The sequence below is a fragment of the Tachypleus tridentatus genome, chromosome 12 (assembly GCF_004210375.1).
Source record: "Tachypleus tridentatus isolate NWPU-2018 chromosome 12, ASM421037v1, whole genome shotgun sequence".
Taxonomy (NCBI): domain Eukaryota; kingdom Metazoa; phylum Arthropoda; class Merostomata; order Xiphosura; family Limulidae; genus Tachypleus; species Tachypleus tridentatus.
The window spans coordinates 11,489,317-11,691,622 of NC_134836.1; the positions used below are offsets into that span (position 1 = coordinate 11,489,317).

The following is a 202,306-nucleotide window of genomic DNA, read 5'->3' on the forward strand; positions in this document are numbered from 1 at the left end:
CCGTTTGTAGCTCGCGGTCACTGGCTAATTTGCTTTTGAGTATATTGAAAGATGAAGCTGCCTTACCAACTGAAGCAACCAAATGTAGGATGCAGGGGTTAGCCATAAAAGTCGCCTCTTCATGCCTTAAATTATTCATTAGGACTGTTAATAACGTTAATATTGAAACTTATAATTTATTTTATGTTTTGATGTTTACTAGTGCAATGATACAAAATGGATTGTCTGCGCTCCTTCCACTATTCATCTTTGGGTTTTAGGCTTTATTTAATTAATTATACCTTTTAGTTTACTATCGCCTGACGCCATGTTGTTTTATTGGTGACGTATGGCCCATTAGTCCTAGTACCCGTCATTCGGAAGGCTCGAGAAACCAAAGATGTAAGTTTTCTTTTAAACAGATTGTTTAGTTAAATCTGTAGCACCTTGTGTCAAAAAACACCTTAGTATAGAATTTTAAAAGGTTGCAGTTTGTCATGAATGGATGGTTAATGTTTATCATTATTTTCCCGATATTATCTTCTTACGTGCTTATATAGTATTATCTGTAGGGCCCACACACTTACACATAAGGATTGGATTTGGATCGACATTCAGGATTCTAATTAAATAGTACTGTGTCAACGAGTGTTATATCCATAACGCATTAAATATGTTGAAAGCTACCAGTCAATAAAATTCTCTTGGCACCCAGTCAATGCAATGAGCTGTGCATTACAGTGTCCATTGAAATATTTATGTTATTTGTGTTTAAAAGTAGGGCATGCCATCAGGGGCACTGGCCTCTCGAACTCCTGCATTCAACTATTATGGTCCTAAGAATTTGTTTATTTATTCAAATTTGACTTGCAGTGCAAAAACCATCTCAGGGGTACTGAGCGGCCATACTTTTTATTAGGCTTATGTGTTCGAATGTGTTCGAGTTTATTTTGTGAATTCATTCATACACCTTTGTTGTTTTCCCTGCCTTTTTTAACTTTATCTATGAGGTATTTTTGGCGAGTTATGATTTTGTGACTACCCTTATGTGGACGGGTTTTTTTTGTTGTTGTTTTAGAACTTCTGTACAGTATTGATTTTAAACGTGTTGTCTGTTTGGTTGACGCGCAAAGTACTGTGTAAGGTTTTAACTCGGGTCTCGCTTTACTTCACTTCAGTTATTCAGTAACGAATTTTATTTGTTAAATTTCAACAGTTGTTTTTAAACACAGGACCTGAATAAAGATCTATCAACTGTGTTTGTCAGTTCTTGTTTCACACAACATTCCAAATTATTGCTTATTGTTGGAGGAAAGAACATTTGTGTGTATTTCAATGGTTTTAGAAAAATGCAGAATACTGGTAGCCTGTGTGTCTCAATTTCTTTACGTTTCAACAGTTTCTGTTTATAAAGCTTGTTGATTCAGAAACAAAAACTGTAGCGTAAATAATCGACGACTTGAAATACAACATCCTCTTTCATTTACGTTTTATATATAAACAAAATCATAACTACGTATTACGAAAACTTAACGATTAAAGTTAATTTTCCTTCCAATAACCAGACCTAAAAGCTCGCCAGGGAAGTGTTTAGCTTGAAGAGAAAAAAAAATTAAGGATAAGAAACTAAAGGAAGCAATAGTGATGAAACTATTAACATATGTTAAGCCGGCAGGTTCGTGTTCATAATTCCGAAACAAATTTCCTGTACAAATCCTAAATAACCATCTATTTGATTCGTTTTTTTTTAATTTATAAAAATTACACCAATTAAATAATAAAATTTAAAATTAAATAATGCTATAATAGTACAAATTTATAATCGATTAGTGTGTGTGTGTTTTCTTATAACAAAGCCATATTGGGCTATCTGTTGAGTCCACCGAGGAGAATCGAACTCCTGATTTTAGCGTTGTAAATCCGTAGACTTAATGCTGTACCAGCGGGGGACTATAATTGCTTAGACAAACACAAATATTTTGTTTCCAGTTTTATAAATAATGAATTAATTTTGGAAGCTGATAAATGGCTTTGCTAAATGAAAATGTTAAAATGAAGAACAATATCAAAGGCTCAATGCTCTTAATGCGTAATCTGGCTGGCTCAATGCTCTTAACGTGTAATCTGGCTGGCTCGGCATGGTAAGGTTGTTTGGGCCCTCGACTCGTAATCTGAGGGTCGCGAGTTTGAATCCCCCTCACCCTAAACATGCTCGCCCTTTCAGCCGTGGAGGCGTTATAATGTTACGATCAATCCCACTATTCGCTTGTAAAAGATTAGTCCAAGAGTTGGCGGTGAGTGGTGATGACTAGCTGTCTGCCCTCTAGTGGGCCCGGCATGGCCTAGCGCGTTAAGGCGTGCGCTTCGTAATCTGAGGATCGCGGGTTCGCGCCCGAGTCGCGCCAAACATGCTCGCCCTCCCAGCCGTGGGGGCGTTATAATGTGACGGTCAATCCCACTATTCGTTGGTAAAAGAGTAGCCCAAGAGTTGGCGGTGGGTGGTGATGACTAGCTGCCTTCCCTCTAGTCTTACACTGCTAAATTAGGGACGGCTAGCACAGATAGCCCTCGAGTAGCTTTGTGCGAAATTCCAAAAACAAAACTTCCCTCTAGTCTTACACTGCAAAATTATGGATAACTATCCCTCATGTAGCTTTGCGCAAAATTCAAAAACAAACGTATTCTGGCATCGTTAGCACAGGTGTTGAAGTTAGGCGTTTTTAGTAGACGTATAAATCAATACGTATCGGCGCACAGAAAACGAAAACTCCATTACATTGGCTCCTGCTGGCTGTTAAAACTTGATGGAAGTTTAAAATATCGTAAAGCTTTAAAGCTGAAAGTGTTGTTATCAATATCGATTACATTCATAGATTTGAAGTATAATTAAACAAAAATTAACAACCTGACTTATTTTACTTTGTGTCAACTTTACAAAGCTTCGTTTATTCTTATTCGACGTTTTAGCTAACCCATATATCAACTGTAAAAGCTTTGTTCTTTATAGCCAGGCGTAACAGCTCATATAACAGCTCTGAGATTTTTCAAGTACAAACTTCTAACTCATAGTTCCATCATTTATTGACTGACTACAGTTTTGGAGTCAGGAGGTGACATCCTTTCGATTAATGTATTTTATCACGTTCAAGATCTCATACACTAAATTAATCCTGCCTAAAAGAATTTCAAGTGCCGCTGCTATTGGAGATTACCTCTTGTTTTTCAAGTACAAACTTTTAGTTCATAGCTCCATCTCTTTATCGATTTCAGAACCTATTACAGCCACGTCTATTTAAGATTTTTCTTTATTTTTTTAATTCATGGAATTTTCCGTGACCATTCTTCAAATCCATATCAGTTGATTTTTGATTCACGTTCCAAGGTTAACGTACTTAGATTCTGCATTGGAGGATTCATGGTTTGCTGTTCGTGATTGTAAAAACGTGCTTCACACTTTGAGACCATGGGTGTGCTGTAACAGTAATGATCAAATTCTACTAAGTAGCCAAAGAGGTGGCGGCGAGTACTGTTAACTAAATACTTCCCTTCTAGCAAAGCAGCTAAAATTGTGACAATTGTGTAGCTTTAGACAAAAATTATGAAACAAACGAACGAAATCCTTGGATGTAGATGATTAGTTTGAACACAACGCAAGGTCAGTTAAGAAAAATCTGCGCATGCTCCCTGAAATAATTTTGTCAGTTTTAAAATCGCACCAACTATGACCTTAAGACTGACCAGGTGAATGAATTTGTCGCATGTTCAGGTAGTAAATCCACTGTTCCTGAAATAGCTTAGTTGCTGGAATCTTGTAGCTAGAACACTCGACACTGTTATTTATTTATCCATGTAACCTAAATTGTCTGTATTAGTGCAGCGTAGCCATCCTTTGATAAAAGTAATATCTATAGCATCTATTATTCACCACTCTCCTAAACGAAACGTGGACAAATTATACCTAACCCTGAGACTTTGGTGTAGTTACTTCAAATGATTTCACCCACTGCTCTAACATATATAATTTACAGATTGAAGACTCTATGGACTATAAAGATAAATTTAAAAACCAAAAACAACATAACACAGAACACTAACTAGAGACTAACCACGAACAAAACCTACCGGCTGGTTACTCTTCACGAAATAGCTGTAATAGATATAACTAGCGACTTTAGAAATTTATCGGCTCAAACGTTAGACCTCATACCTAATACTTAAACAGTCTAACACTAGGTCATGTCGAGTTCACAGAAATTGTGTAACAGAGAGATTACATTAGCTAAATTATTGATCTGTTACTTTACTAATAACAACATGCTACAGTTTTCTTACAACACAGTAGACTTAAGGTGTCTCTTTTTGGAAAACATTCTACAGTAACAATCGTAAGGTGTCTTTCTTGTTAACATATGGAATTGGTGTCGTGAAAAATTCTTAATTTTGACTCGTCATTATAATTAGTTAAAATTAGCTTTAATAACAAATTATCTATAAAAGACATTCAGATATTTCTAGTTAACTGAAATATGAGTGATTTCTTAAAACAGAATGGACTAGCAGAAATGTTTCACTGAAGACCATGGTCTAGCTGAACTGTTTCACTGAGGACCATGGTCTAGCTGTAATGTTTCACTGAAGACAATGGTCTAGCTGAACTGTTTCATCGAATACTGTGGTCTAGCTGAACTGTTTCACTGAATACTGTGGTCTAGTTGGATTGTTTCACTGAATACTGTAGTGTAGCTGGACTGTTTCACTGAAGACCATAATCTAGCTGAACTGTTTCATCGAATACTGTGGTCTAGCTGAACAGTTTCATCGAATACTGTGGTGTAGCTGGACTGTTTCACTGAAGACCGTAATCTAACCGAACAGTTTCATCGAATACTGAGGTCTAGCTGGACTGTTTCACTGAAGACCATGGTCTAGTTGTACTGTTTCACTGAAGACCCTGGTGTTCAGACGTGGAATTTGGTTTGAGGAAAAATCGTGTTAACAATTTACACCCCAAATCCAGACCCGCTTGCTGATTTCAAGGACCGTAGACAATGTTGACTTAGCTCCACAAATGTTTGAACTCATATCTGGCGTATTTTTTTAAAACCATAAACCGATATGTACATTATCATGTCTGTTACTACATGTTTTGCATTTGTAAAAAAACTTTCTACAATAAATGACTACTATGTAATAATAATCCATATTAATAACGATTTTACATGTATCGTGACCATTTCTAAGATGGTTGTAGCAATTACCTTTTTGTTTTGTTTTACATTTGTAACTTCGTTACTTATGTTTCTTTTAGCGCCATTTTCACGTATCTCTGAAAGTTGTGTTCAAACGATTCATATCTAACATAGTAAATGATTATTCAAACACGTACGACATAATTAAGTCCCAAAATACAATCATTTTAACAAGAAACTGAAACAAACAGTTCTACATCAGATTATGCAAGACTAGGCTATAAATTTCCTGTCTTAAAAAACAAAGTCTTAATTTTCTCTGTCTGGAAAAGATCATATATAACTCCACACTCGTGTCGTCTTCCTCAGTAGACTTTGATTCACGGATGTTTGACAGCATGGAACAATGACAGCACTAATTAGATTCTGCATGATGGATAGACAGTTGAAATAAAAAAAACGCTACTAGTTGGTTTTTTTGGGGGAAGGGGGCGTTCTAAAGAAATCTCATGGTTTACACTTTCTATAACAAGTTTGTTGTTGTTGTTGTGTTTTTTTTTCCACCACACACTCATCAAGTTCACGATAACGCGATTATGCAAGGATGACGATGACTGAGGTAATATTCCTCACTTATTGGCATATGAATATAAATAGCTGTATTGGGCTGAGCTGTTAATATGTTTTCTTATTTTATTTTTTACTGGATTCATATAGGATATATCTATGATATGTTAATGCATATTTTGTCTTATGCATGAAATTTCAGTGTTAAAATAAAAATGGATTTAGTCACAAATAGTTCTTTTTATTTTTCCCGTTTGTTTTTTGAAATGGAACTCACACTTCTTTTGAAGTTTTTACTTAAAACATAACCCTAAAAAGACGTGAAATTTTTTTAATACACTTGTTTCGAGTATTAGAAATAACATCCTGAAAGTGTAATAAAGGTAATAGGCCCGGCATGGCCAGGTTGGTTAAGGCGTGCGACTCGTAATCCGAGGGGCGCGGGTTCGCATCCCCGTCGCAACAAACATTTTAGCCGTGTGGGCGTTATAATGTTACGGTCAATCCCACTATCCGTTGGTAAAAGAGTAACCCAAGAGTTGGCGGTAGGTGGTGATGACTAGCTGCCTTCCTGTATTCTTACACTGCTAAATTAGAGACTGCTAGCGCAGATAGCCCTCGTGTAGCTTTGCGCGAAATTCAAAACAAACAAACAAAGTAATAAAGGTGATATATGTATATATAAAGTATTTATAATTACTTTAAAGAATATAATAAATAACAAACACCATGTTACGAAAAGGGATAGTGGTATAAAGCGTTTGAAGATACATATTATTGCTAATAATACGCAAATTATTTTTGATAATGTTCATCTCGTTGTTGATAATACACATCTTATTATTGTTAGTACGTATATTGCTGAACAAAAGCAACTTCTGTCTATAGAAAAAATAAAGTGAAATTCTTCAGGACACCAGTTGTTAATTGTCTTCACGGATCGTTAGGTGGTTGGAAACTTGGCACGTTGTGTTTGTTTTTGGCACGTGGAAGTTACTCTTTTGTTTCAACATTTCAATGTAAACAACTTCCTGTTAATCATATTCCTCGTGCACTTCACATTACTCAGTCATCAAACCTACCACGTGACACAACTTGTCAGTGGAATTAATAATTTTTTTTTTATTTCCGAGCTCGAAGATTTAATAGGACAAAAACAAATACCTCATGCTAACGGATTCCTGTAGAGAGCTTCCCTTGCGCTGGATCACAAACGATTTAAGTAAAGACTAACTTAATATTTTCTTTTTATTTGAAAAAAAAAATTCTTTCTCACGTTATCAAAAAGTCATTATAAGTTTTCTCGAAAATATTGAATAAAAAACAAGCAAACAAAGTTGTCCAGGCCTGACACTCGATTCATAATCTAAGGGTCATGGGGTTCGAATACCCGTCACAATTAACATGCTCGCTCTTTCAGCCATAGGGACATTATAACGTGTGGTCAATCCAACTATTCGTTGGTAAAAGAGTGGCCCAAGAGTTGGCGGTGGGTGATGATGACTAGCTGCCTTCCCTCTAGTCTTACACTGCTAAATTAGAGACGGCTAGCCCAGATAGCCCTCGTGAAGCTCCGCGCGAAATAAAACAAAGCTGTCCGCGGAACGCTCATATTTTAATAAAATCAAATCGTAGTCTGTTCAAACCAAGAATTCTTCAAAGAGCAAGGAAGAGTAATACACGACTCATACATTTCACAAACTTCATAGGGTAACAAATGATGAAGGTTACTTTGAAAAGATAAGAAAGGGTAATAAGTAATCTAAGTAAAGTAAAGAAAGATTAGACCCTATTTAGAATTTTTAAAACCTTACGATGCTAAAATAAAAGAAAGGTATTTTAAAAGAAATATTAAGATGAATAAATTTTCACCATCCCGAATATCCAAAAATTCAGGAATTTTAATTATCAGATCTCGTTACATGTACCAAACAAGTCACCTGAGTCTTTTCAATTGTCTATGTGAGACTGGCGAGTTTTATATTGCAGTGTTATCAGCTGACTGAACGACTGTCGTAGGAAAGTGTCTGTACTGAAGTGTTCTGTTTTTCAGGATCCTATTATTAACTGTATTTTGTATTGCAGCTATTTCTGTTTTGTTATATCTACTACAGTATTATTAGCCAAGATGTGTATTGCAGTGAAATGTTTCTTTTAGAGTGTTCGGTATGTACACAATAGTGTTCTATAAAAGTGTTTGTCGTAGAGTGTTCAGTATGTACACGATACTGTTATCTGAAGGGAAACAGGTGTATGTATATTATATAGTTTCTTTGGTACTGAAGAATGAGTGTGATATCTTGCAAATCTTACAATAAATGGTTCTATGTTTGTCATATAACGTCTTATGTGTCCCGTATTATTTTAGTCCATTTAGGAAGAGTTTCTAAGTAACTACTACACTTGAAACATTTACTAACAACATATTGTTACAAGCTCGTCTGTGTGTCTACATTAAACGTTCTTCCCCAGCAACTGTTTGTACAAAGTGTACACTCCAACATATATTGGATCAGAAAGTTCGGTACATTAATTTTTACCCAATTGGTCGATTTTCTAGCTCGAGGTTTGTGGTAACATTATATTCACTACGAGATACATACTTCTCAAATTCAGTATTATGTTTCTAGTGTGTATAAACCTGCTACGCCCTCTGTTGAAATAAAACATACCTCCTAGGTTTTTCTGACCCTTTGTAACTACCTTACTGGTCGTCAAAGTTTATAATATAAACAGGAATGAAGCATTCTTTTTGTTTTATTTTTTTAATTTTGTCTACTCAACGAACCTGTTTTTGTAATTATTGTGTCTTCTATGCGCTTTAGCTGTTCTGAATTTCTACAACTGAACCAACCTTGCTTTCTGAAAACAGGAGATAGCGTGAGCAACCTAGTATGTGACGCTACATGCAGCTGCCAGCTGATTGGCTGGGAAAGCACCTTGAAGGGCGCTCGCTTTAGCCGTCGCATCTGTCAGAAGCTTTAGTGAATGTGATGCTAAGGCACTTAGGACAAGCCTTTCCGTAAAGTTGTCATAGTAACCCAGGGATCTATGATTTGCGGAACGATGATTTCAATTAAGATTTTTAAAAAATTTGTAAAAATACTTGTAAGTCAACACATTTTTGCAAAAGCAGTTGACGGTTTTCCTCGGATTCATGCTGGCAGCAGACTCCGGATGCTTCCCGCGGATTCGTTGTGTCTCGTTGCAGCCACGCTGCTCTTGCTCGTTCCCGCCAGCCACCAAAGACTGAGCGACAACGACACTTTGGCTAGCGAGTGAGTATTAAATTTTCTGATATCAGAGACATGAAATTCGATCGTGTAAAATTAAAACTTACTTGAATGTACGACTGAAGACAAAAATGTCTGAGTTCACTTATTCAAAATAAAGCAGTAATATAATAGTACATACATTCGCCGATAGATGGATTTTAGTGAAGTTATCCAACAGGTGTGACGTCAAAGTAATTACATGTACATCGAAAACTACATTCACACTGTCTTTTAGTGTTTAGTGTTTATCATTGTTTCATCTCAGTTCCTTAGCGTTTATTACTGTTTATTCAATTCAGCCCAGTTCTCTTATGTTTATCACTCTCCACGTGTTTCATTTAGTTCAGTTCCTTAGCGTTTGAAAACAACAGTACAATAACATGATATGTAACAATAGTTTTTAACAATACTACTTCAACAACAGCTTTTGACATTAGTTTTAATAATACTATTTTAACATTAGTTTTCAACAAACTGTTTTAACATTAGTTTTAATAATACTAATTTAACATTAGTTTTTAACAAACTATTTTAACAATACTGTCGTTATTTATTTGAAGATAATCTTTATTGATCTTTTATACTAACACTTGAATCTCGCGTAAAACTTTTAGTAACCGAGTTTAATTTAATAGTCACTCGTTTCGCTAGTTCGCGGCTCAACGTGACACTATTTTGTTCAATTTCGACTTACCGAATGACTGTATAACAAAGATCAAACTATTATAGTAAATTCTTTTGGTGTACTAAGCGTTTAGACAACTAACATACGCGATTTTTTTGCACCTAAAAAGAAAGTATATTATTATACTTTCAGGAAAAAATAAGTATGGCAAAAAGGCTTAGGAGATATGGGGAATAACTCTGGGTAGCATAAAATGTTATTTCACATTATTTCAAATGGAATAATTATGTTATAAATGAGGAATACAAACATCGAATTGAAAAACTTCTACCTAGGGTTAAAACCATAATATTTACCAAGCCAAGACCTTTACTCACTTCTTAGTATTTGGAAATACAGATTTGTCTTTCGCCTTCACGACTTCTAATAATACTATTAAACCAACTCTTTTTGCCGCTACTACCTCTGATAACACTGTTAAGCCGTCACGGCCTCTGTAATTATCTATCTTATTTGCTCCACATGACTGTAGTCCAGTAAGATTGCTTCTCTGCTCTACATGAATGTAATTCAGTAATAATTATTCTATGCTTCACTTTCTATAAGATATTCTAATATTCATTTATTTATGTAAAGAAATAACATGATGAAATAATGAAGAAATAATGAGAACAAAGCAACATTGGGCCATTTGCTGTGTCCACCGCGGGTACTAAAATCGCGGATGCTAGTATTGTAAGTCTGTACACTTACCGCTGTCCCGCTAAGGGTAAAAGTAAGATAAGAATACATAATTATGCAGGAAATGAAATATCTATTAAAAAAATTATAATGGTAAAATATCTTTATAGAAAAATCAAGTGCAGAGTGTCTGTGTATATAGAATATTTCTAAGATAAAGAACATCAATGTAAAGGTACTTGATGTTCTACATCTCCTTTTTAGGTAGAGATTTTCTAAATTATAAGTAACACCGGCTCATTGTGAGAAAATTCGTATTTCTAACTCAGTAAACAAAGTCTTTGTTTTATCTTGTCTTTGCTCGATTTGTGTGAACTGCATGTCACGTGGTTAGCGATGACGTCGCTTTACTATGGGAAATAAACGTTTTAAATTTACATTTAGTATAAAAACAGGAATGACCTACGGCTTAAAGATCGACCCAAACGTGAGTTCAAAGTGACTAAGATAGAGCTACACGGTTTTAAAGTCACAAATATTAACAACACCGGTTTAAAACGAATAAGTTTGGCCTGCACTAGTTTAAAGTGACTAATATTGACATACACGTGGTTTAAAGGGACTAATATTGACCTACAAGTGGCATAAAGCTACTAAGATTGACCTACTCGTGATTTATAGCGACTACAATTGAACTACACCTGGTCTGAAGCGACTGATATTGACTTACGCCTGGTTTGAAGTTGCTAAGATAAACTTACATGCTGTGTAAAGTGACTGAGATTGAATTACATGTGGTCTAAAGTAACTGTTGTTTTCTTACACGTGGTTTAAAGCAGCTCCAGATTGACCTGCAAGTGGTCTAAAGGTACTAAGATGTATCTTATTATGGAGCTTGTGATGTATACGTCTAAAATATTAGATACTACCGCACGATCATTACCAAATATAACTGGTAATATTGTTATAACTCGACAGTATTTTTATAGCTGAGAAATAATTAAAACAACTAAAATTTCCACAATAACAATATTTTTCACATTTAATCACAATTACAAAAAAAAAAAAAGTAAATATCAAATGCCTGTTCCAGGTGCGAGTGTTTCTGTTAGTATAGTTAATTATTTGAGACTTTTCGTCGTGACCATTTTACCAACTCCAAAGTCTGATATTCTATTGTCAAGCAAGGTTTCAGATTTGTACACACACATAAATACATATAAAGTTAGTTGAGTATCTAATGTCCTATCCATTTTTAAGACAGGTTAGAGTTCTGTACATATATATCAAGTTAGTTGTGTGTCTAATTCAGTATCCTGTTTTCAAGAAAGGTTAGAGTTTCGTACATATTTATACAAAGTTTTGTGTATGGCTAACGTAGTATGCTGTTTTTTTCTTCCGAAAATATAAGATATTTTTTCCTGTTTCGTAGTGCATAAAATCTATAGATCTATATTCAAACACATATGACAGTCGCGGATTCGAATATCCATCACACCAAACATGCTCGCCCATTCAACCGTGAAGGCATTGTCATTTTTGGTCAATACTACTATTCATTGGTAAAAAAAGTAGCCCACGATTTGGTGGTGTGTGGTGATGACTAGCTGCTTTTCCTCTAGTCTTACACTGCTAAAATAGGGACGCTTAGCGCAGATAGCCCTCGTGTAGCTTTGTGCGAAATTCTGAACAAACAAACAAACCGACCCTTTAGTGCACCTTTCGACACTGATTGGCTCACTAACTTAAAATTTACTGTGAGCTAATTAACATAAAGACCTCCATATTGTTGCAAACCACAATTTTCCTGGTTTTTAGTTTCAATGTGTTAAGTGAAATGCCTTATGTGAGACTATTATTATTTTCTTTTAAAGGCATTGTCACTACCTTTCTTCGCTTGAGTAAAGAATACAGGTTCTACTAAAACAAATAATACGCCATCAATTTTCAAACATGGTAGAAGAAAGTAAATTATACTTGGTACATCGTCAGTTCAGTCTTTATCCGCCTTTTGTTGTCCAAGAAATATTGATGATCCCCGAAATATTAATTTAAATAATGTCCTTAATATTAGTAATTTAAAATATGTCATTAAGAACTTTTATTCTGAATTTCATAACGTAGCATTTGTATTTTGAATATCAAATTATAATTTCTTAGGCAGGAATATTTCCTTGAATAGCGTCTTCTAACTCTACTCCATTTGTTAGGCTTACGTGTGATAGCGTTTCAAAGCCTTTCAAATTTAGCTCGCTTTGTTTTTCTATAAATCTAGAAAGGTAGGTCTTTTTAAACAATTCTGAACAATTAAAATAGTGTTGCTTTGAGTGAAGATAACAACATCAGAAACATTATTACTGTTGAAGCTGAATATAACACTTAAAGAATGCGTTTTTATAAGTGGACCTAAATATCTATCACTTGAACAAAGAATACGTTTTCATACGAAACCCTGACAACGTGGCATTGGGACAAAATGTATGTTTTTATTCGGAACCTAGAACACCTAACACTAGGACTGAGGTTAAACGTATGTAATTGAACTTAACACTCAACACTAAAACGAAGGTTAAATATCTGTAAGTAAATCTAGAATACCCACCACTAGTACGAAGGTTAAATGTGTGTAGGTAAATCTAGAACATCCAACATTAGAATTGTAGTTTTAATACCATAAACGGTTTGTTTGGCGAAACACTGTTTGCAAAACAACACACAATAACACAACTTGGTTGACTATAAAAGGATCACCAGTGGCGCTACCATCGCTTAAAATTTAACTCATTACCTCGGTTTATTAATATAAACCATATCTATTCGAACTGTATATATGTATATAATTTCGTGAATGATAACTACACCAACAGCTAGTCCCTTCACACGTGCGCTCGTGCAGAACGCTCTTTCCAGTTCGTCTATACAGAACACTTTTTCGCATCGTATGCATTCTTGGCGTCACAGCGTTGCATGTGGTAAACAACCAATTTAAACTCATGTTTAACAAGAAATCCTGATTTTTGTAAACATTTAATTTAAAAAAAGCGTTACATTTAGAGAATTTACACCGATATCTAACATCTGATTTTAAGAATAAAATTGAAATAGTTTAGCAAGTTTACTGAATTCGACTTTAGATATTCCAACAGATTTCAAAAGCGCATTGCAGGGACCCCATAACGAAACGCAATAAAGTAGAAAAACATATTGTACTATGCATAAGGAGGAGAAAAAAAGAAGTAAAATACATTGCAGGAAGCCCACAGAGAAAGAATGTAGAAAACTTACTGTACTACCAATAAGGAAACGAAAGAAAATAGAAAAAAATTGTACTACCCATAAGGAAACGAAAGAAAATAGAAAAAAATTGTACTACCCATAAGGAAACGAAAGAAAATAGAAAAAAATTGTACTACCAATAAGGAAACGAAAGAAAATAGAAAAAAAATTGTACTACCCATTAAGAAAGAAATAGAAAAAAGACTAAATAAGGAAACGAAAGAAAATAAAAAAAATTGTACTACCCACAAGGAAACGAAAGAAAATAGAAAAAAAATTGTACTACCCCCGAAATTAAGGTACTACCCATTAAGGAAACGAAAGAAAATAGAAACAAAAATTGTACTACCCACAAGGAAACGAAAGGAAATAGAAAACAAAATTGTACTACCCATTAAGGAAACGAAAGAAAATAGAAAAAAATTGCACTACCAATAAGAAAACGAAAGAAAATAGAAAAAAATTGTACTACCCACAAGGAAACGAAAGGAAATAGAAAACAAAATTGTACTACCCATTAAGGAAACGAAAGAAAATAGAAAAAAATTGCACTACCAATAAGGAAACGAAAGAAAATAGAAAAAAAATTGTACTACCCACAAGGAAACGAAAGAAAATAGAAAAAAAAATTGTACTACCCATAAGGAAACGAAAGAAAATAGAAAAACGTGTTGTACTACTGATAAGGAAACAAAATAAAGTAGGAAAATACATTGTAATATCACATAAGGAAACACAATAAAGTAGGAAAATACATTGTACTATCACATAAGGAAACACAATAAAGTAGGAAAATACATTGTAATATCACATAAGGAAACACAATAAAGTAGGAAAATACATTGTAATATTACATAAGGAAACAAAATAAAGTAGAAAAATACATTGTAGTATCTCATAAGGAAGACAAAGAAAGTAGAAAAGCACATTGAACTGTCCCACAGCGAAACGAAAGAAGGTAGAAAAATACGTTGTTCTACCCCATAAGGTAGAAAAAGGAAGTAGAAAAAAAATACATTGTACGATCCCACAAGGAAACTACAGAAAGTATAAAAATAGATTGTATTACCCCACAAGGAAGAGAAAGAAAGTAGAAAAACACGTTGTACTAACCAATACGGAAACTAAAGAAAATAGAAAACACATTGTATAAACCCATAAGGAAGAAAAAGAAAGTAGAAAATCACTTTGTACTCCCCCATAAGGAAACAAAAGAAAGTAGAAAAACACATTGTATAACCCCTTACGAAAGTGAAAGAGAGTAGAAAAGCACATTCTATTACCCCATAAGGAAGAGAAATAAAGTAGAAAAATGTATTGTTCCACTCCATAGAGTAGAGAAAGAAAGTATAAAAATAAATTGTAACATCCCATAAGAAAACGAAAGAATGTAGGAAAACAAATTGTACTACCCCATAAGGAAGAGAAAAAAGTAGAAAAAATATATTGTACTATCCAATTGGAAGGCAAAAGAAACTAGAAAAAACGCATTGTATAACTCCATAAGGAAGAGAAAAAAAGTAGAAAGCATATTGTACAATTCCATAAAAGAAGGACAGTAGAAAATCGCACTGTACTATCCCGAAAGAAGATAAAAAAGTAGAAAAATACATTGTTCTACAACATAAGGTAGAGAAAGAAAGTAATAAATATGTATTATACAACACCATAAGAAAACGAAAGAAAGAAGAAAAACGAAATGAATTACCCCATAAACAAAAGAAAGGAAGCAGAAAAAATACATTCTACTACTCAGTCCGGAAGCAAGCGAAAGTAGAAAAGCACATTTTATAACCCCATAAAGAAGACAAAGAAAACAGAAAAACATTTTAGTACTTTAAGAGGAAGAGAAAGAAAGTAGAGAAAACACGTTATACTGCCCCATAAGGAAACGAAAGAAAGTAGAAAACATTATATTGCCCCGTAAGGAAGTGAAATAAATGAGAAAAAACATATTGTACTTTACCATAGGAAAACAAAACAAAGTAGGAAAACACATTGTACTACCTAACACGGAAACGAAAGAAAGTAGAAAAACATTTTGTTACCCCATAAAATACGAAAGTAGAAAATCACGTTGTACTACTCCAAAAGGAAGAGAAATAAACTAGAAAATTCTATTGTACATCCCCATGGGGAAACGAAAGAAAGTAGAAAAACACATTGTATTACACCATAAGGAAAATAAAGAAAGTAGAATAACACATTGTATTACACCATAAGGAAAATAAAGAAAGTAGAAAAATATATTGTACTACTCCATGTGGAAACGGTAGAGAGTAGATAAAAACATTATACTACCACATATAGAAAAGAAAGAAAGTACAACCCAGTAAGGAAGAGAATGAAAGTAGAAAAATATATTGTATAACCCCATCACAAAGAGAATAAAAGTAGAAAAATACAACATATAACCCCATAAGGAAGGGAAAGAAAGTAGAACAATATATTGTACTATCCCTTCAGGTGACAAAAGCTGTGTGTGTGTGTGTTTTCTTATAGCAAAGCCACATCGGGCTATCTGCTGAGCCCACCGAAGGGAATCGAACCGCTGATTTTAGCGTTGTAAATCCGTAGACTTACCGCTGTACTAGCGGGGGGCGAGACGAAAGGAAGTAACAAATCACCTTGTACTACTTCATGAGGAAACGAAAGAAAGTAGAAAAATATATTGTACTATTCCGTCAGGAGACGAAAGAAAGTAGCAAATTACGTTGTACTATTCCATGAGAAAACGAAAGAAAGTAGAAAAACATATTGTACTATCCCTTCAGGAGACGAAAGAAAGTAGCAAATTACGTTGTACTATTCTATGAGAAAACGAAAGAAAGTAGAAAAATATATTGTACTATTCCATCAGGAGACGAAAGAAAGTAGGAAATTACGTTGTACTATTCCGTGAGGAAACGAAAGAAAGTAGAAAAATATTTTGTACTATTCCGTCAGAAGACGAAAGAAAGTAGCAAATCCCGTTGTACTATTCCATGAGAAAACGAAAGAAAGTAGAAAAATATATTGTACTATTTCTTTAGGAGGCAAAAGAAAGTAGCAAATTATGTTTTACTACTCCATAAGGAAACGAAAGAAAGTAGAAAAATATATTGTATTATCCCTTCAGGAGACGAAAAAAGTAGCAGATCACCTTGTACTACTTCATGAAAAAATGTAAGATAGTAGAAAAACATATTGTACAGCCCCATAAGAAGAAAAAGAGTGAAGAATCCACATGTTACTAACAGTGTTTCGTAATTAATTAATTAAAAAGCAATATCATATCGCAAAAGACAATATAATACCCGTTAAAAAAACAATACTTTATATGTAAAAACACAACATAATACCCATTAAAAAGTAGTATTATACAGCGAAACACAAGATAATCCAATTTTAAAACCAGTATTATCTAGAAATACATGTTTAAAACAGTACTATATATAAAACCACGATATAAACCCATTAAATAGTAGTATTATACAGCGAAACACAAGATAATCCAATTTTAAAACCAGTATTATCTAGAAATACACGTTTAAAAGAAGTATTATATATAAAACCAAATATAAACCCATTAAATAGCAGTATTTTTGAACCAAATATAATATGAAGTATTTGATACGCAATATAATACCTATTAGAAAGCAGTAGTTTATAGAAAAACACAATATAATACCTGTTAGAAAGCAGTATTTTATAGAAGAACAAAATACAGTACCCGTTAGAAAGCTGTACTGTATAACGAAACACAATATAATACCCATTAAAGCAGTGTTATATAAAATAACACAATATAATATCCGTTGAAAAGAAGATTTATATAGCGAAACAAGATTTAATACTCGTTAGAAAGTAGTATTATGTAGAAAAACACAATATAATATGCGTTAAAAAGTAGTATTATAGAAAGAAGCACAAATAATACCCATTAAAAATTGTTATAGAAAAAACAGTATGATGCCTGTTTAAAAAGCGGTAGTATATAGTAATACACAGAATAATACCTGTTAAAAGCAGTATTATATATATAAGTACACAATGTAATATATGTTAAAAAGATTGCATGATTTTTCAGAAATGCGGAATAATGATAAATATTGAGAAAGTTTTTATCTATTCTTCAGGTAACCTTTCTTGTTTCTCAGTCTCTATTAATATAAGATGTAGATAAGTCATTGACATTGGTATTTAATGAATATATATGTGTCAAGACATTCACTGAGGGCTACAGAATGTGCTGATTGAGAGTAAATATTAGTATTTAGAACATACGAATGATCATAGAGTGTGCGTGTTTAGAGTAAATGCTGGCATTCTATGCATATAAGTGTTAGAAGGACCACAGATCTGTTGGTTGGAGAAAATTAGTTGCTTCTAATGCATACAAGTGTTAGAATATACTCCGAGGACTACGCAGTGTACAGGTTCGAAAGTAAAGACTGTTTTGATGTACGTGAGGATACCTACTGGTAGCTTGAGTAAACAATGACGTTTTACGAGTATGTGTTTGAGAGAAAACAAAAACTTTGTTTATACGGACATGACTATACATTCAAACTGCTTAATGTATTTAAGTTAGAGCATAATCAGCGGCAGAAGAAGTATTTTATTACGGTAGTAAATAAGAAAATAAAGAAAATGTAAGTAAATATAGAGGAGATATTATATCTGGTTTAAATATACTACGTTTTACTACTGTGTATAAAGCAAATGCAATTTAATTAAGTTAAAATTAAGTATTTTTGGATGTATATATGTTGGCTCTAAATAAAGCGACACACACTCACTTCGAAGCACCGCAGATACAGAGGTATAGTGAGAGAAGCCATATTATGCAGTTGTTCTATTACGAAACTCAAAAAGATGACATAATAATAGGCTTTCTTTTGTCTGGCTTAAAACATGTCGAGTAATTTAAATAGCATAAAAATAGCTCCTAGTCATTTCTCAGTTTATTTGAGAACAAAGCCACATTGGCTATTTAGTGTGTTCACTGAGAAGGGTCGAACCCCGGATTTCATTTTTGTAAGTCTATAAACTCACCAGGAAGTCACGGGGAGACGAAACATTTTGATTAGTTAGCACAAAAAATCTCTATAAAGCTTTACAGTTAATCAGGTAGCTTTTGATGGTACACACTTGGTAACAAAAAAAGTTGTTTAACTAACATTGTTGGCAGTCGTTGACATGGTAACAAATCATTGCACCTAATGTGGCTTTGATAAAATCTTTCTAGATTATCAATGTTAGGAGTTAATAAAGACAGAGCATGCTAATAAAACTGTTGATATGGTAACATACTCTGTGTCGTACAGGTCTAGATAAGTATTCCAACGTGACTAGTGTAGGCAGTGATAAAAAACAAAAGTTTCTAAAGAATACTTTTGGTTTACGATGTGACGTTATTGAGTGGTGAAATCTCGTCCACTGAACCTCATGGAGTATTAAAATGTTCATAACTCTTACATATCCGTATTAAAGTCCCGTCTACCAAATCTCATGAAGTCTTAAAATGTTCATAACTCTTAGCTCTCTCTGTTGAAGCTCTCTCCACTGAACCCCACGGAGTTTTAAAATATTCATGGCTCTTAGCTCTCTCTGTTGAAGCTCTCTCCACTGAACCCCATAGAGTTTTAAAATGTTCATAGCTCTTAGCTATCTCTGTTGAAGCTCTCTCAGCTGCATGGACATGCAGCATCTCTCTCCTTACTCCTCAACTTGTTTTAATATTCCATATAAGTTTGATTACTGTCCCTTTCTGTTCGTTCCTGTAAGAATTTCGCTTCTTGACGACCTGCGAATTATTAAGCCTTACTTCTTACGTTGCTGGAAGTAACATTTCCCTTACTTCTTACCTTTCTGGACGTAGCTCTTCCCTTACTTCTTACCTTTCTGGACGTAACTCTTCCCTTACCTTTCTTGCTGGAGCTCTTCCCTTACTTCTTACCTTTCTGGACGTAACTCTTCCCTTACTTCTTATCTTGCTGGACGTAGCTCTTCCCTTACTTCTTACCTTTCTGGACGTAACTCTTCCCTTACTTCTTATCTTGCTGGTCGTAGCTCTTCCCTTACTTCTTACCTTTCTGGACGTAACTCTTCCCTTACTTCTTACCTTTATGAACGTAACTCTTCCCTTTCTTCTTACCTTTCTGGACGTAACTCTTCCCTTACTTCTTATCTTGCTGGACGCAACTCCTCTCTTTCTTCTTACTTTGCTCAACAAACCTTTTCCATGCTCAGCCCCTCTTTACGTCGTTTATTTCAAAATCATTATTCTTGTCATGTGTCATACTGGAGAGAAATAGTTGAGATGGTCTCCACTAGGGACGTAGTTTAATGTAATGTCCGAAATGTAATACATTACAACTCTTGTCAAATATGGTCCTTAAGAGAAAAATATGTTTCTAACCAACGCCATCAGTGGTTTGATAGTTTAATATTGTTGTCCATAACTTGACGAAAAACACTTGCTGACAGTTATGTGTCTGTGTGCTTAGAGAACTTGTGATCATTTTATTTTCAGCATGTATTCAACCAAAATGTTTAACCAGCTTTACGCCTTATCGTCCATTACTTTTTATTTGAATATTTAACTAGTTTTAGATAACATCTACTCTTTCACATCATGTTTAAATTTTTGGAAATGTTTTCAGCCAATATTGTTTTAGATTAAATTTAGAATAAAAACACTTTTACATTTTAATAATAATTAATCAGCTATATATATCATCTGCTTTTTTTAACAGAATAAGATTTATTCAGCTTCATAGCCACGTGGTTAGGGCGCTCGACTCGTAATTTGAGGGTCGCGGGTTCGAATCCACGTCACATCAGACATCCTCGCCATTTCAGCCGTGGGGGCATTATAATGTGATGGTCAATCCCACTATTCGTTGGTGAAAGAGTAGCCTAAAAGTTGGCGGTGGGTGGTGATGACTAGCTGCCTTCCCTCTAGTCTTACACTGCTAAATTAGGGACGGCTAGCGCAGATAGCCTTCGCGTAGCTTTTCCCTAAATTAAAAAAAAAAAAACAACAAGAAACTTTCTACAGCGGTTAGTTTAAATACTTGCTGATCGTATCTTGCATTAATTTTTACAGGAAAAAATGTAACTAGTTTTGATCTTAGCGACCCCTACAGGGAACTTTGGTTAGGCATTAGTACACTCTGTCTTATAGATCCATCACACTCATAGTAACTTTTCCATTATTTTGTTCCTTCTTTCTCTCTTACTGTAGCTGTACCTAATTTATAAATACGCTATTTCCTTTACGCTTTGTTTTCTTGCTAAAATGTCTTTGTTTCACACTGTCTTATCTTATTAGGCGAGAACAGCTGATTATATTTAAGTTGTATTTATTGGAAGTGTAGGCTTGAAACTGTTTCGCTCCTGCCTTAGGCTTATATTATTTTTGGTGACACTTCAACAAGAGACAGGTCTCTATTCTCAAGGCTGCTACAAAAAATGTAGTTTTGTATAAAAAAAGTGTTTATATTAGGGTTGATAAATGGGGTAGTCCCATCGAATCATCATGGTCAATACCTACCAGACGTGAGTAGAGAACATGCACGAGCCTTCAGAAGTACAGAGATCTACTTTGACGCTGACAGGCAGCTGAAACTTCGTTCATTGGTTGGTCTCGTGCTCTGCATCTCGTGTCATCGTCTCGTTTCGCGAGAAATTTCATTGATTCGTGGCAGAGAAAACATTAGGTCGATTCAAACGATGTGTTTTTCTGTGATTTCTGTCACAACCAGACATATAGGAAACTGAATTTATAGTTTGTGCTTGTAGGAAATTTTCAGTGCTGCCAAAAGCTGAATTCTAAACTCCGCTTGAACCTGTGACCTGAAGCACTAGAAGGTCAACCATATTCCTTCAGTATCAGGGAAAGACTTTCTAATTAAATACAGTAGCAAATAAAAGGAAGAAACACAATAAAAAAAACTATTCAAGACAAGACTCATATTAATGCAGTTTCATTTAAAAGCCTATCTGTTTTACTTAACCACCCCTGGTGGCACAGCGGTATGCCTTTGGATTTACAACGCTAGAAATCGAGTTTTAATACCCATGGTGAGCAGAACACAGATACCCATTATATAGCTTAGTGCTTAATTACAAACAAATTTATCTCAACCAGATATCAAGAACCGGACTTTATTTTTAAAAAAATATCTCTAATATATATCGACCATTGATCAAGAACCTGTTTTCATTTAAAACCCTAATTCTGTTTTTTCTCATAGACCAATAAAACATTTTCGATAACAGCCTAATTTTAGTGCCCAAAGTTTCTCATCAGTACAGTAAAAGCTCACAAAGAATTCAAACAAAATCAACCTTGAAAAAATTGGAAGTTTTTATAAAATCGAAAAAAATGTTTATGTTAAAAGGAATAGAAGCTAAGCGGAGCATATATAGAAGTGAACAAGAAGTTTTATTTTATCAGTTTTCTTTTCAAAAGTTATCTACTCTGTTTTTAATACAGCAGCAATATTTATTATGCTATGTATAAACACATAAAAAAATAGTACCTTTGTAAATCTTTTGAAAACTAAACGTGTTAAGTTTGTTCTCAAACCTGCAGTGAATGCTACATGGAAGCACTTTCTTTGTACGACCACACTCTGTTCATACTCTGCTCTTAGAGGCACAAGGCACACCATACGGGAACTGTAGAAGATGAGGGGGGGGGAGCTGCTGCTTGGTCCTTGAAAACATTTTTCGTTCTTGAATCCATATTCATGGTAATCAAACACTGTATTCAACTGGAACCAATTGCTAACTTACAAAAGAATGCAAGTAATAAACCCAGTTTGTGGGTAGCACACACTTTACATCCATGTATTTGGTAGACACAACAAAAGCATGTCATCACAGGAAGGAAAAACTTTGCCATGCTCTCCTTGGTGCTAGCCACATCCTTAATATTTGAAGCTACGTAACCAAAAAGCATAACATATGATTTGCATTGCTGAGATTCTGGTAAATCATTCATAACTTTCGCTATTCCAACACCAAATGCCGCAGACGTTGTGTCATATCCAGAGATGGCGTGAGCAAGTAAAAGAAAGTGTGTTTGTGTTTTTCTTATAGCAAAGCCACATAGGGCTATCTGCTCAGCCCACCGAGGGGAATCGAACCCCTGATTTTAGCGTTGTAAATCCGGAGACATACCGCTGTATTAGCGGGGGGCAGTAAAAGAAAGAGGCAAAGTTTTCAACTAAGGACTTCCTTTGCTGTTTGAATAAACAAGATGTTGTGTTTAAATAAAATGTCTGGCATGAATGCTTCTTGTGTTAAAGTAATGGAACAAATATGTCTTTATCAGCATGTGTATCGTCAGCAATGACGAGCAATGTTCTTTTATCTGATAATTTATGTTACGTGTTATGGCTGTGTTATGACAATGATAAGATCAGCGCCACTTTCATCTCACGTGCCTCACATCAGCCCCAGCTTCTTGAAGATGAAGAGAATACAAATTTGTTTGTTTTACTCATTCTACAAAACAATAACAATAACTTTGATTGCTTACAAAAATGTCGGGAAATAACGTTTTTTGACTTTTATCCGTTCTTTTATTTGGTTCTTTGGTAGTTTCTGTCATGTAGCTGTTAAAAACATGTAATGGAAATCCAGGGACATGTCAATAGAATACAAAATTTAAAAAAAGTTGCAAAATATTTCCATTGTTCCAGGTGTGATTTCTCTGAGTTTCTCATATAACTATATTCTTTAAAAAAGAACGCAGGAATAATTGATAGTTCATATAAGAATACAAATAAATCTAGTGGACCATTTGCACACGTTATTGACAGGGGTCTTTGGTAAAATTCAACAGAAGACATTCATTTTCACATCTTTCCCAAACACATAACAGGATTTTTCAAGACAGCAAAAATTGTAACTTGATTATTTATTTTAAGAAAGATTTCCCACTGTTTTCCATTACTTTTGTTGTGAATTGTCATGCCTGTGTTAACAGAATCATAGGTATTGATTATTTCATTGACTATCAAACCTGCTACAATGCTTCTCAAATCTAGAGTTTCATATCACTTTGAGAAAGGGTTGTGTGTATACGTATCTAACTTTTCTGCATCCTCTGTGTTGAGTACTTGCCACATTTCTCGATGTTTTTCAAACCATATGCTAGATGGAAATTCGACTAGTTTTCTCAGTTCAAATGGAGAGCTAAATGCCATTTTGTTCATAAAGCTTACGAGTGAGTTATATTAACTCTGCATGTTTTATCCAACTCCCATGAGACTTAACTCTGTGACTATCTTTGTAAGTGCCATTTCAGAATATTCTTTCATTTCTACTCACTATGAACAAGTCTTGGAAAAAATAATTGTTAAACAAGTACAGATTTCATCACAGTTCTTACGGGGGAAGAAACTTTACGAAGAAAGAACTTAGGTATTTTATTACACTATGTAACACAAATTTTGTTCCTGGATAGTATGTGTTGTTTCTTAATTGCTTGTTGTAAAAGTACAGAAAATGGCCATTATTCTCTTCAAACTTTGCTTTTGTGACCTGGATAATGAAATTTAGAAATTAACCTATTTTCTATGTAAAAACTGGCAAATTTGCACATATTCATTTACATAAAGTCTGAATAAAACAACATATGAATCAAGATTTACGTGTATTTATACTAAAGTTACACAAAAATGTGTAGAAGTGAGTACTTTTTCGACATTTGCGACTGTAATGTAAATCACTTTCACGTATCAGCCCCAAATATAGTCTTCCATCATGTTTTCGTCATACGCTCCTTGGTAGCGGCGTTCAAAGTCCAGTATATCTTGATGGAAGCGCTCGACTTGCTCCTCTGAGTATGTTCCCATGTTCTCCTTGAATTTATCAAGATGAGCGTCAAGGTGGACTTTCAGGGACATCCTACAGCCCAATTTGCCGTAGTTATTCACCAGAGCCATATTCATCATACTTCAAGGCTTCTAGCAAGGTCTTGACGCTGTTATATTCCTCTTTGATGTGCACCGAATGAGCGAGGGGAAGAGACGGATACTTATTCCCATTATGGAGCAGCACAGCTTTGAGGCTTCTGGATGAGCTATCAATGAAGAGGCGCCACTCGTTCGGGCTACAGGCAGTTTCAATTGCCTCGCACAGACCGGATACATTGTGGCAGAACCAGAGCCCATCTTGACGTGTGAAGAAGCTTGAAAAATGTCGGTGACGCTTTCTCTGACTTATGACTTGCACACTTTCATCTAACAAATCTCACTCCTTGAGCCTAGATGTCCAAAGCTCGGCATCAGCTACTCAGCACCGGATCTACCTGGAATGTTCTGGAAAGTGAGTAAATTTGAAAATTTCATTACTCAGGTCACAAAAGCAAAGTTTAAAGAGAAAAATAGGTCTTTTCCATTTACTTTAGACATAAGCAATTGGGAAATAACACTTTCTGCCCAGGAACAAGAAAAAGTAAAAATTTTGTTACATAGTTATCATTCACGTTGAATCTTGTGATATTTTCAACTAAGAATAGATAAACAGTTGTAAATATCACATGAAAGTCGAAAACTTACAGCTGCAAACAAGTGTAAGTCATTCTACAAACAAGTAGAATTTATATTAATGGGAGTCAAAACAGGAGAGAAAACACAAAAAAGTAGAAACCTTTAACTCTAACGTGCAGCCTAGGTCCACAGTCAAATGTATGCCTAGGACTTGAAAGGAACTCAAAACCATTTAAGAATTTCGTCAGGTGAGCAGCTCTTCAGGAAAATTAATTGTTAATAATACTGCAAGTCAAGTGAGGAGTTAGAAATCTTGTAAGTACTGTTCTTTCTTCTAATGTAATTAGTGTTATTTGAAGAATATCGTCAAACTATATACATTTCAGTTGATATTACATAAATTTTTATCTTACATTAAAACTTTTGTATATCTTTCAGTCGATAGTTTGGTGTCTGGGGTAACGAAGGAAGGATTGAAACAAACCGGTTCTAAACAATGATATATTTTCATATCTATTTTTTTCGCCCATCAGTAATTAGTAAAACATCGTTTATATTAATAATTAGTTAATCAAACATTACAGTTTATGGTGCTGTTCCTTCTATCTGTAATACAACTTCCATAAAGATGTCCTACTCGAGTTCAAACCTTACGGAAGCTATGGTGCTATAAAGTTTAAATCACATAAATGGAACAACACCAACTTTGGTGAAAACTAATTTCGACATTTCGTATGTCTTCCTCAGTCCAATATTTGTTTGTGTTAGAAAAATATGCACTGTTTCTTTTATAACGAATGTCCCAATTTCTTGAATGACACATTACGTCAAAATGAGATTCAACTTAGAACCTTTGAACTACGTTCATTCTTTCTCACGCCACTATAGAACGACTAAAACATCAATTGTAACTTTAAAATGACTGCAGTACCCCAAAAATGTTCACGAAAATGTAAGGAACACATTCTTTAAGGACAGTACCCGGCAATCAGCTGATCTCCATGTAAAAATAAAAATAAAATATTTAGCGTATAATACAATTCTGATATTGAGGTTCTGAAGATATACCTAAAGAATAACATTTTAAGTTGTTTCAAATATCCCAATACCATTAAAATAATTATACTGTCAAAATTTGTGTTTCTCATGATAAAAACAGGACATCTATATAGTCCCATGTAAAATCTGTGAAAAACTTTATGTTGGTGAAAAGACTAGAAATTCAGATACCAGACTAACAACTATTAATGCTATTTCACCCAAGCTAATACATAGAACTCTAAATTCTGTGAAACAGATAATTTTAGAAAGTTCGTTTATTCAAATGAGTATAGGGGAATACTGTTAGAAAAGAGTCATCAATAGTTCAAATTTAGGTGGACTAATACCATCAAAATAGTGTTCAACAGGGTTTCTTTATTTAGATGGAATAATACCATTAATATAAAGTCGTCAACAGTTCTTACTTAGGTGGACTAATACCATTAAAATAAAATCGTCAACGGTTTTTATTCAGGTGGACTAATACCATTAAAATAAAATCATCAGTGGTTCAAATTTAGGTGAACTAATACCATCAAAATAGTGTTCAACAGGTTTTTTTATTTAGATGGAATATAAAGTCGTCAACAGTTCTTTATGTTGCGAACTACCATAACAATAGAATTGTTAAAACTAATCTTTATAGCAGTGACAATGTTGAAATAATATCATATGTAGTGAACTTACTGAAACAACACTTTACAACTGGAGTTATAACGAACAATACTTAACCTCTTAAATTCTCAAAAACTTTTGTTTATATTTAAATGTACTACCAAAATTTAGGGACTTTTTTATTTGGTACGTTAATAATCCTGAGCGCGTGCTTTTATGCAAGTGATTATTTGCAAAATATCGAAATTATACACCAATACTTCATAAAAATGATATTTCTGAACCAATAATTTATTTCAATGGCATTCTTGAACCAGTACTTTGTAACAATGACATTTATGAACCAGTTCTTTATAAAAATGTCATTGCAGGATCAAAACTTTGTAACAATTGCTTTGCTGAACTATTACTTTATTGCAATGGCATTTCCAAGCCAATGCCTTAAAAGAATGGAATTTCTGAACCAATACTTTATAACAATGACATTGCTGAAACAATTCTTTATAACAATGATATTTCTGAAACAATATTTTATAATAACGCCATTTCTGAGCCAATACTGTATTGCAATGACATTTCTGAACCATTACTTCATAATAATGGCATTTCGTAACCAACACTTTATTGAAATGACATCTCTGAACCAATAATTTATGACAATGGCATTGCTGAACCAGTTCTTTATTTAAATGACATTTTGCTGAACCAGTACTGTCATTGTTATAATCCCTGGCTGTTTAAAAAAAATTAAAAACTATTATACTTGTTTCTTTCCTTTTTATTAGCTACATTTTTGTGCACCAGCAACACTAAGCGTGGGGTACACGTGTATCCGATTCGATTTTATTACTCATCAGCATTTCTACCAACGTACCCTCACATCTAGTTATATGACCAAGATAGCGCATTGTCCGTTCCATACATACATGTACACACTAGTATCCTTTTTGGTACAACAAAGGAATCACAGGAACCTCAGACGGAAAGAGTTTCGTAAAAGAATTAGAGCGATAAGGTTTGTCAGTTTTTCTGTACGCTTGTCTAGAAAAGTCACTTACTTAGATGAAAATTCGTTGAAATAGTGAAATTTTGATTCACCCCTTAAATATGTATATAGTGATTTAGGTGGATTTATAAGCACAATAAGATTAATTTTACTGTGAAATGCTCATTGTTAAGGTTTGGACATTTGAAGGTGGTTTTGGACGTGCAATTTTTAAGGCTGCTGATTTTTCCGTCAAGATAGTTCAATACGTAATGTAGGTCAACTAATATTATAAAGTGTTTTCATACTGCCTTATTTATCACATAGATTTGAGTGTGGAAAACGTAACACTACGAAAATGTTATACACATACTGCAACTACTGAGATGCGGTTAACATGCAACGTTTAATCTCTTCTGAAAAACGCGCCACATACGTTTGGTTTGTTTTAAATTACGTGCATAGCTGCACGAGGGTTATTTCCCTAATTTAGCAGTGTGAGACTAGAGGGAAGAGAGCTAGTCATCACCACCCACCGCCAACTCGTGAGCTACTCTTTTCCCATCGAATAGTGGGATTGACCATCACATTATAATACCCCCACGGTTGAAAGGGCTGGCATGTTTGATGTGACGGGGATTCGAACCCGCGACCCTCGGATTACGAGTCGAGTGCCATAACTACCCGGCCACGTTCAAGAACGTGAATGCTTGCACTTGCAATAAGAATGTTTTGTTTTATAAGCGTGCAAGCTTAATTTGATGATGTTTAGGTTTCAGTTTTGTTTTCCCTGTTAAAGCGAATCTAGAAAACGACCCGAATGATCGTGCTTCACAACATATTTTTAAAATGTGAACTGTGTTAAGAAAATAAATTTTTCTTTAGTACTCGTGATTAACTGAATGGCCAAGATAAGTACAAAGAAAAGCGGAATTTTCAGTCACTTATGTTTACACAAGGCTTCTTCTGGATCAATACGATAAATATTCGATTAAAAATTAAATTCTTTTTTACGACGACGTAATCCTCTCACATTTCTAAATCTACAATGATGGAGCATCAGTTCTACGAAAGCCACACGTTGATCAATACTGACTGACGAAGCTCATTCCACCGCTCAGGTTAATCTCTACTCGCTTGCGGCTTCTTGAATATTAACCATAACGTCACTTGGCTCGTGATGTGCTCGTGTTTTAATGCGGATCTTGGCGTCAGTACAACTTGTAATCAAGATGATTTCGAGGGAAGAAACCCGCCTTTCTTAGGACAAAAAATACTGTCTCAGTCAGTCAAGCAGCATCACATTGTGACAGGCCACTGTGAAAGGATGATGTTTGTTTCTCTACAGTGGTGTCTAATTTAAACGGACAGGCAGACAAATCGACGTCATTTTCAGTATTATAGTCGCATTCTGTTGTGAATCGTTTACGCCACAGTTTAGGAAAGAAAGGCACATGTGAACATCTTTCTTTTCTGTTAAAATTAAGGAATGGTTGACTGGTAATCAGAGAAACGTCATAATAAATGAATATATCACACAACATTAACGTGCAGCCTAGGTATACAGTCAAATAGGCCTAGCAACTTGAAAAGAATTCACAATTTGTTAAGAATTTCGCCAACTGAGCAGACACCCAATAAAATTAATTATTGATAAGAAGCTATTAAACATTCCCATACTCATCATGCTATTCTGCACTCAATGCAAAATTTAGGATTTAGGAAATTTGACCATATGAAAGTCTTTTCTTGTTCCGCTTTATACGTAACTTTATTTGGACACACAACGGTTTATTAGAATATTAAATATATATATACACATTTTATACATGCAATTAATAGACAGCTGCAAATTTCTCCCTTATAGGAAATGGTATATATTTATATATTATACATATAGTTGATATACAACTAAAATGTCTCCCGTTTACTGTATAAAACTGTCAACTAAAAAATTGAAATGACTGAGAACTCCACAGTATTGTAGCTTGCGGTCAGAAACATCACCCAAATTAGAAATGTATTTCCCAGGGTACTTATAGCTCTTTAAACATATTACTGAACGTAAGCGGAGGGGCATCGATTCTCTTATCGACCAGCAAGCACACGATAAGCCCACGTTAGTATAGTCTGAATTATTCTCTAACTGTTCCTTTCTACCGCTAGAGGAATCTTTACGAAGAAAGAACTTAGGTATTTATTATCACTCACGTTGAATCTTGTGATTTTTCCAACAGATAAATAAAATAGTTCAAAATGTTGCAAGAAAGTTGAAAGCTTACAGCTGTGAGCAAGTATAAGTCATTCTATAAATAAGTAGAATTTATATTTATGGGAGTACAAACAAGAATGTTTTTGAATTTCGTGCAAAGCTACTCGAGGGCTATCTGTGCTAGCCGTCCCTGATTTAGCAGTGTAACAGTAGAGGGAAGGCAGCTAGTCATCACCACCCACCGACAACTCTTGGGCTGCTCTTTTACCAACGAATAGTGGGATTGACCGTTACATTATAACGACCCCACGGCTGAAAGGGCGGGCGTGTTTGGTGCGACCAGGATTCGAACCCGCGGATTACGAGTCGAACGCCTTAACACGCTTGGCCATGCCGGGCCCGAACAAGACAGAAGACTCAAAGAATAGAAACCATTAACTGTAATGTGCAGTCTAGGTATACAGTTGAATAGGCGTAGCAACTTGGAAAGAATCCAGAACCTGTTAAGATTTTGCCAACTGAGCAGACAGATACTCAAGAAAATAAATTATTAATAAGAAGTTGTTAAACATTGGCATATTCATCATGTTACTTTGTACAAATTTACACTTTCTATAGCGACGTAAGGTCTTTCTTCAATGAAAACGATATATTATTTTTATTTTTGTTTGCTGTAAGTGCTACCCATTCTTTAATGTCGTAAGATATTACCTTCTTCAATGAAAACTATATAATATTATTCATGGTTTTCGCACTAAATGCTACAATTTTAGTGACGTAAGGTATTATTTTCAATGAAAAGGTTACCTTAGATTCATGTGTTTTTTTTTACACTAAATGCTACACTTTCTCCACTGCAATGAAGAAGTTACTGTAGTTTCATGTTGTTGTTGTTGTTGTTTTTGCATTTTACGTTACATATCCAGCTATAATGAATGTTATAATATTAGAAATTTAACAATGCTAAAATCCTTTCAGCGGTTGATACTTTAAAATTATTTATTTTTAAACAATGCGTACTGTCCTTTGCGAAACGTGGAGTGAAAGAGTGTGTGTGTTTTCTAATTGCAAAGCCACATCGGGCTATCTGCTGAGCCCACAGAGGGGAATCGAATGCCTTATTTTAGCGTTGTAAATCCATAGACTTACCGCTGCACTAGCGGGGGCTGGAGTGAAAAGAACAAACATAAAGAGTTAATATTTATCTTAAACGCCTGTTATAATACCTGATAAAAAGTTAAAACGAATAAAGAAAACAACAGTTTGAAACATTCAGTTCCAAATGAATTGTACCTGAATTCCAACTATGCCTTAACAACAATTGTAACGATCTGTTAATATTGCTTCTGTAATAAAGCGTTAATTTTTGGTCCACATTTTAACCATCGTCTTCACGTCCACGTTTATAATCATTGATATGAAAATAACAGAAAACCTGTTCCTACCTTTCCACTATAAATGGAAAATATATTAATATTTACAAGCTGATCAAACATAAAAAACTATCTTGTGTTAAAAATCAGTTACAATGTGTAATTGTAATAATTCAAAGTGGAAAATAAGGAATTATATTGTAATCGCTTTACATCTGTTATGTTGCAGCCACGGCTCATCAGGTCAGTTGGAATGCCTCCGACAGAGTATTAGTGGAGTTAATTAGTTAAGATACGATTTCATTCCAGCCAAAAGGCTGGCGGATCACTCAAAAGGATTACACCTCCCTCTTCGGCCAGTTCATGTGTTAATACAAAAAAGAAAACTATCTATAGCATGAAAACTGGTAGTGAATATTTCTGTGCGTGTGTTATATTTGTGGTTCGTTATTTTAGTGGTCTTTCTAATCGTACTGTAATGCTAGAGCGTGTGTTGTTTTTCTTGCCGCCGTTGTTATTGATGCGATTATCGAAAACCGATTTTTAGCGATATAAGTTCAGAGTCTTTCCGTTGTACCACTAGTGGGCTTTTTATTTGGATAGACGTAGTATGAATATTTTCATGAACGGGATAATGTCGTGGCAAGGATATAACATAATGGTTTAAAAAAGAATCTCCTTGGTGTTAACATTCCGCAGTAGAGGATCACGAAGATACACTAGAATATGTGGAACAGAATATAACAATGAATTTCATATGGAACACTGATACGATAATGAAGTCCACATGTGACATACATACAATAATAAAGTTCATATGGAACACAGATGCGATAATGAAGTGTATATGGAAAAGAGATACGATAATAAAGTCCTTATGGAACAGAGACACTATAATGAAGTGCATCTAGAACAAAAATATGATAATGAAGTCCATATGGAAGAGAGATACGATACTGAACTCCATATATAACAAAGATACGATAATAAAATCTTTAATTAGATTAAGTACTTGTATTTTGAAAGCGTTCCGAGAGGTGGTAAGGGGGATGTTCCAAAATCTGAAGTCTGCAGTAAGGTGGACAGACGCAGAAGTCGGTACGTTCTGGCTATAATTTTTACAAGACTGAATGAAGACTTTATATGAATACAAGAACACTAAAGTCCCAGAGACTTCCTGACTACCATCGGAGTCGTTAGGAAACCTTTAGTTCAAGAGCTGTCAGATATGCCTTTTAGGTGTTATTGAACAGCTGTATGGGAATGTTCTCGACTAGGATACCAAAGAGCAATTGATAATGACATAATCAAAGTTTATGTACGTTTTACCACAGAGAATTACTTTGGTTTTGATAACATTAAAATTAAGGTGCCAGCGTTAACTCCAAGAAGGCCCTGAAAGCAGTCTGCAAGATTTTTGAAGTGACCATTGTTCTGCAGGAGGAAATGAGAAATGTGCCATAAATGATTCAAGTGTGCCAACAAACACGTTTGAGAGGTCGAAGTGTAAAGGTGAAATTGCAGAAGCTATGAGCAGTGAGCATTACGCAGATCTAAATAAAATATCATCTGTGTGGATCAGGATGGTCATAAATATGATGACTCTTCACCAAACCTTAATGAAAAGATTTTCTTACTGAAAAGAGCATACTGGAGGAAAGAGGAGAAGCACCATTAGTTGAAGCTAATGCATCATCTTAAATGGAACTGAAGTCCAGCTCGAAGAGGAAGTGATAGGAAGAAGCCAGAACTACAACACAGGGTAACACAAATAAACAAGTTCTGAGTGAGATCAAGTATAATAAGAGATATTAGCCAGAATGATATAAATGTGAAACATCTGCTTCAGGAAGTAGAAGTCAGTGTTATCTTGAATTCAGGACTAACATTTAAAGTCATATAAATTATAATTCTGAAATGAAAGGAAAGCACAATGAGATGTCATGAGGAAGATAAAGAATTTGGAACTGAAGATGAACACAGTTGCATATAACCACTTGATCCTAGCCAATAACCAGGGGTGATCAGAGTGATGAAAATAGTATTAAGATAACTTTGCTCTATGATAAAGGTTTCGTTCAGCAATACTTTATCATAGAAGTGTTTCAAGTAACAGTAGAATAGTTATAAAAAATTTATCTTCACACACAAAAAAGGTAGCTCTGCATCTGTATACATCCTAGACCTTCTGGTTTCCATAGGTGATGAAAGGAAACGTGCAAGTTAAGACTAGAGTAGGTTAGGCTGGTGGGCTACGTTTGTAGCTTGAACACTGCCTTAACAGCATAGTTAATATTATCCAGCACAAAGACTATGATATGGATGGATATTTTGAAGGTTAGTTGTAAAGAAATTAAGTATGTCTTCATTTTCGTGATGACGAGAAATCCATTTGAAGTAAAAATGTATCTCAGGACGGCTGGTATAGGTATTAACACTTACTAATAACAGGACGGCTGGTATTAACAGTAATAACAGGACGGCATGTATTAACACTTACTAATAACAGGACAGCTGTTATTAACACTTACTAATAACAGGGCGGCTGTTATTAACACTTACTAATAACAGGGCGGCATGTATTAACACTTACTAATAAAGTAGAGAACAATGTTTCGATATTCTTAGGTCATCTTCAGGTTAACATTTGTCGGAAGTAGAGAGATGGAGTAAGACGGAAGTGTCCAAGTAATTACCACATTCGGGTCATCAACTTTAGGAAAATGTTCAATGCAATTTGTAAGAATAAGTTGTGAGACCAAGTTGAAGAGTGTCACATGTGGGAAGCGAATCAAGATATGTGCATTGACATTCTAAATGTGGACCTCAACAATACGGACAGACTGGGCTGTTGGTATACTGAACAATATAATGAAAGTTGTAGCAAAGGCATGTTTGACACCACAGAGGCTGAAATGAAATAATTCTAGTTGCCACTGCTCAGTGTTGCTGTTTGAAGATGTAAGTACCATACTGGAAAAGACAATTAATAATATCTCTATTGTCAGCCAGAATTCTGATTATGGATCTCAGACCATGGGTGCTATGGATCTTAATACTATGTCATCATGTGTATCAGATCATTGGTGCTGTGGAGAAATTTGATCTGGAAACTCAGAGAGGATTTATTTGGGCCTATCCCTTAAATAACACAAGAAAACGAAGAAGACTTAATTTGTGATATTTGATGCTTTATGGTCAGAGAACCAAGCTTCTCAATAGTAGTTTGACGGTTTCAAATTGTACAAAAAATATAATTGAATTAAGACTTAAATGTCTTAACTAAGATACTATTATGCACTAGTATAAGCTACTAAATGTCAACATGAAAACAATATTTTGTTATCTTCGAATGAAGAAGAAAAACTGAGTATAATCTCGAATACATTTTAGAAGAAAGAAACATTTAAAGCTGAGAGCACGTGATTATATTAATACCAGCAAGCAACGAGAATGGAAAGGTCAAACTAGTGACTAGATTGAGAAACAGAAAGTGGTGTGTCAAGAAAGACCAATTAAGTATCCTCAGCATATTTAGGTGCAGATACTTAAGTGTAGACGGAGCTGAAGTAGCTAGTGAAGGATATTCAAAATCTATAGCACTGATTCGTGAAGTGTTAAGAGCCAGTAGTTAGCGGGAATTTCTTGAAGTCCAAACCAGGATAGAAATAGGATTTTAGAAACTGTGTAAAGAGATGCAGTTTTTAAAGAATGAAACTAAGCCGTTGATTCATAAACTTTTCACTCGTTTAAATCTTATCTTTAGGTCGGACAATTTGTAAACCGTAAACGTTTTAGCTGGTAATGCCAAGAACTGTAAAACTCAATTATCTGCATAGATTGTTTTTACGATGCTGAAATTTTCTGAAGCTCATAACATCGTGAATAAATCGGCTGAAACCAGATTTTTATTTAAGAGATCAATAGCGAAGGAAGTTCATTGAGTTAAAGAACCAAAAGGATTTTGGAGACTTTTCATGTGTAAAAATAGCATACGATGTGTGAAATAACTAAGTAATATGGCTAGTAGTAGAAGTTATAAGAAAACCGTAATCAATATTGTGAGAAATACTGAAGTGATTTCCAGAAAGATGTTGGCAGGATGGGAAATGTCCAAAGTGATAGCGATATCACACGAATGACAATCATGTATGTAAAAATGTGTTCAAAATAATAAGCAAATACATCGGCCTTTTCTAATAAAAAATTAGAGGCGACATAATTAACAAGATTGAGAAACTAAAGAGATCGCGAATTTAAACTGAGTTTAGTAACAGGGAAAGTGAGAAACATTACACAATTATGTATGTCTTCTACGCCATTGTATAATCTTTACTGTAACAATAAAAGTATGAGCACTTTATTGAAGACACCAGTTTTGTTTAAGAACAAAAGGATTTTTGGTTTTTGAATTTTACGCAAAGCTAGTCATCCGTAATTCCGCAGTGAAAGATTATAGGGAAGACTGCTAGCCATCATTACCAACTGCCAACTCTTGGGCGACTCTTTTACTAACAAATAGTGAGATTGACCGTCATATTATAGCGCTAGAATGGCTGAAAGAGTTAGCATGTTTGGTGGGACGAACATTCGAACCCGCAACCCTTCGATTTCGAGTCGAGCGCCCAAAACACCTTGCTATGTCAGACCCAAGATTCTTGGTATTCTAAAATTATTGAAATAAACCATAAGATCAGTGGAATATCCTCACATGGTAAAGGATGTCTGTGTGGATGATAACGAACAGTTAGAATACAACTGAGAACTAGCTCAATAAATTAAATATGCAATAATAAGCTAAATGATCAGTATTATCCAAAGTAAAGGGGTTGAAATCAGTCTTCAAGCGCATTACGAACATAACAATGAGAAGAAGACAAATCAGGTTTACGAAAATTCAGAAATGTTTTAGGAGGATGTTGTTATGATTTAAAGGTTCTTGGAGCAAGCTAAAGATGGTTGGGAAGATGGCCATCATATGTTAAAGGTTATGGCAGCAACCTAAAAATGCATTTGAAGATGGCTGTCATATGTTAAAGGTTATGACAGCAAGCTAAAGATGGATGGGGAAGATGGTTGTTGTGCTTTAAAGGTTCTGGTAGCAGACTGAAGATGGTTTTCATGATTAAAAGGATCCGGAAGCAAGCTAAAATCAATTTAAAGATGGTTGTCATATGTTAATAGTTCTGGTAATAAAATAAAGATGGACGGGAAGACTGTTGTCTGTGTTAAAGGCTCCAGCAGGAAGGTAAAGATCGATAAAAAGATGGTTATCATATGTTAAAGGTTATAGTAGTAAGCTAAAGATGGATTGGAAGATGGTGGTGTGTGGTTTTGACTATCTACCTTCCTTCTAGTCTTTCACTGCTAAATTAGGGAAGCTCTCGCAGATAGCCTTCGTGCAGCTATGCGCGAAATTCAGACCAAACCAGTTATAAGAGAGTATAAACATACGATACAGAAGAAATGGTTATTTGGCTGAGATACACCATTCTTCCGCTTTGACTTTGTTGTCGTCGAGGAAAGTAATACTCATCTAATTGTAAATATTGTAAAATGTGTAATAGTTAATATTGACAGTCATACCATTACATTTAGGGGTATCTACTGTATATCCAGAAAAAATGGATAAGTTCAGTAATATTTAATGTTCATACTGGGGAGTAAGAAAGAAAAAAAAAAAAGACGTGATATTAGTTCGGTGTCTATAGACTACGACTTCAAATGTATAGACGGAAAGCCAACAACCGGAGACGGCTTCACGATGCGTATTCTAATATCAGGTAAACGAGATGCAATTCTAGAATAAGAAAGTAGATATACAGATGAATCAACAGGCATAGAATGACAATCGATAACAAATGGAATTATTACAAGAGTATTAGCGTTTTCTGCTGGGCTGGAATGTTTTGAGTTAGGTTTCATTTTCACGAAGTAGTTTGGTGTTCCAATAGACTCAACCAATCCATGTTAAGCTACTACAGAAGACAGATGGTGCTTCGTCCTAATAATACCATAAAACAGTTCATAACGCGCTTTAAAGGTTAATACAAAAGAATGGAATAAGGATTTAATTACTGAAGAAAACTGCAAAAACTAAAACTGATATCACTAAAATACAGCAACTAATTCTCACTGTATAACCTGTTCAGTTCAATTAAAAGTTCCTCTCTCCTTTATGTCAAATCCATAGAACAAGATTAGGCTTCACATACTTTTGGGTAGTTCCATCCCTACTCACCGTATTTAATCCTGTCCATAGGTAACATACGACGTCATTTTCTTGAATACTTGTTACATAACTTACTAAAAAGAGGAAATATGTAACTCATATGAATATAATTGAGTGAGGTAATAATATTAGTTTTCGTAGTTTTACATCTGTGTGATTATTTAGTTTCCTTCCGTTTGGATAATGTTACCTTGTGAAACGTTAATGTTGTGATTAATTTCTTTCCGTTTTGGTTATGGTAGCCTGAAAAAGCTGCACTTTTTTGTAACTTTTTAAACAGTTTCCTTCAAAGTGTATATAATACAATGCTTACGTATCACATCGAGTCTCCATAATGTACATCATCATAATTAACAATTTGAAGATCGTAACTGGAAAAAAGTAAAACTCTTAGTTGTATTGTATATTAATAAGTAGCTCTATAAAACCTAGCTACTATTGTAGATTAACAAATAACTCTATAATACCTAAGTGCTATTGTAGATTAACAAGAAACATTTTAAATCCAGGCTACTATTGTATCTTAACAAGTACCTTTAGAAAACCAAACTACTCTTGTATATTAATAAGTAGCTCTATAAAAACTATCTACTATTTCAGGTTTTATAAAACTGTTATTCTAAAATAACTAGCAGCTCAAGATCTATAAAATCTAACTTTTATTTAACAGTAACCAGTTCTTCAAGATTTATAAATCCTGTTATTGTACAGTAACTAGTAGCTCAGGTTTATAAAACCCGACTTTTATTCTACAGTAACTAGTAGCTCTAAATTTATAAAACCTAACTTATTCTAAAGTAACTAGTAGCTTTAAATTTATAAAACCTAACTGTTATTCTTCAGTAACTAGTAGCTCCAGATTTATAATACCTAACCGTTATTGTACAGTAACTACTACTAGTATTCTGTTACGAAAACGTAAACTAGTTTTTGTTTATAAAGATTTTTACTTTTGTTTCCCTATTGATGTAAAAGCTCACATTGAGTCTTCCACGGCATGCAGAAGATAGCTCGATTTTCATGTATGATTAAACTTGTTTTATTCTTTAAAATATTACGAAACGATATTATGTCTATATCTTCCGTGTATATTTATGTCCATACTGTATTTTAACATCGATTTCTGGAACGAAAGAATTCGTATTTAATGGCTCTAATTTAGCATGACCACCTAGGAAAATATATCAGTTTATTGCACACGTAAGTGGAGTTGATAAAAATGGAGTGGGCAGTTTAGCGTACTTGGGCTAAGTGATGGATAATCGGAGTACAGTGTATGTATTTTTATTTTATTTACTCCCTAAAGGACTGTAACAAGAAAGATCTTATCATGAATGGCCGCCTCTGTTTCTTTCGAATAATAGACCATTATGTAGCTTTGTACTTGACTAAAATCAAACAAACGAAAACTCTATGGTAGGATCTATTAATCAGAATTAAGAGTTTTTGAAGACTAAGGATTTAATTATAATAAGTTATTTGTGGGTTATACGTAGTTGTGGGTTATACATTCTGCAGAAAATAAGTCTGTAATGCATATGCACCCACACATTTTCCAGTAAAGGTATTCTTATAATGATACATTTTCCCTTCATCTACTGCAAACTGAACTTATGATTATCAAGATATAAAGCTACCAATTATTCAGGAATGTTGCTTAAAATTAAGTTTCAGGCTGCAGTTTGTTTTATATTGAGTAGTTGCAGTCTAGAATGATGTTTCAGTCTATAAAGGTGTTTTATAATGACAAGTTTTAATCTGTAAAGATCTTTAATAGTATTAAGTTCAATCTATAAAGATCTTTTATAATGACATGTTTCAACCTACGAAGGTTTTATATAATGACAAGTTTGAATCTGTAAAGGTATTTTATTATGACGAGGTTAAATATATAAAGGATTTAATAGTCACAACTTTCAATCTATGATGTTTTATAAGGACGATTTTAAATCTATAAAGGTTTTTTTATAATGACAAGATGTGATATAACGAAAAGCTTTACTCTATGAATGTGTTATGTAATGACAAATTTTAATCCATAAAGACGTTTTATAACAACGAACTTGAATCCGTAAAGATCTTTTGTCATACGATACTGGTTATATATTTGTATAAGGGTTGTAGTTTTGTTTCATCCTATAACATTAATTGTTTCTATAAAACTATAATGGTAGTTATTTCTGCAAAACTATAACATTATTTTTCTATAAAGCTTTAATTGTTTTTATTACATTATAACATTAATAGTTTCTGTAAAACTATAACATTAAATGTACTCTCTTTGATCGATGAGACTGTGAAAGTGTGCATGTTAACACGTTTTAACATAGTGTCATCCATTATTTAGGGCAATGTGTTGTGTATTTATGTTTCGTTCCTAATCTTATGATGATGAGTTATTGCCGTTGTTATTCCGTTTGTTAATAGTAACATGTTAATATGCAGACGTTAATAGAGATACTTCTGTTTATTGTTAAACACAAATTACATAATGAGTTAACTGTGCTCTGCCCACTAAGGGGTATTGAAATGCGGTTTTAAGTGTATTTTGTTTTTAGACGTACTGTTCAGCAACCATGGAGTTAATACAGACATTATCAATTATAAAAATTATGAAGATAGTGCCACCCAGAGGCACAGAGGTATGTCAGCGGACGTTTGATAATATAAACCGTGTTCCGATATCTGTGGTGGGCAGAGCATAAGCAGCCCATTGTCTAACTTTGTGCTTAACTTCAAACAAACTGACTAAAGATGGTAAAATATGTTTCCAGTGGAGTTACAGTGAATTATTTAAAGGGTTTGTTCTAATTTTTAAGCCCTATTGTATTGAACAATTATTAAATTGAAATTTAATTTAGTGTAAAATGTTATTGAAGCTAGATGTACCTGCTTGTGGGTTTGTGACTTCGATGGATACAGAAACCTTAATGACGTAAGTGACCCACAAATAGTGTCACTAGTACTACTAATCCCACTAACTACTGAGTCCCACAAATAATATCATTAGAGTTATTAATACGATTAACTACTGAGACCCACAAATAGTTTCAGTAGTGGTATTACTACCAGTGACTACTGAGACCCACAAAAAGTGTCATTAGTGCTATTAAAACCATTAACTACTGAGACCCACAAATAGTGTCAAAAGTGCTATTAATCCGATTAACTACCGAGACCCGCAAATAGTGTCAGTAGTGATATTACTACCATTAACTACTGAGACCCACAAATAGTGTCAGTAGTGGTATTAACTCCAATAACTACTGTTGTTGTTGTTTTCTGTTTATGTTTATAAAAAAAAAAGTATTTTGTGACACTTTACGCTGTATGCTGCTTCCCAAAAACATAACACTTCTTCATTTGATGCAATATTTCGTATGAACCCAGATATTCAACATAGATTTAACTTTATGATAAATTATATGTCTTCAGTGACATCGAACCTGTTTTTAAACTTATAACAGAAAAGCAATCGAAATTCTTTGTGAATGTATAATCCATTTCAGCTAAACTTCTACATAAAGAACTACAAATTTCACCTGTTCCATTCTTTGAAAGTCTTTACCCCCCTGTCGTCTGGCTGAATGGTTTAACTGCAACTTTAGCTGTAAACTGTTTTTAAACTCTGGATGTTTACACACTCTTTTCCATCCCTGGATAGGAGAGTTTCACAGATATACACAAGTCTGTAGCTTTGGACAGAAGAGTTTTGCAGACAACCTGTCATGCAGGTCAAGATAGTACAATTTCAAAAGTTTCAAGTGCTATCATACAACACTGATTCGGATACCTTTACACAACACTGTTTGAGCTGTTATATAGCATTGCATCAAGTATCGTAATAAAACGCTGATATTCTAGTAAGTAAATATTAATATAAAAGAACGTGGAGTTTGTTTTAAAGTTGAGTCTCTACAAATAACAAAGACAACTTTGTTGTGGTGACAGCGACACTTAATTTCCTCTAAAGTTACTAATTTTCTGTTAATTTATTGAGATAATGTTTGTGGTTCAAACACACACATGTACAAATTGGAATGTTTAGTGCACGACTGCATGTTTGTTTGCAGTTAAGTGCAAAGTTACACAGCAGACAAACTTTGCTGCACCCACCATGAGTATCGAAACCAGGTTTTTAGCGTATATGCATTCAGAGTTGCCGCTGTGCTACTGGGGGACTGGTTGTACTTTTATTAATAAAAATAAAAACAATATACATTTGTTTCACAACAGAATAAGGCACCTTTACTGTAAAAACAAAGAAAGAAAGAAAGACGAAGTTTGGGAGTAGATAAAAAATAAATAATTTTGAAAGACACATTTCATTAACCTGTTGCGTAAAATAAATATCAATTCAGGGAATTGTGGGATACAAATATGTCAACATTCCCTTTCTGAGTGAGATAGATTTTTGAAGCTAGATTTAGAGTTCCTGTTTGACGGAACATTTCACAGAACAAGTTATTGTTTTGTGAAGGGAGTGTTGGAAGTGAAGAGGGATAAAAGAATTGAAAACCAATGTAGAAATAATAGTATTAATCCGAAAACATCATTCTACTAACTTTAATAGAAATAATAGTATTAATCCGAAAACATCATTCTAACGACCACGGACTTCACATATTGACTTTTAAGACACTACACCACTACGTGTATTTATAAGACATAGTTTAGAAAAGAAAGCCATGTGGAAAGATAACTTTTATGTTGACATCAGTTTAGCCCTTAAACGGCGGCCAACATTAGTTGATGCTGCTATCTACAACATTCCTGCTATTTAAGGGTTAGAGAATAAATTCTCGCCTATCTGTAAAAGTTTGTTTGTTTTTGAATTTTGCGCTAAGCTACTCAAGGGCTATCTGTGCTAGCCGTCCCTGATTTAGCAGTGTGAGACAAGAGGGAAGGCATCTAGGCATCACCACCCACTGCCAACTCTTGGGCTACTCTTTAACCAACGAAAGGCTGAAAGGGCGAACATCTTTGGTGCGACAGGGATTCGAACCCGCGACCCTCAGATTACGAGTCGAACTTTTTTTTGCAACTTGTTAATGAATTAAAATACTTCTTGCATTATGTTAGTTAAACAGTTTATACAGCTATGAGTTCTCTACGCAACATTCTGATTATTTGGGAATCCTCTTAATATCAGTAAAAATTTGTCATCTTTCTATCAGTTATTATTGTAAGGAGTAATTTTGTTTTGTTTTATCTTTTTCACCCAAGAGCCACACAATATACTTAATTATGCCATTTCCATTAGAGGTATCGAACTTCCAAAGTTATCTTTTAAAGAATACGAAATAAGATAGGTGTTTGTTTACAACAGTGGGTGTTGTCTGTAAATATTTTTTCTTGATTCGTAACAAAAGTTGTTGGTATAATTACAAATCGTTTCACATCGTCACGTTCAACTACATAACGCCTGAGAACGGCTGTTAGATTCTTCGCTGTTTTGTCATTCAGTGTGAAATCATATCGTAAAAGGTCGCTAGAGGAAGATAAGGCAAGACTATCTTATGAACGGCAATAATTTCCGGTGTTTCTCTTTTGATGAAGTTATTTGATGTATACCAGCGATCATTACAGCACAAAAATCAGAATATTCTGTTCTGATATCATATTTTTTTACAGAGAAAATATTGTGTTTCTTTTGGTTCACTATTGTTTTCTAGCTGTAAGATGAACTAATAATGAACTAATAATAAACTATTAATGTATTTTTCTAGGTTTAATTATTTATACATCGATTTTTTTTTCAGGGTGAAATACTGGGCTCTCAAAATTGAACAGGATATTAGAGAAGGGATTGCCCAATCAACATGCTTCAAAGATATACAGGATGTAAGAAATAATCGTTAAAATATCTGTCTGTATCACCTAGGCTTTATAATATTATCCTATCCTTTATTGAGTGTTATAAATATTACCTTATCCTTTTAATATTGTCTTACCCGAAAAAAGCAACATAAATATAACACTAATTTTTAATATCATCCTGTCCTTTAATGGAGTGCTATAAATAGAACCTTATATGTTTAACATATTTTATCCTATTAAAATATTTTAGAAAAATAGCTTTACCCTGATCATAAGTGTTCGTGTATCTTGCAATATAAGTGTTTTCATGACATCTAACTTTCTTCGTTGGGCACGTAATGGTTTATTATCTTGAAAAGTGAACATTTCTCTCAATATTTAAAGCAAATTTAACTATTAAATCTTTATGTTTCATTTATTACTTCCTTAAGTTAGAAATTTAAATATTAAATCTTTATTTTTCATTTATTACTCCCTTAAGTTACAAAAGCTTCATTTCTTGTAATAATACTTCCCTCTAAATTTTTATTTTGTCCAATTAGATCTTCTGTCTTGATTTAATTGGTAACAAACTTAAAAAGTAACATTCATAATCTGTAAACTGGAATTTCATCTTTTTCCCATATGATCGTAAAACGCATTACTTTTTTCGCATTGAATGACAGTTATCTTCGATTAGAGATTAATGTTGATCTGTTTGATTTTTCATACATCTATGTGAAAGAGTAATATAACTACATACGAGCTTCCGACCTGATGCTATTTCATCCCATCATGACTCTCCACTTGAACCTATTTCAACCCAATATGACTCTGAACTTGAAGTTATTTTAACCCAAGTTGACTCTATCTGCACTTGAAGTTAATTATTTGTGTCAATAATACAAGCGAAGCTGCAAAAAAGCTGTCATTGTTATCTGTCCTAATTCTGAACTGATAGGCTGAAAGGAAATCAAATAGTCAATAACACTTACAGCTAACTGTTAGGCTAATCTAATCGAAAGTATTATTTCATCGTCATGGACATGGAGCATACTTTTGTGACAGGACCTATGGACCGTCGGATTCATAGTCCGGCAGTCTTAACTCTAGGCCACTACGTTTCCCCACTTGGTACTATCTCAGGCCAACAAAACGAATATCATATTGAAGTTATTGTGACACAATGTTATTAGATCTTCGTAAACCAGTATTATCTATACTTTCAGAAGTCTAAACTTTGTGTGTGTGTATTCTTTTGTACTAAAGTCTGGAACACGAGTTCCCAACCTGGGATCCCCATTGACCGAAAGTGTCAGTGGGAAGAGGAGGTGTAGCAACAAAAATAATCAATACCGTTAATATATTCAATATTTATATATTGAATAAGTTGTGTGACACAATCAGGATGTGATATTTTCTGGGAGTCCTTGTGATGTGAAATTTTGGGAACCCATCATCTACTGAATACTGGGCCAGGATGTGATGTAACGAGTATCATACTCCTAAATTGTGTCAGATCTTCAGTTCGCCGGGAGCACTGTCTAATAGACCTGGAAGTTGTGTGTAACAAGTTAGGAATTTCATGAAACGAATATCATATTCCTCAATTGTGTCATATCTTTAGTTCCTCTCGAGCACTGTCTAGTAGGCCTGAAAGTTGAAAATTTGATGTGACGAATCTTTATTCTTAAATATCGTATCTATGCAACAGTTAACCGAAACGATTAGGAAAATAGGTTAATTTCTTTTCTCATACCCTAGTTTGCTCGCAAAGGCTCGAAATTAGAGGCGTGTAATAACAGTGGCGGTAATAAAGATAAGGGTAAGTAAGACAACGAAAAAGAAGAAGAAAAGACAATGTGGAAAAAAGTAACTGAAAAAACAAGAAAAACAATGGGAAAAGTTAATTGAAAAAAAGACAAAGGAAATCTGACAAGCAAGTGAAAGTGTGAAAAATATATATAGTTGTATAAAGTAAATAGATTATAAAAAATGATAAACAGAACAATATGGTTTAATAGCAAGTGTTGAACCGTAATTGGCAAACCTATAAGGGACGCCAATAATGAAAAGGCATTTATTAGAAAACTGTTTAATAACAACTTAATTATTAACTCGGTTGGTTACATAGTTTCAGTAATTGTCTTAGATTTTACTGATACTGTTTTCCAAAATAATATTTTACTTGTTTGTGTAATTTTCTTTGTTGTTGTTTTTTTTACTCTGGTCTTTATTACCTTCTTTATTCGTATAGTAAATACATTCCAGTTTTGTATATTTAATTCCACAATTCAATTCTTCGTTCAATGCTAAAATTCATCGGTTGACATCGACTGACAGACAAAAATATATATGAAGCACTGTTCGTATATTCAGTATAATAGCTTAAAAGCTGGTCCGGCATGGCCAGGTTGTTTGGGTGCTTGACTCGCAATCTGACCGTCGTGGGTTTAAATCCCCGTATCACTAAACATGTTCGCCCTTTCAGCCGTGGGAGCATTATAGTGTGACAGTTAATAAGTAGTAACCCAAGAGTTGTCGACGGGTGATAATTACTAGTTACCTTTCTTCTACTCGTACACTGCTAAATTAGGGACGGCTAGCGCGAACGTCGAGAAACAAACAAACTTTAAAATCTACCTTCATCCGGTAGAATAACATAAAATTATTAGGCCTAAAATTATTAGCTAGCAAGTTCGGTACGAGTGTCCCCCCACTCTCCATGCATTTCTCTTAATTGCAAGTTTTAAACCAAAACACTTCAAGTATTGTATATATAAAATTCGATAGAATCCATTATCGTTTATCGTCCAGAACAAACGACGAGTACTGACATTCAGTAAAAGACTTAGTTGTTAGTGACTTGAGAAATAAATGATTTCTGAATTGCTATTTATTACACGTTTCTGAGGTCGAGCTGTTATGAATAAATAACATGTTTTATAATCATTCGTTGCTTATTGTTTCTCCAACATTTCTTCAGCAGCAGATGTTAAAACCTTAACTGAAATTGTTACTTATAATTTAAAGCACGTCTCATTAAATACAAGCAACGTAAATTATTTTTGAAGATCTTACATCCTAATCATTCAACTATGTAAGTTTGTTTAAAAAATATTTTTCCCTCCTTTTTCTCCCATCATGTCGTTGATTATTTATGTAATTGTAAATTTTATATGTCTCTTAAATTTTCCGTGAGGTAAAGCCATTACTGGGTTTGATAAGTATCGCTATTTTAAGTATAGCGTGCGTGTGTGTGTTTGTATAGCAAAGCCACATTGAGCTATCTGCTTTGTCCAGCGAGGGGAATCGAACCCCTGATTTGAGCATGTAAATCCGTAGACTTAATCTCTGACCCAGCAGGGGACTTGTGAAGACATATTAACACTTTTTAGAAATGCTGAAAACATCTAAAAATGTAAAAAATTAATTACGTTTTTTTCTTTTGAATGAATGTAAACAGTGATTCCAAATGTCCCTTAATTTTAAAATTTCGACGTAGAACTTTCGATTTTCTAAGCAACGCCATAAAATTTAAAATGAGTTTCTTCATTTTTAAATTAAGCAACCAATTCAGCTTGATACACTTTTGACAAGACGAAATATAGAAATATTTATATTATAGAAAAATAAATCTGGATTTCATTAATTTAAGGCACCCTGTTTTTAATTATTGTAGCTCAACTCAAAATAATAAAATTTTAATACAGATTAAATATAAGCAATAAGCTAAATTAGATAATATGAGGCGGTGATTAGGTTCCACTTCTTTTAGAGAAAAATGTGATGATGCTATAATTAATTTTTGTAAATATGATTTGAATGATATTGAGAAAAAAGGAAGGGTGTTAGCTCGGGAGTTAAAATTTAGTATTCCCAGCAAACTAATGTTGAGGATTATTTTGTTCAGTTTGAACAGTTTGTAGAATATTTATCACACCAAACAATTTGGGATAATTCTGGTAAAAAATTCAGTAACATTAGAACTCGTATTAGTAGTTTAGTTCTTACTTTTTTAATAATGTTTTTTTTTCTAACTTTAAATATTTATTTTGTTCGTTTGTTTTTTTAATTTCGCGCAAACCTACACGAGGGCTATATGTTTAAATAATGAAGAAGTTAAAGCTTTAATAAGATCGTGTAAAAACAAAAAATATTGTCATTTCTTAACTGGGTAAGGGTATAAGTAATAGGATAAGGGTAAAACGGGTAATTCTACAGTGATGTTCGTTGTGCGAGTTTTGATGTGAATCTTTGTATACCAACATACCACTGGAAGAGACAACTGAGTGCTTAATTACTGTTTGAAAACAGTTCCATCATTGAGTCTATGCTTAAACTGCTCTTCTTGAAACTGATGAATTTTGCCACCAAAGATACATATTTTTTTGGCCAGCTTTATGATAAGATAAAGTTAGTTCATATGGGTTCAGTAATTGGATCATCCTTATCCAATAGGTTTCTGTCATCATAAAATACAATGGTTTGAAAGTTGTTCTCAATAGTTTAAACCTCTCCACATTGTAGACATGTAGACATTACCATTACTAGTTCTAGGACTTCTGATCAAGCTGTTCCATTTTTACAGTATTAAGGTTTACAATAAAACATGAACTTCCTTTTCCAGAGGCACTAACGCTAATTTATAACTATAATAGAGAGTTCTGATATGAAATATATATGAAGCATTTACAGGATTATATTTTAATTTTCATAGTTTTATTCTAAATGTTTCCAAAGATAATTTAGTTAAAATACTGTTCCATTGTATGTTTAAAATATCTAGTACTCAGGAAAGTGTATATAAGGAATTTTTTAACATCGATTATTTTTTTGTCTTTAAATAGGTCTCCTATTAAAATAATTGATTAAAAATTTAAATGGAGGAAAATTGTCTAATATTATTCCAGTTATAATATCTAAAGGATGCTATTCATTTACCATTTATTGTTAAATATTCCTCAGTTATTAAAAATCGGTTGACACAGCTTATTCGTAATGTGTATGTACAAGTACTTATTAATGTGTGCTTCTAAGCCTAACAGTCTTCCGTTTTTTAAGGATAATGTCGCTATTCTTCAATCGTCCATAGCCCGTCAGCTTACTTCTACATTTTGTCAACAAGCTTACATTGGATTTACAAAAAGGAAAGTTAACACTTATAAAATAACATTTTAATTTCAAATAACCTACAAAATCTAGTACAGTTGAATATGCCCTACGAGATTGGTGAGGGAGTCGTCACAACTAATCTGTTTAACAGCACATAATTTAATGTTAAGATTGTAAAAAGGAAAAAAAATATAATATCTTCAGCATTATTAAAAGACTTACACAATTAATCTCTTACGTAACTGACAAACAAGCACATCCAATCTATACATTATTGACACGTTTTTTCACCTATTTTCATTATTATTTACAGGTTTGTACATTCTGTTCACTACGATATTTTTAGATTTATACAAATTTTAAATTTAATCGCTCAAATATGCAATTTATTCCCAACTCAACTAGTATGTTCTAATCTTGAATAATAAATAAAGAAATTATTGTAACAATTTCAGAATTTCAACCGTGACAGTAAAGTTACTAAGGTTGATGGAAAACTGATTTTACAAGCTATGATAGAAGATGTCACTAACATGCTGAACGAGAAGCAGAGAGCAGTGTCGGTAAGTATATCTTAATGACACCATCGTAACGGTAAGTATATCTTAATGACACCATGATGACGGTAAATATATCTTAATGACGTCTTAGTAACGGTAAGTATATTTTAATGACACCTTGGTAACGGAGAGTAGTATCTGTAAGTATATCCTAATAACGCCTTAGTAATGGTAAGTATATTTTAATGACGTCATAGTAACATAAAGTAGTACATAATGTATATTTCAATTATATCATAGTAACAGGGATTAGCAGAAAATGTGTACTGTTGTTTATAGTCAACTGATGTATTTACCTTAACGAGTAAAGTTTCGTATTAGCTATTCTTGAATGTTAATTCTGTACAGATTTTCTTTTCTTCTGTTTCAGAGGATCGTAGAAGGAGCAGAAGAAGCTGTTATCCGACACGAATATAAGAAAACTTTGAAGGTAAGGCCACTCATACCATTATTTAAAATTTAGTTTTAACGTCGTACTGTTTTGTTTGTTTGTTTAAAAGGTGTTTATTTTCTGTTTCCTAATTGTTCAGGTAGTACACTGCAGGGTTATAATTTTAAAAGTCTGTATTTGATACCCAGTTTTGATTGAGCATTAATAGCTCATTATGTAGCTTTGCACTTAAAAACAAACAAGTTCGTTTCTAAAAACTGCTAACTAACGCTTGGTTCCGTTAGTTTGGGTGATTGTGAATTTTATTTGCCAAAGTAAAAAACACATTGTTACCGTTTTTTTAACTACTGTTTATTTTGTAATCGTGTGGTACAACGTTAAAAAAATGTTATTCGCGTGTTCTCTGACTTGTTTTTACTGTTGGTTTTTTTTTTTGCTGATTCGAACAAAGCTAATCAATGGGCTATGTGTGTGAATGTCGCTTGTTCAGTTGAATATGCCTCCCAGTGGCACAGCGATATGTCTGCGGGCTTAAACACTAGAATCCGGATTTCGATACCTGTGGTGGGCAGAGCACAGGTAGCCCATTGTGTAGCTTTGTGCTTAATTTCAAACAAACAGTTGAATATTTCTTTAAACTTTTCTTTTGAATAAAACTAAAAGCTACATAAATGCTAAGCCTAACAATATCACCTCATTTTTGGTATAGGACAGAAATTCTTCACCAAGTTACTGTGGAATTCGCTAACTTAAACAAAACCTGAAGTATATGCTGTGTATACTTAGTGATCATTATGAAAGAATACTTTATTATTGTGATGCATGCTTTATACATACTAATTTCACTTTAATCAGTCAATATATCGAAATGGGTATTTAGCGGAAGTACTTCAATGCCAAGAAGCTGTATGACCCAAGAGAAGAAGATCTCCCACAGGAGGCTGAAGAACATAAGGACACTGACTGGGCAGCTATGGAGCTTGATATTCACCCCAACTTTGAGCGGTTTAAAGTTAACCGTAGCTACAGTGTGGTGCACGTTCCGACTAACGTTTATGATAAAGGTTGAATATTTTTTCTCGGTCTGTGTATTAATACTTTATTGTTAATGTATAAAACTATTGGTTATTTTCATCGAACTATCTACAGTATTTAATTAGATGTACTTCCGCAGAGTCCGCGAAACTGTTCTCTTTCAAGAGTTAATAAAACCCAAAGTAGGAGAAACGGATATTTCTACTTCATATTTGAAGTTCATATGCATGCTCTCTTGTAGGTTACAGTGATTCATGGCATGAACGACTTTTACTAACGTCACGACAACACAAATTGTAACGTTAATTGTCCCTTACGTGACGTCATTTTAGTGTCTACTGACTGACTGACGTGGAAATATTATGTTTATTTATCTCATCATTTATGTTTCTCAGTTATCTGTTTGTGGAGTACTTAAGTATTTGTTTGTACGATGTGTGTATCTCTTTATATATTTATTTGTCTGGCGAAGCAAGTAACAACTTTATTGTCTTGTTAATTTCCCTGTTTATGTTTTATCTATATTTAGTTACACAAAACGTAGTTGTTTCTTAACATACACTTTGACAATAACTACTTTTACCTGACTGATAAGGTAATATGCAAAACTGTTCTATAAATTGTACTGATAAAGCCTATATTTTGTTTTCTAGCGCCTGATATCATGAATGCTATTCATTGGTCCGAAAGTCTGACACATAAATTTAGTGATAATATGGCCAATGACCCCAACCTCTCGTGGCAATATTTTGGCAGTAGGAACGGCTTTATTCGCCTTTATCCCGGTGAGTTACAATCGACTCGAACATCCAGATGCCACTAGTTTGTATGGGACGTATATATCCTAGTAGGTGTCAACATTTGGAAAGAAATTTTATTTTAGAAATCACACTACAGATGATCGTTCTAAAATATTTCGTTAAACTCCGTAAAAGTACCGCGACTTTCTAAGTACACCATTGACGTGGTAAATCAAATAAACGGAACACTAACTTTTATAATAGTTACAACTTTCTATACAACACGATATCAGTTGATAAAATAAATAACATTAAGAAGCAATATTTGAATAAAGAAACTGGGCCACGTCTAGTTGATGCACATGTTGGATGTTGCAATTATTGATTGATCGAGTTTCAATAAATAATGGTGAGATTTTGTTACTTTTGTTTACATAAAACTCCATACGTTGTAATGGGAAAGCGGATTTAAGTTTTAGCAGTTTTTTAGAATTAGTTGGGTGTTTAATCCAGCAAGCCGTTTTAAACATAACCACAATCTTATCGACGTGTTATTAGCAAGTGTATCTTCTATAATAACGAAAATAAACCACCCAATAATGGAGATTTTATTCTATTATCTTAGCGACAAAATGGCCCCAGACAGAAGGTCCGGACTTGTACGATTGTAGAATTAGGCACTGGTAAGTATCGAATCACCTTCGTAGTAAATTAATAAAGTTAACATTAGTACAATACTAGTGGAGTCACAAATACAATAAAATAGTGACGATAACCTTGATATAATACTAGTAAGTTAATAAAGTTAACATTAGTACAATACTAGTGGAGTCACAAATACAATAAAATAGTGACGATAACCTTGATATAATACTAGTAAATTAATAAAGTTAACATTAGTACAATACTAGTGGAGTCACAAATACAATAAAATAGTGACGATAACCTTGATATAATACTAGTAAGTTAATAAAGTTAACATTAGTACAATACTAGTGGAGTCACAAATACAATAAAATAGTGACGATAACCTTGATATAATACTAGTAAATTAATAAAGTTAACATTAGTACAATACTAGTGGAGTCACAAATACAATAAAATAGTGACGATAACCTTGATATAATGCTAGTAAATTAATAAAGTTAACATTAGTACAATACTAGTGGAGTCACAAATACAATAAAATAGTGACGATAACCTTGATATAATGCTAGTAAAGTATTTGATGTTAATCCAGCTATCACTATGATTAAGGTCTAGTTTATCTGTCTAGTTAAGTTGTGTTCAGGGTTACCGATGAGGAGTGGAATTCTTCTAAACTAAAGCACCGAATATCACACGTTGATCAGAGTGTAAATTGAACTGGAGCTACCTACAACTTAATACTTGAGATTAAAGAATTTTCGGAGTACTAAGTTTATGTATCAAACCTGCTATTGTGCGGCTTATAAAATGTAAAGAACTTAATAGTGGTCAATGACACTTTTTCCTCACTTCACCTACTCATGATATCAGTTTTTCTCATAGTGACAACAAAGCATGTTAACACCAACTCCATGTTTGATTGAACTACATAGTTACCACTACTTTCTTGTAATCTATTTATATTCTTGTTGCATTTAGCTAATTTTCTTTAACCACCAACCTCCTCAATTCACTATTATTTTAGGTATAACATTAGCAGTCGCGTTACCAAACTTTACACATTTTTACTTCTTACCTCTCTGATTTATTAGGTATATTAAAGCAGCTGCTTCTCCTAAAGACTTGGTGATCTTATTGGACACGAGTGGTTCCATGACAGGGTTACGAAAGGATATCGCACGTAGTGTCGTCTACTCCATTCTGGACACACTAGAAGACAACGATTTTGTTAACGTGCTAAAGGTACTCGAAAATTTATTTAACTGTGTTGAAAGCAAACAATGTTTTTAAATATTCTGACGTTAGACAAAGACTTTGTTAATGTGATAAAATTACATATAAATATAGCAAAGGAAGTCTTAGAGTAAGTTAATATAACAATGTGGACAAAAAACTCTTAAAGTAAAGAGTTATAATGTAGACAGTAAACTCTCACTTTAACCGAGAATAAGAACGCAGATAGAAAATTCTCGCAGTAAAGTGGTGATACTTTCAAGGATTTTTTGTTTTGTTATTGTTCTTTTTTTAATTCAGTAATTCTTTTATAACAATGGTCTACATTTCCTTTAAGTATAAAGTTAAGATAATTCGCTGTTTTTAACATAGAACTCCGTTTCTAGTTAAATGATTATTTATTCAGTACCAGACCCCAAAGTTGACTTTGTATCTGAACATCTGTAGCTTGTCATCTAACCTTGTTATGGTTGCTAATTCCAACAATCGATTCTAATTCAGTTTTTTAGTTTTCAGAAACTGTGGAGGCAGTTGTACCGTGTTTTAATGAAACTTTGGTTCAAGCTAACAAGCAAAATATTAGAGTAAGTTTGAAGATAAAGTTTGTTAATTCAACGCTGAATGAAACTATAAAAAACACTTTTACAATGAAGCTACTTAAGAAGGCCAAGTTTTTCATAATATCAAGAAAAGCTTTTAATTTGTTCTTCATTAAAAGTTAATTACAAAAATTTAGGTAATCATAGGTACAATTATTTTAAACTCATGTTATAAAATATCGTTATGTTCTCAACAAAAGTTTTAATAAATATAATTTAATTTTAAAGAAATTTGTATTGTCGTTCCAAGTTTGCAGCCGTAGAAACCGTTCGTGTTACATTCCTGTGTCAGGCCTAAGTGGATGAGTTAGGGATTACTGATATGACACGAGTATTTTAACACAATATATGAGATGAGTATCGAGTAAAGTATGTATTAGAGGTATAGTACACACTTTGCGCCTGACTCTTAAGTTTTTATAAACTACTTTAAATATATTTGATAATATTTTTCTAGGAGTTTCATGAACATTTAGAGAACCTCGACACTCGTGATATTGCCAATTTTAGCCAGGCTTTGATCTCAGGCTTTGAACTTTTAAAAAAGGTGAGGTACAAAGATTATTATATAGTTTTCTAAACCAAAATTTATTTTTTTACGATATTATGTTTAAAATAAAATATAGTTTTACTGAATTATATTTTGAGCCATACAATTTAATTGTCTAATGAAGTAAGGTTTCCCAATGTTTCTTTCTATATAGTGTAACCTCACCAAAACTGGTAGCCAATGCAATCAAGCCTTGATGTTGGTAACAGATGGCGCTCCTTATACCTTTGACGAAATATTTAACCACTATAACTGGCCAAATATCTCGGTGAGTTTTTAAAACAAGAATCTTTTAAATCTAATGTGTATATTAAAAAAAGAATACTGTAATGAAAAGAAAAATAACATTGTTATTAGAAACAATGAAGTCGTTCGACAGAAATGTTTAGTTCTGAGTACATTTTCTTTAACCAGCTATTTTAATCGTTATTATGTGATTAGAAAGTTTTTGTAATATTCAAATGTTCACTAACCAATCAGGCACCTACAAGAATCGGAAGTTATGAATTTACGTTGTAAATTTATTATTAAATTCAACTTGAATAGTGTCCACTAGGCCAGCAGGCAAGAATGCAATAACTAGAACGCCAGGCCAATAGACAAAAATGCAAAATGTGAATACTAGGCCATAAAGCAAGGGTGCAAGAATTGTAAGCTCAGGATTTACTTAACAAAGCTGTAATTTAGTAGAAGCGTAGTAAGCAAAATACAGTATTTACAAGGAAGATAAAATAGTGTAATAAGTAAAACTATAAAGAGTTTTTAATGTCTTAAGTTAACTTTCTGTAGTGGCAACAGACAAAATAACACAAATTTACATTCCATGAGAAAAGGCGAATTCTGAAAATACAGTAACTCAATGAAATTACATTTAATCGTAGGCTTTATCAGGACTTTCGAGAAATCCTCATCATTAAACAAACTCTATTAAAAAAATAATAAATCCGTCTTCTCTACCTTATACATGACCAGTATGATAGAAATCCTACTGGGACTCGATCAACTGGCTTATCCAGCAAGTAGACCAGATGCTAGGATGTACAGGTTCTAATGCATTTAGTATTACACCTAAGAAGTCGATAAACAGACTCCAAGGGCAAGGTTGGTGTAGCTCAAGGATGGTCACATACATTTTTTGCCCAACTCGTAATGAAATTTAGAAATCAGAAATAAAAATTTTAAAAAATATGTTTACAGTTACCGTTATTAGTGTTCATTGCATAAAAACAACGAGAATTTGTAAAGGTGCCGAAATCAGGAATGAATAAAATGTTATTTTATTTTTTCGGGGATATTATATATGCGAATCTATTATTCAGCCGTAGATTTAGTGTTCATACTTGGTTCTATTGAAGTACCAAAATATATCATTCAGGAAGAATGTACAGAAGAAATAAAAGAATAATCGACATTTTTGCAACATATTTCAGATTGATTTCATATACATTAAATTAAATATCTTGTTTTCTGTGTTAAAGTGGGCGTACATTACGTCGATAAATACCTTGTTTTTATGCTTAAATGAAATTAGCAGAAATTTTGTGATAAATTTATTATACATAAAATTGTTATAAACCTTGTTGAGTGGGCTTAATGTTGTAAACTGTTGAAAAATTCTAAGGAAATATTGTTAGATCTAATCACGCCCTTTAAAAATCAATCTTTTATCTGATAATTCAAGGTGCGAGTGTTCACCTACCTGATAGGTAGAGAGGTGACAGACATACGGGAAGTTAACTGGATGGCCTGTGCAAACAGAGGTATGTGGGGCACGCCTTCTTCATACCTTACCTGATAGGTAGAAAGGTGACAGACATATGGAAGTTAACTGGATGGCCTGTGCAAATAGAGGTAAGTTTGACACGTCTTCTTCATACCCTATCGGCCTATCTGATAGGTAGAGAGGTGACAGACATATGAACGTTAATTGGATGGCCTGTGCAAACAGAGGTAAGTGGGACACGCCTTCTTCATACGTGATCTTAGGAATTATTTCATCTTAGTCCCTATATTGGTAACTATAAAGTTTTTTTTTTTTTTTTTAAATTCGCACAAAGCTACTCGAGGGCTATCTGTGCTAGCCGTCCCTAATTTAGCAGTGTGAGACTAGAGGGAAGGCAGCTAGTCATCACCACTCACCGCCAATTCTTGGGGTACTCTTTTATCAACGAATAGTGGAATTGACCGTCACATTATAACGCTCCCACGGCTGAAAGGGCGAGCATGTTTGGAGCGACGGGAATGCAAACCCGCGGTCCTCAGATTACGAATCGCACGCCTTAACACGCTTGGCCATGCCGGGCCAACTATAAAGTTATCAATATAGAACCGCAAATATAAAGTAATATTTTCTAGACACAAAAGTATCTTTTATTAATTTTAAATGAATAAAAATAGGATTCTATTTTTGAGAGACAAATAGAAGATTTCATATGTTTAAAGCAGATGAACAAAAGATCTGTTCAGTTAGTGACTCATATACAGATTACTTACTCTTATAAGGATAGATGAAGATACGATTGTTTCATTTAATGACATATTAACTGATTATTTCACTTGATGGTAGATTAATAAAATATTTGTTCAGTTATTATAGATAAATGAAATATTGTTTCACTTAATGACGGAAACAAACAAATGATTTTTTTTATTGTTGGAGAGGTAAAAATAACGTTTAATTAGTGACGTTGAAATGTACAATGTTTTTTAGCAGTGTCATAGTTCAGCTTAATTTTGGTGTTGGCCCGGCATGGCCAAGCGTGTTAAGGCGTGCGACTCGTAATCTGAGGGTCGCGGGTTCGCATCCCCGTCGCGTCAAACATGCTCGCTCTTTCAGCCGTGGGGGCGTTATAATGTGACGGTCAATCCCACTATTTGTTGGTAAAAGAGTAGCCCAAGAGTTGGCAGTGGGTGGTGATAACTCACTGCCTTCCCTCTAGTCTTACACTGCTAAATTAGGGATGGCTAGCGCAGATAGCCCTCAAGTAGCTTTGTGTGAAATTCAAAAACAAACAAACAAAAAACAATTTTGGTATTATACAAATCCTTAATTATGGTATTTTCTCTGTTGAAGGGTACTACACTCATGTGGCGACTTTAGCTGAAGTGAGGGAGCAAGTCGAGGTAAGTGAATTTATTTTTTTACCTCCCTCCTTTCAGTGAACAAACCACATTGTTATGATAACAAGTCTTAAATCTGAAATCTTCCTACTGACCTGAGTTAGTTATTGAAAACTCTAACTATTGCTTTATGACAAATTCAAAGATATGGTTTATAAAATTAACCTGTATGGAATTTGGATATATTAAACTATATATTGTAATGTTTTATAAATTGAGATTTACATTTTGTGGAAATCAAATTGGTATCTAAAGATGTATGGTAACCTTACATCAAAAAGCAATATGATGTGCATTTAACTATATGACGTCATGGAGCATACTTGATGTACATTATTAATCTAACATCAAAACGAAATGAGCAGATTCTATAAGGGAAACTTGCAAACATAAAAACTTAACTCTAACTACATGACCTGTTATTATATAGCAGCTATTGCTTATTTCTGTAACATTAAATTCTGACTTATTACAGAAATACATCCCTGTAATGAGTCGTCCCATTGGCCTGTCTAACCAGCATCCAGTCATCTGGACACCTGTCTCTGCTCCTCCCTCAGTAAGTTATTTATTTTAATCGTTACTAAAGTTCTCTATTCAGAGTATGTTAGATAATGTTGAAAATACTTTATACAGCAATAATCTTGCTATTTAACCCAAAATATTAGGTACTGTATGTTTGGATATGTTTTTAGCACTGTTAATTACATATTTGTTTTAGCTCTACATCTTGTTCTATGCAGAAGCTTGTGTGTAAATTTAATTTATTTCTGAGAATTATTCTAAAACTCTATTAGAAAGTTTCACTGATCATGGATGTTTTATGTTTTGTTTTTATAACAACAATAACAAAGACTGGGAATTGAGAAGTACAATTCATCTGTTAAGTGTTTTGTGATGTCCTAGAGCCCCTGCTGTCCAACTGGCTGTGGGAAGAAAGGGAACAGGCAAAAATAAAGAAGTTAAGGCTACAACAACGAGAACAGAGACAGATGGAAGTTGGAGAGATGGACATGGTACAGGATGGAGAAATGATAGGTGAAAATGGCCACCAGATTCCTTCCACAATAGAAATAATTTTGAAACCCAAGAAAAGCAAGGTTGGTGTTAAAGAATCTCTTATTATGTTGGTATTGTAAATGGTTAGAACCTGTAAGTATTGTACCTTGTTGATGGTTAGAACCTGTAAGTATTGAACCTTCTATATGATTAAAACCTATTAGCATGATAATATTGTAAGTGCTGAAATTTAATGAAATGTTATTAGATTGATTAGTTAACGGAAATAAAACAAAGATAACAAATATAGTGCACTACTTCTGTAAAAACAAATCACTTTTTAAACCCAATTATTTTAGACCATTTCACCACTTGTCCACTAGATAATTTTGAAAAGTGTTATCATTTTATAACCTGTGTCAGCTAAACCTTCCATTAAAGAGTTTGTGAAAAGAATAAATATCTGAGGGAGATTCTATTGCATGAATAAAATAAGTAAGTTTGTTATTGCATGATTCATATAAGTATTCAAGAAAGTAAGCTGGTTTCTCTTCCTGGAATCAAAGCTATGTTAGCAGAAATCAATAAAAACATTTATACAACTGTATTACAACATGGTTCATTGGAGCAGTTGTTTCATATTTAGTCTAAAAAAAGACAAATAAAATTATCATCCTCTAGTCACTAATAGTAGTGACAAACTTTGTGATAGGTAAGTACTTTATGAAATGTTGAGATTTAAAATTATCATCCTCTAGTCACTAATAGTGGTGACAAACCTTGTATAGGTAAGTACTTTATGAAATGTTGACATTTAATTTCCATGTTTCATATAAAATTAACAAGGTTTTCATGATTTTTTGCAGAACATTCAGTTGTTCACTACAGTAGCAATTCCAGCTTTTGACCCTCGAAACTACACTGTAAGTAGTAGAAGATGGTAGATTTATTTATCACAATAAGTTGTAGACATTGGTAGAGGCATACATCAAAATTGAGTAAAATGGTACTAAATATTTAGCATCAAGTAATAAACTAGGAAATGTTTTACAATTATAGTTAAATTACATATAACTTCTTGATATTGATAGTTCTAGCTAGACCATGTGAAGTATATATACCTCTTTATAATAGCAGCTCTGGCTAGAGTCTCAAATATATAACCACTTGATATTGTTGGTTCTGGATATAGACTCAAATACTTAATCACTTGATATTGATAGATCTAAGTACAACTTGTGAAGAATATATACATATATATATATTCACATCACTTGATATTGATATATTTAGCTACAGTTTATGAAGTAGATATACCACTTTATGACGGGAGCTCTAGCTGGAACTTCATATATATATATATATGTCACTTGATATTGGTAGATCTGTCTACAGTTAATGAAGTGTATGTATGTATATATATTAATGAAAATAAATACATTTTAATATTTAAATAGTTAAATAGTAAAAAAGTAAAATCACAAGGAAGGACTGCATTAAAAACAGCAAATTCAAACCTCTGACCAATTATATTAGAGTGTTATAACTCAATAACAAGCCAAAACAAATAAAACAAACAATGCTGCATTAACTGAAGAAATCCCAGGGTACAAGCTACAATGTGGTATTTTAAAATGTACCCGAGGTTTTGGAGGTGACTGAGAAAGTAGGACCCACATTGCAGTGGGAATACACCATCTACCAGTCTTAACCTTCATTTGCCAGTCTCACATAAGAAATAAAAAGTAGAAATAGATATAGAATTAGAAATTAGGAGAGTGAGATATGGGTACTCAAACCCACAAGGTTCCACATTTATATCACCTTTCACTGCCTGCAGACAGCTGTGGGAAGGTGACTGCTCTCCCAAGTGAAGAATTAATTGAAATAAATAGAAAAAAAATAATAATAAGGAAATAAGGTCCTACCATTTGAGGGTAAATAAGGTGAAAACTTACCTCTTTATGTTAGAATTCCAGCCCCCAGTATAGTAAAAAGGCACTAATTGACAGTACAGCAAACTAACTATACCAGCTGTGCTGTCAATTAGTGCCTTTCTACTATACTGGGGGCTGGAATGCTAACATCAAGAGGTAAGTTTTCATCTTACTTACTCTCAAATGGTAGTATCTTATTTCCTTATTATTGTTATTTGTCTATTTATTTCAATTATATTTTTACTTGGGAGAGCAGTCACCTTCCCACAACTGTCTGCAGGCAGTGAAGGGCGATATAGATGTGGGACTTTGTGGGCTTGAGCACCCACATCTTGCTCTCCCAATTTCTATTTCTAATTCTATATCTATTGCTACTATTTTTCTTATGGGAGAGGGCAAATGGATGTTAAGACTGGTAGATGGGGTATCCCCACTGCAATGTGGGTTCTATTTCTGCAATCACCTCCAAAACCTCAGGTACGTTTTTTTTAATTCCACATTGTAGTTTGTACCCTGGGATCTTTGCAGTTAATGCAGCGTTTTTTGTATAATTTGCTTTAGTTTGAGCTTGTTTTTGAATTATAATAAACTAATATATATGTGTGTGTGTGTGTATATGTACACACACACACATACCACCTATTGTCATCTGTTCTTCCCCTGAGGCTCTCTTTCTCGTAAAGTGTAAAGTGAAATAGAAAAAGATAAAGTGATATTGAAAAATTGAGAGTACTGTTGAATGTTTTAGAAAAGTAAATAATCATTCATCATAGTTTCTGTTTACCTGTATGTGATAATCTACTTCAATAAATCATTGGGGCAGCTATTCTTTCTTACAAAAATCTAAACATTTAACAACTTAATAGCAATAATTCAAATAATTGGGTATTTCTATATAATATACTCTAATTGTCTCATGTATTCTGTGACGTTTTGTATTAGAAGATTTTTATACGTATTTTCACTCACGAATAGAACATCACGCAGCGGATTCTTGCTAAAAAAAACGTCTGGATAGAGAGGAGAAGAGAGGTATTCTTGTAGTTAGCGAATCCACCACCTAGTAGTAAAAAGTAGAATGTTTAAACATCCTGAGTTAGAAACTGTTAACAGTCCTCCATAGCAGAGTAAATGTTAACAATGTAGAACCATTAATGGTGAAAAAGGTATAGTAGGTGTTAATGTGCAGAACCACCTAGAGTAGAAAAAGTATAGTAAATGTTAACAGTGTAGAATCGCCTATAGTAGACAAAGTATATTGTTAACTGTGTAGAGCCACCCAGAGTAATAAAATATAGTTTGTGTAAACAACATAGAACCACCTATAGTAGACAAAGTATAGTGTTAACTGGGTAGCACCACTTAGAGTAGATAAAACACAGTTAGTGTTAACTGTATAGAACTACCTAGGACAAAGTGCAGTTAATGTTAATAATCTAGAACCACCTAGTGTAGACAAAGTATGATAAAAGTTAACTCTATAGAATCAGTATGAATAGACATTGTATAATGAGAGTCAATCATGTAGAATATGCATGTTTATAAAATGTATAATAAGTGTAGGCTCTGTACAACCACTGAAGCAGACAATGTGTATACGTGTGTACTTCGTACAACCACCAAGAGTAAAGTGTGTAGTAAGTGTGGACTCTGTAGAACCATCAAGAGTAGAAAATCAGTAGTAAGTGTGAACTCTTTAGAACCACAAAGTGTGGATAGTGTGGTGTCTGTAGGGCTACTAAAGATAGACAATGAATTCTGTAGAACCACCAAGTGTAGAAAGTGTATAGTAAATGTGAACTCTGTAGAACCACCAAGTATAGACAGTGTGTAGTAAGTGTGAATTCTGTAGAACTACCGAGTGTAGACAGTTTGGACTCTGTAGAACCACTAAGTGTAGACAGTGTATAATAAGCGTTTTCTGTGCAAGCTCATTTACAGAGGATAAATTAATAACATTTGGTTTACACAAATGGTTTATAAAATAGTAATATTATATAAATATTTATGTTAACTAATAGTGTCATGAATTTTAATGACATAATATTGTTAAAGCTCTTTAGTATGGTGTACCAATATACTTAGAGTAGAGTAAACTATGTATGTCAGTTAACATTTGTGAGATGTAATCAACCTTTGTTCACGTATTTTTTGTGGTGGATGACATGTTTTGAATTATTACTTAACTATTTTGCTCGTGGTTAATCCATTTGGGCAAAATAAATATTACAATTTCTTACACCTGTCTTGGTTTGTTTTATATTCCTCAACAGCTTAGAAATGTTTATTACTGAATTTTCAATATTTTCTAGAATAACAAACAACATAAACACAAAAAGTAATGCACAGAAATTCCTTTACTGCAGGTTAGGGATACGAAACTTCTAGGAGTGGCGGGGACTGACGTACCTATTAAAGAAATCCTGAAACTTGTTCCATCGTACAAGGTAATGAAAAACAGTTACTTCAGTGTTGCCTAGAATTATTGTCGAAACACAATCCACGTTCAAATCTTCTAGCGTCACTGTTGCCTGACGACATCTTTAACTATTTAACATATATCCTAAAATCCCAATCCCACCGGTTTCCGACAACAACCGTTAGTACAATATACACTCGAAAATCCCAACCTCGCTGCTTCCCCGCTTTATCTATAACTATAATATTATTCAACCAGTATCCTGATTCCAATTATAAAATCATGTGGTCTTTTTCACTTGGAAAGAGTTTACGATGTGAGTGTAAACCACGGTTTATAAAGATTTTATGACTGGGTATTAAAATTGTAGTCTCTACAATGTTAAGTCTCGTGAACCAGGCCTCACAGCAATAATTTCAGTATGATTATCAGATAATTGTTGTATTACAGACTCAGTAATATTTGTAACTTCTCCCTCGTAACATTTCATATTGTTGGTTCTGTACAAGCATAACGTTAGCACGGCTCCTTCTGAAATTCCAATAGAGAATAATATTAAGTCTTTAAACATGATATTAAATTATGATTTAGGACACATTGTGCTTAATTTTAAATGTAAAATGTTGTGTTTTTTCTCGTGATTTGGTGTTTCAGAGATTATTATATCAAAATATTTTATCTGTGGGTTTTAAAAGAATTGTGTTTACGGAATTCTGGCATTCTAACAAGAATCGATCAAAATATAATTAAATACTTAAATCAGTAAGTGTTTGAGTTTGTATCCAATTTTAAGCTGTTTAAAAATATCTTTTCAGCTCGGTGTTAATGGATACGCCTTCATAATCACCAATAATGGTTATGTGTTATTTCATCCGGACCTTCGACCTCTGGTAAGAAAACATTTTAAATCTGTATTTGTGTCTAATAAATATCTTAGGTATTGAAATAGAACTAAAACGTACATACTTTGAAATAATTGGCTTAGATATTCACGCACGTATATGGAGGGGTTCTGTCGAACCTCTATTTTTGTGTTGTAAAATAAATATAATTATAGCGCAGCTGATTATCTTATTTAACGTCTTCTACATAGTCTGTATTCTTCTGTTGAATCATTATCATCTTTTGGCTCGAAATAATCACATGCAGTGGCTAATTTATATGGTAATATTTGGTTTGTTTGTTTTTGTTGTTTTTTTAATTTCGCACAAAGCTTTTCGAGGGCTATCTGTGCTAGCCGTCCCTAATTTATTAGTGTAAGACTAGAGGGAAGGCAGCTAGTCATCACCACCCACCGCCAACTCTTGGGCTACTCTTTTCTCAACGAATAGTTGGATTGATTGTAACATTAAAACGTCCCCACGGCTGAAAGGTCGAGCATGTTTGGTGCGACGGGGATGCGAACCCGCGACCCTCAGATTACGAGTCGAACGCCTTATCACGCTTGGCCACGCCGGGCCGTCTAGCATTTGGTATTTTGATAAGTCGCCACTTGTGAACGTATCTTAAAAATTGTAGCTTCTAACACAGTGTCAGTGTTTACAAAAATTATAAAATGTTTTTTCTTACATAAAAAGTGTTCCATTTGAAGATTTATTACCATATTGAAACATTTAACACAAAAGAGCAAATTAAACCCTAATCTTATATTTATTGTTTTGATAATGAATGTAGTTTACAAATATTTCATACAAAAATGTATTATTATTTCGAACTTTGAGGCCATTTTTAAATGCTAATAAAGAGCAGAGAAACAAAGGAAATTAAAATTCGGTATACAAAACTCAGCTTGTGCAACTTGTAACTGTCAACATTGTACCAATATTTTCCAAAATAAAGCGAAACGTGGACATTTTACATGAAAAGTGCACTATTTGAAGGTTTGATGTCATGTCTAAGCATTAATAATAATAAAAAAATAAACTAAAATCTGAAGCACAAATCGATTGATCAGATCGTTTAGAGCCAGAGGTACACATGAAGATATAGATCAGTAAGGTAGTTCAGTTAATGTGACAACATTTTGAAAAATCTACTCATTTCTGATCACCTTAATAACATAGAGGATTGGTTAAATTATTGATACATATATGTAAATATATATACTATTACAGAAATTAATTAGTCCCCTTCTTCAGAACAATCACTATCATCATATGAGTCCAAATAATAATCTCTGGTCCTTGTATTATTCTGTAAACGGTACTCGTGTTTTACAGGAACAACAACCTCTTTTACATCTCTGTTTACAGTTGTAATTTACTGCCTTCTGCAATCCAGATGGCTCAGATTCCATTTTCTTCCGTATTCTGACAAGGATGTTGACTTTTTTGTGTCAGTTACAGCCAACAGATGATGGAAATTGACGTTGCTTTATAGTGAGCTACTATGAATTTCTGCTTGGTAGTTTATCCACTGGCAGTTTTGGTAAATAACATCATGAATTGGTGGTAGTTTCAAATCAGATATTTCTATCACTGACAGTACTGGTAAAGAACATCATGGGGTTGGTGGTAATTTATGTTCTGGTTGTTTATCTACTGACAGTATTGACAAAGAACATCATGGGGTTGGTGGTAATTTATGTTCTGGTTGTTTATCTACTGACAGTATTGACAAAGAACATCTTTGGTTGGTAACAGTTTCTGTCACGATAGTTTGGCTACTTACAATATTGGCGGACATCATGGGGTTGGTGGTAATTTATGTTCTGGTTGTTTATCTACTGACAGTATTGACAAAGAACATCTTTGGTTGGTAACAGTTTCTGTCACGATAGTTTGGCTACTTACAATATTGGCGGACATCATGGGGTTGGTGGTAATTTATGTTCTGGTTGTTTATCTACTGACAGTATTGACAAAGAACATCTTTGGTTGGTAACAGTTTCTGTCACGATAGTTTGGCTACTTACAATATTGGCGGACATCATGGGGTTGGTGGTAATTTATGTTCTGGTTGTTTATCTACTGACAGTATTGACAAAGAACATCTTTGGTTGGTAACAGTTTCTGTCACGATAGTTTGGCTACTTACAATATTGGCGGACATCATGGGGTTGGTGGTAATTTATGTTCTGGTTGTTTATCTACTGACAGTATTGACAAAGAACATCTTTGGTTGGTAATAGTTTCTGTCACGATGGTTTGGCTACTTACAATATTGGCGGACATCATGGGGTTGGTGGCAGTTTCTATTCTGATAGTTTGCTCACTGACAATATTAGTAAGGAACGTTTTTGGTTTGTGATTGTTTTTGTCCTGATTGCTTGTGGTTCAGTAGAATACTTTACCTTGTTTACATAAGGTAAAGCAGTTTGTCTATATTAATGAGAAACTTTCCAACATCCTGAATCTCTGGTGCTGTGAAAAGACTGACGTTGTCTCAGCCAGTGAATAATTGTAATTTAATCACAGCATCACATACTTCACCACCAATTTCTACTGTGACCTGCCTTTACATATTGGGTTGAGTGGTCATTCCTGTACGGTTTGGATTACTAATACAAGGCCCTCGTTGAAGCACATGAACTTTTCTGTCATGACTGACGTGAAGGAGATTCATGTTCATCATCTGAGTTAGTTTATTTTGTCCTTGCTTCAGAAGCAGTTGAAGAAACGTGTGAATCTGTGAAACAGTGGGTCAGCTGAAAGACCGTCTGTTAACACTAATTCACTGATATTTTATTGGTGTGACTTATAAAAAACAATTACTTGGGGATCAAAACCATACTTGAGCAAGTAGCTCCTACAAAAAGAAAAACATTAACGTATAAATCACCTTATATGTACTCGATATTCCTACATCGAAACTCAGAAAAAGTTTCAGTTATTTTTTTACATGAAGAAGAAGGGAATTATTTGAAGATAATTGTTCTGTGCATTTTCAGAACACCTAACATATGGACATCTACACTACTTAATGTTTCTTAGATTGACAGAAAACTATCTTCTTCTGTTAACATGAAAAATGTAAAGTTCTTATTACAGACCTTATTACAGTTTGTATCTTCGTTTTTCACAGTAAAATAAAGTAACTGCTATATACGTGTTATTGTTTGTATATACATTATTACAAATACACTAATTGGACTTATAATTAATACTAAAACTAGAAACGAAAATTAACACATACAAATTAACATGCAAAACTGTATTTATGAACTTTTGATTTTTACCTCGTATGAAACATATAGAATATATTTGGTTGTGATTTAGAAGAAAACCAATATCTCTTGTGCATGCTGCTTTATCTTCTATCATGTCTTCCTTCTTGTGCTTGTGATGAAAAATATATAGCTTTTTTCATACCCAGTTAATACCACTAGTCCTGAACATCTGGGGAAAATACACATCACATATAATCTTGTCTTCTCAGGGACTGTGAATACATAGAAGCTTGACTGTATTGAATTTTTATATGTTTTCACATGGCCATCCGATGTCACAACAGAATAAAGTTCATTGACAGTTCCAGTTTTTAATAGGTCTATTTTTTTTAATTGTGTAACATTGCCATGCAGTCGTTTTTACCAATGAATGAACAAAACAGGCAGCTTAAAGTGAAAATGGAATAACAAAAACAAACTTCAGACATACCGTGAACATTATTTCCTCGACTTACAAATTCCCGTTTTGACACCATGTGAAATTTAGGGAAGTCAAAATATGCACTTGTAGCTGAGGAAGAACATTTCAACATTATGTCTCAAACTATAAGTGATTTTACTTTTTGGCGATTTGATTTTTACTTTAAGTTTCCTGTCTTGTTTCAATCGTTCAAAAATCTTTATTCCCCATTTTTAAGTTATCAGTTTTTAATTATCTTCTTGCTTTAGTGTTTTTTCTATTTACATAAATGTGGATAAAGCAATAATATTGACCTATTTATAACAGTTTAGTTTAATGAAGCCTCGTTACTCCTGAGATATTGTTGTACCATGTTCTGTCACTGAACCAGTTCCATCGGATTGTAGATGCTGGATCTCATTCACCATCTGCGGCTATAGCTCTGCACAGGAACTTTCCACACTTCTCCAATCAAGAGTTTGTACACTGAGTCCCACGAACCTCATCTTAACCTTCGCTGTTTGCAACTTTCTTTGAAGTATGTTTTTAAACTTCGATCCTTACCACATCTCACCTAGGGTTGAGTCTTTTTTCCTGAATGGGTTATGTTCTTTTAGAATAGATTATCTGCCCTTTTTTCTTTTAGCTTTCGTATCCAAGCAGAGCTGACTGAATTGGGTGTGTCTCCACTGGTCAACCCATCCTACCATGGCTTATTACCATCCCCACTTGTGATTTGTCTTTGAGTCTTCTGAGGAAGGTGCATACTCCCGATTGGAACTATCATCTTCTCTTTGCCAAACATGTTTTGGACCATTCTTATTTTTCTGTTTATTCTGTTGTTCAAAACCAGATGCCCCTGAGAGCTGTGTCATGGTTTATTATGGCTTTGTAGTTGCTCACAAGTTCCATTCTACAGTTTCTGTGTTCACTGCTGAGTTGTATGCCGTTTCTTTTGCCCTGGATCACGTAGTTATGCATTACACTGATTGTACCATTTATACCGATTGTCTCAGATCAAAACTGGCCCTGAAGTCGCTTCACGTTAGTTTTCACCATGTTCTAGTCGATATTCAAACCGACTGGCCCATTTTTTTTAGTCTTCTATCCATATCCAGTTTTTCGGGATATCTGGCCACATCGGTATTCACGAGAATGAGCTCACTGACACCGCAGCTAAGTCCGTTTGTTCTGGTGCTGTCACTGCTGTGCCTGTCCCATATGTGGACTGTGGTCTCATATTGAAAGGCTGACTTTTCACCAATTGGCTGTCAACTTGTGAGCAACGCGATAACAAGCTTTAACCATCTTGTTTCTGAAACAAGTAAGTTGTTCTCACAAGGCTATGTATTGGTCACAGTTTTTGAACTCATAGTTTTCTTTTAGCTGGGACTGGCCCACCAATGTGTGATCACTGTGATATTCAAGTCACAATATCCCACGTTTTACTGTCATGCAATTGTCATGACTGTGAGTGGCGGCACCATTTTCAACATGTCATTTTTTCAGGTTTACCCCTTACGTTGGACTGTGTCATTGGGATGGTGACACTATCCAGCTTACTTGTATGTTTAACTTCTTACGGGTCATTGACCTTTTTAATTTTATTTAATCTTTTTACCTGCTTTTGGAACTTTATCTGGTTTTTAACTTCATTTATTTTTATCTTGAATAATATTTTACTTTTGTATTTTATAGCTTGTTTTGCTCATTGTTTTGTGCCATAAACCATCAACCAACCAATCCATTGGTGAAAATAAAGTGAAGTTCATTCCACATAACGACAACAAATTAACGCATTTCTTCTATAATGTTAACTGTATACTGTATTCACTTTTATACCAATTGTAGACATAAAGTCACAAACAACTATTTACTTTCAAAAGAAACTGTGAAACCGATGACATTTTAGAATGGAATATCCATGACAATCGATTGGGTGATTAAATAGACTTAGCAACCCTTGTTTTACCTTGAACTAAAACACAGTTGCTACTCTTATTGAAGAGGTATCATTATTTTTTAATTTACCACAAACTTTCCAGATTATTAGATCACCATGAACTTTATGGGTATACTAGAACATGGCCAAAAGTATGTGGACACCCCTTCTAATTAGTGGGTTTGGCTATTTCAGCCACACCCATTGCTAACAGGTGCATAAAATCAAGCATTTAGCCATGTAATCTCCATAGACAAACATTAGCAGTAGAATGAATCCTACTGAAGAGCTCAATGACTTTTAACGTGGCACTGTCATGGGATGCCACCTTTCCAACAAGTCAGTTCGTCAAATTTATGCCCTGGTCGACTGTGAGTGCTGTATTGTGAGGTGGGTGGAAACAATAGCTCAGCTATGAAGCGATAAGCCACACAAGCTCACAGAATGCTGAAGCGTGTAGTGCGTAAAAATCGTCTGCTCACAGTTGTAACACTCACTGCCGAGTTCCAAACTGTCTCTGGACTCAACGGAAGATTCATAAAATGTGTTTTCTTGGCCGAGCAGTCGCACACAAGCCTAAGATCGTCATGCGCAATGCCAGCTGTCGGCTGGAGTGGTGTAAAGCGCATTGCCATTGGACTCTGGAACAGTGGAAATGCAATCTCTGGAGTGACGAATCACGCTTCGCTATCTGGTAGTCTGTCGGACGGAATCTGGGTTTGGCGGATGCTAGGAGAACACTACCTGCCTGAATGCACATTACCAACTATAAAGTTTTCTGGAGGAGGAATAATGGTCTGGGACTGTTTTTCATGGTTTAGGCTCTTTTGTTTCAGTGAAGGGAAATATTAATTCTACAGCATACAATGACATTTTAGATAATTGTGTGCCTCCAACTTTGTGGCAACAGTTTTTGGAAGGCCCTTTTTGTTTCTGCATGAGAATGCCCCCTTGCACAAAGCTAGGTTCATGATTTGTCGAGGTTAATGTGGAATAACTTGACTGGCCTGCACAGAGCCCTGACCTCAATCCCATCGAACATCTTTAGGATGAATTGGAATGTCGACTGTGAACCAAGTCTTCTCGCCTGACATCAATGCCTGACCTCACTGATGCTCTTGTGGCTGAATAGGAGCGAATCCCCGCAGCCATGTTCCAAAGTCTAGTGAAAAGCCTTCCCAGAAGAGTTGATGCTGTCATAGCACCAAAGGGTAGACCAACTACATATTAATGCCCATGATTTTGAAATGAGATGTTCACTAAGCACATATATATGTAATGGTCGAGTGTCCACATACTTTTGGCCATGTAGTGTACCTTTGGAACTTTATGCGTCGTTTGTCGTCACAATCATCGTGATTAGCAGTTTTCTCTAGCAAACAAATAAATTGTGACGACATAGGATGTATTGAAGTTCCATGTTATATTACTTAAAACATAGTATTTTCAACAATGTTGTATGTTTTTGTATGCCAAGCCAACATTAAAAATTGCACCTAGCGTATAACTTTCAAAACGTCATTGTTGTGTATTTCAATAACAAAATGTTTATTGTTACAAGTAAAGTTTTATATATCATTATTGTACTTCACATGCAATCCCCAGTTCCAGGTGGAACGGTACTGTTTGAAATTTTATCCATGTGCATCTACAGTCTATGGACTACTGTTCCAGTGCATATATAAGTGTTGGTTAAAAGCCACTAGAATTGAAACCATGAAAGGTGCATAAGACACTGGCACTCGGTAGGTTATATCTATAGAGGATACACAAGTTAATGGTACCAAATTGGTTATATTATACTGGATGCACAGAATATTCACACACATAGCTTAAATTCATTCAAGGTGCATGAGATAGTAGCACTGCTTCTATACTAAATTATAAATTTTGTCTATAGTTTCAGAACATGTTGAAGCCTGATCACACCTTTACTAAGTTACAGCTTTTGTCTATAGTTTCAGGACATGTTGAAGCCTGACTATTCTAGTACTGATTTGTTGGAAGTCGAACTTGTTAATAACAATCTTCCTGCTCGTGTAAGTATGATTATTTTCTATTTTGTAGAATTGTTACAAGTCAATAAAATTTATATTAGAAATTCTACTGTTAATTGTGCTATAATGTAATTATAATCAAAACAAGCTACTTACACTGATGTGTGAAGATTAAGCTAATAAATAATTTATTTAATTTAATACACCATTCCAGCAAGGATTTTTGATTACGACTAATTTCAGTCTGTTATTCTTGTTGATACCATTATTTTCAGTCTTTCTCTGCATATTTGCACAATAAACCTTATGCGATCGAGTTTGATAACTGTTTCATTTAGTACTGACTACTTTTCATTTTGTAACAGAATTTATAGATGTCATTTGTTCTCTTGGTGTTTGTCTTTGTCTTTATTATGTTTTTAAATGTAACTATTCAACATACTATGAAAACAAGATGTCTCTTTTACACACTAAAATTTAACGTAATATTTTAAAAAATCAAATACATAAATGGTGTAGAGAAAATGAATTATTAGAAACTTTTGGAAACCTAAATTTTTAACTTACTCTCATTCTGAATAAGTACTACTGTTTTGTGTATAAAATATTTGAATTGAAGTATGTAACAGTTTTGCATTTTTGTAACTTCAGGAGCCTGACGAAGATCTCCAAATGGTAAGTTTATTTTAAGATATATACAACAGAAGAGCTGCAAGCAACTTAAAACACCAGATATATCTTTGTAGATGTCAATTATAAAGAAGTGTCAATGTTCTATTGCTGATTGAAATTGTTATACTGTTTGTTTGTTTGCTTTGTATTTCGCGCAAAGCTACACGAGGGCTATCTGCACTAGCCATTCCTAATTTAGCAGTGTAACACCAGAGGGAAGCCAGCTAGTCTTCACTACCTACTGCCAACTGTTGGGTTAGTCTTTTATTATTTGATAGTTGGATTGACCGTCACATTATAACGGCCCCAGGGATAAAAGGGCGAAAATGTTTGATGTGACGAGTATTCGAACCCGCGCCCCTCGGATTACGAGTCAAGTGCCTTAACTACCTGGCCATGCTGGAGCAATTGTTACCCTATCATGTATTATTATATAGCTAAATAAACTTCTGATCCCATCTTATGATAAATGAATTTTCATTGATGGTCATGTTCAGATGGTTCAAACTGATAAATTGCAATTTTTCATATTTTCCTCACATAGATTTTGAAACAATAAATTATCGTTTCACTTAAAAATTATGCAAATCGTTTTTCAGCCTAAAGATCAAATTTCACATCATTACTCGTCTAGCATAGTTTTTTTTTACAATAAACTACATTCCCTGAATAACAATCCTTTTCAGGAAAAATATTTCAAATAAGGTCAATTAATATTGATCTGCAATCTATATTCCTACGAATTACGGTAACGTTGTCTTTAATAGCACCATCCACCCATAGTAACTATGAAGAACTAATTTATTGTTAAACACAGTAGATAGAAATTTAATCATTAAAATAATGTTTTACTTTTAAGATATATGTGATGAAATAAAAACCCTATAACCCAAGTGCTTCCGAAAGGTCCACCTTTCAAAAGCGCTTGGGTTACAGAGTTTTTATTTCACTTCTATCAAGACTTCTTGAACCTATGTGTTTTGCTAACATTATGAACGTATAAGATATAGACGTTGATGACATGTTGAGACACCCTACAATGAGCTTATTATCCTATAGAACTGTTTGCTTATACAAATACCATTCTTAGTAACACTATATATCTATAGAAACACCAGGTGTCTTTGTAAAGTATATGTATAACTTTTCACTCATAAAACAAAACTATAGTTGCGATAAAAATGTATTTAACTTAGATTGAATTATTAAATCTTAAGACTGATTGTTACTATAAAGTTTAGATCATTGATCTGCTTCACTTTCTGTGCTCTCATCATATCAACGTGCTGTATCGTGGAAATATGTAACACGCTCTATGTAGAATAATACTTGAACCATGATCTAACGTGATTTCTCCTGGCGTTGCGCTTTCTCTTAACAGACAAGTTTTTTTGCCGATTGCTATAGTGGACTAGCAATACGCTTTCTGTTGTCACTTTATGAAACTATGACGTCATCGCATCTACTTCCTCACCATCCTGAAGCAGCAGTGCCATCTGATCTCATTACATAACATTTATGTAACAATTACGTAATCCCCACTAAGGCACCATCCTTTCCACACAGAACATCCGGGGTAACTACTTAGTGTTTGGGGTTTCACACCACTAGGTGTAAGGTATACAGAACTGAAGTAATAAAGTTTTTGTAAATTTTACAGGGTTTGTACTTTTATGGCATTCGATACAATGTATAAAAACTGGTACAACCCAGTTTTTGTAAAAAACGTCTATAAATATAATTTATTGAAAAGTGGTGTAACAGTTTATTTCCTTCAGATACAGAAACTAAAGTAAAAATTTTTGTTGTTTCACTCCTTTTGATAACTCATATACAAAGATGAAATAACAGCTTTTATGGTTTTACGTCATTGTGTGCAAGTTATACATAGGCTAAGTAACGGTTTCTGTGGTTTTACGTCATTACACTATGTAACATAAAGTATGTGTTATTTCTTAATTGCTTATGTTGTAAAAGTACAGAAAATGGCCATTATTCCCTTCAAACTTTGCTTTTGTGACCTGGATAATGAAATTTAGAAATTACCCTATTTTCTATGTAAAAACGGGCAAATTTGCACATTTTCATTTACATAAGGTCTGAATAAAACAATATATGAATCAAGATTTACATGTGTTTATACTAAAGTTATACAAAAATGCACAAAAATGTTTAGAAGTGAGTAGTCTTTCGAGATTTGCGTCTTCAATGTAAATCACTTTCACGTATCAGCCCCAAATATAGTCTCCCATCATGTTTTCCCAAGTCACAAAAGCAAAGTTTGAAGAGAAAAATAGGGCTTTTCTATTTACTTTGGGCATGAATAATTGGGAAATAACACTTTCTGCCCAGGAACAAGAAAAAGTACAAATTTTTACACAGTGCTATATATAACGTGTAGGAAGCTGAACTAATAGTGTTTATGTGGTTTTATTTTGTTACAGACAACGTGTAGGAAGCTGAACTAATAGTGTTTATGTGGTTTTATTTTGTTACAGACAACGTGTGGGAAGCTAAAGTAATAGTGTTATTTTATTTTATGACTATATACCTTCTGTAAGAAACAAACATAACTTTCTATGTTTTCAGTTAAGAAGAGAAATGATCGATAGAGAGTTTGGATCCAAACAAATTAACGTGAAACTTCATCAAGATGGAATGGTGAGTACGTATGAAAGATATTTGAGGATTTCAAAATGTCATAAGCACAGCTATCACATGATGTTGTCAAAGGTTTTGAATCTATATGTTGCCACATCGTGGTAATTGAAGACGTCACACGTGTTTTTGTTCTTCGGAATTATAAGTAGTTCCGGTTCTAATATAACGGAAACCGTAGAATGTGGAGATTCTTCCACTGGATTGCAGATTTAGGTCCTTAATACAGAAACGTAAGCTAAATTTGCAGTTTAAGGTAGCATATCGTTAAATTTATAATTCATAAGAGTGACGAGATGGTTTTGGGAAACGGTTTAAGCTTTATAACCTTTACATTAATCAGAAAAACTTCATCGATGTGTGAAGAGGATCGTTAATTGATATCAGGGAAGTTTTTTCAAGTAAAAACATAGAGTAAACGTATTTTACTGATGTGTGAATGTAAGTGTGAACTAAGATCAGGGAAGTGTTTTTAAGTAAGAACACAGAGTAAACGCACTTTACTGATGTTTTAATGTAGGTGTGAATTGAGATTAGGGAAGCTTTTTCAGATAAGAACATCGAATAAACGTATTTCACAGATGTGTGAATATAAGTGTAAACTGAGATCATGGAAGTGTTTACAAGTAACAAGATAAACACTTTTCAATGATGTTTAAAACTATTACATGTGAATAAGTACTTATTATTTGTAGTTAGTTTTAAATCTGAGGGAACTAATTTTATCTAAATAGCAGCTTGAAGCTAGAATTTTTCGTAACCGTGTTGTCTTAAATTATTTGTAGAATATTTTAGAATATTAATTGTTAATTTTAATTACTGATAGGTAATCCTCTAATGAAAGTTACCGTTTAATGTATAGGTTTTAAATTAAATTTGTGATTTATTACAGAATACTTCAGAATTTACAGTTTTAGTGTGATTTTATTTTTGTTTTTCCTGTTTAAAGACGTGCTGTAATAATGTCTAATAACGTAACACATTTATTAAAGAACCAATAAGTATTTCGAAGAATAACAATAAAACATATAAAATGACCTTTCACATAAGGTCAAAACTACACGAGGGCCGTCTGCGCTAACCGTTCTTAATTTAGTAGCGTAAGACTAGAGGGAAGGCAGCTAGTCATCACCACCCATTGCCAGCTCTTGGGATACTCTTTTACCAACGAATGGTGGGATTGACCGACACATTTAACGCTCCTATTGGCTGAAAGGGCGAGCATGTTAGGTGTGACCCTCAACCCTCGGATTACGAGTCGAGCGCCCTAACCACCTGACTAACTTTAAAGAGACTTATACAAACACCATCTGTAAGCCACTGATTTATGAGCCCCACAATGTAAACACGTACATTGAACTGTCTCCTAAATAGATTCTACCTCCTGCTCCACAAACTTGATCACTTGTGAATCCGATCGACTCAAACCCAAGAACATTTCTATTATCGTAAACTATAACACTAACTGAAACAAATCTTTCAGTAAAGGTTTTTGTTTTATTCTACCTCTAATTAAAAATATATATAGTTTTGAAGTAATTTCTGACCTACAATAGTTTCCACGTAGATTATTACTTCACTATATTGGTATTTCCTATATATTACGTCAAATTATCATTTTCTTAAATTCCCGCCACTTTTGTTGTTATTTAATTCTTAATTTTATCTTTATGAAGTTTGATTAACATTTTCTATAACTATTAGTACACTTAGGTCTTTTTTGTGGTTTACACACCTCTTTGGCAGAAAATAAACCTGACACCAACTTCAGGTTATGATTGGATGCTTCTTTACGCTGTGTTATGTTGAACATCCGGTTTTATAACGTCAACATCCGTCCCTGTATATTTCATTACACCTATTAAACATAACTACTGAAACCTGTAAGACAGCTTTAGAACTTTATTTCCAAGATCCTTACCCGTAAATAAACATCCTTAGCAATCAGTTAGCAACTCTCATAGAATTCACTACCACCAAAACTAACTTCATGTTCAATGACCAAAATTACCTACAAATAAATAGCCTAAGTATGGACCGTGTCACCAGTTCTAGCCAACGTTTTCTTGACAAAGATTGAATCTTAAGTGATTAATTCCACTGTACTGGTACAGGTATGTTGACGATACAGTTTCTGAATTCAACATCTACAAAACACACACTTAGTTGATTTTTTCAACAACATTACCTCCATTCACTCGAATATTATGTTCATCTGTAAACACGAGAAAACTAACAAATTAGCATTTCTCAACCTCAATATCACGAGAACCTATACACAATTCAAAATAGAAATCCACAAAAATATTACCCTCACTGGGCCATACATTCCCTAGGATTCGGCACATGAAACAAAATAAAAACTCAATATACTAACAAACCAAACAAACCCAGCTATAAAACCATGTTCACCTGATAAAATTAATGATGAAATCAACCAAATAAAACAACACTTCATCAACATCAAGAAATTTCCTTCAAAAACCGTTGAAAGTATTAAACACGCACACAGACCTTGACCAACAACACAGTCAACAGCAAACAAACAATAATAAATTCAATGAAACATCAAACTATAAAACCTTACACTACTGCATATCATAAGTTTCCGATATTAGCGATTAATTAACCAATATACAACAAAACATAACATTTCAGTAAACTCTAAATTTATTCAAAACCAGGTACAAAACTAAAATCTCCACTATATAAAAACCACATTGACAAACACAACACCAACATTATTTATAAAATACAATGCAACAACTGCCACGACTTCTATATCGGAGGAACAATCAGAAAAATGAAAAGCAGATTCAAAGAGAACACAAAAACACCTTCGAACGTTTTTCGACACTGTAAATCAAATAAACAAAACATAACCGTAGAAAACACCAACATACAAAGTAGGTAAACAAATGTAAACAAACGGAAAATCAAAGAAGTCCTACTTATACAAGAACTCGACCAAAATATAAATCAGTATGAAAGAACACTTTTATACCTATATTAACTAATAAGATAACATCTAACTGCAACGCCCCCTACAACACGTAACCGTTAACACTCTCGTCCCTCAGACATACGTCGAGAAAAGGTCAGTTTTAAACTCTCTTTCTTAACCTCAAGATGGCCTAAGAAGGTCGAAATGTTGTTCGAAACTTTATTTTAATTAAAGTTTCTAATACCCAGCCAGCTGTCTTTAGAACACATTTTTACTTCTTCTTGGTTTCTCTATTCATTATTAGAAACAAAACACTTTATTCTCCTGAAAAAGATTAGTGAACTACTCGAAGAAGCTCGAGATTCGGGTCTCATATAAAACTCATGGATATGTGTTGTAATAAAAACTAATATCTACTATTGTATTTCAGTTTCTTCTGTATAGAGACGTGTTGTAAGAAGAACTAACACCTACTGTTATATTTCAATTTCTTCTGTATTGGGACTTGATGTAACAAGAACTAACACCTCTTGTTATATTTCAATTTCTTCTGTATAGAGACGTGATGTAACAAGAACTGACACCGATTGTTATATTTCAATTTCTTCTGTATAGAGACGTGATGTAACAAGAACTAACACCGATTGTTATATTTCAATTTCTTCTGCATACAGACGTGTTGTAAGAAGAACTAACAGCTGTATTTCTTCTGTATAGAGACATGTTATAAGAAGAACTAACACTTATTGTTATATTTCAATTTCTTCTGTATAAAGACATGTTGTAAGAAGAACTAAAATATACTATTGTATTTCAGTTTCTTCTGTATAGAGACGTGTTGTAAGAAGAACTGACACCTACTATTATATTTCAGTTTCTTCTGTATAGGGACTTGATGTAACAAGAATTCACACCTACTATTATCTTTCAATTTCTTCCGTATAGAGACGTGTTGCAAGAAGAGCTAACAATTATATTTCAATTTCTTCTGTATACAGACGTGTTGTAAGAAGAACGAACACCGACTGTTATATTTCAATTTTTTCTGTACAGAGACATATTCTAAGAAGAACTAACTCGTGCTATTATTTTTCAGTTTCTTCTGTATAGAGACGTGTTGTAACAAGAACTAAAATATACTATTGTATTTCAGTTATTTCTTTATAGAAGCATGGTGTAACAAGAACTAAAATATACTATTGTATTTCAGTTATTTCTTTATAGAAGCGTGTTGTAACAAGAACTAAAATATACTATTGTATTTCAGTTATTTCTTTATAGAAGCGTGTTGTAACAAGAACTAAAATATACTATTGTATTTCAGTTATTTCTTTATAGAAGGTGGTGTAACAAGAACTAAAATATACTATTGTATTTCAGTTATTTCTTTATAGAAGGTGTTGTAACAAGAACTAAAATATACTATTGTATTTCAATTATTTCTTTATAGAAGGTGTTGTAACAAGAACTAAAATATACTATTGTATTTCAGTTATTTCTTTATAGAAGCGTGTTGTAACAAGAACTAAAATATACTATTGTATTTCAGTTATTTCTTTATAGAAGCGTGTTGTAACAAGAACTAAAATATACTATTGTATTTCAGTTATTTCTTTATAGAAGCGTGTTGTAACAAGAACTAAAATATACTATTGTATTTCAGTTATTTCTTTATAGAAGCGTGTTGTAACAAGAACTAAAATATACTATTGTATTTCAGTTATTTCTTTATAGAAGCGTGTTGTAACAAGAACTAAAATATACTATTGTATTTCAGTTATTTCTTTATAGAAGCGTGATGTAACAAGAACTAATACCTACTATTATCATACAGTTTTTTCTGTATAGACACGTGTTGTGAGAACTAACACCTCTTGTTATATTTCAAGTTATTCTGTATAGAGACGTGTTGTAAGAAGAACTAACAATTATATTTCAGTTTTTCTATATAGAGACGTGTTGTAAGAAGAACTAATAATTATATTTCAATTTTTCTATATAGAGACGTGTTGTAAGAAGAGCTAACACCTACTGTTATATTTCAATTTCTTCTGTATTGGGACTTGATGTAACAAGAATTCACACCTACTATTATCTTTCAATTTCTTCCGTATAGAGACGTGTTGTAAGAAGAACGAACAGTTATATTTCAATTTATTCTGCATAGAGACATGTTGTAAGAATAACTGACACCTACTATTATATTTCAGTTTTTTCTGTATAGAGCCATGTTGTAAGAATAACTGACACCTACTATTATATTTCAGTTTCTTCTGTATAGAGACGTGTTGTAAGAAAAACTAACAGTTATATTTCATTTTATTCTGAATAGAGACGTGTTGTAAGAAGAACTAACACCTACTATTATATTTCAGTTTTTTCTGTATAGAGCCATGTTGTAAGAATAACTGACACCTACTATTATATTTCAGTTTCTTCTGTATAGAGACGTGTTGTAAGAAAAACTAACAGTTATATTTCATTTTATTCTGAATAGAGACGTGTTGTAAGAAGAACTAACACCTACTATTATATTTCAGTTTTTTTCTGTATAGAGCCATGTTGTAAGAATAACTGACACCTACTATTATATTTCAGTTTCTTCTGTATAGAGACGTGTTGTAAGAAAAACTAACAGTTATATTTCATTTTATTTTGAATAGAGACGTGTTGTAAGAAGAACTAACACCTACTATTATATTTCAGTTTTTTCTGTATAGAGCCATGTTGTAAGAATAACTGACACCTACTATTATATTTCAGTTTCTTCTGTATAGAGACGTGTTGTAAGAAAAACTAACAGTTATATTTCTATTTCTTCTGTATCGAGATGTGTTTTAAGAAGAACTAACACCTATTGTTATAATTCAATTTATTCTGTATAGAGACGTGTTGTAAAGAGGTCTAACAGATACTATTGTATTTAATTTGTATCTGTATAGAAGCGTGTTGTAAAAAGAACTAACACTTACTGTTATGTTTTCACTTTTTTTTCTGTTAGAGGCGTGTTGTAACAAGAACTAACACCTACTACTATGGCCCAATCAAAGGAACCCCGTTCTCGTAAGTAATTCTCTATAATCAGATGAATGTTTTTTTGGTAATGGAAGCTTTAATCAGGTCTTTGAGAAAGATATCAACCTTTATTTAATGCTCTAATTCCATCATTTTAATAAAATATTCTAATAACAGGTCCATAATGTATTTCAACGACAGTTTTATAACGTACTACCAGATGCCCGTTGAAACAATTTAATGTTCCTAAAAATAATGTTGAATGAGTATAAAATGTGTAGCCAACTAAATTCCTTGGATTATAGCGTGGACACAATATGATTGTCTAGTGTGATGTTGACAATCATATTTTGTCATTCCATATGTCATTTTGAGGAAAATCGCACTGTATTTGTTTTTCAGCAAAACAGACTTTCTGCGATGCATTATTAACAAAAGAGGTTGGGCATATAGTATAATAGAGTGGTCAGTTTAGCTTAGTAACCATGAAGATTTTTCCGTTGTATATCACTGTTCAGAGTCATTTAAAGAGTGCAAGAAAAGACCACATTGAAGAGAGAGGTTTTTGATAGTTGCCATCTCTATGGAAAGTTTCAAAGGGGATACAGTTAATTCAATTTAAATGCCACAATAAAATTCACTTATATAATATATAATACCAACATGTAAGAGAAAGAAGTATATGTATATAAACCGAACAATAAATAATATATACTCAATGTCTCAACACCTTTCTTTCTTCATATACATTTCTATCCATTCGTGTTACTATATTCGAAATATTTCTTTCAATCAGTCGACGCCAAAAGTTCCGTTTTTTGTGTGAAATTACTCAAGAAAAAGAAATATTTTTGTTCTTAATAAGTTTTTCTTTCTGACTGACCATGCGAAGACTGGTAGATTAATAGGAAGTTTTAAGAATTGCAAAAAAAAAAAATATTTTTTTTATGGAAAGAAGCATTTTGATACGGAATTTTCTAATGTTTAAATTTTCTGGAGATACTCATCGTGGCAAACAAACAGACTGTTATATTTATATAGATTCCTATACTTCTAACAGTTCTGTCCCTCAGTGGCACAGTAATTTGTCTGCGGACTTATACTGCTAGAAATCGAGTAGTCGTGGTGAGCATGGCACAGATAGGCACAGATAGCCCTTTGTGTAGCTTTGTGCTTAATAACACACAACAACATCTAACAGTTCCATAATGTGTTCAAATATCGTACTTCTAACTGTTCAATAATGTGTTCAAATATCATACTTCTAACTGTTCAATAATGTGTTCAAATATCATACTTCTAACTGTTCAATAATGTGTTCAAATATCATACTTCTAACTGTTCAATAATGTGTTCAAATATCGTACTTCTAACTGTTCAATAATGTGTTCAAATATCGTACTTCTAACTGTTCAATAATGTGTTCAAATATCATACTTCTAACTGTTCAATAATGTGTTCAAATATCGTACTTCTAACTGTTCAATAATGTGTTAAAATATCATACTTCTAACTGTTCAATAATGTGTTCAAATATCGTACTTCTAACTGTTCAATAATGTGTTCAAATATCATACTTCTAACTGTTCAATAATGTGTTCAAATATCATACTTCTAACTGTTCAATAATGTGTTCAAATATCGTACTTCTAACTGTTCAATAATGTGTTCAAATATCGTACTTCTAACTGTTCAATAATGTGTTCAAATATCATACTTCTAACTGTTCAATAATGTGTTCAAATATCGTACTTCTAACTGTTCAATAATGTGTTCAAATATCGTACTTCTAACTGTTCAATAATGTGTTCAAATATCATACTTCTAACTGTTCAATAATGTGTTCAAATATCGTACTTCTAACTGTTCAATAATGTGTTCAAATATCGTACTTCTAACTGTTCAATAATGTGTTCAAATATCGTACTTCTAACTGTTCAATAATGTGTTCAAATATCGTACTTCTAACTGTTCAATAATGTGTTCAAATATCATACTTCTAACTGTTCAATAATGTGTTCAAATATCATACCTCTAACTGTTCAATAATGTGTTCAAATATCGTACTTCTAACTGTTCAATAATGTGTTCAAATATCGTACTTCTAACTGTTCAATAATGTGTTCAAATATCATACCTCTAACTGTTCAATAATGCCTTTTAATAACTCTAATGGTTCAGCAAAGTCTTTCAACATATCTAAAGTTTCCAAAATGTATTCCAATTTTTCTAATCCTAATACTTCAAGCAGTTCTGTAATGTAATCTAATACTTTAAACAGTTCCATAGTGTGTTCTAGCACTCCAGACAGTTCCATCGTTTTTCTAATACTTCAAACATTTCTATACTATATTCTAATACTTCACACAGTTGCATAATGTAATATAATACTACAAATAGTTCTATAATGTATTTTAATACATCATGTAGTTTTATAATATATTCTAATTCATCATGTAATTTTACAATATATTCTAATACTTCAGAGAGTTCCATAATGTATTCCAACATTTCAGACAGTTCTATATTATATTATAATACTTCAAACAGTCTCAAAATGTTTTTTAATACTTCAATCACTTCTATAATGTATTCCAATACTTCAGACAATTCCATAATGTATTCTAACACTTCAGGCAGTTCTATTAAATTCTAGTATCTCAAATAGTTCCATAGCGTAGTCTAATACTTCACACAATTCCATAATGTATTCTAATACTTCAAGGAGTTTTACAGCGTATTTTAATACTTCAGATTTTACCACATTGTATTTTAATTTTTCTAAGAGTTCCATAATGTAATTCACTTCAAACAGTCCTATAATTATTTTAGTTCTCTACTGGTCTAATCTGTAATTAATTCCATAATTCGAAATTTTCATTGACGTATTTTGCTCTTGATTTAATAAAAATGGCATATATCTATCGGTTTATTTAACTATCTTTCTGTATCTTTAGAGTGTGTGTGTGTGTGTGTGTGTGTGTGTGTGTGTGTGTATGTTTTTCTTATAGCAAAGCCACATCGGGCTATGTGCTGAGTCCACTGGTATCTTTAGAGATGATGTAGTTTAAGGATACTTCTTCTAAGAAGGAATGCTAGACAAGTTTCTTTTTGGATGTAAATTTCTGAATTTATTTAGAATACTTTAAATTGTTAGGAATTTTTCTATGTAATGGGTGATTAAAATACGTATAAAATTAAAATATGTTTGGGACTCTCCCTTTTGATGCACGAAAATGAACTACATCAAAATGAAGTCACGTACTGATAATTTACTCTCTGATTAGTTGTTGTTCAACCTATCAGATATTGCGAAATTAGCTTAACATGGTTATTATTATTTTTTTATTCTATTTTATTGATATATATATATATATATACGTATATATAAGTGGATTTTTTTTCGGGTTTCTTGATCTAATTCCAAATTCAGGAATGAGGTGAAGAGAAAGTAATTTTCTGAGCACCCCAGGTTATCTGTGTTTCCAACCGATGTAGACAGAGATATTCAAACCGAAATACCTGTCACTTTTTTGTTTCTTTGTATTTCCAGCAGAAGCATGGTGAACGCATGCACGGCTCTCTCTCTCTCATAATTAGTTGGATATTGATGTTTACACACCAAGGAGGGTCAGGTTCCGTTGACCTTTTTTTTCTTCTTTTATATTTGTTTCAGCATCTGTCAAGTGTATTTATACATTGTACACGAGGGCCAGAGTAACCCGTACTTACTCAGGCTCCTATCAGGGCAATGTTCATGTACAATCTACACATGCACTTGGTGCAAATAAATAATTTCTCTTTATAGTTCCCTAATTATTTATACTTTCATTAGATATGTATTAACTATAAAACATTTAGGTAAATATCTTTCAATGTACATTAATTAACCCCTAAACTAATGTGGAGTCTGTATCTCAGAATGGCTGGTATGGGTATTAACACTTTTACTAATAAGGAGAGAATAACGTTTCGACCTTCCTAGGTCATCTTCAGGTTAAGAAAGAGAAAGTTTTAATGTGACCGTTGCCGGACACATGTCTTAAGGACGAGAGTATAAACGGGTACCGGATTGTAGGGGGCGTTGCAGGTGGATGCTAAGTTATTAATTAGTATAGGTATAAAGGTGTTCCTTTATATTGGTTTAATTTTGGTTTTAGTTGCTGTATAAGTAGGGCTTTTTTGATTTTGCGTTTGTTTATATTTGTTTCCCTACTTAATATCTGGGTGTTTTCTGTGGTTATGTTGTGTTTATTTGGTTTGCAGTGTTCAAAATCATGTGAACGTGTTTTTTGTGTTCTATGAATCTAGTTTCCATTTTTCTGCTTGTTTCTCCAAAATAGAAGTCGTGGCAGTAGTTGCATTGTATTTTATAAATTATGTTGTTGTGTTTGTCAGTATAATTTTTACATAGTATGGACTTTAGTTTTGTACCTGATTTTGAATAAATTTGGTGTTTGCTTGAATGTCATATTTTGTAATAAGTTTTTTTCCAAATGTTGGTAATTTTTTCGCTGATATCAGGAACATATGGTATGCAGCAGTGTAAGGTTTTGTAGTTTGTTGTATCTTGGAATTTGTTGTTGGTCTAGGTGTATGCATATAATTTTTTATACGGTTTTTGGTGGAAATTTGTTGATGTTGATGAAGTGTTTTGTTATTTTGTTGATTTCATTGTTAATTTTATCAGGTGAACATAGTTTTGTGGCTGTGTTTATTTGTTTTTTAATATATTGAGTTTTTGTTTTGTTTCATATGCTGAGTTCCAGGAAATGTATAGTCCAGTGTGGGTGATTTTTCTGTGGATTTCTGTTTTGAATCGTGTCTCAGTTTTAGTGATTTTGAGGTTAAGAAATGCTATTTAGCTATATTTTTCCTGTTCACAAGTTAACTTAATGTTGTGTTGTATCGAGTTAACATGATTGAAAAAAATAAGTGTGTTATGTAGATGTGAATCCAGCAGTTGTATCATCAACATACCTGTACCAGTATAGTGGTGGGTGTAAGGCTGAATTGGTCGCTTGTGTTTCAATCTGTGTCATAAAAATGTTGTCTAGAACTGGTGACACGGGATTCTCCGTACTTAGGCCATTTATTTGTAAGTAGTTTTGGTTATTAAACATAATTTTGGTGGTAATGAATTATATAAGGGTTGCTAATTGGTTGCTGGGGATCTGTTTCAATGGATTGGGGTCTTGGATATAAAGTTCTAAAGCTATCTTGCAGGCTTTAGTCATCGGGACTTCTGTGAAGAGAGAGATTACATCAAAACTGGTCATTAAAGCTTTATGGTTTAGTTGATTAAGAATATATTTAAAGTTAAAAGAGTCTTCGTAAAAGGAGCCGGCTGATGATATTTATAAAATGCTCACGCTATATATTTACCGAAGTTTTAGTTAAATAATTCATAGGTCGACATTATAGGTCATAGTGAACAATCAGGTTTGGGGGTGCCATATGGTTGTACTGTGCGTGAGTCGGTCTTTCGTGGGTAAGAATAAATGTTTTCTGAGATTGTGTTTTTTTTTCCATTTATAGTAGTATTTTGTTTAACTGGTTTTCATGTGTTTTTGTTGGATTTGTGTTTAGTAGTTTAAATTTGTTTGTATCTGACAAGATGTTGTTCATTTTTTAATTTATTCATTTTTGTTCATTATAACTACAGCATTGCCTTTATCTGCTTTTAGAATTTTGATGTTGTTGTCTTGCTTGAAGTTGTTTATAGAATTAATATATTTTTGTGTGAAGTTGTTTTTTAGATTATTTTTGTGTGAAATTGTGTTGATAGTTTTGTCTGAAAATTCTTTTAAAAAGTTGTTTAAGATCCTGTTTTTAGGTGTTTCAGGGAAATAGATGTTTTCAGTTCTAACTGAAAAGATAAGTTGTTGGTTGTCGGTGGGATTGTTGCCGAAGGTATCTTCTTCCTGGTGGTTGTTTTCCGTTGTTTCGTTGGTGTTTTCAGTTTGTGTAGAGTGGATCACCAGTCTTCTAGCTAGGTCTTTCAGACAGACTTTCATTTCGATGGATGGAATATTTCTAGGTGTTACTGCGAAGTTGGGTCATTTGTTGAGTAGATATACTTCTTCATTGCTTAATTTTAGGTTGGATCGGTTAATTACGTGGTTTGTCGTGTTGGCGTCTTTTTTTGTTGTTGACACCTTAGTTTATCTAGTTTCATGTTGTGGTGGACCTTCTTTTCCATGTCGTTCTTAGTATTGAGTTGATTGATGTTACGTTGTATAAGTCCATAAATGTCTGGTTGAATGTGAAGTCTAGTGAAGCTTGCTCCACGCGGAATGCTGAGACAAAATTTTGTGTTTCAGTAAGAACTGTGAAGAGACTATTGATTCTAGTATGATTGAAAGTAGAAGAGAGCAAAGTCCAAATGCTTCAAAAATGACCTAGCTGTAGGTACACGAGGGGATGTTACTTCTCAGAACAGTAAGGGAACAAAGTGATCTCAGTACTTTCTTAATGCAGGTTCTTCATCCGTCCGATAATTAATTAGATGACACGAAAAATATGTTGTATAAAACCGGGGCTGGGTATGACATATTGGTTTAGATGTTGAACTTTGAATTCGATGGTTCATGATTTGTGATCCATTGCTGCAAGTGTGATAAAAGAGTGGTGATCAAATCTCAGCGTTTTGATAAAGTATCTCAAGAGTTGGCAATGAGGGATGTTGACTATCTGTCTTCTTTTATTTTATGAAACATAAGTAAGCTGATAAATAATGGCTAAATTGCGCACATTTGAAAAGAATTACTATACTCACAGATATGCGAGATATAAAATTATATCATGTGAATAATAATCTTTAGTTATACGTCCTTGAGTACAGTTCTTTCTCTAACGTTTAGCTGTTATTTCCTGTTATTGCAGTCTCGGTATTGTGCTGCCAGAACCTTATGGCCAGTACAGGGTTAACGGGCGTGTTTTGATGAAAGTTGCCAAGCCTGAGGAACGTAACTGTAAGTAGTACTAGCTTTAAGAAATTTTAAATCTGTTTAACTGGCTCATGTCTTTTGAACATTAACAAAAAGTCACAAGAAATAACACATGTGGTTTATATAACTGTAGTATTTAACTTGTACAACATGGTTTTAGCGATGCAAGACTTATGGAATGTGTCGATATAAAACAAAATTCAAGATATTTCTTTCAATAATACAAGATTCACACTGATAACGTTGGTCTGGCATGGCCAAGCGCGTAAGGCGTGCGACTCGTAATCCGAGGGTCGCGGGTTCGCGCCCGCGTTGCGCTAAACATGCTCGCCCTCCCAGCCGTGAGGGTGTATAATGTGACGGTCAATCCCACTATTCGTTGGTAAAAGAGTAGCCCAAGAGTTGGCGGTGGGTGGTGATGACTAGCTGCCTTCCCTCTAGTCTTACACTGCTAAATTAGGGACGGCTAGCACAGATAGCCCTCGAGTAGCTTTGTGCGAAATTCCAAAAACAAAAAAAAACACACTGATAACACGAGGTTCACTCTTATTTGTTTATATAGTACACACTTTCTGTTTATACAAGATTTACATTATTTTTTTATATAATACAATATTCGCGCTTTCTGTTTTTTTATTACAAACTTCATACTGTGTGTTTATATAGTACAAAATTCACACTATTTGTTTAAACACTACATGGTTTCCACTATTTATTTATATAGTACAAGATTCAAGATATTTGCCTATGCAACACAGGATTCACGCTGTTTGTTTATTTAATATAAACTTCACACTATTTTATATAATGCAAATTTTACACTAATGTTTTATCTATAGAAATTCCATAGTAATGATTCATGTGGTAGGACCTTTTCAAAAACGGTAACAAGACAAATGATGAGTTTTACGTAATAATTTGAAGGAGAATATGTAACTTGGCTTCTGAAGAAAACCTCTTCTGTTTACTGGTTTAGTTTTAAAGATACAAAATTATAGGTAAAACTTGGTGAATACAAATAAGGTTCAGTAACTTTGGATGTTAACTTTAACATTTGGTGTAATTTTAATGTCTACACTTTGATAACATTTTCATACCATGTGGAGGGCTCAGCATGATAAGGTGGTTATAGTTCTTAACTCGCAATCAGAGGGTTGGGGGTACAAATCCCTGTCCCAACAAATACATTTTCCCTTTTGCCCTGGGGATGCTATAAGGTAATGGTAAATCTTACTGTTCATTGGTGAAGTGTAGCCCAAGAGTAGGTGGTGGTGATTAGCTTCCTTCCCTTTAGTATTTCACTGGTAAATTGGGGAAGGCTAGTGCAGATATTCCTCATATAGTTTTGCACAAGATTCAAAAAACAAACTTACCACTTAATATGTTTTCACTGTCACCTTCAATAATCTTTGCTATCATCTGGCATGATTTTAACATTTACATTTCAGTAACCTTTTCTTACCACTTGGTATGATTTCACCATCAACACTTTGATAATCTTTGCTACCACTTGGTGTAATTTTAGTATCTACACTTCAGTAACCTTTTTGTACCACTTGGTATGATTTCATTGCCTACACTTCAATAATGTTTGCTACTAACTGGATTGATTCTAATGTTTACACTTGAATAACTTTTTTGTACCACTTAGTATGATCTCACCATCTACATTTTGATAATCTTTGCTACCACATGATGTGAGTTTAAAATATATAGGATGACTTGATAACAGAGCTCTGGATTTAGGAACTTTTGATATCACAAAATATTCCATGCCCTTTAAATTGTGGTGGATTATAAGAAAGGCAGTCATAAGTTCTGCTGATTGACTGCTTTATTTTTTGATATGAAAAGGGAGTCTTATTAGTTGTGCCATAAATGCAAAATACATTAAATTTGTTAATGAAAACAGCAATAAAAGTTTTGATTCTTTTCTTTAATTATTTTGAACTGTTCAAAATAATAACTGCTATCTAACAATAGTTTTTGTCAATATTTCTTTGTGTAATTGCACAATCTCTCTCTTTGTTTTTATCTATTTAATTCTCAACATGAGATTAATTTTAAGGAATAAACTGCAATTTCTTATTTGTTTTGTTTTTTCTTTCCTTTAGGGGAAAAGTATTTCCTCGGGAACAACTGGAGAATACACCCCACATGGTATGGGTTCATTTTAAATTGCTAAAAGTAATTATTTGCTCATGATAATTAAGATTAATAATTAAATAGTTTGTGAGTTTTCCTTTTGTTCATTATTAAGTTATAATATGATTCTGTTTTCAATTTAGATAAATCTAGACATCTGCAGGGTTAAGCACTTGCCCTTCTCCCCCATCTCTGGAAACATAATTCAGCATATGTATATGAACTTTTTATTCAATTCACAATTTCACACCACTCTTTGCTCACCCCTGGAAAACATTGTCCTTCCCTGAAAAAATATGTGCAGACATTCAAGTAGACAAATGAAAGTATATGAAAGTAACTTCACTTATCCCAAATGTTACGTTTGAATTTTTTTTCTAACTTTTTTCAAGAATCATTATAAACAGATGTCGTAGTTTCTCATTTTTAGTATCCACAAACAAAACAATAAAATATTTTTGTTGCTCTGTCTTCCTAGTTTCCATGTGAGTTCCAGATAGTGCTCAATCTGGGATTTTTACTTATCAATTACAGCCAACTAAGTGTTAGCTTAAGACTAATCCATCAACCACAACTAATTAGCTGTTTGCATATGATTTATACACTGGACAGAACCAATTATGTGTTAGTTGATAAGTCATACTCTGGCCACAAGCAATTATGTATTAGCTAACAAGTAATACACTGGCCACAAGCAATTATGTGTTAGCTAATAAGTAATACACTGGCCACAAGCAATTATGTGTTAGCTAACAAGTAATACACTGGCCACAAACAATAAAGTTTCATCTAACAAGTAATTTACAGGCCACAAACAATTAGGTATTGGCTAACAAGCAATGCATTAGCCACAAACAGTAAACTCTTAACTAGTAGACAGTAAATTGGCAACAACCAGTCAGGTGTTATGAGCAACTGCTTTCGATACAGGAGTTTCTGGTGTTTTATTATACACTTACTGATAATTACACTAAACATTATTAGGTCATAAAGTTTCTTCTCATTATTTTAGGGTTTATTGCTGGAATCTTTCAAAAGATCCTAAACTCAGTGGCTCGCCGGAGGATGTGATCCGTAGTCTCCTCCAGCTGGAGCCTAAGAACATTACATGGAGATATCCATCTCCTGTTGGACCTGTGCAGAGGTTTCCATTTCCAATGTGTAAGTTTCTTCTGTTGCAATAGAACTGTTGTGGTCTCTCTGAAGGCAGTTAGATTTGTAAATAGTGATAACTTAGAATTTTATTAGTTTTGTTATTAATACATTTAGGTTTTTTTAATTCTTGCTTTTTTTAGATCTGCTTCTAATATTCTAATGATATTACTTAACATTCCAATTATTTTTCTGAGAAAAACACAAAGAAATTTAATTTCATGCAAATCAAACTAAGCTAATATAACGACACTAAAATGACATGAGAGAGCATTAATTTCTGCATTCCCTAGCTTCAGTTCCCTGTAACTACACGAAAAGCTTAAAGTCTTAAAAACCTAAAAGTCAGGGCTCAATCCTTTTTACAAAAACAGCACATACAGTCAATTGTACAGTTGTTTGCTAAAGGGAAAAACTTAGTCTTAGCTTGTGTCTTCATGTTGTGATGTGTTTCTGTTCACAAAAGCATATTATAATATTAACTATTTACTTGAACAAGAGACCAGAAAAAAGAAAATGACTTCAGGAGAGGAAAAAAAAACTTTAGAAATTTGTTTAATTTCTTAGCATTATTATATTGTGTATTAAGGATCTCTATTATATCAAAGCTACATAGAACTATCTGCTTTTTGAACCCTGATTTTAGTATTCTGTATCCATAGACTTAATGTTGTCCCACACAAAGACATGTTTTATTAATGATACAGTCAACTTCTATATCAAACATACTGGTTAACTTCATAATGAAATCAACTTTTACATTAAACATGCTGGTTAACTTCTTAGAGAAATCTATTTGTGTATTAAACATTTTGGTTAAGTTAGTGAAATAAGCTAGTTATAATAAATTCTTTGGTTCACTAATTGATAGGGGAAAAAGACCTTGTTGAAAGCCTTATATTCGATGCTAAATCTACCAATGTTGACTGGAAGAATTGTAGAAAAACAAAGGGGTAGGTGATATTTTGAGGAATTATGGTATTTATTAGTGCTGATTATGAATTATAAAAACATTTGTTATATGTTTAAATGCTTGATTAATTTTTTTCAATATTAATACACATTTGCTTGTACAAGAGTTTTATTTTTAGCTGGACATATGCACAATGTTTTTTGCAGGGCATAATTAGCTTACCCTGATGATACCTTTATGTCACTCTTAGGCCTTTCAGATACCTTGATGTTATTATAAGGCCTATAATATACATTGCTGATAGTGTTGGATCTTCCTCATGTTTTGGTGTTATTACCAGGGCTTCAATTATTCTTGTTTTTGTAATATTAACTGGCATTTCAGATAACTTGGTGATGGTATCAGGTATTTCTGATACATGTATGATGTTATCAGGTGTTATATACATTTCAATAAAATATACCTAGGTGATAATTTCAAATCCCTTGGTGATGCTGTAGGTCGACAAAATATTCCACATATATTCCTCGTACTAATATAGTTTATACATATCTAGTTAATGGTACTGGTTTTCCTATATTTATTTTTAAATGTTTTGGACATATATATTGTCATATCCCAGAAATAACCTTTCTTTTTAATGATTGTGTCTTTAAGCATTGTATGTTAATGGTACAAAAATCTACAAACCACACTTGATGTGACTTGTCATAGTTTCACCAGCTGCACCTGATGTGATATGTTTATAATTTTTATTGTGTTTTTCTGATATTTAGTATTTTAACAGCCACACTTTTGATGTGTTAGGACTTTCACTAAGCATAGCTTTTGTGATTAGATTTTCAAATATTTCAAGTTAGAAATTATATTTTAACTTTGGAATAGGTGCGGGTATTTTGTACTGTTTATCATATAGCTTCTTGCTTTTCTGTGAGATTTCTGTAGTGTTTATCACGTACCTACTGATTATCCTGTGACATTTTTGTTGTATTTACCATGTACTAACTGGACATTATGTGAAGTTTTTGTACTATTTACCATGTACCTACAGGCCATCATGTGAGGTACTGTTTACCATTTATCTTATGGCAATCGTGCGAGAGTTTTTCTGGTGTTTGTCATATACTTACTGGGATTGTTAGCACTGTAGTGTTTTTGCTTCCAATTACCAATTCTTATGATATTTCTTGTTTAAAAGTGTATAACATGATCAAACTTTCATCAGTGATCAGATGTATGAACTTGGATACTACTATTTATTTCCTTTTGTCAGAAAGATGTAAAAAGTATAATACTTTTCTCAAACTTGACATTTTCTTGATAAAGAACCTTAGTTTGTCTATGTTTTTTACTCTTTTGTGACATCCACAAAATGTCTGAAAGTCTTTTCATTTATTTTCCAGACTTTAAATTCATCCTTTCATAAAACCTAGTGATGTTAAAAGATATTATAATGTATTTTTGTAATTAAAAGTATTGTATGATATTGTTTAAGGACAGAGTAGCTCAGTACACTATCTGTTTTGGTGCACCACATGGTTTGAAACCAACATAATAGCATTACAAGCCCTTAGTCATTTAACCTAATAAGCTCTAGTATTGAGCAACTAGCTTCATTGGCATGGGTATGGCAGGTGTTTGGTTGGCGTGTTATAACGTTTTCCTTTGCTTTCATGTATAGGTTCTTAAAATTAGTGCTGAGCCACTAGAAATCTATGTTAAAAAGCTGTAAGATTTAGGATTGTGAAATTTTTGTTTTCTTAGCAGTTTCTATATATCATTATTACTTTCAAAAATGTAATTCTGTCGAAAAGTGTATCACTGTTTGTCACTGTGTGAATCAGCTAATTATAAATATTTATTTTGTTTTGTTGGTTGTTTATAACATGTCATGAACAACTCCAAACTGAACAGTATAAAAAGAAATGTTTTCTTAAAGCTCTCAATTTTGGAAAAAAAAATTTTTTTTGTTCTTATTGTTTGTTTATAATGTTTTGTGGACACAAAACTGAATAGTGTAGAAAAATATTTTTGTAGAAATTTCAAGTTTAGAAAAGTGTTTGTTTTATATGTAACTGGCCTAAAATATCTTAATACGTGTAGCTTAATGTTAGATATATGTAACTGATTAACTGGAAACATCTCAATATTTGTAGCTTAATGTTAAATATCTGTAACTGACTGGAAACATCTCAATATATGTAACTGACTGGAAACATCTTCGTACAATAAACTTGATGATGAATATCAAAACTAACAAAAAATATCCAAGTACATGTAACATAATACCTTTGTACCAAAATAGCACAATTAATTCTGAAGTTATTACTAATAAAATGTAGTTCTGTATAAATTGTACCTTTAAATTTTCTTCTTTATTCATCATTTTTCCATGATATCACTTCATTTATAATTATTAGCCTAACTTAATATTTCCAAAATGGTCAGAGTCTCTCATGTTTTAAGGATAAAAAATTAGTAAATTTTTTTTTACACCTCCATCATAGCCACTGCTAAACACTTCCCAACTAAGACAGCTGAGAAAATTCAGTTTATTATTACCATAAGAAACAGAAGTCATAGACGTTTATGGTTTTATAAAAATAAAAACAAGTCTATTGAAAAATATCTTATGGAGACATCCACTAGGAAATGTCACCAGAAGAGATATGTTGGGAAATATCATGACTGACATTTACTGTAATGACTTGTAAATGTCATTACATTGATATCTATGATCCACATAGGAACAGAATTATTTAAAATATTTAGAAGAGCTTTTATTGGGTAAGTTTTCAAATTATGGAAAGTCTAGCCAACAGGAAAACTGTAAGTTCACTTTTATCTCTTTCTGAAAATCCATTGTGTATTTGTTATTTGTTTAAAGAGTGTTTCGGAAAAACTTCATATATTATGTTGTTGTTTCAATACATGATTGTATCTGCAAGTAAACAAGTAATCAACTCTAATTTCCTTTATTTTTATATGACCTGAAATCATGGGATCATTTTCCCTGATTATTTTCTGAACAATATATTAAATCTAAAACCTGTACTTTCTATATTATCCCCTATTACCTGTGTTAAAAATAGCATTACTTCTATTTATTATTACCTAGTACCTGTATTAAAAATTATCCTTCCCTTCATTTATTATTTCTTGGTACCTGTGTTAAAAATTAGCCTTCTCACCATCATTATTCCCTAGTACCTGTGTTAAAAAATAGCCTTCCCTTCCTTTATCATTCTGTAGTACCTTGGTTTAAAATTAGCTTTTTTGCTGTTTTTTATTCCCTGGTAAGTATGTTAATGAAAATATTTTTAACTGTTTTTGTGATCCCTTGTGTATAAGTTGATTTCCCATGTTAAATAGCACCCCTTGATACTTTTTGTATTCCTACACACTTGTGTTAGAAAATAACCTTTACTTCATTTTCTGTCCTTTGGAATATTAAAACAAAGCAATATTAAATACTGTTATTTGTATGTTAAATAATCATTTGTCACTACCTTGGTATCTATATTAATATCATTTTTGTTATTAGATGGTATCTATGATATAAAAAATACTTGGTATTTTTTCTCCATTGCCTTTAACTTTAGCAGAATAGCTTTCAGGACACATAATTCAAGGACAAAAAAGGACCTGTTAGTCCGTGTAAGCCATCCCATTCACTATACTAAATTCTGAAATAAGAATGTCAAAAACAATCCGTCATTTAAATATATAACAAACCTTCCCTTAAACTAACAGCATCAACCATATCTGAAAACATTCCATTTTAGAGACCAGCTACCCCTCCTAAAAGTTAAAACTGCCTTAGCTGAAAATTACTCCTACCCTATCAAAACTTATCTTTGTGTCCCCTAATCCTGTCATTCTAATCATTAAATATTAAACGAGATTATGCATCAATACCATCAATTCCCCTTACAATCTTAAACACCTCAATCAGATCCCCCCAACTCTTCTTTTTTTTAAGGGAAAGTAATTTCAGAAATCTTATCCTCTTGGCAGCCCAGCATGACCAGATGGTTAGGGTGCTTGACTCACAATCTGAGGGTCATTTCTTCAAGTCCTTGTCACATTAAACATGCTCGCCCTTTCAGCCATGGAGGAATTATAAAATGACAGCCAATCCCACTATTCATTGGTAAAAGAGTAGTTCAAGAGTTGGCAGTAGGTGGTGATGACTAGCTGCCTTCCCTCTAAATTAGGCGCAGCTAGCTTAGATAGTCTTCATGTGGCTTTGCTCAAAATTCAAACACAAACAAACTTAATCTCTTGTCGTATGACAATCTCTCCATCTCAGGCACCATTCTTGTAGCACACCTTTGAGCTATTTCCAAAAATTCAATGTCTTCTCTAAGGTAAAGGGCCCAATACTAAACAACATACCACAAATGTGGCTTAAACAATGGCATTACAGCCTCTTTATACTTGTATTTAATATTTCTGTAGATAAATCCTAAAATTCTTCTTTCCTACCAGTAGCAACAACACACTGCTTGGATTACTGTAGAGACTTATCATGTATTACATCAAGATCACTTTATTTCATGAGACTGTTAAGGTTATTCCTATCCAAATTATCCTTGTAATTCAAATTATGATAACCAACATGCAATATATTGCATTTATTATAATTAAAACCCATCTGCAATTTTTTTGCCCAACTTACTAAATGATCTAAATCCTTTTGTAAAGCAGCAGCATCCTCTTCACAGACAGCAACACCCAAGTCCTTAATATCATCTGCAAATTTAAGTATTTTATTGGCCATTCCTTCATCTACATTATTGATGTAAACCAAAAACAGAAAAGATCCTAAAACTGAACCATGAGGTACCCCACTTCTGGCATTTATCTTGTTTGTGTTAACACCATTTATAACAATCCTCTGGTTTCTTCCATCCAGCCAGGTTTTTATCCAATTGGCTAACTTATCCATAATACCTATAGAGTTAGTTTTTTATTAAGCCTTTGTGGCACTTGACAAATCCTTTTTGAAGATCCAGGTACACCTGTATCCATGTAAGTGGTAACATTTTCAGAAAGAATAAAGGTCAGTTAGGCAACATTTTCCATAGTACTATGAAACAATACTGACTGTCTTTTTTATTCCTTTGTGTTTATGGAAGAAAGGTAACCTATAACGTCTTTGTTATTCCCTTGTATTTATGGTGAGTAAGGTAGTTTATAACACCTTTGATGTTTCCTTGTGTTTATGGTGAAGAAGGTAGTTTATAACACCTTTGGTACCTCCTGATGTTTTCTTTACCCGTATTTATCTTCCTTATTTTGACATCCAAATTATAATTTAAGGTGTATTTATTACCGAGATGAGTTAAGTTTCTCCCAAACACTCAACGCTATGTTTTGGAGATGTTCTTTTTATATATGTACACTGAACTAATTCTATCTTCCTTACTTTAATCATAAGCCCAGTAGGAATGCTATTTGACTTATTACCAAGGTAAAGTATTTTCTATTTTTCAAGAAGCTTCAAAAATTATGTAGAACACCCCTAGATAAATAATGCCACATCCCAAGTTGTTGAATCTGTAGTGTCCTACGTAGTAAAACCTGTACTTTTGTGACTGTGATTGATTGTTGTTGTAGTTATGTAGAACAGTCCATTGCATTAGAGTAGTAATACATGTTAATGATTGCCTACTCGTTAACCATATCTTATTCAACATATTTAATTTAACGTACTTTAGATATTGTTTTAGTCTGTTTCTACAATTACAATAATTCCCATAAAACTTAAAAACGAGTTTATTTAAAATTTGCTGAAGTTTTAGTAACTGACAAAAATTCAGTATAATTACGGATCAACAGATGGCGCATTAATCTTGTTTTACGAAGGTAATACACGTTAATAAACGTGAAGAAGAGCATCGTGACCTACCTGCGTCATGGTTACCTAAATTACCACGGTCAGACAACTCGAAATGTTTTTTTCTGTAAACAGTTTTTAAGTTAATTAATACGCGATTGTAATTATACTGCTTTATTTTCTATGTACTATGAGCTACAAAACCAACCTCGTTCTCTTATGTACAATGAGTTATAACACTACAGTACCAACCTACTGTATCTCCTATAAACGACGAGATACAATACTAACCTTCCATCAATACGTCACATCAAACATGCTCGCCCTTTCAGTTGTGGGAGCATTATAATATGACAGTCAATCTCACTATTAGTTGGTAAAAAAGTAGCCGAAGAGTTGACGATCAGAGGTGAGGACTAGCTGTCTTCCCCCTAGTCTAAAACTGCTAAATTAGGAACGGCTAGCTCAGATAGCCCTCGCATGGCTTTGCGCGAAATTCAAAAACAAACAAACAAACAAACAGTCATTTCGTATTAAAACTAATAAACAGATTGGAACAGTTGTAAATTATCAATACCTTTAGCGACCTCACTTCATTAGAATGTATTAAATGTCTGCACATTACTAAAATCGTTTAATGAACAATGACGTAGGCTACGACTACTTCTTCATATTTTACTAGCTGCTATTACCTTCGTAAATGCCCCACATGCTGTCATTTTTAGAGATACGTGACTATGATTTTCCAACATTGTTAGTAATCCCTTGAAACATGAGACAGTTAGTTTCATAAAAAAATTCTCACGGAGTTCCTTATAAATTATGACAAATTGATCACATCTTACTAGTTTCCATTTTTCTATAATTCAAAGTCATATCCGAAACATCACTGACAGAGACGTCACTAGGCGCCGACACACGGGGCTTGTGCCTCATATTACCAGTTGTCTTGAAAAATCAGAATAGAAAATCATGATTGATATCATACTGAAATGAACCGGCATGGCCACGTGGTTAAAGCACTCAACTCGTAATCTGAGGGCCGCGGGTTCAAATCCATGTCTCATCAAACATGCTCGCCCTTTCAACCGTGGGGGCATTGTAATGTGACGGTCAATCCCACTATTCAATGGTAAAAGAGTAGCCCAAGAGTTGGCGGTAGGTAGTGATGACAAGCTGCCTTCCCTTTAGTCTTACTCTAAAAAATTAGGGACGGCTAGCGCAGATAGCCCTCGTGTAGCTTTGCGCGAAATTCAAAACAAACCAAAACTATACTGAAACGTATAAAATGATCGCGCCTTTGGACTCGAGCCTCGAATCTTCTAAGCACCTAGCGACGTCTCTTAGTACTGTATAACATATTTATAATTTAGAAAAAAAATTGTTATCCTAAATTAAATGTTTTCACCTGTGAAACATAATACTGTTTTTTTAACGGCGTTTATTTAAGACTTTTTAAAATAAGTAATAAAGAATGGACTGATATTAATTATGCTTGTCAATCATGTAGTGGAATGTTAGTAGAGATGTTTGGAATCGTTACAACATTCGTAGCAACAAGAAGTGGCTTGTTGAGGTTTCAAGATTACCGATCAGAAGAAGAAAGAGACAACAGCACAGAAAGGTATGTTCCTCATTAGTTAAAGATAATAGATTTTATTCATTTAGATTATAACATCTTTAGTTATCCAACTTGTTGGAATTGAAAACAAAACAGTATTTTATGAAACTAGTGGTATCGTATCGGTATTTGCCGAGTCACTAATTAAAACGAAATTAAATCTAAGTTGTTAGAAATTTTGTATGAAAATTATTTTTGTGGTAGTCTTATCAAGAGTCATAGAGTTCGTCACCAGGGATCTTACAGTATGTTTGCCGAGAACAGTTTTAAATCAGAAATTATTGTTCAAACCTGTTTCTTGATCAACAAGAGTAAAAGTAAATATTTGCCTGGCAATAACATTTTTAGCTTTATTTTAATTACTAATATCAAACTGCGATCAGAGCAAACTAAATACTTAGAGGAAAACTAGAAACCAGACATAGCCAGACATTTTATTACTTTCTTACTGGGTTTTTTGCTTCATAAAAAGTTTCTTCACTGTAACGATAGACAGTAGTATCTCTCCATGACCACCAGAGCAGAGATGTTAGGCATACTAATAATAGAATATTCTCGAATCTCTAATGTTTCTGTTCAAATTGCAATTATCCGATCGTCAAAGTAAAGATAGAAGTCACGATGTGTGTGTGTGTGTTTTCTTATAGCAAAGCCAAAGCAGGCTATCTGCTGAGCCAACCGAGGGGAATCGAACCCCTGATTTTAGCATTGTAAATCCGAAGACACACCGCTGTACTAGCGGCATGTGGTAGAAGTAACAAGTTTCACGCTAGTAACATATACTTAATTATACTCTCATACGACAGTACTCTATAATTGTCATAAGCTATTCTTTTAAATGTTTAGATGTTTCCTGGATAAAATAACGTTAAGATTTAAAAGCTAAATGTAAGTTAATACTCGAGAGGCTTCTTGAAGTACGGAGAAATAAAAGGAAGAATGAGTGAAATAGAAGTTAATCCTGTTAGTGAGTAAGTGCAAAGTAAAAAACGTTATTCAGTGTTAGCGGTGGGAATGATTGCGTCTGTTCTGCATTTACAACAGCACTCGGAGAGGCGCGTGTTTGTTTATCGATCAAAGTTAAACTACGCGTATGTACTATTAGTCTCGGAATTTTTGTACTTGAAGTTAGGCCTATAGGTGAACGTGGCTGTAAATAACCTTTACTAAAGCAATAAATTAATTTACTATTGTTATGTGGACTGGATTAAACGTTATTTTAAATAAATAATAGAGCGCATTACAACCAAGTTTCTTCGCTGTAACGATAACACAGACCTACGAATTTAAACTCCGTGAAAGTTAGTTTGGTTTTAATAACTAATTTTCCAATAACGCAGCTGCGCAGATTTCGAAAATAGTAGCATTTTCCCCTATCTTGTAAGAATTTTTTTAAAATATCGAAGTAAAAAATTACTTGCGTCCAATTATTATTTCGTTTACCACAGTGAACAATTTTATTGTTATATTTCTTAACAAAAACACAAGCAAACTGAAAAGAAAAAATGAAAAACATTGATGTCAAACGAATATGTGTCCTCATTTATTCTGAATCATTTGTAAAATCTACGTCTTTACGTGTCAAAACTACGTGTTGTGGTCTTTCTTTTATGTGTTGTGTCTGGAATATTTCGTTTCAATGACCAGCAGTAATCAGCCATTATGTATGTTCCACCTTCCCTGATACATCTTTTTTATTTCCCTGGTGTTTTGATGAAACCTTTCCAGACGTTTCAGGATGAAAACAATCCCTATCATCATTTCTGTTGACATCAGATTCAGAAATACATGAACCTGTATCAGTAATCTCTGGTTGAGTAGGTACAGGTATCATCATGTCCATGAGCAACAGGTCTTATAGCAGAAAGAAGGTTTGGATAAGAAATTTTGTGTTTATTTTCAGTGTTGTAGCCTTACACTTTACACGAGCAAAAACAGGAGTCATCTCTGTGGTTTCTAGGCTTATGTCAAACCACTGTAATTCCAAAAGACAAAGAATTTTTCTTACCCGTAATCCCTTGTCTCACAAATAATGCAAACTTTGTGCTGAGCTCATGATTTGTCCTGGTTCTCAAGTTTTATTCCAAAATACGTGTAATACGCTGTTTTGACGAATTCTTTAATATTTCGCATTTCTTTCTTTACAACAAATTTACCACAGATATAAAAAAAATATGTTTGGGTCATTTGTTACTACAGCGACGAATAAATAATACTAAAACGAAAAAAAAGTCAAAGTGCACGCACAAACAAACGCTTTCCAGAAATGGCATGTCATGCAGTCTGTTAACTGTTGCCCCCCAGTGGCTAAATTGTATGTCTGCAAACTCACGCCGCTAGAAACCGGGTTTCAATACCCGTGGTGAACAAAGATTTGTGTAGCTTTGTGCTTAATTTCAAACAAACAAACTGTTAACTGTTTATATACTAGCAGTATGTTTCTTGTCTATTCTAGAACGATCGATAGGACTCTCACGTCGCGATTGATCTAGAGAAATCTGAAGCGAGTGGTTGTCAGCATTTTAACCGCAACAGAATGTAACCCGATTTCAATTAAAATGGTTCACTTATGTAAAAGAATATACGACGTTTTGTGAAAAATCTGTACGTGATGTAGAAACATTTATATCATTTTGTGATTCAGCGTACAAGACTTACTGTTGAAGTTGTGACAATTTCAAGATAATAAAACCATTGCAGTCCTGCTTAATCAAATCTATGATTCTATGACAACGTTTTCACTGTAATAACAACAATAACTGAGTTGTTTTTTTTTTACTTGATGGCACGTTTCTTTACTGTAAATATCCCTATTACTCAATATGGCATTTTCGGATAACAGTTGTTTGATATTTTATTTAACAACTAGCCGGAGTACCCCTCTTCTGGATGGAATTTATGTAAATTCATGATTAATGAAATATTATCTTAGGACATGAAATGTTGCATTCCTTACTTGTAATTATTAAAAACGCAAACACATGCATAAATACTGCAAAACACAAAATGTCAAATCGCAAATTTGCATGTATCTCTGCACGGTTTCAACAAACCTTCATGCAAAATTTGGTAAAGATCTATTGACTAGAACTGAAACAGTGGTAAACCACGCCCCTAACAATCGTGAAACTGAAAATGTGTACGTGTTTTCCCATCGAGCCAAGGGTCATAAACAATGAACTTCCATACCAGTTTTGGTGAAGATCCTTCTAGATCCTGCGAGGTAGTTACGTGGACATACGATAGACAAGAGACGGTATTATTTTTTATATATATCTATATATATATATATAGGTAGATAAGCTTCTTCACTGTAACAATTATTAGATATACTAGCGTATAGCCCTTCCAAAATGACGGGGCAAATAGCATCACTCCCACCCATGGTATACCCTAACCTCACATTTCATATTAACTGTAAGTAAATTTTGTGAAATCGCTCTTGACCAACAAACATGCAGAAAAGTCCAATCGAGGCAGTCAAACGTTGGTAAGTTCCTTTGTGAACCAATCAAAATTACATTTATTTATGAAATGAGTTTGTAGCGTATTCATAGAATAATTATTGGTAAAAATCAGTTATATTAACAACTTTTAATATGTATAGAAAAGCCAGTGTGTTTTGGTAACATTAAGTTTCAAGAATGGCTTTTTATGTCATGTCGCTTAGTAACAAAAGTAAACTTAATATTGCTGTTAATCTTTGTACGGAAAGTATAAAATGAAATGTATAGCCAATAAAAGCGAAAAAGTTGTTGATTTCTTAATTTAGAATTTCCGTTGATTAAAGATATTTGCTTGTTATTAAAAACACTGTAATATAACAGAAAATGGATTAATTCAGAAACGATTTAGGTGTAAAATCGAATCTATATTTTAAATTTCATTATAAACTTTATGTACTTGATTCTATACGAGGTGTTCCAGTACTGTGCCTTTACTTTAAACTGTTTATACCAACACTCACTGTACTCATAAGGTTTCACGGTATCTCTGCACGCTCGTCATTAAAATCTTAATGAGCTGACAGTAACAGAACTGTTCTATCTTGGTAAATGCATTTTGGCTTTTATGGTTTCTCCTATTAGGAGAATTCGAGCGTGACGTGATACACACTGGCTTTCATGTGGGTTGCATTATTTGACAACGACATCTACAGGACAACAAATGTTGGAGTTACTTCACTGTAACGAAGATTTAATCTATTCTTTGACAACTATATTTTTAAGATAATCTTTTTGTTTTTGACAATATTATTTATCACTGTCACGATGATTAAGCCTATTACTCAGTAATGATAGTTTTATAGTAGTAAGAATGGTTCAGTTTTTATTTGACATTTTTCTTCAATGAAATGATACTTAGAGCTAATACTTGATAAAGAAATTGTTACTTTTATAATTGTTGGGCTGTTTACTTGACGATCATTTTTTGAGTTAAATTTGTTGGGTTTTCTCTTAATATTATTGTTCACTATTAAAATAATTAGATCATTTACTTGACAACGACATTTATGGGATAACTGTTGTTGGGTTTTTCTCTTAACAATATTATTGTTCACTATTACAATAATTAGCTCACTTACTTGAAAACGACGTTTATAGAATAACAGTTGTCGGGTTTTCCGTTAACAAACATTTTTAGTTTTGGATGTGCTTTTACAAGCAACGACAACAATCAGTTTTTAAAATTAAATTAAACGTCCGGTGGATTTTTTGATTCGGTGTATCCTGTTTAAAAGATTAACTTTTATTGCAATTGCTAGTCTACGGCTTGCTATTTTTTGTTGTGTCTTAAGTCATTAAAACTATATTCGATTGTTGTAACTCAATTTATAGGTGTTTTCTTTTTATATGTCGTGAACTGTTATAGACTTACTAAAAATTACATTACTTCAAACTGTAGCCCATAAAGAACGAATATGCTAATTAACTAGCATTTGTAACTCTGCGTAAAGAACTTTAAAAGAATCAAAGTCATGAAACTCGAATGATATCACTATCTTTCCGTTCTAGGCCATTCTATGACGTTTACACGAGAGCTACAGACGAACTTTTTTACAAAAGAGCTGTTGATTTCTACAGCATCGACAACAGCGCATTCGTCTTCTCCGTTCCATTTGACGCTGGTAAGTGACATAATGATTTGACTGATGCATGTAGGTGATTAACAGTATTCTCTGGCGCGAGAAGATTCGTCGCAGGATGGAATGACACAGTTGTTGGATTTAAAGGGCTTACTGATGCTGGAACATGATTTATTGGACTGACTGAAGTAGATGGATGTTTTACATGATTGATTGACCAAGATAAGATATTTACAAAATTAACTGACCTAGATAAGTTATTTACGAAATTGACTGACCTAGATTACTTATTTACAAAATTGACTGACCCAGACGACTTATTTACAAAATTGACTGACCCAGATGACTTATTTACAAAATTGACTGACCCAGATGACTTATTTACAAAACTGGCTGACCTAGATAACTTATTTACAAAATTAACTGACCTAAATAAGTTATTTACAAAATTGACTGACCTAGGTAAGTTATTTACAGATTAACTGATCTAGGTTAGTTATTTACAGATTAACTGATCTAGGTGAGTTATTTACAGATTAACTGATCTAGGTAAATTATTTACAAAACTGACTGGCCTAAGTAAGTTATTTACAGGATTAAGTGATCTAGGTGAGTGTTCTTCAGAATGGGTATTTTACAGATACCACAATCTCACAAAACAAAATCAGAATCACAATAGACAAAACAAAATCGAGTATTTGTGGTAGAGAAACTTTTCTCTAACCAGTCTAAAGTGAGCTCCTGTAAGGTACATCAAATATATAAATATACAATGTCAGGCACTTAAAGTTAAACTGTAAATGAGATGCTTAAAATAACAAAAGTTTGTAAAATTAAGTAATTGAAAGTTTCTCATTCAGAAACTAGGCAATTCTAGTTTCAAATACTAACATTAATAAAGCCAGGTATGAAAAACTCTGGCCATTATCTAATTCGCCAGCAGAAAATGCAACCATTTGTTTCAAAGCACCACGAGCTAGTCATGACTCTTTCTTGTAAGAGAACAGAACTATTTGCCAAATAGTGGATTTATGTCTCCTGTATACCAGAGAAAGGATAATTTATTTCTGAAGCAACCTTCTATGTACAAACTGATGCGAAAGAGAATACAAAAAATTAAATTTACATACAAACAAAGAGGGTAGCTAATGCGTAGCACAACCCTATACAATACATTTCTTTCCAAATCTCTCTCCAGGTCGAACTGGTAATACTTAATTATAAAACTACATAAAACAAATAATTGTGTATTGCTCAAGTAATTGCAACATCTCACAAAAATCTTCGTCTAATTCTTCTTCACTTAAATAAAAATGGCCACATTGATACAGTGGAACTGTCGAGGTTTCCTTTCTAATTTAGATGACATCCAAGCACTGATTGTTTCTTATCATCCTGTGTGTCTTTCCTTACAGGAATCGTTTTTGAAACCTTCCAATATAGTCACCTCATGGCAAATTTCTTTATATCGCAATGACAGGTTGTGTGGTGGACGTGTTCCCTTGAATTGTACCATCACTGTCTGTTTTCTCTACCTGTCTCCTGGAGAAATCTATGATCAACTAGACCTTGGTACTCTTAATGAACAGTTGCTGTCTTCTTTTCTAATCTGGAGGACTTTAATGGGCATAATCCCCTCTGGGTAGATGCTGATATTGAGGGGGGAGTCGCTCCATAGAGCATATGTTCTCGGATCACAGCATTCCTCTCTTCAATACTTGTTTTTATACTTATTTTCATGCACCTAGTCAGTCTTTTACTGCTGTTTATCTCTCTGTGTCCTCTCCTTCACTTTTTTTGGAAGGTTGACAGTGACCCACGGAGCAGTGATCATTTTCCTATCGTTTTGAGAGAGAGTGGCCGTGGTCGATGCCACTTGATCCACTTCCTTTGGCAGACATTGGACCAGGCCAACTGTCTTCTTTCACTGCTCTCTTGAAACTTGATCCTGCCATTGTCTGTAAGCTATAGAGTTTAATTGCTCCTTTACACTGATGGATCTGAAGCTTGCTTTTCATTGCTCTAGCAATACATTAGTCGGACCTCATGATATTCACTACAAGATGCTGTGCCATCTTTCTCTTGCCTCTCTTGCTATTCTTCTGGTTATTTTTAATGAGATTTGGAAGGAGAATATTTTTTTCTGATGCTTGGCACCAAGCTATTATCCTCCCTTTTTCTAAGCCTGGGAAAGATCCAAAGATTCCTTCAAACTATCGTCCAATTGCTTTGACTAACCATCTCTGTAACATCTTAGAGAGGATGGTTAAAGCTCGAATCAAAAACCTCCTCTCGCTAACCAATTGTGGGTTCTGATGACATTTTAAACATTTTTTTAATGGACAGGCAATTTCAAGTCCGTATGGGTTTGATAATTTCCCATTCTTTCCTTCAGGAACTTGGATTCCCTCAAGGCTGTGTCTTTAGTGTCACACATTTCATTATAAAGATTAATGCCATCAATGGACACCTTCCCCCTGCAGTTGCAAACAGTCTCTATGTTGATGAGTTTCACATCTCGTGTCAGTCGTCGAACATGAGGTTTATTGAGTGGCAGTTACAGACTGCCCTCAATCATTTACTGAAGTAGACCACAGCAAACGGTTTCACTTTTCCTTGCTTCAAATCCATTTGCATGCACTTCTACCACCAACGGGGGTTTTCCCCTATGTTTCCTGTGGTTCTCGAAGCAAAGTTCTTGGGGCTTATATTTACCTGTAAGCTGACTTTCATTCCACACATCAAGCAGCTGTGTGTCAAGTGTACAAAAGCACTGAACATATTCCATGTCCTCTCTTTCATCTCTTGGGAAGAAGATCGATATTCTATGTTAAAGATTTATTATACCCTCAATTGATCGAAATTGGACAATGGGTCTTTGGTGTATGGCTCTACCAGGACCTCGGCCTTGAATGTGTTGGACCTTGTTCACCATCTGGGGCATTTCTCCAGTCCAGAGTTTTACACTGAGTCTTCTCATGAATCTCCTCTACACTTCCGCCGTTTGCAACTGTCTTTACTGTGTGCTTCAAAACTTCAGTCCTTAGCACAGCATTCCAGCTGGGGTTCTGTTTTTCTTCCTCATTGGGCCATGCTTTTTCAGAATAGCCAGTTTGCTACTGTTTCTCTTTGCAGTTGGCTGAATTAGGTCTGTCCTTAGATGATGTTGCTGTCTCCACTGATCAGCCAATCCCACAATGACTTATCACCATCCCCAAATGTGACCTTTCTTTGACTCATCAGATTAAGGCAGATACTGCCGATTGGAAGTACCGTGTTCTATTTGCCAAATAACTTCCCATTCCCATTTATACAGACGGTTCGAAATCAGGTGACTTTGTGGGCTCTGCCATGTTTTATTCTGGGTCAGGGATTTCACACATAATCCTTTCTACAGTTACTGTGTTCACTGCCGAATTGTACGCTATTTCACTTGCCCCGAATCACGTAGAAAGTATGCAGTACAATAACGGTACTACTATTTAAACTGACTCTAGAATCTCTTCACGTTTGTTCTTATCCTGTTCTCTTTGATATTCAAAAGTGATTGGTCCATTTCTCTTTATCATCTACTCCCATCTAGTTTTGTTTTGTTTTCTATATCGGACCACGTCAGTATTTGCGGGAACGAGCTCGCTGACACCCGTAACTAAGTTTCTCTGCTTTAGCACTATCACTGCCATACCTGTTGCATACATGGTCTATGGTCCTGTATTCTGCTGGCAGTCGACTTGGAGTGAGTATCGTGATAACAAGCTACTCCCGATCAAGCCTTCTTTTGCTCTATGGCCGTCTTGCTTCCATATGGATTGGAAGAAGGAAGTTGTCCTAACTTGGCTACACATTGGTTAAAGGTTTTTAACTCATTGTTTTCTTTTATCTGAGACTGATGCACCAATGTGTGGTCTGTGTGACACTGAAGTTACAATAGCCCACATTTCATTGTCGTGTCGTCCTTACAACCGAGAGCGACGATAGTATTTTAGACACATTTTTATCATGGGTTCACCCTTGACGTTCGACAGTGTCATTGGCGATGGTAACACTGTCCACCTTACTAGTGTTTTTAAATTTTTAAAGGCCATTAGCCTTTTTAACTCTGTTTACGTTTGTATCAGCTATTTATAAAGTTTTTTTTAGTTTTACATTGATTCGTTTTTACATTTAATAACGATTTTATTTTTATTTTTTTACCGGTTGTTTCATACAGATAACCTGTTTGCTTTGTGCCAATAAACACCAAACAACCAACTCCAAATACTTTCACCTTATGTACTCATATCCTGAACCTAAATGGAGAAAAACTTTAGTAGCTATCTCTTACCATGTTAGTGTAAACTTCCCGCCCCCATAACCCACTAAATATCTAAACACACGAAGGAGAATACTCTGTAATCCAAATAATTATAATCAGTGAGTCAGGTAAACTTTTAAGTATGAGTTAAAGGTGGCAACGCATGCAACAGTCATGTACCTCACGGGGTTGACTAATGTTGAATGGTGACTTATAAGAGTGACTGAACACGAGGCAGACTAACACAGAAAGGTGTGACACAGTAGTCAGTAACACAGGAGGGTGAGTTACAGGATAGACTAACACAGGAAGGTGTAATACAGTATTGACTGACACAGGAGGCTGTGTTACAGGATAGAATATCACGGGAATGTGTGATAAAGAAATGTCTGACACATGGGATATTACATTACAGAAAATTACAGAAGAGTGTGATATGATTAACACACAATGGTTTATTACAGGATTAACTAACACAAGTATTCAGGAATACTATTCCTTAATAGTAAGAAATATTTTATAACTTTTCTTCGTCTGTGTAGTAGTTATTTGTTATTATATACCTCCACAGTTTCTAGGTATTGTCACTGTTTTTACAATATTACCTAATTGGTACATCTGATGTATTGTTATTTCACGTCTATTGTATTATCATTTTTTTACAATATTATGTATTTGATATCTCTTCTGCATTTTTATTTTGCGTCTGTTGTATTGTTACTATTTTTTTACAATATTATCTAATTGGTACATCTAATGTATTTTAATTAACGTCTTCTGTATTGTCACTATGTTTACAATGTTATCTAATTGGTATCTCTAATGTATTGTTATTTCACGTCTGTTATATTGGTATTATATTTACAATATTACATAATTGGTATATTTAATATATTGTTATTTCACGTCTGCTATGTTGTGACTATTTTTACACTATTATCTAGTTGGTGCATCAAGTGTATTGTTATTTCTCGTATGTTCTGTTGTTACTGTTTTTAGAATATCATCTGATTGGTGTATCTAAGGTGTTGTTATTTCACGACTACTATATTGTCACTATATTTTTATAATATTTATTTCTTTCTAATGTATTGTTATTTCACGTATGATCTATTGTAACTGTTTTTACAATATTACCTAATTGGTTTGTTCAATGTATTGTTTTTTCAAATCAGCTGTATTGTTACTATATTATGTTTTCGTCTATAGGCACCAAGAATAACAGTTTAATAACTGGAAGTCGAGCAGTCTTTCTGAAGAGAGGTCTAGAGAAAGCTACTCCAGCTGCAGTCGTGGGGCTACAAATGAGACATTCAGCATTTGTGGATCGATTCTTCAACAATACTGAAGAGGTAAAATACATGTTTTAATGATGCAAACCCTTTGGTTTCAAACCGTGACAGAGAATTATGTTATGACAAGTTTACGCTTTTGATCTGCAAACCATGGCGAGGAATGTAGTGTCGTCAACTTGTCCAATTCAGACAAGATTAAACATCAGAGAACAAACTATGGCCAAAATATGTAAGGTTAATAACGTCAAATTTTAGCAAAATTAAAACTTTCTGGTATTTGAAAGCATGTATTGTTAGGAATATAAATACATGGAAAATCTAGCCCAAAACCTTGGAAAATTTCAAACTAATGAATCTTAATACAATAAGTTAGGATGTATTGTATGAGCAGCTCATACTTCAAGAAACACTGGTCTGGCATGGCCTAGTGAAGGCGTTATAATGTTACAGTCAATCCCATTATTCGTGGGTAAAAGAGTATCTCAAGAGTTGACGGTGAGAAGTGATGACTAGCTGCCTTCCCTCTAGTCTTACACTTCAAAATTAGGGACGTCTAGCGCAGTTAGCCCTCGTGTAGCATTGCGTGAAATTCTAAAACAAACAAGAAACACTCATCATTCTTATCACATGGCTCGTTTGGATTTATACTTTGAACAAAATAATTGATGAAACATATCTTTCCATAAGATAACGTTATTGTGGTTTGTTCTAGGATTTAAATAAATAACTAAATTAACTTTCTAGATATATCTCATCCTAAATATAGAACCTTTAGTTTCTCACAACGTTTGTGTTAACATTTAAACTTAAGTGTTAAATAGCTAAATATTCGACAACACTACTGACCTCTATGTTTTATTATTGATACCTTTCTTGTAAGAAAATATTCGACAAAATACTAATCTCTGGGTTATTGTTTTCTGCATTGTTGTATGAATATATTACAAAAATAGTAATCTTTGTTTTTTTTTGTTGTATTCATTGTTGTATAAAAATATTCAACGAAACTACTAATATCTGGGTTTTGTTGTTTTCGTTGTTGTATGAAGATATTTGGCAAAAATACCAATATATGGATTTTGTTGTTGTTTTAATTGTATGAAAATATTGGATAAGAATACTGATATCGAGCTTTTGTTGTTGTTTTAATTATCGTATTGAAAGTATTCGACGAAACCGTTAATATTTGTTTCGCATTAAAATTTTATTGTATTAAAGTTGATTGCGAGTAATTTGAACATAATATTATTTTATCAAGTTTTACTGCCAATAATTTGAACACAACATTTTTATATAAAGTTTTATCTAAGTTTTTATTGGATATTTGGGTCTAATCTGGTAAGAAAATTCCTTTCTTACCATGTATGGAATATCCTAGTTCCCCAGTGCTCCAGATATTAAAAGATACATTTTTATTACACTCACCTCAGGTGGGAAGGAGGAATATTGTAATTAGATTCCAATGAGAAGTCAGTGTAGAATGGTTCTTTCCATTTTGTCTGGATTTGAATCCGGATTCTGAATCACATTGCAGCGTTTTTTATCATGGGAAGAAGATAGATCATTTTTTACAATTTAGGGTTAATAGTTCTGTAAGTGTGATCGGATTTATACCAAATTTAATGGCCACATTAAGGTTCAGATTCGCCATCACACAATAGGAAATGATTCGCATCAGCCGTTGATTAACCTGGATATGAGAATGATGTTTTGGTTTTTGTTTGTTTTTTGAATTTCACACAAAGCTACTCGAGGGCTATCTGTGCTAGTCGTCCCTAATTTAGCAGCGTAAGGCTAGAGGGAAAGCAGCTAGTCATCACCACTCACTGCCAACTCTTGGGCTACTCTTTTACCAACGAATAGTGGGATTGACCGTCACATTATAACACCCCCCACAGCTGAAAGGGCGAACATATTTGGTGCGACCCTCCGATTACGAGTCCAACACCTTAACCAACCTGGCCATTCCGGGCCTTTTGGTTTTGAAAGTTGAAGTTTGATGTTATTCAGAGTCAAGAAGTAGAGGCTGGGTATGTAATATATTCTAAATACTTTTATTAAAATACAGTTTAGTATTTGCCGTATTTTGTTGATATGTGTTTTTGGTACATTTATCCATGTTGTACAGACATGTTCTACGACTGATCTTGTATCTTCTGTATAGTTTTACTGTGTTTCCTGGTGAAGCTTCTTGTTTGTTGCCAATCAATCTCCTAAAGTAACTCGCTATTTTTAATGTTATTAATGTGTGATATCCAGTTTAATTTCAAGGCTAATGTAATCCCTAAGAGTTTTGCTGATGTTGCTACCTGTAAGAGAAACCCGTCTAGATATAACTGAGATATTAATTTTCTTGTTTTGTACGAATTTGTAAATAATATGACTTGTTTTTTATGTGCATTAATTTTAATTCTCCACTTATGCCAGTACAATTCTATTTCGTTTATTAGTGGTTGTATATTGTATGTGACTGTTGCTGTGTTTGGGGCACTCTTTCAGACTGTAACATTATCTGAGAACTCTGACAAAAAGTGTGGTTTGGGTCTTTGAGAGGTATATCACTAACATACACTATAAACAGTGTAGAGATATGTACTTCTTGAGGAGCACTCGCCTCCAGTGTGCAACATTTGGAGTAGATGCTCTCAACATTTACTCTGATGTTCCAATCGTCCAGTAAGTTAGAAACCCGGCGAATAATTTCTGTCAGAGTCCCAAGTTCGACATTTTGTATCTGAGTCCCGTTATACCATACACTTATCGAATGTTTCTCAACATCTAGGAAGCATGCAATTGAACACTTTTTTTTTAACCGTGTGTTACTTCTTCGGTTAATCTTATGAGTTGATATGTTTTTTGCTTTACTTTTAGGAAGCTATTTTGTATTTCCATTTGTGTTTATTTAGTTTCAAGGTAATTTGGAAGTAAAGTGAATTGATTATTTACATTCCTCAAGTTTGTATAATCTTCTAAATATTCGCTATTACTAAGCTTCCGGTAACCAACCATGAAAAAGTTGATCAGAAATTTTTAGATTTTCGAAAGTTCTGGACGTATTAATGTGCGAAAATGAGTAAAGAGCCAACAAATATGAACGTTGGTTCTAGCCTAGTCTACTGAACCTTGCACGTAAGGTGATAAACAATATCAGATATCTGTTAATTTCGTCGATGAATAAAATTTGTCCAAAGAGATATATTTTAAGCTGTTAATTTAGCCCGAATGTAAACTGAATACTTACTCCTATTGTCGAAATTTCTGCTACGAGTTTTCCCGAATGAAGGTTAAAATTTCCAAAATAACCATATTTTCTGTTTCTAATTTTGTCCGTTAAAATTAAAAATTCGTTGGAATGACTGTATGTATTGGTAGCTGTGGTGCAATCCCCCATATCCTCTTTGTACGCATATGAGTACGTTGTGTAAAAAAAAAAAAAAAGATGTTTAAATAAGTTATTTTGTGAGAAGCTTCATCTTCATAATAGGGTTCACTTATATTTATTTTCATTTTAAATCTGTCGTATTTTATTTGCATTATCTCTAGAACATTCCATGTTTTATCTTTAGAAATGCAGACAAACACATACTTTAGCCCCCTATTTTGATGAACAAGTGAAGATATTATCGATTTCAGAGATTTTTTTTATGAAACCAGTAAATTCGCCTCAATTTCAGATAATGTTGAGAAGAGCAATGGAACTGAATTGACGTCCATGTTTAGCAGAATGATTTGGTTCGAAATGAAGGACCTAGAAATCAAAGGCGTATTAGATATTCATGTAACAGAGTTATTAAACTGTAAGTGACCAGTGCCCTAGCACATCTAAATTGTGTCAAGTAGCTAAGTCTTTATGTACCAAGCATTTATTGTGAAAGAACCTTGTTTTGTACGAAATAGGCTTACTACAAAACTCAGATACTTTGTAATAAAACTATTTAAATAGAATTGTAACGTTAGGCCCAGAAATTTAACTGTATACCATTGCACTGCAATTAAACGTGGAACAATGCTATTAACAGAAGAGGAAGGGGGGAGACTTTCAGAATCGTGCAAGTAGAGAAGTAAGAAAATGAAACATGAATCCACGTGTGAGTTGTGTGCGTTTCTTATTGTGACTTTCATAAGGCCAGTGGCCTGGCATGGCCAGGTGGTTGAGGCACTCGACTCGTAATCTGAGGGTCATGGGTTCGAATCACCGTCGCACCAAACATGCTCGCCCTTTCAGCCGTGGGGACGTTATAATATTACGGTCAATTCCACTATTCGTTGGTAAAAGAGTAGCCCAAGAGTTTGCAGTGAGTGGTGATGAACAGCTGCCTTCCCTCTAGTCTTACACTGCTAAATTAGGGACAGCTAGCGCAGGTAGCCCTCGTGTAGCTTTGCGCAAATTTCAAACCAAACAAAACCACCCCTTTCTCACACAAAAACTGTAGTTTAAGATTGACGAGTTCTCAAGGCGAACTGATATAAAACATCTGGTTAACTTGACATTGATATCTGAGCCTATATAATTCATCAGACTCATTAAACATAACCCTTTACTCATTTGAAGAAGAGTAGTCAACTATTCGAAAGCGCTCGAGTTTTAGGTCTCATTTTGAAAATATTAGAACTTTTGTAGGTGATCATGTGTGCTAACTTCTTAACCTGAATTTACACAATAAGGTAATACTGACTCGTTGCATCTTTTACATTATAAATGATTCAGTCGTTGCGTAAACCAGAATACAAACATGATACTGAAGATACTCAAGAGTAAAATTTTATCAGTATGGTACTGATTGTGGCAAAAATTATCTGGAGTACTGTTTCCCTATCGTATTGTTGGTTACCCTTATTATGTAACCATCTACAACTAGTTGCATGTTCAGATAACACGTAATAATAAAAGTATTTTTTATTTCTAGTGCAACGACAAGTGCCTTTATAAATGTAAAGATGAGGTAAGTCGAGTCACAGTTTCTCTGCTTTCTGATAATCTCATTACTTTAGTTTTACGAACGTTGGTATTTACGAAAGGCTTCTTCGGAACTGGACATATCATATATATTGATGTACATTTTTCTTTACTGAAGTTTGAAATTTTTTAAAATTTCTGGAAACTTTTATTTATTGAGCTAAATCAAATCTCATATCCCATGTTTATATAGTTTTGATCTTTTGTGAGATTTAAAAAGTATGACGTGTTTCACGTGACGATTAAGTAAAGTACAACCACTTAAAATTTTAAAATAAGACACGTGATAATATTGTCAGTTCAAGCCATAATATAATAGATCCTCGTTCGCAAGTTTAAAACTATGAAAACAAAGGACTCATGATGATGACGTCATTTTAAGTAAAATAACCTTATCAGTAGCTGGGTAGAAAAATGTTCTACAAAAAATAATCGATTATACTTTTAAAATCTTAATATTTGTCCGTTATTCTCTGTAACCTTTAATTCTGAATAAAAATGTTATAGAATATTCTGGACATAAATTGTTATACTTTTATGAAAGAGAAGCAGTCACTTACTAAAATATTTCACGTGTAGTATCTTATTTGGTAACTGTTTAGGCTTAGGGTTAAAACTAAGTAAAATCACGTAGATAATGTTTATTTCCTTGCTGTGTATGATGAACAGTTTGGAATAATTTCTTGAGAAAAGTCAATGAAACACAAAGTTATTTTCTCTCAGTGAGACTGTTTCAGGCTAGCAGTAAAGTAGTGGACCTGCAGAGAAACATTTTGTTGAAATCGTAGTGAAAAGTAGTAGATGAAGTCAAGTGTAATTAATATAGTTTTTCTATTTACTAATTTTTGATATTTTCTCCCTGTTTTTAAAAACACGGGTTATCTAGAATCACTCAGAGAATTTTTTAATCGTTTCACAGAAAATAGACTGTTACTTGTTGGACAACAATGGTTTTGTTATAGTGTCAGAAGATCATTCAGACGTGAGTACTGTATCAGTTCACAACGTGTATGATCCACAATGTCTATAATGGTTAAAAGTGTCTCGAACTTGTAGATACACTGCTGGCCAAAATCTTGAGGCGAATGAACATAAAGAAAAAATATGCATTTCGCGTTGTTACACTCAACCACTTATTTGAGTAGAGCTTTGAAAAATGAAAATAAGAAAAGGGAAAATAAAAATTAAAACATTTTAGCATTTAATAGGGAAAATGTGAACACAATGAAATTAGCCTAAATTTTCGATGGTCAAAAATTTAAGACCATACAGAAACGAAGCGTTAATCGATAAACATATAACAAAATTTAGTCATTTTGTTCAAGCATTAGCGTTGTCAGCATCTCCCACTGACATCTTCTGTGTTACATTGGGTAAAAACATGGCAAAGTCTAAAAAGTTGACAGAGTTTGAACGTGGCAGAATTGTTGAGCTGCAAAAGCAAGGTCTCTCTCATCGTGCCATCACTGGTGAAATTGGATGTAATAAAACTGTTCTTGCAAATTTCTTAAAAGACCCTGAGGAGAAATGGAACAAGAATTTCAAGTGATCGACCCAAGAAAATTTCCCCCTGTGTTAAGCAGGAGGATGCGACGGGTTTTCCAGCAATACACCAGCCAATCATTGAACCAGATTAAGGCCCTTACGGACACAGAATGCAGCTCAAGAACAATAAGACGGCATCTACGAGAGAAAGGCTTTAAACACCATAAATGTCTCCAAAGGCCACACCCCCTTCCACACCACAAAACAGCTCAGTTAAACTTTGCTGAGAAGCACCAAACATGGGACGTAGAAAAGCGGAAAAAGATTCTTTTCTCTGATGAAAAAAAAAAATTAACCTGGATGGTCCAGATCGCTTCCAGCGTTACTGGCACGATAAGGATATCCCACCGAAGACATTTTATACACGACACAGTGGAGGAGGTTCCATCATGATCTGGGGTGCTTTCTTCTTCCATGGAACAATGGAGCTTCAGGTTATACAGGGGCATCAAACAGCAGCTGGCTACATTGGCATGTTGGAGAGATCATCCTTATTGACTGAAGGCCCTCGCTTGTGTGTAAATAACTGGATCTTTCAGAAGGACAATGCTGCAATCCACAATGCCCGCGGGACAAAGGACTTCTTCATGGTGAATAACACGATTTTTTTGGATCATCCAGCGTGTTTGCCCAAACTCAACCCCATTGAAAATGTTTTAGGGTGGATGGCAAGGGAAGTCTATAGAAATGGACGTCAATTCCAAACAGTGCATGATAATTGTGAAGCCATCTTCACCACTTGGAACAACATTCCAGCCAGCCTTCTGCAAACACTTATATTGACCATAGCAAAGTGAATATTTGCAGTTATTCGCAATGACGGCCATGCAACACACTACTGAGACCTCTTGTTGGGCATTTCCTACCCTGTTTAGGACTTCTTTTTGGTATGGTCTTAAACTTTTGACCAGCTAGTATTTAGGCTAATTTCATAGCATTCACATTTTCCCTGTTTTATTTTTATTTTTCCTTTTCTTATTTTCATCTTTTGAAGTTGTACTCAAATATGTGGTTGAGTCTAACAACTCAAAATGCATATTTTTTTCTTTATGTTCATTGGCATTAAGATTTTGGCCAGCAGTATACGTGTTATAATTTATTACATTGTAGTGGTTAAATACATGTGTTAGGTACATCTTTACAGTAATAGATAAATACACCTGTTATGTATAACATTATTATACTAGTTAAATAAACATATTACATTAACATATCTGATATACACATGTGACACATACAATATTGTAGTTTGATAACTGTGTTACATTCGAGCCTATTATTATTGCACTCAGGATAGATAGTAATTTAATCTTAATGTATTATTAAGAATTATCCATTTTTTACCATCAACAAGTATTGAGAAAACCAAGGCTATGAATTTTGACAACACACTTTATCGGCGTCGTTTAATATATTTTAAATCCTGCTTTAGACCAACATTTTATCCATAACTTCTGATCTTACAACGTAAACATTTAGTCAAGATAAATGCAATTATACAACAAGTGTAGCTGGAACATGAAAGTCTCTGTGGAAATAATGATAATGTAAATGGGGAAATTAGCAGTTAGTACGATCCAGTGTCAGGGTGTTCCACAACTAATAAACAGGTAGATTGATATTTCTACTTAAATACTTAGAGACAAAATACTAGTGACCTTCTATTCTTGAATTTTTATATCGGTATTTTCCCCTGTTTTATAGACTGGGAGGTTTTTTGGGGAGATAGACGCCACAGTTTTTGAAGCTATGATTAATCATAAAGTGTACAGAAGGTAAGAACTATTCTCTCACAAAAATCTTTAATTCTGATTTTGTATAAAATCTAAAGTAAGAAATTTATTTACTAGCTGAAAAATGAAACATGTTTAGATGAAAAACCATTCAATAAATATAGTAGGATCTGCTATCCTAAACTTTGTTCAATAATGTCTCCTAATAAACTTCAGTGCAAACTGAAATTTATTAGGAGATATTCCTTTTATTCAGGGAATTATATTAATTTTCAACAAGATACGCCAAAGAGTCAAATGTCTGAGACTAAGTTGAATCTGATCTACTAGTTGGTTGGAGAAGTATTAGTGAACAGCATGATTTACAAAGGTTGAGTACATTATACTAAAACAACTTTGGAATCTCAACAAGTCGCTACCTTCACCAATCGACATGTCCAACCATGCTTTGTCTAATGACCGCTTATCTTAACATCAGTCCTGCAGTATAAATTTCATCATAAAAGGCTCTGTCATTGGGCTGTCATGTTCAAAGCACACAACTCTTGTCTGATTACTTTCCATTTAGTGTAGATGATGGTTTTCCAACATTAATTTTAACAGTTCAATTACATAATAAATCCACGGGTGCTGAATAGAGTGACTTCACTGATATGTTTTCATATGAATACCCATTTAATTTTTCATTTGCTTAAGATATTAATTTAGATCCAACTAGATTATAACTGTTGTCTGTATAATGTTTTGTTGCTGGTGAATCTGGCTGTGTCTAAACAGATTATAACTGCTGTTTTCATGTTGTTTTGTTACTAGTGAATTTGATTGTGTCTAAATAGATTATCAACTGTTGTTTGAACATTGTTTTGTTACTAGTAAATCTGGCTGTGTCTAGATATATTATAACTGAAGAAACTTTGTAGAATGGAAGGCAAATGCCTGTTGTGGGGATACAAGTGTCAAGGATGATGTTACTTAAACTCTTTCTCCTTTCATCTTCAGGTCAGTGTGTGTAGGTGTTGTCATTCTTTTATAGTGTCCTGGTGGTTTGTAGAGAGTGTGTTATGATTGGTTGGATATCACTGTTTCTGATTGGAGGAGAGATTTCCTGTAGATTCAACCAATGGCAGCCACAGGTTACTCACCTCTGATCTGGAATCTCTGTTAGGTGAAGGTTTAATAGTGTTAATATAAAATGATTTTTTATTCTTGTCTTCCAGAATTTGTCTGTCTCGATTATTGTAGTTTTCTCCCAGTTTATTCTGTGTCCAGTTGACGTGGCGTGCTCTGCAATGGCTGAATTTTGTGTTCTCATGAGTCTTGTACTATCTTTATGTTCTTTTATTCTTATTGCAAGTTTTCTTCCTGTTTAACCGATGTACGTGTCGTTGCAGGAACACAGAATTTCATAGATGACGTTTTTGAGATTCTTTTGGGTATGTCATTGTTTGTTTTTTATCATAATGGACCTTAAGGCATTATAAGATTTCCACCAGACTTCTATGTTGGATTTTTTAGCTATGCATTTGAGTTTTTTACTGAAATGTTGTAGGTATGGTAGGTATATGGTGGTTACTTTCTCATCTTTTCTTTCTGTCGTGGTCTCCTACAGACGTTATATCAACGATACCTTCGTTATTTGACCCCGCGGTCATGAAAACTTACCAGCCTTCTTAAAACATCTCAGTTCCGTAGACAAAAGAATCCACTTCATTATGGAAATAGAGGAACAAAACAGTATCATTTCTTGACATACTCATCAGCAAACAAGCAAGACAAATAACCACAACTGTATACAGAAAACCCACCCACATAAACAGATACCTACACTTCCAGTCCTATCATCCAATCTCGATAAAACGTGGTATAATCCAATGCCTAAACAAGAGAGCAGAAAACATTTGCAATACAGCATCCATTGAAGCAGAACACCAAAAGATCGTAGAGAGTTTTAACAGAATGGTTACACCACCTCCTTCATCACAAACTCCTTGAAGAAGACCACGACTGAAAGAAAAGATGAGAAAGTTACCACCACTACCACCATTTACCTGCCATATCTACAACATTTCAGTGAAAAACTCACACGCATAGCCAAGAAATTCAACATAGAAGTCTGTTGGAAATCCTACAATAACTTAAGATTCATTCTGGTAATAAACAAATAGCGACCTACCAAGGAGAATCTCAAAAACGTCATCTATCAAATTCCCTGTTCTTGCAACGATACATACATTGGAGAAACGGGAAGAAAACTCACAACAAGAATAAAAGAACATAAAGATAGTACAAGACTCATGAAAACACAAAATTCAGCCATTACAGAGCACACCACGTCAACTGGACACAGAATAAACTGGGAGAAACTAGAAACATCGACACAGACAAATTCTGGAAGACAAGAAAAACGAAATAACCATTTTATATTAACACTATTAAACCTTCACTAAACAGAGATTCCAGATTAGAGGTGAGTAACCTGTGGCTGCCATTGGTTGAATATACAGGAAGTCTCTCCTCCAGTCAGGAATAGTGATAATCCAACTAATCATAACACACTAGCCACGATCCACCAGGACACTATAAAAGAATGACAACACCTACACACACACACGCACTGACCTGAAGACAAAAGGCAGAAGACTTTAGAAACATCATCCTCCACATTTGTGTCTCCCCAACAGGCAATTGATGTCCATTCTACAAAGTTTCCTCATGAATACTCTGCCTAAATAATCTATCAAAGAATATATTATAACTGTTGTTTGTACATTGTTTGTTACTAGTGAATTCTGCTGAGTCTTGATAGATTATAAGATAATTAATAGATTGTTTGTACAGTTTTTCGATACCTGACTTTAATGATTCTTATATTTTGTCTTTCTCAGAGTTCACATCTTTGATTACCAAGCCATATGCTTGGATGTCAAGATTCCTTCTGGACCAGCATCTCTACCCACACACGTGAGTTACTGATAAACTGTTAATCACACAGCTTGATATATAGACAAATTAAGTGTACACAAAGTGATTGTTTGACAGTTTGAGAAAAGATTTTGCTTGATTTATATTTCTAGATAAATATTCTTATGCTTCATCTATCTTTTGATTTATACCATAAAATTATGGATTATTCCTCATTGTTCAATTCTTATTTTAGATCTTCAACAATGTATACTCTCTCATGGTTTGGCTGTGGGGCAAGGCGTTGCTGTAAGTTGTCATATTTTGGGTTAGAAATAAACATTCACATCCTTATCTGTTATGAAATAGGTAAATGTATCTTGTGTAAAACTATTAAAACCTTCATTTCTTTATCTTTTATGAAACTGATAGACATTAAATTCCCTGTGTTACATATCATAATTTATCTCAGATGAGCTCCAATTTATTTTGTTACTTATTATGATTTTAAATAACCAGAAATTTTAATTTCATTTTATAAGCTGAATCTTGATATTTATCATATTTATGATATTTGCCACAAGGTTGATTCACACAATTTTCTTTTTTAACACAAATATATTTTAATAGACAAACAACAACACAATTCACAATAACATCATTACAAATAGTTATTAATAATAATGATTTACATACAAAAGTTTTACAGACTTACAAACTATACCGAGTTTTCTATCTGGTCTAGAACTGAATATTTTAATGATGGTCCAGATCCATGATGAGCAAATTACTTTTATGTTGATATACAGGTACACTTCACTTGATGAGAGTGCTAGCTAACTTTATTCTTCACATGAGTTTCTTTCCCAATGAAAATATCTAATGTTTTTATAGACATACTAATGTCAGAAATTAATTCTCTGAAGTTGAATGGTTTGTAGTGTTCAAAATCCAAATGTTTAATAACAATTATAACTTCCGAGATTTATAGTATACTAACTGTATCTGACTAACAATATATACATGACTCTCGGCACGTCATTTTATATACTTTAAGGCGAAATCCTCGAACGTTCACTTGATCCAACAATACTGACAATCATTAGTATTTTATATACGTCATGCATTGTTGATTCTTATGTTCGAGAATCTTCTACAAATTTAGAGAAAGGCAGGACTTGCGCAATACACATTTAACAATATACGTTTCATGCATTAAACTCAAACGAATGTAGATATTAAAATAATTTTAAATCTGTTACATCTGTGTTGTGTGAAATTAATAAACATTGACATCCTTGTATTGTGTGGGGTATATACACATTCACCTCACTGTTTTGTAAAGTAGACGTAGTTTGATATTCCTGTGTGAAACAGATTAACAGGTACATGTTTATCTTGTGTTCATTGATACACATTCACTTCCATTATCAACAGATTATAGATGTTTTTTGGTGTTTATCATATGAAATAGAAGGTACCACATCACTGTATTTTGCTGTTCTAATGCTGTAACAATGTTATTTAATATTATACACTGTAATGTAAGAGATGGTATTCTGTTTCAGTCTGTTCTTAGAGTTAAACTTATACAACTGGTGGAGCCAGGATTTGGTGTCAGCCTCAGGTACGAATATCTTGGTGCCCGAACAAGTAAAAATTAAGAAAAAAAAAGTTTGAAACTTAAACAAAATCAATAATATTAGAAATGCAAAAGTAATATTAGCTAACACTGATTTCAAAACAAATAATATTATATTGAGTAAATGCAGACTATAAACTGAAAACATAAGTGAAGCATTAGCTGTGATTAGATTTATTTGTTTTTTTATGTTTTTATTATCTGTATATCTCTACATATTGTTGTATTTAACAACATTAACTGCACATGGTCTTTAGGAAATATCCAAGATATTCATGTGTTTAAGTTAACACTTTAGTTTATGATTGTGTCTGTATGTAATGTTTTGTTACCCTGCTTTCTCATATCTTGTTAACTGGAACCTTCATATGTTTAGGCTAATACTTTAGTTTATTATTGTATCTGTATGTAATGTTTTGTTACCCTGTTTTCTCATATCTTGTTAACTGGGACCTTCATATGTTTAGGCTAACACTTTAGTTTATTATTGTATCTGTATGTAATGTTTTGTTACCCTGTTTTCTCCTATTTTGATTATCATAGTCCATTCATTTTTTTAATCTAAATAACCAGCAAAATATAGTTTTGTGAAATGCTACAACTAAACAAATAATGTAATTTAAACAGATTACTACTATGAATATGATTATAACATGAACAACAAGTTTGTCCCTAACAAGACTCGCCCAAGGCCTTGTGACAAGGAGTTCGACCTGTACGAAATGATACCCAGAAATGGGGAAACTCCAATTGAAGCTGAGCTTCCAGGATGCTATACGTCTGGATGCGAAAAGTGAGAACTTAAGCAATAATTCTTAAAGTGAAGGTTCAAAAAATTTGTGATAAATATCTATACAAACATAATATATGAGAAATATCATCATAGAAAACAATGCGTAGCAAACATTGATACTGCCTGATAGTTTTGGAAACATATGTATTAGTATAATGTGTGACAAACAGAGATATTTAAATAATGTGTGTAAACGTTAATACAAAACGTGTTACAAACATTGATACTGACGGGTAAACTGATACTGGCAGAAAGTGTTTCAGATATCAGCACTGAGATAATGTGTAGTAAATAACAGATGTAATTTAATGATATCACTCTTGAATACTGAATAATTGTTGCCACTTATTGTTTTATGATTAACCCTAATATCTCTGGTTTTACTGTTGATTTTTCATCTCGGATGATATTTAACTATAAAAATAGTTGGTTCTAAAGTAAATGATTACTGGAACCAAAATGTTGAGTTTTCAGTTTTTACTTGGTATGGTAAAAGTGAACAATAAACAAATTTTGATAAAATTAGCCTGATTCTGATTTTCATTAGTTAATTTTAATTGCATTTCATAACAACTACTGTTTGTATGTTTATTCTCTTGTATCATCTAATTACATTGTTCTGACAAGTATTAATTTTATATATCAACTGCTTGTGCTTAATTGCTTATTAGGAGATGTATACTTTTATTTCAGCTTTAGTATTAAAGTATAAATACCTTGTATTTTTATTGATTGCTACCAGAAGGCACTTTTTAGTGCAACAAGTTTCGTCCACGAACCTGGCTATCCTCGTGGTATACAACAGTTGTAATTGCCCCACAGTTTCAGCTACGCTTGAGCCACAAGAAGTTATCCATAATGAAACTCTCAGATGTCTTCGTATGAAACACAACATTTATCGTCGTCGTCCTGAAAATTGTATAAACTATCACCCAGACGTAAGCTGTTGTCTTTTATGGTTTCACTCATAGCCTCTAAAATCGATAAAAATCTTTTGTCTTATGATTTCATTTCTAACCTTTAACACTGATTAAAACATTTTGTTTTATGATTTCAATTGTATCCTCTAACACTGATTAATACGATTTTTTAACAAAAGAAGAATTTTGATTCACATCTTACCAAGTATCAAATACATTATTTAAATATAATACATTTGTTTGAAGTAAAACCCTAACCAGCATAATGCTTATACTTGATTTTATTTTACCAATATTTACAATTTTTAGCACATAATATGAAGATCTCGTACAATTTGTTTTTAGAATAAATCACATTGGTCTGTCTACTTTGTTCACTAAATCTGGATGTAAATCCGTAAGCTTAACTATATTCCACCAAGAGACATCTCAAGAGAGAAAAAATGACAACTCAATAAAAGTAAAATAAAAAGCAAAATTATTATCTTGTCAATTCCAATATCTGTAAACAAAGTTTTGTAAAACGATATTTGATAAGTTTAATTGGATGCAATCATGTATTAACGATTTAGTTTTAAGGTACATCAAAGTTCTTGTAATGTTTAAGTTCAGGAAATCATCTGTTTCTTATTTTGAATAATTTCTGTCTTGTTCTAGGATCCTAAGATCAAGCAGTGTGGACGAGCCTCCCTCCCATGTGTTGCCAATTTTTTTGTTGTTGGGTTGTTGTTCATGCAGCAACTGGTGCTTCTTTATGTGACCCAACTTTAGGGATTTTAGCGTGTTGTGTTGTCGTTTTTAGATAAAGCCTAAGAGATAGATGATTATTTATGGTGTACTTAAAAATATTGGATGTTGATGAAGAACACAACAACATGTGTTGTCTTTAGGTTAGCCTTTGAGAGGAAAGAAGGAATTAAAGAATGTTTTCACTGGATCGAATAAGAACCAAGAGATTTTTGAGTATAAATCTAGCTTTTTTAAGCACTTATTAAGCTATTGTCTGTTTATGAAGAGATCTTTTATTGCAGAGGTTTCTCCATACTGTTCGTTCTCCAAACATATCTTAGACTTGAGTGTTGAGACTGTGATTTCTACTCTTTCTAATAGACTCTGTGTAGAAAACAAAGGTTTAATTTACAGACGTTACCTATCATGGCTTATGTAAATATTGTTAATGTATTTTAAACTATAGGTGAAACTCCAGTTACATTTCTTTAATAATAATGTTTCTGGCTGTGTCATATTTTGTGTCAAAATATTCAGAGAGCATTGTGCCTGTATCGTACGTATTCTTTACGAAATGCCTTTTAGAAATGATATAGAGAAAAGTGGGAACTGGGTGAGTTATTTAGTTTTTACGTTATTGTAAAACAACTCCATAACGTGTTAAATATTTAATGTCTTAGGCTTAATTTTCTATGTTGTAATGTGACTTAAGATACTTGGACTTTAGCATTAATGGTAAATATAAACTTGAAGCTAAAACAAACGTTGGATAAGGAATTAGTAACTTACTGTTTAACCCTTACTTTTATAGGAATTTTCTTATACTTGGTATTATGACTTATTTTCATATAAGCAAATGTGTTCAACTGTGTTTAAATAGAATGTAAAATTCAAAGTTTGGATTCTGTTATGACAGATAATTGTCTTTCACTGGTGTTCATCTCTAAATTATTTGATTCTGATACTGTTTTACATATTTTTCTTTTGTCTCTGAACATAGTAATTAAAATAGTAGTATTTCTTTAAATAATTACTGTGCAATAAATTAATTTAATTGGAAACTTAAGTTTTAATGTATATATTAAAAAAAAGGATACTTTTTCCACAAATCACTAATTTCTACTCTTGAAATCAATATCTCTGATAAAAATATCTCTTTATAATATCAAAGTTGTAGTGATATTTTAATTGTGTTTTAAATCAATATCTGAGACAAAAATCTCTCCTTAGAATAGTAGAATATGTATAGTATGTTAATTACAAAGATTTTTATCAAAACTCTACTCTTTCTAACAAAATTGTAATTTCCAAATTCTTCTCCAGCTTATTGACTTTTGTGCCAAACTCTTATAATAGTCAGAAAAACCAAATTTACTAATAACTAACTTATTGTGAAGTTTATTCTATTAACAATTTTAGTTTTGTATCTTAATTGACCAAAGATATAAACTGAAGGAATTCAATAAATCACTACTATATCCATATGAATCTTCACCCCTCTGGTGGCAGGTCTTGTTTTAAATATAGGTTTTATTGCATCTAACAAATTTTTGTTCATAAATATTAGAAAATATTTATGCCTCTATTTTAAGTGTTTGTTAATGTTTTATTTACTAGATTAACTAATTAAAAAGGTTAAGGTAGGAGATTTCGGCAACTAAGTAGTAACGATACTTCCACAAATTTTCTTGGTTTCATGTTTTACTTTAGACATTATCTAACATGTAGAAGATTCATTCATCAGGTTAGGAGACAGAGAAAAACTTGTTTAGTAAACATTTTGTTCTATTAACAGTTTTCAGTTTATAAGTTAAGTGATCAAATAGCCTGAATGCTGAATTATGATAATTCAATACTATATCAGGACAAATTTTCAGGCTTTTAACCACTGTTGAAAGACAGTCAATCTTCTGAAAATGCTCGTGTTTCTCTTCTGTTGTTTGATCTGTTTATCATGAGTAAGATATAGGTAGATTAAATATTTACACAGCTTTGTGTGTCACGTTTCTGTTAGTAATTTAGAAGTAATGATGTTCTTCTAAAACCGCATGATAATTCACATATCAGCTTGTTTGACTATTAACCTTTCCAAATGAAACATTAAATAGTGAAGTACTGATAGCCTTGGATAAATCAGTGGTTAAACCTTAAACCAGGGAGTGGCTAATCTTCAACAGAAACCATGTTGAAGAGCTTAGTTTTCAATCAGTGGGCAGGTTACAGTAAACTATTAATTCAAAATTTTCCATTTATTAAGTAGTTAAAAGACAGCATCATGTTGAACTGCTTTGTCAAAGGAATAGAAACAGTTCTGGAAGATGTACCGAACCTGCTGGTTTCGATACATCTTTCAAGTCTACCTTCTCTTCTGAGGGTATTTTGTTTTTCATTGTTCAGTATCATTAAAACATTTGGATATTGAGAACTATTCAGACCTCACTTTGAAATTAGTAATCATTCTTCATATTAGCATATAGTAACGTTCTACAGTACTTGTGTATTTTAACACTTAGGATGTACAGGATGTTATATTAACATTTAACCCAGTCAAAAATTTTTGTTAGCCTGTTAATTGTACAGAATATTATATTTACACATAACTCAGTCAAAGATCTATGTTAGCCTGTTATTGTACAGGATATTCTATTAATACTCAACCCAGTCAAAGATCTATGTTAGCCTGTTATTGTACAGGATGTTATATTAACACCTAGCTCAGTCAAAGGTTTCTGTTCTTGTCTTAATAATACAAGATATTCATTACCAATGTTAATCTGTTAATTAAAAGTTACATTAATAATCAAGGTTTTAGATGGGTAATGTTTTGCCCCATTTCTCTAAGCCCCGAGACTGTAGGTTGCCTGTTTGAAAAGGGTATTGCTCAGCTATGTTTGTATCCGTTTCGTCGATATATCTTATCTTTCCTCTCAAGAGACCCTTAAGATCGTATTACCGTGTTTCTCCGAAAATAAGACAGGGCTTATATTAATTTTCACTCCAAAATATGACACTAGGGTTTATTTTCGGGGGATGTCTTATTTTGATATATTAAAAAAATGAAGTTAGAAAGTAAAACTATTAAACTAACCATTTAAAATAAACTATTATTAAACTATTAAACTAACTGATTAATACTTAAACAAACTAATTAACTAATTATTAAACTAACTGATTAATACTTAAACTAATTAACTAACTATTAAACTAACCATTTAAAATAAACTATTATTAAACTAACTGATTAATACTTAAACAAACTAATTAACTAACTATTAAACTAATTAATAAATTAATTTTATTTATTTATTTCCTCTTCTTGCCACTCTTAACTAGGGCTTATTTTAAGGGTAGGGCTTATATTAAAACTATCCCCAAAAATCACACTAGGTCTTATTTTATGGGTAGGTCTTATTATCGGAGAAACACGGTAGTTATACTTACTTCGCACTCTGTTAAGGGATCTTTCTTACATTTACTCAGTTAATCATTACGTACTGAAGAACAAATAAGTATTTCTGGTTTATTATTTAAATTAATTCGTATCAATAACGTAGGCAACAAAAAGTAGTACAAAGTTGCTCTGTGCTGGCTTTTATTTAAATCAAAGTTCCATGTTTAGCGTAAACATTAAGCTACAGACACTACATGAATGTTAACCTACTGGTACTACGTGAACCTTAAGTTACATGTTCTATTACATTAAAGCTAGGAATTCAAACTGAAGGTAAAATAAGGACCGTTTAATATTCATAATATTCATCTCTTAAGTTTAGTTCAACAGAAGCACTGTTATAAAACTCGTATCTGGGACAGCTTGGCTCACCTTTGTTCCTGAGCTAGGAAAGAGTGGAAACACGCACGCGGCTAAAATAAAGCTGAATTACTAAGTGCTATACACTTTTATTTATTCAAGTAACTTAGTTATTATTGTTCGCGTTCATACTGCCGTAGTGTTGTTGAAATGATATTTTCACTCCAGTCTAACAGTTCGAAATAAGGGGTAGCTAGTGTAGATAGCCCTTATGTATAAAGTTTTCATAGAGTGCGCTATAATACTGTTATGCTTCCATTGCAATTATTATTTTGTTGTCCAGGAGACATATCATTAAATAATGTATGAGACGCGCATTTTCATAACACTCTTTAACAGTAGTGAACTCTGTAACTTTGTGCGTTACGTAACGGAAAATTGTCATATCTAATGGTATCGAAAGGAATCATATCGAATGTGGAAGAAATAAAGAATTGTTTTTGTCACAAGAGTGTGCCTCTTAGTCCTTTGTAATATCGGAAGAAAAACCTTCATGGCTTCATTAGAACAAGTGAACCACTCAAATTATAATAGACGACACATGGGAAACATTCTTTGTATTCATATATCTGCAATAAAAAAAAACCTTCTATCAAGATGTCCATTATAATCACGCACTTAGCTTTTTCTTTTCTTTTTTACCTCGCTGCAACATGCATGTAATAAAAGACGGTTATGAAGAAAGCCCCACCATTGATCTTAAACTAAATTTCCCTAGATGCACGCTGAAAATCGTAATTTTTATACAGAAACGTCTGATCATGGTACACTGGATTTTGCATTCCTCTAAGATACGAATTTCCTAAAATATATGCATTTTTTACTAATCAGCTTGTAATTGTGCAATGATGATAGCATTGAGTGTATATGTTCAGAAATGACAAAACTAATCCATGGATTATATAATTGTTGTGTCTATTTTCTTCACCATTCTATACGAAGGAGTAACACTGTTAACAATAAATGATGAATTGGAGAATAATCTGATATATCCCAGTATAAAGATTGGGTAAAAAATAAGAACATTGTTGCTGACAAATTACTCAAACAACATTTAGTACTTTAGTTTGAAAAGAAACTTGTAATTTTAAAATACAGAGATGCAAGTTAGAAATGTTGTATTTGCCAGGAGTATAAATTCGGAAAACCTTAACATTCAGTTGTTTTCTAAAATATCAGAGACATTACGCAATCTTCCAACCTACAGATTATTAAATGATAATCCATATTGAAATAAATAGTATTAAAATATAAACTTTAGTAAATATTCGAATTTCGCACCAAACCACGAGCAAAAAACACAAAACTTCGAAAAAAACCGATGTAGGACGCTCGCTCCCCTTCTTTTAGAATAAATCATCGTAACATATGATGAAACATCTGTTGATGTTTCAAAATAACGCACAAGTACGTATCAATAGAACACATTCTGTTGATGTTTCAAAATAACAGACCACTACGTATGGAAGAACATATTCTGTTGCCGTTTTAAAATAACAGATCACGACATAGCGATACAACACATTCTGTTGGCGTTTTTAAATAATAAACCGCTACATTTGGATAGAACACATTCTATCAATATTTTAAAATAACAGACCATTACATATCGATAAAACACACTTTATTAATGTTTTAGAATAACTGAGACCAGTGGATATCGATAGAACAAATTACTTTTAAGTGTTAAAATAGCAGACCATTACATATTGGTAGAATACCTTTTGTTGATGCTTCGAAATCATAGACAACTACATGTGGATAACACACATAATACTGAAGTTTTCAAATAATAAAGTATTGCACATGGATATAACACATTATATTAATGTTTTAAAATAACACATCACTACATATTCATCGAACACACTTTATTAATGTTTTAAAATAACAGATACCACTAGGTACCGACAGAACAAATTCTGTTGATGTGTTAAAATGGCAGATCATTACATATGTACAGAACACATTCTATTTATGTTTTCAAATAACAGAGCACTACTTGGCAAAAGAATATATTTAATAAATGTTTCAAAGTAATACACCATTACATATTGATAAAACACATTATATTGAGGTTTTAAAATAAAACAGCACTACGTGTGGGTAGAACACATTTCAAAATACGAAACCCATAAAACACATTCTAAAGATGTTTTGAAATAAAACGCCACTATGCATCAATAGAACACGTTATATCGATGATTTAAAATAACAGGCCACTACATATCGATAGAACACACTGTGTTGATGGATTTAAATAACCATTAGATATCAATAGAACAAATAATATCGATGTTTTAAAAAACAATCCTATACTTATACACAGAACACATTCTATTGATGTTTTAAAATAACATGCATTACATATCGATATAATACATTCTACCCATGTTTTAAAATAAAGGACCACTGCGTATTGTAACGAATTTACTATTAATTATTTATTTTAATATCGATGTTTGTTTTAGTTAAATATATATTTAGCAATGTCTGTAACTTATGTATTATTAAATGTGCAAAAGTTCTGCCTATTTTCTAAAGTTGTATCAGATTTTCGAGCGTAACAATTAACAATGTACCATGCGTGTATGTATATACTAGTGATTACCAGTATTGTTGCCAACTGAAATTTCGAGAATCTCACCCAACGATTATAAAATGTAGACGTTACAATATACGATATTTGACTAGGAACGTTTATAGATTTCAAACATTACAAACCGTTCAACTTCAATGAATTAACTTCGAACGTTAGCATTTCTACGAAGACATCGCAAAACTTCAACGGAAAAACTCACGAGTGAAGGAATAGCTAGATTTCACGATAAATGTACTTGTATATCAACACTGAATTAGTACGTTCGTCGTGAACCATCGATGGAATACTCTTTTAGACCAGATAGAAAACTCAGTGCTGTTTAAAGTTCGTAAAACTCTTTTATATGAATTACTATTTGTAAAAATAGTTATAATATATTGCATTGTTGTTTGTATATAAAAATATATTTGTGTCAAGAAAGAAACTTGCGTATCAATCTTGTTGGCAAATATCATAAATTTCAACATATTAACTTTAAATTAACTTCTATATTCAAATTAAAATTCCAGACTATTTGAAATTGTATAATAAACAGGAAACTCGTCTGACGTAAATTATAATACGTAATATAATAAATTGGCGGCTTGTTCAGCATCTGAATCAGAAATAAAATTTGATATACGTTAAAATTCAAATCTTAATTCAATTTGCATTTTTCAGTTCCAACAAGATTTGATCATGTCTGATAAAAAAGGTTTACTGGAACCACTCTCCAGCGAACAACTGAAACATATAACTAAAGTGAAGTAGTCGACATTGCCAAAATCTTAGAAGTTAAAAAATCAATGAAAAAATTAACTAAAATTTATTATTGGAATACAAGTTAATGATGAATCGTAATCGTTGCCCGAGGAAACATTAGGGGAAAACTAGTTTCATCACTCGCCAGTCACAGTTCAGTGATAAACATAAGTTAGAAATCCAGTAAAAACTCAAACAAATTAAGCTCAAACAAGCCCATATCAAAGCTGAAAGAGAAAGAACAGGCTCTTATCGAAGCCAAGAAAAGAATTAAGATGAAAGATATGGTAATTTAACCCAACTCTGATCGATCAAGGCAAAATGGTAACTTTTAACTCAATCAGTATATTAAAGTATTACCATTCAACAAAAATGAAGTTCATAAATATTTCCAACATTTTGAAAAAGTTGTCCAAATCAAGGAATGGCCCACCGCAAAATGGTCATTATTATTACAGTATTTTGACAGGTAAAGTACAAGAAGATGACGCTGCTCTGTCTCCAGAAGATTGTACAGATTATGATAAAGTTAAAGCAGCTATTTTCAAAGCACACGAGTTAGTGTCAGAGGCTTATTGCCAGAAGTTTCGAGGTTATTGCAAGCAAGATAGTCAAACTTATATGGAATTCGCCCACATAAAAAGATGTTTATTTTGATCGATGGTGTAATTCTATAAATACTGATAACAGTTTCGATAAACTAAGACAATTATGTCTAATTGAAGAATTTAAACATTGTTAAAGTAACGACTAAAGACTTACTTGCATGAAAAGAAATATGAAACACTAGAAGAAGCAGCTGCTCTTTCCAATGAATACATTTAAACCGATAAAGCCACTTTTCATTAGTAAAAAATTGTTACAATTTCGACAAAAACCTGTGCCTGTTCAGTCCACTAAAGTTGATGATTTTTCAAAAAATCCAGGTCCTCTAGATAGGATAAAACTTTACTAAAATCATCAAAGTCTGTCTGTTATTTTTTTGAAAAGCCTGGTTATGTTATGTCCGATTGTTGGAGTTTGAAAAAGAAAAGGAGGTAACACCCAGTGCATTCGTGTCCACATATGGATGTAGTTTCACCAGATCACCTGATGTTGTTTATTTGGCCACTGATAAAAAGGCTGATGTAGTTAGGGAGGAATTTAGATCTTTTGTGTCTGTTGGTTTGGTGACTCTGATAAATGGCACTGCTAATCCCATACCCACACGCATTCTACATGACACTGGGGCAACTCAGTCATTGTTGTTTGAAAATATACGGTCTTTAGATTCGAATTCTGCTTGTGTATATTATTTCTCTGAGTATTGACAATTGCTTTATAAATTTTTCTTTTCATAATATTTATTTAGCATCAGACCTAGTTTTGGGACCAGTTGTGGTTGGAGTAAGACCTACTCCGCCAATTAAGGGTGTACCATTATTGTTGAGAAACGATTTGACTGGGGGGAAATGTTGTTGCCGAACTTAAAATAGTAGGCAAGCAGATTACTGTTTCATCTAAGGATGATGTCGTTGTTGTTGAGGAGAATCCAGACGTGTTTCGTCAGACTATAATAAATTAATCCATTAATTAATATTAATTATTAATAGACAGGTGTTCAGAAAATCGTATTAGAGATTTGTCTGAGAAATATTTTGGATGCTACGGGGACCTTGTGAATAATTGTCCTACTGGTGATTCCTTGGTAAGTGACACTGATGAACGTAAGAGATCTGGTTCACCTGGTGAAGTTCCGTTTGCTAAAAGTAAACTGATCGCCAAGCTAAAAAAGGATTCTTAGATCTCTTCATTATTTAAATATGGACTCCCTAAAGATGAACTTGAGAAAGTTCCAAGTGGTTATTTTCTTCCCAAATAGTGTGCTTATGAGGAAATGGAGACTATCAGAAGTGTCAGCTTCGGAGGAGGAGGCTGTGGTTTATCAAGTTACTTTTTCCAAAGTATATCATTTGGAAATACTGAAGGTTGCCCATGAACTCCCCATCGGAGGTCATTTAGGTGTCAACAAAATACACGAAAAAATTATGAGACATTTCTTTTAACCAAAAATTAGGATAAATGTTTCTCAGTTTTGTAAAACTGTTCATACCTGTCATTTGGCTGGAACATTTTTGTTACTCCTTCGAGACCTATTCCAGCTTCCGAAGAACACCTGAGTCATACTTATTGGTTGTGTTAAGCCAAAACATTTAAGCACTTTCATATACTATATAATTTTATGATCATAAAGTTATTTGTATTGATTGTGTTATATACTGTTATGATTACACTATTTAACACACATTTTGCTCCTGGATAGTATGTGTTATTTCTTTATTGCTTATGTTGTAAAAGTACAGAAAATGGCCATTATTCCTTTCAAACTTTGCTTTTGTGACCTGAATAATGAAATTTAGAAATTAACCTATTTTCTATGTAAAAACGGGCAAATTTGCACATTTTCATTCACATAAGGTCTGAATAAAACAACATATAAATCAAGATTTACATGTATTTATACTAAAGTTATACAAAAATGCTAAAAAATGTTTAGAAGTGAGTAGTTTTTCGAGATTTGCGACTGTAATGTAAATCACTTTCACGTATCAGCCCCCAAATATAGTCTCCCATCATGTTTTCGTTATACGCTTCCAGGTCACAAAAGCAAAGTTGGAAAAGAAAAATAGGGCTTTTCTATTTACTTTAGGCATGAGCAATTGAGAAATAGCACTTTCTGCCCAGGAACAAGAAAAAGTAAAAATGTTATTCAAAAATGAACAAAAATATTTAGAAGTGAATAGTTTTTCGAGATGGTTGCTTTCTCTTTGGCGGAGTGGGTATAGGGATCTCAGGGCAGTGTGGTACTGGGGCGATGGATGATGTTTGGTTTGTTGTTTGGATGTTTTATGGCACAAAGCAGCTTGGCTATCTGCGCCAAACATCCGGTAAAAATTTAAAATTAAAGTAAAATTAGTAAAATTCATAAAAGGAAATTAAGGTAAGACAAAACAAAGTTAAAACATAAATAGCATTAAAACCAATGTTTACATCTAGTTTACAGCGATAAGAGAAAAACTATAGTAATACAAGTTGTAAAGGACCTTCTGTAACATAATTGTAATTATCATAACTCGTCAGAAAGACTAACAGGTAAATTCGAAAACCAAAATTAGTCACTTGAAGTTGGCCTTTCCAGTCCTGGTTCCAAGTTATTTGACGTTATAGCCATTTTCATATTTCAAATCGAACTAGATGTACTTTGATTCTTAAAAGGGAATCACATTAAAAAAGTCTAATATTATGGCCTTTAAAAAACTAAAAACAGCATTTCATATTGTGCATCATCAGGTCGAACCGATAAACTGCTAGACCAATGAAGAGACAGTTTGAGTTTCACCAGTGTAAAGGGACGAGTATAGTAACAGAGAAAGACAGCTTGAAAGGAAAGAGGTGATCGCTCTGCACAGGTCTTGATGGCTAAGAAGGAGGAGGAAGAAGCAGAAGTACTAGATACCCGGCAAAAACCTTCACTTAGAGTATCGGCAATGCTCAGGGTATTAGCTACTTCCTGGCAATCAGAGGGCAAGATCGAGAGGGAGACAGAATTGTATCGCCCACTAACCTTTTGAATCTTGTCCTATATGACTTTGAAACTGGTGGTAGAAGATATGCTGGTCGTGAACTTATTCCAAGATTCCTTCTGGCTTTGACGTCTTACCCACCGAGCATGTGCATGGGCCTTCTGAAAAACGATGCAGTGAGAGTGTGTGGGATACCTACGTAAAGTATCCCAGGTACATTCTTTAGCCTTCCGTGCCAAGTGGCATAATTCCATCATGGACGAGGATATCGTGGAAAACGTGTTGAGGTTTTAGGTATACATTGAGCAGCTGCATGTATAATACAGTCAGTCACTGATGCCACGCAGTCGTCTATTGATGGTTTACAGACGATGGCAGGAATCAAGTTCTGTGAGAGCAGTGAAAGAGAGCCAATTGGCATCGACTAATGCCAGTCTCTCTCAAAATTATAAGAAAATGATCATTGCCTCGTGGAATATTGTCAACCTTCCATGACAAATTGGAGAATAGTGAAAGGGAGCAAACCGAGAGATCAATAGCAGTAAAGGACTGACTAGGTGCATGAAAATAAGTAGAAGAACCGCTATTGAAAAGAGAAAGGTTGTGATCAGAGAGTATACGCTCTACAGAGCGACCCCTCCCATCAATATTAGCACTTCCACAGAGGGTATGATATCCATTGAAGTCCCCCAGGATTAAAAAGGGAGACGGCAACTGTTCAATGAGAGCATCAAGGTCTGATTGATCATACGTCTCTCCAGGCGACAGGTAGAGAGAACAAACAGTGACGGTACGACCCAAGGAAACGCAGATGGCTACTGCCTCCAAGGGTGTGTCTAGTGGCAAAGATAGGGTGAGCACATGCCAATCAACCAACATTGCTGTCCCTGCATGCACTTGTCCATCACATTTCTGTACAAAGAAAACCGCCAAAAGATGACTTTATCCGCAGGTTTCAGAAATGTTTCTTATAAGGAAAGGCATACAGGATGGTAGGAAGCAATCAGTGTTTTGATGTCATCCAGTTAGAATGTGAACCTCGACAGTTCCTTTGTATCAAAGTGGCCATTTTTATTTTTGTGTAGGCGAATTGGGTAGAGAACTCTTCTGTTTACGACCACGTCTTTTTTCTTTACTGTCTTTATTCGAGGGAGGTCTATCGACCTCCATGGATCCTACCCTGGGTAAGGTCTTTGCTGTTGGAAGAGGATTCCAGTGATTGAGGAGTGAACGAATGATCGTTTTGTGTATTGGGTTGGAAAAGAATATGTGTCCGAGGAAATGCCTGTACCTGGAACTAAAGGAAACGGATCTTGGGATTTGCTGAAATGTATGTAAGGGACATAGATGGGTGTTGAAGCTGATTCATCAACTTTTTTAACCATGGAGGTCAAAAGACTTTTCATTTGGTTTGAAAATGATTTTTTGGAGGCACAAAGAGATCTGAAACGAAGTGTAACAGCATACGTTCGAGATGATGTGGTGGACAGCAACTTTCGAACCTCAGGGTAAATAATGTTTTGAATCGTTTTCAAATGCTCTACCTCTTTTTCTTCCAATCATTTAGGGTAAGAACGAAAGTAGGACGGGTGAGAGCCAATACAATTGATGCAATAAGGGTCTGTTTCACACTCTTAGGCATCGTGATCCTTGCAATCGCAGCGAGCACACGTCAAGGAAACACGACATGACGTCTTCGAGTGACCAAACCACTAACACTGGAAACATCTGAGAGGGTTTGGAATATAAGGCCATACCCTGCAATTAAGATAACCTACCTTGGTGGTGGCAGGTGGATGTTGTGATGTAAATGTCAGAATGAGAACATTGGTCAGCATCGTAATTCCATCTTTGTGAGTGGAGATATGGAGATACACCTCACTGTAGAAACTCCTTGGGTGGAGAAACCAGCGAGAATCTCCGACTCAAGAATGCTCTTCAAATCCCTCACAACAATAACTCCTCGTGATGAATTCAAAGTATCATGAGGTGTAATTTCAATATGTATATCCCCCATCGCCTTTGAATGCAAGAGGAGTTTACTGTGTTGAGATGTGGATGTTTCCACCAATATTTCACCAGATCAGAGCTTCTTTACTGACTTCGGAGATCCAGCAAGTCCCTCTAGTCCCTTCTGAAAGAAAAGGGAGACACTTGCCCAAAAGGTTTGTCTGAAAAAGAATGTAGCATAAGAAAATGAGATACAACAAGTGTTGTACCCCTCAACCACGAAGATTCTCTCCTCCCCTTCACAGGTCACTACGCATGGCAAATACGTGGGTGGATGTTGAGGTCCCAGAAGAGGTAAACTGAAAGAACAGAACCTTCCCTGGTAGGTCCCCTCACCACGTACAGGAATCCACACCAAGGGGGGTAATGGAAGATCCAGATACATGATAGCAGATGCATTATTGCCAGCCCAATGTTTGGAAAGGTCCACGATGCAGAAGTAGCAGTTGTTTGAGCGGCAGTGGGCTCACGCCAAATTCTTGAAATAGCGAACTTCATGGTTCTCTTTTCCCTTCTACACCATTCTACAAAAGAGCAAAATACAAGTTTTATTATGAAGAATAGAGCTATTTCTTCCATAACTAATATGTAAGAGGTTCATGGAAAATATTTTATAATGATATTTTTCTATACTACTGGAAATAAAAAATACATTAAAAGACATTTAAATTTGTAAAGGTCTAAAATTTGTATAATATAAAATCTTACTATTCAAACAAGCAAAATTGTCCGTCTTACCTTATAGAGTGTGTTTGAAGTGCTCACAGGTACAATGAGGTGTCTAGGCTTTGTCTTGATCCCCAACAGACATGCCGAAATATGCCTTGCAGGTTTCATATATTTTAGTAAATACTGTCACACAGTACTTTTTTGCTCTTGTCTTGATAAATTGGCCACATACATAGCAGAATGCATCTGGAGAATGCTTGCAGCTTCTTGATGCCATCTCTGATAAAATCAGATAGGTCTATGTGTTCACTTAAGCAGCTAGAACTAAACTAAAGTGGTGAGTGGTTGAGCCCCTGTATATATATTACTATGGAAAGTTCTAGAAAGATTTAAAAGGTTCTTGAAAATTCTCGTACGTTCTGCAACGTTCTAGAAAGTTCTTGAAAATTCTTGCAAGTTCGAGAAAATTCTCTATCAGCTACTCAGCATTGAATCTACGTGGAATGTTCTGGAAAATGGGTAAATTTGAAAATTTCATTACCCAGGTCACAAAAGCAAAGTTTGAAGAGAAAAATAGGTCTTTTCTTTTTACTTTAAGCATAAGCAATTTGGAAATAAGACTTTCTGCCCAGGAACAAGAAAAAGTAAAAATTTTGTTACATAGTGTTATTGAAGCTGTATAACTCTTTGGCGTATTTTGTATTTAATATATTGTTCGCAATGTATATGTATATATGATATCTTGATTACAAATTGATGTTAGGCAATTTTTAATTCCATATGCAGCGAGGTGTAATAGATTTTACTATTACATATTTATTCTAATATAGATGTTTGTTTTAGCTAAATACATCTTTATAAATGCCTGTAACTTATATTATTAAATGTGTATTGCAAAAGTCCTGCCTATTTTCTAAAGTTATAGAAGATTTTCGAGCGTGAGGACTAACAATATACTATGTGCGTACGTTAATACCAGCGATTGCCAGTGTTGGTGCCAATTGAACTTTCAAAACCTCGCCTAACGGCTTATAAATGGTAACCAACGAGACGCAGAGATACATTTTAATAATGTTGATTCGCTACAGTTAGCATATGATAAGCCTCAGAAGCCATAACTGTGGTAAAGGCTTATTAATTGAAAAGTAGATATTTTACCAGGAACATTAAAAGATTTCGAATATTAGAAACAGTTTAACTTCAATGAATTAACTCTAACCGTTACTATTTTTTCAAAAACATCGCATAACTAAAGTGGAAAAACCACGTATCGAGGGATAGCTAGATTTTGTGTTAGACGAAATGTATCTGTGTAACAATTAAACTTAATTCGCTCATCGTGAACTGTCTATAAAATAATCAGTTTCAGATCAGATAGAAACTCAGTACTGTTTGAAAGTTTTTAAAACTTTTGTATACAAATCATTGTTTTAAATAACTATTTATAATAACCATTATGATAAATTTTATTGCTGTTTGCATATTAAAATATATTTGTGTTAAAAAGAAGATTGTTTGTATCAATCTTAATTGGCAAGTACAGATTTGCTACATATCGATTTTCAATTAACTCTAAATTAAAGTTAAAATTTCAGACTATTTGAATTCATAATAAATCAGAAACTCACCCGAGATAAATTATAATACGTAATAATATCGATAGATTACATTCTCTTGACGTTTTTAAAAACAGACCACTACATATCGATAAAACACATTCTATTGAGGTTTTAAAATAACATACAACTGGATACCGATAAAAACATTTTGTTGATGTTTTAAAATAACAAAACACTACATATCGATAGAAAACATTCTACTGACGTTTTAAAATAGCAGAACACTCCATATGTACGGAACACTTTTTTCTGATCTTTTAAAATAACAGACCGTTACATATCGATAAACCATATTCTGTGGATATTGGAAAAAACAGAACATTACGTATGGATAGGACATATTCTGCAGTAGGTATGGATAGATCATCCTCTGCTGATGTTTTCAAATTACTGGCGGCAGCATATCGATAGCACAGATTATATTTGTGTTTTGAAACAGAAAATCACTAAAGTCACAGAAAAAAATTAAAAATATCTTGTTCATGTTTCGAAATTAAAGATTTGTTGGGATAATAATCACTTTTTAAAATGAAATTCCATTATATAATGATGGAACATTTCCTTTTTGGTTTTTAAAATAAGATATTTCTACATGTCAATTGAATGCACTGTGTTGATGTTTTAAAATATATGATCGCTACGTATCATTTTTAATTCTTTTAACGTTTTAGAACTGCTTCCTGAGCTACATTCGGTATTTATTTCAGGAATGTTCCTTTGGTTTCGTTTTGTATGTACTTTAAAATATCTTCTATGACTTTGTTCTCAAGGTGCTTTGCTGTACTCTCTTTATTACGTTCTATAGAAAATTTAGAGGTGCTCTTATGGCTCTATTTTCTAGGTATTTTATGGGTGCACCCATAACTACATTTTCCTCATACTTTAAAGATGATTCCATGGCCACGATTTCTATGGGAGCAGTTAACAAAACTAAAACAAAATAAAAGTAGCATTTCTTTTTTAAAAGAAAAGATCTGTTGAGCTTATAGATGTAAATGCGAAGTTAAGCTATCATTAAATGTTCAAATTCTGACCATAATCTTTATATAGCTTTGGCCATTTACTGAATGAAAATTTTCGTTATTTTTTAAGTGACTGGAATTATGCAAGCAAATTAGAAAAAAAATGTAATATTAAAATTCAGTCTTAAGCTCTGAAATAGATAAAAAGTTTAAAATAAAAACATATTTCTCAAACAAAAGAGGTTTTCTACCTTTCGTGTATGATATGAATTACTCTAGGATTTGTCATACTCTCTTTCGTTTTTCTTATATATATATATATACAATATGGCAACAAAATAAAAAAAATCCAAATATGTATTTCAAGCATTGCATGGCTAAATTGTTAGGGCGTTGGACTCACAATCTGTAAGCGGCGCATCGAATCCCAGTCTCATCAAAGAATCATGCTCGCTCTTTCACCTATTGGAGCGTTACTATGTGACAGTCAATCCCACAATTCGTTTGTAAAAACGTATCCCAAAAGGTGAGTAGTAATGACTAGTCGCCTTTTTTCAAGTCTTACACTGCTAAACTGAAATGGTTAGCACAATTTACCCTCGCGTAGCTTTGCGCGAAATTCATAATAAACAAACAAATACGAACCTAGCAGTTAGAATAATATTCATTACACACTGTATCTGGTGTATAGAGAATGTTAATTTATATAATCTCTCCTTTAAATTTTATTTTACTTTTTTTAAAACTAAGCATTACCGCATATTGGTCATTAAATGTGCAAATTGTACATTATAACCACGTTTTACAACACAAAAAGACTCCTATCTAAGCTTCACGAAACACATCGATTTGCGTTTTCTGAAATTCAAAAGAATATAGTTTTATAATAATTAAAATAGCAAGACTCGTGAGATAATTTCCCCATCGTTTTACATTTTAAAGACTGATGATGTGGTTTTCTTATAGGAAAGCTACACTGAGCTTTATGCTGAATCCACAAAGTGGAATTGAACCTCTGATTTTAGCGTTGTAAATCCGTAGACCAACCGCTATATCAGCACGGGACCTCAAAGAGTGATAAATAGCTTAAACCAGTTTTTAAAATTTAAAACAAACGTAAAGAACACTTTGGGAGAACTATTAGTCCCTTGCACATATCTATCTCGAAGATGAAGTAAAGCCTTGAATCGTAATTTATATATGTTTATTTATATTAAGCAGTTGTTGTTGTTTTGAATTAAGCACAAAGCTACACAATGGGTTATCTGTGCTCTGTCCACCACGGGGTATCGAACCTCGGTTTTTAGCGTTGTAAGTCCACAGACATTCCGCTGAGCCACTGAGGGGGCTTGTATTAAGTAGCACTGTTCACAAAAACAGTTGATCACATTATTTGGAGGGATGACGGGTAATTTATTCACGGCCGCCAACCTACTTTTAAAAATATGTTACTTAGTACATTTTTACTTGTAACTTATAGAGTAATCGTTACTACCATTTTTCTTAATAATACGAGTGTTTTTATTTTATACTTAAAATGAAATATAATTACATAAATGAAGGGTGTACGTGTGCATATGCACACAACTGTACATATTTCTGTGGGTATGTACTTACGCATTGTAGAGATGGAGCCACTAAACGATGATTACGACTATTGACAAGTTTGGACTTATGGAACGACGAAGGCTGTGAACTTTAACCTGTATGTAACTCTCAACAGTTAAAAGGTTTTATCACTTTTATAGTTTAAAAGGAAAGGTAAAATATATATATTTACAGATTTATTGATATATACACATATGTTTGATAATAATTTTTTAAATATGAATTTGATACGTATTGAGTATAATTGAGTCTTTAAAGTTCCAAATTCTTGATGAGGTCTGTATGACTTGTTTTACTGTTGTGTTGTCACACATCTTGCACTGTTATTGTGAGTTACACTTAAAGTTGTCTCAACTTCTATAATTCAACTTTCAATTCAAAGCAATTTTGAAAGTTAATTTAAATTTTTTTTTTCTTTCTGAATAGTAGGCTCTTCTAGTATAGTGGTATTAGTGTAATAACAAGTGCTAGTGAAACTGATAATCTTTATAAGTTATATTAGTAGTAGTTCTACTAGAACTAGTCCTAGTCTAACACAAACAGTATAGCTTTTACTGTCTTTCTCTTAGTTCGAGACGTGGCCTCACTATTTTCCTCAAAACTAAGTTATAGATACACTACCAATTAACATTAATTTACTGTTTGATTTATTAAGTAATTACAAGTAATAATAATATGTACATACTCGTGAAGCACATACTGTAGGAGTCTTAGTTTGGCTGTTTATTGTTTGAGATAATATGGTACTGTTACTGTTCACCAGTCGTAAGGTATCATGTCTTCAGTAACTGATATTATGGTTATAACTTAGTTATGTAATCATAGTAATGACTTGCATTGTATATTTAGTATAGTTTGAACAGTTGAGTTATTGTAGTGTTAATTGAACTTGAAACTGCTTGATGAAAAAAATTCTGAGATCCTGTCTGTGAAAACAAAGATGAATATTTATTTAATAACAAGTCAACCACATTACATATACTGTTTTAAGTGCCAAGAAAATTTACTGACCAATAGGGTTCATCAGGGCAGTTGGGATATGATAGATAGTTATGGTCTAGGCTCTTTTTATGATGACAGAAGGTCTTTATTCTTCTTTGAAAAAATAAAAAAGACTAGATAGAATAGTTAGATGATTTGTGATTGCAAAATTAATTTTTAAGGGATTTAATATTATGAATGCTTATTCTGATGAGAAACAAATTGCAACTTGTCTGTGTGGTAAATAGGAAGAAAAAATTGCAATAATGATACCCAGAGACACAGGTGGAAATAACTGAGAATAGGAGATCCAATAAAGGGTGCTTGCAGAGATGTAGATTTTGTTATGCTCACAGGGGCTAATGATGTTAGGAAAGGTAGGTTAGAGGAGCTAATTAATAAGTTTAAGGAGTTTGATAAAGGCATTTAAAGAAAAAGGTCATAGCTTAATTTTGTTAGGGACACTGCCCACAATTAACTGTGTGGATGAGGTTATGAGTAGGACACTAGGACTAAATGCTAGGCTTAGGTTAGTATGTAAGGATTAGCAGATCAGCTGATTGGACTTGTGGGATCAGTTTAGTGAAAGAAGGGAGTTTTATGGAATGGATGGTGTACATTCAAATAGGGTAAAAGCTGGCTTGTTTGTTAAGACTTTTAACTCAGTTGTAGAGGAAGTTTTAAGTTAGAACTAGGTAATGGCAAGGGTCAGGAAAAACTAAATGTAACAAATAATAAAAGATAGAGAAAAGTTTAGTGTAGGTAATGAGTATAGTAGTAGTTATAAGGGTAGGCTTAATTAACTGTTACTATGGTAATGCTGGAAGTATAAGAAAAAATATTTTATGACTTTAGGTCACTGGTAGGAATAGAAGATTTAAATACAGTGGGAATTAGTGAAACACTGTTAAACACAGATTATTTTAGTGATAGACATTTCTTTGAAATGCACAGTTACAGGCTATTTAATAGGGATTGAGTATTAAAGTGAAGGGAGGAGTGGCTTTATATGTAAAATGTGAGTTGCACGTGTTGAAGTTGAGGATATCAAATATCACAGCAAGGAAATTGAATTCATTTGGGTTTCTAGTGGTAGATTTAAAACGAAAATACTTTGGAGGTATTTTGACAGACCACTAGATGAAACTGATGAAATTAGCAAGAAATCTTACAGTGAGATTAATATTTTAACTGTTATGAAGTTATAATTGAGTGATTTTTAATCTCAGGTACATGGATTGTGAAATACTAGAGCGAAACTATGAGGGAGAAATGTGTTCTGAAACTGTTCAAGATAATTTTCTTCAACATTTAGTCAAGGAACATTCTAGAAATAATGCTATTTTAAATTTATTGCTATCTTCAAATATGCAAATGATCAAGAGGGTAAAAATTAGGGACCTGACGATGACTGAAGAAGGTTGAAATGTTGTTTGCTCCTCTATTTGTGTCTTCTCTACCTATTTCAGCTGTTTTTAAATATGTAATTTTCTCTTCAAGTGGGTTTTCTCGTCATTACGGATCACAAATTGGGGGAATGTCTGGGTACAAGTGATTATGGTTATATTGGATTTGATGTTTTGCTGTATGTGGAGATAGGGATAATGTTATTATGGTTACAAATTTTGAAGGGATGTGATTAGAATTATCTGTTTTGAATTGGGGAATTGTGTTATTTGTTGAGACTGATTAGATGTTGAAATATTTTTAAACATAAATTCTTAAATATTCCAGGTAAACATACTCACTATAGAAAGAAAAGGGTAGCCACAAGTAAAAAAAACAAAACAAAACAGGTTGGCTCACAAAGAGTTTGAGATAAAATTAAAGAAAAGCATAATAAATAAGAAAGTTAAATTAAATTGACTAGTATGACAGGTGATTAAGAATATTATAGAAGACAAAGAAAATTGTTGAAACAGGAACTTAGGACATCAGAAAAGATGCAAAAGGATTTAGATCATTTAGCAAGTTAGGCAAATAAATGGTAGATGGGTATTAATTATTATAAATTCAAGGTAGTGAATGTGAGTTATAATTTGAATAATAATTTAGATAGGAATAACCTTAAGAGTGTCATGAAAGAAAAGGATCTTGTTGTAATGGTTGATCGGTCTCTTTTAGCCTTCCAAGCTGTGAGCTGTTGCTAGTGGTGTGGCAAATAGGATTTTAGGTTGTATCTACAGAAATATTGAATACAAGTCTAAAGATATTATAATTTCATTGTATAGGTCACTTGTTAGGTCATGTTTGGAGTATGTGGTCTATTTTGGGCTTCTTACCTTTAGAAAACACTGATTGTTTGAAAGGGGTTGAGAGGAAGGCTATATATTGGTTTCTGGAATGGAGTGGTTATCATACAAGGAGAGGTTGAAATCTCAAATTATTTCCTCCTTAAAAAGCAAAGATTTAAAGGGGATCTGATTAAGGTGTTTAAGATTAAGAGAATTTATAATGTTTATGCATTATATTTTTTATACTAAACAGTGAGAATGATAGGACTAAGGGACAAAAAATATAAATTTTGGAAGGGGTAGGAGTCATTCTCAGTTAAGACAGTTTTATTTTTCTAACAGTGTAGTTAGCCTTTAGAATGGGTTGCCTTCAGATGTTGTAAAGGCAGTAGATTTAAGTGGATCTGATGCTAACTTGTGCTTGACATTTTTTTCACACTGGCTAGATACTCAGCAGCTGGGATGATGAATGAAAGATTGGATATGTGGAAGTCTAAAACTTTGAATATGGATGATCTACAACAAGAAATGTAATAATAAATACCAATATTAAATAATATCAGTTATCATATTAGAAGGTTATCAATGTTAATGATTATGGGATTATGAGCTACCAAGTAAATGTACATGTTAAATGACATTGAACAAAAATTACAATCAGTATTTAATTTTCAAGTGCAAAAGTTTTATTCAAATCATTTCATCAATATTGAAGACAAAACTTGCATAATTTCCTGTTACTCATTCTCTTAGTCGGGTGAGAGGTAACCTTAAGTCCTAAATATTAAAATTTGTAGACCACTAGGTATTTAGTAATTGAAAGGTTGTTGTTCCTGGCTGCCAGGTATCTAGGCATTCTACTATTTTTATCTTTTTTTCTTATTTCACAGTTTTTGGTAGCTTGTGTTATATTGCTAATTAGGATTTGACAGTTTTCTTTGAAAAAATTGAGAACATTAGCAGTATGTAGTATCATATCCTACACTTTGTACCAGTTTGACAAGTCTTGTTTACCAAAACTATACCAAATGACAGTTATTTTTCAATTTACTGTCACATTAGTGTGATGTAATATCACATCCTACACTTTTTACCAGTTTGAAGTCTTGTTTACTAAAATTTACATAATATCCATATATCACTGCTAAGGTAAGCTGGTGTCAGTTTTATAGTGCACACAGACTTACTCAAAATTAACCTGATCAGCTGGAAGGTGAGTTTGTGTCTTAATGCAACAAAATTTCCACATTGAAACAGTAGGAGGAATAATGAAGTAACAGTAAACAAAACTATAATGAAATAAAATTTGCTACCTCACAAGGTGGCTGCTCAGCCGTATAAACTGTCATCAGTTTCATCATAATGAATAAACAAAATCTCAAATGATTAATCAGTCTCATCCTGAGTAAACAACAAAACATTGAAGTAGTTAATCTTACATTATATAACTTGTATTATTTAACTTGCATTATTTATGTTACATCATTTATCTTACATAGGTACTGATACATGGCTTCTGGGAATGACTCGATGGCTGATGATGATGTATCACACTCAGTAATCAGTATTGATATTGAGGAAGACCTTCCTTCTGATATAGGTAAAGACTGCCATTTTGTGCCAAATGTGTACAGTAGACTTCCAATTAAGACCACCATTGGGTTTGAACAAATTGATTTTAATAGAGATTGACAAGTTCATCAATTAACTGTAAGATATTTGATTATTGAAGTGTAATGTTAGGTGTGATATTTCTTTGCACTTTGTACATCTATGCTATTAATAATTATTCACTTCTTGATTATTTTCTATTTTGTCGTCTTTATTTTCATCATACGAAGTATTTTATAAACATTAGTTGCAGAATGTGTGCATACAAATTTTATTACACAAATGTGTTGGTAATTTTTGAATTGTTGTCTTTTTTGAGATAGTGATAATGTTTTCACTTTGAACAACAACATCTACATTGTTTGAATTGTCTATCAATTTTATGAGTGTTGGGTGTTTTAGTAGAAACTCCTTCATGCCTGAAACAAACTTCTGTATTTGTGGCATTGACTGGATTGTGCACTCTTCTGTGTCTGTAGACTGGTCACAGTTGGCATCTTCAGGGTTGCTGTCTTCAGTGGGATAGTCACCATTGAGGTCATTGAGAAGTTCTTGTTTCCATTTGTCACAAAACTCTTCAATTGAGGAAAGGTTGTTATCTTGGTCGATGTATTTGTTGAGGTCATATACGATTTTGGGAAGATGGTTTTTAAGAAACTTGTAGTTGGGCCAAAGTGATGTTCTAGTCTTTCTCTTCTTCACTGTTGTCAGTTGAGGAGGAATCACTGAAATGTTTCACAAAATACTTTTATATTGTGTTGGTCTTGGTTTCATGCATGGTGGAATTGATCCAAGCACAAGCATCTAGCACACTGATGCTTTTCACCAAATTTGTGAGTGATATGTTTTTATCCATGGTGCTTTTTGTAATATGCTTTGAATACATGAATAATTCCTTGTTCAAGAGGTTGTAGCACTAATGTGTTGAAAGGCAGGAATACAAGTTTGGTATTCATAAGATTCACTTGACTGTGTGATGTAGCATTATCTAATAGCAAGATAACATTGTAACATCATGCTTTCATGTGCTTATTGAAGCCTATAACCCAGTCTTGGAAGACTGTGTTGATCATTTGTGCCTTCTTGTTAGCATACCAAGCTATGGACTGGTCATTTTTCATGTTTTTGGGTTTTGTGCTATTACCAACCACAACAGTGCATTCCAGTTTATCAACACTATTGCAACATAAGACAATACTTAGAATGTCTTTTTACCTCTACTCCACAGTGCACTCTACACCTTTTATACATAATGTTTTGTCTGATAAACCACAATAGCTGACCCCAGTTTCATCCATGTTGTAGATGTCTCTTGGTGCTTATCCCTCTATCATAGCAGGCAATTTGATATTCCATTTATCAACTGTCATGGCATAAACATCACCATGTTCACTACTGATTGTGTTATGTTTAACTATAAATTTAGTGAGCCATCCAGATGGTTCTTTGAAGTCAGAAAGATCCAGAGTGGTGTTTAGAATAAGTGCCTTTTCTTGCAGCTTTGCTCCAGAAACTGCAATTTTCATAGTATGAGTACTTTTATATCAAGACCATAATGATGCTTTAAGGCCATTACAAATGTGTTTTTGTAAAAGAGGCTGATTCTCTTCAAACTCTCTCATAAATTTAGCTTTATGCTTCAAAATTTGATGGAATTGTGTTTTACCAACATTGAACTCTTCAGCTAATTTGTGCTGGTATTATGTGCCTGAATAGCTTTGACTTTTTTTACCAATGATAACATGATCAGACAGATGATTTTTCATTTAGCATCATTTTGAAATAGAATTTCCATGTAACGGAGAAATATAAACATTTGACAATAAATTTGATGTGTGATTGAAACAGAATAAACTGACATATTTATACACAGTGCATCTGTTGCAGTAATGTTATCAAGGAGTACATGAAAACATCCCCCTTTCAAGTGGCTTCTTTTGTGGTTGCCTCTTACTAAATTTATGACCAATAGAAATCCTAGATTTCAACTGATTTAAAATATGATTCATGTCACATGATGTTACAGGTAATAGGCAATTTAGCTGAGTTTTTTTCCCACAAGAGCATAGTGGGGAGTTAAGTTGAATTTCTAACTGCTCAAGTCATATGATTAGAGAACCAGAAAAATTATAGTAATAATTGCAAGATATTTTGATGTTTCAATCTGATAGAAAACCAAAAAAAAATTACTTCACTTTTGAAAATATTTTTTAATAATGAAAGAAAGATAAAATCTTTAACTATAAAAGAAGGTAAAAATATGTAATTATAAAAAAGGATAACATTGTAATAATGAAAGAAAAATAAGTTCCTATATGAATGTTGCACATTGCAGAGTATGTTTTTGTACTCATTTTACCAGTCAACATTTATAGTCTGAGACTTTGCCACTTTTATTACATAGTGGTTAATGTTGGTTCCTCTTCACTTTCATTTATTCGTTCATGGACCTTTATTCCAGGTGTTGTAATGGGTATACTGGATACTAGATTGAAACTATTGTATATTCATTCAGTGTCTCCCTCTACATGCAAAAATATTTTGTGCTGATACATACTTTCTATCTTACCTCCATTGAAATTGACTTGTTCCATTGCATTTCTCTCATGCAAATTACTATGTATCAAACTTTCACCAGTAAGAGTGCAACATCTTCTCCTGACATACATGTGTCTCTCTCTGTTCAATGCTACCAAACTATCACTTCTTGTTTGCCAATATATTCAGTTTCAGTACTCTTTTGGTTGCTCTTCATGTGAATTATGATTTTAATATTCTAATTTTCAAAGTGGGATTTCTCTATTATTTTATATACATTGAAGAAATCTTTTAATTTAATATCCCAATTTTACTTTTTCTCACACTCAAATATTTTACATCAAACACTTTTGTTTGATTTACATATTTCTGCAATGAATTCAGAGATTCGTGTTACCACTTTAGGTGTTATATCTCTAGTACTATTTTTACATGCAGCAGGTGGGGTGGAGCTGTTGTTGGATTTCTCTGCTATTACTCCTTGTGAGATTGTTCATTATATGGGTAAACTTTCTTCTGAACTAACCTCATTAATCACCTTGAAAAATCCAAAAATGTTTGGGCTGATAAAGATATGATAACTTTTTTACACCACCAGATTTTGCTGTTTTCCCTTAATCCTCATGCAGAATCAGCAAAGCTTAATTATTTTTTTTTTGGAATGTTGTGTCAGGTATGCTATGTTTTATTCAATTCCCCATTTTTAAATGATTCCTTATTACCTCCACATGGATTTGTTTGTTGTCTTTTGCTTTGCTTATGTAGTTTCACTGGAGTTGGGATTTTTTGGGTGACAATGCAATCTTATCCTGGGTACATTTGCTGCCTTTTTTTTGTTATTTCTGTATTTTCTTTGGCAATATTTTCAACTATGTATCTGAGACTTTGAAATCTTATGTGTTATCTGTGCATTAACACTTAACATTTATCACAGATGAAGTCATGACACACCTTTATTCCTTTCTGTCTTTTTCCTTATCTACCCATCCTTGTCTCAATTCCAGGTGTTTGTCTGGTTGTTTGTTCCACGTTAATGGGCATATCAGCAACAATACTGGATATTAACCAGGGGGAGCTTGTCTGCATTATATCGTTACACTTTGGCAACTTTTTGCTACACTTCTATGGATTCTTTAGATCAGCCTGTGTTTGTCTGAGGCAGTACAAGCTTTTCTGTTTCTACATCATGAGATGTTATCAACATCGTGTAATTTCTTGCTATAGCTCATGTTTTGGCTCATTTTCTTTTTCCAGCTGACCAGAATTGTCTGGTAAGGATCCATTCAAACTTTTTCTTTCAGCAATTTCTTATCTCAATCATGAGGTGTATCTCCATATCTCCACTCGCAAAGATGGAATTACAATGCCAACCAATGTCCTCATTCTTACATTTACATCACCACATCCACCTGCCACCATCATGATAGGTTATCTTAATTGCAGGGAATGGCCTTGCATTCCAAACCCTCTCCCCCTCAGTGTGGATTCCTGTACGTAATGAGGGGACCTCCCAGGAAAGGTTCTGTTTCTTCAGTTTACTTCCTCTGGGATCTAAACATCCACCCACGTGTTTGCCGTGCGTAGCGACCCATGAAGGGGAGGAGAGGATCCTGGTGGTTGAGGGGTCCAACCCTAACACACCACTTTGGCCTTAAATTCCTGTAGACGGGCGGCCTTTGGGTGGCCCCCTTGGGTCAATTGGCTGGTCCACTTGGGCTAGAGTCAACCAAGTACCAGTGTTGGAAGTTCTTAATGGGTGTTGTGGACATTGAGTCTGATGCTGGTGTTTGGGTATAGTGCTCACAAAATCCTGGTGTTGCTGCAGTGTCCTTGCATGACATTGTAGTGCATCCCCTCGTAGGGATCCATGGTGGGTGGGGTCAGTGGGTACCTAAATTTTTCTTTTTTCCTATAGATCTTCCAATAAAAAATTGAAATAAAATAGTGAAAAACAGTTAATATGTAAACGACCACATCTTGAAGACTCTGAGCAGCAATCTTCAACATCTGTAACACCTGTAGCCCATTTTCTTATAGTACATTCTCTTTCAGAAAAACGTTTAGGGCAAATGTCCCCCTTTTCTTATTCAGAAGGGTCTAGAGGGGCTTGCTGGCTCTCCAAAGTCAGTAAAAAAGCTTCAATCTGGAGACATATTGGTTGAAACATCCACATCCCAACACAGTGAACTTCTCTTGAATTCAAAGGCAATTGGGGATGTACCTATTGAGGTTACCCCTCTTGCTACTTTGAATTCATCAGGAGGAGTTATTGTTGAAAGGGTCTTGAAGAACGTCTCTGAGTCAGAGATTCTCGCTGGTCTCTCCACTCAAGGAGTTTCTGCAGTGAGGCGCATCTCCACTCGCAAAGATGGAGTTACACTGTCGACAGATATCCTCGTTTTGACACTTACATCACCATGTGCACCTGCCACCATCAAGGCAGGTTATCTAATTTGCAGGGTATGGCCGTACATTCCAAACCCTCTTCGATGTTTCCAATGTCAGAGGTTCAGCCACTCAAAGACATCCTGTCATGGTTCCCTGACATGTGCTTGTTGTGGTGGGAAGGACCACGATGCCTATGAGTGTCACACGGACCCACATTGTGTCAACAGCAATGGTTCCCACCCTTCCTACTTTTGTTCTTGCCCAAAATGTTTGGAGGAAAAAGAGGTGCAGCATTTGAAAACGACCCATTACATTAGTTATCCTGAGGCTCGGAAATTGCTGACCACCACTCCATCTCAGACATGTTGCTGCACTTCGTTCCTCAACTACAGTGGGAGTACAGACAGATCTCTCTGTACCTCCAAGAGAATCATTTTCAAAACAAACGAAAAGCCTAATGACCTCCATGGTCAAAAAGGTTGATGAATCAACTTCTACACCCATCTCTGTTCCTCCCATACAGTCCAACAAATCTCAAGACTTACATCCTTTGGTTTCAAATACAGGCATTTCTTCTGACACATCTTTTTCTCCAACCTCACGATCCAAAACAATCATTCGTTCGCGTCCTCAGTCACTGGAATCCCCTTCCAACAACAAAGACCTGCCACATCAACCCAGGGCAGGATCCATGGAGGTCGATAGACCTCCTCCGAATAAGGACAGTAAGGAAAAAAGACATGGTCGTAAACAGAAGGGTTCTCCAGCCACTTTGCCTACCCATCATTAAAAATGGCCACCTTGATACAATGGAACTGTTGAGGTTTACATTCTAATCTGGATGATATCAAAACACTGATTGCTTTCTACTATCCTGTATGTCTTTCCTTACAAGAAACATTTCTAAAACTTGCTGATACAGTCACCATTCGGCAGTTTTCTCTGTACAGAAATGACAGGCTGTGTGATGGACGAGTACATGGAGGGGTGGCACTATTGGTTGATCAGCATGTGTGCCCACCCTGTCTTTGTCTTTCAACACACCCTTGGAGGCTGTAGCCATCCATGTTTCCTTGGGTCATACCATCACTGTTTGTTCTCTCTACCTGTACCCTGGAGAGACATATGATCAATCAGACCTTGATGCTCTCGTTGAACAGTTGCCGTCTCCATTTCTAATCCTGTGGGACTTTAATGGACATCATCCCATCTGGGGAAGTACTGTTATTGATAGGAGGGGTCGCTCTGAAGAGCGTATGCTCTCTGACCACAAACTTTCTCTTTTCAATACTGGTTCTTCCACTTATTTTCATGCACCTAGTCAGTCCTTTACCACTGTTGATCTCTCGGTTTGCTCCCCTTCATTATTTTCCCATTTTTCATGGAGGGTTGACAATAATCTACTAGGCAGTAATCATTTTCCTATACTTTTGAGAGAGACTGGCCATGGTCGATGCCACCCTACCCACATGCCCCAGTGGAAGTTGGATCAGACAGACTGGTCCACCTTCACTGTTCATGTAGAACTTGATCCTGCCATCATGAATCAGCCATCAATAGATGACTGTGTGGCAGCAGTAACTGACTGTATTATACAAGCAGCTGCTTAGTGTATTTCTAAAACCTCGACACATTTTCCATGATATCCTCATTCGTGTTGGAATCCTGCTTGCCACTTGGCACAGAAGGCTCAAAAACAGGCCTGGGATACTTTCCGTAGATATCCCACACTTTTCAACAGCATCACTTTCCAACGGGCCTGTGCACATGCTAGGTGGGTAAGACGTCAAAGCCAGAAGGAACCTTGGATTAAGTTCACAACTAGCATATCTTCTACCACCAGTTCCAAGATTATATGGGACAGGATTCGAAAGGTCAGTGGGCACTACAATTCTCTCTCTGATGGCCAAGAGGTAGCTGATGTTTGGAGCATCGCTGATACTCTAGGTGAAAGCTTTTTCCGGGTATCTAGCACTTCTACTTGTTCCTCCACCTTCTTGCCATCAAGACTCAGGCAGAGCGTTCACCTCTTTCCTTTCAAAATGACTGTCTTTTTTACTATAATTGTCCCTTTACACTGGTGAAACTGAAAATGGCCCTTCATAGGTCTGGCAGTACATCTGTTGGACCTGATGATATACACTATGACATGCTGCTCTGTCTTTCTCCTGCTTCTCTTGATATTCTTCTAATTGTTTTCAACCGGATCTGGCAGGAGAATGTTTTTCCTGTTGCCTGGCACCAGGCTATTATCTTACTTTTCTCTAAACCTGGGAAAGATCCCAAGATTCCTTCACACTACCCTCCAATTGCTTTGACGAGCTTTCTCTGTAAGACCTTAGAAAGGATGGTTAATGCTCGTCTTGTTTGGTTCCTCGAATCAGAGAACCTCCTCTCGCCCACTCAGTGTGGGTTCCGACGACAACTCTCCACCACAGACCACCTAATTCAAACATCAATCAGAGAAGCCTTTCTCAAATGCCAACATCTTGTATCAATATTCTTTGACGTTGAGAAGGCTTATGACACAACATGGAGGTGTGGCATTTTGCGAGACCTCCATACATATGGGTTACGTGGCCATTTACCTATGTTTATTAAAAATTGTTTAATGGACAGGAGATTCCAAGTTTGTTTGGGTTCGACACTTTCCCGTTTTTTTGTACAGGAACTTGGGGTCTCTCAGGGCTGTGTTTTGAGTGTCACACTTTTCAGTATAAAGATAAATGCCATCAGTAAACATCTCTCTCTCTCACTGTTGCAAACGAGCTCTATGTTGACGACTTTCACATCTCGTGTCAGTCGTCGAACATGAGATATATTGAGCGGCAACTACAAACTGCCCTTAGTCATGTACTGAAGTGGACTACGGGGAATGGCTTTAATTTCTCTCTCTCTAAAACTGCTTGCATGCACTTTTGCCGCCAACTGGGTATCCACCCTGAATCTGAACTTCGTATCGGTGAAGTTTTGCTGCCAGTGGTTCGTGAGACCAAGTTCTTGGGGCTTATCTTTGACCGTAAGCTAACCTTTATACCACACTTAAAGCAGCTACGGGTCAAATGCACAAGAGCACTGAACATCCTCCGAGTCCTCTCTGCGGCCAGTTGGGGAGCAGATCGATGTTCTATGTTAAAGGTATATAGTGCTCTTATTTGATCAAAACTCGACTATGGATCAATGGTCTATGGCTCTGCCAGACCCTCTGCCTTAAAAAATGCTGGACCCCATTCATCATCAAGGCCTTCGACTCTGCACTGGGGCTTTCTGCACCTCCCCATTTCAGAGCTTATATGTGGAACCTCACAAACCTTCTCTGCACCTTTGCCGTTTGCAACTGTCTTTACTGTATTCTTCAAAACTTCGCTCCTTTCCAAAGCATCCCACATGGGGATGTGTTTTCCTTTCTCAGTGGGCCTTACTTTTTCAAAACAGATGATCTGTCTTTTGGCCTTTACATCCAGGCACAATTGGATGAATTGGGTCTGTCCTTGGATAACATTGCAGAATCCAATGGTCAGCTCATCCTCCCATGGCTTATTACAGTTTCCAAATGTGATCTTTCTTTAAGTGATCTGAAAAAGGCAGATACTCTTGATTGGAAGTACCGTCTTTTATTTACTGAACATCTTTTGAACAACCTTTCTATTCCAATTTATACAGATGGTTCAAAATCAGGTGACTCTGTGGGCTCTGCCATGGTTTGTTGTGGTTTGGTGGTTGCACGCACAATCCCCTCTACATCTTCTGTATTCACTGCTGAACTGTACGTCATATTTCTTGCCCTGGATCAGAATGCAGCTGAGCAGTACTCTGACTGCACTATTTATTCTGACTCCCTTAGATCTCTGCTGGCCTTGGAATCACTTCACCTTGTCTCACACCCTGTTCTTGCTGATATTCAAAACCGACTGGCCCATTTTTCATTAACATCTACTTCTATCCAGTTTTTCTGGATACCAGGCCATGTTGGTATTCGCAGGAATGCACTTGCAGACATGGCAGCTAAATTTATCTGCTCTGGCACTATCACCACTGTGTCTATTCCGTACATGGACTATGTTCCTGTATTCAATGTTCGGCTCCGTGCCAGCTGGCAGTCTACTTGGAATGAGCAATGCAACTGCAAGCTTTTCCAAATAAAATCCTATTTTAAACTTTGGCCATCTAGCTTCTGTAAGGTTGTTATAACTAGTCTAGGCAAGGAGGAAGTTGTTATAACTAGTCTAGGCATTGGTCACAGGTTTTTAATCTATTGTTTTCTTTTGTCTGTAACTGTTGCACCAGTGTGTAGTTTGTGTAACACTCAAATCACTGAAGCCATATTTTACTTTCTTGCCATCGTTACGACTCTCAACCTTGACACATTTTCCATAATGTCCTCATCTGTTGTAGAATTTTGCCTGCCACATGGCATGGAAGGTTCAAAACTGAGCCTGGGATACATTTTGTAGGTATCCCACACTCTTACACTACATCACTTTCCAGCAGGCCTGTGTACATGTTTGGTTGGTAAGACATAAAAGCTAGAAGGAATGTTGGATTAAGTTCAAAACCAGCATATCATCTACCACCATTTCCAAAATGATATGGGACAAGATTCAAAAGGTCAGTGGGCAATATCATTCTATCCCCCTCTCAATCCTGCTCTCTGAGGCCCAGGAAGTAGCTGATACCCGGCACATCACAGATACTTGAGATGAAAGCTTTTGCCAGGTATGTAACACTTCTGCTTCTTTCTTCACCTTCTTAGCTATTAAGACTTGGACGGAGTGATCACCTCCTTCCTTTTGAGCTGATTGTCTTTATGACGATAATTTTCTTATATGCTCATGGAACTCAAACTGACCCTTCATCGATTTGGCACTACATTAGTCGGACCCAATGATGTACACTATAAAATGCTGTGCCATCTATCTCCTGCTTCTCTTGCTATTCTTCTGATTGTTTTTAACTGGATCTGGCAGGAGAAAGTTTTTCCTGATGCCTGATGCCAGGCTATTATCTTACCTTTTATTAAGTCTAGGACAGTTCCCTAGATTCCTTTAAACTACTGTCCAATTGCTTTGATGAGCTGTTTTTGTAAGACCTCAGAGAGGATGGTTAATGCTCATCTTGTTTGCTTTCTTAAACCAAACAACCTTCTCTTGTAGGTTCTGACAAGTGCTCCACTATGGACTACCTGATTTGACTTGAAACGTCAGTCAGAGAAACCTTTCTCAAATGACAACATCTTGTATCTATATTCTTTGACATTGAGAATGCTTACAATACAACATGGAGGTATGGCATTTTGCGAGACCTCCATATATATGGGTTACGTGGTCATTTACCCATGTATATTAAAAATTGTTTAATGGACAGGAGATTCCAAGTTTGTGTGGGTTCGACACTTTCCCATTCTTTTTACAGGTACTTGAGGTCTCTCAGGGCTGTGTTTTGAGTGTCACACTTTTCAGTATAAAGATAAATGCCATCACTGAACAACTCCCTCTTACTGTTGCAAACAGGCTCTATGTCGACAACTTTCACATCTCATGTCAGTCATCGAACATGAGGTATATTGAAAGGCAGCTGCAGATTGCCCTCAATTGGTCACTGAAGTGGACCACTGCAAACGGCTTTAACTTCTCTCTCTCTAAAACTGTTTGCATGCACTTTTGCCACCAACAGGGTACTTACCAGATCCTGAACTCCATATCAGTGAAGTTGTGCTGCTTGTGGTCCCTGGGACGAAGTTCTTGGAGCTTATCTTTTACTATAAGTTGACCTTTATACCACACATCAAGCAGCTATGGGTCAAATATACATGAGCACTGAACATCTTCCATGTCCTCTCTTCCTCCACTTGGGGAGTGGATCAGTGTTCTTTGCTAAATATATATCATGCTCTTATTCAATCGAAACTTGGCTATGGAGCACTGGTCTATGGCTCTGTCAGGACCTCAGCCTTAAAGATGCTGTACTCCATTTATTATCAAGGGCTTTGTCTTTGCACTGGGGCTTTCTGCACTTCCCCAGTTCAGAGCTTAAACTTTGAGTCTCACAAACCTTTTTTGCACCTCTTCCATTTGCAGCTGTCTTTACTATATACTTCAAAACTTCATTCCTTACCAAAGCATCTGGCACTATCATTGCTGTGCCTGTTCCATATGTGGACTATGGTCCTGTATTCAACGCTCGGCTCCATTCCAGTTGGCAGTCGACTTAGAGTGAGCAACGTGAAAACAAGCTTTATATTGACTTTGGCCTTCTTGCTTCCGTAAGGATCGGAAAGAGGTAATTGTTCTAACTAGACTGTGCATTGGTTACATTTTTTTCAACTCATCATTTTCTTTTATGTGGGACTGATGCACCAATGTGTTGTCTGTGTAACACTCAGGTTGCAATAAGCCACATTTTACTTGTCTTGCCATCGTTATGACTCTCAACGACGGCACCATTTTAAACATGTTCTGTCCAAAGGTTTATCCATAATGTGAGACAGTGTTATTGGTGATGGTGACACTCTCCACCTTGGAAAATTTTTTTTAGTTCTTTAAAGGCCAATTATCTTTATAATGCTATTTAAGTTTTTTAATTTATACATTAGACCTTTTTTAATGTGATTCACTTTTATGAATCAAAGTCCATCTAGTTCGATTTGAAATTAGAAAATGGCTGTAATGTCAAATAACTCGAAACCAGGACTGAAAAGGTCAACTTCAGGTGACTAATTTTGGTTTTTGAGTTTACCTGTTATTCTTCCTTTCAAGTTATGATAATTACATTTATGCTATAGAAAGTCCTTTACAACTTGTATTACTGTAGGTTTTCTCTTACCACTGTAGACTAATGTAAAAATTGGTTTTAATGCTATTTATGTTTTTTAAACTTTGTTTTGTTTTACTTTACCTACCTTTTTATGAATTTTACTAATTTTACTTTTACTTTTTACCAGGTGTTTTGCACAGATAGTCTAGTTACTTTGGGCCATAAAACACCAAACCAACCACCCAACTCTGTTATATTGATTGGACAGCTTCTTTCTATGGTGTCCATTTCCTTCTCTTTCTCCCTTAACAAACTGTCCAAGTTTTTTTCCTTTCTTCTTTGCCAATTGGGATTAGCTTCTTCCTCTTTATTGCTTCATCTCATACTTTATTCCGAGTGTCTTCTCACCCAATTTGATATCTTATGTTTTCATTGGCATTTTATCTTCCATGTCCTCTGGAGGTACTTCTTCAATCAGGCATGTGGACTATACAGTATGTTCATCTCACTATTTGCATTGGATCAATGTTTTCTTTTTCTCCAAGTTATCATCTTCCACCTATAACCCTTCTTGAATATCAGAGTTCAGCAAGAATTTGATTCAGTAAGTTATTTTTTTCTTCATTTTTTCCTTTTAAGGGGCTCTTTTCCCTTTTATTAATCCTCATTATTTGTATTCCACTCTGTAGTGAGCAGTTATTGACCAAAAATTCTTTTAACTGTTCAAACCTGCACTGTCAAGACACGTTGACTTGCATATTATAATTCCATGACCATGCAACACATGCTGCAGAGGTGGGATGTTTCACAAGATCATTTGTTGATCTATCCTTGCAATGAATTGCTTCAAAAGTTTGACCATCCTAGACTGTTCTCACTCATGAATTACACTGATAAAGAAGAAGAAAATAGCTGCCCATCCATGAAATGCCTTGTATTGACTAAATTGGTATGGTTGCTTTAAAAATTAGGTTTCATGATCATTTTCATGGTTATCCATTGCACTGCCTCAGGTGTTGTTATTTGCATGGACTTGTTTTATCCCCCTTTTCTTCTTGTGGAGTTTGAGAGTTCTTACCACTTTCCAGTTTCAGGCTGCTGGAGTGGTGGACCATGGAGGTATCTTTCTGAATGGGTTAACAAACTGCAAACAAAAATAGAAATTATTATAAAACTATTCAGTTGAGAGTAGGGTGGTGATGTTTTGATAAATGTCATGGTATCCTTCAATATGAAACAACATAACAACAAATAGGAATGAGATGTCAAAACTGTAATTCACCCCTTCAATTGGGATTCCTTATCCTATTTTCACATGCATGTTGGTTCCTAGTGGCAGTGTTTTGATTTAGAGTAGAACCAGTCAACATAATTCCTTACACATGTTTTACATTCCATCAGTGTTTTGGGTGAAGGTGAAGGTCATTGGAGATTGTTATGATTCTCTCCTTTCTACTGCTGCTTGATATTTGTTATTCTGAGAATGTTAATGTTCTTGGAACAGTTCTAGTCAAATTCACTTTTTGAGAAAAATGGTTTACGTTATGCAGACTTCTTTTCGATACCAAATGTTGGGTACACACATCAATCTATCAATTTATCTTATTCGTGTGCCTTGTTCATGAGTTGGGTAGTACTAGATTCCTTCTGGTTCTCATGAATTTAAGGTTTGGATGATATCATTCTCTTTCTTGCCTCCATTAGATGGTTGTGTTTTTGGATTGTAGTTGACTTACCACTAGTATAATTCTCTTTTGTACCCTAAACCTGGTGGCCAAGTTTTGAATTGTAGTTGACTGTCCAATGGTATGGTAGCCATTGTACCCCCATGTGAATGTTGGTTCCCAGTGACACGGGTTTTGGATGTATTTGATTTGCTATGTACAGTTTGTCATGTCATAGCCACTTTACACCAAAGGACATCCTTTACATTCTACTCACTTATAAAATTTCTGGTAGAGTTCAATAAACATTGCAGGGTTCTTGTTACTTTCTGGCCATAGTTCTCTCCCAGTTGGATGTGTCCTGTTTTCCTTCCATATATGCAACATCTTTTTACAATGGGTGAAGAGTATACCTGTTTCAGAAGTGGTGCTGTTCTCCATCTTAGATTGTGACTGTCTCATCATAGGGAGTGTATTGCAAATGCTTTTGAAGGATTTTTTTTTTCCGTTGCACCATCCATCTACCTATTCAATGTGTGATTTTAGCTAATGTACTGTACCTAAAATTAGTACTCCTTCACTGAAAATGTGTCTTCAGTAGTTACCTCTTCCCATCCTTCCTCACAACTTAAAATCATTGCTTTCATCTTTTGCCAAAACTAGAAGTGATAGTTTGGAAGAATTGAATAGAGAAAGTTGTATGTGTAATGAGAGTATGCTGCATTGTTATTGATGAAGGGTTCAGGCATGATGATTGCATACGAGACACATTGGAATCAGTCAATTCCAATGAAGGAGAAATATAAGGCATATGATATGTGTAAAAATTTATTTGGCATAAAGAGGGCAACATTGAATGAGAATAGCTATTTATGTCATAAGTAGTAAGTACTTATTGGAAATACATTTCCATTGTAGGAAAATTATAACGTTTAATAATGTAAAAAGGATGAAATCTGTAATTATGAAAGAAGGTTAAAATCTATAATCAAAGAAGAAAATCTGTAATAATGAAAGAAAAATAAGATTGTAATAATTTAAGAAGATAAATTTCGTAATAATGCAAGAAGGATAAAACATGATAACAGAAGAAAAGTAAGGTCTAGAATAATATAAGAAAGTCAAAATCTGTAACTTTGAAAAAGGTTAACATTTGTAATTTTAAAAGGTTAAACTCTAATTTAAAAACAAAAGATAGCATCTGTAATAATGTAAAAGGGTTATTATTTCTACGTTTTTCATACTGCTTATTAATTTCCAGTAAAAAAACAAACAAAAACTTTTCAAATATTGTTGTCACTTTAAATATTGTCAATTTTCTTTTTATCTAAGGAACAAGTCAAGTCAAAACAGGGTTGTTTTCTAACTTCATTTATCTGTATATTTGTCGAATTCATGCATTTTCTTTTGAATGAAATGTTTTTAATTGAAATGCCAGTTATTTCTGAGCATGCTTTTCAATTATGAAATGGATGTTCATCCCAACTTTCACTACATTTTGTTTAATTCCAAAATTAATATCATCAATTTCATTTTCACACTTTTCAAAAGAGGTATACCTAAATTTAGAAACAAAATGTGATGCATACAGGATGGCTAAGTTAGCTGTTTGTGACAAAACTTTGCAAATTCTCTTAACTTACACGTGCCTCATAAACACAGCTTCTCAATTTTTGAGTTACAAATAGCTATGAACAATGTTATCATTGGTCCAGAGGTTCTTTTATAGATTTATAGAAATACCGAGTAACCAGGTTTGGTGATATTAATTCTAGTGTCATTGTTTTGTGTATGGTTTTTACACAACTTAGTCAATAGAACATCTTTCATACCACTTGTTATGTATACAGCCATGTGAATAATTTCTTTTTCTTTATTTTTGTATGTGTTTAGAAATCTCATTTTATCTATTTGCAAAACCATTTTGTATGTAAAGCCTATTCAGATGTAGTTATTTTCAGGATAGAATGTATCATGAGCATCTTGGTAATACTGTTAACTTAAAGAAAAAAATATCTATGTTTTTTAAAAGATTTAAACATTTTTGTTTTTGAATTTTTATCAGTATTACTGTGAGGTTTTCTTTGCTTTCATTAATAATTTTCTGTGGTATGTTTACTACTTTTTGAGTCATCTATTAAGATTAATGTCTGCTTAACACTTTGTTTCTTGTGTTTCACTTACAAGTAACTTCAGGTTTTGGATGTCATCCAGTACTATAAGTAGTCTTGTTTTCATGTTTTGAAAAGAAATGCATAGCTCCAAGTTTAAGATATTGAAAATAGTCCATGAAGAACTTGTAATTGGTTCCTTTAGGAGAAAACAACAGTGTGAATGAAGACAGTGATTCTGTGAGAGATAATCAACAAGCATCCGAGCCAAGTCAGCTACTGTTCTTTCTAACAAATAATAACCATAAAGCACCACAGCCTAGAAACACGCTACCTGGAAGGGTTACTGGAATTGGAGAAACGTCGGTAAGGGGTCGATTATTTTGTTATCTGGAAATGAATAATTTGAGACAATGTTTTTGTTTGTTTTCTTTTTCAGAAAAATACTAGATTGATTGACATCATGTGTAAAGGCACACCTACAATAACCAAAAGTTAGGAATGAAAAGCTATCTGTAACAATTAAAAATTGGGAATGAAGATATGCCTTTAACAAAAAAAAATTAGTAATGATAATACACTTGTAACAACATGAAACGTGTGGTGTTCAAAACATACTGTGTCATAATGAGAGTAACTGAAAAGCTGATAGTTCAGCTGTTATTATCCAGTGCCATTTAACTTGCAAACAATTCTTTTGTAGAATATTATGAGATATAATTCTTTAGATAAAGCCTCTTCCCTGTAATTTTATTAACTAAGTGAGGCTGGTAGAGGTCATTGTTTATTGTTTTTGTTCTATATTATTAGATGAGTTGACAATCTCTACAATTTCATAATATATTACCAAACTAGCCGTTATTTGGGGTCAGTATAACTTTGCATTACTTGTTGAGGATGCACGACTTGAATAGATCTGCTTCTAGTGGAGTGTTGTGAATTAGGTAATTTTGTAATACTGGAAAAATAAAATAGGATAGCAAGTGTTTTAGCAAACATTCAGATGATATAAAAATGATTTGTTTGGGCAACATCTCTAACAGCTTGCAATTATATTACAGGTATAAAGATTTTAATATAATTTGATTAAAACTGCAATAATAATTAATTAAATATTGAAGGGAGTACAACTTGTGTGTTACATTACATCTTTTGTGTTTAACTCCAGCATTATAGAATTGTGTGTATATTCGTTGCACCTGTGAGTACATTCATCACGTTCAGCTATATCACATTAAAAACGAAATCACTATGCACCTCACTTCATTGACTGCAGGTATTGGCAGAATCCTTTAATTTTGTCCATCATGCTACAAGTATTTTGGCAGGATCCTTGAATTTCACTCATATGACTTTATAGTTTCATGTTGGGAAGGAACACCTAGTTTGACTGTCTTTTCACCAATTTTTTTCATGTTGTATAATTGATGAGTTCTATCTTGAGCTCACTTTTTCAGTCCATGTTTGGCTACTTTCACTATTTCACTTCTTTTTCTCTGGACTTTCTCTCTGAGTTTTCTCTATCAGTTTAGTTTATCTTGTTGACATGTATGCAGTGCTATTTTGATATCTTTTTTTTATGATGTATTATGAGCTACTTATCTATACTAATATTTTTGCTGTCTTGAATATTCTTCCTTCCTCCATGTCTACAGGTGTTATTTTAATGAATTCACATAAAATTTCAGTTGAGTGCTAACATGGTTTTTTTATATTTGAGCCATTCTTCCTGCTGACAGTTTGAGTCTAGTTTCCTTTAATACACACACATTTATCATATTAATGAAAATTGTGTATTCAAGATATTCTCTTGTAACTTAGCACTTGCTTAATTTTTCAGAAACTTAGTTTTTACTGGTGTTTTAATAGCTTACAGTATTTTATACACTGGTGTTTTAATGGTGCAGTAGAAATCTTGCACTCTTAATGTACTTGTTTGTCAAGTGGTTAATCTCTGCATAGCTTTCCTTAATTAATAATGAGCTCCATGTATTGTTAACCACCTGTTTAGGTAAATCATGTAATGAAAAGTACTATAAACAAGGTAAAGCAGATAAGTCATGTTAAGTACTGCTATAAACACGATAGATTATGTAATGCAAAGTGCTATTAAAAACCAGGTAACACCATTTGTTACTCTTTCATTATTATAGATTAGTGCTATTATTTTGACCCCTTTCAAGACAGTATCTTATATCTGCCTTCTTGAACTGGGATGGCCACGGAATATGTCACTTGTTAATCTCATGTTATCACAGATTAGTGCAATTATTTTGACTATTGCCATGTTACACTGGCTTTACTCTAACAAGTACTCATCATATACTGGACATGATGAACATCCCGGCATAAGTGAATAAGCTACATGGAAGGTGAGAGAATGGGTAACTGTTGATACATGTACAACAAGTACTGCACTGCATTAATGATGCTCAGAATTTAAGGTCATGTGACACTGACATGATAAGCTATACTACTAATGAGGAGAAGGCAGCTGTTTGCTGTTTGAGCTTGGAACATTACGTTGTAAGCACTCTTACAAATGTTATTCGTATTGTGTTTCAGTTCATTCAGAAATGTGTATTTCATTGTCTCTGAATCTGGATATTATTGTGAACTTGCTATTTAGTAGATGCATGTAAAGGATGTATTTTCAGGGAAGTTTCAACAACCAAACTGACAATTCATGCATTCAGCTAGCCCTACCTGGAGTGACTGAGTGGGCAGTGAAAGTGAATGATTGGAATGTTCGTGATCAAACATCTAAAGCAGTTATCTCGGAGGGAAACATGGAAACTTGCTACGTCTGTGGAGATAGAGGATCAGGTAAGAAAGTATGTTAGGTCAAAGATCTAATGATATTAATCAGTAGAGAAAATTATGTAGAATATTGTGCTGTATGTTAAAAGATCACATTAGAGATTCATATGTATCTTTGGTTAAGTAAGGCATTCTGCATATCCGTGATTTGGTAGAAAATTATGCTTTATACATGACTATGAAAGTTTTGTATTTATGGTTACGAATGATAAGATTAGAAATCCTACTGTATTTATGGTTACGAATGATAAGATTAGAAATCCTACTGTATCTCTGGTTACGAATGATAAGATTAGAAATCCTACTGTATCTCTGGTTACTAATGATCAGATTAGAAATCCTACTGTATCTCTGGTTACTAATGATCAGATTAGAAATCCTACTGTATCTCTGGTTACGAATGATCAGATTAGAAATCCTACTGTATCTCTGGTTACAAATGATCAGATTAGAAATCCTACTGTATCTGTAGTTATGAATGATCAGGTTAGAAATCCTACTGTATCTGTAGTTATGAATGATCAGGTTAGAAATCCTACTGTATCTGTAGTTATGAATGATCAGGTTAGAAATCCTACTGCATCTGTTGTTAGAATGATCAGGTTAGAAATCTTACTGTATGTGTGGTTATGAGTGGTCAGGTTAGAAATCTTACTGCATCTGTTGTTAGAATGATCAGATTAGTAATCTTACTGTATGTGTGGTTATGAGTGGTCAGGTTAGAAATCTTACTGCATCTGTGGTTAAGATGGATCACATAAGACCTGCTGTATCTGTGATGAAGTAGAACCTGTTTTATCTATAAAGGTGAAATTGTATAATTTGTGTTTGTTATTAGGAAAGTGGCATCTTCTAGTAAATATGTTGTGTTTTTCATCAGCAAATGATTTGTTGTTTTAGGCCGTCATTATGGTGTGATCACCTGTGAAGGGTGTAAAGGTTTTTTTAAAAGAAGCATTCGCCGTCAAATACAGTACAACTGTCGTGGTAATGGAGATTGCGAGGTAACAAAACATTATCGTAATCGATGTCAGTTCTGCCGTCTTCAGAAATGTCTTGCTGTGGGTATGAGAGCTGAATGTAAGTACTGTTAGATTTATAATCTGTAATTAATTACTTTCATAAAAGTTGCATGCATGTAATATAATTGAGCAATATGAACAAGGTGCTTTGAGGTAGTGTAGACCTTTCATTGTCATTGTTCACAAGATATGATAGAAAAATTGTGAATGTTCTTTATACCTAGAATATCTTGTATCACCTACAGCTCTCAGATGACTTACACGTGCATCAAGTAATATTGCATATGTTCTACTTTTCTGTCACAATATAGATTTTTGCCAGTTGTGTGATATTTTTTTATGGTTCATCTTCTGCAGTTAATACTTCCACTAATGTCTTGCATGGTTTTTTTACTGCATATTTCTTACTTTCCATACCGTGACTAGGGTGGGTTTCTTACAGGTCTTTTTATGGATGGTTGCTAAATCTCCATGACGATTCCCATTCCCTCACTTTCCAAATTTCATTAAGTATAAAGTACATCATCATTTTGCAAATTCTAAGTCCCTAATCTGAAAAGAAAACATCTTTATGACGTAAGTGTATGAATATTTTGGTTTTGGAAGAGTTATACCACCCTTCCTGAAAACAATGCTAAACAATGTCAACATGTAGTTTTTATAAAACTTACTTTACAACACATTTATATTGGTTGTGATTATCACATGACTTGTTGATTTGCTTGTTCAACTTTCTGTATCTTGACTTCCCGAAAGAATATTTTCTAAGGGGAAAAGAAAGGCAAAAAGCTCTGTTATGTAAAAAAAATAAATAAAAGACAATATTTATTAATTTGTTTTCAAATTTTTGTAGGTGTTCAGTCTGAACGTAAACCAGGGACACAAGAAGGACGGGATAAAAGTAGTAGTTCTTTATCTGAGCTGGAAGCTCACAAATGTATATGAACAGCTTAATTATATGGTTCTCCTCGTGTTGTTGTACCAACTGTTTCATCAGAGAAAGTACTATCTTGTTACTACTGTTGTGTGTTGTATGAATATTGTGATTTATCTTACTAGTGAATAATAATCTACTATTTAGAAGTGGTACATTTTCTTCAAATGTGAGATTGGGTAAGGTAGCTCTAAAGGTTGAACAAGTTAATAACAGTTGAAAAGAAAAATTGAGAGTTGTAGCAGTACAGTATTTTTAATTTTTAATCTTAGAAATTTCATTCTAATAATAATCATGACTGTAGTGTTTTAGAAAATGTATTGTGTTTGTTAGGGTAACAGCAGAGGAGGACGACAAGAACCATTGTCAAACGATATCTGCATGTATAATCATAGCACTATAAATGCTGGTAAGTACCCTGTTCTTTTTCCCTTAATTGCTTGCAATTTTTGTAGATAGAGAAAATATACTCGTAGAAATATAAAGTCAGCTTTGTGTCTCTTTGTCAGAAAAATGATCAGAAAAGTTATATTCATTCTTTAATTTTGAAACATTATAAGTACTTTTAAAAGATAAAATAAGAACAAGAATAAATGTTACTAAAATTGTAACAATTAATAGGTCTGAGAATTTTAATGTACCAGGAAAAGGACATGATGTTCTGGCTCCTAAATTAAGGCCTTCTTCAGGTCAAGTGGATGTATTTATTGACATTGACCTGAGGAAGGCTTCATAATATAAGTCAAGATGTCCCTTTTTTCATTCTACAGGCAGTTACAGTCCATTAACCCTTCCTTTATGGGCTTCCATGGGGTTCCACAAAAGTATCCATGAGGGAAATTATGCTATGATTTTTTATTATGTATGCTTGTCTTTACAAACTTTTTTCACATTATTCATAAACATAACAAGGCTCTCATACATAAAATATCAGATATTTAAATAAATGTTAACAATTTTTTAACCCAAAATTTCCTCTTATGTATATACATTATTACTATTAATAAACAAGTTATTAACTTTCAGTTATTTTTCTTAAAACATAGAACAGTAAATAGAGATATATAAAAAAACAATTATTTCTGCTGGATACAAACTTCATAATCATTTTTTGCTTGCTGAAGTTTGCTAAGCCTTGTCAAAATTTGCACTTGAAGGATGTGAAACTTTTTTTTTTTCTAGGCTTTATATAAACAGTTGAATAACCAAAAATCATAAATTAATATTTCAATACCATATAATTCCACTCTAATTTATTAAGCTTGGTAAGTAAGGTGTATTTTGGTCTATAAAAATAAATTTCAAACTCGCCAGAGTTTCACCCTACCTTTTCAAATCCAAGATTTAAAAGAATGAGGTTGATACTAAATACTTCAGTAATTATGAGAAAGCCATTTGAGAGACATTCTAAGCTTTCTATTGATTATTCACACACATCGTAGATAAAAGTAAATGTGAGTAAGTATGTGTTTCCAAAAAAAATGGGAAGTGGATAGGTCCCCCGTGTTTGTTCAGTACATATAGCAGTGTTTCAGCAAATAATAAATATAGGATGTATATAGTTTTCAATATCAGTAATTTTAGTAAGAAACTGTAAACCTTTTATTTTGACATCACAAACATCTAATGTGAACCAGTACTGTATTCAACATACTATGTGACAGATAAAAACTTGTATTTAGGGATTTTGTTTTAATATTTACTTTTAAATTAAGAAATGAGCTTATGTATAAAACTAAAATCTGAGTTGTGATCTGTGATTTGATACCAAACATATTGGCATTAATTCACAAAATAGTAGTTCAAAAATTTAAATATGAGTGCACAAATGTGATGATATGACCTTTCACCTGTGACCATAGGAAGACCTGTAGTGAGAGGGTTAAAGTACTCTCTCTTACTATATCCACTGTGCTTAAACTTCCACTGAAACAAGTAGCAATTAATGTTAGTGAACAGTGTCTGATTCATAATGACAACTTGTAGCATTTTAATATTTCTACAGAAAACTTGTTTTTTGAGTAGTAGATTTAGAAAGGTTGCCAAAAATTTCTACTTTAAAGTTTACTAATTATTCTTCCAAATTTTGTTATTTGACTGAATTCATCATTGCCAGTTAATAATTCATTGAAATGTAAATATATATTAAGCTATAGATATAGTTTTAGTTAGTTCAGTTCCACTGATAATATAATAGATGGTATTGTTTATTGCTAAATTGTACACCATGCTTGGTTTCCAGTGGTTTTTATTTCTGTTCTTTACCCAAAAAATATTGATTTATTTTCTGTAATTGCTTAATATCTTACTTTTTTCATTAAATCTTTGATAAATTATTGGCAAAACTATTAGCTTTTCAGACATTCAGAACCACATATCTCAGTCATGTATTTGATGAAATGGCTTTGATGTAGGTAGGCCTATTTTGATTAAGTGTGTTTTTTAACCTTTTTCACCTTTAAAACAGATCTTAGTACTCTAGCTAATGTTGTTACTACCTTGGAAGCAATGAGACAAAGTTCTGAAGAACTTGACCATAACCAGTCAGTCAGCAATGGTCACGCTGGTGAGAATGGAGATGGAAGAGCAGGTGGAACAACTGCTATCTCAAGAGCTTTTGATACAATGGCTAAAGCTGCTTCACAGCAGAGTTCAACAACAATGGCTGGAGTGAGTAAAATTCTTCATGATTGTTAAAGCTAAATTCTTGTGTTTTTTTTACTTGTTTATTTAATCAGCTTCAACCAAAAAGACTTTATTGGCACTCATTATGAAGTCTTCAATATGTTTATTGTTTTAGACAATGCGAGGTGGAATTGGACTTAATGTAGACACAGACAGTGAACCACTTTTTGAAGTTGAAGGTAAGTTATTTTATCACCACAGAACTCCCTAGCACCTGCTAAAGGCAACTGTTAAAGTATTATTTCATTGTCTTAAAATGATGCTGAGTCTTGAATTAGCCTAAGCAATGTTTTAATTATTTCTTATGTTCATTATTTCACAAAATAATTGTCATAAATAGAAGGTTACTTTTAATGTTTAGGTTATTGTGAGTTATTAATGTTATGATTATTTTGGCTTTTTTATTCTTATGCTAATAGAAAATGCAGGAAAATGTTCAACAACAGACCAATGAGCTAGCCCTCATTTTTGTCACAAAATAATTAAATTCTGTTTATTTATGATAGTTTAAAGAATATTTATGTATTACTATATCATATTCTTTGTTTGAATTATAAGTTAATTTTCAAATTCTCTAATGACATTGGATATTCTCTCACCAGTAACTCGCAATTGAGAGTTCATCTGCACTAGACATGATCCCTCAAGGTGGATTCCTGTATATGGTTAGGAGACCTCCCAGAGAAGCTTCTGTACTTTCAGTTTACCTCCTCTGGGATCTAAACATCCACCCTGTGAAGGGAAAGAGAGGATCCTGGTGGTTGAGGGGTCCAACCCTAACACACCACTTGGCCTTGAATTCCAGGGTCAGTTGGCTGGTCCATTTGGACTAGGCTTAACTAAGTACTAGTGTTGAATGTTCTCGACATGGACATTGTGTCTGATGCTGGTGTTCAGGGGTACTGCTGATGAAACCCTCCTGCAGTGTCCTTGTTTGGCATTATAATGCATCTCCTCTTAGGACTTCATGGTAGATGGGGTTAGTATGCACTGAAATGCCTTTATTATGAAAAATCCCATCCATGAGAAAATAAAAATGAAAAAATAGAAAAAAAAGGTTATTGAAAAACAACCATGTAAGGATGACTGTTGTACAGTCATCACCACAGTCAGACTCAACACCTTGATTTCTCATCCTGCATTCATTGTCTGAGAAATCTTCAGGGCAGATGTCTTCCTTTCTTATTCAAAAGGGATTAGAGGAACTTTGTGGCTCGCTGAAGTCAGTGAGGAAGTTATATTCAGGAGATATTTTGATGAAAACATCTTCACCATTGCATACCAAACTCCTTTGAAAATCAAAGGCCATTGGCGATATGCCCCTCAAGGGTACTTGCTAAGTGAACGTGCAGATACAAATATCAAAATCACAACATTGGAAGGCAGCATAATTCCATCTTTATAAGTGGAAATTTGACGCACTGCAGAAAAGCTTTGGCTGGATAAACCAGCAAGGATCCTCTGACTCAAGAATGTTTTTCAAATCCCTTTCAACTATAACTCCTCTGAAAGAATTCTAAGTTGCATGGGGAGTAACCTCGGTGGTTATATCTCCAATGGCCTTTGATTTCAAGAGGAGTTTGTGTAATGGTGAAGATACTTCCACCAGAATGTCTCCTGAACATAACTTTCTTACTGACTTGAGGGAGCTAGTAAGCCCCTCTAATCCCTTTCGAATAAAAAAGGAAGACATCTGCTCTGAGGATTTCTCAAACAATGAATGTAGAATGAGAAATCAAGGTGTTGAGTCTGACTGCGGTGATGACTGTACAACAGAGTTATCCTTGCAAGGTTGTTTTTCAGTAATCTTTTTCAGGTACGGCCATACATTCCCAACCCTCTCATATGTTTCCAGTGTCAGGGGTTTGGTCAGTCAAAGACATCATGTTATGATTCTGTAATATGTGCTTGTTGTGGTGGGAAATACCACGATGCTTAAGAGTGTGAACTAGAACCTCACTTTGTTAACTGTAGTGGTTCACATCCCTCATGTTTTCAATCTTGCCATAAGTTGGTGGAGGAGATAGAGGTGCAACTCACAAAGACTGAATAATATCCCATATCCAGAAGCATGGAAATTATTGTTCCTCACTCCATCTCAGACATATTTTGCTACACTCCATTCCATTGCTACAGTGAGAATGCAGACAGATCTCTTCGTGCCTCTGAGAGAGTTGTTTTCAAATTATGTGAAGTCTTTTGCCCTCCATGGTTAATAAAGTTGACAAGTCTTTATCAACACCCATCTCTGTACCCACCATTCCTTTCAGCAGCTCCTCAGATCCACTTCCTTTGGTTCCAGCTTTGGAAATTTCCTCAGGTCCATCTTTTTCTCCATGCTCAAGATTGAGGGCAATTATTTGTTCATGCACTCAGTCACTGAAATTTTCTTTCAACAATATGGGTCAACTTGACCCATAGCAGGATCCATGGAGTTCAATAGACCACTTTCAAATAAAGAAAAAAAAGGTGGTCGAAAACAGAAGGGATCTCAACCCAGTTCTCATCCATCTAAATAAAAATGATCTCATTGATAAAGTGGAACTGCTAAGGTTTCCATTCCAATTTAGATGACATAAAAGCACTGATTGATCCTTATCATCTTGTGTGTCTTTCCTTACAGGAAACCTTATGATAGTTTTATTCATATTGCAATGACAGGTTGTGTGGTGACATGTTTCCTTGAGTCATACCATCATTGTTTGTTTTCTTTACTTATCTCCTGGAGAGACTTATGATCAACCAGACCTTGATACATTTATTAAACAGTGGCTGTTTCCCTTTTTAGTCTGAGGGACTTTAATGTACATAATTCCCTCTGAGGAGGTACTGATATTGATGGGAGGGGTTGTACCATAGAGCATATGCTCTTAGATCACAACCTTTCTGTTTTCAATACTGGTGCTTATACTTATTTTCTTTTTCCTAGTCAGTCTTTTTACTGCTGTTGATATCTCTATTTTCTCCCTTTCATTTATCATGGAGGGTTGACAGTGACCATGGGGCAATGATCATTTTGAGAGAGATTGGCTGTGGTTGATGCCAGCTGACTCACTTGCCCTGGTGGAAGCTGGACCAGGCCAGTTGGCCCTCTTTCACTGCTCTCTCAGAACTTGATTCTGCTGTTGTCTGTAAGCCATCATTAGATGAGGTGCACCAGCAGTAATTGACTGTATTGTCCAAGCAGCTGCTCAATCTATGTCATAAATATTGACATGTTTTCCATAGTATTCTGGTTCGTGGTGGAATTCTGCCTGCCACATGGCATGGAAGGCTCAAAAACAGAAGTGGGATACCTTTCATAGATATCCCACACTTACGAACTGCATCACTTTTCAGTGGGCCCATGCACATGCTCGGCAGGTAAGATGTCAAAGCCAGAAGGAATCTTGGATTAAATTCACAACCAGCATCTCCTCTACCATCAGTTCCAAAGCCATATGAGACAAGATTCAGAAGGTCAGTGGGCAGCATACGTTTGCCCCCCTTTCAATCTTGCTCTCCTATGGCCAGGAAGTTGTTTATTCCCAGAACTTTACCATTACTTCTTGCAAAATATTTTGTTAGGAATCTAACACTTCTGCTTCATCCCCTCCCCCCATCTTCTTAGTCATCAACACTCAGGCAGAGCAATCTCCTCTTTTCTTTCAGGCTGATCTTCTCTATGAATATAATTGACTGGTGGAATTCAAGCTCGCTCTCTATTAGTCTGGCAGATCCCAGTTGGATCTGATGATATTCACTAAGAGATGCTGTGCCATCTCTCTCCTGCTTTTCTTGCTGACTGGTTGCTGTAATTGAATCTGGTTGGAAAAGTCTTTTCCTGATGCTTTGCTTCTCGTTTTCTAAGCTTGGAAAGGATCCCAAGATTCCTTCAAACTATTGTCCAAATGCTTTGACGAGCTGTCAGAGAAAGGTCTTAGAGAGGATGGTTAATGCTTGTTTTGTTTGGTTCCTCAAATCAAACGACTTCCTCTTGCCTATTCAGTGTGGATTCTGATGACGGTACTTTAATATAGAACACCTAATTCAGCTTGAAACATCAATAAGGGAAGTCTTTCTCAAGTGACAACATCATGTTTCTGTTTGTTTTGTTTTTTACCTTGAGAAAGGTAAAGATACTGTGTGGAGTTATGGCATCCTGTGATACCTCCACTCATATGGGTTGCTTGGCCATTTGCTCATTTTTATTGAACATTTTTTAATAGATCAGCAATTCCAAGCCCCTATGGTATTGACACTTTCCTGTTCTTTCTCACAGGAACTTGAAGTACTTTAAAGCTGTTTTGTGTGTCACAATTTTCATTATTAAGGTGAATACTATCAGTTGACAACTCCCTCTATACTTGCAAATGCTCTCTATGATAACGACTGATACAAGCACGAGGTTTATTGAGTAGCAGCTATGGACTGCTCTTAATTATTTACTGCAGTGGACCACAGCAAACAGTTTTACCTTTTCTTGCTCTAAAACCATTTGAATGCACTTTTGCCACCAATTCACCCCAATTCTATTCTGAACTCCATGTCGGTGAAGTTGTGCTTCCCGTGGTCCCTGTGGCAGAGTTCTTGGGGCTTATCTTTGACCGTAACCTTACCTTTATACCACATGTCAAGCAGCTATGATTCAAGTTTATAAGGGTACTGAACATCCTCTGTGTCCTCTCTTTCACCTCTTTGGGAAGAGATTGATGTTTCTATGCTAAAGATCTATTGCATTTGATTTGACCGAAACTGGTCTATGGGTCTGTGGCACTGCCAGGACTTCATCTTTGAAGATGCTAGTCCCAGCTTACCATCTGGGGCTTCGCTCTGCATGGGGCTTTCCACACTTCTTCAGTCCAGAGTTTGTTCACAGAGTCTCATGAACTTTCTCAACATCTTTGCTGTTTTCAACTTTCTTTACCTCTATACTTTGAAAGTTTGATCCTTACCACATCATCCCACCTGGGGTTGTGTGTTTCTTCCTCTCTGTTACATGCTTTTTCAGAATAGACAGTCTGTTGTTGTTCCTTTTGGCTTTCTTATCCAGGTGCAGCTGTCTAAATTGGGTCTGCCCTTGGATGACTTTGCTGTCTCCATTGGTTGAGTCATCTGAGGAAGGAGGATACTCCTGATTGGAAATACCATCTTCTATTTGCAGCACATTTTTTGAACCCTTCTTGCATTCCCATTTATACAAATGGTTCAAAATCAGGTGATTCTGTGGGCTCTACCAAAGTTTGTTGTGGTTAGGTAATTGCACACACAATCTTCTCTACAGTTTCCGTGTTAACTGCCAAATTGTATGCCATTTCTCTAGCCATGGATCACATAGAAGCTAAGAAATACTCGAATTGTACTATTTATACTGACTCACTTAGCTCTACTGGCCCAGGAATCACTGCACATTAGTTCTCACCCTGTTCTTGTTAATATTCAAAACCAACTGGCCCATTTCTCTTTAACATCTACTTCTATCCAGCTTTTCTTGATACTTGGCCACATTGGTATTCTGAGGAACGAACTCGCTGATACTGCAGCTCACTGTGTCTGCTCTAGTGCCATCACTGCCATGTCTGTTCCATACATGGACTGTGGTCCTGTATTAAAGGCTCAACTCCTTGCCAGTTTGCTTGGAGTGAGCAGTGTGACAATAAGCTTTTGCAGATAAAACCCTCTATTGGACTTTAGCCAATAGTTTCTGTAAGGATCAGAAGGAGAAAGTTGTTCTAACTAGACTATGTACAAGTCATAGTTTTTTACCTCATTTCTTTTATCTGTGACTATGCACTAATGTATGGTCTGTGTGATGTGTGTGATACTCAAGCTGCAATAGCCTATGTTTTACTGTCCTGTCATCATTACAACTCTGTCTGATGGCACCATTTAAGATATATTTCGTCAACAGGTTTACCCCTGACACTGAACAGTGTTTTTGGCAGTGGTGAAACTGTCCACCTTACCAATGTTTTTGATTTTTTAAGGGCTGTGTTGGCCTTTTTAGCTTTAAGTTTTTATCTGATGTTGGGCCACTATTTTAGTTCCTTTTACACTTTTAATAATTTTTACTAGTTGTTTGCCACAGATAGTCTAGTTGCTTTGCCACAGATAGTCTAGTTGCTTTGCACCATAAAATTCCAAACAGCCAACCAACCAACTGAACATGACATGAGGCTTTCTCCCCTTTACCTCAGTGTGTAAGTGCTTCACCCTGCACCCAGCATGGTTTTGAGTTGCCTCTCTCCATACCTCACATGTGAAGTCAGTTATCTCTACCATGGCTTTGGGTTTACTTTCCCTTTTACCTCATGTGTCAAGTCACTTGTCTCCAATATAGCAATCACTGGTCATACCTTGCAAGTAACAACTCGTTCAAAAATATCATGCTTAGAACTTATAACTAGTACAAAAATTTATTCTATAAATTGGACACTTGTTTGGTTAAAACAAAAATGTTTTTAGAACCCAAAGAAGTGTTTAGTAATAATTAATAGAGAACTTTCTGAAACTTATTATCATTAGGCATCATTAATTTTTTTAAATGGAAACCTACTTAGAAACACAGCTATACAAATAAACACCATCAGAAAACTAAACTATAAATTATGTTTTCTAGAAACTTGCACATGATATTACTATGACATTTCAGGAAGCATGTTCCTCATAATAAATGTTATACTTCATTAACTTTAACATTATTTCTAAAAATGTTTAAGATTACATCATGTTGAGATTTTTTATTTCAATTTTATAAAGTTGTAAAAACAAAAAAAATATTAGTAACCTACATTTAAACCTTTCTTACATTGCTGCTGTAGCTAAATGTTTTCAGTCTGGATATAAAATGATTGTTGAATTAGGCTTAACCTGTATAAAACTCTCATAATTATTTTCAAAGCTTTTGTAATTCAGAATAGTGAGTTATACAAATGCAAAATGATTATTTAGTGTATGTTTGGCTTTTTAATTTTGACAGAATTTTTTCCATATTTAGGCTTACATCAAATGGAATTGAATTAACAGCTTTCTAAAAAATATTCTCCACTTGTTTATTATACAATGCACAAAATATAACTTCACTGGTAAAAATTTTAGTGGACTAAATAGAATGTTTGATTTTATTTCAGGTCCTCTTCTCTTAGACGACCATGCCATTTTCACCCTAACACTCCCAGATCTTGGGAGGTCTTTCTTAAATCCTCAGTATATCTGTGAGAGTGCTTCACGACTTTTATTCCTTTCGGTTCACTGGGCTCGTTCCATTCCAGCATTCCAACTCCTTTTGTAAGTAAAGGATTAAGAATCATTTGCCTTGGTGACAAAATATTAGAATTTTTTTGTTGAAAAGGGGTAAATTACATTATTTTTTAATTCATTTTTACATCACTTTTCTTAAAAACTTAACATATTATCAAGATATACAAAAAACAAAATTTGTTTTTATGTATTAACAACATAAACTAAGAAGAAACTTCGTGTTTAAAAAATTTCATTGCTACATGATTAAAGAAATTAAGATGTTTTCTTCCTAAAGAATACTTCATATTTGTATTTCATACTGAAAAACATTAACTCATATTCACTACTCTCTTAACTGGAATGTGTTTGTAATCATCAAAGCTTCCACACTATAACTTTGAGTATGTTTTGTACATCTTTGCAAAATTTGGCAAGCTTCTCAATAAACATTACAAATCTTTTGTGAAAATAAAATTTATTTTTTGTTGAGTCTTCTAAGCAAAAACTTGCCTGTAAATATATGGAGTCAGAGTGCTGTCTGCTCTGAGTGATTGTAGTGATAAGGTTAAAAGATGTCTTTATCTGAATATTGAGAATTTTCATTTGCTTAATCTTTAAAACCTCCTAAATAAATATCAGTCATTTTCTTACAGTAAAATTTATATTTTATCCTTTTTTTGTTTGTAGTGAAATACAAAATTACACAAGTATTGAAACCAAGTTTGTATTGTGATAAGTCTACAGTTGTACAGCTAAGTCATTTTGTAGCATATTTTATCTGTAATTTTTTTAGTTACTTTATACCTGTTTGATCAAATTACCAGACCTCAACCCCTCGGTGTGGATTCCTGTATGTGGTGAGGGGACCTCCCAGGAAGGGTCTGTTCTTTCAGTTTACCTCCTCTGGGATCTAAACATCTACCTATGTGTTTGCCATGCATGGCAACTCATGAAGGGGAGGAGAGGATCCTGGTGGTTGAGGGTCCAACCCTGACACACCACTTTGACCTTGAATTCCTGTAGACGGGCAACCTTGGGGTGGCCCCTTGGTTCAGTTGGCTAGTCTACTTGGGCTAGGGTCAACCAAGTACCAGTGTTGGATGTTCTCAATTGGTGTTGTGGACATTATATCTGATGCTGGTGTTTGGGTATAGTGCTCACGAAATCCTGGCGTTGCTGCAGTGTCCTTGTTTGGCATTGTAGCGTGTCCCTCATTGGGCTCCATGGTGGGTGGTGTCATTGGGCACTGAAATTTCCCTTTCTTTATTATGGATTCTCTAATTAAAAATCTTAATAAAATAATGAAAAAACAGTCCATAGGTAAATGACCATGTCTTTAAGATTCTGAGCAACAATCCTCACTATCCATACTACCTATTGCACTCACCTTCAGACAAACCTTTAGGGCAAATGTCTTCCTTTTTCATTCAGAAGGGACTAGAGGGACTTGCTGGCTCTCCAAAGTCAGTAAAAAAGCTTTGATCTGGTGATGTATTGGTGGAAACATCCACATCCCAACACAGTGAACTCCTGTTGCATTCTAAGGCAATTGGGGATGTACCTATAGAGGTTACACCCCATGCTACTTTGAATTAATCACGAAAATTATTGTTGAGAGGGATTTGAAGAACATCCCAGAGTCAGAGATTCTTGCTGGTTTCTCCACCCAACGAGTTTCTGCAGTGAGGCGTATCTCCACTTGCAAGGATGGCATTATGGTGCTTACCAGTGTCCTCATTCTGACATTAATATCACCATGCCCACCTGCCACCATCAAGGCAGGTTATCGTAATTGCAGAATACGGTCATACATTCCAAACCCTCTCCAATGTTTCCAGTGTCAACAGTTTGGTCACTCAAGACATCATGTCATGGCTCCTTGATGTGTTTTCGTTGCAGTGGCAAGGACCATGATGCCTATGAGTGTGAAACGGACCCTCATTGCATCAATTGCAATGGCTCTCACTCGCCCTACTCTCGTTCTTGCCCTAAATGTTTGGAAGAAAAAGAGGTGCTATGTTTGAAAATGGTTCATAACATTACCTATCTTGAGGCTTGAAAATTGCTGTCCACCACCTTATCTCAGACATATGCTGCTGCACTTCGTTTTACAGCTACTGTGGGAGTGCAGACGTATATCTCTGTGCCTCCTAAAGAATCATTCTCTAAACAAATGAAAAGTCTTTTGACCTCCATGGTTAAAAAAGTTGATGAACCAACTTCAACACCCATCTCTGTCCCTAAATACCTTCCAGCAAACTACAAGATCCACTTCCTTTGGTTCCAGGTATGGGCATTTCCTTGGGTACATCTTCTTCTTTCATCTCAAGATGCAAAACAATCATTCGTTCACATCCTCAATTGTTGGAATCCTCTTCCAATAACAAAGACTTGCTCAATCCACCAAGGGCAAGATTCATGGAGGCCATCAGACCTCCCATGAATAAGGAAAGTAAAGACGTGGTCATAACCAGAAGGGTTCTATGCCTAGTTCACTTACATGTAAATAAAAATGGCCACCCTGGTACAATGGAACTGTTGAGGTTTACATTCTAATCTGGATTACATCAAACACTGATTGCTTCCTACCATCCTGTTTGTCTCTTCTTACAGGAAACATTTCTGAAATCTGCCGATACAGTCACCTTTCAGTGGTTTTCTTTATACAGAAATGATAGGCTGTGTGATGGACGAGTGCATGGAGGGGTGGCACTGTTGGTTTATCAGTATGTGCCCACCCTGTCTTTACCACTTGACACATCCTTAGAGGCCCTAGCCATACGTGTTTCCTTTGGAGGTACCATCACTGTTTGTTCTCTCTACCTGTTGCCTGGAGAGACCTATGATCAATCAGACCTTGATGCTGTCATTGAACAATTGCTGTCTCTCTCTTTAATCTTGGGGGATTTCATTGGTCATCATCCTCTCTGTAGAAGTGCTGATATTGATGGGAGGGGTTGCTCCGTAGAGTGTATGCTCTCTGATCACAACCTTTCTTTTCAATAGTGGTTCTTCTACTTACTTTCATGCACCTAGTCAGTCCTTTACTGCTATTGATCTATCAGTTTGCTCCCCTTCACTATTTTCCCATTTTTCATAGAGGGTTGACAATAATCCATGATGCAGTAATCATTTTCCTATAATCTTGAGAGAGACTGGCCGTGGTTGATGCCACCTGACCCTCGTGCCCCAGTGGAAGCTGGATCAGGCAAACTGCCTGACTTTCACTGCTCTCACAGAACTTTATCCTGCCATTGTCTGTAAGCCATCAGTAGACGACTGTGTGACATCAGTAACTGACTGTATTATACAAGCAACTGCTCAATGTATTCCTGAAACCTTGACACATTTTCCACTATATCCTCGTTCATGGTGGAATCCTGCCTGACACATGGCACAGAAGGCTGAAAAACGAGCCTAGGATACTTTCCATAGATATCCCACACTCTCGAACTGAGGGTGCTTTCCAGGGGGCCCGTGCACATGCTCAGTAGGTAAGACGTCAAAGCCAGAAGGAATCTTGGATTAAGTTTGCAACCAGCATATCCTCTACCACCAGTTCCAAAGTTATATGGGACAAGAATCAAAAGGTCAGTGGGCAATATCACTCTGTCCCCTTCTTGATCTTGCTCTCTGATGGTCAGGAAGTAACTGATTTCTAGAGCATTGCCGATACTCTAGGTGAAAGCTTTTGCTGGGTATCTAGCACTTCTGCCTCTTCTTCTACCTTCTTGGCCATCAAGACTCAGGCAGAGCAACTACCTTTTTTCCTTTTGAGCTGATTGTGTCTATGACTATAATTGTCCCTCTATACTGGTGGAACTCAAACTGGCCCTTCATCAGTCTGGCAGTACATCGGTTGGACCTGATGATACACACTATGAGATGCTGCACCATCTATTTCCTGCTTCTCTTGCTATCCTACTGGTTGTTTTTAACTGGATATGGCAGGAGAATGTTTTTCCTGATGAGTGGCACCAGGCAGTTGTCCTGCCTTTCTCCAAGCCTAGGAAGGATCCCAAGATTCCTTCAAACTATAGGCCAACTGCTTCAACAAGCTGTCTCTGTAAGACCTTAGAGAGGATGGTTAATGCTTGTCTTGTTTAGTTCCTCAAAACAAACAACCTCCTCTCACCTACCCAGTTTGGGTTCCGATGACAGTGCTCCACCATGGACCACCTGATTCGACTTGAAACGTCAATCAGAGAAGCCTTTCTCAAACCACAATATCTTGTATCAATATTCTTTGACATTGAGAAAGCTTATGATACAACATGGAGGTATGGAATTTTGGGAGACCTCCATACATATGGGTTACGTGACCATTTGCCAATTTTTATTGAAAATTTTTTAATGGACAGGAGATTCTGAGTTCGTGTTGGTTTGACACTTTCCCTTTCGATTCTACAGGAACTTGGAGTCCCTCAGGGCTGTGTTCTGAGTGTCACACTTTTCAGTATAAAATTTAATGCCATCACTGAACAACTCCCTCTCACTGTTGCAAATGGTCTCTATGTCGACAACTTTCATATCTCATGTCAGTCGTCGAGCATGAGGTACATTGAGAGGCAGCTACAGACTGCCCTCAATTAGTTACTTAAGTGGACCACAGCAAACGGCTTTCACTTCTCTTTCTAAAACCGGTTGCATGCAGAGAAAGTTGTTCTAACTAGACTATGCATTGGTCACAGTTTTTAACTCATTGTTTTCTTTTATCTGGAACTGATGCACCAGTGTGTAGTTTGTATAAAACTCTCATCACAATGAGCCATATTTTACTTTCTTGTCATCGTTATGATTCACAACAAAGGCACCATTTCAAGCATGTACTGTCCCAAGGTTTGTCTATTATGTTTGACAGTATTATTGAAGATGGTGACACTGTCCACCTTGGTAGTGTTTTTAGTTTTTTAAAGGTCATTGATCTTTTTAATGCCATTTAAGTTTGTTAATATACAGTTATGTGAAATAATTAGGACACCCTATGAAAGCCTGTGTATTTTTGTAACAATTTTGGATAAATGGATATTTAATCTCAGTTGTAACAATACTGAGAGATTAAAGTAATATAACTAAACAATTAAAACTGAAGAAAAGACTTTTTAAGATCTTCTGTAAAATGTAATTCTACAAAAATGCATATTCTGAGGAAAAAGTTAGGATACCCCCACATTTATTCCCACTTAAAATGGCTCAACTCACATACAGGTGTATCACACCAGGTGCACATGATTATAAGATCGTTACTCAGCATTTTGAATGAGGCTTGCCCTATTTAAACCTCAGACATTTAGTTTGGTGTGCTCCTGACTGTTGAAGTGAGAGTGACAACCATGGTGAGAGCAAAATAGCTGTCTGAGGCCTTCAGAAAGAAAATTGTAGCAGCTTATGAGTCTGGTAAGGGAGTTGAAAAGATCTCAGAAGAAATTGAAATCAGCTATTAGAAAATAGTCAACAAGTGGAGGGCTTTCAAAACAACTGCAATCATGCCAAGGTCTGGTTGTCCAAGCAAGTTCACCCCGAAGGTGCTAAAAGAGGTCTCCAAAAACCCTAAAATGTCATCATGGAACCTACAGCAGGCTCTGGCTAGTGTTGATGTGAAAGTACATGCCTCTACAATCAGAAAGAGACTGCACAAGTGTAACTTTCATGAGAGGTGTGCAAAGAGGAAACCTTTGCTCTCTAAGAGAAACATCAAGGCCAGACTGAAGTTTGCTAGAGAGAATGTAGACAAAGACCAGGACTTCTGGGATAATGTTCTTTGGACAGATGGGTCCAAAATTGAATTATTTGGATACCAGAACAGAGGACATGTTTGGCGTAAACCAAATACCGCATTCCAGGAAAAGAACCTCATACCAACTGTGAAGCACGGAGGTAGAAGTGTCATGGTTTGGGGCTGCTTTGCTGCAGCAGGACCTGGACAGCTCACAATCATAGAATCCACCATGAATTCTACTGTGTATCAGAGGGTGCTTGAGGATCATGTGAGACCATCTGTACGAAAATTAAAGCTAATGCAGAACTGGACCCTACAACATGACAATGACCCAAAACAAACCAGTAAATCCACAAAGCACTGGCTAAAAACTAAGAAATGGAGAGTCCTGGAATGGCCGAGTCAAATCCCAGATCTTAATCCCATTGAGATGCTGTGGGGTGACTTGAAACAGGCTGTACATGCAAGAAACCCTCAAACATCTCACAGCTGTCAGAATTCTGCATTGAGGAGTGGAGCAAACTTTCTTCAGACCGATGTCAGAGACTGGTACATGACTACAAGAAGTGTCTCGCTGCAGTTATTTCAGCCAAAGGGTGTAACAGTAGCTATTAGGGGGTAGGGTGTCCTAACTTTTTCCTCAGTTTGAATATACATTTTTGTAGCTTAACATGTACAGAAGATCTTGAAAAGTCTTTTCAGTTTTAATTGTTTAGTTATATTCCTATAATCTCTCAGTGTTGTTAAAATTGAGATTAAATATCTCTGTATCAAAAATTGTTACAAAAATACACAGGCTTTTATAGGGTGCCCTAACTTTTTCACATGACTGTGTACTTTACACCTTTTATTGTGGCTCCCTTTTAAAAATCACAGTTCATCTAGTTCTATTTGAAATTAGAAACTGACTGTAATATTAAGTAACTTGAAATCAGGACTGGAAAGGCCAACTTCAGGTGACTGATGGTGGTTTTTGTACTTACCTGTTAGTTTTCCTGGTGAGTTATGATTATTACAGTCACGCAATAGAAAGTCCTTTACAACTTAAATTACTGTTGTTTTTCTCTTGTCATTGTAGACTAGATGTACACATTGGTTTTATGCTATTTATTTATTTTATTTTTTTAACTTTGTTTTGTTTTACCTTAATTTTCTTTTATGAAGTTTACTGAATTTACTTTTACTTTTTTACCAGAAGTTTGGCATAAATAGACTAGCTGCTTTGTGCCATAAAACATTAAATCAACCAACCAACCAGACCTCATAACAATCATAACAAATGCAAAATAAACTTAAGTTAACCTTTCTTCTGTGTGAAAATACTGTGAATTGTAGCACAAAACTACATTTGTTTATCATAAATAAAATAATCATAGTATGCTATGTTTTAAACTTAGTTTAATTGTGTTATTGCCCTTTGAACTTTCTATAAGTAATAATCCCACCATACAAGTTATAAATTGTTTGATGAACATGGGAGTCACATTACCTCATTGAATTACACTGGTGCAAGAACTGCTCAATGGATACGTCATGAAAATTTTTATTATTTTTCATTATCTAACCTAATAAGTTTCTATTTTTACTTTTATAACATCAAATAAAGAATACACATGAAAAACAAGAAATAGCATACTTACTTCAGTCCTCTTGTTATTTGCAAGTAACTCTTGAAACTGAAGCATTTTTTTGTATAATAATGGTACTACTACACTAAACAATTTTATCAATTGAATAATGCACCTAAGGATATAGAATATTAATGTGCATAAACCAATTTCATGTAGGTATTGTAATTTATCTGAATCTCTAACTATCAAATAGCAGCCTTTAAAAACATGGCTGAATGTTTTTTTTATGTGAATTCCTTGAGAAAAAAACATTTGAAATTGAAGGCAAAATAGGGAATTTTTTTGTAAGTAAAATAAGGATTGTTTTTTTACAGTTTTATGGAATTTGTGACATTTGAGAAACTTGATATCCTTTCTTTCTATGGACTCTGAAGTGATAGGTTCATGTAACATCATCTACTACTTGTGTAAGGGAACAATTTCTTCACACAGATTATGTATCAACTATTGTTTATGGAAGGACGTTTACAAAGGATGACATGATGACCATTGTACATAAATTAGTGGGTTCTCTATTGCAGACAGTAATTCTTACCTGTCCTTTTTAAGGGAAAATGAGTAGAAAAAAGTTAATTGCTTTTTTCTTTCTCCTGGTTATGCTTTGGGACTTTACTCCTTGTTGAAGAGAACCATTAAACTTTCTTATCAGAACTTAGTATCACAGATGCATACAATTCTCTATCATATCCTTGTGTTGTATAATTCTTCTCGTTCTTTAATTCATAATCTTAACCCTAACTACTTTATGTTTAACCTTTTTTTTTTGACATTGGCATCTAAGTTTATTCCTTCCTAGACCAACTACGTCCTCACAACCTTGTACATCACCCTTATCTGTTTGATTATTATATCCCGGATTTATACCATCTTGAATTCCATTTCTCAGTTCCCAATTTTGAAATCTCTTTAGTGTAAGGAGAGGGGCAAACTCTTTAGTGTCAGTTTTGTCCTTCAGTGGCCAGTACTCCTATCCTCACGTAATTATTCTTACTGTATTTCTTTGTATATTTTCTCTACATCTCAAGTCTGAGGCACTTCACTGTGCCCAGAAGATTTTTGTGAATGATTCTCGTTCTCTGCTTTGGTCTGTTCCAATTCTACCAGTTCCCTGCTCATTCAGCTCCTGTTATTGCTGGGAATTGTTATAGATTACATCCTTTCCCAAGTTTGATTGTTTTTTTTTTCATCCAAGATGTTTGCCTGGTGCCATTTCTTTGCTTTAAAATTTTGGTGGTATTTCTGATTTGATTGAATCATGAGCACAGTCTGCCTATCATTGGATTTTACACTGTCCCAAATACAACTTTCTACCAATATATCTTGATCTATTCCTCTGCTTCCTTTCTTTAGATTCCCTGCTTTATTCTTGCTTGTTTTTCAGAATAGTGTCATGCAATTACCCATTGCATTGTTTCCATTTCCAGACCCTTCTGGCTGAAAGGCTAATGTGTATCTGGGCATTTTTTTCATGTATCCCCACCACAAATATCTCTCTTCCCCCTCCACCCTATTGTAAAATGGAGTACAGGAGATTCTTTATGCTTACCAGTTCCTAGCTGCAGGGGGTGGGTGAACCACAAAGAATCTTTGCTGCTTGAGATCTAACTCAAACATGTTACCTGATCCTATGGCTTGAATCAGTACATTTCAGTTGAAGTGAACACACATTGTTTGGTTCTCATACAGCTGACCTGTCCAATTGAGATGTTTATAGAACACCACGCTCTTTGGCATGACTGTTATGCCCTCTACCCTCAGCTGGAGCAGATTCAATAAAGTCTATTACAGTTGAGGTGAGCACAGGATACAGTCTGAGTGCATCCCAACCACATTAAATATATTAGCTTTACCATCTCTTGTATGCAATTACCAGATGGCAATATTCTTATTTTCCCCATCCATGGGTCACATAGGGCTTATTTACTCTTCTTCCCAAATTCCTGTGCAAAAAGTATACTGTGAAAAAGATGAGAGTCAGTCTCCCAGGGGTATGTCCCTACAGAGCATTTGCCATTGGGTGTTGCACACTATGGTCATTCATTATGTACCTTATGATAAATCTTTACACTGACTCCACCACCACTTCAACATGTGATTCTACTTTAGCTGTGTGAAGAAGTGTGGTTTCAGAAGTTAATGTTTTGCTTGCCTGAAAATATATTTCTGATAGACACCTCTTCTCACTAATTCCTTCAATAAAGAGGGACCTTAAGTAGGGAAGATGTGTTGCAAAAATTCTCCACCTACGTAATGACGTTGTTATACAATATCACAGTTCATGAGAATTCTTTTTTAAGATTAAATGCAAGTTCATTAAAAGCTAATGGAATGCCAACCTCTAAGGACAGGAAAACAGCTTTGTGTGTGGAGATCTATCAGAAATGCCTTTTGAGATAGACAAAAATTTTAACACTTATAAAGCCATAAATTAGAAAATTAGACTTACTTGCCACATCAAAAGTTACCAGTAGTTTTCTCTGACATTCAGTACTGTATTATTTATAACCAGTAGAAATAAGATTTTACTCTGTCAAATGATGTGTTACATTATGTTGTTTTTCATACATAAAATTATCTATTTTGTCTTCAGTTTGGAACTTTTTCACATGGTATTCACATCGACAAGCTTAACTGAGTTTTTAAAGACTCTTTCATAGTTAAATAGCCAGGAAAGTTATAAGTATAAAAAAATTATTATTGTATCTGAAAATGGCTGGTATGGGTGTTAACTTCTATTAAAATGGAGAACAACATTTTCAACCTTCTTAAGTCATCTTCAGGTTAACTCTATGTTAATCTGAAGTTAACCTAAGAAGGTCGAAACATTGTCCTATACTTTATTGTAATTAAAGTTTTAGTACCCATATCAGACATTTTGAAATATGTTTTTACTTCAAGTGGGTTCCTCATCATCACGAAAAATTATTATTGCTCTGCAATGTGTATGGGGATATCTTTAGTTAGACATAAAACAGTATAAGTAAGTGTAAACAAATGTATACTATCACAACAAGTTGACCAAGTCCATAGAAAGAGAGTTAATATGTCAGTTTATAAAAAGTCTCCTCATACATTCTATTCTCTTAATATCTCAGCATTTTCTACTTAGTTTATTTAAAGCTAGTTTTGTAGATTCTTCGAAATCTAAAGGTTCACAGGCCACTAACTTTCCAGAAACTGTTGTCACCATTAATGGGGTTTAGCACATCTGAGGTTTTAAATGTGTTTTTATTTGGTCATCTAGACCAGACGTCCAAACTACTCTAGTGCAAGGAACTTGGTGTGAGCTGTTCACTCTTGGTTTAGCACAGTGTTCTCAGCTACTTTCACTCCAGACCATCCTTAAAGCTGTTGCTGACCATCTGAAGAGAAGTGAGGAACAAGGTCAGCTCATAATAAACTTTTAGAATGTTTTCAGTTAGATTCTACTTCTTAATATTAAGAGAAATGTTAACACTTCTTAAGTTGCATATATAAAGTGAGATGTATGGTATAAATAAAGTGAGATGTATGGTATAAATGTTTTTCAGAAATAAGATAAATTGAATGCTACTAATTTCTGGTTAAGATGGACCTTGTTAGATGAATAACATTGAACAATGTCTTTCATCAGCATTTGTAATGCAGGTATAATTGTCCTTTGGCTCTCCACCTAGTTTGATGTAATTTTTTGTTGGCCATTCTTGTGAGCTATCACTGTTTGTGTGGGACTCAATACAGAGTTGTAAGTTTACATAGTTTTTGACTCAAGTGAAAATAATAAGTTTTAGTATTGGTAATGTGACTGTAAAGTGATTGTTTCTTTTCTATACAGACCAGTCTACATCAGAACGAGTCCAACATGCTATGGAGCATATCAGTAAGCTACAGATTATTGTGAATTCACTGTCTCACTTGCAGCTGGATGACCACGAGTATGCTTACTTGAAGGCAATTGTACTCTTCAGCCCAGGTTGTGCTAATTAAGAAAGTATATTATTTGTTTTACAATTAACACTTGTAACCTTTCTGTTATAAACATCATATTTACACTACAGATGAAACATCTCTAAATTTCTCTTACAAAGATATATAGTTTTGTAAAGATTTGTTTTTTACACTTTAAATTTCTTGTATTTATGTATATAATTTTACAATTCATATTGGATTTTTTATTAGTAATGTGTTTCCAACATGAATTTCTGTCTTACTGAAGTAATTTTTCAGTATCTAAACCCCATGAAGAGTTTCAAATTTGAAGATCTGTCTTACTAAAAGATTTTATTTTACCTTTAGTATTCAGTAATAAGAGTTTTAAATTTAAGAAAAATAACATGAATTTTATGCCTTAAAGAAAGTTAGATACTCACACATTAAATTCATCAACAGACAACTTGTCTCATCCAAAGGCTCGCCAAGTTGAAAAGTTTCAAGAGCGAGCATACCAAGAAATGCACACATATATTGACCAGACTTTTACAAAAAACAGTGACAGGTTTCCAAAACTCCTGTTACGGTAAGTATCTGATGCTGTTTTTGTAGAACATATGTTCAGCAAACCTGTTTTTTTTTTTTTTTGTGATTTTCCACTGAAGAAATTCTTGAGTAAATATTTCTATAGAAATACAGTAGGGAACCATTTGAGAGTTACAAAATAACATTTTGGTCATAAAATTTTATTACTGTGATCATCATAGAGAAAAATATAACACTGGCTGAATAATCTGGAAGTATTTAGCAATATGTCAAGATAAATTTCAAATTCAAATAAACTTGCATTAAAAAAATATCAAAAACTACACGTTTATTGGCTACTGTGTAAGCATGGGAGAAAGTTAAACGGGTCATTCATAAGCACTTTCATGCCTATGTTACCACTAAATCCCGACTACTTAAGTTTATTGGATTGGATACAGCTTTTTACAGGGTCATACCATACACATTTTCTGTCACTTCTATATAGTACTTGAGACAATTTTTTTGTAACTACTGTATTGTTTTAAAAGCTGATAAATCCTACCCCACTTTTTTTCTGAACCAGGATTTGAAAAATTATATAGGATACATATACTTATTTATTTATTGTATCAGCCCAGACTTTCTACAAATTCATAATATAAATAGTTTATAATATTTTAGGCAACTGTCATTGTAACAGTTCTACTGTCAACAAATTGAAACATTCTGCAATACCACATTTTAAAAGTAGGGAAAGCTCAGAGAATTACAATGTATGATCTCATTTGATATTGGCACTGTCAAACTAAGTAAGGAGCAGAGATTCATTTCTTTTTCATTAGAAGGTTTCTATTTCAGCCACTAACAGTAGAATAAAAATAGGAAATAGGTGTGAAAAGATTAGAAGAAATTCTCAGGAGAGTTACTTTGAACTTCGTGATCCATCTGAAAAAGAATAGACAATAAAATTACTACAGAAAATAAGTGTTAAAAGGTGAGAAGTATAACACTATGAAACTTTATGTTCAATATTAACAATACTATACACTTTATTTTGTACACTAAAAACTTTATGTTCAATATCAATATTAACAATACTATACACTTTATTTTGTTATACAATCTGGAGAATCAAGAATATTACAGCAAAAAAAACTACAGATAAAATATAAAGTTTTACTAAAAATAAAAATATTTGATATTTAATTACAAGGTTTTTATCTTTCATCTGTTTTCACTATTTATTATTATAAAAATAACTAAAATGTAAAAAATACAACTTATTGTGTAATATAATGCAAGAAAAATAATCAGAATCTTCATAGAGCATACACCCAAGCAGCTTGTTGATTATGGTAATGTGAGGCACATACGTGGTTCACGATTCTCTTCTTATGATAGAAATTTTGCCGTATTGACCTTTAAATGCATGATTAAAAAATAATTAAGTATAATGTTATACATTTATACTATTTACAATAAACATTTATGGTTTCCTGTTACAATCTCCAGTCATTCTAAAACAAAAATGATAACATAAATTTATTTCCTAACTTTTTAATGATTTTGAGGTCAGTCAAATCGAGCAACACCATATAGAGTTAGCATTGATAAAATGAAATATTAAACATATATAAAGTTTTATTCAAACAAACTTTGATTATTAACTAGAAGGATATAGATTGCTCAAACGAAACTTGATAAAGTTCAGATAGAGAAAAATATTTTTAATCTTAAAATCAAAATTACTTTGCATATTGGATAGTCAACATTCTGAAAGGAAACAATTTATGAGAAAATCTTAGGTTAAAATATCTTGGAACTTAATTTAAACACCTGATATTTTTTTTGCATGAAAGCCTTATGTCTGCTAATAACCTGCAAACATTTGTAAAGGAAAGTGCATGTTATCAAATGTCATAGTATAACTATTCTCATTGTTATAAGGTGGGTGGATTCTACACAGCTTGTATTCATTAAGTTGATTATAAAGTAATTTGATTAAATTTTGAATGTTACTAAAAGATTATGACATGTACATTTTGAACTACCCATACCAGGGTGGTTAAGAGTTTTCTTAAGCACTATTGATGTTCATATTGCTAAGAGTATTATTGCTTTTAAAGTTTCAAAAACTATTTAGTTAAGAATTCAAGATTTCTTCACATGGCATGTTGCCAGTATTCTGATCCAGTCAAACTGGTTGTTGAAAGTGTTGGTGTTTTTACAGTATACAAATGAATGGCTGGTTAAAAATCCTAAATGTTTTCAATTGACAGGCTATCTCTAGTGTAATCTATTCACATTGGTCTTATTGTAGAGTGTGTGGCTACACAGAAAACAATATTATCTAATTAAGAAACTAGGTGTTTCTGTTTGATAGGTTTTGCTAGTACTATAATTAATCCAAGCTAGTATTTAAAAATATTGTTTCTATAGTCTGATAAAAACTATCTAGTTAGACTGCTGGTTATTTCACTTGTTAGGTTGTCTGTACTATAATTAATCTAAACTGATATTGTTGAAAAATATTATTGTTTTTACAATCTAATAATAATTATCTAGTTAGACTGTTGGTTGTTTCCACTTGTTAGGTTGCCAGTACTGCGATCTATCCAAGCTGGTATTGTTGAAGAACTCTTTTTTTCTGGGCTGATTGGGAGTGTTGAGATAAACAGCATCATTCCCTACATTCTTAAGATGGATCCTAGTGAATTCTCTCCTGGAGCTGGTGTGTGTTTCCCTTTTATTCATTCAAAACCACTTATCAATTAGATAAACTAGTCTTATTGACTCAGAACCACTCATCGTTTTGATAAACTAGTCTTATTCACTCAGAACCGCTCATTCATGATGACGAGAAACCCACTTGAAGTAAAAATGTATTCTCAAGATGAATGGTATGAGTATTAAATCTTTAATTAAAATAAGTTACAGAACAATGTTTCATCCTTCTTAGGTCATCTTTTAGGTTAAAATGTCTGCTAATCTGAAGATCACTTAAGAAGGTCGATACATTGTTCTATACTAATTGAAGTGCTAATACCCACACCATTCATCTTGAGAATACAGAACCACTCACTGTTTAGATAAGCTGACCTCATTCACTCAAAACCAATCATTGTTTAGATAAACTCTTTTTATTCACTCAGAACCAGACATGGTGTTGATAAGCTAGTTTTATTCACTTGGAGCCAGTCATTGTTTAGATAAATTAGGATGTACCTGTATGGCTTACAGTGAGAGAGAGGTTTGTGAAAGTTTCGTTTTTTTTCCAAAAACATATTCATGCTAGCTATATAAAGATTAAAAGAACACTGGACTTAATTAATTGTTAAAATTAAAATTTTTCTCTTTGTTTAGATTTTTGAAGCAATAAGGAATTTATAAACACCTCACTGAATATAAGTTTATCTTAAAGGTATGTGTAAATAATGTGTGAAAAAGAAGTACCTCAAGTGTGTGATAGGATTCAAAATCAAATGTAGCTATGGAATTAATATTTTACAAGTTATGATTGTAAACAGTATTTATGATTTTGTCTTAGTTATGACAGTAATGATTGAAAATACAGAAACTGTTATACCCCACGTAATGAAAGAGAAAACTGAAGAAATCCCATTAGTATCCCTAGTAATCACTCTTACTGACTAATCTATATATAGCCATCACTGGAGCTATGAAATTTATGCATTTTAAAAGAAAAAAATAACTTCTTTTTGACACATCCCAAATCATTCCTAGTTGATTAAACCATATTTGACAGGTCCAAATGCCAAAGTCTAGGAGGAGTTAGCGGACAAACAAACAAACATCTCACAAATTACAGTAAGATTAAGGTATGTTTAGAAAACCTGTAAATTTTATGCCATGAAGTAACTGTAAGAACTTTCTAAACTTAATTTTTGTCAGGTATAAAAAAGTGAGGTTTCTTCCTAATTAAAAGGAACAATTTCTTCATGTAAATAAAATGTGTAAATCTATGAAGTGTGGTGCTGCTTTATTGTTGTAAACTCACTATTTATGTTTGTTGATTATAAATTTGGCTGTAATATTTGAAATGTTATGACTGTTTTTCACACTTCACTCTTTATTGTTGTTTCTTTTTAAGGATGGTTGAAATCTTTTAAATATTATTATATTTATTTTCTAATATCACTTTATGTTACTTTTTCTTTATATAGTGTTAAATAATTTGTCACATTATGGTATTTGGTATTTCAAAAATAATTCTTGTGAGAAAATAATTTAGTGCCATCAATTTAACACTGCTATAAAGTATATAAGCTCACTGAAGCATTAAGCTAAACTATTCTAAAGTTTGACATGTTTTATTTTGTAGGAAGAACAACTCCAGAGTCTGTGCTTCCTCACATAGATGATATGTCATCAAGGTACAGTATATTTGATACTCATGTATTTCACATCTTTGTATTACTTGAAATTAGAGGAAAAAGATAAGACCTATTCAGTTCACATTTGTTAATTAATTAACTAACAAGAACATCTGCTTGCAGTAAGCTATGTAAAAGAGTGAAAGTGAAAACTGAATTCACCATCAGTACAGCTAATTAAATATGCATTTCTTATGTTTCTACTTAAAAAAAGACCAGAATGAATTGCTTCATCATATTTGACTATTGTCCTTGTAATATTTCTTGAAGTTCAACCAATTTAGGTTTATATTAGTCCTAAATACAAATTATAAGCTAACAATGCAAACAGTATCTACCTCATTTACTCACATGATTTACACAAATCCACTGTAAAAAAAATGGTGGTGGACCAGGATTTCTGAAGAAATAAGGAGATGATCTAAGTTGTAGCCTTTTAAAAAAAAACACACCAAACACAAACCTTGTTTAAGAACATATGAGCCAATGAAAGTGTATGTGTCTGTTTCAAACAATAGTTTTATCATCATCAGGTGGCACTCAGAGTTCCAGTATTTACAGCACATGTGTGACTTAATTTTTATACAACAATATGAAGTGCATGTTTCTCCAGTTTCTAAAGTCTCTATCACAGTGTTCTGATTGATCGACCAAGGGAATTATTTCAAGGCAGTTCTGTATTGACAACACTAATCATATGTTTCCTGCTGTATCAAACTGTCAAAAATAACTGACTGTGTTTGTGTTAGATTATGCAGAGCTAGGATAAAGAAAGTTATGTATAATTCTTAGCTGTTATGTTAACCTGTAAAGCCACTGCATAATATGCTTGTTGAAGACCATATAATAAACTCTTCAAGACTTAGGTCATGACAACAATTGGAGTCATATTTGATTAAACATTGCAGTTTTGGTGATGTTACAAGAACACTAATTTTTGTGACCCCAAACTGAGTAGGTCATAATCTTGTTGCCTGATTTAAAAAAAAAAACATTTGTGAGATTTTTAATGTACAAGAACAGTTATCTTAAACTTTGGTTTATTAACACTGGAAAAATCTGAGAAGACGCATTATTTTGAAGAGTTTGTTAGCACTTTAAGTCACTTGAATCTTCAGGGTTAAACAAGATTACAACAAATGAGTAGAAGTTTCAATAATCTAAATGATATTGTGTTTTTAATAGTGTTATTATATGTGTAATATGTTAATTATGTAAAATACTAACTGTGTAATTAGTAGATTTCCGTAAAACACTTCATTAATTTTTCATTGAGTAGATTCCATTAGAAAATTTGTGCCAATTGTATTTTGATTGTATGTGTTTTTGGCATAGAGTGCAATTCCCCATTTAATAAATAAATTGTTTTTGTCACTAGAACTGATCAGAGTAAATGACATACTTGTCTTTACTTGAATTGTGATAATCAAAGTTATAGAAGAGTGGGTTATATAACTTTTAGTTCAGATTTTTTGAAAAGATTTTCTTGCAATTTTTAAGATGTTTGATGTCAGCCTAACTGGTAGTTGCTTTAATATAGCAAAAACATCATGAATGTCTGTCTCTCCTACTTTTAGATTCTGAACTTGGAAAATGGTCTGAGGTTTGGAACAGAGAAGTGAAAAGTGATATTTTACTGAAGACAAGTTTTGTTTCATTTCTGAAAACACTCCACAGCTGTTGCAAACTTATTCTAATAAGCTTTTTGGATGAGAAACGTCACAGAGTTTGAACAAAACAGAAGAACTATTCTAGTGATAGCCTGTATCATACATTTTGGGTGAGTTGTGCCCAGTCGGTAACTGTTGTTCTTGTCACTAATTTCATGGAACATCTGGAGTTCTAAAAAACAAAAGCACTACTAAATGAACCTTTTCTTTCACTCTTGACTGTTGTATCAACAGCTTCTGAGAGGGACCCAGTAATTAGAAACATTTATGTAACGAGGAAACGATTTCTCTGAAACATGACACACTTGAGAAAACTGGAGACAACCATAAAAACTGTGTGGTTTATGAAGGTGAAAAATTTTATTCCTCTGAAGATACTTGCAAACTTATGGCCTTGATTTTGAAAACTGTTGTTAAATTTGACAACATTTAAAGAAAGAAGTTACAGTATGAAGATGAGTTGAGAAATATGTTAAGACTGTGTTTTTTATTTGTTGACTTTGTTTATCTCAAGTTGATGGGAAAAGCTCCTATTATATATTATTATTTAAATTAAGTTTTATCTTCATATTTCTAGTAATTTTCTTTCTTAGTTGTGTAAAATTGTTGATATTTGTAACAGATTTTAATAATTTATCAGAATAAGCTGAGCCGTGTGTAAAAACTATTTCGAGAGTACATTTCTTGATGGCTTATCTACTAATATGTTCATACTTATGACACTAAAATATACATGACTATTTTAAACCATGGCTGAAATGAAACCAGCAATAAAATCTAATTTAACCTAAATTAGGTAGTAAAAATATGTCAAATAAACTGTATTGTGAAAATAACATGTATCCAAATATTCAAGTCTAGTGACTTAGTGGCAAGTCTGGAAACTTACAAAAACCAAGAAAAAAAAATATATACAGGTATCATTACCCACAACGCACAGAGCACAGTGTATAGGTTCGTACTTAATTGGAACCTAACTAACTAACTAAACATGACCTGTGTTGGTATTAGCATTACTTCAGTTACCTTAATGTACTCATAATTAACATGCTAGTGTTAAAATATTAGGAATGTGATCCTCTAATTGAAGAAAACAGCTCTTGAAAATAATAACTGTGCAGTCACTCATTAATGAAATAAAACAGGTTTTCATTTGATCTTCTTTCTTCATAAAACATGCTTAAAAATTGTTATTTATTCTGTTGCTTTTGTCCTTTAAAGGTTCTTTTCAATCATTTGGTAAAAAACAAAGTCTGGGCAACTAATTTTTAGCACAAATTCTCTAACAACATTCTTTAAGCTTTCATTAATAAGCTTAATTCATGAATATAGCTGAAGTTTCTGAAAATATGAGTATTAATTTGCTGGTTTTGGCCACCTATAATAACAAAGCTGTTCATGACTGCTGTATATGTTACATATAAACATAAATATTATTCATGTTATCATTCATTTTTGTTATATTTTTTAATTATATTGTTTAAACTGTTAACCATGTTGTACACAACTGGCACTGTATTACCAGAGATCATGATTTTAAGTGTTATGTAGCGGTTTCTCTTTTTTTTTCGTTTATGCATTTTGCAAATAACTATTAATATATGTTCAAAAACTGTTGAAATCTCTCTCTGGGGTTGTTGTATACATCTGTTATTTTGCATTTTTGACTTATCAAATAATTCAAACTGTAGTAAAATATTTTGTCATATTAAACATTATATGAAGAATGTAGTGTTACCCTAATTCTAATTTAACAATATTGGTGAATGTGAACAGTGTTGTGATGCTAAAGTTAACAACTTCTTGATAATGTGTGAACAAGATTGTATCATTTAATCTTTCTTCAACACTTTTGATAGTGTTTTGACATTTTAAATGTCATGATAATTTTAACCATTAAACAGCAGAATGTTGTAGATTGTTAGAGTTAAGCATTCTGTGAACAGAATTGTGTTATTTTTAATGTTAATTTATGAACATTAATTTGTTGTTAAATATGTTTTGAACAATATTATATCACAGGTTAAATGCTTTATCAATAATATCACATATAACCAGAGTTTTTAATGTATTAGATTTGTATACATTTTCTATGCATTACTCACTCATCAGTTTTACATATTTCTTTTTGTATATAAGTGTGACTGTATTAGTTCATAAACTAGTGTACTCTGAGTCCTTTTATTTTTAATACCCCTTAAGAAGAGATCATGTTGGTTTTAATAGTGGGCTGGAATTTTACAAAGAAAAATCCATTGGTGACTTTTAATTAATAGAATTTCATGAAATGAGTTGTGTACTATAATGATTTTATGTCTTAATAAATAAGTTTAAAAGGCATTTTGTCAGTGACATATCAAAATACATTAATGCAATATTTTATTGTCTGCAGATAGAAAATGTTAACAAAAATGTCTCTCAGATTGTCAGAATACACTAGTGCAATAATTCTGTTTACAAATTGTCAGAATAGATTTTAGTGATATATTTGTGCTTACAGGTATATTCAGTTACTGGACTGTTTATAGATTTATTGATATGTTTTATGTTACTTATGTATTTTTGCTTCACATGATTTATTCATTTTAATTTGGAATCACAGGTTAATTCTTAAGAAATTTGCTAACATGGCAATATGTAGAATAGTTCTCTGTGTATATAACTGGTGGGTGTTTGCATGTTTTGATAGATTTCTAGAAAATTACTAGTTTGGTTGTATTAGTGCATTAATTTTGTTTTTAATAGTATTCAACTATTTGGTTTTGTATTCGTTGTAGGTTTATGGCAGATACTGAAAGGATTGTGGAACTCTTCCATACTGTCACGTTGTCTGTCAGTTGAGAGCTAAAACTATAGTTTGTATCTGTTGAAGGTGTGTTGCTTACATTCGTGATGAATAGGGTATGTGGTAAATTCTTGAAAACATACAGTTACAAGCATTACTTTTCATTATAAATATTCACATATCACACTGACTCTGTAGTGTTCTTTTCATTCCAATTCCTGCAAGAGCAAAGATATAGAACTACAGTCACAATGCACGTCAAACGATAACACTCCATTCAGGAACCTTCTATTGGTTGGAAAAATATTGTAACTGTGCAGAGATATTCCAGAAACATTTATAAATGTGTTTCAACCAATAAATAATATGTCCGGCATGGCCAGATGGTTAGGGTACTTGACTTATAATCCGACGGTCATAGGTTCAAATCCCTGTCATACAAAATTTCCATGCCCTTTCAACCGTGGGGGTAGGATTAGTGTGATGATCAGTCCCACTATTCATTAGTAAAAAGAGTAACCTAAGAGTTGGTGGTGGGTGGTGATGACTAGCTGCCTTTCCTCTAGTCTTAAACTGCTAAATTAGGGATGGCTAGCACAGATAACCCTCGTGTAGGTTTATGTGAAATTCAAAAAACAAATGAAGCAAATGAGTGATCACTTGCATGGTATTACACATAACATAAATTATTAATTATTTCTTAGTTGAAGTAGATAAATGACATTGGCGTTTTTGAATATTTTTAATGGGATCACATAAAATGGCTTATTGTGATATCATGATGTAATATTATTCTCAATTCTGATTAAATGAAAGATCACCAGTCATTCCAAACTTAATATTGTTAAGGTCAGGGTACTCCTCCCCACCAACATTAAAGCTGACCAAGTTTAGTATATATTTAGTGCTACTTTTCTGCAAATTGGTGCTACAAGATACATAGTTTGTGCTGTAATTCTAGTTATAGTGTTAATTAGAGGTTAGAGAACTAACTTCATTCTAGCCCTCACTGACTCTGATTCACATGAAATTTTGCCCACAAATGTTGTGTTTCAGACTGCACAACAATTTGTGGTGTACTGCAATTAAAAGTTATAGCTCAATCATTTTTAGGATTAACTCCACACACACACACACATATTGATTGCCTCAAATTCAATTCAAAGTCCACTCACTTTTGATTATTGTAGTTAAACAGAAGCAAGCAAATTACTAAACATAACGCTATTCAAATATGTTAGATTTCAAATTGTGTGACTTTCTTCCTGAAAGTATATTTGGTATCATATATAAATAAAACTAGTTTATTCTTTGTTTGATTTCACGGACTGTCATCTGTGCTGTATGTTCTCTCTTGTGTGTTAACTAAAACAGGATGTTTAATTCTTCAGTTATATTAAACTAACCTACTGAGTTACAGCACTGACATGTATACCTTTTTAACATCATGTACAATCTTTCTTCCATGTATTTCATATTAAGCTTAACTATACATCGTTTCATTTTAGTCTCTTGCCAACACAGAACTCGGGTATTAAAATCATTCTTGTTGCTTGCCGTCTTTTAAGAAAGCAACACCTCATCAACTTCGTAAGTTGAACTCCACTCTCAGACACCAAATTTTCCAAAGAAATGGACTTTTAAAGAGAATCTGTTATGACACAAGTATTTCAAAACCAATCATTAACTTGGAGTTAATGTAAATATTTTATCTAAACATACTATCCACATAGATAGTCTCTATACAAGGTTACGAAACAAAAGATTAAAAGCCCAGCATGGCCAGATGGTTAAGGCACTTGTAGTCCGAGGGTCGTGGGTTCGAATCCCATTACACCAAACATGCTCGCCCTTTCAGCAGTGGGGGTGTTATAATGTTATGGTCAATCCTACTATTCGTTGGTAAAGGCGTAGCCCAAGAGTGGTGGGTAGTGATGACTAGCTACCTTCCCTCTAGTCTTACACTGCTAAATTAGGGATGGCTAGTGCAGATAACCCTTGTGTAGCTTTGCGCTAAATTCAAATCAAACCAAAAGCTTAAAGAGTTACTACATTGCACAGGCCATTACAGTAAGACACACCAATGTTCTTTCATATTTACATTTATCACCTACATTGACCCAGGTTGTGAAGTTCGATAATGCGTCGAATATTTTTGCAATATTTTTTTCTTACTCAAAAATACACTATATGAAATTTTTGTTTAATAGAAGTCACAATATGAGACTATGTAGTTTAAGTCACGGTACCATGAAGAAACCCACTACGTGTAATTAAATATTTATGTTAAGTTTACAAAGTAAAAAAAAAATAGCCGCAGACAGTATATGCAACAATCCCAGTACACCTCATTAGGTATCCAAACTGATCAATCTAAAGGATTGGAGATCAATTTGTCTGTCTTGATAAAAGTTGGTAATTTACGTTCACAAATAAATAATAACAGTTATGCTAATATAATTGCAATCGCAATCACATAAATAGAAATTGTCACATCAGTGTTGTTGCTATATTTTTTCTTGCTCAAAAATACACTGCATGAGAAAAACAAAGCACCAGAAGAAACGTTTATTACGTTTCTGTGAATTTTTTATTAATCTATAGTAAAAAAGGAATTTTCAAAAGCTACAAGTTTTAATTTCCTTTGCAAAATCATGTGGCATTTTATGTGCATAGTGGTTGTGGTTTACGATCATCAAGAGCAAAGCTTGTGCTTTATAAACTTTAAAATATTAAAAGCTATTGTCCTTAAAATGAACACTTGGGAATTGTTTGAACACTTAATAGCACTGTTTAACTCGTTCCTTAAATATGGTTATATTCGATCCTCTTGGAAGTTAACAAAATGCTCTTATTTTCCTGAAGGAAGGTAAACCAGAAAATTATCCTATAGCTGCATAGTAATAAGAATAAACAGTACTCTTTCCAGTTCCTAGAAATAACGTCAAACATTACATAAAGTACAAAAAGGTTGCAGAAAAGTTCTGCAAACCACAGGCCATTTAGTTAGATTAACTGAATACATAATAAACATTTTTAACCAAATCAAATGTAATGTCTGCTTTCTCGACATACGGAAAACTTTCGACTCTGTATGGTATACTGAGCTACGGTTCTGCATGAAACAATGGGAACTACCACTTGGTATTAATAGCTGGTTATATAACTCTTTTGGAAAACAGAAATTGCAAAATTAATGTGAAGGGGATCTATTCACGGTACTTTACTCCTGACGTAAATTACGGAAAATTATTCGAAATAGCAGTTAATTGAATGTCCAACTTTTAGGTTGATTTTTAATTATAAATTAAAGTATAAAATATTATAAAAAAGACGTATAACTTGCACTTAGATGAAATTTGGAAGTGAAATGGACTGATATTATTTAATAAACAAGGACAAATACACCTGTAAAAATGTGATATTTGAAGGACAAGATAAATTTAAAAATGAAAATGGTTCTCATTTTGAAAAGACTGGCGACCTTGCGCTTAAAGGTCAAGGTCAATTTGTAAATGACAGTTTTACAGAGTTCAAAATAACCGGAGACCTTGCACTTAAAGGTAAAGGTCAATTTGAATATGAAAAGTGTACAGTGTTCATAACCACTGATGACCTTTATTTAAGGGTCAAGGACAAGTTGAAGGTGTACAGAGGTCAGAACGATTTGTGTTTTATTTAAAAAAACAAAACAGTAAACAACTCACGACCAGAAGATAATTTTCAGCTATTTTTTGAATAATCGTACATAAGTCATTGTATCTTCGTAAGTACCTTTTTTATAAAATAAATTGCATTCTAACACATTTTCAATAAACAGAACAAAGTCTCAGACTTAAGTGGTAGAAAGCAGTTTAACAAACACGCTCTAGTTGTTAATAAGCGCTCTCATGCCTCTCTTTGTTTACATGCAGTAAAATATATTATTTAAAATACGAATTGTTATAACATATTTGTATTCCCCTTGCAAACTCATGTTCATCGAAACTACTCACAATTTTTAATTTTATTTTCGTAGTCTAAATACATTTGTACAAAGTTTAGCTATTTAGTATGTTAATGTTGCTAAAATAGTTGTACGTCAGTTATACCAAAACAATATAAATGGCAGCCACTAGATGA

At 33.9% G+C, this 202,306-nt stretch overlaps 2 protein-coding genes across 2 annotated transcripts; both read left to right on the top strand.

Moving 5' to 3' along the window:
- The first annotated feature begins 8,662 nt into the window (after positions 1-8,662).
- On the top strand, positions 8,663-125,603 carry LOC143234943 (voltage-dependent calcium channel subunit alpha-2/delta-3-like). The gene is made up of 40 exons (XM_076472640.1): positions 8,663-9,013; positions 43,305-43,386; positions 48,912-49,019; positions 49,387-49,446; positions 50,288-50,471; positions 51,096-51,227; positions 51,808-51,865; positions 52,922-53,072; positions 53,573-53,647; positions 54,120-54,209; positions 54,367-54,480; positions 55,894-55,972; positions 57,286-57,335; positions 57,808-57,891; positions 58,241-58,432; positions 59,198-59,254; positions 61,244-61,300; positions 62,635-62,715; positions 63,503-63,577; positions 71,156-71,236; positions 71,846-71,869; positions 74,456-74,527; positions 80,470-80,531; positions 87,369-87,457; positions 89,548-89,593; positions 90,591-90,739; positions 91,602-91,683; positions 97,087-97,119; positions 98,996-99,109; positions 104,122-104,234; positions 109,696-109,838; positions 114,689-114,724; positions 115,658-115,720; positions 117,988-118,058; positions 120,902-120,977; positions 121,174-121,226; positions 122,486-122,544; positions 123,187-123,352; positions 124,095-124,290; positions 124,930-125,603. The coding sequence occupies exons 1-40, from the start codon at positions 8,787-8,789 to the stop codon at positions 125,041-125,043; spliced, it is 3,798 nt and encodes a 1,265-aa protein (XP_076328755.1). The 5' UTR covers positions 8,663-8,786; the 3' UTR covers positions 125,044-125,603.
- Positions 125,604-142,601: 16,998 nt separating this feature from the next.
- On the top strand, positions 142,602-197,738 carry LOC143234580 (nuclear receptor subfamily 2 group C member 2-like). The gene is given in 16 exon segments (XM_076472037.1): positions 142,602-142,739; positions 147,301-147,401; positions 163,072-163,232; positions 165,524-165,692; positions 166,587-166,766; positions 167,562-167,710; positions 167,976-168,051; positions 170,110-170,312; positions 170,443-170,506; positions 177,437-177,593; positions 188,143-188,282; positions 188,713-188,850; positions 189,267-189,393; positions 191,930-192,066; positions 193,678-193,729; positions 195,307-197,738. Coding segments are annotated over 15 exon segments (1,851 nt in total). The 5' UTR covers positions 142,602-142,739; positions 147,301-147,310; the 3' UTR covers positions 195,314-197,738.
- The last annotated feature ends 4,568 nt before the right edge of the window (positions 197,739-202,306 follow it).

What these genes read in the sequence shown, in the direction of transcription:
- LOC143234943 (XM_076472640.1), top strand. Translation starts at nt 8,787, where the DNA reads ATGATTTGCGGAACGATGATTTCAATTAAGATTTTTAAAAAATTTGTA. An exon ending in GCTTTGAACTTTTAAAAAAG is followed by an intron (nt 54,210 to 54,366) that starts GTGAGGTACAAA and finishes CTTTCTATATAG; the next exon opens with TGTAACCTCACCAAAACTGG. An exon ending in TGGAGAATACACCCCACATG is followed by an intron (nt 89,594 to 90,590) that starts GTATGGGTTCAT and finishes TCATTATTTTAG; the next exon opens with GGTTTATTGCTGGAATCTTT.